Raw genomic sequence first — 273,221 nt, 5'->3', positions numbered from 1 at the left:
TCGAGCAATTCTCTGCCTCAGCCTCTTGAGTACCTGGGATTACAGGCGCGCACCACCATTCCCGGCTAATTTTTGTATTTTTAGTTGAGATGGGGTTTCGCCATGTTGTCCAGGCTAGTCTTGAACTCCTGACCTCAGATGATCCACCCGCCTTCGCCTCCCAAAGTGCTGGGATTACAGACGTGAGCCATTGCACCTGGCCGAAGTAACGTAACTGAGTCTGTTTCCTCCACACGCCACACCACCGTGAAGAACTGCCCCACCCCAAGCTCCTGGTTATATCCCAGGCCTGGAAATAACTAGTGTCAGGAGAAAAAAACTCTTCATCCAAAGCCTTCCTGTGGCTGTTGCTGCTCTCACCACCCCTCACTAGGACCTCTCCAAGTCAGCTTCTGCCCTGTGGCTTCCTTCCTGGCTTTCATCAAGGCCAGCCAGGATCTTGCAAACAAATGTGGGCAACCTCAATTCAGATGCCCAGAGAGCTCCTCTTCCTTCAGTCCCCTGAGCCACAGGCCCCTGGCCGGCCTCTCCCTGAGCAGTTGTTTTCTTTGCAGCTTCTTCCTTCACTGCTCAACTCGCCATTATTTTTCTCACCCTACCTTAGAACTCATGAAATCCCCTTGCTTTGCCCACCTACATGCAGATCATTCTCAGCTCTGTATCTCCAATCCAAATACCCAGTGCTTATTTGGAGTCTCAAAATCAGGTAGTCCACAAATGAGCCCAGGTGCCCTCTTGGTATCTCCCCTCCCTCCCCTGTATCCAGTCACTACTTCCCAACACAAGCCCTCTAAGCATCTTTCCATTCTGGCCATCCACTTCTCCCATCTTAGTTCAGGCCTTCCTTTCTCACCTGGACCATGGTCACAGCCCCCTTCACGGCCACTAGTGGAGGGCAGACTGAAAGGGACAGCTGCTGAGAGAAGACAGGGAAGTGGCAATGGTAACAGCAGAGTTTATGGGCACCTCACAACCTGGAGGTGGTGAGACAGCAGTAAGCTGGGATGAGGATGTGGACAATGCTGCATAGAGATCTACAAATGTAGAGAGAAGGCAGTGCCTTGGGGCTGGAGCTCAGAGGCAAGGGGCGGCTGAAGTGTTCCCTGGAAATCAGTCAAGGTGCTGCTGATGACTGCTTGGGGAGACCCTGGACTGTGGCTGAGGACAGCCACAGCTAACTGTCAGCAGAGAATGAGCCAGAACATTAGTAGCCTGGGTGGCAGGACAGGCAAGAGGGCTGTGCTGAGTGAGAACTGAGACAAAGCTGTGAAATGAATGCCAGATTCAGTGCCATGGGATTCACTGGTGGCCTACCAAGAATCCTGCTGTGGGCCGGGCACAGGGGCTCACACCTGTATTCCCAGCACTTTGGGAGGTCAAGGCAGGCGGATCACCTGAGGTCTGGAGTTCGAGGCCAGCCTGGCCAACATGGTGAAACCCCATCTCTACTAAAAATATAAAAATCAGCCGGGCACGGTGGTGCACGCCTGTAGTCTCAGCTACTTGGGAGGCTGAGGCAGGAGTAAGGCAGAGGTTGCAGTGAGCCGAGATCACGCCACTGCACTCCAGCCTGGGTGACAGAGCGAGACTCCATCTCAAAAAACAACAAAAAAAAACCTGCTGTGGAGTGACAGGGTGTGCTAAGCACAAGGTGGAACATGAGGAAATGGACTGGTTTCTCTAGAGGAGGGGGAGGGCCCATGGAGGAGGAAGCTCAAAGCGAGGCAGAAGGGGACATCAACAGCATCTTCCCAACTCAGGCACCAGAGACAGACAGTCCTGGGTTTGAGTCCAGCTCTGCTCTTTTCCAGTTGAGTGGCCTTGGGCAGGCTTACTCATCTGGGTTTCAGTTTCCTTCTCTGTTAAAACTGTGGGAACAGCAAGGGCTGCATGATGCCCCACGTCGAGCAATGGACAACCTCCTGAACAGTCAGCACAGCAGAGGCAGCAGGACCACAGCACAGGGGCCCCAGAGGGGCAGGCCCTGGCCTGGGTCTCCATGGGAAGTGAGCAAGTTCACAGAAGTTGGCCCAGGGAGTAGCACCCTGTGGTACAAACAGGAGGATGGTGGTGCCATCTTTGGTGGCTGGGTACTGGAGAAGGGTGAGACCACCAAGAGCGCTGCTGGGAGCAGAGGAGGGCAGAGGAACTCAGGATTAGGACATCAGAGGTAGTTATAGGCCAGGAGCCTGCCAAGAGCAGCAGCAGGGAGGAGGATCACCAATCACTGTCCAGGGGACAAAATTACCCTCCATGCAGCAGCCATCCTGCTCTGCACCCAAGGTCCCAATGCAGCAGCACCATATTTCCTAAGTGCCAAGGCCCAAGTGCAGAAGTGGCCATGCCTAGTGGAACAACCCACAGATCAGTTCCCCTAGCCCCAGCTGGAGCGCAGATGCCTCTGCTGCCCCCATGCGGCTGGCCGGCACCCTGCCCATCCCTCCCTGACCGCAGCCTTAAACTGCGGGGAGGCTGCAGAGCCTTGGGGTTTTCCTTCCTGGTCCAAGGCTGCTTTGTACAGGCCCGTCCTTGCCTTCAACAGCAATATGGGCACCACTTAAGACCTCAGATATGAAAGGTGCATTCTCTCCTTGGGAAAGGCTTTTGAAATTATTCTGCACAGCAGAAAGAAAAGCTTCAGCCCCTACCAAGAGCACCTGCAGCCTGGCACTCAGGCAGTCTTCTGAGCCTCACCTCCCAGTGCCACAGAGCCCTGAAGGACCCCCAACTCCCCATGAGTTCTTTGACAGACACCTCAGTTCTTCCTTTTCTACTTAGCCTGAAAGAAAAACCAGATTCTCCCTGATCCCCTGAGGAGGTGTTGATTCTAGTGGCCCTTCTGACTCATATTAGTCTTCCAGATTGTGCTGGTTCTGCCAGTGTACCCACTTTCATCAGAACAGTCCTCCCAATACCCAAGGAAATTCTGCCAAGAAAAGAAGTCCTGTCTTTCCAGACATTCATTCCCAGGATTTAGTGTAAAGTACATGGAACTGCCCTTCCAAAAACTGCTTGTTAAGTTTCAGGTACACAATTAACCTGCCCAATTAAGTCTGCAGAACCTTGAAATAAAACATGTTTTACAGTTAAGTTCACACACAGGCTTAATGCAAACCAGAATAATGCACAGATGATTGCCAAGACCATACTGACAAATTGTGATTAGATTTTAACATATCGTAGCCTGCCTTACATTCAGCAAGTTCAAACAGGACACAAAACCACAGTCAACTGAACACAGAGCAGCTCTCTTCTAAAGCATCTCCAGTGAGTGATACAGAGATTTCAAAAATACAAAGCAGGCAACGTATATACAGCAAATCCTCACACTGCTTGGACATGGGCCACTTTTTTGTTGTTTTTAATGTATCTTTCCTTCCTGGTTGCTAGTTTAGACTGAATTCTTAAGGATTTATCTTGATGACTTAGAAAAATACACGCATCCTTTCTCACTTTGTTTCAGGTAGTGCACAGTCATGAAATTGAGTAAGTCTCTTAAAGAAATGAAAGTCCACAGATCCCACGGTGGAAGGTTTCAGGAACCCCTCCCCAGGTAACGATCAGGGGATCTTCAACAGCTCAAGGAGTGCTCCAACAGCTCCAAAATAACCCTGAAAGAAAATACACCAAAAATAAGTGCAATTTTCCTTAGACTTATTCAGCTCACCTTATATGTGATGACTAGTGTTAAAGCCAACACTGCCCTTCACACAGCATACCCATTTCCTGAGCACCCCAGAAGGGCCAAGGCCAGCCTGGGAGCACAGATGCCCTAAGGAGTCCCTGTCTGGGGAGGGGGCTGGATGTCCTAGACTATCCAAGCACTTCAGACCACTGTGATAAGAGCAAAACCAAACCCGCAGAGGGGCCGATAGGAGCTATGAGGCTAGCAGCAGCTCAGTTACCTCTGGTAAGAGACAGAAACTGACTTGTATTTCTGGGGAATGAGGTGAGAAGCAGCAGAGGCCTGGAGCATTTCCAGACAACTAAGGAATGAAGGCGAGGTGGGATGTGAAGTGCAATGAAGCAGGTGCAGTTGGGGGGTGGGTCACAGACGGTGAGAGCCCGACTGGGCTGGGGGACGGAGGGAGAGTAAGAGATAAGATGGATTCAAGATTCACCCCTAACAGAGGACAGGACAGCAGGAGGGGGGCAGCATCCCCAAGAATGGGGACACAGGAGTAAGAGACATGGAGAGCAAGGCCGGTGGGTGAGTTCCCTACAGGACATGAGACGCTAAGGTGCCCACAGCAGCCAAGCAGCTGTGCCCGGGTGGTCACCAGACATCTGGATCACTGGCCCAGAAGCCAGAGGGGACAAGGATGGGAGGGGGGACAACATCCCTGAGAATGGGGACACAGGAGTAAGAGATGTGGAAAGCAAGGCCAGTGGGTGAGTTCTCTACAGGACATGAGAAGCTGAGGTGCCCACAGCAGCCAAGCAGCTGTGCCCAGGTGGTCACCAGACACCTGGATCACTGGCCCAGAAGCAGGGAGCATAGGAAGGAACACCACCACCCAGAGGCAACGTGGAGAGGCACAGAACAAAGAGCAAACCCTGAGGAAGCACGGAGGTTCCTGAGGGAGGGCAGCCCTCAGCCCTCCTGAGACACAGAAGCAGCAGCTGAGAGAGGACAAGCACTGTGCTGTCTCCAGAAGCAAGCAGTCTGGTCACGTGCAACCAAGAACTCACAACCAAAACACAGGAATAGCACATTAGAGAAAACGAGGCAAACCCCATAATGACAGAAAAGAGAATGGTAGCAAGAATCAGAGGTAAATCCTAAAACGATGCAGAATCCATCAGGGTCTCTAACCCGTAAGGTAAGGTATCAGACTACTTTTTAAAACAAATAACCAAATAAGGAATGAGAAGATCCTGAAAGACTTGTGTATGGATTTTTAAAAAAATAAACAAGTCTCTGAAACATCATAAATAACTACCACTCTATCTTTCACGAAAAGCTTCTTCAAGAAACGTGATCAAACAAAAGAGGCCAAAGCCTTTCTTGTCACACCCTAGTTGGCAATTTAAAAGAAAGGCATATTGTCCGGGCACAGTGGTTCACAGCTGTAACCCAGCACTTTGGGAGACTAAGGCAGGTGGATCACTTGAGGTCTGGAGTTCAACACCAGCCTGGCCAATATGGCAAACCCCGTGTCTCTACTAAAAATACAAAAATTAGCCAGGTGCTGTGGTATGTGCCTGTAGTCCCAGCTACTCAGGAGGCTTAGACAAGAGAATCACCTGAACCCAGGAGGCAGAAGTTAAAGTGAGCCAAGACTGCGCCACTGTACTCCGGCCTGGCTGACAGAGTGAGACCCCATCTCAAAAAACAAAAACAAACAAATAAAAGAAAGGCATATTGACCATCTTTGGTTTTGGTGTGTATAAATAAAATAAAGGCAGCCACACCAATCTGTGATGTGAGGCAGCCAGCAGCTACAGGACAAAGCACAACGGAAATACAGAGGCAAGGGTATTTGTCTTAATAGTTCACTATACAGTCTGTTTTAGGTAGCTTTCTGTACCTTTTATAATAAAATACAGAAGATAAAGTCAACCATTGTATATACATATATATACACACAGAGAGAGAGGGGGGTCCACTGAAGACTGGGATGCTACTATTGAGACAGAAACAGGCAGTTATAAACTATAACATGCTAAGATGAGAGTAAAGGAAGAAAAGAGGAAAGACTTGAGAGAATCTATAGGAAGCTTTCACAAGAAAAGTTAAAGTGACTTCAATGTGACGGCAAGAAAATATTTCAAGGCTCAGAGAGGCTAAAGTAATCAAAGTTCCACAAGTACAGAGATCAACAAAAGAGTCAAAGGCCTGAATGCAAATGGAAAACACAGGGACAAATGGACTAGCAAAGCTAACTAGTGGGAAAAACAAAGTCAGCGAGCAATAAGGACAAAATGCAACCAAGAATTTCACAAAGGGCTTATAACTATTATGATATGACGGTATCGGTCTGGTGTTTTGTTTTTTATTTTGAGATGGAGTTTCGCTCTTGTTGCCCAGGCTGGAGTGCAGTAGTGCGTCTCGGCTCACTGCAACCTCTGCCTTCCGGGTTCAAGCGATTCGGCTCACTGCAACCTCTGCCTTCCGGGTTCAAGCGATTCTCCCACCTCAGCCTCCCAAGTAGCTGAGATTACAGGCATGTGCCACCACGCCCAGCTAATCTGTGTGTGTGTGTGTGTGTGTGTGTGTTTTTTTTTTTGAGACGGAGTCTCACTCTGTCGCCCAGGCTGGAGTGCAGTGGCCGGATCTCAGCTCACTGCAAGCTCCGCCTCCCGGGTTTACACCATTCTCCTGCCTCAGCCTCCCGAGTAGCGGGGACTACAGGCGCCCACCATCTTGCCCGGCTAGTTTTTTGTATTTTTTAGTAGAGACGGGGTTTCACCGTGTTAGCCAGGATGGTCTCGATCTCCTGACCTCGTGATCTGCCCGCCTCGGCCTCCCAAAGTGCTGGGATTACAGGCTTGAGCCACCATGCCCGGCCTAATTTTTGTATTTTTTGTAGTGACAGGGCTTCTCCATGTTGGTCAGGCTGGTCTCGAACTCCTGACCTGGTGATCTGCCCACCTCAGCCTCCCAAAGTGCTGGGATTACAGGCGTAAGCCACTGAGCCTGGCCTGTTTGGTGTTTTTGTCTGTTTTGTTGTTTTGTTTTTGAGACAGAGTCTCGTTCTGTTGCCCAGGCTGTAGTACAGTGGTGTGATCTCAACTCACTGCAACCTCCGCCTCCCAAGTTCAAGAGATTCTCCTGTCTCAGCCTCCCGAGTAGCTGGGATTACAGGCACCCGCCATTGCACCCGGCTACTTTTTGTATTTTTAGTAGAGATGGGGTTTTGCCATGTTGGCCAGGCTGGTCTCAAACTCCTGACCTCAGGTGATCTGCCCATCTCAGCCTCCCAAAATGCTGGGATTACAGATATGAGCCACCGCACCGAGCCTGTTTTTTGTGGTTTTTTTTAAGGTTAACTTAAAAAACTAATCTCCATGTTCTACCTAGGAAAAGGTTAAACAAGAGGCAGAAATAAAACAGAAAAAGATCTAACATTCGAGTTTTTAAAATTCTAATATAAAGCAAAATAAAATAAATCTGAGATCACAAAAAAAAGATGTATACAGAAACACCATGAACTGTAAGAAACTTAATGGCAATTCAGTGCTGGTTTACGAATACAGTAATGCTAGAATTTTAAAACTAAGTTAGATGACTTCAATTTTAAGCTTTTTGACAAGGGGATTTGTGTACTTTGGACTTCAACTATGAACTAAAGCAATTTAAAGAGAAAAAGTAATCTAGCACTTCAAATCTGTGCTACTATCTGGACTTTGATTTCCTTTAATTAATATAGACTGTTTAACTAAATATGCAATACAATTCTGAAAAATGTTCATCATAACAATACCTAAAATCCAAGAACAGTTCAAATAATAGTTCAATTGCCCCACAACCAAGAAGGGAAGAACGAACCCTATCTTCTTTCCACACCTCTGCTTCTTTTCCCCAACAGGAAAAGTAAGAGTGCTTTCCAAGACAGGCTATGAGGTTGAGCAATCTGATTCTTTTCCATTTCATCATTTCCAGCCTGTCTACAATTGTACTTAAGTTCTTATGATAGTGTGGTTCTAGTCTGACAGGTTTACTGATCTATTCATTTTTACAACATGCATCTTAAATAACTGGCACAAGAATTACAATATATAAAAATTGGCATTGAAAAAAATGAAAAAAACCAGAACCCAGAGTAATGGCACAGTCAGTGCAATAGAAAAAATATAAAGGACAGTTCAGACAAAAATGTGGCATCAGAAATATAGGGGAATGTTCATCAAGGGTTTTTCTCTAAAATTCCTAATCTTACGATTAAATTAACCCAAAATCTACCTTGCATTAGTATCAGGGAAGAAACAGCTTTCAAATGTTACAAAGTTAAACTACCAAAAAAGGTGGGCACAGTGGCTCACACCTGTAATCCTGGAACTTTGGGAGGCCAAGGAGGGCAGATCACTTAAGGTCAGGAGTTTGAGATCAGTCCAGCTTGGCCAACTAAAAGTACAAAAATTAGCAGGGTGTGGTGGCGCACGCTTGTAATCCTAGCTACTTAAGAGACTGAGGTGGCAGGATTGCTTGAACCCAGGAGGCGGAGGCTGCAGTGAGCCCCGAGACTGCACCACTGCACTCCAGTCTGGGTGACAGAGTGAGACTCCATCTCGAAAAAACAAAAAACAAAAGAAACACTGCAGCCCATCTCACCTCCACCCTCTACCTCAAGTTCCACGACAGTGTGACCCGCAGCCCTCTGTGTACATAATATATCACAAAGAACAAGTCAGCTTACCTCGTGTTCCGAAAAAAGTGCTTTCAACTGCCCCTTGGACCAATAATCCAAAGCATATGCCAAAAGCCGCATGGCGATCGTATTAATTCTCAAGAAATTTCCAACAAATACCACCTGGTTAATGTTCTGAGCACACCAAAAAAAGGCAATTAGTTGTCATCTTAATTCCTATTTTCTCATAAAAGCTACCCCAAATAGAGCACCATGTGCATAGCTCTTAGCAACAATTTGACTGCTGATCAAATTTAGTCCGGTTGGTCTAGGGCTACTTAAACCTGATCCCCAGACAACTCTGGACCCACTGCAAAGCATGCTAGATAATGTCACAGGAGAGGAAAACAGATTAGGAAAAACATTTGTATTAAATATGACCAGTAATAACTAGTTTTGAATACAATGTTTTATACAGAGAAGTTAAAAAAACAAACAAACAAAAACCAGTATGACCCCAATCCAAAAGAAGGACAGTGACACAAACAGGCAAAGTATACAAGCAATATAACACACAGGGAAAAAAATCAAACCACTAGTTATCAAAGTAAAATTTTAGACCTATTAAGCTAGCAAAACAAAGCAACTGAAATTCCATCACCAATGTCAGTAAAGTTGTAGTAAAATTAATCCACTCATTCACTGCTAAAGATGATCTAAATTGGTGCAGCCCTTGTGCAAAGCATCATGACGATAAATGTCAAAATTCATGAGCATGATCATTTCTGTAGACCAGAAATCTCACTCCTAAGTAAGCCCCATATCAAGAATAAAATTCAACCAAAGAATAACTTCATGCTTAAAAATGCTTACTGCCAAGTTATCAGCAAGCAACCGAATGCCAAGCTCTATGTTGTTTGATATAAAATAACTCGATCAAATAAATATACAGCCATGAAATGTGTAATATTTAAGTACAAAATACAAATTGTGGTATGCACACCAACTAAAATTTCTGAAAATACATAAGCACAGGAAAGGGAACATACAATAAAGAAAAAAAGTAGTTATGATATTCAAACAAAGAAATGTTTAATTACTTGATGTTGATACAGTATTTTTTCACTTAAAATGAGACAAATCCTTTGTGCCTTTTGAGGTTTCCTTTTAAGCTCCATGCCTGTATCATCTATTTAAAGGATAACTTTTTAAAAATAAAAATAAAAGAATAATTTAACAACTGTACACACAAGCCATAAGCTGCAGCAACTGGATCCTAGATCCTCTTTCCCCAAGGGCAGCCCATTCTTGGTTCTTTCATAGCCCTGTACAATGCTGCTTGACCTGAATGCTACAAGGCAGCACTGTAAAGAAGCTGAAAGCACAAAGACACAGCTCTGCTGAGGTGGGGGAGCCAAGGAGGGCACTCCTCGGCCTGCTCAGTCTTCTCCCAGCTTCAGTGACTTCCTCTGGATTCCTCCCTAGGGCCTCTAGAGCTCAGCGGTGACTGTGGAGTCTACATTCAGCATCGTTATCCATCATCACCCCCAACAGTCCCCAATATCTGGAACACTGGCTACCTTCTACTCTTCCTCTACTTTGTCCTCAAAATATGTCATTTTACTTCTAGACAAGTAGCAATGTTTATCTTCAGTTAAAAAAAAAAAAAAAGATGATGATGATTAATCTGTATTTGAAGAGTTTTAACTTCGTGCTAAAACAAACCCCACCCCAAATGACTACATTTAGGCACTGTTCTGAGAAGACAGACATATGGTGGGGCCCACTTAAGTTCAGTTTTTTCCTTAGAGCAATTAAAGAAACCCATGTCCCCTTACTTCATTAAGGGCACACATTCTTGCTATTGAGCCAATGTTGTTGGTGATGGTGATCAAAGTCGCTCTGGCAAGGTCCTCTTTACTAACCGCCTCTCGCTTCTCCTTGCTCATCATGTTTCCAAAGCTGTGATGGGGGGGAAAAAAAAATTCCCATTGCTAAACCAAAAGCAACAAAGCCCAACAGAACTTGAATGTTACTTTATTGAAATAAAATTAGCTTTTAGGGCAACATTGTTGAAATCTTCAAACTTTTTATTTTGCAATAATGGAGCATCTGCTCAAAGATAAATGCAGCTTCAAATAGAGCCCTCAAACAATCTAAATGAGCAGACAGCTTTCCCTGCGGTTTCTAATGAAGTCGAGCTTTGATACCAGATATTCACACATTCAGTTAGAATCTCATCAGATGCACTGGAAGGCACCATTGCTCCTGCAACCAGACAGTTCCAGGACAACACCTCTAACAGCGATTCATCTCAACTGCACAGCTGTTCCACTCAGATGGTCACATGCACATCCAGTAAACTGTTCCATCAGAGCAGAGCAAAGCACAGACAGCTGAGTCCCAGAGTGAGCTACCTAAGAGTTTCAGGTTTCCCTAGAAGATAAAGTACTTCAATGTACATGCCGAGCAGAACTGCTACAATAATTTGCCAATCAGAAAAGGAGGTAATCACCAATGAGCAAATGTTACAAACACAGAAAATGAAATCAACAGCATTTACCAAGTGTCTAAACTTAGTAAACAAGCATGTATATAAGTGATTTTTCTATTAGTAAAAGCCATGTGCCCCAACATACGAAAAACAATTATACTTCTAAACGATCTCAAAATGGAGATGATTTCATTCATAATAGCATCAGAGAATAAAACGCTTACAGATATATCTAACAAAAGTGTAACACCTGTACAATAAAATCTACAAAACACCGTTGAAAGAAAGCAAAGATCTAAATAAATGGAAAGGCATTCCATCTTTTTGGATCAGAAAACTCTGTATTAGGATGGCAATACTCTCCAAATTGGCCAAAAGAGTCAACGCAATCTCTATTAAAATCCCAACTGTCTTATTTATAGACCTTGCCAAGTTAACCCTAAAATTCATACCCTCAAGGTACCCAGAATAGCCAAAATAATCTTGAAAAAAGAACAAGTTGGATGACTCACACTTTCTTACTTCAGAACTTAATACAAAGCTACAGTATCAAGGCAATGTGGTAATGGCATAAAAACAGATATATATATATCAATGGCACAGAACTTATCGAGTCCAGGAATAAACCCAAACATCTATGGTCAACTGATTTTTGACAAAGGGGGGAAGAGAATTTAACAGGGAAAGAATCATCTTTTCAACAAATGGTACTAGGATAACTGGACATCCACACACAAAAGAAATGAACTTGGACCTCCACCTCACACCATACACAAAAGTTATTCAAAATGGATCAAATATAAGAGCTAGATATCAGAGCTAAAACCACCGGGCGCAGTGGCTCACGCCTGTAATCCCAGCACTTTGGGAGGTCAAGGCGGACGGATCACGAGGTCAAGAGATGAGACCATCCTGGACAATATGGTGAAACCCTGCCTCTACTAAAAATACAAAAATTAGCTGGGCGTGGTGGTATGCACTGTAGTCCCAGTTACTCGGGAGGCTGAGGCAGGAGAATCGCTTGAACCTGGGAGGCGGAGGTCGCAATGAGCTGAGATCGCGCCACCGCACTCCAGCCTGGTGACAGAGCAAGATTCTATCTCAAAATAAAATAAAATAAAATAATAATAATAATAATAATAATAAAATAAAAGAGCTAAAACTATAAAACTCTCAGAAGAAAAAAAAAACAATTCTTCATGATCTTAAATTAGGCAATTCTTCATCATCTTAGATTTCTTACATATAACACCAAAAGCACAAGTGATAGATGATAGATAAGATTAACTTCATCAAAATTTAGAATTTCCATGCTGCAAAGGATACTGTCAAGGAACTGAAAAGACAACTAACAAAATGGGACAAAATATTTGCAAATTATGTATCTAATAAGGGACTTGTATCCAGAACTCAATAATAAAAAGACAATCCAACTAAAAACTTAGCAATAGACTTAAGCAGATATTTCTCCAGAGACTACAGAGAGATGGCCAGTAAACACATGAAAAGATGTTCGGGCTGGGCACGGTGGCTCACACCTGTAATCCCAGCACTTTGGGAGGCCGAGATGGGTGGATCACTTGAGGTCAGGAGTTCAAGACCAGCCTGGCCAACATGGCGAACCCGCACCTCTACTAAAAATACAGAAATTAGCCAGGCATGTTGGCATAATTTGCAGGTGTGCCTGTAATCCCAGCTACCTGGGAGGTGAAGCAGGAGAATCACTTGAACCCAGGAGGTAGAGGTTTCAGTGAGGCAAGATGGTGTCACTGCACTCCAGCCTGCACAACAGAGCGAGACCTTGCCACACACACAAAAAAGGTGTTCAGTCAGGCGTGATGGCTCACACCTGTAATCCCAACATGTTGGGAAGCCAAGGTGGGAGTGGGAGGATCACTTGAGACCAGGACAGCCTAGGCAACATAGCAAGACCCTATCTCTACAAAAAATAAATCAGGCAAGGCAGTGCACAGCTATAGTCCTAGTGACTCAGGAGGCTGAGGCAGGAGAAACACTTGAGCCCAGGAGATCAAAGCTGTAATGAGCTATGATCGCAACACTGCACTCTCACTCACGTGGGCAACAGGGCGAGACCCTGCCTCTTAAAAAATAAAAACACTACAAGATATTACTTCACTCCTATTAAGACAACTAAAACCAAGAAGACAGACAGTAAGTGTTGACAAGAAATTTAAACGTTCATAACCTGTCAAGACTGTAAAATGGGACTGCCACTTTGGAAAACAGTGTAGCAGTTCCTCAAAAAATTAAACATTAAGTTATCATATGACTCAGCAATTCTCCTCTCAGGTATATACCCAAAAGAATTAAAAATATATGTGCATACATACAAAGACTTACACATAAATGTTCAACATTATAACCAAAAAAAGGAAACAACCCAAATGTTCATCAACCAATAAATGGATAAAATGTAGTATTATCCACATAATGAAATATCATGTGGCAGCCGGGCACGGTGGCTCACGCTTGTAATCCCAGCACTTCGGGAGGCTGGGGCAGGCAGATCACCTGAGGTCAGGAGTTAGAGACCAGCCTGGCCAACATGGAGAAATCCTTTCTCTACTAAAAAAAAAAAAACAAAATTAGCCAGGCTTGGTGGTGCATGCCTGTAATCCCAGCTACTCAGGAGGCTGAGGCAGGAGAATTGCTTGAACCCGGGAGGCGGGGGTTGCAGTGAGCCGAGATCACACCATTGCATTCCAGCCTGGGCAAAAAGAGCAAAACTCCGTCTCAGAAAAAAAAAAAAAGAAAGAAAAAAGAAATATTATTTGGCAATAAAAAGGAATAAAGTACTGATTCACACTGTAATGTGAATGTTTGAAAACATTATGCTAAACGAAGAAGTAATCACAAAAGATCACATACTGTATGATACCACTTAAATGTTCAGAAGAGGCAAACCTACAGAGACACAAAATAAATTACTGTTTGAGAGGGGCTATGGGGGGAATGGAGAGTGGTAGCTAATGAATATAAGGTTTCTTTCTAGGATAATAAAACTGTCCTAAAATTGGGATTACAGTGATGGTTGCGCAATCCTGTAAATATACTAGAAATCACGAAATTGTACACTTTAAACAGATGACTTTATAGTACGTAAATTATATCTCAACAGAGCTTTTTTAAAAAATATGCCCATTATTTTATCTCTGTATTTCTTTTGTTTGTTTTTGGGACGGAGTCTCACTGTGTCACCCAGGCTGGAGTGCAGTGGCGTGATCTCAGCTCACCGCAACCTCTGCCTCCAGGGTTCAAGTGATTCTCCTGCCTCAGCCTCCCAAGTAGCTGGGTCTACAGGTGCAAACCACCATGCCCGACTAATTTTTGTGTTTTTAGTAGGGACGAGGTTACGCTATGTTGACCAGGCTGGTCTCGAACTCCTGACCTCATGATCTGCCCGCCTCGGCCTCCCAAAGTGCTGGGATTACAGGCATGAGCCCCTGCGCCCGGCCCTCCTGTATTTCTTAGAACACACATGCCCCCTTACCTTGAAGCCACAGCCCAGCCTGGCAGTCCAAACCTCTCATAGTCCCCTCCATAAATATCTCGTACTAGTTTATCCACTTTGGTGCTATCTCCACGAGATGCCATTTCAAGAGCTTCTTCAAAAGTGGTACAGCCAGTAAGAAGACAACAGAGACCAAAAAAAGTTCCTCCTCCAAGACTATGATTTAAAAAAAAGTAACACAGTATTGTAACATTTTAAAAAATAAGAACAGGAAGTTAACGTTTATGAACCCCAAAACCATATTCACATATCCAACCCAATCATGCAAATGTCACTGGTAGGAAACAAGTCTGTGAAAAGATAAGGTGCCTGATATACACCTTTAAGACACATATGCATGTGAGCCAACATGCAAAGTCCAAAATATAGGGCCCATGTCCCCAGAGCAGTCTGGCTGGCTACCAAGTATGAAGAGCCTCAAGTGTAAATTAGCCCTACACGCCTGGGGTCATGCTAACACCTCCTCCCCTTCCCTCTCCAAGTACATTCCCTGAGTCATTCTCATCTGAGCACCTTGTCACCCTGGCTTATCAGTGCACCCCCCATCATACTCCTCCTGCAATGTGTTTTGTCACAAAAAAATTACTCCTCTATTTAAATCACAACTGCTTTTTAAAAAATTTGTTTATCCCAACCCCAGATTCCTGTTTTTCTGTTTTTCCTGAAGTGACTTCTGACCCTTAAGCCGAAACATTTTCTTTCATCTAATCCTCTTTTTTTTTTTTTTGAGATGGAGTTTAGCTCTTGTTGCCCAGGCTGGAAGTACAATGGCACGATCTTGGCTCACCACAATCTCTGCCTCCTGGTTCAAGTGATTCTCCTGCTTTGGCCTCCCAAGTAGCTGGGATTACAGGCATGTGCCACCATGCCCGGCTAATTTTGTATTTTTAGTAGAGACGCGGTTTCTCCATGTTGGCCAGGTTGGTCTTTAACACCCTACCTCAATGCGCCCGCCTCGGCCTCCCAAAGTGCTGGGATTACAGGTGTGAGCCACTGTGCCCGGCCCTAATTCTCTCTTCTCTTTTTTTTTTTTTTTTTTTTCTGAGACAGAGTCTCACTCTGTCACCCAGGCTCGAGTGCAGTGGCACAATCTCGGCTCACTGCAACCTCCACCCTCTGAGTTCAAGCAATTCTCCCGCCTCAGCCTCCTGAGTAGCTGGGATTATAGGTGCCTGCCACTGCGTCCGGCTAATTTTTATATTTTTACTAGAGATGGGGTTTCACCATGTTGGCCAGGCTGATCTTGAACTTCTGACCTAGTCATCCACTTGCCTCGGCCTCCCAAAGCACTGGGATTACAGACATAAGCCACCACGCCTGGCTAATCCTCTCTTTTCATACTACCTTCCCTCAATAATTTTTCTACTGATTAGGACATATCAACTTCTAAATCACATACCTAGAATAAATCATTATTCTACACACACACGTTTTTACACAGGTTTCAAAGCTAGGTCCTTTCCCATGCCTTCTCCTTACAGATGCTGCCTAATAACTTTAGCTACTTTGTGTATGCACACCATAAACTATCTGAGGGCAAGGGCTACAACGAGTCTGCTGGTGCGACCGTTTAGGAAACACCTAGGATAGTAAGTCTTGAACAGTAGAGATTAAAGAAAACTGGGTCATAAAATCAGAATTTTCAAAGAGAAACATTTGTTTGCATAATCTAGAAACACTTAAATCTTTCACCTAGCAGGTTCTCGAAGGTATAGTTAGTTACATGTAATACCTGAAAACTCAGCCCGTTATCATACTAAGAATAAACAATGAGTTTTATATACAACTTACCTAGTACCTGTGACCCGTTTGTAATTATCTTTGGAATATACTGCTAAGATGCTAACCCCTGAGCCAATGTTCACCAGAAGCAGAGGATATGGATTTTTCAAATCAAATGGTAACTTCTGACACTTTTCAGAATCAGCAGGGTTTTCAAAGTAATAGCACTGTGACCGTCCATTGAATCCAACTGAGTCAATGTATAAAATTCCTTTTATCAAGCAATCTAGTTCATCCAGTTTGCAAAGCTGAAGATCACCTATCTGTAATGAAATAAGAATGTACTCAGACTTTTTAATAACCCAAGAGAAACAAAAATTCCATTCAGTAAGACATCCCCACTACGTGAAACAAACCATAAAAGTGCACTCACAGATGTGTATTATTTGTGCATGCTTTAAGAACAGATTTAGGAGCAAACATAGGGACAGAATGCTGAGGCAGACTCCTGCTACCACAGACCCAAATATACTCTACATAGAAACTACTGCAGCAGCTGAATAAGTGTGACCAAAAAAAACCCACAGCATTTATCAACCTTCAAGCAGAAATCCAGATCTCTGCTTACAGGGACAATGGGGCTGAAGCGCAGCTCAGGCCACAGCACTATCAGAAACCACCTGGTGACACAGAGCAGGAGCCACAAGGACTGTGACAGAGGACCATCTCAAGACTTTGGAGCAGTATCAAAAGAGGCCATACATTATTCAACAATCTGAAGCCAAAATATCCAGTTAGAAGGTAAGATTTTTTTTTTCACTATCTAAACCAGCTACAGTTTCTTGGAAGGGAGGGGAATTTTAGCAGTCAAAATTTGAGCTGTTTTATAATCAATTAATTCCATTTAAATAATAAAGGAATGACTAAGTTATTATTTGTATTACGGAGCACTGTATAGCAACTAAAAATGAAGAGGATTGGCCGGGCGTGGTGGCTCACGCCTGTAATCCCAGCACTTTGGGAGGCTGAGGCGGGAAGATCACCTGAGATCAGGAGTTCGAGACCAGCCTGACCAACACAGAGAAACCCTGTCTCTACTAAAAATACAAAATTAGCCGGGCGTGGTGGCACATGCCTGTAATCCCAGCTACTTGGGAGGCTGAGGCAGGAGAATTGCTTGAACCCAGGAGGTGGAAGTTGTGTTGAGCCGATATCGTGCCATTACACTCCAGCCTGGGAACAAGAGTGAAACTCCATCTCAAGAAAAAAAAAAAAAGGCAGAATCTCTTTTGGACTAATGTTCTCTCATTACGCGACAGAAAAACACAGTCAGTCACTGAAGACATTTTCAATCTGTATTGCACCCTGAAGGTCAGGATCTTGGCCAATTCATTTGTCAGTTCTCTGGCCTACCCCCACCATCCACCCTGAAAGGACCTAGCCTCAAGGCCTTGCTCATAATGTTCTCCAGTGTTCACTCAAAAAAAGCAAGATAGAGCGCCTGGCAGCACGCCCCAGGGGCCAGACATGGTGGCGAGACTCCAGTTAAGTGTGCAGCACAGAACACATCAGAAAGCATTCTGGGAGAGAAGGGCTCTGCAGTTACCCATCTCAGACCAGCCCTGAGCCTGAAAACACCACTTTTGACCAGAGTTCCTTATTTTTTCAGTTGGTGAACATGCCAGGAAACAACTGAGGGAGACAAGAGAAATTATGTGGTAGACAAGATTGAAAACAATTTCATGACATGAAATGATTTTTTAAAATTATATTTCAATCTCATTGTTCATGATCTAATGATGTTCCTTGTAGGTAGTTTCTTCCTCAACATACAGCAGATGTCCTAATTTTTCATAGTAAAGGAACAACAAAATGCTACCCTTTTAGTGGCTCTGATTGTCATCCATATCCATATATCTGAACTATACAACCACCTCTAGACGGCTAACTTCTGACTATCACTAGTGTACCCTTTAATCTTCATTTGACTCAAGAAAATTCAAGTTCTACTAGAGATGGAAATTATTTCACCACTTGCTACTGGCATTATTTTTAACAATCAAATTACCATAAATTGTATATAAGCTAAAAAATGCATACTGTGAGAAAATCCTTCTCAAATTTGTACGCTCCACCTCCAGTGGCACAAAAGACAGTGTGGAGACTCGAGAAGTTTTTATCTCTGCCCATTTGAATAAAAGCAGGCATGTCATGAGTGGGAAAGCGTATAAAGTGCAGATTGCCTTTGCGTCCACACAGAGTCAGGTCCTTCAGCTCCAGGTGCACGTCCCGAATGCCTGTGGACCCATAAGCCACATTGGAGGTCAGGTACTTCCGAATGCTTTTAAGACTTTCCACTTCTTCCTCTTCTTCTTCAGCAGTGATGTCTTTGGGTTCAAAATAAACCAGCTTGACCAGAGTTCCACCGATATCCAAGCCAAACCATGGAAAAACTAAACGGGGAAGAAAAATAAGTCAGCACAGCTTTTTTCTGAAAACTAAATTTACACTTACCAGAGTAGCAACTTATTTCAAATCCTAGGGTTTCCAAAGAACATAATTCTACACAAAAAGGTTTTGGGGCAAAGAATTGTGATTCTGTCTTGATTTAGATGCACAACTTAAAAAAAAATACTACAGCAAAGATGAAAAATAAAAATATCAAAGTATTGAGCCAACCCAATCATCCTGACAAGCCCAAACTGCATTATGAAATACTTTAACAATAACAAGCTGACTACTCATAAGCCTCAACTGTGAAAAACAAAGATTCAGAATGAAAAGCTATCTTTCCTATTAGTTTAAAAAAAAAAAAAACCTTGAGACTTCAGAGTTTTGGTTTAGCAGCAAACTAGAAACAGGAAATTCCCAACCCTATGTAACATACAACCTCCAATGGTCAATTTATCTTTCAAAATCTGATATCCCAAAAATAAAAGGTTTCAATAGACGTTATGTTAACATCGGTTCCCAACATGTCCTTTAGGCCAAGCACAGTGGCTCATGCCTATAATCTTAGCACTTTGGGAGGCCAAGATGGGTGGATCACCTGAGGTCAAAAGTTTGAGACCAGCCTGATCAATATGGTAAAACCCCATCTCTACTAAAAATACAAAAATTAGCCAGGCACGGTGACATGCACCTGTAGTATCAGCTACTCGGGAATTCGAAACAGAACTGCTTCAACCTGGGAGATGGAGACTGCAGTGAGCTGAGATGGCACCACTGCACTCCAGCCTGGGCAACAGAGTGAGGCTCTGTCTCCAAAAAAAAAAAAAAAAAAAAAAAAGGAGAAGAGGGCCAGGCGCAGTGGCTCACGACTGCAATTCCAACACTTTGGGAGGCCAAGGCGGACGGATCACCTGAGGTCAGGAATTCGAGACCAGCCTGGCCAACATGGTGAAACCTTGTCTCTACTAAAAATACAAAAATTAGCCAGGCATGTTGGTGGGCACCTATAATCCTAGCACTCCGGAGGCTGAGGAAGGATGAGAAAGGAGAATCGCTTGAACCCGGGAGGCAGAGGCTGCAGTGAGCCGAGATCATACCACTGCACTCCAGCCTGGGTGACAGAGCGAGACTCCATCCCAAAAAAAATAAAAATTAAAATTAAAAAGGCCAGGCATGGAGGCTCACGCCTGTAATTCCAGCACTTGGGGAGGCCAAGGCAGGTGGATCACAAGGTCAAGAGACCGAGGTCATCCTGGCCAACATGGTGAAACCATCTCTACTAAAAATACAAAAATCAGTTGGCCATGGTGGTGTGCGCTTGTAGTCCCTGCTACTCTGGAGGCTGAGGCAGGAGAATCGCTTGAACCCACGAGGCAGAAGTTGCAGTGAGCCGAGATCGCACCACTGCACTCCAAGCCTGGCGACAGAACAAGACTCCATCTCAAAGGAAAAAAAAAAAAGAAAAAGAAGGCCTGAAGAGATTGGATCCAAATGGACTACACAGACATATGGAAGGTCCCAATTTAATGAGGGCTCAAATTTAATGTGAGCCACTGCGCCCCACCTGATTTACAGTATTTTCAACTTCTGATGGATTTATGGAATGTAGCATAAACGTCATACATCAAAGAGCATCTGTAAATGCTTCCCCTCCCAACCTAAATCCTAGAAATTACTAAAGATGTGGGTTTAGGCCAGGCGCGGTGGCTCACTCCTGTAATCCCAGCACTTTGGGAGGTCGAGGAGGGCATATCACCTGAGGTCAGGAGTTTGAGACCAGCCTGGCCAACATGGTGAAACCCTATCTCTACTAAAAATACAAAATTAGCCCGGCGTGGTGGCGGGCACCTGTAATCCTAGCTACTCAGGAGGCTGAGGCAGGAGAATTGCTTGAACCTGGGAGATGGAGGTTTCAGTGAGCTGAGATTGCACTACTGCACTCCAGCCTGGGTGACAGAGCAAAATTCCACCTCAGAAAAAAAAAAAAGATTTGGGTTTATTGATATATTATTTTCTAAAATAATTCTGGGAACCAAGAAGAGACAGGAGCAGAACTAGGTTTACAGAGGCAATAACCATGCATAAGCCTCAAAAGAGGAATGCTATTAAAACTGGGATCAGCTATGAAGGTGAGACAGAGAATGTAGGGGTGTTCTATCCAAGATGTAGGTTTAGGGTGGCTACCATGGGGAAACAAAAGCAGGTCTGGTGCAGTCACAAGTGATGGTGGGGAAATGTGCCTGGCACAAGTGGACAGGTCACTCCCTCTATCAATAACCATGTTCTATCCCCAACACCAACAGAAGCAGGTACTGGAAACAGGTACTGGAGCCCCAGAATCAGGATGGCACTCAGGTGGCTGCTATTTCCCAGAATAAGTAAGGAGACATTTTGCCCCATATTTTGCCACACATCTCATACCTCCCCTACAATCAATTCTGACCAACTGGTAAACAGACACTGAATCCACTGGCAGAAGAACAGCAATTCTCAAACCAGTGATTATCACTTTTACAAACTAGAAAAACTAAAACCACGAAAATGAGAAACTAAGTATCTGAAGAACGAGTTGCAGGAATAAATAAGAGAATCAAAAATATTCTCAAAAGTAAAATTATATCTCATCCATTAAAAAAAGCTACCATACAATCAAAAATTAAAAAACAATTGCCAGATGTGTGTGGCTGCAAAAATTAACACATGATAAAATTATATACAACTGAATACACAATGTACAAGAGTCTATGCAAAACTGTTTCTATTTATTTTTCACCTTTTATTTTTATTTTTAGAGACAGCATGTCACTCTGCTGCCCAGGCTGGAGTGCAATGGCTCAATCACAACTGACTGTTAACCTTGAACTCCTGGGCTCAAGCAATCCTCCTGCCTCAGCATCCCAAGTAACTACGACTACAGGAACACAACCATTCCAGCTAATTTTTAAATTTTTTGTAGAGACAAGGTCTCACTGTGCCGTCCAGGCTCGTCTCCAACTCCTGACCTCAAACAGTCCTCCCACTTTGGCCTCCCAAAGTGCTGGGATTACAGGCCTGAGTCATCACGCCCAGCCAAAATCAGCAAAATTTAAATACGGTTTGTCCATGTTAACTTCCTAACTGTGGGAAAAAATGCTCTCAAAGCCAAAAAAAAGGACAAACTACTACATACTTAATATTCATGAATCTCAAAAATAGGCTGAGTAAATAAAACAAACCTTGCACAAAAGGCTACACACTATATTATTCCATTTATATGAAACTTTTGAATACGCAAACTGGCCAGGCACGGTGGCTCAAGCCTGTGATCCCAGCCCTTTGGAGGCCGAGGCAGACATATCACCTGAGGTCAGGAGTTCAAGAGCAGCCTGGCCAATATGGTTAAATCATACTGTACTAAGCATATGTACTAAAAATACAAAACTTACGCCGGGCGCAGTGGCTCATGCCTGTAATCCCAGCACTATGGGAGGCTGACGGAGGTGGATCACAAAGTCAGGAGTTCAAGATCAGCCTGACCAACATGGTGAAACCCCGTCTCTACTAAAAATACAAAAAATTAGCCAGGCATGGTGGCACATGCCTCTAATCCCAGCTACTCAGGAAGCTGAGGCACAAGAATCACTTGAACCCGGGAGATGGAGGTTGTAGTGAGCCGAGATCACGCCACTACACTCCAGCCTGGGTGACAAGCGGGACTCCATCTCAAAAAAAAAAAAAAAAAAAAAAAAATTAGCTGGGCATGGTGGAGTGCGCCTGTAATCCCAGCTACTCCGGAGGCTGAGGCAGGAGAATCGCTTGAACCAGGAGGCAGAGGTTGCAGTGAGCTGAGATCATGCCATTGCACTCCAGCCTGGGCAATAAAAGCAAAACCTGGTCTCAAAAAAGAAAAAAAAAAAGAAAAAAGAAAAAAGGAAAAAAAAAAAGTAGGCATGGTGGCTCATGCCTGTAATCCCAGCACTTTGGAAGGCCAAGGCGGGCGGATCACCTGAGGTCAGGAGTTCAAGACCAGCCTGGGCAACATGGCGAGACCTCGTCTCTACTAAAAATACAAAAATTAGCCGGGTGTGGTGGTGCATGCCTGTAATTCCAGCTACTCAGGAGGCTGAGGCAGGAGAATCACTTGAACCCAGGAGGAGGAGGTTTCAATGAGCCGAGATTGCACCACTGTACTCCAGCCTGGGCAACAGAGAGGAGACTCCATCTCAAAAAAATAAAAGTAAATGTAAAAAGGCAAGCTAATCATTTTTACATCTGAAAGCAAGCAAATCACAGGCTTGAGAGCTGGGGTTGGACTGCACAGGGGCAGGGAAAAACTCTGTGGTAACCCAACTCTTGTTTAGGGGTAAAAGGGTTGTGTGTGTGTGTGGCTATATATGTATCTGTCAAAACTCATGGAATTATACGTTTTAAATGCATGCAGTTTATTCTATGTAAATTATAACATTAAAAGACACTGTTATAAAAGAGAGAAAACAATTGCTAAAATAAAGCTTGACAGATATATTTAACAGCAAAATGGACACAGAAAAAACAAATGGAAAACAAAACTAAAGATTATCCCCAAATGCTTCTCAAGTATGAAGGAAAGGTCAATATAGAGAAAATGGAACCTGGCTGGGTGCAGTGGCTCACACCTGTAATCCTAACATTTTGGGAGGCCGAGATGGGAGGATCACTTGAAGCCAGGAGTCCAAGACAACCCAGGACAACACAGCCAGACCCCATCTCTACTATTAAAAAAAAAAAAAAAACTAGGCCAGATGTAGTGGCTAATGCCTGTAATCCTAGCACTTTAGGAGGCCGAGATGGGCGGATCACTGGAGCTCAGCAGTTCAAGACCAGCCTGGCCAACATGATGAAATCCCATCTCTACTAAAAATACAAAAATTGGCCGGAAATCGCTTGAACCCACGAGGCGGAAGTTGCAGTGAGCTGAGATTGCCCCACTGTACTCCAGTCTGGGCCACAGAGTGAGATTCCATCTCAAAAATAAAAAATAAAAAATTTTAAAAAATTAGCCAGGTGCACACCTGTAGTCATAGTTACTTGAAAGGGTGAAGTGAGAGGATAGCTTGAGCCCAGGAGGTTAAGGTTGTAGCGAGCTATGACCATGCCACTGCACTCCAGCCTGGGTGACAGAGTGAGATCCTGTCTCTAATAAAAATATATATATATCTCTCTACATATATATATATAGATATATAGAACTAGAAAGACCAACATCTTATGTGACTTCTAGAAATTTCCTTGGGGAGAGGGAAGACACCAATCATCAGGTTACTCTAAGTGTTAAACAGTGTTTATCAGTCAGGAGAGAAGGGAAAGACAACTTAGATACATCCTATTGAAATTTCAAGATATCATAAGAAAAAAACTGAATTCCTATAAAGATACATAAATCACATAAAAGTCAGTATTAGACTTTTCATCAGCAGCACAGATGTCAGAAGACAATGGAGCACTGGCTTCAAAGTTATAAGGAAAATGATTTTGAAACTTGTATCCAGCCAACCAAATAAGCTTTGAAGTGGGAGTGCAAAAACAATTTTTACACATGTAAGGCATCAACTTTACTATTCAAAGACCTTCTCTAACATAATTGGTAGATGAATGCCATCATAATTTGAAAACATACAAGAGCTTTAAGAAACTCTTTTGTTATCCAAGAGCTTTAAGAAATAAACAAAAGTACTGACTTTTACAAAAATAAGCAATCTGAAACTAAAATACTTACATGATTTCGACATAGGAAGTCGAAGAGGGAAGAGAAGGGAGAAGGAAATGAAAGCAAGCAGCAGTTCTGTCTTGTTGGAAAAGGGAAGAAAAGATAGATTCTGATTAATTCTACACAAGAATGGAGAAGTGATAGTTTAAATTTGTCAAAATTCAGAGGTAACTCCAGAGGAGGAAAAAAAAAAAAAAACCGTGATTTTTACATTAGGAAAAAAAAAGCTATCAGTTAAAAAAAACTGATTGACAAGAAAAGGGAAAAAGTATAGTAAATAGAAAACAGCCAGGTGTGGTGGCTCATGCCTGTAATTCCAACACTTTGAGAGGCCAAGGTGGGTGGATCACTTGAGGCCAGGATTTGGGAGACCAGCCTGGACAACATAGCAAGACCACATCTCTAAAAAAAAAAATTTAGGCATGATGACATGCACCTGTAGTCCCAGCTACTCCAGGGGCTGAGGCAGGAGGATCGCTTGAGCCCAGGAGTTTGAGGCTACAGTGAGCTGTGATAGAGCCACTGTACTCCAGCCTGGCAGCAGAGCAAGATCCTGTCTCTTAAATAAATAAATAAAGTAAGTAAGTAAGTAAATAATAAAGCCTGTAATCCCAGCACTTTGGGAGGCCAAGGCAGGTGGATCACTTGAGGTCAGGAGTTCGAGACCAGCATGGCCAACATCGTGAAACCCCATCTCTACTAAAAATACAAAAATTAGCTGAGTGTGGTGGTGCACACCTGTAACCCCAGCTACTCAGTAGGCTGAGGCAGGACAATCACTTGAACCCAGGAGGCAGAGGTTGCAGTGAGCCAAGATCGTGCCATTGCATTCCAGTCTAAGCGACAGAGTAAGACTTCATCTCAAAAAAAGTAAAAAATAATTTAAAAAATAAATAATGATGGGAATGAATGCACTTATCAGTGCATTCATCACAAATACGTAAAATTTCTCTTCTAGACTGAAGAGGAAATTCTGTGAGCTTAACCAGGAATTAGGAGAAAAAGGGAGAAATTCAAGTATATGTTGATGTAAAAAGACATTTCAAACAAGATTATACAAGTAAACTGAAAGAAAAACCGTAAATCATCCACAATGGAGTCACACCATGAGGAGGAGTTGAATGCTTTGAAAGATGAAAATGGCATTTAGTCAAAAGTATTACACATTATAAAAATCTTAAGCACTCTTAAGCACCTCACTAGAGATGAATACTAGATAGAGCAGTTGATTTACATTTAAGAGCCATAGTACAGTAAAGGTCATACCTTGTTTCAAGACCAACATTTCATTTGGCAAAGACCTATGCTCACATTATAAGTGATGCCCCTCCAGACAGTCACTGCCCCTTCCTTTCCCTACAGGGGAAAGGAGATTCACCATTCTCATCCCCATACTCACTCATAATCATATAGTTACTGACGCAAACACTGAGTAGAATCACTGGCACCATTCACTTAACTCACTTGCTGAATTTATACAATTGAATTTAAATGACTAAAATAAATGCCTGGAGAATGCTACTCCACTATATCAAGCAAATGTTAACAGCAAGCAGATACAATACTAGCAGATCAAACAACACAAACAAAAAAGCATTGAGAGGACAAAAAAGAACTGTCTCATGTGCATAAAAAGTACAACTGATGAATGTAATAGCCATGTTCCTTATGCACATAACACATACTTAAAACACTAACAAAGAGAAAGTGACACATCTACAAGTCAGTATGAGAATGACACAGATCTCAGAAATTTGTAGATTGCACACACACCCACAAAACTATGGTAGAAAGAGAATTTTAGTATCATGGCTAATAAGGTGGATCTAGTAAACACAAACAGAACTCTGGAGAAAAAAAAACCGGCCGGATGCAATGGCTCACATCTGTAATCTCAGCACTCTGGGAGACCGAGGCAGGTGGATCACCTGAGGTTAGGAGTTCAAGACCAGCCTGACTAACATGGCGAAGCCCAGTCTTTAATAAATACACAAAATTAGCTGGGCGTGGTGGCGCGTGCCTGTAGTCCCAGCTCCTTGGGAGTCTGAGGCAGGAGAATCAATTGAACCCAGGAGGTGGAGGTTGCAGTGAGCCAACACTGCATCACTGCACTCCAGTCTGGATGACAGAGTGAGACCCTGTCTCAAAAAAAAAAAAAAAAAAAAAAAACCTGGTGGGCACGGTGACGCACGTCTGTAATCCCAGCACTTTGGGAGGCCGAGGCGGGTGGATCATGAGGTCAGGAGTTCAAGACCAGCCTGGCCAAGATGGTGAAACCCCATCTCTACTGAAAATATAAAAAATCAGCCAAGTGCGGTGGTGGGCACCTATAATCCCAGCTACTAGGGAGGCTGAGGCAAAAGAATCACTTGAACCTAGGAAGGAGAGGTTGCAGTGAGCCAAGATCACACCACTGCACTCCAGCCTGGGCGACAGAGCAAGACTCCATCTCAAAAAAAAAAAAAAAAAAAAAAAAAAGTCAGGCGGGATGGCTCATGCCTGTAATCCCAGAACTTTGGGAGGCCAACGTAGGTGGATCCTTTGAAGTCAGGAGTTCGAGACGAGCCTAGCCAACATGATGAAACCCCATCTCTACTAAGAAAAAAAATTCAGAAACTATTAGCCAGATGTGGTGGCACATGCCTACAGTCCCAAGCCACTCGGGAGGCTGAGCTAGGAGAATCGCTTGAACAGGGGAGGCAGAGGTTGAACTGAGTGAAGATCATGCCACTGCACTCTAGCCTGGGCAACACCAACACTTTCCCAAAACAAACAAACAAAAAAAACAGGCAAACATTCCTTTAAAAACCCATGAAGCATTCACAAAAATTAACTGCACTAGTTTAAAGAACTTCAAATTCCAAAAACAAGTCACATTCACTTACTGCAAAACTTCAAAATTAGAAATTAATCCAACAGACAAAGAGATAAATATATCTACTTGGAAATCTTTAAACTATTAACTCTGGAATTAAAAAGGAAATCAAAACAAAATTTATTTTTAAATGAATGACAGTGAGAATACAATATATAGAAACCAATAGAATATACCCAAAGTAGTACTTAAACGGAAACATCTAGCCTTACATATTTATTAAATATACTCAACAGAGCCTAAGGGTGAGGTAGCTCACGTCTGTAATCCCAGCATTTTGGGAGGCTGTGGCGGGTGGATGACCTGAGGTCAGGAGTTCGAGACCAGTCTGGCCAACATGGTAAAAACCCATCTCTACTAAAAATACAAAAATTAGTCAGGTGTGGTGGTGGGCCGCTGTAATCCCAGATACTTGGGAGGCTAAGGCAGGAGAATTGCTTGAACCCGGGAGGCGGAGGTTGCAGTTAGCCAAGATCATGCCACTGCACTCCAGCCTGGGCAACAGAAAGAGACTCCTCTCAAAATAAATAAACAAATAATAAATAAAAAATGGAATCTAGTTGTACAGCAAGATTAATAGGCCATGGCCAAAAGGGATTCTTCTCAGTAGTGCAACGATGGCTTTTACATTAGAAATTCCAATTAGTAAGATGAAGGAAAAAAAAACCATGGTTATCTCAACAGATTCCAAAAAATAAAATCCAATATAACCAATTAAAACCAAGAGGAATTTTTTTTTTTTTTTTTTTTTTTTTGAGATGGAGTCTTGCTCTGTCACCCAGGCTGGAGTGCAGTGGCACGGTCTCAGTTCACTGCAAGCTCCGCCTCTCGGGTTCACGCCATTCTCCTGTCTCAGCCTCCCAAGTAGCTGGGACTACAATCTCGCTCTGCTGCCCAGGTGGAGTGCAGTGTCAGACCTCAGCTCACTGCAACATCCGCCTCCCAGTTGTTGAAGCGATTCTCCTGCCTCAGCCTCCCGGGAAGATGGGATTACAGGCTCGTACCACCACACTCAGCTAGTTTTTATGGTTTTAGTAGAGACAGAGGTTTCGCCATGTTGGCCAATCTGGTCTTGAATTCATAATCTCAACTAATCCGCCCACCTCGGCCTCCCAAAATGCTGGGATTATAGGAGTGAGCCACCGTACCCAAGTTTTGTTTTTGTTTTTTTGTTGTTTTATTTTTTTGAGAGACACAGTTTCACTCTGTCATCCAGGCTAGAGTACAGTGGTACAATCACCGGGCTCAGGCTCACTGCAGCCTCAACCTCCCTGGCTGAAGAGATCCTTCCACCTCAGCCTCCCAAGTAGCTGGACTACAGGTGCATGCCACCACAACCAGTTAATTTTTGTAGAGACAAGGTTTCACCATGTTGCCCAGGCTGGTCTCAAACTCCTGAGCTCAAGCGATCCACCTGCCTCAGTCTCCCAAAGTGCTGAGATTACAGACATTAGCTAATGTACTCAGCCTAGAGCTTTTATTATATCATCCCATTCCTCATATCTCACTGATAAGAGAAGGCCCCCGCCTTCTAGTTAGTGAGTTCTGGCCATTAATTTTCAGATATTTCAGTCTATTCACAGCCCTTAACATATTTCCTGATATTAAGACCTCCAAGGTACTCAGTCCAGACAATCTATACTTGACTTAGGCTATATTTCCCAACTTATGCAAAGCACAAGGTCCCATTATAGGTCTCAACGACTGAAATGCTTTAAGAGTGTGGAAAAACAAACTTTTTCCTCTGCTGTCACACCACAACAACGATCAACACAGAAGACTTCTGTGAGCCCACACACAAAGCAAGCAACTAATTTTGCAACAGACACCAGCTGGGTGCCCTCCAATGCAATTCCAACACTATCTACCTTGAGATAGCATCATATCCTACAGGTTGAGGGCTAAGTCCCTCTAAACTGCTCCTCCACCACACCTCTGCCAGACACCAGTCACCAGTCTGGGCCTCCAGAACTTCTGATCAACTGGCTTCAAGTTGGAGTTCCCGTGACCCCTCTATGGTTTGGATTAATTTGCTAGACCAGCTCACAGAACCCAAGAAACACATTTACTGGTTTATTATAAAGATATTTCAAAAGATTCAGAGGAAGAGACGCATAGTACACGGCATGGGGGAGGCATACCGAACTTCCGTGCTCTCGGGCACTGCACCCTCCAGAAACCTCTTGTATGGCTATCCAGAAGCTCTCCAAACCCTGTTCTCTTGGGTTTTTAACGGAGGCTTCATTAGTAGGTATAACTGATTAAATCACTGGCCACTGGTGATCAACTTAGAGGCTGGGGAGGAGTCAAAGTCCCAACCCTCTAATTCTGTCTTGTTCTTTCCACAACCAAGTCCTAGAGGCTTCCAGCCATCAGTTAACTCCTTAGCACACAAAAGGACATCACTGTGGAGTTTCTAAGGATTTTAGGAGTTGTATGCCAGGAAATGGGCAGAAGACCAATACATATATATACTTCACAACATCACACTTTCCAATGGGAAATACACAGTTCAGCAGGCTGGGCACTGTGGCTCATGCCTGTAATCCCAGCACTTTGGGAGGTCAAGGTGGGCAGATCACAAGGTCAGCAGATCGAGACCATCCTGGCTAACACGGTGAAACCCTGACTCTACTAAAAATACAAAAAAAATTAGCCTAACGTGGGTAGTGGCGGGCGAATGTAGTCCAAGCTACTCCGGAGGCTGAGGCAGGAGAATGGGGTGAACCCGGGAGGCGGAGCTTGCAGTTGGCCGAGATTGCGCCACTGCACTCCAGCCTGAGTGACAGAGCGAGACTCCATCTCAAAAAAAAAAAGTGGGGGGGGCCAGGAGCAGTGGCTCATGCCTGTAATCCCACCACTTTGGGGAGGCTGAGGCAGGCGGATCACGAGGTCAGGAGATCGAGACCATCCTGGCTAACATGGTGAAACCCCGTCTCTACTAAAAATACAAAAATACAAAAAAAAAAAAAAATTGGCCAGGCGTGGTGGCAGGCACCTGTAGTCCCAGCTACTCGGGAGGCTGAGGAAGGAGAATGAGCGTGAACCCAGGAAGTGGAGCTTGCAGTGAGCCCAGATCACACCACTGCACTCCAGCCTGGGCGACAGAGCAAGACTCCATCTCAGAAAAAAAGAAAAAAAAGGAAATACATAGTTCACAAAAGAGTGCTCAATTTTCCAATATTATGAACTACACTTTTACCAGACCACGCATGGTTAATAACACCACAAATCCATGTCTAGGCTGTTACAGGAAGCAATATCTTGGCCTAACATTAAAAGATGTACTTTAACAATTATTCTTATTCCCAAAATAGTTTTAAACTCAGGAACTAGATATTTACAAAAGACCACATATTGTAAAATCAGCAGATTCAACAACAAATTCTACATTCAGGAAATATAAACACACAAAATGTAACAGACTACTAAAAAACTGAGATGGGTTTCACTTTTAGAAAGCAAACTTTAAGCCACAATTCAGAAGTTTTCATATCCCAGTCAGTCTGACTTGAACAGTGCCTGAAGATAAAGATACCCCAAATTATGACCTGAGAAAAGCTCAGAAGGCTACAAACAAGTTCAGAAAACATCACTGCTCTTTTAAATAATCAAAATAGCCATTCTTTCCATTGCCTGACGCTCTACAATAGGCTAGTCTATCTTCCTCCTCCCCTTTTTTGAAATGTTTTAAGAAAAAAAAAAAAAAAAAAGGAGACAGGGTCTCCCTCTGTCACAGTGGCATGATCATAGCTCAGTGCAACCTCAATCTTCTGGGCTCAAGCAATCCTCCTGTCTCAGCCTCCCAAGTAGCTGGGACTACAACCATGTGCCACCACACTTGGCTAATTTGTTTTTTATTATTTATTTATTTATTTGAGATGGAATCTCACCCTGTCTCCCAGGCTGGAGTGCGGTGGCATGATCTCGGCTCACTGCAACTTCCACCTCCTGGGTTCAAGTGTTTCTCCTGCCTCAGCCTCCCAAATAGCTGGGATTACAGGTATGCACTACCACACCCGGCTAATTTTTGTATTTTTAGTAGAGATAGGGTTTCACCATGTTGGCCAGACTGGTCTCAAACTCCTGACTTCAAGTGATTCGCCACCTCTATCTACCTCCCAAAGTGCTGGGATTACAGGTGTGAGCCACCATGCATGGCCTTTTTATTTCTGGACAGACAAGGTCTGGCTATGTTGCCCAAGCTGGTCTTGAATTCGTGGTCTCAAGTGATCTTCTCACCTCAGCCTCCTACAGTGCTAGGATTACAGGAATGAGCCAACACACACAGCCAGCAAAATATTTTTAACAACCTACATCTCTTCTTGCTATGGTCTCCCCAGACAGCAGGCAGGGACACTAACACTGAACAACCATATTTATCCAACTGCAAGATTCTTACACATGGCCCCTAAAGCAATATACTGTACCATTTTACACAGCTGCATAATTGGACTATTTTTAGTCCCTGCTTATTGCTTAGTATTTATTATATATCTAAGAAGACAAGCCATATTTACTTCAGTTCCATTTAAAGTTGACAAACTGGCCAGGCATGGTGACACACACCTGTAGTCCCAGCTACTCAGGAGGCTGAGGCAGGAGAATCACTTGAACCCGGGAGACAGAGGTTGCAGTGAGCTGAAATCCTGCCACTGCCCTCCAGCCTGGGCAACAGAGTGAGACTCCGTCTCAGTAAATAAATAAATAAATAGTCGATAAATCAATAGGTTAAAAAACATCTTCAGGCTGGGCGCAGTGGCTCACGCCTGTATCCCAGCACTTGAGAAGGCTGAGGTGGGCAGATCACAGGAGGTCCGGAGCTCGAAACCAGCCTGACCAACATGGAGAAACCTTGTCTCTACTAAAAATACAAAATTAGCCAGGCGTGGTAGCGCATGCCTGTAATACCAGCTACTCAGGAGGCTGAGGTAGGAGAATCACTTGAACCTGGGAGGTGGAGGTTGTGGTGAGCTGAGATCACGCCACTGCACTCCAGCCCTCCAGCCTGGACAACAAGAGTGAAACTCCATCTCCCAAAAAAAAAAAAAAAAAACCTTTTCAGCTGGGCACAGTGGCTCACGCCTGTAACCCCAGCTCTTTGGGAGGCCGAGGCAGATGAATCACCTGAGGTCAGGAGTTCAAGACCAGCCTGACCAACATGGTGAAATCCCATCTCTACTAAATACAAAAAATTAGGCATGGTGGCACATGCCTGTAATTCCAGCTACTTGGGAAGCTGAGGCAGGAGAATTGCTTAAACCTGGGAGGCGGAGGTTGCAGTGAGCCAAGATTGCGCTATTACACTCCAGCCTGGGCAACAAGAGTGAAACTCTGTCTTTAAAAAAAAAAAAAAAAAAAGGCCGGGCACGGTGACTCAAGCCTGTAATCCCAGCACTTTGGGAGGCCGAGACGGGCGGATCACGAGGTCAGGAGATCGAGACCATCCTGGCTAACACAGTGAAACTCCGTCTCTACTAAAAAATACAAAAAAAAACTAGCCAGGCGAGGTGGCGGGCGCCTGTAGTCCCAGCTACTCGGGAGGCTGAGGCAGGAGAATGGTGTAAACCCAGGAGGCGGAGCTTGCAGTGAGCTGAGATCCGGCCACTGTACTCCAGCCTAGGCAACAGAGCGAGACTCTGTCTCAAAAAAAAAAAAAAATTGCCTCTCCAAATGGGCCACAAAGCTATAGCAATCTAACATTTTTCCTGAGCTCCCAGGGGTCAATTCGTCCTAATTCCCTGAAGCTGAAATGCTGAGCCTAATAAAGGCAGTCTAACAGGGCCCGGCACCATTTCCATACTGTCAACAGTGATGCTCCTCCAAAAGCCAAGAAGAAGTAATCCATTTTCTAGGCTAGTATTGTCAAGCTACAAACAAAAGCTGTATTATGAAGGTTAAGTATAATCCATGATTTGGAGGAGTCCAAAATCAGCAAGCCCCAAAGGTCTCCCTGGCGTGCTACAACATGCCTTGCAAGTCATCTTCAAGGAACCAGTTCGTCCTCCACACTACTGTGGAGCACTCTGATCACAGGGCTTTCACACCTTCTGCACATACGCTGAACACCTGGAGCCTTTGATAAAAATGTATGTTCTCTTGTTACGTGTCTACATTTGCCAAAATTGTACATTTTACTCTATTTAATTATGCCTCAATAAAATTTAAAATGTAATTTTAGACCCCTTTGCAGACCTATAGCATGCAATGGTAGGTTGGGGGAAGTTTTAAAAGCTTGAGAACCACAGCTCTGGATTACATCACATGTACCTTCCCCCACCTCAAAATGTGGACCAAGAACACTGGATCTGAAGTCAAGAGACCAGGAATCAAAACCCAACTCCATCACTAACTCACTATATGGCCTTGGACAAAAGGACAATTTCACTGAGCCTGTTTTCTCATCTGGAAATTGGGGATAAAAAACACCTACCTCACAGGATAACTATGAGACTTAACTAAGATGTTTATAAAATACTCGGCATAGTGTCTAAGACAAGTAAGTGCTCAGAAAGCGGTAGCTACATTACCATCAACAGCGTCTTGGTTTCCACCATTTTAAAATCAATCTTTATTTGGTATTTCTCTCAGCCCTGCGAGACATACCCCCCTCCCCACCTGATGCAAAACTTTTGAAGAACTGAAATATACACATGCCTAGCCTCATCGCTAGGGATTCTGATGCAGTAAGTCTGGGACGAGGGCAAGTTTGGGAACTACACTGCTCTAGGAAATGCGTGACAGAACAGACTATAACCAGGACCACAAGAATGCCTAAGATAACCTGAATAGCTCCTTCCAGTTTCAAATGGCAACTAGTATCTATCTGCACCTTTAGACAAGTAGTGCAGTATCAGAGTAAGGCTTTCTTTTTTTTTTTGAGACAGAGTCTTGCTCTGTCGCCCAGGCTGGAGTGCAGTGGCGCAATCTCGGCTCACTGCAACCTCTGCCTCCCGGGCTCAAGCAATTCTCTGCCTCAGCCTCCCAGCTAATTTTTGTATTTTTAGTAGAGACGGGGTTTCACCATGCTGGCCAGTCTGGTCTCTGGTCTCCAACTCCTGACCTCAGGTGATCCACCTGCCTTGGCCTCCCAAAGTGCTGGGATTACAGGCGTAAGCCACTGCGCCGAGCCTGCTTCTCCATCTAACAGGGGCACCCCTAGATAGTACAGAAGAAACAAATGGAAGGAAGAACAATCAGTATCCTGTTTATTCCTTTAGCAGGTCTCATACCGGAAAGATGGGTTTTCATGATTTATCTGTCAGAGAAGGCAATGAAGGGAATGACAAACATCAAACACCAGAACAAAATAGAAATCCTATAGCATGAATATGTGTCTACTTAGTTCCCTAAAAGAAGTTTCAAAACTACCTTAATTCTCCCCACCCAGTGTAAACCAGTTTTTCTGAGTGTGGTCTTTAAGTCACCTGTATCTGAATATGAGGAGCTTAACCGGGCCCACTGAATCTGCACTTTTACCAGGTCATTCTCATGCTCAATATTTGGAAGTACTTCCACAGTAGCTAAAAATTTTCATCTCAAGTCAGTCAGTCTTGAACAGAAAAGATCAAACTTATGCTTGGTCTTAGAGCAATGAAGAAACAACTAATAGAACGCAGATAATTCAGAAAAACACAGTGGTCCACAGCAAAAGCTATGAAGCCAGCAATTCTGTTTACACTTCTATTTCACAATGCACTAGCCATTTGACACTGGGCAATCGTGCCCCAGTTTTCTCATCTGTAAAATGGAATACTACCACCTACCTCAGAGCCACGAGGCTAATGAGTTACCAAAGCTCTTAGAAGACTGCCAGGCCGGGCACAACGGCTGACGTCTGTAATCCCAGCATTTTGGGAGGCCGAAGTGGGAAGGTCGCTTGGGACCAGGAGGAATTCAAGACCAGCCTGGGCAACACACGAGATCCCATCTCCATTTAAAAAAAAAAAAAAATTAAAAATTAGCCTGGCATAGTGGCACGTGCCTTTAGTCACAGCAATGCAGGAGGCTGAAGCAGGAGGATGGCTTCAGCCCAGGAGGTTAAGGCCACAATGAGCCATGATCATGTCACTGCACTCCGGCCTGGGCAACAGAACAAGACGCTGTCTCAAACTAAAAAACAAAAAACAAACCAAAAAAACCCTTGTGGCTAATGACTGTATTCTTATTTGCTGAATATTTGGAATTTACATCTATTTCCAACAATGTAATACAAAACCATGAAGGATTTTATATTTTGCATTGCTTCAAACTCAGGTGCTTCTCAAATAAAACTAGGTGACTGACTCTGAAAATGGCACAGGTTAAGAATCTGTTTTCCAAATCTGTTGCAAGAAGATGGAAAAAGACAAAAGAACTGAAAACTCCCAAACTTTTCACAGCATCATAGAACTACATTTAATCATCCAAATCAGAGAAGATTCAAAAAAGCAGCTGGGTGACTGGGCTAAGGTACAAGACTATCCAATAAAGATCTCACACACATCTTGCCATTCTCCCTCCCTCTCACAATCCGCATTTAAACAAGTCAATTTCCTGAAATAGGAATCTGGCAACACCCACCAAAAAGTCCAACCATATGTAAAACGGCATCATACTGTAAAGCTCATATTACAGTATCAGGACAATTGATACTTTTAACAGCAGCAATGGCTGCCAGGCAGCGGTCCTGAATTGAAGACTTGTAAAGGGGAGAAAATACACAACACAGAAAAAGAAACCTAAAATGGGGAAACCGATTCTTTGGGAAGAGCGTATGCAACTTCCAAGGCAAAATTCAGAGAGATGTAGTTTCTCCTCAAAACAAAGAACCTTACTGCCCAGAATGCCATAGTTCTGAATCGTGAGTACCTGCAAACAGACGGAAGGAAAACGGAGGGGATATGTGGGTGAGAGATGACCTGGATTCTCATGGGAAGAAGGGCAGCCACCTTAGAGGTGCACGGAATACAGTTTTAGGCCTGTAGCAACTCAAAAGGCAGCGACCCATTTTCCAGTAAGCCCGAAATTGACGAATAAAAGGGACTTAAATATTAGACAGCAGCTCTTTGGAAGCCCACGGAAAACAAGCATTGGGGATTCAAAGGATCTGGGGGGAGAGGAGGTGGAAATGAGTCAAAAGAAGCCTTCACGAGGATAAAATCATGTGACCCTCCGGAAAAGAATGCCCAAGGAGCTAAGAAAAGGGAAGACGGGTGCTGGGGAAAAGCCCTCCACTTCAACAAGCGGGAAGTGCATACCAATGGGTGCGGGGGGGCCCCCGCAGGTATCGCTTTCGGAGCACACGAGGCCTCCAGCCGGATGTCAGCCAAGCACCAACGACGGACCACCGTGCGGGAACAGTGTTCGCGAGCGGGAAAAACAGCGGCGGGGCCGGAAGGGGACAGGGTGGGCCGGAAGGGGGGCAGGGCGGGCCGGGAGGGCGCCCCACGGGACACTTACGCGGCCGCTTTTTCCTTAGGCTTTCGACGCGCTGGCGGGAGACCGAGGTGGGGCCGCTGTAGGAGCCCAGTCGGTCCCGCCTCGCGCCCTCCGCTGAGGCCCCGACCGCGGGTACCGACGCGCTGCTCGCCCGGCGCCGCAGTGGCTCCTGCCGCCGCCCTTCGGGGCCTCCGGCCGCCTGCCCCCCACCCGACGAGACGGAGGTGGCGGAGGCCCTGCCGTGGCGCTCCATGGGCGCGCCGAGCCGGCCCGCTCCCATCCGCAGCAGCCACCGCTGCCGCCCGAGCAAGCCCCCCAGCGTCGAACTCCTCCCCTTCTCCGCGGCAGTCCAGCTGGAGCAGAGGCGCGCCTTCGGCCGGCCGCCTCTTCCGTTGCGCCAACGCGCAGGAAGCCAATCCGACGAGGCTGGGGGCGGCCCGAAGGCCTCGCGTCCAATCGACTCCCTAACTCGAGGAGGATTGACCATGCCCCCGTCCAATGAGAGGCTCCCGTGACAGGGGCGGGGAGAGGGTGGTGGAGGAGGGGATCCTGGTTCCGCGGAGGAGGAGAAGGCGGTGTAGTCCAGAAGAGAGTGATGGCGGCGCCGCCCAATGGACGCGTGGGTGGAAGGGCCCGTGCCTCCTCATCCACCCCAGCCGTCTGCCCCCACGGTGCATGCCTCTGCCCGCCCCGGGCCGCGGAACTCTCCTGAGGCGACCCCAAGTCCCACCCCGCTTCTCCGTGCCGTCCTAGTAGCTCGAGCCCTCCTCCAGCCCAGCAATGCTCCCGCAGTGTCTGGCCGCTGGTCGTCGGCAGATGAAAGGGCTTGACGCGGCTGACCTTAGCCTTTGTCCCTCGGCCTGGTTCCGCAGCTGCCGTCGAGGTCGCCAGCCCCTCCCCCAGCATGTTTGGGCTAAGCCGCCTCCTTTCCGCCAGCGTTGGAGAGAGAGGTACCAGAAGGAGTGAAAGGACTGGGGCTTGTCTCCATGGCAACTGAAAGAAAGAGGTGGGTTATAAATCCTTCGCCACCCTCCTGTGGGGAAGGAGGGGAAGTGGGAGCCGGGAAGTAGAGTTGGCCTTTTGCAGGAGAGTCTGGAGCCCCTTTCTGGGTGATGCATTGGGGGACATAGAAGGATTTGGCTGCCGCTTTGGAGCGTGGAATTTTTTTTTTTTTTAATCATCTTCCTTTCTCTTTCGGAGAGAAAAATTGGTCACCTCCAGGCCTGAGACCCTGACCCTTCCAAGCATGCCCACTACCAAAGGCTGCCCAAGTCCGGAAGGATCCCATTCTGTTCTGTACTCCCAGGTCACTTCCTCATTCCGTCAAGTTTAACTGGACTGTGGGCTAATGAAAAGTGCCTCCCTATTAGCGGGGCGTGGTGGCCCATGCCTATAATCCCAGCTACTTGGAAAGCTGAGGCAGGAAAATCGCTTGAACTCGGGAGGCGGAGGTTTGAGTGACCTGAGATTTCGCAGCAAGAACGAAACTCCGTCTCAAAAAAAAAAAAAAAAAAAAAGAGTGCCTCCCTGGGGAGACTGTAATGCCCCTTGGGCAGTGATCCTTATTTCCCTTCCCCCATAATAATTGGTTGTAGCAGGATGAACAAAAAGGTTGAGCTTCACTTGTGCTTGTTGAATAGAATTCTCATGCCCACTCCACGTCAGCTCCCCTCGCTGTAGGACTAGCTCGGGAAATTTTAGCTCCTGCAGGAAGCCAACACAGGTAGATCCACAAGAACCAAAAACAGCTGTAGCTACTCTTCTAAATCTCAGTGGCTAACATTGCCTCTCTTTCTGCCTCCTCTCCCCACCCCTCAAAAAATGTGGTCCTCCTTGACCTGAGGGAGCTTCCATCCAAGTCTGTGAGCTCTGATCATCCTGAAGAATCAAAGTATCATCATCCCTTGGCTGGCAAGATGAACTCTAACATCAAAACACTTGAAACAGTAGTATTTTTACACAATTTGCCCACTGCCTCAGCATCTCACGTAGTCCTTGCAGTAACATTTGGATGATGAGTCAACTTATCCAGAAACACAAAGCCTAAAGAATGACAGAGCCTGGATTCCTAAGAAATTCAGCTACTGCCTGCCTTATGATAACTAAAAGAAGGCGGCCAGGTGTGGTGGCTCATGCCTGTAATCCCAGCACTTTGGGAGGCCAAGGCGTGTGGATCACAAGGTCAGGAGTTTGAGACCAGCCTGGCCGACACAGTGAAACCCCGTCTCTACCAAAAAAAAAAAAAAAAACACACACACACACAAAAATTAGTTGGGCGTGGTGGTGGGCACCTGTAATCCCAGCTACTCAGGAGGCTGAGGCAGGAGAATCACTTGAATCCGGGAGGTGGAGGTTGCAGTGAGCCGATATTGTGCCATTGCACTCCATCCTGGGAGACAGAGTGGGACTCCATGTCTAAAATAAATAAATAAGAAGGCACATGAGTTTGAGACCACTTCTACAAAAAAATTAAAAAATTAGGCCAGATGCAGTGACTTACACCTGTAATCCAAGCACTTTGGGAGGCTGAGGCGGGCGGATCACTGGAGGTCAGGAGTTTGAGACCAGCCTGGCCCAACATGGTGAAACCTTATCTCTACTAAAAATACAAAACTTAGCTGGGCCTGGTGGTGCATGCCTGTAATCCCACTTACTCCAGAGGCTGAGGCAGGAGAATTGCTTGAACCTGGGAGGCAGAGGTTGCAGTGAGCCAAGACTGCACTACTGCACTCCAGCCTGGGCAACAGAGTGAGACTCTGCCTCAGAAAAAAAAAGGAAAAGAAAATGAAGATGACCAGATAGGCTTCTAGAAGGCTAATGATACTCTGTTTCTTTGATCTGGGTAGGGATTACATGGGTGTGTTCACTTTGTAATATGTTATCAAGACATTTTGTGTACTTTTCTGAGTATTATACTTAAAGAAAACATTTATTTTTTAAAAAATTGAAAAATTGCCTTGGAGCAGAGTAAGGTAAACCTATGATTAAACTTAGATTTTTTTTTCCCCCCAAAAAAGTAAAATGAGGCCAGGCACAGTGGCTCACTCCTGTAATCCCAGCACTTTGGGAGGCCAAGGCGGGCAGATCACGAGGTCAGCAGATCGAGACCATCCTGGCTAACACGGTGAAACCCCATCTCTACTAAAAATACAAAAAATTAGCCGTGCGTGGTGGCGGGCGCCTGTAGTCCCAGGTACTTGGGAGGCTGAGGCAGGAGAATGGCGTGAACCCGGAGGTGGAGCTTGCAGTGAGCCGAGATCGCACCACTGCACTCCACCCTGGGAGACAGAGCAAGACTCCGTCTCAAAAAAAAAAAGTAAAATGAACATAACAAGCAGCATCCTTTCTCTGTGGTTATTATAGTGAGAATTTACTAAGTTCTTTATCACTCTCTGGTTGTTTACCCCTAGAGAGAAGCCAACTTTCTGGTTGTGTATGCCAGAATAAGTACAAGAGATATGGTAAGCATAGAGCTTCAGAGAAACTAGCCAGATTCTAAAGGAATGACTTGAAAATCAAGAGCCATTTCAATGACAAAACATCATACAAAATACTCATCTACCACATTAGAGGCCTATTGCTAGGTACTTCAGCTTAAACAGTAATAAGTATGTATGTATTATCCCAGTTTCTGTGAGTCAGGAATTCAGGATTGATTAGCTGGGTGGTTCTGGCTCAGAATCTTTCAAGAGGTTGCAGTCCTCTGAAACTGTAGTGGGCTGGGGTATCCAGTTCCAAGGTAGCTTGCTCATATGGCTGGAAAGTTGGTGCTGGCTGTGGGCAGGAGGCCTCAGCTCACAATGCAGGCCTTCATAGGACTATGTTAGTATCCTTTCAACATGACAGCAGGCTTTCCCTAGAGCTAGTGACAGATGAGAAAACAAGACAGAAATCGCAATGTCTTTTATGGCCTAGGCTAGGAAGTTATACTCCATCATTTATGCAATATCCTGTTATCACACAGGTCAGCCCTATTCAGTGTGGGTTGGTACTACACAAGGACATGAATATCAGGAGGAAGAGAATCTCTGGAGGCCATCTTGGAGCCCATAGTCCGCCCTCTGCCCCCTAATGATTCACATCTTCATCTCTTCCTACTCTCTAGAAGCTAGGTGACCGACTTCTGTTGAGCTTTCTTGCAGCTAAAATAGAGCATCATCAGGAGTAAAAATTAAGATACTATCACAAAGGCCAGGCATGGTGGCTAACGCCTGTAATCCCAACACTTTGGGAGGCCAAGGTGGGCAGATCACCTGAGGTCAGGAGTTCGAGACATGCCTGGACAACATGGTGAAACCCCGTCTCCACTAAAAATACAAAAATTAGCCGGGTGTGTTGGCGGCCACCTGTAATCCCAGCTACTCAGGAGGCTGAGGCAGGAGAATCACTTGAAACCGGAGGTGGAGGATGCAGTGAGCCAAGACGGCACCACTGAACTTCAGCCTGGGTGACAGAGCAAGACCCCGTCTCAAAAAAAAAAAAAGATATCACAAGATTGCCAGGCACAGAGGCTTAAAGACCAAGTTTTTTCTCCTGTCATTGTGCTTCATTGGTGCCGAGGACATGAGGGGTGTAGATCAGGCCTCTTTCAAACACAAGGCCTTTTGTCCAGAGTGTAATGTATGAGGACTTGGGAAGACCTTACCTACTTAACTGTCTCTCTCAAAGGACAAAGGTATGAGGGGGTAAAAAAAAAAAAAAAAAGGACAAAGCTATGAAGAACATGAAGTTCTTAAGCCCCTAGACACTCTTCCAAGGTCTGGCCTGTATCCCAGAGTCCACTGCTGAAAAGGGGCAGAGATGTGTGTTATATGGGCACATACATACGCATAGTATGGCTAGCATATGGCATTCTGGTGGCCTCAATGGAGCTCACAGGCAATATGAAAGCGTTGACTGCTTTCACAAAGTCTCCACTTGTCTCAGAAAATAGAGAAAATTCAAGATGAAATACAATGAGTTTAGGACAACTCAGTTTCCTAAATATGGAAGATCCTATCCCTTCCCAAGTATTGAAAAAGATGAAAATTTTCCCTTAGTTTTCAAGCTCAAGGTCTATCTTATCTTTGACTAAATAGCCCTGGTTTGGACTGTTAACTTGCTGGTAACTACTAATAGTCTAGTGCTTTTATTTATTTATTTATTTATTTATTTATTTATTTATTTTTTTGAGATGGAGTCTCTTGCCCAGGCTGGAGTGCAATGGCACGATCTTGGCTCACTGCAACCTCCGCCTCCCGGGTTCAAGCGATTCTCCTGACTGAGCCTCCCGAGTAGCTGGGATTACAGGCGCTCACCACCATGCCTGGCTAATTTTTGTACTTTTAGTAAAGGTGGGGTTTTGCTATGTTGGTCAGGGTGGTCTCGAACTGCAACTCAGGTGATCCACTCACCTTGGCCTCCCAAAGTGCTGGGATTACAGGGATGAGCCACTGCACCCAGCCTATTTTTTTCTTTTTAAGAGACATGATCTTGGGACCAGGCATGATGGCCCTTACTTATAATCCCAGCACTTTGGGAGGCCAAGGCAGGCGGATCACATGAGTTCAGGAGTTAGAGACCAGCCTGGGCAACATGGCAAAACCCCATCTCTACAAAAATACAAAAATTAGGCATGATGGCACATGCCTGTGGTCCCAGCTCCTCAGAAGGCTGAGGTGGGAGGATCGCCTGAACCGGGGAGGAGGAGGTTGCAGTGAACCAAGATGGCACCACTGCACTCCAGCCTAGACCACAGAGCGAGACCCTGTCTTAAAAAAAAAAAAAAAAAAGGATCTCACTCTCACCCAGGCTGGAGTGCAGTGGCATGATCGTAGCTCCTGGCAGCCTCCAACTCCTGTGCTCAAACGAACTCATGGCTTCAGTCTCCCAAGTAGCCGAGACTATATGCATAAGTCAGCACGTCTGACTCAAGTCTAGTGCTTTAATAGTTGTTACTCAGAAAAGCAAATACATTTGAGAAATACAGGTAAAGTTAAGTGCTACTTAAAGCTTTTAATATGCTAACGGGCATAATGAATCTCCAAGGGGAGCCTGGGTATGTAGCCATCTTCTAAATGTAGTTGACCATGGAACCCTTTTTTCACAGAGCGGCTTATTCCTCAGAACATAGAAATTCATCTCAGCAGAAATTATTTGCAACTCTGTTATATTGAAGGCAATGAAGATCTGGTTCTTTCTACTTTGAAAGCTTGATAGCTAGTATTATTTTCACTCCCAAACAAACCTATTTGTAAAAGCATGTCTCTCCCAAAAACAAGTGTCTTCATTTCTCTTAAACAGTTCCACTTCCCCATTTTCCTTAATTCTCCTAACTGTACTGCCATTTCTATTGCTGAGTAACTTGATTCTTCCCCCTCATTTGCCCCTTTCCTTGAATCCAGCACTGTTCAAGAGAAACATAATGCAAACCACATGTGTAACTTAAAATTTTCCAGCAGCCACATTTTAAAAAGTAAAAAAGAAACAATTTTAATATATTTTATTTAACCCAATATATCCAAAATATTATCATTTCTACATGTGGCACTAGTCACATTTCAAGTAGTCAATAAATAGCCACAAGTGTCTAGTGGCTATCACAAACAGAAAGCTCTAATTAGTAATTTATTTCAATGGCCTCCTAAATGTTCTGCCTCTAGTCTCTACTCTCCAGGCCCACAGCTCCCAGGGTAATCTTATTAAAGTATTCTTCTGTTTATAATCTTGCCTATGTTGAAAAGGTTTTGGTGGCTTCTTTGCCTACAGAATGAAGTTCAAACAACTTGACATCCAAGGAGCTCCACCATTTGGTATCTTCCCACTTTTTCTCATTATTTTGCTTGCATAACTGTTCTAAAAAAACAAATCTCACAATTGTTTAGATAAGCCTTATTCTTACCCAGCTTTGGCTCATCCTTCATCTCTACATCTTTTTTTTTTTTTTTTTTTTAAATCCAGAATTTTGCGCTTGTTGCCCAGGCTGGAGTGCAATGGCACGATCTCAGCTCATCGCAACCTCTGCCTCCTGGATTCAAGCAATTCTCCTGCCTTAGCCTCCCAAGTAGCTGAGATTACAGGCATGCACCACCACACCCAGCTAATTTTTGTATTTTTAGTAGAGACGGGGTTTCTCCATGTTGGTCAGACTGGTCTCGAACTCCCGACCTCAGGTGATCCACCTGCCTCAGCCTCCCAAAGTGTATCTCTACATCTCTACATAAAATTCCTTCCTGCCACGTTTCTGCTTATCAAAATCCAATCCAACTTCTATGACATGGCCCAAATGATACCTCCTCCTTAAAGTCTTCATTGATTACCAAAGTTCAATGTAAGCCTGATCTTTTTTTTTTTTTGAGACAGAGTCTCTCTCCATCACCCAGGCTGGAGTGCAGTGGCGCGATCTCAGCTCACTGCAACCTCCACTTTCTGGGTTCATGCCCATTCTCCTTCCTCAGCCTCCCGAGTAGCAGAGACTACAGGTGCGTGCCACCACACCCAGCTAATTTTTGTATTTTTTAGTAGAAACAGGGTTTCACCAGTCTGGTCTTTAACTCCTAACTCAGGTGATCCACCCGCCTCAGCCTTCCACAGTGTTGGGATTACAGGCGTGAGCCTCTGCACCCAGCCAAACCTGATCTTTTATGGTTTTTTGTTTTGTTTTGTTGTTTTGTTTTTTGAGACAGGGTCTGGCTCAGTTACCCAAGCTGGAGTAATCATGACGCAATCATGGCTCACTGCAACCTCCACCTCCCTGGCTCAAGTAGTCCTCCCACCTCAGCCACTCGAGTAGCTGGGACTACAGGTCTATACCACTATACCTGGCTAATTTTGTATTTTTTGAAGAGGCAGGGTTTTACAACATTGCTCAAGGTGGTCTGAAACTCCTGAACTCAAGTGATCTGCCCCCATCAGCCTCCTAAAGTGCTGGGATTATGGTGTGAGCCACCTTGCCCAGCCTTATGTCACTCTCAATGACATTTATCTCACACTTCCTGGTCTTAAGATTCTTGGTGTACACATCGTATAATACCAACTAGATATGAGAGCTATCAGATTAAGACTTTGCGTCTTTACGTCCCCCAGTGCCTTTCAGAGTGTGAGTGCATATGTGCACACATACCATGTGCTAAGGAATGATTACACTGACAGTACCAAGTTTAGGATCCCTTAAAATACCTACATCAAAATACCTACATCTTAGACAGAGATTGCATTGAGCTGAGATCATGCCACTGCACTCCAGCCTGGGTGAAAGAGCAAAACTCCATCTTTAAAAAAAAAAAAAAAAAAAAAGGCCAAGTGTGGTGGCTCACACCTGTAATCCCAGCACATTGGAAGGCTGAGACAGGTGGATCACAAGGTCAGGAGTTCAAGACCAGCCTAGCCAACTTGGTGAAACCCTGTCTCTACTAAAAATACAAAAAAATTAGCTGGGCATGGTGGCAGGCGTGTGTAATCCCAGCTACTCGGGAGGCTGAGGCAGAGAATTGCTTGAACCCGGGAGGCAGAGGTTGCAGTGAGCCGAGATCACGCCACTGCACTCCAGCCTGGGTGATAGAGCAAGACTCTGTCTCAAAAAACAAACAAACAAACAAAAAAACTATGTCTGTGTAGTGGACATATTTGACATCTACCCAATATACAACTATTCCTCCTATAGATCATAGATTAGGCTACCACCTTGGAATAGAGTCACTTCTCAAAGTGTGATGCCACATTCCTCATGGGGGCAAAGAAGCAGGGAAAGTTGGTTTGCGGCCAGGCTTGGTGGCTCACGCCTGTAATCCTAGCGCTTTGGGAAGCCGAGGCAGACAGATCACCTGAGGTCAGGAGTTCGAAACCAGCCTGGCCAACATGGCAAAACCCCATCTCTACTAAAAATACAAAAATTAGCCAGGTGTGGTGGCTCAAAAAAAAAAAAAAAAAAAAAAAAAAAAAAAAAAAAAGTTGGTTTGCACAGAGATCCAAGAGTGAACAGATGAACAGAACAGAAAAAGCGCTTTGCTGGCTCTCCCAGTCCTGCCTGTTTCTATCCTTTCCTAGGCTGAATACTTTCCTGTCTGGGTTCCATATGTTTCCCCCTGCAACATTAAAATAAGTTTATTAAGTTTCCCACCCCATATTTTAATCTAGCTTACATTGTCTTCTGTTACTTGGAAACAAGAGGGTTTTTTTTTGGTTTTTTTTTGAGATTGAGTCTCGCTCTTTCACCATTGAAAGGCTGGAGTGCAGTGGCGCAATCTCGGCTCACTGCGAGCTCCGTCTCCTGGATTCATTCCATTCTCCTGCCTCAGCCTCCCAAGTAGCTGGACTACAGGTACCCGCCACTATGCCCGGCTAATTTTTTTTTTTTTTTTTGTATTTTTTTAGTAGAGACGGAGTGTCACCATGTTAGCCAGGGTAGTCTCGATCTCCTGACCTTGTGATCCGCCCACCTCGGCCTCCCAAAGTGCTGGGATTACTGGCGTGAGCCACCATGCCCAGCCGGAACCAAGAGTCTTAATTAAATAATCATGATGGAGACCAAGCCTACATTTTTAAAGCCACCTAATTCTGGCCTCTCTATGATCCAATACCCTGAGTTACAGCTTTCCTACCGTAAGGACTCAGAGCTAATTTCTTAAAGCCTGTAGTGGAGGCTGAGGCTAGAGGATTGATTGAGACAAGGGGTTTGAGTCCAGCCTAGGCAACATAGCAAGACCCAGTCTGTTAAGTACATTTTTTAGAAAATCAATTTAGTTTCCAAATGCAATCAATATATTAACATATTATATTTGATTGCTTTGCCTTTTTTTTTTTTTTTTAGGTGGAGTTTCACTCTTGTGTCCCAGGCTGAAGTACAATGGTGCAATCTCGGCTCACCGCAGCTTCTGCCTCCCAGGTTCAAGCGATTCTCCTGCCTCAGCCTCCTGAGTAGCTGGGATTACAGGCATGCACTACTACACCCGAATAATTCTGTATTTTTTATTTTTGTTTTTATTTTTTTTTGACATGGAGTCTCGCTGTCTCCCAGGCTGGAGTGCAGTGGCGCAATCTCGGCTCACTGCAAGCTCCGCCTCCCAGGTTCACGCCATTCTCCTGCCTCAGCCTCCCGAGTAGCTGGGACTACAGGCGCCCGCCACCACGCCTGGCTAATTTTTTGTATTTTTTAGTAGAGACGGGGTTTCACCGTGTTAGCCAGGATGGTCTCGATCTCCTGACCTCGTGATCCGCCCGTCTCGGCCTCCCAAAGTGCTGGGATTACAGGCTTGAGCCACCGCGCCCGGCCCTGTATTTTTATTAGAGATGGGGTTTCTCCATGTTGGTCAGGCTGATCTCGAACTCCCAACCTCAGGTGATCTGCCTGCCTCAGCCTTCCAAAGTGCTGAGATTACAGGCGTGAGCCACTGTGCCTGGCCCAGGTTTGATTTCTTTAAAAGAATTCTTCACAGATGCTCTTTACCTTTTTAAACATTATTTTTCTATTTTTGTTTTGTTTTTGAGATGGGGTCTCAACCTGTCACCCAAGCAAGAGCACAATGGCACAGTCACAGCTTACTGCAGCCTCAAACCCCTGGGCTCAAGCGATTCTCCCATTTCAGCCTCCCAAGTACTTGGGGGTACAGGGTACAGGTGTGCACCACCACACCCGACTAATTTTTTTTTTTTTTTTTAAGAGACAGGTGTCTCACTATGTTGCCCGGGCTGATCTCAAACTCCTGGCCTCAAGCGATCCTGCCACCTTGGCCTCCCAAAGTGGCTCCCACTTATAAGTGAAAATATTGCAGGTGTGAGTCACTGTGTCTGGCTATTTACTTTTTATTCATCTCATCAAGAGAAGAGAAATTCATAACATTAACTACTTACATTAGGGGCTACAGTCCACTTCTTATCAGGTAGTTTCCTCTATGCTTGGTTAACTGGAATTTTTTTTTTGAGGTGGAGTTTTGCTGTTGTTGCCCAGGCTGGAGTGCAGTGTCGGGCCCTCGGCTCACCGCAGCTTCCACCTCCTGGGTTCAAGCAATTCTCCTGCCCCACCCTCCCGAGTAGCTGGGATTGCGGCTGTGCACCATGACACCCGGCTACTTTTCTTTTGTATTTTTAGTAGAGACGGGGTTTCAACATGTTGGCCAGTGTAGTCTGTAACTCCTGACCTCAAGTGATCCGCCTGCCTTGGCCTCCAAAAGTGCTGAGATTATAGGCGTGAGCCACCGCACGTGGCCTAACTGGAATATTTCTATAAAGAATCTTCCCTCATCAACTCTTTGTTATCCTGAAGTACCTCAACCTCAGCCTCCAGAGGAGCTGTAACTACTCAAATAGAAAAGGCAGGATCAATTCTTTCCCTTTACTGACCAGTTTTCAGAATGAGTTGGTTTCCTGGGGCATCCTCTAGAGGTCAGCAACGAATTCTATTCTTTTTAGTATTACCATGAACTCATGGAATTTTTTTTTTTTTTTTTTTTTTTTTTGAGACAGGGTCTTGCTCTGTCGCCCAGGCTGGAATGCAATGGTACAATCTTGACTCACTGCAACCTCCATCTTCTGGGTTCAAGCGATTTTCCTGCCTCAGCCTCCTGAGTAGCTGGGACTACAAGTGTGTGCCACCACGCCCAACTAATTTTTTCTGTTTTGGTAGAGGGGAGGTTTCATCATGTTGCCCAGGGTGGTCTTGAACACCTGAGCTCATACAGTCTGCCCGCCTTGGCCTCCCAAAGTGCTGGGATTACAGGCATGCACCACCATGCCTGGCTTTTTTTTTTTTGAGACAGAGTCTCGCAGGGGCTGGTGTGCATTGGCGGATCTCGGCTTGCTGCAACTTCTGCCTCTCAGGTTCAAGCGATTCTCCTTCCTCGGCCTCCTGAATAGCTGGGACTACGGGCGCATGCCACCACATCCAGCTAATTTTTGTTTTTTTTTTTTTTTTTTTTTTGAGACGGAGTCTCTGTCGCCCAGGCTAGAGTGCGGTGACGCAATCTCGGCTCACTGCAAGCTCCGCCTCCCAGGTACGCACCATTCTCCTGCCTCAGCCTCCCGAGTACCTGGGACTACAGGCACCCACCACCACACCTGGCTAATTTTTTTGTATTTTTTTTTTTTTTTAGTAGAGACGGGGTTTTACCATGTTAGCCAGGATGGTCTCGATCTCCTGACCTCGTGATCCACCCGCCTCAGCCTCCTGAAGTGCTGGGATTACAGGCGTGACCAACCGCACCTGGCCTGTATTTTTTTTTTTTTTAGTAGAGATGGGGGTTTCATTTTGTTGGTCAGGCTGGTCTCGAACTCCTGACCTCGTGATCTGCCCACCTCGGCCTCCCAAAGCACGGATTACAGGCGTGAGCCACCATGCCCAGCCAACTCATGGATTTTTAATACCTATTTGGTGAGTTTCAGTCCACTGGAGTCAAGGTCTTTTTTTTTTTTTGAAGTGGTGCAATCTCAGCTCACTGAATCTCTGCCTCCCAGGTTCAAGCGATTCTCCTGCCTCAACCTCCCGAGTAGCTGGGATTACAGGCATGCTCCACCAAGCCCAGCTAATTTTTGTATTTTTAGTAGAGAAGGGATTTCACCATGTTGGCCAGGATGGTCTCGATCTCCTGACCTTGTGATCCACCTGTCTTGGCCTCACAAAGTGCTGGGATTACAGGCGTGAGCCACCACACCCAGCTCTCCCTTTCTTTTTTTTTTTGAGATGGAGTCTTGCTCTGTTGCCAGGCTGGAATGCAGTGGCGCGATCTCGGCTCACTGCAACTTCTGCCTCCCAGGTTCAACATGGCAAAACCCTATCTCTACAAAAAGTACAAAAAATTAGCCAGGCATGGTGGTACGCTCCTCTAGTCTCAGCTACCTGGAAGGCTAAGGCAGGAGGATCAATTGAGCCCAGGAGGTCGAGGTGGAGGGTGCAGTGAGCCATGATCGTGTCACTGCCTCTCAAGCTTCACTTGTTCAGAACTCAGTTCTGGAGTTCCTTCTGAGCTACTGATCCTCTCACCTCAGCCTCCCAAGTAGCTAGGACGACAAGCATATACCACGGGGTCTTTTTTATTTTTATTTTATTTTTTTTTTTTTTGAGGCGGAGCCTAGCTCTGTATCCCAGGCTGGAGTGCAGTGGCTCAATCTTGGCTCACGGCACACTCCGCCTCCTGGGTTCTCGCCATTCTCCTGTCTCAGCCCCCCGAGTAGCTGGGACTACAGACACCCGCCACCACGCCCGGCTAGTTTTTTGTATTTTTTTAGTAGAGACGGGGTTTCACCGTGTTAGCCAGGATGGTCTCAATCTCCTGACCTCGTGATCCGCCTGTCTCGGCCTCCCAAAGTGCTGGGATTACAAGCTTGAGCCACTGCGCCCGGCCTGTTTTTTTTTTAAATGGTCAGGAGTTCAAGACTAGCCTGGGCAACATGGTGAAACCGTGTCTCTACAAAAAATACAAAAAATTACCTGGGTGTGGTGGCAGGTGCCTGTAGTCCCAGCTACTTGGGAGGCTGAGGCAGGAGAATGGCATGAACTCGGGAGGCGGAGCTTGCAGTGAGCCGAGATCACACCACTGCACTCCATCCTGGGCGACAGAGCAAGACTCAGTCTCAGAAAAGAAAAAAAAAAAAGCCGGGCATGGTAGCTCATGCCTGTAATCCCAGCACTTTGGGAGGCCAAGGCGGGTGGATCACAAGGTCAGGAGTTTGAGACCAGCCTGACCAACATGGTGAAACCCCGTCTCTACTAAAAATACAAAAATTAACTAGGCGTGGTGGTGTGAACCTGTAATCCCAGCTACTTGGGAGGCTGAGGCAGGAGCATTGCTTGAACCAGGCAGGCGGAGGTTGTGGTGAGCCGAGATTGCGCCACTGCACTCCAGCCTAGGCAACAAGAGCGAAACTCTGTCTCAAAAACAAACAAACAGAAAAATTAGCCAGGCATGATGGTGTGTGCCTGTAGTCCCAGCTACTTGGCAGGGCTGAGAGGCAGGAGGATCACCTGAGCCCAGGAGGTAGAGGCTGCAGTGAGCTGTGTTCAAGCCACTGCACTCCAGCCTGGGTGACAGAGTGAGACCCTATCTCAAAAAAAATAAAAGAAAATGCAAGTTCTGACAACATTAACTACTTATTTGCTTTATCATTAAATAAACAGATAACAGTTTCAGGATAAATATATCAATATTATTACTTACAATGTGATTGCTGAATACTGTTTAAGATTTTCTTTGCAGTTCTTTTTATCCTTGGAATATATTGCACTGGGATGAAAGACCAAAACTGTTGTGTTTTATTATTTTTTAAACTTTTATTTTAGGTTCAGGGGTACGTGTGCAGGTTTGTTATACAGATAAATTGCATGTTACGGGGGTTTGGTTTACAGATTTGATCACCCAGCTATTAAGCATATTACCAGATAGGTCATTTTTTAATCCTTCCCTCCTCACACCCTCCACCCTGAAGCAGGCCCTGGTGTCTGTTGTTCCTTTCTTTGTGTCCATGTGTACTCAATGTTTAGCTCTCCTTATAAGTGAGAACATTTGGTATTTGGTTTTTGGTTCCTGCATTAGTTCCCTTAGAATAATGGCCTCCAGCTGCATCCATGTTGCTGCAAAGGACAAGATCTCATTGCTGTTTATAGTTGTGTAGTATTCCATGGTGTATGTACCATATTTTCTTTATCCAGTCTACTGTTGATGGGGCATTTAGGTTGATTCCATTTCTTTGCTATTGTGAATAGTGCTGTGATGAACATACAACTGTATCTTTATGGCAGAATGATTTATATTCCTTTGGGTCTATACCCAGCAGTGAGGTTGCTGGGTCGAACTGTAATTCTGTTTTAAGTTCTCTGAGAAATCACAGCACTGCTTTCCACAATGGCTGAACTAATTTATATTCACACCAGCAGTGTATAAGTGTTCCATTTTCTCTGCAACCTCACCAGGATGTTATTTTTTGACTTTTTAATCTTAATAGCCACAAAATTGTTGTGTTTTAAAGTCATTTGGGCCAGGCGCAGTGGCTCCTACCTATAATCCTAGCACTTTGGGAGGCCAAGGTGGGCAGATCACTTGGAGTCAGGAGTTCGAGACCAGCTTGGCCAACATGGGGAAATCCCATCTCTACTAAAAATACAAAAATTAGCCAGGCGTGGTGGCGGGCGCCTGTAATCCCAGATACTCGGGAGGCTGAGGCAGGAGAATTGCTTGAACCAGGAAGGCGGAGGTTGCAGTGAGCCAAGATCGCACCACTGCACTCCAGCCTGGGCGACAGAGCAAGACTCCGTGTCAGAAAAAAAATATATAATAAATCATTTGAAATAATTCCTCTTAGGCCGGGCATAGTGGCTCATACCTGTAATCCCAGCACTTTGGGAGGCCAAGGTGGGCGGATCACCTAAGGTCAGGAGTTCGAGACCAGCCTGGCCAACATGGTGAAACCCCGTCTCTACTAAAAATACAAAAAAAAAAAAAAAAAATAGCCGGTGTGGTGGCACGCGCCTGTAATCCTAGCTACTCAGGAGGCTGAGGCAGGAAAATTGCTTCAACCTGGAAGACGGAGCTTGCAGTGAGCCGAGATCGCGCCACTGAACTACAGCCTGGGTGTAGAATTCTTTATGAGCAAGAATTCCTCTTTATGAAGGTCAGCCATCAACTCAATATACAGCTGAGTCCTATTTTGTTTTTCATTTTGATTCAATTTTTAATGATTTTTTTATTCAATTGTCATATAATTAGGTAAAATACCATGGTCCAATGTCAAATCTACAGAACAAGTTAGGTTCAGAGAAGTGTAGCTTTCATCCTTGAACCCTCCACTCTGCACCCTCCCTCTTCCTTTCTACAGGTGATTATTTTTTAAACCAGTTTTTGGTTTACCCTCCCATAAAACAGACTTCAGTCTCAACTCTTTTAAGTGGTACTCCTGGCTAAGATTTATTACAAGAAAAAGATACAAAATAAAATCAGCAAAGGGAAAAGCTACGCTGGGGAGTCCAGAGGAAACCAGTCCCAAACTTCCAAGAATCCTCTCCCATAGAGTCACATAGGACACCAAGCACCAACTCAAATAAAGGATTTATTCGTTCTGAAGTAAAAGACTATATATACATACACACACACACACACAGTTTTTTTGGTTTGTTTGTTTGTTTGTTTGTTTTTTGAGACAGAGTCTTGCTTTGTTGCCCAGGCTGGAGTGCAGTGGCACGATCTCGGCCCACTGCAACCTCCACCTTCCAGGTTCAAGTGATTTTCAAGCGATTCTCCTGCCCAAGCCTCCCGAGTAACTGGGACTACAGGTGTGTACCACCATGCCCAGCTACTTTTTTGTATTTTTAGTAGAGACAGGGTTTCCCCATGTTGGCCAGGATGGTCTCGATCTCCTGACCTTGTAATCTGCCCACCCTGGCCTCCCAAAGTGCTGGAATTACAGGCATGAACCACTGCCCAGCCCACAGATTCTATATTATATATACAGTTTTCCACTTTTTTTTCCTCTTATCTAAACATCATGGAGTTCATGCCATAGCAGTATAGAGATACTCATTTCTATTCACAGCCGCGTAGCACGCCAATGTAGATATGTCTTGGTTTATTGCCAATGTCCTGTAGATGGACACCTGAGTTATTTCCAGGCTTTTGCTATTTACAAAGTATGCTATAATGACTAGTCTTGTACATACATCTTTATTTTTGCCAGTGTTATCTTTGGCTTAGACTACTAGAAATGGAATTGCTGGGTCAAAAAACACATGCATATGTCATTTTGTAGGACAGAATCATCATCTCCTCCTGAAGAAGACAGCTGCTGTAATGGTGCCTCCAGTGGTTCCTACTTCTGGGTAAATTGCCCCTTGACTGCAATTTACAGAAGTGATGGGGCTGGATGCGGAGGCTCATGCCTGTAATCCTAGCACTTTGGGAGGCCGAGGCAGGAGGATCACTTGAGCCCAGCAGTCTGAGACTAACCTAGGCAACACAGCGAGACCTCATCTCTACTAAAAATCATTAAAGTTAGCCAGGCATGGTAGCGTGTGCCTCTGGTCCCAGCGACTCAGGAGGCTGAGGTAGGAGGATTGCTTGAGCCCAGCAGTTTGAGGCTGCAGTGAGCCATTCTACTCCACTCTACTCCAACCTGGGCGATAGAGCACGCCCTTGTCTTAAAAAAAGTGTTAGGATGTCACTTTCAAGATTAAGCACCAACGGACTGTGACTTCTGTTTTGCTGTCACACATTATCTGTCTGAGAGCTGGGAGCTTGTCTTTAAGTAGAAACCCACCCATCCCCAGGGAGAAGGCAGGAGGGAAAATGGGGAGAGGTCACAGGTAAGCCCCCAATTCTGTTGATCTTCACTGCAGTAGCTTCTCATTACAAGCAGGCATCTGGCCACTGTAGACCATTATAACTAGTTCTAGAAGTAATAATAGCAGATTTACTGTACAGAAGTGTCCATGGGCTCACAATTCTAAGGACATCATCGTGACAGCAAGTAGGAAAAAAAATTAAAGTAATTATTTCACCAAGTACCAGTTTCTCTCTTCTCCAATTCCTTCGGATACACCTCCTGCAAGAGGCCAATTTCCAGCTATATGTGGTAATGAAAGGGTTTTTCTTTCTTATGTTAAATACAAGCGAAGTGATTAACTAGAAGATAGCGAATGATTGCGAGGAAATCAGTGATTCAGATGGTGTGGGAATGGCACCTGGGGATGGAGGAGGAGGGACAGAGGTGGAGGAAGCTGGTGCAGCCTAGCCTGCCTTGTTCCAAGGACACCCAAGGGCAGAAGGACTGAGCTCTGGGGGAGGACGGATTTGACATAACCGGTCCAGCTTCACAGTTTGCAGGTGCTGGAGGATGAGGAAAGTGGGAGCTAGCAGCAGACGCAGGACAAGAACCCAGGGCTTCCCTTCATTTTGCCTGCCCTGCTGCTTCCACCCTTCCTACCCCTCCACCTCCCTTGTGTCTGTCACTGCCTTTTACAGCATTTACATTTCACTTCAGCAAAAAGTTGTGGTTTTGTTTTTTAAAAATAAAAACAGCACTGAAGAAGTAGAAGGAAGATATTCAGGGTTTTTATTTTTATTTTTCGAGTCTGGGTCTCGCTCTGTCACCCAGGCTGGAGTACAGTGGTGAGATCATAGCTTACTGTAGCCTCGACTTCCTGGGCTCACCTCAGCCTTCCAAGTATTTGGGACTACAGACACATATCATCATGCCTGGCTGAATTAATTATTTTAAGAGATGTGGTCTAGCTATGTTACCCAAGCTGGTCTCAAACTCCTGGCTTCTAGCAATCCTCCCACTTCAGTCTCCTGAATCACTGGGATTACAGGCTGGGCATGATGGCCATCATGCCCAGCTCTAGGTTTTTAAAATGTAGGCAAGGAGGTCAGCATTTACATAAAAGCAGGGTTTGAAGTAAGCCATAGAAATTTAGGAAGCTTAATAAAGAGAGGGGTCTAATCAAAGTTTCCTGTAGGATAGGGGCTTTAAATTAGGCCCTAAAGAACAAAGAATGTTTGTGGGTGTGGTAAGCAATGACTTGGAGCAGAGCTCTCTAGCCATTGGGCTCACCCTCACAGGCAGGCACCACTGACCCCAGGGGGGTGTAGGCAGCTGGAGGAAGTGCTATGTGTCCCCCATTCCAGCGATGGCGGCCCCTCTCAGAGTCAATACCCTTCCTTTCAAGAGACTGAACATACAACCGGACAATGGCCAGGCCACATATGACAATAGACCCTGACCAGAAACCCATAACCTGCCTGGGAAGCCAAGGAAGCCAAACCACAGCCTCAGCAGCAGTCGGATCCAGAACAGTCTGAATTTAGTGGCTGCCAGCTTCTTCTCAGTCCCCAGCCACCACACCCCCTCTTCCAACTCCAGACCAACCAGAGAAAGCCAAATATACCCCCCCAACCAACTAAAGCTGCCCCTCCACAGTTAGTCCGCTCTGTCCCCATGCCTAGTCCACTCTGTCCTCATGCCAACAATCTCCAATCACAGCACACCCAAAGTCTTCCCTTTTTTTCCACTATTAACATTTCCCAGTCCCTGCCTGCCTTTGACGCCTGCCAAATGCAAGCAATCATGGCTGACTCCTTTGCAGACTTGGGCTAAATAGCCTCTCTGCTCTTGTTTAGGTGATCTTTATTTCCACATCTCCAACAGGGAGTCTGGACACAAACTGACAATACTCATGAAATCAACACCCAGATGAGGAGGTAGACCAGCACTCCAGGATGCCCCTCCGCAGTATCCCTCCCGTTAACTGTTTTCCCGGCTTCTAACACCATGGATCAGTTTTGCTTATTTCTGTACATTTTGTAGGAACAGAATCATACAATGAATACTTTCTTGATGGTGAGGAATCTGACCTCTTTTGCTTGACCTCATGTCTGTTAAATTTATCCATGTTGCTGTGCATAGCAGTATTTTCATTCATATTCATTGCTGTACAGTAGTATTTGACCCTGTGACTTCACTGCAACTTCAACTGTGGATGGACATTTGGGTTGGTAGATGGACATTTGGGTTGTTTGGAGTTTGGGGCTACTGTCAGTGTGGTGGTTGGAAACATTCTTGCCAATGTCTCAGTGGACGTAGCTCTTGTTTGTGTGGTGTACACACCCAGGAGTGGAACTGCTGGATCACAGTTTATATGTATGTTTGGCTTTTGGTAGATACTGCCAGTTTTCCAACAGGGTCACACCAACTTGGTCCATTCAGGCTACAGTGAAATAGCCTGGGTAATTTGTAAACAACAAAAAATTATTTCTCACAGTTCTAGAGTCTGGGAAGTCCAAGATCAAGGTGCCAGCAGATCCAGTGTCCAGGGCGGGCTCCCTGCTTCAGAGATACAGTGCCTTCTGACTGCATCCTCACATGGTAGAAGTGACAGAGGACTCCCTCACGCCTGTTTTATAAGGTGCTAACCCCATTCATGATCTCCACCCTCATGACCTAACCACCTCCCAAAGTCCCCACATCTTTATTTTATTTTATTATTTTTTTGAGATGGAGTCTTGCTATGTCACCCACGCTGGAGTGCAGTGGTGCGATCTCGGCTCGCTGCAATCTCCACCTCCTGGGTTCAAGCGATTCTCCTGCCTCAGCCTCCGAGTGGCTGGGATTACAGATGTACGCCGCCACACCTGGCTAATTTTTGTATTTTTAGTAGAGACGGGGTTTTACCATGTTGGCCAGGCTGATCTCAGACTCCTGGCTTCAAGTGATCTGCCCCCCGCCAGCTTCCCAAAGTGCTAGGATTATAGTCACAAGCCACCATGCCCAGCCCACCTCTTAATGCCATCACTTTGGGGGTTAGGTTTCGACATATGAATTCAAAGGGGACACATACATTCAGACCACAGCACTGACTCAGATTCCCTGCAAAACCCTTGAGAGTTTCATTTTTGTCAGATTTATTCTCTATAGGCTCTAAGTATTATTCCTCCTCCCCGATTTAGTTATTATAAACAGTACATAACTGATCAGATTAACACCTGTCCCCTTGCCACCCCTAATGCCTGCCCCCGTTCATGTTCCAGGAACACTCCATTAGACCACCCCCTACTGTATTGGTGGGTGGTGGGAGGGGGCCCATCGGGTGGGGTCTTTGCTGTATTATTCTGTGTCACTGAGGCCTATCCCAATGCTCTGCACACGCAGATGCAAATATCTATTGTATGATTATATAAAACAATGATGTGAAAGCCTATTTGTCTGCACCACACCTCATGAACGTCCCCAACCACTTGAAGGCACTCATAGTGTCTTAATCATCTCAGGCCTTCAATCTGGCATAGGGAACTCCTTTAATAAACAATGTCTGCTAAGCCAAATGGCTTCCTGAGGCCTGGCATTTTAGGCTGTGTCCCCTGCCCCACCTCACCCAGCCTTGGGGCATTGAGCCTGGCTGGGCACACACGTGATAGTTGTAATCATATTGTCACAACATCCCTGAGACTATATTAATTACATATTGAGTGTTATAGTACTATTATAGCAGGTGGCAGATCTTGGCATACTGGGCAGGGATGTGTTGGTGTGAAAATCTCTCTGTATTTTAGAGACAGGGTCTCCCTCTGTTGCCCAGGCTGAAGTGCAGTGGTGCCATCATAGCTCACTGTAACTTCAAACTCTTGTGCTCAAGTGATCCTCCCGCCTCAGCCTCCTGAGTAGCTGCAACTATAGGCACGTACCACCACACCCAGCTAATTTTTAAATTTTATGTAGAGATAGGGTCTAGCTGTTACCGACACTGGTTTTGAACTCCTGAACTCAAGCAGTCCTTCTGCCTTGGTCTCCTAAAGTGCTGGGATTACAGGTGTGATCCACCACGTCCAGCCAAAATCTCACTTTAAGTGGGGTCCCTGACTCCATACAGGTGATAGGCTGTGGTTCACAGGCATAAAGAGCATCCAGCCTGGGGCCCCGGAGCCAGAGTTTTCCCTCCCATTGTCCCCCGGGTCCTTCATCCCTCCTAATCTTGCAAACCATCTGTCAATTGGGTTGAGATGGTATATCTTTCATAGGGTCATTGTGGGGATTAAATGAGTTAATATATGTAAAGCACTTAGCATAATGCCTGGCAGACAGTAAGGTATGGAGTACCTTGTAACCCTTATTATTGCTGTTGCTGTTAGCAACAGAGTGAGGAATGCTGGGAGTGACCATGCCCAGCACCAAATGAGGCCTTCATAGCCTTGGGCTAAAGGAAAAAGAGTAGAAAGGTGAACACAGGGAGAGGACTCAATTTCAACACAGATGCATTAGACCAAGAACTCTGGATTCACTTTCCCTGGAGGTGGGGGTGCTATCTGCTGCTTAATGGAGCATCATGGAAAATGTGGGTCTCAAGGCCTGAAGGACTCCATTCCTAAGAGATGGAAGCAGGAGACATGCTACAGAGTTTGAATCTTGCCCAACACGGGGATTTCTGCCTGCTGGAAGGGCTCTGTCAGGGCCTAGTGGAAGCCCTTGCCTCAGTGGGGCAGACTGCTGCTGGACACACCTATCATTCATCGTCACCTCTCTGGGACAGTAGTAGCAGCCAGGCACCTCCAAAGAGCTTGACAACAGAGGAACCCACTTCAGCCCCTCCTCCTAAGACAGGATCCAGCGCTACTCCAGCTCTGAGTTGGTTCAAGGACAGAGACATCATCCACAGAGGCCACAAAACCAAGAGGTGGATGCCTCATTGTTACTTCATGCTGCCTGGAAGCAAAGAGAGGGCCTTAGGCACAAAATCCTCCAGACCGACGCCTGCCCCTTGGCTTTCTCAACCCTTCACTCTCCAACTTCTATAAAGAACCTGTACAGTGGCGAGGCACCATGGCTCACACCTGTAATCCCAGCATTTTGGGAGGCTGAGGCGGGCGGATCACTTGAGGTCAGGAGTTTGAGACCAGCCTGGCCAACATGGTGAAACCCCATCTCTAACATAAATACGAAAATTAGCCAGGTGTGGTGGCGGGCACCTCTAATTCCAGCTACTTAGGAGGCTGAAGCAGGAGAATCACTTGAACCCGGGAGGCGGAGGTTGCAGTGAGCCAAAGTTGTGCCACTGCACTCCATCCAGCCTGGGCAACAGAGCAACACTCCGTCTCAAAAAAAAAAAAAAAAGGTAAAAAAAAAAAAGAACCTGTGCAGAATGAGGGGAAGCAGGCAGGGGTGAACAAGATGGCCATGAATTGATAATTACTGAAGTTGGGTGATGGGCTCGTGGAGATTTGTTATTCTACTCTCTCTACTTTTTTGGGTTTGAAAGTTCACAATAAATAATGTTGCTCAAAGGAACTATTAATAATTTGAGGCCAGTCAGGGTAAAGAGCATCTCCTAGATTTTTTTTTTTTTTGGTAGAGATAGGGTCTTGCTTTATTGCCCAGGCTTGTCTCAAACTCCTGGCTTCAAAGGATCCTCCCACCTTGACTTCCCAAAGTGCTGGGATTACAGGCATGAGCCACCACATCCAGCCTCCCTCATCTTTGACTAAAGTCTCATAAATCTGAGAATATCTAGCAAGGAATTAAGGTGAGGGTGTGGCACTGTTCTGGCTTCAGTCTGTCACCAGGCAGAGTCCACGCATTCTTCCCAGGGGGAAAGAAGCAGTGACAGGTCTTGGGCTTTGAGGGAAATGATTCAGCAGGAGAAAGAAGGTGGAGAGGGGCTAATATGAAGATACCATTGCTGCAGGTGGCTCTGTCCCTAAGCACTGAGGAGGGCACCGGTCCCTCTGGCCCCACCCAGCCTTCACCCCAAGGTAAAGTATGCTTTCTCAGGTCCCCAAGGATGGGTGGCCAGGTCCCCCACTGGGGGTGGAGGTCTCACTCCCTTCCTTGGGTTCTGACCTCCACATTATCCGGCTGTGAGGGTGACCTGCCTGGCTTTCCCCACTAAGTGCAGCTCCCCACAGCTGAAAGCTACACTCCCAACACAGGACTCCTGAGATTTGACACTGGCCAGTTCACACCCTGCTTGAAGCTGGCATTTGAGAGGCCTTCGGGTTGACAACAGCAGCAACAAGGTCGCTGTTCAAAGTAGGCCAAGTCACGGCTTTTGGGCGGCATCATTTGAAAGGTGCTGGGGTCGGCCAGGTGCAGTGGCTCATGCCTGTAATCCCAGCACTTTGGGCGGCCAAAGCGGGTGGAGCACTTGAGGTCAGGAGTTCAAGAACAGCCTGGCCAACATGGAGAAACCCCATCTCTACTAAAAATACAAAAATTAGTCAGGTGTGGTGGCAGGCCTCTGTAATCCCAGCTACTCAGGAGGCTGAGGCAGGAGAATTGCTTGAACCCGGGAGGCAGAGGTTTCAGTGAGCCGAGATCATCCCACTGCACTCCAGCAGCCTGGGCAATGGAGTAAGACTGTCTCAAAAAAAGAAAAAAGAAAAAAAGAAGTGGTGGGGGTCGGGTGCAGTGTCTCACATCTGTAATCCCAGCACTTTGGGAAGCTAAGGCAAGATCTCATGTGAGGCCAACCTGGGCAACATAACAGCATGACCTGATCTCTACAAAAAAATTAATGCTGCCTGGAAGCAAAGAGAGGGCCTTAGGCACAAAATCCTCCAGACCGACGCCTGCCCCTTGGCTTTCTCAACCCTTCACTCTCCAACTTCTATAAAGAACCTGTACAGTGGCGAGGCACCATGGCTCACACCTGTAATCCCAGCATTTTGGGAGGCTGAGGCAGGTGAGTCGCAAGGTCAGGAGATCAAGACCATCCTGGCTAACATGGTGAAACCCCGTCTCTACTACAAATACAAAAAAATTAGCCGGGTGTGATGGCTGGCACCTGTAGTCCCAGCTACTCAGGAGGCTGAGGCAGGAAAATGGCATGAACCCAGGAGGCAGAGGTTGCAGTGAGCCAAGATCGCACCACTGCACTCCAGCCTGGGCGATGGCGTGAGACTCCATCTCAAAAAAAAGAAAAAAAAATTTAATTAGCCAGGCATGGTGGCATGCACCTGAGGTCCTAGTTACTCAGAAGGCTGAGGCAGGAGGATCGCTCAAGCCCAGGAGTTTGAGGATGCAGTGAGTTATGATTGCACCACTTCGCCCTAGGCTGGGTGATTCTCTAAAAAAACAAAACAAAACAAAACAAAACAACATGGGAGGCAGGGCTGGGAAGGTCCCTCAACCCTTTCTACATGCCTTACCCAGGGTATCTCCCATAATGGCTGGTTACTGTGCTAAAACTCATTTTTTTTTTTTTTTTTTTTTTTTGAGACAGAGTCTCACTCTATCACCCAGGCTGGAGTGCAGTGCTGCAATCTCAGCTCACTGCAACCTCCGCCTCCTGACAGGCTCAAGTGATCTTCCCACCTCAGCCTCCCACGTAGCTAGGACTATAAATGAGTGCCACCATGCCCTGTTACTTTTTGTATTTTTTAGCTAGGCTCCTACTGTGCTAAAATTCTACCACTTGGGCAACAGGCTTCGCGGCTACATATTGCCTTTTTTTTTTTTTTTTTGAAACAGAGTACCACTCTGTTACCCAGGCTGGAGTGCAGTGGCACAATTTCGGCTCACTACAACCTCTGCCTCCTGAGATCATGCAATTCTCGTGGCTCAGCCTCCCTAGTAGCTGGGATTACAGACGCGTGCCACCACACCTGGCTAATTTTCGTATTTTTAGTAGAGACAGGGTTTCACCATGTTGGCCAGGCTAGTCTTGAATTCCCAACCTCAGGCAATCCACCCACCTCGGCCTCCCAAAGTGCTGGGATTACAGGCGTGAGCCACCGTGCTCGGCCCATGTTGCCTTTTTGAAATGCTTTTTTCAAAGCTACGCTGTGACAGTAATACACTAAAACTAGTACTTGTACATAAATTGTTAACTGACCTGCCCAGCATGGGTACATAACTGGGGTTTAAGGTGGGGGGAGAGAGGGCTTTTTAAGATTGGTGGTGAGGGATGGGGAGTAGTACAGACAGCTTGGGTAGGGTCCACTCCTGGTTTCATGGTGTAGGTTGCTGGACTTGGAGCATGGGACGAAGAGATGTTCAGAGATAGAGGTCATTAGGTTGCTGAACTCTCCTAGGGCAGTGGAGTGAAAAGGATGTAGCAGCCAAGGCAGAGTGTAGATGCCTGGAGGCTGACAGCTTGGGGAGGGGCCAGAGTGAGCCCCACCCCTGATAGCTCTAGTTCTTGTCCCTTGCAGAGCTCAGAAATGGAGGTGGCTCCTGTGCCTTGTCCAGCAATGGGTGCCTGAAAAGAACCCACAAAGATACCCTCAATCCACCCCAATGTGTTTCTGGTGTTATTGTAGCTAATCTCCCCACCAGTGGGTGAACTTGGGATGGGGGAACCTGGCTGCTGGGAGTGGAAACACCCTAGAGCCTCCACCCTGTACAGCTGCCCAGTGGACACACCTCTCTTCCCAGCAATTTCTCAAGGCACAAGATAAAGCAAGGGGCAAACACAAAGATAAAGCTGTGAGGCAGGAGGGTCTGAGTCTGCCTCTAAAGGAGTAGCCAAGGCTCCTGTTTCTCTGCATTTTTTTTTTTTTTCCTTGAGACAGGGTCTCACTCTGTCACCCAGGTTGGAGTGCGGTGGCACGATCCTAGCTCACTGCAGCTTCAAGCTTCTGGGCTCAAGTGATCCTCCCACCTCAGTCTCCCAAGTAGCTACGACGACAGATGCACCAGCACACCTGGCTAATTTTTTAAACTTTTTTGTAGAGATGGGGCCCTGTTGCCCACCACGCCTAGCCCCTCAACACTTAATAGTGATAATAACACAATTCCAACCCTTGGTAAATGCCAGGACTCATCCTAAAATCTACATCGATAAACTCCTTTAATCCTCACAACACTGGGAAATACATATATATACTCATCCTCCTTTTACAGATGAGAAAACTAAGGCACAAACAGACAAATCCCTTGCCCAAGGTCACAGAGCTGGTGAGAGGCAGGGCAGGATGCAGGCCTAGGCTGCCTGTGCTGCAGAGCTGCACCCTGGACCACTGTGCACTCTGCCTCTCATGCCCTCAGCTCTACCAGGTTGGGCAGGAGAGAAGTGGGAGAAGCAGTTAGTGGCTACTTGCTCTGGGCCAGGCACTTGGCAAACACCTGTAAGTTCAATCTCAGAAGAACCCAGTGAAGAATGAGCCAGATACTCACTGTCCACGTGGAGAAGCAAAACCAGAAGTCTGACATCCGCCAAAGCCACACAGCCCAGGAAGTGAGGGAGCTGAAATCCAAACCTCTGCCTGAGCTCTGCCCGCCAGGTGTCTCCTCCCCAGCCCATGTAGGGAGCTGAAGAGAATGAAGACCAGAGAGGAGGGAACGAGGAGGCTAGAGAGGAGCTCCAGAGGTCTTCCTCAGGCCTGGCACCTGCCCCTGGCTTCTCTGAGGTCCACAGGAACCTCCAGACCTTCCCAGGATTGCCCAGCAGGGGAGGGGACCCAGTGGGGCAGGAACCCAAGGCAGTTGGGCTCCTGGAGAGCAGCCACCCTGCCGCTCCTGCCTGCCTCAGTGCAACGGTCTCAGGCTGGGCTGCCAGGGTGGGAGCCAGGTCTTGTGGAGTCGCCCACACACCACACACCTGCCCTGAGGCCTTCGGGGACCAATGCAACAGGAGAAGCATTCCCGAGCACCGTGTGCTCCAGTGATCCCTCCCCATCCACCTGGGCCAGCGGGGCTGAGGCCTGGAGGAGGAAGCTCCTCTGGAGGACATGGATGATAACCTGGATTGCCAGTGGGGAAGGTCTGGAGCACTGGGGGCAGCCCAGGACCCAGAAAGCCAAGGACAGGGACCCACACAGGGCACAGTGGGAATAGAGATGCTGCTCTAAGGACTTGGTTCAGCCAAAGCACATCCTGCAGGCAGGCCTGCAGTCCCTTAGCTCCCTCTGACCCAGCCTCCACTATCCCCAAGAAAGGGACAAGGGGCTTCGGAGAGGGGCAAGTTGTATTGCAGGAATGGAGCAGATGAGTGGTGGGAAGGGCCCAGGGCTTCACTAGTGCAGGCGCCGCCGGTACATCGCCACCAGGAGTGTGACTACCAGCACTCCTGCCACAGCCGCCTGGAGCCACAGAGCCCCAGGTGAGGGCCTGTGGCATGGCACCTCCCTCTTCTGGAACTTCTGGTCGACGTGTGGCCTGGGGCCACCCTGCGGGCCCGCAGGTGGCCCAGGGTTGCCCTCCATGAGCTGGATGCTGGGGTTCTCAGCCACATGGATCCCAAAGGTGCCCTCGGACTTGTACTCATTCTCCTCTGGGCCATGGCAGGACCCCATGCCCAAGGAGGTGCTGGCACTGATGGCAAGATCCTCGGAGCAGCCTGAGAACTGGCTGTCTGCCTGGGATACCAGCATGCCAGGCTTACTCAGCTCCGACTCAAAGCCCCCATTCTCAGAGCTGCTGTCTAGCCAGGCTGAGCGGCCTCCAGTGGCGCCTGCAGGTGTTGGAGCTGCTGGGGTCTCCTGGGAAAGAAAGGAGAGCACTGGAAGGGACTGGGGTTGGCAGGGAGACGAGCCTAGTGGGGCGGTGCCATTCCCAGGCCAGGGCATGAAATAGCACTCCAACCCCTCAATTCCAAGTCCATAATGCCCCTAGGCCACCTTTTCTTGGAGCAGTGGGGGAAGAGGGGACCAAGGACCTGCATCAATGGTGGCCTCCTCGAGGGCAGCCTTTCCCTATTCCCTGGCCTGCCTGTGAGCTCATGCCCACCTGGAAGCCCTTGGTAGGGCGGGGCGCCATCCTGCACTGACATCCTGCCTGGGCCTGAGAACTAGAGAGCAGTCACAGGGTCAGAGGCCTGGCCATGTGCCCATAGGGCCATATGGACTTAGCTCCTCCCAGCAGACAGCCACAGCTAGAGTCAGATGTGAGGCTTGGAGCAGGCAACAATGGGGGGCTGCTGGGTCATAGTGGCTGCTCAGGTGGGACTGCGTTCTGTAAAGCCTGGCCATGGAGGGGCAGGCTGGGCATCCTGGTGGCGAAGAGCAAGGCAAGAGGCAGATGGGCCACTGTGCTGTCCCCCTCACTGCTTCCTTATATTCTAAATGGCACTGTTCAGCTTCACTAGGAGCTACGAGCCTTAAATGAACTTATGCACCTGACCAGTGGGTGCCCCCCGTGGCTGACCCTCCTGAGATGTCCAGACTTAGGAGCTCTAATGACTGTTCCTCCTGGAGAACATGGTGTGGGGCCTACATGAGGCTGGTTCTGTATGCCTGCAAGGAGAGGCCATAGAGCAGCCCAGGCTGGAGACGATGCAGACTGGGAAGGGGCCAAGGCTGGGGTCAGGTGGGCAAGCTCTTCTGGGGGAAGGGGCCTGGATCCCTGCCAGGAGGGGCAAGGACTTACCTCAGTTCTGCTGCTCCTGTCGGTGGGGACTGTGCTGGCAGACACCTTGGTGCGCACCATGCTAGTAGGCACTTTGGATGGCACCATGCCAGCACGGGTTGAGTTGATGGGCAATTTGGATGGTGCTGGATTGGTGAACACAGAAGGCACTGCACCAGGGGGCTTTGAGCTAGTTGGCAACTTGGAGGGCACTGTGCTGGCAGATTCTGGGTTGGCAGGCACTTTCGGGGCCACTGTGTTCACAGGCATCAAGGTGGTAGGCACTTTGGAGGGCAGAGAGTTGGCAGGTGCCTCTGCCCCACTGGAGCAGATGATAGGCTCGGCCTGGTCACTCTCTGCACCCTGTTCACCCTCTGCAGCCCCTGCAGAGGCCAAGCCAGGGGATGAGGAGGAGGAGGAGGAGGTGCCAGTAGATACAACTGACCCTGCAGGTCCAGGCAAGCGGCTTGCCCTGGGGGTGGAACGGGCCAGGGGCTGGAAGGAGACAGATGGAGACACAGGCCCACGGGATGGTGTGAGGCTGGAGGTTGCACCTGCAGGTGGCAAAACACAAGTGGAAACACAGACCCAAAGACCGTTACCTTGAGGCCTGGAGAAGGGTCCCTCTGCCCCAGGTTTCAGGGTCCCTACTGTGTCTAGGCCTCCAAATCTGCCCTTGAAGGAGATGCCACAGTCCCTTTAGTCACTGCTTCCTGGCCTGAAAGCCCAACAGCTGCCCTCAGTCCTTGACCTGTAGCCCTAGGTCTGTCCTGGCACACAGTGAAAAGGTATCTAGGAGCTTGAAGATCATTGTTAATTATTCTCTCCGCTTTTTCCTCTCCCACCTGGGAAACCTCCCCTCTCCTGTGTCCACCTTTTCTACCTTGACCTTAGCCTCATGGAATCCTGGACACTTCCCCCATTGCTGTCCCTCTCCAACCACCACAAGTGGAAGCAGTCGTGGATCAGGGTGGGGGTGGCAGGACAGCGCATGCAGAACAACTCATACCAGCCAAGAAGGCTGGCCATCCCAGAGGCTTGGGAAGAGAGGCAACAGGGACAAAGCCACCCCTGGGAGGCTGCCTGACCTGGGTCGGGGAAGCAGGGGATAGCAGGTAGTGATGGTCTGTAAAGGCAGTTGCAGCAGGACTCTCCACGGAACTCGGAATGCACATGCCAGGCCCCACAGCTGGCAAAGGTCAGGGTGATTCTGATGTACACCTCCCCCACGACAATCTAATACCACAGAATCTCATGGGACCTGTGTCTACAAACATACTGAAACCTAAATGCCCTCTGCCTCCATGGTGTACAGCAACTCATGAAAGGCATCCCATGGCCAGGTGACACTGCAAAGCACAGACAGGTGCTTGGAGCAGTTTGGGGATGACAAAAGTACTAAGATGACGTCTCCCAGCCTTTAACTGCTCATGTGTCTTGTGGCTGTCCCAGGGCACTGAGGGCTGACTGGGCACCGGGATCATGTGGAACAGTTTGGGAAGTAGGAAAGAGACATGCTAGCCTGAGAGGTCCAGATGGACAACTATATATTTCTGAGGGGGAGCACTGAGGTCTGGAGTTGGGTCCAGGCCACTGGATGATGAAGAAGTCTGGGAACTGAGAAGTTTTCACTGGGAACTGGAGATCTCTGCGGTAAGGCAATGCCTAAAGGCTCCCCTGCCAACGGCTGATGCAGCCCTGCACTGTCCCTTGCCCACCGCCCTCCAGGCCCTGGCTGATCCCCACAGTCCCTTTGGCAGAGGGCAGAAATGGCCCGACTTATCTCGCTTACCTCGACCTAGCCTCTTTGCACTGTGCCTGTCAGTCCTCCCCTTAGGGAGGGAGTCTATTTCCCTACTCCTTGAATCTAGGCTGGCCTTATCACTTGCTTTTGCCCACAGAATGGGGCATGGGGGACACTGTGCCAGTTTTGAGCCCTCTCCCTGAGAACTCTGCCCAGCTGCCATGATGGGTTTGTGTGCTGGAGGATGAGAGACTACATAGAAGAGAACCAAGGTGCAAGGCCAACAGTCAGAGGCAGAACTTATGTATATATCAGTGAATACTTTTTTTTTTTTTTTTTTTTTTTTTTGAGACGGAGTCTCGCTCTGTCACCCAGGCTGGAGTGCAGTGGCTGGATCTCAGCTCACTGCAAGCTCCACCTCCCGGGTTCACGCCATTCTCCTGCCTCAGCCTCCCGAGTAGCTGGGACTACAGGCGCCCGCCACCTCGCCCAGCTAGTTTTTTGTATTTTTTAGTAGAGACGGGGTTTCACCATGTTAGCCAGGATGGTCTCGATCTCCTGACCTCGTGATCCGCCCGTCTTGGCCTCCCAAAGTGCTGGGATTACAGGCCTGAGCCACCGTGCCCAGCCTATCAGTGAATACTTGAGAGGAAATTCAGTCAAGACCAGAAGAAGTGCCCAGGTAGGTAGCCCAAATGCCTGACCCACAGGATCATATGCTAAATAAATGGCTATATTTTAAGCTACTGAAAAAAAACAAAATTGGAAAACTGTATATGTTACACAGCAAATGCTAACTGATACACCCACTAAGGAACTGGTTTGCTTCCTGGGTTGAACTCCCTTTATTCCCACCTTGTCTCCTGTTCAAGGAAGCCAGAGGGGCAACTTTTAATTCTCACCTTCACTTGAGAGATCAGAAGGACCCTATAATTCCAGATTCCATGCATACCTGCTGTGTGGGTACTGCCCAGTTCTGTGTCCTGCTCCTGATGCCCGCTGGAGGTCAGAGGGCTGAGGGCTGCCAGGTCAGAGGAGGGGTCCAGGGGGCCACCATCTGGACTCCTTGGGATGACTCTGGGGTTGAGTGTCTGTGGGGCTTGCTCTGAACTCTGCAAGAGGGAAAATATGATTAAGGCAGTTGCCTCTCCCAAGAGCTTTCAAAGGGCAGCTTGTGCTCTTGGGGCATCTCCTATAGGTCTCAGCCCACACCATGGAGCACAGGAGCCAAGGGAGCCCTTGTCTGGGTTCTGGTAATTCCCAGACCCTCTGTCCACAGGTGTCCTTGCACCTACCTCACAGAAAACACACAGCATCGCCGCGCACAGTGGCTTACGCCTCTAATCCCAGCACTTTGGGAGGCAAAGGTGGGCAGATCACCTGAGGTCAGGAGTTCGAGACCAGTCTGGCTGACATGGCAAAACTCCATCTCTGCAAAAACTACAAAAATTAGCTGGGCATGGTGGTGGATGCCTGTAATCCCAGCTACTCCGGAGGCCGAGGCAGGAGAATGACCTGAACCCAGGAGGCAAAGGTAGCAGTGAGCCAAGATCGATCCACTGCACTCCAGCCTGGACGACAGAATGAGACGCTGTCTCAAAAAAGATAAAATAAAATAAAAACTGGGCTCTCCCAGCTGGTTGGTGACAGAGGATTAGGGCTGCCACAGGGTAAAGATGTGGTCAGCAGTCTGGAAGCTGGTCTGGGGCAGATTGCCACTAAGGAAGCCCTGGGGTTCTGAGCAGAGATTAGGCGTGAATTATAGGGGACAGGAGAGGGTTTCTGGAAGGCTCAGTAGGCAGAAGTAGGCAGATAGAAACACAAAAGCAGGTGGCTCAAGGTGTCCTGTGAGGACAGACCTCTCCTGGGGAGTCTGGCGCCCGGGTCTCCTGGACAGGCATGGGGTAACTTGGCTCCTTCTCTCTGTAGCTGTTGTAGGGGATACTGTGGGCCGCAGCAGGTGTGGGGGGCCCTGGCCCCTCAGCAGGAAGTGACGGTGGCTCCAGTGGGTCTGGGGGACGGTCCGAGGTCCCTGGAGGACAAAGATGTAGTGATATCAAGAAGGAATCTGGGCTGGGCATAGTGGCTCACGCCTGTAATCCCAGCACTTTGGGAGGCCAAGGCGGGCAGATCACGAGGTCAGGAGATCGAGACCATCCTGGCTAACGTGGTGAAACCCCGTCTCTATTAAAAATACAAAATTATTAGCCAGGTGTGGTGGTGGGCACCTGTAGTCCCAGCTACTCAGGCTGAGGCAGGAGAATGGCATGAACCCGGGAGGCAGAGCTTGCAGTGAGCCCAGATCGCACCACTACACTCCAGCCTGGGTGACAGAGTGAGACTCCGACTCAAAAAAAAAAAAAGGAATCAAGGGCTGGGCATGGTGGCTCATGCCTGTAATCCCAAGATTTGGGGAGGCCAAGGCAGGTGGATTAGGAGGTCAAGAGTGCAAGACCAGCCTGGCCAATATAGTGAAACCCCATCTCTACTAAAAATACAAAAATTAGCAAGGCATGGTGGCATGCACCTGTAATCCTAGCTACTTGGGAGGCTGAGGCAGGAGAATTGCTTGAACCTGGGAGGCGGAGGTTGCAGTGAGCTGAGATCATGCCACTGCACTCCAGCCTGGGCAACAGAGCAAGACTCCGTCTTGGGAGAAAAAAAAAAAAAAAGCCAGATGCAGTGGCTCATGCCTGTAATCCCAGCACTTTGGGAGGCCAAGGTTGGCGGATCACCTGAGGTCGGGAGTTCGAGACCAGCCTGACCAACATGGAGAAACCCCATCTCTACTAAAAATAACAAAATCAGCCAGGTGTGGAGGCGCATGCCTGTAATCCCAGCTACTTGGGAGGCTGAGGCAGGAAAATTGCTTGAACCCAGGAGGTGAAGGTGACATGAGCTGAGATTGCACCATTGCACTCCAGCCTGGGCAACAAGGGCGAGACTCTATCTCAAAAAAAAAAAAAGGTATCAGGGACTACAGCGAGGCTGAGGAAGGAGAACCACTTGAACCCAGGAGGCAGAGGTTGCAGTGAGCCAAAGTCACGCCACTGCACTCCAGCCTGGGCAACTGAGCAAGACTCCGTCCCAAAAAAAAAAAAAAAAAGAAGGAATTAGGGGTTCTCCTCATGATGAAAGAGGCTTGGGTGATCTTGGGTATACCCCCCGCCCCAGCCATAGGTCCAAAAGCTGTTCTGATATGGGTCCACTCCTCAAGAGTGACAAGCATCACTTGGCAAGGGGGCAGGAGTGGGAGGGAGACAGCAGTTGGAGGACAAGGTAGCAAGGAAGGAGGGGGAGTGAGGGGGGGCTCGTAGGCCTCTAGCCACCCACACCGTGTCAGCAGTCACTCTTCTCTGTCCCCAGGCATCCTGGGACCCAGTGGCTTTCTCCTCCCCATGACTGTCATTGCTCACTGACCCCTGCCCTGATGCTGCTGCCTCAGCCCCTCCCCTTTGCCACCACCCCTCATCAGGCCCTACCACAGCCATTGTATTGTATTCAGGGGGTCACTATTTTTTTCTTTTTTTTTTTTTTTTTTGAGGCGGAGTCTCACTGTCGTCCAGGCTGGAGTGCAATGGCACAATCTCGGTTCACTGCAACCTCCACCTCCCCAGTTCAAGCAATTCTCCTGCCTCAGCCTCCCAAGTAGCTGGGATTACAGGCTTGCACCACCACACCCAGCTAATTTTTTTGTATTTTTAGTAGAGATGGGGTTTCACCATATTGGCCAAGCTGTTCTCGAACTCCTGACCTTGTGATCTGCCCGCCTTGGCCTCCCAAAGTGCTGGGATTACAGGTGCGAGCCACTGCACCCAGCGGGGGGAATCACTATTAATCTCCACATATGAAGAGTCACATTTAAGAAGGAGGAAGGAAAAACAGGAAGAGAGGTGGGGAGGAAGGGAGGGAGGGAGGGAGGAAAAGCAAGGAAGAGAAAAAGGAAAGAAAAGCAAGCATGAGAGCCAGACGCGGTGGCTCACACCTATGATCCCAGCACTCTGGGAGGCCAATCGCTTCAGCCCAGGAGTTTGAGACCAGCCTGGGCAACATAGTGAGACCTCATCTCTAAAAAAAATTTTAAAATTAGCCAGGAATAGTTGCCCATGCCTGTAGTCCCAGCTACTCTGGAGGCTGAGGTAGAAGGATCACTTGAGCCCAGGAGGTCAAGGCTGCAGTGAGCTATGATTGCACCACTGCACTCCAGCCTGGGTGACAGAGACTCTGTCTCTAAAAGGGGGGGAAAAAAAAGAGAAAGAGAAAGAAAAGAGAAGCATGGATGTCCCACAGCTATAAATGTGACCAGGGTCTCGGGGGTTACCTCTAGTTTGAAATATAAATAGGGCTGGCTTGATTTTTCTTCCCAAGTCTTTTCTTTTTTTTTTTTTTGAGATGGAGTCTCGCTGTCGCCCAGGCTGGAGTGCAGTGGTGCGATCTCGGCTTACTGCAACCTCTGCCTCCCTGGTTCAAGCAATTCTCCTGCCTCAGCCTCCCGAGTAGCTGGGACAACACGCCTGGCTAATTTTTTGTATTTTTAGTAGAGACAGGGTTTCATCGTTTTAGCCAGGATGGTCTCCATCTCCTGACCTCATGATCTGCCTGCTTCAGCCTCCCAAAGTTCTGGATTACAGGTGTGACACACCGCGCCCAGCCTCTTCCCATGTCTTGATCTCACTCAGGATCAAACTCAATCTCACCAAATCCCCTCCAAGCACTCAGAGTGGCAGGGACACTGAGAGGGACTTAAGGAATAACTGGGCAGTTGGTAGAGGGCGTTGAAGGCTCTCAAGGTAAACCAGGGGACGGGAAGAGAAGGTGGAGAGAGGGAGGATGAATGAGTAGGTGGGGGAGAAGAAATGAGGAAGAGTAGGAGGCGAACGCTACAGCCATGAAAGTTAGAGGAGACCCCACATGTGCTGGGCATATAGGAAGTGCCCAGCCCAGCTCAGTACTCAACACGCATCGTCCCGCAGTATCACCCACTGCAGCCGCCCACGGCAGATGCTGCCATGAACTTCATTTTACAGAAGAGAGGCCTGAGACTCAGGGAAATTAAGGGACTTGGCCAAAGGGACACAGCTGGTAAGTGGCTCAGCCTGGATCTACACCCAGGTTTATCCATCGCTTCACAGTGATGAAAAAGAGGATGACAGAGAAAGGCAGGAGGTACAGGGAGAGGGGAAGGGAGAGCAGAGGCCAGGGAGCAGGCCAGGGGTCCAGGAGGAGGGCCAGGGCAGGAGGCTTACGAGGCTGGTAGCTCTGGTAGACACAGGCCACTTCGTCCGCGAGATCAGCTAGCTCACAGTCCCTCAGCGCCGCAATGAAGGACTCAACCCAGCCGGGCCGCCGCTGAAGGGTACTGAAGAGATGCCAGAGGGTGTCCCGGTTCCCTGAGAGTGTGCAGGTGGCCCGCAGTCGATCCTGGAAGACAAAGTGCCACTGTCCTGCTCAAGCCAGGCGGCCCCAGCCACTTACCCACCCAGAATGAAGCCATAGCAGGGGGATGGGGCACCAAGAAAGCCAGAAGAGCAAGGTGGCCACATGAAACTGAATCAGAGCCCAGGACAGGGCCAGGTATGGAGTGAGGAAGAGCAATTAGCAGCCACATCAATAAAGGCAGCTGCTGGAAACTGACAATTAAGTATGTCCTGGACTCTCCATTAAGGGCTTTGCATGTATCATCTTATTTAATGCCATTACTATCCCCACTATACTAATGAGGAAACTGAGGCTTAGCAGAAGCAAAGTACTATAGCAAAGATCCTACAACAGTGGGGCAGGAATCCAAACCCAGTTAATCTGATACAAAAGCCTTGGATTTATATGGCCACCAGGGCAAAAAGAAAGGTTTGGATTAGGAGAGAAGGAAAAGGTAGATAGCAAAAGTATGATGAAAGGGGCAAAAGAAGGAAAGAGAGGGGGCTGACAATAAGAAACAAGGAAGCTGAGAGTGCTGGGGAGATTCTGGGCAGATGACAGTGGCTGCAGTTTTTTTTCTTTTTTCGAGACTGAGTCCCGCTCCGTCGCCCAGGCTGGAGTGCAGTGGCACGATCTCACCTTACTGCAACCTCTACCTCCTGGGTTCAAGCTATTCTCCTGCCTCAGTCTCCCAAGTAGATGGGATTATAGATGCCCACCACCACGCCCGGCTAATTTTTTTGTATTTTTAGTAGAGACGTGGTTTCCCCATGTTATACAGGCTGGTCTCAAACTCCTGACCTCAGGTGATCCGCCCACCTTGGCCTCCCAAAGTGCTGGGATTACAGGCATGAGCCACCGTGCCCAGCCCTAGAGTTTTTATGTCTATCTGAATTCCCACATTAAAAACAAGCAACCAGATAGCAGAAACAAAAACCCACAGAATCCTGCAGGAGCTAGATTTTTAGAAAAAGGAAAATAGCCAGGTGCGGTAGCTCACACCTGTAATCCCAGCACTTTGGAAGGCCAAGGATCACGAGGTCAGAAGTTCGAGACCAGCCTGACCAACATGGTGAAACCCCGTCTCTACTAAAAATACAAAAATTAGCTGGGCATGGTGGCACGTGCCTGTAATCCCAGCTACTCAGGAGGCTGAAGCAGGAGAATCGCTTGAACCCAGGAGGCAGAGGTTGCGGTAACCGGAGATGGCACCACTGCACTCCAGCCCAGAAGACAGAGCGAGACTCCATCTCAAAAAAAAAAAAAAAAAAAAAAAATTGTACCACTGCACTCCAGCCTGAGTGACAAGAGCAAGACTCTGTCTCAAAAATAAAAATAAAGACCAGCCTGGCCAACATGGTGAAACTCTGTCTCTACTAAAAATACAAAACTAGCTGGGCGTGGTAGCTTATGCCTGTAATCCCAGCACTTTGGGAGGCCGAGGCGGGTGGATCATGAGGTCAGGAGATCGAGACCATCCTGGCTAACACGGTGAAACCCAGTCTCTACTAAAAGTACAAAATATTAGTTGGGCATGGTGGCAGGCACCTGTAGTCCCAGCTACTCGGGAGGCTGAGGCAGGAGAATGTTGTGAACCCGGGAGGCAGAGCTCACAGTGAGCCAAGACTGCGCCACTGCACTCCAGCCTGGGCAACAGAGCGAGACTCCGTCTCAAAAAAAAAAAAAAACTAGCCAGGTGTGGTGGCATGTGCTTGTAACCCCAGCTACTCAGGAAGCTGAGGCTCGAGAATCACTTGAACCCGGGAGGCGGAGGTTGCAGTGAACTGAGATCACACCATTGCACTCCAACCTGGGCAACCGAGTGAGACTCTGTCTCAAAAAAAATTTTTTAAAGAAAATAAAGAAAATCCACAGAAAATATTTACTACAAAACGAGATATCCCTATAAACCCCAAAATACAAGAGGGAGGGGCAAACCCCAAACAGACCTGCATACTAACACGATCTGTGTGGGAGGACACCAGAGACAGCAATGGGGCTCCTGAGAAATCTGAGGACGGGAGGCCCCAAAAGAGCCAACAGGTACCCTCTGGAGCACAGGGGTCCAATCTGAGAATAGCAGCTACAACGGGGAGGGGTTGTGCCCGTTTCACCAGCGAGTGAGTGCCAGGGGCCTGCAGCACGTTCTCTTGGGGCTAGAGCGACCTGGCTCCTGCCAGCTCTCAAACCTGAGTCCCAGCGCTGTGCCAGGACAGGGCCCCATGACAAGGAGAATGGAATCAAAACTGAGCAGGACAAGGAAGGGCAAGAGAGATGAAGGAAATAGGAGGTTCCAAAAAAAGTGGGCAAGTGGACCAGAGCCAGGAAATCTCAGAGAGCCAGTGCCATATTTTTGAGCAGTGTACAAAAACAACACAACGGGGAGTTCGGCGAAGTCAGCAGTGCCACCCCGAGCCACACTTCATCCAAAAGTTAGAAAAGCAGCAACGGCGCTCACGCCTGTAATCCCAGCACTTTCAGAGGCCGAGGCAGGTGGATCATGAGGTCAAGAGATCGAGACCATCCTGGCCAACATGGTGAAACCCCGTCTCTATTAAAAACACAAAAATTAGCTGGGCGTGGTGGCAGACACCTGTAATCCCAGCTACTCAGGAGGCTGAGGCAGGAGAATCACTTGAACCTGGGAGGCGGAGGTTGCAGTGAGCCAAGATCATGCCACTGCACTCCAGGCTGGCGACAGAGTAAGACTCTGTCTCAAAAAAAAAATGAAAAGCAGCAAGGACAAGGAGCAAGACACAGCAAGAGGCAGAAGGAAGGAGCCAGCCCTGGCTTTGGTGAGGAACTAGGATAGGGCTGAACTTTGAATTCCACAGTCCTGCCCCCAGGCCAGTGTCCGGTTGTCACTTCCCTTGCTCACCTGGTCTCTTGCTGTGAGGCAGGGCAGGTAAGGCAGGATCTCTACAACGTCCACATTGCAAAAATTGCTGAAATTGCGGCAGATATACTTATAGGTCTTGTCTTCAGCAAACGGCATTGCTGCTCAGATTCTAGAGAGAGGGCTCTGGCCCCATAAAGGGTGGATGGACTGAGAGGAAACGAGACTGGAAGAAAACAGAATCACACATGACAACGGGGTTGGGAGTGGGGCTGGACAAAAGGCAATTCTTTCTCAACTTTTTGGAATTTTTGTTTTCTTTCATCTTGAATTTCTTCTTCTTCTTTTTTTTCTTTTTGAGACCGAGTCTCACTCTGTTGCCCAGGCTGGAGTGCAGTGGCGCGATCTCGGCTCACTGCAACCTCTGCCTCCTGGGTTCAATTGACTCTTACCTCAGCCTCCTTCCCAAGTAGCTGGGATTACAGGCGCCCACCACCATGCCCAGCTAATATTTGTATTTTTAGTAGAGACGGGGTTTCACCATGTTGCCAGGCTGGTCACGGACTCCTGACCTCAAGTGATCCACCCGCCTCAGCCTCCCACGTTTGGAGATTACAGGTGTGAGCCACCACACCTGGCTTTTTTTTCTTTTTCTTTTTCTTTTTTAAGAGACGGGGTCTCGGGCTGGGCGCAATGGTTCATGCCTATAATCCCAGCACTTTAGGAGGCCAAGTTGGGGGATTACCTGAGGTTGGGAGTTGGAGACCAGCCTGACCAACATGGAGAAACCCCGTCTCTACTAAAAATACAACAACAACAACAAAAAATTAGCTGGGCATGGTGGTGCATGCCTGTAGTCCCAGCTACTCGGGAGGTTGAGGCAGGAGAATTGCTTGAACCTGGGAGGCAGAGGTTGCAGTGAGCCGAGATCACGCCATTGCACTCCAGCCTGGGCAAGAAGAGTGAAACTCCATCTCAAAAACAAACAAACAAACCAAAAAAGAGATGGGGTCTCACTCTGTCACCCAGGTTGGGTGCAGTGGTGCAATCATAGTTCACTGCAGCCTCAAACTTCTGGGCTCAAGCAATCCTTCCGCCTCAGCGTCCCAGGTAGCTGGAACTACAAACTTGAGCCATTATGCCCAGCTAATTTTTATATTATTTCTAGAGACAGGGTCTCATGATGTTGCCCAGGCCTCAAGCGATCCTCCTGCCTCAGCCGGTCAAGTAGGTCGGATTATAAGTGCCAGCTAATGTGCCCAGCCATCTTTAATTTCTTTTATTGAGACGGAGTCTTGCACTATTGCCCAGGCTGGAGTGCAGTGGCACAATCTCGGCTCACTGCAAGCTCAGCCTCCCGGGTTCACGCCATTCTCCTGCCTCAGCCTCCCCAGGAGCTGGGACTACAGGCGCTCGCCAACACGCCCAGCTAATTTTTTTGTATTTTTATTGGAGACGGGGTTTCACCGTTTTAGCCAGGATGCTCTCGATCTCCTGACCTCATGATCCGCCTGCCTCGGCCTCCCAAAGTGCTGGGATTACAGGCGTGAGCCACCACGCCCGGCCGCCATCTTTAATTTCTTTAAACATCCTATTTTATTACTGCCTGGGTCTCTCCAAAATTCCCGCAGAAGCCGGGCGCGGTGGCTCACGGCTGTAACCCCAAGACTTTGGGAGGCCGAGGTGGGTGGATCACGAGGTCAGGAGTTTAATACCAACCTGGCCAAGATGGTGAAACCCCGTCTCTACTAAAAATACAAAAAAATTAGCCGGGCATGGTGGCGAGTGCCTGCAATCCCAGCTATTGAGGAGGCTGAGGCAGAGAATTGCTTGAACCCAAGAGGCGGAGGTTGCAGTGAGCCGAGATCGTGCCATTACACTCCAGCCTGGGCCACAGAATGAGACTCCATCTCAAAAAAAAAATTCCTGCAGAATTTGCTAAAAATGAATTGATGACCACCAGCTACTCAAGAAGCTAGGGCAGGAGGATCGCTTGAGTCCGGGTGTTCAAGGCCAGCCTGGGCAACACAGTGAGACCCTGTCTCTAAAAAAATAAAAATAAAAATAATTGATGACCAAAAAGAAACAGATCCAGAATACCTAGGGCCCATTTCTTCCCTGCAGGGTGGTCAGCACTGGGGAGGTCTGCAGGACCCCTAGCACATGTGGTGGAGGATCTATATGTGACCCTAGTTTCTGTGCCTATAAATGTCCTGGCTCTAAGGCCCTGAAGCTGATAGCAAGAGGGCTATACCTAAACGTGCTGCTGCTTTGGGACACACTGAAAAAATAAAAAGCGAACCCCAACATGATAATACTAGGATCATCCTACTTTGAAGAAGAAACTGAGGTACGCTTGCTAGTTAGTAGAAGAGGAAAGAACTGAGATCTTCAGGTCAGCTTCTTTCCATGACGTGGCTGCAGGCCCACCATTAAAGCCTGCTACACATACATTCTGTTTTTTCTTTTTTGAGACAGAGTTCCACTCTTGTTGCCAAGGCTGGTGTACAATGGCTCAATCTCGGCTCACAGCAACCTCCACCTTCCGGGTTCAAGCGATTCTCCTGCCTCGGCCTCCTGAATAGCTGGAATTACAGGCATGCACCACCACACCTGGTTAATTTTGTGTTTTTAGTAGAGACAGGGTTTCTCCATGTTGGTCAGGCTGATCTTAAACTCCTGACCTCAAATGATCTGCCTGCCTTGGCCTCCCGAAGTGCTGGGATTACAGGCATGAGCCACCATGCCCGGCCCACATACATTCTTAAGATAGGAGACTGAGTTCCATGCCTTGAACTCACTGTGTGTCCTGGGCAAGTTAACAGTTTCCAGAGTTCCTCACCCTTAAAATGGCTCAGATACCTTATTTTGACAGTACAGTAATTCAGCCTTATAAGCTTTCTTTTTTTTTTTTTGAGACAGTCTCCCTGTCACCCAGGCTGGAGTGCAGTGGTATGATCTCGGCTCACTGCAGCCTCCATTGCCCATTTTCAAGCAATTCTCCTGCCTCAGCCTCCCGAGTAGCTGGGATTACACGCACCCACCATCATGCCTGGCTAATTTGTTTGTTTGTTTGTTTGTTGTTGTTGTTTTTGAGACAGAGTCTCGCTCTGTTGCCCAGGCTGGAGTGCAGTGGCATAATCTCGGCTCACTGCAACCTCCACCTCTCGGGTTCAAGCAATTCTCCTACCTCAGCCTCCCGAGTAGCTGGGATTATGGGTACACGCCACCATGCCTGGATCATTTTTATATTTTTAGTAGATACGGGGTTTTGTATGTTTTAATGTTGGCCAGGCCAGTCCTGAACTCCTGAACTCAGGTGATCCACCCGCCTTGGTCTCCCAAGGTGCTAGGATTACAGGCGCAAGCCAACGCACCTGGCCAATTTTTGTATTTTTTAATAGAGACAGGGTTTCACCAGCTTTGGCCAGGCTGGTCTCGAACTCCTGACCTCAAGTGATCCTCTTGCCTTGGCCTCCCACATTGCTGAGCCACTGTGGAAGCTTAATTTTTTTTTTTTTTTTTTTTTTTGAGATGGAGTTTCACTCTTGTTTCCCAGGCTGGAGTGCAATGGTGCGATCTCAGCTCACTGCAACCTCCACCTCCCGGGTTCAAGTGGTTCTCCTGCCTCAGCCTCCCGAGTAGCTAGGATTACAGGCATGCGCCACCATACCCAGCTAATTTTGTATTTTTAGACAGGGTTTCACCATGTTGGTCAGGCTGGTGTCAAACACCCAACCTCAGGTGATCCGCTCACCTCGGCCTCCCAAAGTGCTGAGATTACAGGCGTGAGCCACCGCGCCTAGCAGCTTAAAAATTTTTAAGTGCCTCAAATATAAGCAATTGCTGCCAGTTGTTTTTGTAGGAGTTACCACAATTTGCAATTATAGATGTATTTGCTTGTTATTTTTTTGCCTCCCCCATCAGGGAGTGTTGCAGGGTATAAGAGAGACAAGGTCTATGCCACATCCAATTTATATTCTAATGGGTTGGGACAAATAACAGATCAGTAAATTAACACCCAAATAAGAATTCCAGATAGCAATAAAGGTTCTAAAGAAAATAAAGCAGGTGATGAGACAGAGCCCCTGGAGACAGGCATGCTACTTGAACTAGGGGGTCAAAGAAGCCTTTCTGAACTAGCGTTCAGAACACAGTTGAGCCGTTCTCAGGCTCTGAGAAGATTGGTGCTTTAGGCAAAGGGCATGGCAAATGCAAAAATCCTAAAATGGGAATGAGCTTGGCATGTTTGAAGAACAGAAAGCAGGTCAGTGTGGTCTAGGTTAAGAAAGCTAGGGATGGCTGGGTGCAGTGGTTCACGCCTGTAATCTCAGCACTTTGGGAGGCCTAGGTGGGGATCACCTGAGCTCAGGAGTTCAAGACCAGCCTCACCAACATGGCAAAACCCTTTCTTTACTAAAAATACAAAAATTAGCATGGTGGTGGGCGCCTGTAATCCCAGCTACTCGGGAGGCTGAGGCAGGAGAACCACTTGAACCCAGGAGGCAGAGGTTGCAGTGAGCCGAGATCATGCCCATTGCACTCCAGCCTAGGCGACAAGAGCAAAACTCCATCCAAAAAAAAAAACAAGCAAGCAAGCTAGGGAAAGGGGCAGAGATTGTCAAGGTCAAGGAGGTGGCAGGGGCCACTCATGTAGAGTGCTATAGGAAAGGACTCTGGGTTTTAGTTGGCGTGAAACAGGGAACCACTGGAAGGTTCTGGCAGGGAAAGAAGAGGATCTGATTTACGTTAAAGACTTCTCTGGTGGTTGTGAGGACTTTGGAGGGGCCAGGATGAAAACTGGGAGACCAGTCAGGAGGCCACAGCCCAGAAGACAGGATGATTATGGTCAGGATGGGAACCACAGAGATGGAAGGAGGCAGCCAGATTCCTGGTGTTTTGAGGGTGTAGGAGATAAGGGAGAGAAAAGAAGGATGACTCCTTGGGCACTGGATGGATGGAAGGTGCCCTTTTACCAGGCCAGAGAAGCCAGGGGAGGAGCAGTGGCTCAGAAGGAACTCCAGAACTCAGTTCTGAACAAGTGAAGCTTGAGATGCTATTGGATTCCAAGTGGGTTGTCAGGGAGGGAAGGAGACAGGAGAGGACCAAATGGGCATCAGGCAGACATGAAACCTCTCTCAGGAGGCAGTGCTGCAGAGCAGACAGCATCTAAAAGCTGCTGGGCCACCAGACCCTCCTCAGAGGGGAAACAGTCTTGTCACTGGCCTCAGAACCTCACATGTACGACTTGCTTTGCCAACCACCAGGCGCTGCTGCATTCCTCCTGGGGCAAGTACTAATGACAGGTCAGGAGAGTCAGGAAGGTGAGGTGGGGGTCCTCTGAGCCTTCAAGAAATAAGCAAAGAACAACTCTGTGGGAGTTAATAGACTCCTTTCTCGGCCAGGCATGGTGGCTCATGCCTGTAATTCCAGCACTTTGGGAGGCCAAGGCAGGCAGATCACTTGAGGTCAGGAGTTTGAGACCAGCCTGGCCAACATGGTGAAACCCAGTCTCTACTAAAAATGCAAAAATTAGCCAGGCATGGTATCAGACACCTGTAATCCCTGCTACTTGGGAAGCTGAGGCATGAGAATCTCTAAACCCAGGAGGCAGAGGTTGCAGTGAGCCCAGATTGGGCCGCTGCGCTCCAGCCTGGGCAAGAGAGTGAGACTCCATTTCAAAAAAAAAAAAAAAGAGAGACCCCTTTCTCCTTCCTTTCTCATGGCATCAGCCAGGTACCAGGAGGCAGTCAGATGAGGCACTCTTCTGCATTCCAGCCTCAGCCACAGATGGAGGGGAAGGGACGATGTGGCCCAACCAAAAGGAAAGGAAGCCCACATTTGTTCACATTTATGGAGGGCACACTGCAGACAGGCACATCCTAAGGTTCTTTCAGTTAAACCTTCCCCAATCCCGTGACAGGGAAAGTGACGCCAAGGTGCACAGCTGGCCAGAGGCTAACACAGGATTTGAACCCAGAAACTGCTGCCTCACTGCAGCCAGTCATAAACCTTGCAGGGCACAGAGACCCCTGCAGCAAGAGAGACCCACACAGTCACCTGCCTTCAAGCCCAAAGAGGACCCAAAGTCACTTGGCGGAGGGGAGGCTGAGGGTGCACTTGGGAGGAAGCAACATTTAGTACAAACATTAACCCTCCCCTCACATGGCTGCCACAGCCCCCAGCCCGCTGGCTGTCCTCCTAGATATTTTTGAGGCCTCACGGCTTCCATACAGAGAATGCCTTTTTCGTGTTTTTGGTTTGTTTCATTGTTTTCCTGGCACCTCCTTCCCATCTGAGAAGGAAGGAGGTGACAGAGTGTTCCCGATGCAGCAAAGTTTCCGACCTGACTGTCCAGAGGCTCTGAGTGCATCCCGGAAATAAATACCCGCCCCCACCCCCACCAAAGGCACAGGCCTCACAGCCTCGGATCGGATTCCTGGGCGAGACCCAGGTCCGCTGAGGGCGGGGAGGCTGTTCTGAGCTGGTGTTGCCGCCGAGAACTGTCCAGACCCAGGGGAGGGCGGCAGCACTCGACCTCAAGGCGCAGCCGGTCGAGGCTCAGCCCCACCTTAGCGTCACCCTGGGCCCGCGGGCGGCAGGAAGAGGTCAGCGGCCGCTGCCCGTCCCCTTCTAGCCCTACTTTTCCCCCAGCCGGAGCAGACGCCCAGCGCCACCCACCCCCTTTTCCCTGGATGCTGGATGCGGCGCCTGGAGCCTTCAATGTTCCCGAACCCCGTGCGCCACAGGGTCGACTCTTCCGGAGCCCCGAGGGCCCTGTCCCCTCCTGGGCCCCCACGGCCCCAGACCCAGGGCGTCTCGGCGGACTCGGTACTGCCGCTGCAGCCACCTTCCCTAAAGGCGTCCGTGCGTGCTGAGCCGAGAGGACCCATCGCCCGGGCAGCGATCTTACCTCAAGTAGTCCCGACCCTGAGACCTGGCGACCGCCGCCCGGGGCCCAGGACCCCTCCCTTAGCGAGGGGGCGGGGCGGGCAGGGCGCGCGGCTATTGGTCACGTGGAGGGGCAGGGCTACTCGGCCGCGCGTGGTTGGCTGGCGGCGCAGGCCGCGGCGCGGCGGGGGCGGGCACTGGGCCTTGGTTTGCTGGTCGAGAAGCCCTAGGCTGGGCACCAAGAACCGACCTGATTTTCTGCTGGGGGCGCGTAGTTTCGAGCAACGTCCAGGGGAAGTCCAGTGTCCGGCCAGAAACCAGGCAGGCGGCCGGCCTCGAAGTCCTCAGGGGGCTGAGAATTCCATCCCCACGCTTCCCAAGTGAAACAGCCCCTTCTCCCGCCGGGAGCTTTGATGGGTGAGGGTCTTCGTGTCTTTTTCTCCTGCATCCCCATGGCCAGGCATACCGTTAGTGCCCAATAAACGTTGGGTGACGCTGAAGTCACAGGAGCAAGGATGCCTAGCCTAGAGACGCGCACGCCGGGCCTGTGGGAGTGGGAGCGGGCGGGGGACTGCGGGGCAGGTAGGCGCAAGGCAGGGACGCCCAGGTTGGCTGGTTGGCAGGCTGGGTATGGGTTGGGTGCTGCGTGGGAGAGGCCTCTTACGCCCAAGGGCCTGGGACAGGTACCTCCCGCAGTTCCTGCCATCTGCCTCGCCCTTCCCCTTCTGGGGCAGAGGCCAGCACTTCTTGAGCACTTACTGCCTTCCAGGCACAGGGCCTTCTTTTTATTTATTTATTTATTTATTTATTTATTTATTTATTTATTTTTTGAGACAGAGTCTCCCTCTGTCGCCACCACGCCCGGCCTCAAGTGAGATTTTATTACTGTACTTTATATCCCTGTGAATATTTCACGACCTTCAGCATTTACAAAGTATGCTTAATCACACCTGAACTGTAATAAAACCAGCTCTGCCTAGTTTAGCCAAGAGGGCATAAATGTGGATTAGTTCAAGAATCAAGCCTGCCTGCTCCCCACCGGGCTCTAGCAGCTTCATATCTAATAATTTTTTTTCCCCCCCGAGACGGAGTCTCTTTCTGTCTCCCAGGCTGGAGTGCAGTGGCGGGATCTCAGCTCACTGCAAGCTCCGCCTGCCGGGTTCACGTCATTCTCCTGCCGCAGCCCCCCCGAATAGCTGGGACTACAGGCGCCCACCACCACGCCCGGCTACTTTTTTTTGTATTTTTAGTAGAGACAGGGTTTCACCGTGTTAGCTAGGATGGTCTCGATCTCCTGACCTCGTGATCCGCCCGTCTTGGCCTCCCAAAAGTGGTGGGATTACTACAGGCTTGAGCCACCGCGCCAGGCCAATATCTAATTCTTTCGGAAGAACATTGAAAGTGTGGGTGCGGGCTTCCAAATGCGGCTATCACTCCTGTCTTTGCTGGACCTCAAAGAGCATTAAAACAATCCCACTGCCTGACTAGGTGGTTCCCTGCCACCTGTCAACAGTTTTTATAAAAATTTAGACAAAGAAGAACACAACATGCTTCTGGTATTCTGATCAGAAGCTCATGATCTAAAACTAATCATAGGGAAACAGTAAGCAAACCCAAAACGAGGGACATTTAACAGCTGTCCTGTCCAATACAGCAGCTACTAGCCACATGTAGCTATTTTAAATAAAATTAAATAATACTTAGAAGCCAGTTCCTGAGACCCAGGAGCCACATTTCTTTTTTTTTTCTTTTGAGACAGAATCTCACTTTTTCACCCAGGCTAGAGTGCAGTGGCCCAATCTCAGCTCACTGCAACCTCTGCCTCCTGGGTTCAAGTGATTCTCCAACCTCAGCCTCCCGAGTAGCTGGGACTACAGGCACCTGTTACCACACCTGGCCAATTTGTGTATTTTTAGTAGAGACGGGGTTTCACCATATCAGCCAGGCTGGTCTCGAACTCCTGACCTCATGATCAGGCCGCCTTGGCCTCCAAAAGTGCTGGGATTACAGGCATGAGCCACTGACCCTGGCCCCACGAGCCACATTTCAAATGCTACTTTGATGTGGCTAATGGCTTCATACTGGGTGGCACAGAGCATTTCTATGTTTTTGTTTGTTTGTTTTGTTTTGGGACAGAGTTTCACTCTTGTTGCTGAGGCTGGAGTACAACGGCGTGATCTCGGCTCACTGCAACCTCCACCTCCCAGGTTCAAGCAATTCTCCTGCTTCAGCCTCCCGAGTAGCTGGGATTATAGGCATGCGCCACCATGCCCAGCTAATTTTGTGTTTTTAGTAGAGACGGGGTTTCTCCATGTTGGCCAGGTTGGTCTTGAACTCCCGACCTCAGGTGATCTGCCCACCTTGGCCTCCCAAAGTTCTGGGATTACAAGCATGAGCTATAGCACCAGGCCCAAACAGAGTATTTCTATCATTGCTGAAAGTTCTATTGGATAGCACTGCTCTGCAGAATAACTCTTCAAAAATTTCAAGGTCAAGAAAGACGAGACTGAGGGACTGCTCCAGAGAAAACGACTTTGGTAGTGACATGACAACTGAATGCAATATGGGAACCTGGGTTAGATCCTGAAACAGAAAAAGGACATCAGGCGAAATCCAAATAAGGCTTTCGGATCAGTTAACAATTCTCTGGCGGGGTGTGGTGGCTCATGCCTGTAATCCCAGCACTTTGGGACGCCGAGATGGGTGGATCACCTGAGGTCAGGAGTTCGAAACCAGCCTGGCCAACATGGTGAAACCCTGTCTCTATTAAAAATACAAAAATCAGCCGGGCATGGTGGCGGGTGCCTGCAATCCCAGCTACTCAGGAGTCTGAGGCAGGAGAATTGCTTGAACCGGGAGGCAGAGGTGGCAGTGAGCCGAGATCACGCCATTGCACTCCAACTTGGGCAACTGGAGTAAAACACCGTTTAAAAAAAAAAAAAAAAACAGGCTGGGCGCGGTGGCTCAAGCCTGTAATCCCAGCACTTTGGGAGGCCGAGACGGGCGGATCACGAGGTCAGGAGATCGAGACCATCCTGGCTAACACGGTGAAACCCCGTCTCTACTAAAAAATACAAAAAACTAGCCGGGAGTGGTGACGGGTGTCTGTAGTCCCAGCTACTCGGGAGGCTGAGGCAGGAGAATGGCGTAAAACCCGGGAGGCGGAGCTTGCAGTGAGCTGAGATCTGGCCACTGCACTCCAGCCTGGGCGACAGAGAGAGACTCCGTCTCAAAAAAAATAATAATAATAATCTGTCAGTTTTAGGATCATTGGGGGACTATGTAAGATGTAAATGTTTGCATTATTTTTGCAACTATGTTGTAAATCTGAAATTACTTAAAAAATATAAAATAAAATAAATCATCTTTTGACTCTATCTGGCTATTTACATTATCTTTTATTGCATTCCACCCTATTTCATGGGTGTAATTCATTGATCACTGTCCATTTATTAGGAGAAGAGCAAGTCCAGAGAGCGATCTATGCCCTAGGCTGCCCCCCAGTGAGGGCCTTGGAGCTGCCCCCCTGCCCAGTAAAGCTCAGCACAGATAGGCCCGTCTCCAGGCCTCCAAGGGAGGCTGTGACCCACACATGATGACTCAGCAACCACCAGCTCATGTTTCCCCCTAGAGAGCATAGGTCAAGCCCAAAGATAGTGCCAGAGGGCCCCAAACACGGTCACCTTCTCTGGTCTGAGTCCTTAAGGGAGCTAAGACTAAAAAACATAATCCCCTCCTTTATGACTTCATTTTGAATAATATTTTAAAGTTATTCTTTATTTATTTATTTTTGAAATAAAAAAGACAGGGTCTTACTACATTGCTCAGGTTGGTCTTGAACTCCTGGGCTCAAGCAATCCTTCCGTCTAAGTCTCCCAAGTAGCTAAGACCACAGGCACACTCCACTGCACTTAAACAGCTGTTATTTACACTATTTTAATTTTTTCATTCTGTCAATTTACCAAAAAATATATACTTTTTACAGCTAATATGGGGAAAACAGAAATATTTGATGAAGAAAACCAAAATCCATATTCATAATGCCACCATCTACAAAAATTAGCCAGTCATGGTGGCACACATCTGTAATCTCAGCTACTCAGGAGGCTGAGGCAGGAAAATTGCCTGAACCCAGGAGACGGAGGTTACAGTGAGCCAAGAATCACGCCACTGCACTCTAGCCTGGGGGACAGAGTGAGACTCCATCTCAAAAAAAAAAACAAAACATAATGCCACCATCCAGGGGTGACTGCTGATGACGCTCCAGTGTCTTTTCTAGTATTTTTTTTTTCCTACAATATACAGTCTCCAAGACCTCTGACCTCCTAGGATTATCCTTGCCTTGACCAGCCATGTAAGATGGTTCCAGCCATGATGTGGGACAAAATAGGGTCTGGCATGAGACTGCCTTACCTCTCAGGGGTCTCAGGAGGAGGGGGCTTGGCTCACTTCGGCTCCTGGGTCAGTCCCCGCTACAGCCAGCTCCTCCTCTGGGCCTATGGATGACATAGCCCTCTCATCAGGCCTCAGGACACTGTGTGGCTGATCGCCTGCCACTGACACAATACAGTGTGCATAATCACACCTCAACTGTAATAAAACCAACTCTGCCTAGTTGAGCCAAGAGGGCATAAATGTTGATTAGTTCAAGAATCAATCCTGCCTACTCCCCTCTGGGCTCTAGCGGCTTCATATCGAATTCTTTCAGGCAGAACAATTAAAAGTGCGGGAGCCATAAGATTAGGCACGCTTAATTGTATTGCTGCTTGGCAAGGACATGCCTTGAGAGTTAGATATCAGAGTTCCTAAAATTCACAGGCCTCTCCCAACACTGGAGATTTCTCCCTGGTCATGTCCCTCCACGCTCCCAGCTTCTTGCCACATTGCTGGTGCCCTGCTTGCTCTCAGCCCCTCTTCCTGTCTCTCGTCCTAGGGCTCCTCTCCCAAAATCAGGTATTCAGTGCAGGAAACAGATGTCACCCTAGGTATTTCATGCATGGAAGGGTTTTGTTTCTTGAAGCATAATTTACATTTGGTGAAATATATCAATCTTAAGTGTATGACTTGATTCTTTTTTTATTTTTATTTTTTTTTTGAGATGGAGTCTCACTCTATCGCCAGGCTAGAGTACACTGGTGCGATCTCAGCTCACCGCAACCTCCAACTCCCTGGTTCAAGCGATTCTACTGCCTCAACCTCCCGAGTAGCTGGGATTACAGGCATGCTCCACCAAGCCCAGCTAATTTTTGTATTTTTAGTAGAGAAGGGATTTCACCATGTTGGCCAGGATGGTCTCGATCTCCTGACCTTGTGATCCACCTGTCTTGGCCTCACAAAGTGCTGGGACTACAGGCGTGAGCCACCACACCCAGCTCTCCCTTTCTTTTTTTTTTTGAGATGGAGTCTTGCTCTGTTGCCAGGCTGGAATGCAGTGGTGTGATCTCGGCTCACTGCAACTTCTGCCTCCCAGGTTCAACATGGCAAAACCCTATCTCTACAAAAAGTACAAAAAATTAGCCAGGCATGGTGGTACGCTCCCCTAGTCTCAGCTACCTGGAAGGCTAAGGCAGGAGGATCAATTGAGCCCAGGAGGTCGAGGTGGAGGGTGCAGTGAGCCATGATCGTGTCACTGCATCTCCAGCTTCATTTGTTCAGAACTCAGTTCTGGAGTTCCTTCTGAGCTACTGATCCTCTCGCCTCAGCCTCCCAAGTAGCTAGGACGACAAGCATATACCACTGGCTCTTTTTTTTTTTTTTTGAGGCAGAGCCTAGCTCTGTAGCCCAGGCTGGAGTGCAGTGGCTCAATCTTGGCTCACGGCACACTCTGCCTCCCGGGTTCTCGCCATTCTCCTGCCTCAGCCTCCTGAGGAGCTGAGACTACAGGTGCCCGCCACCACGCCTGGCTAATTTTTTGTATTTTTAGTAGAGACTGGGTTTCACCGTGTTAGCCAGGATGGTCTCAATCTCCTGACCTCGTGATCTGCCCACCTCGGCCTTCCAAAGTACTGGGATTACAAGCATGAGCCACCGTGCCCAGCCACCACTGGCTCTTTTTTTAATTTAATTTTTGTAGAGACAGGGTCTTGCTATGTTGCACAGGCTGATCCCAAACTCCTGGGCTCCAGCAGTCCTCCCACTTTGGATTCCCAAAGTGCTGGAACTACAGTTGTGAAGCACATTAGACCTCTGACTGCTTTGACTGCTTTTACTGCTTTTTTTTTTTTGAGACTCTTTTAGCCCAGGCTGGAGTGCAATGGCATGATCTCGTCTAACTGCAACTTCCACCTCCAACCTCCACTTCCCGGATTCAAGCGATTTTCCTGCCTCAGGTGCCCCAGTAGCTGGGATTACAACTGTGCACCACTAAGCCCGGCTAATTTTGTATTTTTAGGAGAGATAGGGTTTCACCATGTTGGCCAGGCTGGTCTGGAACTCCTGACCTCAAGTGATCCTCCCGCCTTAGCCTCCCAAAGTGCTGGGATTACAGGCGTGAGCCACCACGCCAGCCTCTGACTGCTTTTTAACTCATCTTCCCTCAGAGCAGGAACCAGAGTCTGTGGTAATAATCATATTTATTTCCGTTTTTGTTTTTTGGCTGGAGTGCAGAAGCTGGAGTGCAGTGGTGCGATTGTGGCTCACTGCAACCTCTGCCTCCTGGGTTCAAGCAATTCTTGTGTTTCAGCCTCCCAGTTAGCTGGAATTACAGGTGTGCACCACTACACCCAGCTAATTTTTGATTTTTAGTAGAAATGGGGTTTCACCATGTTGGCCAGGCTGGTCTTGAACTCCTGACCTCAGGTGATCTGCCTGCCTTAGCCTCCAAAAGTGCTGAGATTACAGGTGTGAGCCCCCATGCCCGACCCCTAATCATATATATATATATATGTGTGTGTGTATATATATATATATATATTTTTTTTTTTGAGATGGAGTCTTCCTCTGTTGCCCAAACTGGAGTGTAGTGGATCGACCTCTGCTCACTGCAACCTCTGCCTCGCGGGTCCAACTGATTCTCCCGCCTCAGCCTTCTGAGTAGCTGGGATTACAGGTGCATGCCATCACACCCGGCTAATCTTTTTTATATTTTTAGTAGAGACAGGGTTTCAGCATGTTGGTCAGGCTGATCTCGAACTCCTGACCTCGTGATCTGCCCACCTCGGCCTCCCAAAGCGGCCAATCATATATATATATTTTTTGAGACAGAGTCTCACTGTGTCGCCCAGGCTGGAGTGCAGTGGTGTGATCTTGGCTCACTGCAAGCTCTGCCTCCCGGGTTCACGCCATTCTCCTGCCTCAGCCTCCCGAGTAGCTGGGACTATAGGCGCCCACCACTATGCCTGGCGCCCACCACTATGCCTGGCGCCCACCACTATGCCTGGCTAATTTTTTGTATTTTTTTAGTACAGACAGGGTTTCACCATGTTAGCCAGGATGGTCTCGATCTCCTGACCTTGTGATCCATCCGACTCGGCCTCCCAAAGTTCTGGGATTACAGGCATGAGCCACCGTGCCTGGCCGAAAGCATAGTCTTTTTTTTTTTTTTTTGAGACAGCGTTTCACTCTTGTTGCCCAGGCTGAAGTGCAATGGCACGATCTCAGCTCATTGCAACCTCCACCTCCCCGGTTCAAGCGATTCTCCTGTCTCAGCCTCCTGAGTAGCTAGAATTACAGGCACCCGCCACCACGCTGGGCTAGTTTTTGTATTTTTAGTAGAGATGGGGTTTCACCATGTTGGTCAGGTTGGTCTTGAACTCCTGACCTTAGGCGATCCACCTGCCTCGGCCTCCCAAAGTACTGGGATCACAGGTGTGAGCCATGGTTCCTAGCCCCTCATTCATATTTGTAAACTCTTCCAGAACACTGAGGGAGAATACTGAGGGGGAAAGATAATTTTCTATTCATTAACAGCAGTGTAAAAGTCAGGGTAACTTCTTTTTCTTTCTGTCTCTCTTTTTCTTCTTCTTTTTTTTTTTTTTTTTTTTTGAGACAGGGTCTCACTCTGGTTGCCCAGGCTGGAGTGCAATGGCGTGATCTTGGCTCACTACAGCCTCGACCTCCTGGGCTCAGGTGATTCTTCCACCTCAGCCTCCCAAGTAGCTGGGACTACAGGCACATGCCACCATGTACAGCTAATTTTTTGTATAGATGGGGTTTCTCCATGTTGCCCAGGCTGGTCTCAAACTCCTGGACTCAAGCAATCCGCCTGCCTCAGCATCCCCAGAGTGCTGGGATTACAGGTGTGAGCCACAATGCCTGGCCCAGCCAGGGTAACTTCTGAACACAGGGTGACTTGCAGCAGGAAACTTGCAGGCCCTACACAGCTGCTTCCTTTCTGTAACTTGTGGCTTATCTTCTGGGAAATTGCAAGCAGTCCTGGGAGTAGCATCCTTGAGAGATTAAGAGATACCGTCTGTTGTTTCTCTCTGCTTCCCAGGAGAAAGAAACATCACATGGTGATGTTGCAGAGTCCCTGGCCCCAGGGGTTTCCTATAAGCCACCTATTCATTCATTCTTTCATTCATTCATTAGTTTGTTCAGTGTACATTGGGTACTCGTTATGTGCTAGTTGTTGGTTATAATGTAGAAAACAAAAGAGACACAACTTGTGGAGGTTACGACCAGATGGAAAAAAGAAATGGTAAACTAAGTAACACAAAAGGGAGACTATCTAATGGGGGAAAGTTGTTGAAAAAATTGGTAAAGCTCTATCTGCCTCTTAAGGAAAATGCATAATTCATCTCCAGTAGAGTATGTCTTTCTGTGGCACCCTTCAGCAGACAGACATCAGTGGGGAAGGAGGTCTTGTCCATGAGTTTCATCGTGTTCCTCTCACTTTGTTGCCCAGGCTGCTCTCAAACTCCTGGCTTCAAACGATCCTCTCGCTTTGACCTCTTAACGTGCCGGGATTATAGGCAGGTGCCACTGTACCCAGCCTGAAAACAGTTTAAAAATAAGGAGTAGCATGAAAGCTGATGAGAAGCTGAGGCCCCAGGAAGGGACTAGGAGTGGGGAAATCCCACTGGGTGCAATGGGCAAGAGACTCAGGGGAAAGGGAGCATGCAACAATCAATTTTAAGTTTTTTGCTCTGTCATTCTGTAAGATGACTCTCCTCTGTCCCCCTAAACTTTTCTAACAGTTGGCTACACCCAAATGTCTGTTTCTTTAGGGATATCAAGGAAAAGAGCTTCCTTTAGACAGACAGCAGGGCAGGGAGAAGAGTTGTATGTCCTGACCCTGAGTAAGACTGACAATGCCATAGAAGCAGAAAGCTAAAGTACATAATGCCCAGGAGACATATGCCCCCATGAGAAGCCCAGAAATGCTGGAATACTAGGCACCCCACTGCAGGTAGGATGAGGGCTCAGGAACTTACATCTGCATACAAAGGGAAGGAGCAATTCCGTAATGGTGGAGGACCTGGAACTAAGCAGAAGGCAGAGAGGTGAGTCACACAAGTGAACCTCCTGAATTTCACAGCCTGAAGGCTCTCTCCTTGGTTAAAACTAAACTGGGTCTTCCCTACAGAGCTACATTGTAGTCCCTACTTTACTGTAAGTAAGAGATACATCTTCAGGAAGCAATTTTTCTTTTCTAGTGCTTTCCAAGATCTGCCAAATTAAAAGGATTAAGGGGGTGGGAAGAATATAGCTACAATTGATAGGCAAAGAAAAGCCAACTAGTGCATAACTGGAATTCCTAGATGAAACAGAAACAATAAAATACAATACCTACTTAAAGATATATATAGGGAGGCTGAGGCAGGCGAATCGCGAGGTCAAGAGATCGAGACCATCCTGGCCAACATGGTGAAACCTCATCTCTACCAAAAATACAAAAATTAGCTGAGATTGGTGGTATGTGCCTGTAGTCCCAGCTACTAAGGAGGCTGAGGCAGGAGAATCGCTCGAACTCAGAAGGCGGAGGCTGCAGTGAGCTGAGATTGCACCACTGCACTCCAGTCTGGCGACAGAGCAAGACTCCATCTCAAAAAATAATAATAATAATAAAAAGATATAATTCTGGAAAATATTTCTGAAGTAAAAAAGGACTTCAAACTACTTCTGAAAAAACACACCATGATCCCAGCACTTTGGGAGGCCGAGGCAGGTGGATCACCTGAGGTCAGGAGTTCGAGACCAGCCTCAACATGGAGAAACTCCGTCTCTACTAAAAATACAAAATTAAATGGGCGTGGTGGCGCGTGCCTGTAATTCCAGCTACTCGGGAGGCGGAGGCAGGAGAATTGCTTGAACCTGGGAGGCGGAGGTTGAGGTGAGCCAAGATTGAGCCATTGCACACTTCAACCTGGGCAACAAGAGTGAAACTCTGTCCCAAAACAAAAACGAAAACAAAAAACAAAAAAAAAAACCACACTGTTTGCACTATGAGATACATTCTAGAAATGTGACTGAAATGTAAAGATAATGAATCTTTGGGGCACCCAGGCAAAAAAATCAAGTACAGAGGCTCTAAAAAGATGATGATGATGATGATGATGATTATAATCCCAAAGTGCTGGGATTACAGGAGTGAGCCACTGTGCCCGGCCAAGAACAATTTTTTAACATACAAGAACTCAAAAATATTGTTCCCACGAAGTCATGTAAAAATAAGGAATTAAGAACGATAAAAGTGAAACTACAGATTTCTAGAAAATGTCAACAGTGAAAACACCACATCAGAACCTATGGGATACAACTAAAGCTGTGTCATAGGAATATTCATAACTTAAAGACTAATGTTATTTTCTAAGACTGCAAACAAACGACTTAAACACCCCTAAAGAGGTATGGATATACTAAGGTATGGATATGAAAACAGAAGGAAACAGTTCATGAAAATAAAAGCAGAAAATAATGAGGTAATGCTGGTTTTTATTTCTTTTTTGTTTTTGTTTTTTGAGACGTAGTTTCACTCTTGTTGCCCAGGCTGGAGTGCAATGGCGCGATCTCAGCTCACTGCAACCTCTGCCTCCTGCGTTGAAGCGATTCTCCCGCCTCAGCTTCCCAAGTAGCTGGGATTACAGGCATGCGCCACCACACCCAGCTAATTTTGTATTTTTAGTAGAGACAGGGTTTCTCCATGTTGGTCAGGCTGGTCTCAAACTCCCGACTTCAGGTGATCCGCCTGCCTCAGCCTCCCAAAGTCTTGGGATTACAGGCGTAAGCCACGGCACCCAGCCGGTTTTTATTTCTTAAATGAAATGACAGGTGCTTGGATGCTCATTATATAATTCTAAGCACCTTTTTGTAAATGTGAAATACTGTAGTTCACAATAATTTTTAGGTTTGCTAAATGAACTATAATCTAGCCACACGATGGATAAGAGTTTAAAAGAATACAGATGCTGTCTCTGTAGTGCTATGAGAAAAATATCCAGAATACACTGGTGAGTGAAAAAAGCAAGTGCTGGTCAGGCGCGGTGGCTCACGTTTGTAACCTCAGCACTTTGGGAGGCGGAGGTGGATGGATCACTTGAGGTCAGGAGTTCAAGACCAACCTGGCTAAAATGGTGAAACCCCATCTCTACTAAAAATACAAAAATTAGCTGGGCATGGTGGTGTGCGCCTGTCAGCCCAGCTACTCAGGAGACTGAGGCAGGAGAATCGCTTGAACCTGGGAGGTGGAGATTGCAGTGAGCCAAGATCGCGCCTCTGCACTCCAGCCTGGGTGCAGGTACACGCCTGTAATCCCAGCCTCCCAAGTAGCTGGGATTACAGGCATGTACCACCACTCCTGGCTAATTTTTGTATTTTAATAGAGACAGGGTTTCTGCCATGTTGGCCAGGCTGGTCTCTGACTACTGACAGATCAAGACTCTGTCTCAAAAAAAAAAAAAAAAAAAAAGAAGAAAGAAAGAAAGAAAACTACAGACCAATATCTCTTGTGAACATAGATGCAAAAATCCTCAACAAAATAGCTGCAAATCAAATCCAGTAATGTATAAACAGAATTACTCAAAATGACCAAGCGGGATTTATTCCAGGTATATGAGGCTAGTTCAACATTTGCAAATCAACTAAGGTAATCCATTACATCGACAGGCTAACAATGTAAAATTGCATTATCATACTAATAAATGCAGAAAAAGCATGTGGCAAAGTCCAACCACCATTTGCAATAAAAACTCTCAACAAACTAGGAAAGAAGATAACTTCACAAATTGATAAAGAACATTTACAAAAATCATACTTAGTGGTAAGAAACTGGAAGCTTTCCCACTAAGATCAGGAACAAGGCAAGAATGTCCTAACAACTCATTTTCAATGTTGTACCAAAAGTCCTGGTTAATGTAGAAAATCTGAAGGAATCAACAAAAACAAACGAACAAAAACTCCTGGAACAAATAAGCATTACAGCAAGGTTGCAAGATACAACGTTAATATACAAAAGTCAATTGCTAGGCTGGACAAAGTGGCTCATGCCTGTAATTCCTGCACTTTGAGAGGTCAAGGCAGGCAGATCTACTGAATCCAGGAGTTTGAGATCAGCCTTGGCAACATCCCTATAGGGAGACCTTATCTCTATTAAAAAAAGAAAAATTCAGCCAGGTGAGGTGGCTCAGGCCTGTAATCCCAGCACTTTGGGAGGCCGAGGTGGGTGGATCATGAGGTCAAGAGATTGGCCAACATGGTGAAACCCCATCTCTACTAAAAATACAAAACTTAGGCCGGGCGCGGTGGCTCACGCCTGTAATCCCAGCACTTTGGGAGGCCGAGGCAGGCGGATCACGAGGTCAGGAGATCGAGACCATCCTGGTGAAAACAGTGAAACCCCGTCTCACTTGATTTTAGCCAAAAGGCCGAGAAGCGATGTGAAACCCCGTCTCTACTAAAAATACAAAAAAATTAGCCGGGCATGGTGGGGGACACCTGTAGTCCCAGCTACTCGGGTGGCTGAGGCAGGAGAATCGCTTGAACCCGGGAGGCAGAGGTTGCAGTGAGCTGAGACCGCACCACTGTACTCCAGCCTGGGCAACAGCGTGAGACTCCGTCTCCAAAAAAAAAAAAAAAGGTGCCCAGGCACGGCGGCTCACACCTGTAATTCCAGCACTTTGGGAGGCCAAAGTGGGTGGATTACCTGAGGTCAGGAGTTTGAGACCAGCCTGGCCAACATAGTGAAACCTTGTCTCCACTAAAAATACAAAAATTTAACCGGGCATGGTGGCGCACGTGTGTAATCTCAGCTACTTGGGAGGCTGAGGTGGGGGGATCACTTGAGCCCAAAAGGCAGAGGTTGCAGTGAGCCAAGACTGCGTCACTGCACCCCAGCCTGGGCAATAGAGTGAGACTGTCTCAAAAAAGAAAAGAAAAAAAAAGTCAATTGCTTTCTCTTATACAAACAATAAGCAAGTGCAATTTTTTTTTTTTTTTTTTTTTTTTTTTGAGACAGAGTTTCACTCTGTCACCCAGGCTGAAGTGCAGTGGCATGATCTCAGCTCACAGGCTCTCCACCTCCCAGGTTCAAATGATTTTCCTGCCTCAGCCTCCCAAGTAGCTGGGATTACAGGCATGTACCACCACTCCTGGCTAATTTTTGTATTTTTAGTTGAGACAGGGTTTCTGCCATATTGGCCAGGCTGATCTCCGATTCCTGACCTCATATGATCCGCCTGCCTCGGCCTCCCAAAGTGCTGGGATTACAGGCATGAGCCACTGTGCCCAGTCCAGTGCAATTTGATATTAAAACCACACTACTCACTTTGGAAGGCCAAGGTGGGAGGATTGCTGGAGCTCAGGAGTTCAAGGCCAGCCTGGACAATATAGCAAGACCCTGTCTCTACTAAATATTTAAAATGTAGCTGGCTGTGGTGGTGCATGCCTGTGGCAGGAGGATCGCTTAGCCAGGGAGGTCCAGGCTGCAGTAAGCCATGAACATACTACTGTGCTGTAGCTTGGGTGGCAGAGTAAAGGCCTTGTCTCCAAAAAAAAAAATATATACACACACACACACACACACACACACATATATTTTTATATATATATGAAGAAAAAAGTTGGAGACTGACACTGCCTGACTTCAAGACTTACTATAAAGTTACAGTAATCAAGATAGTGGGCCAGGTGCAGTGGCTCACACCTGTAATCCCAGCACTTTGGGAGGCCAAGACGGGCGGATCACGAGGTCAGGAGATTGAGACCATCCTGGCTAACATGGTGAAACCCCATCTCTACTAAAAATACAAAAAATTAGCCAGGCGTGGTGGCAGGCCCCTGTAGTTCCAGCTACTCAGGAGGCTGAGGCAGGAGAATGGCGTAAACCTGGGAGGCGGAGCTTGCAGTGAGCCGAGATTGCACCACTGCACTCCAGCCTGGGCGACAGCGAGACTCTGTCTCAAAAAAAAAAAAAGAAAAAAAATCCTTGAAGAAAGATAGTGTGGTGGCCAGACACAGTGGCTTATGCCTGTAATCCCAGCATTTTGTGAGGCTGAGGCGGGCAGATCACCTGAGGTCAAGAGTTTGAGACCAGCCTGGCCAACATGGTGAAATCCCATCTCTACTAAAAATAGAAAAACTAGCAGGGCATGGTGGTGCATGCCTGTAGTCCGAGTTACTAGGGAGGCTAAGGCGGGAGGGTGGCTTGAACTTGGAAGGTGGAGGTTGCAGTGAGCCAAGATTGCACCACTGCACTCCAGGCTGGGTAAGAGTGAGACTCCATCTCAAAAAACAAGCAAACAAAACAAAACAAAAAACACAGATAGTGTAGTATTGGCAAAAAAAATAGACAAACAGATTAATGAAACAGAATAAAGAACCCAGGAGAGACCCATATTAATACAGTAAACTGGTCTCTGACAAAGGAGTAAAAGCAATACAATGGAACAAAGATAGAAAGATTGTCTTTTCAAGAGATTATATTGGAACAACTGAACATCCATATGCAAAAACATCAATCTAGACATAGACCTTACACTCTTCACAAAAATTAACTCAAAATGGATCACAGACCTAAATGTAAAACACAAAACAGGATGGGTACAGTGGCTCACGCCTGTAATCCCAGCACTTTGGGAAGACAAGACGGGTGGATCACCTGAGGTCAGGAGTTCGAGACCAGCCTGGCCAACATGGTAAAACCACATTTCTACTAAAAATACAAAAATTAGCCAGGCATGGTGGCGGGCACCTGTAACCTCAGCTACTTGGGAGGCTGAGGCAGGAGAATCGCTTGAACCTGGGAGGCGGAGGTTGCAGTGAGCCAAGATCGCACCACTGTACTCTAGCCTGGGCGACAGAGCAAGACTCCGTCTCAAAAAAAAAAAGACCAAAAAACCCCACAAAACTGTAAAAATTCTAGTAGATAACATAGGAGAAAATCTAGATGATCTTGGATAGGTGATGACTTTTTAGATGCAACAGTAAAGGCAGGATCCATTAAAAAAATTGATGAACGGCTGGGCACAGTGGCTCATGCCTGTAATCTCAGCACTTTGGGAGGCCGAGGCGGGCGGATCACCTGAGGTTGGGAGTTGAAGACCAGCCTGACCAACATGGTGAAACCCTGTCTCTACTAAAAATACAAAATTAGCCGGGCATGGTGGCGCATGCCTGTAATCCCAGCTACTTGGGAAGCTGAGGCAGGAGAATTGCTTGAACCCAGGAGGCAATGTTGCAGTGAGCTGAGATTGCACCATTGCACTCCAGCCTGGGCAACAAGAGAGAAACTCCAGCTAAAAAAAAAAAACAAAAAGAAAGAAATTGATAAGCTTCATTAATTTTTTTTTTTTTTTTTTTTTGGAAACAAGGTCTTGTTCTGTCACCCAGGATGGAGTGCGGCGGCATAGTCACAGCTCAGTGCAGCCTTGACCTCCTGGGCTTAAGCAATCCTTCGACCTCAGCCTCCCAAGTAGCTGGGACCACAGGTGTGCACCACAGTCAGCCAATTTTTGTATTTTTTTGTAGAGATGAAGTCTCTATGTTGCACAGGCTGGTTTTGAACTCCTGGGCTCAAGCAATCCTCCTGCCTTGGCCTCTCAAAGCGCTGGGATTATAGGACTCATGAGCTACCTCACCCGGCCCACTTCATTAAATTATATGAAACTGGACTTCATTAAAATTAAAAAGCTCTGCTTTGTGAAAGACACTGTCAAGAGAATGAGAACACAAGCCACAAACTGGGAGAAAATATTTGCAAAAGGTACATAGGATAAAGAGCTGTTATCCAAAATACACAAAGAACTCTTAAAACTCAACAAAAAGAAATCACCCAAACAAGTTGCCTGTTTTAAAATGGGCAAAAGACTTGAATGGACAGCTCACTAAAGATTTACAGATGGTAAATAAGCATAGGAAAGATACTCTACATCATACGTTATTAGGGAACTGCATATTAAAACAAGATTTCTCTACATACCTACTAGAATGGCCAAAAGCCAGCCGGGCGCAGACGCTCACTCCTGTAATCCCAGTACTTTGGGAGGCCGAAGCAGGTAGATCACTTCAGGTCAGGAGTTTGAGACCAGCCTGGCCATACGGTGAAACGCTGTCTCTTCTAAAAACACAAAAAATCAGCTAGGCGCAGTGGTGTGTGCCTGTAGTCCCAGCTATTCGGGAGGCTAAGGGAGAAGAATCGTTTGAACCCAGGAGGCGGAGGTTTCAGTGAGTGGAGATTGTGCCACTGCACTCTAGCCTGGGTGACAGAGCAAGACTCCATCTCAAAAAAAAAAAAAAAAAAAAAAAAAAAATTAGCCAGGTGTGGTGGCACGTGCCTGTAGTCCTAGCTACTCAGGAAGCTGAGGCAGGAGAATCGTTTGAACCCGGGCAGTCAAGGTTGCAGTGAGGTGAGATAGTGCCCCTGCACTACAGCCTGGATGACAAAGGACACTCCATCTCAGGAAAAAAAAAATAAAAGAGAATGGGCCAAAGCCCAAACAGTGACAAAACCAAATGCCTCAGAGGATGTGGAGCAACAGAAACCCTCATTAACTGCCAATAGGAATGCAAAATGGTACAGCCACTTTTGAAGACAGTTTGGCAGTTTCTTACAAAACGAAACACTCTTATCACAGGATCCAGGAGTCATACTCCTTGGTATTTATGAGTATTTCTACTCCCAAAGGACTTGAAGACTTATGTTCACACAAAAACCTGTACACAAATGTTTGTAGCAGCTGTGTTCATAACTGCCAAAACTTGGAAGCAACCAAGATGTCCTTCAGTAGGTGAACAGATAATGCACATCTACATAATGGAATACTATTCAGCAGTACTTCTAAAATGAGCTGTCAAGCTCATGATTCTGCCATGAAAAGACTTGGAGGAATCTTAAAGGCACATTACTAAGTGAAAGAAGCCAATCTGAAAAGGCTACATATACGGTATGAATCCAGCTATACAACATTCTGAAAAAGGCAAAACTGTGGAAGCAGTAAAAGATCAATGGTTGCTAAGGGTTGAGGGGAGGGAAGGATGAATAGGTGGAGCAGAGGACTGTTAGGGCAGTGAAACTCTTCTGTATGATACTATAATGGTAGATGCATATCACTGAAAATACATCCAAACCTATAGAACGTACAACCCCAAGAGTGAACCCTAATGTAAACCATGGACTCTGGTGATAGTGACCTGTCATTCACTGTCATTCAATTTAAACAAATGACCACTCTGGTGCCCAGTGTTGGTGACAGGGGAGGCTGTGCATGTGTGGGGATAGGGAGTAAACGAGAACTCTCTGTACACTCTACTCAGTTTTACTGTGAACCTAAAATTGCACTAAACAAATAAAGTCTATTTAAGAAACGGTCACAGCCACTTCAATCATGGTAATAAATATACAGAGACTTGGTCAATGGGTCACAGAGTATTGCATCTGACAAACACAGTTAACTGCATTACAATAAAATATAGGAATAAAAAACTAAAATAATAAAATAAAAGATAGGAATAATTGTTTAAAAGATTGAGGCCAGGCGTGGTGGCTCACACCTGTAATCTCAGCACTTTAGGAGGCCAACATGGGTGGATCACCTGAGGTCAGGAGTTCAAGACCAGCCTGACCAACACAGTGAAGCCCTGTCTCTACTAAAGATACAAAAATTAGCCAGGCATGGTGGCACATGCTTGTAATCCCAGCTACTTGGGAGGCTGAGGTGGGAGAATTGCTCGAACCCAGGAGGCGGACGTTGCAGTGAGCCAAGATTGCACTACTGCACTCCAGCCTGAGTGACAGAGTGAGACTCCATCTCAAAAAAAAAAAAAAAAAAGAAAAAGAAAAAGAAAATATTGAACTCTGGGGGATGCTGGACAGTGAGCAGTGCCACAGGGCTAGAAAAAACCACTCTGCCCTAGAGGACACATGATGATCCAATCCTATCCCAGGGCTCACCACCCTCCCAATCAGTGACCCACATACATGCAGGCCAGTTCCTGCTTAAAGCCTGTGACTTCTTCCTCCCTCCAGGTAAGTTCTCTTCCCTGGGCTCTACCGCCCTCCTGTCATCACCTGTTGTCCCAGGAGTGTTTGTGGAGGTACACTGGTAACACTACCAGCTGCTCAAAGTCTCTAGTTCTCTCAGGAAGCTGAGGGATGTGTGGTTTGGCCAGGGTTCCGGGGGCAGAGAGAAGAAAGGGAGGAGGCTTGGAGATGGAGGCAAGTTTGCTTCCATAGCCATCTCACTGTTGGTTCCAAATCCTGGCTCCTTCACTTGGCCTTCCTCACTAAAGTGCCCCTTCTTTCTTTGGGTGTTTAAAGCACTTGTGAGCAGCAATTCAGGGATGCTTAAACCATTGCTGCCTTGCAGTCATCTGCAGTCACCTGGCCTTAGCTCTGCCTCTCCTGGAACCTTGGGGACATTCTGTATCCTGCATTGCACCCAGCAGAACATTAGGCCCAAGGGAGGCTCGATGAATATATGGTGAGCATAAGTTGTGGTGGAAACCCAGCCCAAGGTGCTAGGGCAGCAGTGTGAAGTGTGGGAAGGGTGCTGGGCAAGCTCATCCAGTTAAGAAAACCCTGGTCCAACTGGGCATCTGGAACAGGAACTGGAGCTCAGCAGCCCTAGGGTGTGGTCTCAGTCTCTACTATTCTCTTGTGCATCAGTTTGCCCCACATCATGGGAACCAAGACACCAGCCATGCCTAACCTCAACTTCCCACGGCTCCCAGGGGAGCAGGGTCTCAACCTCTTCCTTAAGTTCAGTTTGAAAAAAAGGCAGAAAGAATTCAGATCAGTAAGCTTCAGCTCTTCCATAGAGGACACAGACAATCCACCAGGACCACCAGCCTGGGGTGAGGGGTGGCCAGGAGAACAGAATGTATAGGGAAGGGGTATCCCTATTAGAGGCCTGTGGGACATTTCCACGGGTGGGACTTGGTCACACACACAGAGTAACATCCCTTTAAGTCTTCAAGGTCAAGGTGGTTTGTGGTACCATAAAATGGAAGAGGTGGCCTCATCCCAATTATGTTGACAGTGGTGGTAGAAGGTCTGGCATGGCTGGTGGCCTTGGCCATGGACTTGGAAGGGCTAATCATCAGTGCTGCCTCCAAAGTGGGTGTAGGTGGGTCCATCCTGGGTGCTAAAGGGCAACTGATGGATGGTAAGCATGAGACGGAGCTGAGCACCTAGGATGCTCGTTCTGCCAAGAAAGCCTCACCTTCCTTGATAACAGGAAGATCATGAAAATCAATGTAAACTGAGGTGGTTTTTTTCCCCCAACTGAGTAAGTTTAAACCTTCACTAGAAGCTGCTGATTAAAGACCTCCTAACTACCAGCTTTTGGTACCCCACCCATATCCCTTTGGGACTCAACATGGTACAGGCAGGCCCAGCTCCACATTGTCTGAGGGCTTTTTCCCAGGGGCAGAAAGAGCCAGGGAATGTATGCACCCTGGGATCAACCTGTAACCACTGACTAAAGGCAGTAGGCAAACACCCACAGCTGCCACCCCTCGGGCGAGGTAATTCAGAGGCAACTGCCGTGTGCAGGCCCCTAGAGGCACTCAGCTCCCTACCACAGTCCCAATAGGCTTGACAAGCGTTCACAAGGACTGTCTCCCCTTCCCGCTTCCCGGGATCACCGCCCGCCCCACATAAACCACTCGCACCAATTCTTGGCTCAGGCGCTGCTTCTCAGGTGGCTCTGCCACAGCCACCTGCCACTTGTGATATATACTTTGGTGGAGAAAGTGTGTGCCACCATCTAAAGGAAGCCCCTAAGGAGACAGAGGTGAGGTGGGGATGAGAGATGGAGGCCTCCCAAGAAGCCTCCTTGGGGGATCCTTGACCATGAAGGCTCAGACGCCCAGCTTGGGGGCCATCCAGAGAGGCACACTCATAGGAGCAGGATGCACGCATCAAACTCACAAAGAGAGGGTGAAATCACACAGCCAGTGCTTTTAATTCAAAATGAGAAATACATCATCCAGGCTAGACTGCTCACATTCACCTGACAGCACCTTCTCTCCCTGCAGACGAGGGAAGGCTGTGATGATTTTATCTAGAGCCTGCCTGGTGGGCATGGGCTTGGCATAAAAGGAGCTGCAGAATCCTGCTGCTGATTGACAGATGCATTTCTGAACTCTTTGGGGGCCAGACACTGAGCAGGACCTTGTTGATAATAGTGCCTAAGTGGGCACAAAGCCAGGGGCTGGGGCCTGCCAGCATGCAGGCACAGCTCCTCCACTCTCAGGGGAGTCTGAGGCCCCTTGTGTTTCGATGACTGTGGGTTGAGTGGTTTTTTTTTTTTGAGTCGGAGTCTCACTCTGTTGCCCAGGCTGGAGTGAAGTGGCACACTCTCAGCTCACTGCAACCTCTGCCTCCCAGGTTCAAGTGAATCTCATGTCTCAGCCTCCTGAGTAGCTGGGATTACAGGTGGGTGCCATACACCCAGCTAATTTTTTTGTATTTTTAGTGGAGACAGGGTTTCACTATGTTGGCCAGGCTGGTCTCGAACTCCCGACCTGAGGTGATCCACCCACCTCAGCCTCCCAAAGTGCTGGGATTACAGGCATGAGCCACCATGCCCGGCCTTGACTGTGGGTTTGGAAGGAGAAGAGTGGGCTGAGTTCCAGTCAGCTCCCTACCCTAGCACTAGGACTGGCAGGGATGGAGGAAGGCGGGGTCAAGGACAAGCGTGGCTGCCCCACTGCAGTGGTCTAAGTTACACAGCAGCTCTAGGCTCAGGATGTTCTGTGGTTCCACTAACCTGAGGATAGGCAGGACCTCCTCCACCCTCTGCCCAGCCCCCTTTCTGCAGGCTTGTGTCGCCTACTTGTCCTGGTATAGCAGTACATCAGAACTGGGAGCAGGCAGTAGATGCCAAGCTTCATCTGGCTGTGTGTCCACCCTCTGCCTGCCCTCAGAAGCACCATCCCAAAGAGGAATCAGCGGGGCCAAGCAGCACTGAGTTCCTTCTCCAGGCCTTGGACAAACTGGTCATTGAGGAAAAGCAGCTGACCATGAGGCAGAAAGCGGGTGAGGATGCCCTCAATGCGGTCAGCCCGAAGCAGGAGGTTGGTACTGGGCGCCAGCAGCCGAAGGTGGTCAAGGAGGAGGCGTGCCAGCAGCCGGAGCGTGCCCTCAGCCAGCAGCAGGTTCTCGTGGGCGTCCAGCACCAGGGCAAAGCCTAATGAGAGCACGCCCAGCCACACCACTGTCCGTGGCTCCTGGAAAGGGTTCTCTGCTGCCAGGCGGAAGGCCCCACGTGGGGCCTCATGCAGCGGCACTTGCTCATCTGAGGACTGCGGCTGCAGGTCCATGGGGGGCCGGCCGGATGCCTGCTGCTGCAGCCGGCACATTGACTCCACCTGCCTGGAGAGAGTGGGCAGGTCAGGATGGCGGGCTCACACACCAACTTTGTCATCCTCATGACCAACCCTGGTGCTGGGAGCTACCATCATCCCCATATCTCAAGTGAGAAAACTGAGGACTAGAGAGACTAAATGATCTGCCCAGGGCCACAGAATCAGGAAGTGTGAGCCTCCAGGTCCTGAACCACTTTATTCCATGTGGCCAAGAGGGCAGGTTTTCAACCCAGCTCCTTGGGCTGAAAAAGGGCACCAGAGGAAGAAGATCCTGCCCTCACCTGCTTCACAGAGGCCTTATCCACATAAAGGAAAGGGATGAGGCAGAAAATAAACGCCATTGCCCAACATGGGCTGTCCAATCTCCACCCTATTCTGCAACCCTCTCCAAGTACGAAAGAAAGACCTTCCTTTGGACCAACAAGGCTTCTTAGACACTCCCTTTGATCTTTCCTGAATTACCTTCCAGTCTGAGCCATGCACAGGCTGGTTTCAAAGGTATGTATTTGGTTTTCTGAGCTACAGGGAGGGGAAGGAGAATGAGAAGAACAAGGGGAAAGCAAGAGTTGGCAGACGGTTGCCCCAGAGTGGTGCCACCCCACCCAGAATGCAGAGGTCCAGGAGGCTCCAGCACCTGCCAGCTCTGGCTGGGTCTGAGAGGGAAGAGCCAAGGCTAGCCACCCTAGTCTGGAACAGTATATTCCAAACTGTGATCTGGATCCCTGGCTTTCTGGAGTCCTCATGTACCATACCCTCTCTCTTCCTTAGAGATTCATAAAGTAGGGGCTGGACACAGTGGCTCACACCTGTAATCCCAGCACTTTGGGAGGCCAAGGTGGGTGGATCACGAGGTCAGGAGTTCAGGACCAGCCTGGCCAAAATGGTGTAACCCCATCTCTACAAAAAATACAAAAATTAGCTGGGCGTGGTGGCAGATGTCTGTAATCCCAGCTATTTGGGAGGCTGAGGCAAGAGAGTTGCTTGAACCTGGGAGGCGGAGGTTGCAGTGAGCCCAAACTGCCACCACACTCCAGCCTGGGCGACAGAGCAAGACTCCGTCGCAAAAAAAAAAAAAAAAAGAGATTCATAAAGTCTACAGGCACACTAAAGGCCCTGTTAAGTACTGCACTGAAAAGCATGTTTAAACTGTTGGCCGGGCGCGGTAGCTCATGCCTGTAATCCCAGCACTTTTGGAGGCCAAGGTGGGCGGATCACGAGGTCAGGAGATCAAGACCATCCTGGCTAACATGGTGAAATCCCATCCCTACTAAAAATACAGAAAATTAGCTGGGCATGGTGGTGGGCACCTGTAGTCCCAGCTACTCGGGACGCTGAAGCAGGAGAATGGCGTAAACCCGGGAGGTGGAGCTTGCAGTGAGCCAAGATCGCGCCACTACACTCCAGCCTGGGCAACAGAGCGAGACTCAGTCAGCCTGGGTGACAGAGCGAGACTCCATCTCAAAAAAAAACAAAAAATAAGGCTGGGCGCGGTGGCTCAAGCCTGTAATCCCAGCACTTTGGGAGGCCGAGACGGGCGGATCACGAGGTCAGGAGATCGAGACCATCCTGGCTAACCCGGTAAAACCCCGTCTCTACTAAAAAAAATACCAAAAAAAAAAAAAAAAACTAGCCGGGCGAGGTGGCAGGCGCCTGTAGTCCCAGCTACTTGGGAGGCTGAGGCAGGAGAATGGCGTAAACCCAGGAGGCGGAGCTTGCAGTGAGCTGAGATCTGGCCACTGCACTCCAGCCTGGGCGACAGAGCAAGACTCCGTCTCAAAAAAAAAAAAACAAAAAAAAAAAAACAAAATCTGTACCGTCTGCTTGCCTACTCTCAAACCTTTTTTTTTTTTTTTTGACACCGAGTTTCACTCTTGTTACCCAGGCTGGAGTGCAATGGCACAATCTTGGCTCACTGCAACCTCTTCCTCCCGGGTTCAAGTGATTCTCCTACCTCAGCCTTCCCAAGTAGCTGCAATTATAGGCATGCGCCACCACGCCCAGCTAATTTTGTATTTTTAGTAGAGATAGGGTTTCTCCATGTTAGGCTGGTCTTGAACTCCTGACCTCAGGTGATCCGCCCACCTCAGCCTCCCAAAGTGCTGGGATTATAGGCATAAGCCACCGCACCCGGCCTACTCTCAAATGTTAGTTCTGCTACTTTCTAGCTGCGTAACCTTGGACAGGTTAAATTCCTTAAACACTCTGTACCTCAGTTTACTCATCTGTAAGGTGGAGATAATAACTATACTTATCTCGAAAGACTATTATGAGGGTTAAATGAGTTAATATACATAAGATATTCAGAATATAAATGCTTAGCACTTACAGGCTGAACAAATGCTAATTATACTAATAATGATGATAACAGAATTATTTATTTAACTGTTTTCACATAACACTTATGAAAAGCTGTGGAAGACTCCCTGGGAAATGCCACTCTAAAACTTCCTCTCTGCTTCTTAGTCCTCCTATTTATCTGCGTCCCCACTCCCTGAGAATACCTATTACAATCAGGCACGTGTTCAATGAAGGCCTGGGGCTGGGCTGTGTGGTTACCTGGCCACAGCTAAAATCTGTTCCTTCCGGAGAAGCCTGTCCCTTTCGGCACCATGCAGCTGTGGGTCATCAGGCGACTTCTCAGCACCGAAGACGCAGGAGTAGAGCACTCGGCAAAGTCCCGTGTCCTCAGTATTCGGGGCCCTCAAGGTGTGAATGAGGAAGGCGTGGACCATGGCTCCAGGGTAGGTGCTACAGTGAAGCCAGAGACCTTGGTAAGGTGAGAGTGAACCCCAGCAGGAGAGGCAACCATAGGAAGGGGCTGACCTGGCAGTGTCTGGGAGTGTATCCAGAGGCTGGTGAGGCTGGACACTTTGAACAACAGCATCTGAACAGTATCACATAACAGAATCCAGTGGTTTAAAAAAAAAAAAAGGCCGGGCACAGTGGCTCAAGCCTGTAATCCCAGCACTTTGGGAGGCCGAGACGGGAGGATCACAAGGTCAGGAGATCGAGACCATCCTGGCTAACACAGTGAAACCCCGTCTCTACTAAAAAATACAAAAAACTAGCCGGGCGAGGTGGCACGCGCCTGTAGTCCCAGCTACTCGGGAGGCTGAGGCAGGAGAATGGCGTGAACCCGGGAGGTGGAGCTTGCAGTGAGCTGAGATCCGGCCACTGCACTCCAGCCTGGGCGACAGAGCGAGACTCCGTTTCAAAAACAAAAACGAAAAAACACCTCAGACATACACAAGCAGAATAGGCATAAACTGAAAAAACAAACAAACAAAAACCTCAGACAACCCTAAACCTAGTTCTACAAAACAACAGGAATCTCCAAAAGCGTCAAGGTCATGAGGTCATGGAAAACCTGAGAAGCTGCTCCAGACTGAAGGAAACTGAAGAGACCATATAGCTGAATGCAACGTGTGCTCCTGGATCGGGTCCTGAACCGAGAAAAGGGTAATTTGGGCCAGGTGTGGTGACTCACGCCTGTAATTCCAGCATCTTGGGAGGCCTAGGGGGGCGGATCACTTGAGGTCAGGTGTTTGAGACCAGCCTGCCCATCTCTACTAAAAATAAACTAGCCAGGCATGGTGGCGCATGGTTGTAACCCCAGCTACTTAAGAGGCTGAAGCCAGAGAACCGCTTGAACCCGGGAGGGGAGGCTGCAGTGAGCCGAGATCGCACCACTGCACTTCAGCCTGGGCGACAGAGCGAGACTCTGTCTCAAAAAAAGAAAAGAAAAAGAAAAGGATAATTTCCATAAAGGGCATTATTAGGACACTAATAAAAACATTTAAAAACATTTAAATATGGACTATAGGTCAGAAAAAGTCTTGATCAATGTTACCCGATTTTGAATGCAGGCGCTTGTCCTTGTTTTTAGAAAACAAACACGGATGTGCCTCTAAATATGGAGGCAACGGGATTTCATATCTGCAACTAACTCACATGGTCCAGGGAAGAAAAAAGGCACAGAGAAAAACAGAGGAAATCATAAGGTAAATACGGTAAAAGAGGTTACAACTCGTGAATCTCATCAAAGTGCATACAGGAGTTACTTGAAACTGTCTCAAAATAAAAACTAAAAAATAGTAATGGTTATCTGGCTGGCTCAGTGGCCGGCCCGGGAGTTGAAAGATGGCAGGTATACAGTCAGTGGGTATCTGTAACTAAGGCTAAATAGACCGTCAGTTTAAACTGATCAAAGAGCAGATTCGCAAAGGCACTTCGACAACCGGAGCCCAGCACCCAGGCGCTGACCTCCGCGACCCTCCAGCCACAGGAAGAGCGCGTCATCACTCCGCGCCGCCTCGTCCCCCCTTCTACCGGAGAAATGGTAGCAGTCAAGATAGCTTACGACACTGCCTCCGTAACCCTGCGGCGCAATGCACTTCGGGGGTTGTAGTTTCTTATTCCGGTCAGCCAGGCCTAAATGGGGCACCCCGCCCTGAGTGTGTTGCCCTTGCAGCTCCGGTCCGCTGTCGTCGAGGCGTCGCCTCACCCTTCCTTCCGGGCCCGCGGACTGCCAACAAGCACTCCCTTCGGTGACAGGAGAGCAATGGCGGCTGCGCGGCCTGTGGGCGCCTGCGCACGTCGGTCGCGGGCGCGAGCGCCACCTGACGCCGTCGGGTTGGGCGGAGTGCTCATGTCCAGGGCGGTGATGTGGAAGCCAGGTGCCGGCTGCATCTCCCGATGCTTGGACCCTCGGCATGGGCTGGCCTCGCAGAGGGACAGAAACCCTCTTTCCCCAAGCTGCCGGCAGAAACTATGCTCGTCACTCCCGTTGCGGGCTCGAAGCGTTCCCGCTCGAAGCCCTAGACCAGCCGAGCCCCAGGCTGCCGACCCCGGCGACCGCGAGGGGGCGCTGCGACCCGGAGCGCGGAGTCCGTGGAAAAGGCCGGGGCCTGATTGTCCCCCGAGGGAGGGGTGCGTGGCCTGCGGCCTTAGGCTCGGGGGCGGGCGGCGGGTGGACCTAGGCCGAGCCGCACAGCTACGGGCTGCGACTGAGTTCTTACCTGGCCAACATGCGTGAGAATTACTGAGGCATCAGTTCAAATGTACATTCCTGGGCTGTACCCCCAGAAATTATGACTTTGGAGGTAAATATGTATATTTAGGTACATGTGTATTTTGCGCGGATTTTTAATACAAATATGTGTTTTGCGCAGATTCTGAATGTATGGGTTCCTGCAGCGAGTTAATGCTGGCACTCGGTTCGGCGCAGAACGATTCGAACGCTGCTTCCGAACTCTCACTGTCTCTCTGGCAGATCTGTCAATTTCATTGGGCCCCAGTGAAACTTTGTACAGTGTCACCCAGGGTGAACGCTTAGTAGGGCTGATCAGCAAGCCCCCTTCTTGACTGGAGGCCATCAAAACAACAGGGAAGAGGTTTATACCTTAAACCTGAAAGGGGCACTCTGGCAGTAACCTGTAGAGCCTTACAATGGGGTAAAAGCCCCAACTTGGAGGCTTGGCCTATTGGTGTTAGGGGGGCCCCACAAGGCCTGCCTGGGCCTCGCTGCCTGACTTGCATGTTCCTCCAGCCACCACCACCACCACCACCCACTCCCACGGCGACCTTTATCTCTTGGCATGTGAATGGCTTCAGCCTTGTCCCCCAGATGTGCCTCGGAGCCTCCCCCACTGACTGTTCCCCCAGCCTAGAATTCCCTTTCCTGGTTTTTTTTCTTTTTCTTTCTTTCTTTTCTTTTTTCTTTTTTTTTTTTTTTTTGCAGCCTCCCTGCCCCTTCCCACCAGCAGTGCTCCTGCCTCAGCCCACCAAGTAGCTGGGACTACAGGCAGGCAACACACCCAGCTAATTTAAATTTTTTTGTAGAGATAGGGTCTCACTGTATTGCCCAGGCTGGTCTCAAACTCCTAATCCTCCTGCTTCTACCCCACAAAGTGTTAGGATTACAGGCATGAGTCTCAGCGCCTGGCCTTTCCTGTCCTTTTAATTGCCCTTGCAGATATATACTCAGACCAAATGGGAGGAAGGCTTCCTACTCAGGCTGCCCATTGGCATTCAACTGCGGCCTGTGCACCCCTGTGAAGGTCTCACCAATACTGCTGATGGCTTCCATCTTCACTCCCCAGGGCCATGCACAACGCAGGAGTGGAGCCGACTTGAACGTGCTCTTTGCTGACAAGAAAGGAGAACAGGACAGGGTGGCCCAGGCAGGGATCCTAGAGCAGCACCCCCTGAGAAAGTGCACTCTGGGCCCCTTCAGCCATAGGAGCCAGGGTAGGTTAGGAGGTGGCCGAAGGGAAGCTGCAGGTGGCCAGGGCCTGGCCAAAGCCTGTGACAACACATAAATATGTGTGCAGATGTTGCGGCAAGCCCAGAGACTGTGGGGCCTCAGCTACAAAGCTGGGGAGTGATGTTGGCACAGCTCCTGGTCCCCAGTCCTTATCGCTGTCAGCCAGGGCTTGTGTCTGCCAGCTGATTACAGCAGAGAGCTAGCAAGGAGAGGGCTCTGGTTGCTGGGGGCCACCTGGCATCTGGAACACAGTTTCCCAGCCTCTGTCCACTCCTTAGGCAGTGAGTCAACACCAAGTTTCTCACCACTAGAGGGCTGGCCTCGTGAGGTGTGTGGAGGAGACAGCTGTGAGAGGCTGGCTTGAGCTAGTACTCCAGAGGACAATGGGAGACCCAGATGAAGGTGGTAGCATGGAGGGCTTCCTCAGCCTGGTGGGAGTGGGGGTTTCACTTGATGGTTTTGCTGGAGGGTGCTTGTGGGTATGCCCTGGGAGATCCCTTTTCCTTAGCCACTGGGCTCTCCTGGGTCCAACCCATCCTTCTGAGAGTCTGTTCTGGGTACAGTGGGAATGTCTATGCCTGCTAGCTCAGACATCATCTAAAACAGCAAGCCCATCAGTGGCTACTGATGGTGACCACACTGCTCCATGACCCAGCTGCACCACTCTTTTTTTTTTTTTTTTTTTTTTTGAGGTAGAGTCTTGCTCATCGCCCAGGCTGGAGTGCAGTGGCGCGCTCTCGGCTCACTGCAAGCTCCGCCTCCCAGGTTCACACCATTCTCCTGTCTCAGCCTCCTGAGTAGCTGGGACTACAGGCACCCACCACCATGCCCAGCTAATTTTTTGTATTTATAGTAGAGATGGGGTTTCATTGTGTTAGCCAGGATGGTCTCGATCTCCTGACCTCATCATCCACCCACCTCGGGCTCCCAAAGTGCTGGGATTACAGGCATGATCCACCGCACCCGGCCTGAATATTCATAGTATCTTTACTCTTTTTTTTTTTTTTTTTTGAGATGGAGTCTTGCTCTTGTCACCCAGGTTGTAGTACAGTGGCACAATCTTGGCTCACTGCAACTGCCGCCGCCCGGATTCAAGCGATTCTTCTGCCTTAGCCTCCTGAGTAGCTGGGGTTACAGGTGCCCGCCACCACACCCGGCTAATTTTTGTATTTTCAGTGGAGACGGGGTTTCGCCATGTTGGCCAGGCCGGTCTCGAACTCCTGGCCTCGTGATCTGCCCGCCTTGGCCTCCCAAAGTGCTGGGATTACAGGCATGAGGCACTATGCCCGGCCAGTATCTTTACTCTTAATTGTCCCAAACTGGAAAATACTCAAATAGCCATAAGTTATGGAATGATGGATAAATTGTGGTATACTCGTACAGTGGAATAGTATAGGGCAATGGAAAAGAACAACTAATAATACACAACGTGAGTGACTCTCACAGACACAATGTTCGGTGAAAGAAGCCAGTCACAGAAGTGTACATGCCATGTGATTCCATTAACATAAAGGCCCAAATCTAGGCAAGCCATGCTGCACTGTTACAAGTCAGAATGGTGGTTATCCTGGGGTGGCAGTGACTGGAGAGGCATGGAGCTTTAGGAGATGGTCACATTCTGAGTCTTAATCTGGATGGTGATTACATGGGTATATTTTCTTTGTAAGTATTAACCAAGCTGGACACTTAAGATATATGCGCTTTTCTGGGCCGGGCGCGGTGGCTCAAGCCTGTAATCCCAGCACTTTGGGAGGCTGAGACGGGCGGATCACGAGGTCAGGAGATCGAGACCACCCTGGCTAACATGGTGAAACCCCGTCTCTACTAAAAAATACAAAAAATAACCGGGCGAGGTGGCGGGCGCCTGAAGTCCCAGCTACTCGGGAGGCTGAGGCAGGAGAATGGCGTGAACCCGGGAGGCGGAGCCTGCAGTGAGCTGAGATCCGGCCACTGCACTCCAGCCTGGGCGACAGAGCGAGACTCCGTCTCAAAAAAAAAAAAAAAAAAAAAAAAAAGATATATGCGCTTTTCTATATATTAGATTCAATAAAAACTTTAATAATGGCTGTGACAATCCCACTAAAACGGTATTACTTTGAAGTCTGCCTTTAAACTGGAAGATAAGAGTGTGATAGAATCCTTCCCCTGCCCCAAGGCTTGAATTCCGGCAGCGTTGAGGTTTTTAGCATGAGAAGAAATTTAGAACATAGCCTTTCATTTGACAGATAACTAAGTGAGCTCAGAGATGCTCCCTGATGTGGCCAGTGTCACACAGCACAGTGCCAAGTGGAAGGCATCAGGGACATGAGCTTTGGTCCGTGGAGCAGCCACCATGGAAGTAAGAGAGGTTGGGGGAGGACTGTAGGTGCGGGGAGGACTTGAACAAGATTGCAAAGGATGGAGATTGCCTAAAGCGAGAATGCACCATTCATTCGTGTGCTCATCCACTCATTCTGCTGGGAAAATCCTCTGGGTTCTTAGAGTTCCCATCAGGCTCTGTGCAGACAGATGCAATGGCCGAGGCAGGTAGGAGTCAAGATGACCAACAGATTCAGAAGTGGGGAGGACTCTGGAGCAGCAATCTGGGAAGACTGTGTGGAGGAGGGAGCATCTGAACTGGGCTTTCTAGAGAGGTAGGAATTCAGTAGCTGCAGCTGGCAGGAAAGGCATTCTGGATATAAGGACTAGATCAAAGCAAATACAAAGGGTGAAAAGAAGCCAGCCTTCCTGGACTCAGGGTACCCTGGCCCTCCTTTATTTAGAGGACATGGGTCCAATCAGAAATGCCTCTGCATCCTCCCCAGCCAGTGGGGCAACTGTAGGAGCCACCTAGGTGAGGCCTCAGGAAAGCCATTGTTTTCCAATAAGGGAGGCAGACTCAGTGCCATTCTCTGACTTCTTGTGGCCCTAGGACCAAAAGCTGTATGCTGAGAACAGTGAGGCAGGAAGGAGCCTCGGCCCCGGAGATGCTGCAGAGTCTACTTGTTGAGTGAGGTGTACAGACATTTGTGTGGTTAAACTGCTCAGTGGGGTTTCTGTCACATGCAACTTAATGCACTCCTAATTGATGCAGCATATGAAGTGGGCAGGGTAGAGCCTGGCACCTAGTTGGCACTCAATACGTCAATAAATGTTGACAACCATTAATCCAGCAGCAGACATGGGAAGGTATCAGAGAGGACTTGATCAGCACCAGAAAAACAGGTGGGGCAGCTCAGAGGGCAGGGGGAACCAGCAGGACATCCTGTGGTTGCCAGACCTCCCCTGAAGACGAAACAGAAGAGTCTGAGTGTGTTGCGGCCATGTGTGCATGTTCATGTGTGTGACACTTTTTTATATTATTTTTTTAGATAGTCTTGCTCTGTCACCCAAGCTGGAGTGCACTGGTGGGATCTTGGCTCACTGCAACCTCTATCTCCCAGGTTCAAGCGATTCTCCTGCCTCAGCCTCCTGAGTAGCTGGGATTACAGGCACCTACCACCACGCCCAGCTAATTTTTATAATTTTAGTACAGACGGGGTTTCACCATGTTGGCCAGGCTGGTCTCGAACTCCTCATCTCAAGTGATCCACCTGCCTTGGCCTCCCAAAGTCCTGGGATTACAGGCATGAGCCACCGTGCCCAGCCGTGTGTGAGGCTTTTACAGGGGTTAGCCCAGGGCTTGTGGCAGAGCTGGGCACCCAGTGGGTGGTGATGTGGGATTGTGTGTTTGTGTGTGACAGAGAAAGTGAAAAGAAATAAAAATAAAATAAAGCACTACAAAAAAAAAAAAAAAGGAGCTTGAAGGCAACAGGTGGCTGGTTGCCCACCTACCTAGAGGGGCCACGCCTCCCTCGTTCTTTCCCTTCCCCTCCCTCTGACTGTGGGGAGAGGTGCCCATTGCCACACCCCCCCAACCCTGCTTTTCTCAGTGGTCCTCCAAGTTAGGGGGTTGCCCACAGCCACTCCCTGCCCCCTCACATTGGCCCCTTTCCCACCTTCCCACCCGCCTGCCTTCCACTTTCTATCCACATAGGGTGGGGCCTGCCCCCACAATAGAGGCAGCCTGGCTTGCCTTTTTATTTGTTTGTTTTTTGAGGCAGGGTCTCTTTCTGACCCCTAGGCTGGAGTGCAATGGTGCAGTCTCGGCTCACTGCAGCCTCAACTTCTTGGACTCAAGCAGTCCTCTTGCCTCAGCCTCCTGAGTAGCTGGGACTACAGTTGCACCCCACCACACCTGGCTGTTATTTAAAAATTTTTTATAGAGACAAGGTCTCACTATGTTACCCAGGCTGGTCTCAAACTCATGACCCCAAGTAATCCTTCAGCCTTGGCCTCCGAAAGTGCTGGGATTACAGGTGTGTGAGCCACCACGCCCAGCCAGGGCTTGCCTTTTGGAGCTCCGCTGGTGCCCAGCTGGAAACTCATTGATGTGAATTTTTTATTTTTTTATTTTTTCAGGATGGAGTCTCGTTATGTTGCCCAAGGTGGAGTGTAGTGGCTATTCACAAACACGATGATAGCGTCCTACGGCTTTGAACACCTAGGCTCAAGCTATCCTCCCACCTCAGTTTCTCCAGTAGCTGGGACTATAGGCACTTACCACCATGCCCAGCCACATTGATTATCTTTACAGAAACTGAGACCTCAAGCTAGACCAGCAACCACCTATTTCTGGATGTGGGGAGAGCAATTAGGTAGAATCTGCTAGTTCCAAGCAGTGGATTTTTTTTTTTTTCTTTTTTTGAGACAGGGTCTTGCTCTGTCACCCAGGCTGCAGTGCAATGGCATGATCTTGGCTCACTGCAACCTCTGCCTCCTGGGCTTCAGCCAACTTTGCACCTCAGCCTTCAGAATAGTTGGGATCACAGGCACATGCCACTACATCTGGCTAATTTTTGTATTTTTTGCAGAGATGGGGTTTCACCATGTTGCTCAGACTGGTCTCAAACTCCTGAGCTAAAGGGATCTGTCCACCTTGGCCTCCCAAAGTGCTGGGATTATAGGCATAAGTCACTATGCCCAGCCAAAGGTGGATTTCTTAATGCCTCCCTTGTAAGAGTGTTTAGTCATTTCTCAAAGATCAAAGCAGGAAACTAAGAAGAAAAGGGAATATGCTTTTCTGCAGATCAAGGTGGACTGAAATTGGGTGGTTTATAGCTGCCCCAGAATAAAGGAGGCCAAAGTCGGGCAATCTCTGTCCCTTCCTTTACTCTACCTCCCTGGACCCTCTCAGACACGGCAGCACTCTGTGTGGGGAGCCTCCCATTGGGCACTCCTACAGCTCTCCCATCTTCTGTCTCCACCAAACCCCTTCTGCAGCTTCCTAACTGCTACCTGTACTGCTGCATAGGCTGCTGCTTCCTACACACCACAGCTGAGCTTTGCTTATTTTGTTACAGACAGGGTCTTTTTCTTTTTTTTTTTTTTTCTTTTTTGAGATGGAGTCTCGCTCTGTCGCCCAGGCTGGAGTGCAGTGGCGCAATCTTGGCTCACTGCAAGCTCTGCCTGCCGGGTTCACGCCATTCGCCATTCTCCTGCCTCAGCCTCCCGAGTAGCTGGGACTACAGGTGCCTGCCACCACGCCTGGCTAATTTTTTGTATTTTTAGTAGAGATGGGGTTTCACTGTGTTAGCCAGGATGGTCTCGATCTCCTGACCTCGTGATCCTCCCGCCTCGGCCTCCCAAAGTGTTGGGATTACAGGCGTGAGCCACCACGCCCAGCCTACAGACAGGGTCTTGCTCTATTGCCCAGGCTGGAGCAAGCAAAGTGGTGCAATCCTAGCTCAGCAGCCTGAATTCCTGGGCTCCAGTGATCCTCCCACCTCAGCCTCCCAAGTAGCTGGGACTACAGGCACGTGCTACGCCCAGCTAATTTTTAAATTACATTTTTGTACAGACAGGGTGTTGCTTTGTTGCCCAGGCTGGTCTTACTCTCCTGGGCTCAAGCAGTCCATCCGCCTCAGCCTCCCTGTTACAGGTGGGAGCCACTGCGACCTGCCAGACTGGGCTTTTCTCCTGTGACCCATCGCCCAGAATCCTGTCCATGTGCATAAAGAAAAGGAAACCTTCAGACTGGCTCCTTTAATTAAATGTTTTCAGGCATGTCCTTTTTTTTTTTTGAGACAGAGTCTCGCTCTGTCGCCCAAACTGGAGTGCAGTGGCCGGATCTCAGCTCACTGCAAGCTCCGCCTTTTGGGTTTACGCCATTCTCCTGCCTCAGCCTCCCGAGTAGCTGGGACTACAGACGCCCGCCACCTTGCCCGACTAGTTTTTTGTATTTTTTAGTAGAGACGGGGTTTCACCATGTTAGTCAGGATGGTCTCGATCTCATGACCTTGTGATCCGCCCATCTCGGCCTCCCAAAGTGCTGGGATTACAGGCTTGAGCCACCGTGCCCGGCCTAGGCATGTCCTTTTAACCTTTCTGATCCCCTGTCAATCTCTACATTGGCCCTAAGCAATAATGGCCAGAGCAGCCTCTTGTATGGCACTTGCTGTAGATGCCCTTGTTCTTTTTTGAAACAGAATCTTCCTATGTTGCCCAGGCTGGTCTCCAACTCCTGGCTTTAAGTGGTCCTCTCAGCTTGGCCTCCCAAAGTGCTGGGATTACAGGCATGAGCCACTGCACCCGATCAGCAGGCCCTGTTCTGAGTGCTTTGCACACATCAGCTCATTTGATCCAATCCACAGCCCTGTGAAGTAGGAACTTTATTATTCCCATTTTACACATGAGGAAATAGAGGCCCAGTGGGATTCGCAACTATTCTGATGTGACACATGTGTCCTTGGAGGTGTACATATCAGTAGATTTCAGCCTCTACTGAAATCCTCTACTGAAGCCTTCTACTCCCCTTGTGTTTCCCTGCTGTCCTCTCATGGTCATCCCAAGGGCTGGCTCAGCCCTTTTCCCCTGGAGCTCTGGAAGGCCATAGCATCCCTGCAACCCCATCCCTGATCATCCTCTATGACCCAACCCTGAGAGCTCACTCCCCGCCCTATGCTTGGATGACCTCCTTCCCCAGTGCTCCCAATCCCAACCCAGGAGGCACCCTCCCTTCAGCCATCCTTCAAGAACATAGCCTTGGCTGGGCCCCAGGAGAACTAGGCCATGTGTGATTTGTCCTTTCAAACAGCCGCACTGCCTGCAGGGCTGAGAGCCAGGAGGCCCCACGAGGCAGAGGAGGCCCAGCCACGTGAGGCCCCTTCCCCTCCTGCTGCCCCAGGCCCAGCTGACTCAGAGCCTGGCACTCCTCCCAGGGTTGTGCGTGCCAGTGTGGGCTGGGTGGGGCCGAGGCAACCCTCGCTGCACCCCTTGGCACCCACACAGACTCCTCCTGTGTGGAGAGGGTGGGAATGCTCCTTACCTTCTGTCCCATAATCAACTGTCTTCTTTGAATAATAGATTGTGAATAATTTCACGTCCCCGAACATTCTGTCTCCAGGCATGATTTTTGTGACTGCAAAACAGCGGCTTCTCCATCATTACGCAACTGGCCTCTGATCGTTTCCAGATTGCTTGTGGCCATGCACCTCCTTGTCTAAACTTCGTTCTGCACCACCAGCAGTATCATGGCCTGGGGAGACCAGGGACTGTGTGCTCCATTCCAGGATCAAGACTTTGTAGAAATCATAAGTTTTCTAGATGGTTGTAGACTGTTGTCAGCAGAAGGACTCAAGGCAATTAACATACCGTTAATGAACTCCAAAGAGGCTCTTTGATTTTTGAAGAATCTGACTTGAGAACAAATCAAGACTAAGACTAATATAGCCTCATCTTTCAACATAGGAGAGTCAGAAAACTGGCTGAGTCTGTGACGCCCAAATGCCTGCCACCACCACATCCTGATATGTGGGTTCAGCACTTGACAGCTAACAGATCTCTTTGCTAGATACAGAAATCACATTTTCTGGTTAAGGGAGTGAAATTAACATTTACCAATTTTTTTTTTTTTTTTTTTTTTTTTTTTTTGAGACCGAGTCTCGCTCTGTGTCTCGGGCTAGAGTGCAGTGGCGCAATCTCGGCTCACTGCAAGCTCCGCCTCCTGGGTCCAAGTAGCTGGGACTACAGGCGCCCACCACCACGCCTGGCTAATTTTTGTGTGTGTGTATTTTCAGTAGAGGTGGGTTTTCACTGTGTTAGCCAGGATGGTCTCGATCTCCTGACCTCGTGATCTGCCCACCTTGGCCTCCCAAAGTGCTGGGATTATAGTCGTGAGCCACCATGCCCAGCAACATTTACCAATTTTGTCTAGACTGTGGAACACTAGAACTCTGGTAGGTAGGAAGGTAAGTTGGTGCAAGGACCTTGGACAACTGTGTGGAAAATACTAAAGTTAAATGTCCACACAGTAACCCAGCACTCCACTCCTGGGTATATTTCCAGCACAGTTCATAACAGGCCCAAATAATACATCAAGGGTAGGATGAATATATTCTGTATCACAATTGTGGTGAGGGTTACGCAACTGTATATATTTGTCAAAACTCACAAACTGTACACGCAAAAGGGGAAATTTTAGCACTAACTTTGGCAGCACATATACTAAAAAAAAGGAAGACTTGGCCGGGCGCAGTGGCTCAAGCCTGTAATCCCAGCACTTTGGGAGGTCGAGACGGGCGGATCACGAGCTCAGGAGATCGAGACCATCCTGGCTAACACAGTGAAACCCTATCTCTACTAAAAAATACAAAAAACTAGCTGGGCGAGGTGGTGGGTGCCTGTAGTCCCAGCTACTTGGGAGGCTGAGGCAGGAGAATGGCGTAAACCCAGAAGGTGGAGCTTGCAGTGAGCTGAGATCCGGCCATTGCACTCCAGCCTGGGCAACAGAGCGAGACTGTGTCTCAAAAAAAAAAAAAAAAAAAAAAAAAAGGAAGACTTAATTTTACGGATGTAAGTTTTTCATTTTAATTTTGAAACAAGCCAGGAGCGGTGGCTCATGCCTGTAATCCCAACACTTTGGGAGGCCATGGCAGGAGGATTGCTTGAGCTCAGGAATTCAAGTACAGCCTGGACAACATGGCAAGATCCTGTCTCTACAAAAAAAGGAAAATTAGTTGAGTGTGGTGGCACGCACCTGTGGTCCCAGCTACTTGTGAGGCCAAGATGGGAGGATCACTTGAGCCCAGAATGTCAAGGCTGCAGTGAGCCACGTTTGTGCCACCGCACCCTAGCCTCAGCAACAAAATGAGACCCTGTCTCAAAAAAAAAGAAAAAAGAAAGCGAAAAGAAAAGAAAAGAAAATCAGCCTGGGCAACATGGTGAAACCTCATCTTTATTAAAAAATACAAAAAATATTAGCTGTGGTGGCATGCACTGATAGTCCTAGGTCCTGGGGAGGCTGAGGTGGGAGGATCGCTTGAGCCTAGAAGGTAGAGGTTGCAGTGAGCTGACATCACATCACCACACTCCAGCCTAGGCAATAGAGCAAGACCTTATCTCGAAAGAAAAATAAGTAAATAAATTATATGTGTGTGTGTGTGCATGTATGTGTGTGTGTATACATATATAATAGAGACAGGCATTCACCATGTTGGTCAGGCTGGTCTCGAACTCCTGACTTTAGGTGATCTGCCTGCCTTGGCCTCCCAAAGTGCTGGGATTACAGGCGTGAGCCACCATGCCCGGCCATAAATAAGTATTTTTTAAAAGATAAGAGAAAGAGAGCAGGCACAGTGACTCACACCTGTAATCCCAACACTTTGGGTGGCCAAGGTGAGTGGATCATGAGGTCAGGAGTTCAAGACCAGCCTGGCCAACATTGTGAAACCCCATCTGTAGTAAAAATACAAAAAATTAGCTGGGTGTGGTGGCAGGCACCTGTAATCTCAGCTACTTGGGAGGCTGAGGCAGGAGAATCGCTTGACCGGGAGTCAGAGGTTGCAGTGAGCCAAGATCATGCCATTGCACTCCAGCCCGGGTGACAGTGTGAGACTCTGTCTCAAAAAAATAAATAAAAAATAAAAAATAAAAATAAAAATAAAAAATTAGCTGGGTGTGGTGGCAGGGGCCTGTAATCCCAGCTGATCAGGAGGCTGAGGCAGGAGAATCGCTTGAACCTGGAAGGCGGAGGTTGCAGTGAGTTGAGATCATGCCGTTGCACTCCAGCCTGGGCAACAAGAGTGAAACTCCGTCTCAAAAAAAAAAAAAGAGAGAGAGAGAGAGAGTAGGGGTATATTCAGCAATGAAGCAATGAAGAAGAAACAGACTCCTGCTATACAGGACAAAATAATGAATCTCAAAATCATTGTGCTGGGTGAAAGAAGCCAGACAAACGAGTACTCACTGTATAATTTCATTTATAGGAAGCTCGTGAACAGATAAAACTAAATTACTGACAGAGGTCAAAATAGTAGTTACCTCTGGAGTGAGGGTAACTGGGAGGGAGCCTCCCGAATTGATGGAAATGTCCTACATAATGAGCTTCGTGGTGGTCCTTTGGGTCTATGCTCCACGCTGAAGATCTGTGCCCTTGATGAAATGTCGATTATTCCCCAATTTTAAAAGAAAACCTTAATTTGTAAAATTGTCATGGCAAAACTTACCAGGTGAACAATTCAGACATTGAAGTGGATGAAGATTCTTCCCCATTCCCTCCAGACACCACTGTTCCCCGCACTGGCTCTCTGTGCTTATGCCAGCCCCATGCAGCTCTCTAACCATGTGAGCTGGCAGCACGTGGCTGCTCGGAACTCCTGCAGGCTGGAATTCCTGCCCCACCCTGGGCAAAGCTAAACAACTTTTAAAGCTGGCTGGCAGCCTGGGATTTTAAACTGCCTTCCTGCCTGATCCGCTTCCCTTTAGCACATCCAGGAAGAAAGTTATAGCTTCTCTTGCTGAGGGGGAAGGGAGACAAGACACCCCTGCCCCTATCTCCCTGAACTTTCCAGGGCAGAGGGGGTCCCGAGTCAGAAACTGAGAGGCAAGCCCACAGCACCCCCTTTCCCAGGCCCAGGCTCCTGCCTCCTCAGCAGAGATGTCAGCACCAGGGCCTTCTCTTAGGGAAGAGCTGTCTCCTGGCTTGACCAATCCCCCCATCTCTCCTGCAAAATGAGCTGAATACCTGCTGGGTGGGCTTAGGAGACATTATATCTAAAAGTGTCTAGAGCGTACTAAGTATCCCATGGCTACAGCTAAGACTCAGATGGTGAGTTACAATGGGGACAGACGTGGCCAAGGACGTCAGCACTTGGCACAAGGCCTGGGCATTGTAGACACTCAGCCCATATTTCCTTCTCACCACGTGGCCTGATCCCAGAGTGGGAAGAGGATGCTCACAGCAGAAGTGAGGCTGCCCAGCCCCACCTGCCTGGCTGTTCTGGGATTAAGGTGGGAGGTAAGGAGGGATGGGATACTCCTGGGAAGGCTGAAATGGCTGCTTCTGTGTGATGTGGGGCAAATGAGTGCCTTCTCTGAGCTTCTGAAGCCGCTTTCCTCTGTGAAACCAGGAGGAAGGGTGGCTTCACAAGACCCCCTAAGCACTTAGGGTGGAGCAGGCATGCTAGCATGATGGTGCCCGGGGCCCATCCTCTCCCCTCCTCCATCTCCCTTTCTCAGGGGTCTGCACAAGTATTCCCCCTTTTCTGGGGCAAATCCTCTCACCAAATAAACGTTCGCCTTTCTATCGCTGCCTGCTAGGTGGGGGGGATTTCTGAAGCCTTGAGGTCCCTTCCCTCCCTGAGCACAGCCCAGCCCCAAGACTAAAACCACAACCCAATAACTCCCACCTATTGTGTCCTTGCAGAGGGCTGTGAACCAGGAGTGAAGACCAAGCTCTTGGGCATAAGAAATTTGGGAGAAAAAGCTAGAGATAGGGCAGGTGTCCTTTAGACTCAGCATGGGGATCTGGAGTCCCCTTTTTCTTCTCTGATAGGAAATAGCCTCCATTTTCCCATCTGCAAAATGGGGTGAATAATCATTGCATCACCTACTTCACAACATAGATGAACTGTCCCAGAAAGTGGTGAGCACGCCTGACATGTGTGCACTCTGTATCAGACAAAGACAGCATCTTATATATACAGATGCAAAGGAGTCCCTCCCATCGCACAGGTCCCATTTGTGTGGGTGGTGCTGGGGGGAGGGTGACCTGCAGTGGTATTCAGGGAGAATTTCCTCAGAAATCTGGGTTTGGTCTGTGCTCCCAGATTGGCTCTTTCCCACTTTCTTGAGGGAATGAGGCTGGCAAGGGCCCAAATCTTAAAAGGCCATGCCAGGAGTTCTTTATTTTTGAGATGGAATCTCATTCCGTTGCCCAGGCTGGAATGCAGTGGCACGATCTCAGCTCACTGCAACCTCTGCCTCCCGGGTTCAAGAGATTCTTCTGCCTCAGCCTCCCAAGTAGCTGGGACTACAGGCACGTGCCACCACACCTTGCTAATCTTTGTATTTTTAGTAGAGATAGGGTTTCACCATATTGGCCAGGCTGGTCTCAAACTCCTGACTTTGTGATCCGCCCACCTCAGCCTCCCAAAGTGCTGGGATTACAGGCGTGAGTCACTACGCCTGGCTGCCAGGAGTTCTTTAAGTTTATCCTGAGGACAATGGGGAGCCATTAATGATCCTTGAGTGATGAGGTCATTCTTGCCTTTCGGTACCAAGTTTAAGAAGGGCAAGCCTAGAAGTGCTTGGGAGGCCAGGTGAGGGGAAGGAGGGATTGAATCCAAAGTCCTGGCAGGAGTATCACCCGAGAGATGGAAGACATTGGGAGAAGAGGGGACAAGAGTATGAGGGCACCTCTCCAGCAACTCTTCCAGCCTCTGCTGACCTGTCCCCTACCCCAATCCTACCATCGGTGGGGTGCTAGGGTCTTGCCCAGGGCCCCACAGGACACAATGCTGGTTTCTCAACTTGCTCAGTGCTTTATTGAACCAAGGCCCTAACAGATGACTCAGCAGGGCCTTCAAGCACAGCCCTGCCCCCATCTTGAGATTCAGAATCCAGAGGGTGCTGAGTCCTTGGTTTAGCTGCTTCTGTGACTTGAATATTTCCTCTTGAATAGATCCAAACCCTAAGTGTAAAGATTTCTGTCCACACAAATAGACACACATATATTCCTGCTGCAGGCTGTCATGCTCACCAAAACACTTTCACCTGGTTTGGGTGTGCAAGGCACTGTGCATCCATGGCCATCTACGGCCATCCACCCATCCATCCAACCTTCCATCCATCCGCAACAAGACAGCAGCAAGTTCTGACCAGTCAGGCCCCAGGGTTCACAGCAGTAGGGGCTGGGCTTCCAGCAGGCTCACGATTCAGGCCTTAGCCCTTGCCCTGGGAGCCCCCAAGGATAATAACATCCCTTTCTGGGGCAACAAAACTGGGACTGAGTGGGTAACTGATATTTGACAGGGGAACCTAAACAGTCTACGGAAATGTCCTGAGATGGGTATAAAGTCAAACAGACCAAGCACACAGGTAACACTGAAATAGGAAAGAGTAAGAGCTTCTGTTCAGGCTGGAGGTGCTTGTATGGTGGGACAGGAAAGAGGAAAAGAGAAAGGGGCAACATGGCAGACATACCACGGTTCCTACAGAGGTTAGGGGCAGTCCTGGCCTGGGAAGTACACAGGGCAGAGAGCTGACTCCCAGGCCAGGAAGGAGTTTAGCTCTGACCCATCCTCGGGGACCATGGCTCTCCCCCAGCCTCTGCTGACACACACACAAAGGAGCTTTTCAGGACACAGGAAGATGAGGGGTTAACCCTAACAAGGAAACAAGAAGCTCCTTGAGGACACAAAATACTGCCTTTAAGCTGGTATTAACCCAACTTAACTCAACAGACTGGGCTCTTCCAGGGGTGGGGGGCACCAGGATATGGAAAATGATGGGATGACACAGGGGAATCGGGGCTGGGGCAGACAGGCAGGACACCCACACCATCCTTCCCATGGACAGCACCTGAGGCCTCCAGCAGGCCCTCAGCCTGGCAGGCCCATAGGGCAGCTGGCTTCAGGCCTGGAAAGGCAAGGGAGGTAGCAGGACTGATGCAGGCCCTCACTGGTCCTGCAGCCGGCTACAGAGCTCCCGCCGGCTCCGCTCCCCAGCCCAGCTGCGAGTCTTGAGGCGGAAGGTCTTCAGCTCATCCTTGAAGGCCTCGTGGTTCATGGGCCGGTAGTCCTGGGGTTCACAGAAGTTCTAGGGCAGGATAGGAGGGTTCAATGCAGTGGAATGGGTAAATTTGACAGGGACCCAACCCTCCCAACCCCTTCCCATGGCTCCAGCCTGGCCAAGCCAACCCTCACACGAAGACAGTGGCCTTCCCCACCCACGCTACCGGGTGCTGAGGGAAGAACTCCTTGTAGCCGCCTTTCAGGATATACATCTCGGGGTAGTAGAGGCTAGGGTAGTCGTTAACAGCACGGTCTCGTTCCCTGATGAAACGGCACCTGAGGCATCATGGGCAGGGTGTGGTCAGAACGGGACATGCAGTGGCTTGTACATCATAGGACCTATTCCCCACGTCCCCTCCTTTGAGGGCCTTGGGGAGCCACAGAAGGCTTTGAGCACAGGAATGTAACCAAAAGAATACTTTTTAGATTAGTCTGGCTACAGAAGAGGGTGGGGAGGTGGAAGGAAGGAGGTAAAATCAAGGGGATGTGCTCTCTGTTTCTAGAAAGCAGTTACACCATCTTTGTTAGAGATATCTGTGCCTGGACCAGGAAAGGAGAAGCAGGAGAGGAGACAAGTGGGCCAAATTCAAGGGACCCATTCGGGCCACTCCTGGACAAGACCCAGTGAGGATCAGCGGTGGGAAGAAGGGAGGAGGAGGACCCAAGACTGAAGCCAGTGCCCAGGCCTGGTGCCCCGGTGGAAGTGGGTGCCACATGCTGGGATGCCTGGAGAAGATGGGAGGGCCACAGGGATGTGACTCTGTAAGGGGCCTCTGGGTACAGATTCCCACCACATGGGTGAGGCCAGACTGGGTAGTCACTAGCAGTCTGATGGACCAGTGGCAACCCAGAAGGAGGCAGGGGTGGGAGGACAGATGGCCAGGCAGAACAGGAACAGGGACAGAAGGAGCTCAGCCAGGGAGGGCCCAGGTGCTGTGGATGCCAGTGGAGGAGGTTCCAATGGAGACCTAACAGCACTGAACATGGGGAGGGTCAGTGTCACTGGGGACTGACATGGGGCCCTTAGATTTCGAGAAAGACACTGCTAGAGACTTGGAACTAGATTTTCTGAGGGTGGCAGCAATGGATGGGGGTGGACATGAGGTTTGATAGGCAGGACAGTGAGGGAGATGGGAGGTGGGTACCATGCGCAGTGAAGCGGGGCTGAGGTCAGCTCTAGGCCATCAGATGGGACAGAGCAGAACCCTGACTTGCACCCCTGGCCATCGCAATGGTGCCAGCACCTGTGAGCCTGGGCAGGGAAGGCCGGGGCAGACACTAGCTGGCTGGGCGGAGCTGGGACTCACATGCGGGGCCCACGCTCAGATGAGAATTCACAGTGGAAAATGAGGATGACTCTCTTGTCCAGGCTACAGGGTGTGATGGGGCTCTGTAGCAGGAAGCTCTCGGCGTCGCGTTCCAGGGGCAAGTTCACCGCAGTCTGTCAGAGGAGCCAGAGGTCAGGCACAGCCCTGGGCCCAGGAGGCAGGCCCTTCCCCCTGCAGTCCCTGTCCTTCTCTTGGTAGGAACCCTCCCCACGAGAGGAGGCACCCGTCCTCCACCCATTCTTGCTCTTGGCAGAGCAAGGACCTAAACCAGGTGGGATCTTCAGGGCCTCTCCCCATTGCCCCACCTTACCTTGATGTGCCCGCCTTCATACTCATAGGGGTATCTGCAGTCCACAATCACAAATTTATCCACGATGTTGCTGAACTTGCCCATCAACAGAGCCACCATCTGTAGGAGGTCATGGGGGTTGGTTCCAGAAGGTCAGGCTGGCAGCCAGCAGGTGGCCCTAGCCCGTCCTCTGGCACAGTTCATACAGCCTGTCCCCAGGGAAGGTCAACAACGGAGCTACAGTCCTAAATATGCCTAGAAAATGGCGCAACGCTGTTTACCGTTTCTGGTGAGATGTACTTGAGGTCTTGGTGCTTTCCATCTACCGTCTGTAGGAGGAAGGCCTGAAGGGAAGGGAAGGGATGCGGGAGAGAGGAAAAAGTTAAATTGGTAAGACCAGGAGCCTGGAAAGAATGAAGTTTCATTCCCAAACTCAGAGGCCACACCTGCTTTGGCCTTCAAATTCAGCTCTGGGTCCCATAGCAACTGAGAGGGCCTCTTGGGTCTGACACCCAGGGAACAACCTTCCAAGGGGAAAGGGAAATGAAAAAGGGAAGTGGAAGAGATGAACTCCACACTCTGCTCCCTACCCTCTGCCAAGCCCGAAGGTGAGGCATGATGGGGTTCCAAGCTAGGTATGAGCTTGGAAATAAGATGGAGACGCAACAGATGCCTGGACTGACTTGAGGTAGACTCAGGAGACAAGGAGGGCCAGAGGGAGGAGTCTATATGAGAACGAAGGATGAAAAGATACAAAGGGGCCGGGCGCGGTGGCTCAAGCCTGTAATCCCAGCACTTTGGGAGGCCGAGACAGGCGGATCACGAGGTCAGGAGATCGAGACCATCCTGGCGAACACGGTGGAACCCCGTCTCTACTAAAAATACAAAAAAAAAAACTAGCCGGGCGAGGTGGCGGGCGCCTGTAGTCCCAGCTACTCCGGAGGCTGAGGCAGGAGAATGGCGTAAACCCGGGAGGCGGAGCTTGCAGTGAGCTGAGATCCGGCCACTGCACTCCAGCCTGGGCGACAGAGCCAGACTCCGTCTCAAAAAAAAAAAAAAGAAAAGATACAAAGGACAAAGAAAAGGGGAGCTCTGGGGAGAGGGAGAAACTCAAGCATCCCCTAGGCTACAGGACCCCTAGTCAGTAAGAGGTCAAGCCCCCAAGGGGTCCTTCGCTGCTGCAGGTACCTTAGAGTAATCTCCAATCAGCTCTCGGTGGTCACTGTCCAGGAGGTTCTCAATCTCATCGTGACACAGTGATTTTGAGCGGAGGACGCGGACTTTCTGGAAAGTGAGCCAGATGGAGGCCAGAGTCAGGGTGGGGCTGTCCCTCAATGCCCTGTCTGGCTGGTACCCCCTTTCTCTGCCATGCCCAGGCTGCCACCTGCCCTCTGCCACAAACTTAGCCAAGGGGGTGGCTGCCCAGGTGCATGCAAAAGTGGGCTCCAGGAGGAAGGCACTCACAGGTTCCTCAGGCTCCTGCTGCTCCTCAGGAGGGGTCACACTCCGCCTCCGCTTATTCTGTACAGGTGTGTCCCTGTCCTGGGGCCGCTCCAGCCTCTTAAGGATGGGCCGGATCACGCTGCAGGGCATGGACGGAGAGCGGAAGAGCCGCTGGCACTTGCTGTACATGACCAGGTCCTGGTGGAGATAGCAGGTTAGGGATCAGAGTGCCCAGGCCCCACCCCATCCCTCAAATCCACTGGAGGGTAGGATGGACCTCATGCCTCCAAATTCGGAGGGGCCACCCCAGAGGCACACCTGTTCCTCTTCCTTTTCCAAGGTCTTGACCAGTGGGGCGCTAATGAGACTCTCCATGCCTGGGGGAACTGCATCATCATCCTGAGGCCGGATTAGCAAGGATAGGGTCACACCCACAGGCATAGGCCAAACCCCTCCAGTCCCGGAATCCTCCAGCACAGCCTTCCCTGTTTCCCTGGCAAACCCCAGGTTGGGGTGAGACGCTCCCCTACCTCCGCAACCTCCCCTCCACTGTGGCACCAGCCACCTGCTCTTCTCTGATTGGCCAGAGGTTAGGCTGTTACTCGGTTACCTCAAATTCTTCTTCTGACACTGGAACGAGGTCACGGTCCTGCCACAGGGGCTCAGAGCTCTCTTCTTTTGGGTGAACCCAGAGATGGGGAGGTAGGGGCCTGGCGGGACAAGTCTGTTTACCTTTAAGTCACTCTCTAGGATGTCCACAAATCCATCATCTTCCTCGGTATCCCCCTCTGCAGGGGTGAGAGAGAAGCGACCTCGGGCCAGGGGGCTGAGTTCCTCCACTTCCATCTTCCGCTCAGGACTGAGACACTGTCCACATGACAGGCAGACACAGACTTAGAGGTGGGGACAGTTCTTGCCCCCATCATCCTGAGGAAAAGTTCCCAGTGCCCGGGGGCTCAGGGCCACCCTCCTCTTCCCTCAGGCTGCCTCCCCAGGCCCCTGCCAGGGGTCAGCTCTCTGGATGTACCATCAGGTCAGGGGCCGAGCTGGGCCTCTGGGCAAAGGCTTCCCTGCGGCTGGCCCACTCTGCCAGAGCATGGGTGGAGCTGGGATGTGTGGGCTTCCATGGCATCTTGAAGACAAACCCATCCTGCAGCCAAGATGGGAGAGGAGGGTCCTCACGTGCCAGGAAACCACCCCAGCATGCCCCCTCCTCTCCCCGGAGAGCTCCCATCCCGGTCTTCCAGAAGCGCACGTTCTCCTTGTCTTCCCCAGAGCTGCTGGCAGCTCCACCGCCCGCCTCGCTCTTCCTCTGGCCGTCGGGCGCCTGGGAGTTGGTGATGTTCCGAAGCACGGGGCTTTGACCCAGCAGCCTCACCTAGAGAGCCAAGCAGGGCAGCAGGCAGAGGAATGAAGGCTGCATTACTCCGGCACCAGCCCAGGCCCTACCTTCTCCACCTCTCCTCCAGCTCCTCCCACTTACCTATCTACCTCTGAAACCCCATCTCCCACAGCCTGCCCGGGACGCCCAGCTGGGAGGTGATCCCTGGATGCCTCCTGCTCATCTACCCCATACCTGGCCAGCATGTCTAAGCCTCAGTCAGGCCTCAAAGATACTCACCGGCATAGACTGGAAGCGTCTGATGGCAAACTGCTCTCTACAGGAGGAAATGGGGACAGGTGAGAGCTGGGAGAGGCAGGGCAGGGACCGAGAGCATGTAGCATGCCCTTCCGGATCCCTATACATCCTAGGGGAAAGCCCGTGGTAGATGGAAGAGGTCCGGGAACACTTACTTTCGAATGACCCGGCTGGCTGCCTGGATGGCCTGTTCAAACCTAGGACAGAGAAGGGTCCCATGCAACCTATCCTCCCTTTGCACCCATCACCCACCCCAGCACCAGGCCCCCAGTCCCCCAGTCCCCCAGTTCCCAGTACCAGGTCTCCAGTCCAGGGGGGAATAAGGGCAAAGACAAGGGCCAGGGCTCAAGCCAGTGGAAGGGGTTGGGTAGGAAGAACGCCCAACCATCAGGGGGCCCAGGTATTGGGGAGGGGGGAGATAAGAGGCAGCCTAGAATTTTAAAGGCTGCCCTGAATGAAAGAAAGCCCAGAGAATGACAGTGATAGAGACAGCTGGGGCAGGTCACAGGGTCAGGGAGGCGTCACCAAGGCAACAGTCTCGCCAGCCTGCACCAGGCCTTCCACCTGTATGCAAATCACCTCAGCGGGGCCATATGGCTGCCAGGAAAGGCATCCATCCATCCTATGGTGATAGGCCAGGGGCACCCAGCAATGTGGGTGTCTCCAGGGCCTGGACAACAAGGCGAGGCTTCCTCTCCCCTGTGAGGAGCTGGCCTGGCTCCCGGTCCTCCCAGGACTGGGGCCTGCTTTAGGGGTCCCCCAAGCAGCTCCAGTCTGATACAGCAGACCCCCTAGTGACAAACGTGCAGGGCCACATCCTCTCCTCCCTCTTATGGAATTTTCCAGGACCAGCCTCTGTCCCACCCCCTCCTTCTGCCTTAGAAGAGGCCAGCAGGCAAGGGATTCCAACACATGTTCCCTCTGAGGCCCCACCCCCGAGCCGTGTTACAGGAGACCACCTGCCACGAAGAGCTTTTGTGCATCTACACACACATAGACACACACACACACACAGAGCTTCTTTCTGAGAAACTCTGTATAACTGTCAAAGCAGGTGTGGGGCAGGGAACCACTCAGGGATAAAGTATGAGGGGGATGCCTCCTGGGGGGGCTGCTGTGCCCAGCCGACCCGGCATCAGGGATGACCAATTTCATTGGCTTGCACATGAGCCTTGGGGGTAGGGCAAGACTGCTCTGTGCTGCCACCAAAACCAACCTGCAGTCCCCCAACCCCACCCGATCCTCTCCCCATTTCCTGTTTGTGAACCAATCTGCAGCCCAGCGTAGTCTGATCAAAGGCAATGGGAGGTAAGACAAGTCACTACCCTAAACCCAAAGCCACAGTCCCCAGCACAGGCTAGGGATGCCCAGCTGTCCCTACTAATGGCTGGCAGCTGCCCAGCTGCTTGGGCTTTAACAACTGGACGGGAACAGCTGTGCTCTGGAAGACACCACCCACGCCCACAGCCAAGGGGAAGGTGTCTGTCCAGGCCAGAGCCCACCAACTCTCTCTCCATTCCCTTGCACAAAGAGCCTGGACCAGGGCTGGCCAGAGGGTCAAGTGTCATCGAAGTCAAAGGTTGCTGATTGGCCAAGAGCCAAATCAATCTGCAGGCAACTGTGTTTTGTTTGGCCTAGAGTGAGTTAAAGTTTTGAATTAACTGGATCATATTTTTAAATTGTAATATTTCACAGAAAAAAAAGGGTATAGGCAAGAAAGAAAAACAGGACATACGCTGGGCTTGTATTCCTGCAAGACATGGGCTGTAGCCTAGTATCTGCTCTCCCATTGGCCACTGTCCCCACCACCCCTGGCCCTGAGCCCACTCTTGGTTGGCTCCCATGAGAGCAGATCCTTCTCTGAGACAGGGAGCAGAATCCCAGGGCCTGAGAAGGTTAGTGAGCCCCCCGACCATGGGGATCCTGAAGCCACCCCATGGTCTGCCTGTTTTCCCAGGCCTCCCCAGTGAGTTTATGCTAGAACCAGGATTCTTAAAGGCAGGTGCTGACTGCTTGGTAGTAGATATTCCCTTCTCTACTCACGTCTGCTCCGCCATCTGGGGGTCCACGGGGCTGGGGGAATCCATGCAGAGACCTGAGGGGACAGAGCACCTTGGTTTGAAAGTAGTGGCAATTTCTGTATACTTTCCCCAACCATGTCCCAATAAGAAAAAAAAAAGAAAAAGAAAAGTTTCTAGTTTGGACTTTGGCACATTAGAAAATGAAACAAAACCCAATTATGGACCCTGAGAGCTGACACATCGTCTCCCAAATGGTACAGGACGCCACTCCCTGTTTACTATGGAAATTCCTTTATATGTGTCTTTAAACTACAATGCTCGCTAAGTATTTTTCCTGAACTGATTTCAAACAATTTGTTCTAGAAGAGACAACAGATTTTTAAAGAAGAGGTTATAGACTAAGAATGTTTTCAAGACCAACTCAGCCCTGGGTGCTTCCCAGGTAGGGCTGTGGTTTAGGAACTTTGGTGTGTGGTTTTACATAGGTAAGATCTCATCTAGCGTAGAGGGCCCCACCCTCTCATCCACTCAGCCAGTCCACATTGGGTGTGGTGAGCCCCACATGAGGTGTGTCTTCCTCCCATCTCTGTGGAGGCTGGGGGAAAGGCTCCTGGGCCCACCAGGTTGTGGGGAGGATGTTAGTTTGATCGGCAGGGAAATCGGGAGGCCCAGGCAGCCCCCACAAACTCTCCTGGCACTGGCAGATCTCCCCAGGCTCCCCTGGGCCTCACCTGCATCAGAAGATTCGGAGGATTCAGACGACAGGGAGGATTCAGATGCCCGTCGAGACAGGGATAGGCTCGTCAGGCGGCTGTGGCTGCGGAAGAGCAGGGTCCCTACCTGACTCTTTGGGGTTTCGCTGGGAAAGGAGCAGGGACCCGGGAAAGGAGAAAGGTGGGGTTCAAGGCCTCGCTAGCCCACGTTCCCACTCCCTCACTGAGAAAAGAACTGAGCGAAACGCTGCAGTGGGAAAGCAATGGCCCTGAGGGCCGGCCCTCTTCTCAGCTCAAGGCAGGTTCATTCTACAGAGGTCCTAAAGGGGCTTTTCTTTGTTGACTGGTTTAGGAAAGGTCCTCCCAGGTGCAGGGGAAGGTGAGCCCAGGGTGTAAGCAAGGCGGCCTGGATGGAGACCAGCCTAGGGGCTGGTGGTCTAGCCGAGACGCCCAGGAGAGCCTTCCCCTAAACTGTCAGACCCTGTCAGACCCCCATCTTTCCAGGATCCTTCCTGAAGGATGGACCGAGACCAGGTTCTCCTACTGGAACAACCCAGCTCTCCCCTTGCACTTAGGGAGCAGGATCAGTGTTTAATTAATTGCCTTAATTCTGGGGGCAGAATTGGGGTGGAGGGAGCGGGGGTATGGATGTGTGAGTGCTCCACGGCTCTGCCACCCTCAAGTTCCCTCTCCAGGCTTGGGAATCCCATCCTGGAGCAAAATGGTGGCTATCTGGGCAGAGATTAGGGAAGTAGCGTGGTGGAGGCACAATGAGGGAGGAGGGAGTGAGGGGAAAGACTTGGAGAGGCTTGTGTAGACTGAGAGCAGGTCACCTGGAGGGTGTGGGGGGCACAGCCCAGGTCTCACCTCCCATGTCCTGGGCCCCTGTGAAGGGACAAGGGCGTACCTCTCCACTGCCCAGGATGCCTCCCCCGGACTCCACCTCCTGGATTCGAATACCATCCCCGGTTCTCCAGGAGGCCCAGGACTCCAGACCGGGCCTCTCACCCCCATATCCAGCCTCCTTGGGGTGTCCTACCTGCCGAGCCCGGCGAGGTCATGCATGGTCTGGGTGAGGGTGGTGACCGGCGAGGAAGCGGTCGCGCGCACCGGAGACACCAGGAGGCCATGAGATCCCAGCAGGAGGCCCGGGAGGTGGCCGGGACGCTGGGCGCCACCGCGCACGCATGCCGGACTGCGAGCCGAGCCTGGCGCGGGCTCCGGCTGGGGCACCTCCATCGCTGCGGGGTCGGCAGAAAGCTGGCTGGAGGGCCGGGCGCAAGGCAGCCAACAAACGCCGGCACAGCTGGCTGGGCCGAGGGAGGCAGCGGGCGCGGGGGGGGTGGGGGGGGAAGGGAGGGAGGGAGGAAGAGCCACAGGGCCAGGCGCGAGGGAGGAGAGGGATGCGGGGAGGGCGGGGGGCGAGGGACGCGGGGCTCAGGCACCAGCCTGGGAAGCCTCTAGTTGCAGCTGCCACTTCCACCTCCTTATATATTCGAAAAATAACAGCGGCCGCGCCGCCGGACGCCACCAATGGGGTAGCGGGTTAGAGGAGGGCGGGATTGAGGGCGGGGCCCTCAGGGCGAGAGGCGCGGAGGCTGGATATCTAGGCTTTGGGTGGGCCGGAGGAATTAGGAATCATCCCGTACCCTCGCACATCCCCCTGGCGCGAGGATCCAGGCCTCCCGAAATCATCCTGTCGCGACATGGTTTGGAGCTCCACACTCCCAAAGGCAGCAGCAACGCCCTAGGGTGGCCTCCGCAGGACGCCCCGCGGCATATCGTCACCTGGTATCACCGCTAGGGACGGGGAGAGGCTCCAACCGGCTCCCGGAAGTTTGCTAAACACAGCTGGGCTGTGCGGTCTGCGTTAGATACCCCATTTTACAGACCTGGCCGTTGAGGCGTGAAGTTCATTAACTCGTTCAAGGTCACGCGGTTGGGCAGGCAGTGGGCCAGGATTCGCTTGCTCCAGGCGCCTCCGACCCCGCAGCCTCCCCGCCCCCGCAAGTGGCTGCGCTGAGCAGCAGCAAAACGTCATTTGCAGGCGGAGCGCCCAGCTTAGGAGGTGGGAGGGCAGTGGGGCCCCCAAGCGGAACTGACGGGCGCTTTCGGGGGACCCCAGGTTAGATGTTACCCCAACCGGTCCAATTTTCGCGGCAGACCCAGTAGAGGCTCTGAACGGTGGAACTAGGCATGGATTTCCGCGGCTGGGGGTCGAGGAGGGTGTCAGCAACCGGAGAAGTGAATTAAGTATCACGCCCATTGATGACTTAGCTAACTTGGTGGCAATGGCACCATATTATTTAATTGGTGTTTCTTTGATGACCAGACCAGAGAGGCTGAATTTGCCATTCATTTAAGCCAAGCGTCTTCCAATTATCTTTTTCTTTTTCCTTTTTTTTTTTTTTTTTTTTTTTTGAGATGAAGTCTCGCTCTGTCAACCCGGCTGGAGTGAAGTGGTGATCTCTGCTCACTGCAAGCTCCGCCTCCCGGGTTCAAGCGATTCTTCTGCCTCAGCCTCCCGAATAGCTGGGACTACAGGCGCACGCCACCACACCTGACTAATGTTTTGTATTTTCAGTAAAGACGGGGTTTCACCATATTAGTCAGGCTGGTCTCGAACTCCTGACGTCGTGATCCACCTGCCTAGGCCTCCCAAAGTGCTGGGATTGCAGGCATGAGCCACAGCGCCAGGCCCATCTTCCAATTATCTAAATGCCTTCCAGCCCCGCCCGTTTTCCAGGCCTCCTGGAACAAGAGGCCTGAAGGCTGCACTGAAAAGCCAGTGGGTAGTAAGCAGCTTTCATATAGGATACCGTCTCTCCAGGTTAGAAGTGGCCTCTGGCTGGGCGGGCAGTGGGGGGGGGCGGGCTGCAGTTCAGCAAGGCAGGAGCGCCCCTTCTCTTGAAGTCCCAGCCACCTGGACCCAAATTTTTGGGGGTGGCAAAAGGGAGGGCCTGGTGATGGGGGGCTGGGTGGGCCAATGCATGTGAAGGGGAGGGGAAGACCCCAGCCCCACTTTAGAGGGGTGGCCAATGTGGGAACCATGACCTTTCCTTTTCTCCACATTTTGCCCAGTTCCTGTGCTGTGCAGAGGGCTCTACAAGACTGAATTTCCGGTTCATCCTCCCTGGGTCAGGGTCATGCCCTGGACCTCCAGCCACTACTTCCAGTGAGGATGTGACTGCCCTTAGTGCCAGGAGGGAAGGGGGAAGTGCCCTTATGAGGCTACCCAGCCCCAAAACCAGAAATAAAACCCCCAAGATTTGCGTTTTCAAAATAAACACAGCAGGTATCCCCCTACCCCTCACCCAGCCAACATACAGGGCAACAATGCAGGGTGGGCATTATACTGTTGAATCCCTTGAAATCCCAGTCAGGTCACCTCTGGGCCGGTGAGTGGGGAGGTGGGCAAGACCATAGAGGGGTTCTGGGTTTTTGTGTTTGTTTGTTTGTTTGAGATGGAGTCTCACCGTGTCACCTAGGCTTGAGGGCAGTGGCATGATCTCGGCTCACTGCAACCTCCGCCTCCTGGGTTCAAGCGATTTTCCTGCCTCAGCCTCCCAAGTAGCTGGAATTACAGGTGCCCGCCACCATTCCCAGCCAATTTTTTATTTTCAGTAGAGACAGGGTTTTGCCATGTTGGCCAGGCTGGTCTTGAACTCCTGACCTCAGGTGATCCACCCATCTCGGCCTCCCAAAGTGCTGGGATTACAGGCGTGAGCCACTGTGCCTGGCCCACATACATAATTTAAAATATGCTAGTAGCCACATTTAAAACAATAAAAAAGAAACATGAAATTACTGTAATATTTTATTCAATGTAATGTATTCAAAATATTATTTGACATGTTATCAATATAAAATTATTGAGATATTTTACATACTTTTTCGGATACCAAGTCTTCAAACTCTAATATGCATTTTACACCCCCAGCACATCTCAATTTGTACTTGCAACATTTAAAGGGCTCAATAGGGCTGGAACTGTGGCTCACACCAGTAATCCCAGCAACTCCAGAGCCTGATGCAGGGGAATTGCCTGAGGCTAGTAATTCAAGACCAGCCTGAGCAATATGGTGAAACCCTGTCTTTACAAAACATTTTTAAAATACTTAGCTGGGTGTAGTGGCCCCTGCCTATAATCCAAGCAACTCAGTGGCTCCCCACCTGTAATCCCAGCACTTGGGGAGGCCGAGGCAGGTGGATCACAAGGTCAGGAGCTCGAGACCAGCCTGGCCGACATGGTGAAAACCCATCTCTACTAAAAATACAAACATTGCCGGGCGCGGTGGCTCAAGCCTGTAATCCCAGCACTTTGGGAGGCGGAGACGGGTGGATCACGAGGTCAGGAGATCGAGACCATCCTGGCTAACACAGTGAAACCCCATCTCTACTAAATATTACAAAAAAACCTAGCCGGGCGAGGTGGCGGGTGCCTGTAGTCCCAGCTACTCGGGAGGCTGAGGCAGGAGAATGACGTGAACCTGGGAGGCGGAGCTTGCAGTGAGCCGAGATCTGGCCACTGCACTCCAGCCTGGGCGACAGAGCAAGACTCCATCTCAAAAAAAAAAAAAAAATACAAACATTAGCTGGGCCTGGTGGCACGCACCCGTAATCCCAGCTCCTCAGGAGGCTGAGGTAAGATAATTGCTTGAACCTGGGGGGTAGGGGTTGCAGTGAGCCAAGATCGCGCCATTGCACTCCAGCCTGGGTGAAAAGAGCAAGACTCCGTCTCAAAAACAAACAAACAAACAATCCAAGTGACTCTGGAGGTTAGCTTGAACCCAGGAGTTTCAGTCTGCAGTGAGCTATAATTCCACCACTGCACTCCATCCTGGGCAACTGAGTGAGACTTTGACTCTAAACATAAAAATAAATTAATTTAATAGTTCAGTGGCCACTTAGGGCTAGTGGCTGCAGGTCTATATCTTTACAAGCGTAAATCCATCTGTATTTTAAAGAATATACAAACAGCATATGAACATTGTTCTAGGCTGGCATGCTGGCTCACACCTGTAATCCCAGTACTTTGGGAGGCCAAGGTAGGTGGATCATCTGAGGTCAGTAGTTCGAGATCAGCCTGGCCAACATGGTGAAACCCCGTCTCTACTAAAAATGAAAATTAGCCAGGCATGGTGGCGTGCACCTGTAATCCCAGCTACTTGGGAGTCTAAGGAAGGAGAATCGCTTGAACCCGGGAGGCGGAGGTTGCAGTGAGCCAAGATCGTGCCACTGCACTCCAGCCTGGGTGACAAAGTGAGATTCTGTCTCAAAAATAAATAAATAAATAAAAATAAAAACCATGGCTCTGTACCTTTCTTCATCTTACTTGGAGATGGATCCATATTAGTACCATAACAATATATATTTACTCAAGCCCCTAATGCTGAATATTTAGGATATTAGCTTTTACAATGATGCAATAAGTATGCCCTTATGTGTCTCTGTGCCATCTACAAGATGAATTCCTAGGGAGGAACTGATGGGAGGCACAGCATTAAGTTTGTTTTCTGTTTTTGTTTTGAGTCTAAGTCTCTCTCTGTCACCTAGGCTGGAGTGCAGTGTTACAATCTCGGCTCACTGCAACCACTGTCTCCTGAGTTCAAGCATCCCTCCCACCTCAGCCTCCCGAGTAGTTGTGACTATAGGCTCATGCCACCATACTTGGCAAATTTTTGTATTTTTTGGAGAGACTGGGTTTCATCATGTTGCCCAAGCTGGTCCTGAACTCCTGGGCTTAAGCGATCCACCCGCATCAGTCTCCAAAAGTGCTGGAATTTCAGGCATGAGCCACCATGCCCAGTAGCATTAAGTATTGAAATCTCCTTTTCCCTTTCTTGAATCCCATCTCCTCAAGCTGACTGGGCTATTGAAGGACAAGGACCAAATCATTTACCTCTCTCCTAGGCTCCCAGAACCTTGCATAGGTTCAAGACCAGAGTTGGCCTCTGACCCTAATATCCTACTTCTCAGCATTTCTCTTAAGGAGATGATAAACGTACACAGAGATGTATGTTCATTGAGTTATTGTCTTCAATAGGGGAGTTGATTCCTCTGTATTGTGCAATACCTGCAACCTTTAAGGAGAATTTGCAGTCGGGTGGGGATGCCTGCTTGGTAGGGGCTCAATAATTGTTCATTATTGAAAGACTACACATTGAGATCATAGCAAATGGACAAAAGGTTTTGAACAAAAGGTTCCTATAGTAAAAGAAGTGTGGGCGATGGCTCATTGCCTATAATCTCAGCACTCTGGGAGGCCAAGGAGGAAGAATCACTTGAGCTCAGAAGTTCGAGACCAGCCTGGGCAACATGGTGAAACTCTGTCTCTACAAAAGAATACAAAACTTAGACCGGGTGCAGTAGCTCACACCTGTAATCCCAGCACTTTGGGAGGCCCAGGCAGGTGGATCACCTGAGGTCAGGAATTCGAGACCGGCCTGGCCAACATGGTGAACCCTGTCTCTACTAAAAATACAAAAATTAGCCAGGTGTAGTGGTTGGCGCCTATAATCCTAGCTACTTGGGAGGTTGAGGCAGGAGAATTGACTGAACCCATGAGGCAGGGGTTGCAGTTAGCCGACATTGCGCCATCGCACTCTAGCCTGGGTGACAAGAGTGAAACTCTGTCTCAAAAAAAGCAAAGAAAACACACACACAAAAATTAGCCTGCAATGGTGGTGGGTGCCCGTAGTCCCAGCTACTCTGGAGGCTGAGGTGGGAAAATTGCTTGAGCCTGGGAGGCTGAGGCAGCAGTGAAGCAGTGAGCAGTAACTGAGCCACTGCACTCCAGGTTGGGTGACAGAGCAAGACCCTGTCTCAAAAAGAAAAAAAAAAAGTGTGAAATTCACTGATGTAGCTATTTATCGACATGAAACGATGTTCACAATATGGGCTACGAAATATTATGCCAAGTGTAGTCCCATTAAACACAATATGCATGGCTGGGTGCGGTGGCTCACGCCTGTAATCCCAGCACTTTGGGAGGCCGAGGCGGGCGGATCACAAGGTCAGGAGATCGAGACCATCCTGGCTGACATGGTGAAACCCCGTCTCTACTAAAAATACAAAAAATTAGCTGGGCATGGTGGCGGGCACCTGTAGTCCCAGCTACTCGGGAGGCTGAGGCAGGAGAATGGCATGAACCAGGGAGGTGGAGCTTGCAGTGAGCCAAGATTGCGCCACTGCACTACAGCCTGGGCAACAGCGTGAGACTCCGTCTCAAAAATAAATAAATAAAAATAAAAAATAAAATAAAATAAAAAAAAACACAATATGCATGTGAAAATATCCTACAAGGATATTCTTTGAGTGGTGGAAATAAAGTTGATTAAATGTTTTTATCTTCAAAATGTTCTGTATTTTAAAATATTTTTCAAAGAACAGGTATAATTTTTTGATTATCATTATTATTATTTTTTGAGACAAAGTCTTGCTCTGTCAGCCAGGCTGGAATGCAGTGACACGATCTCAGCTCACTGCAACCTCCACCTCTCGGGTTCAAGCTATTCTCCTGCCTCAGCCTCCTGAGTAGCTGGGACTACAGGCGCCTGCCACCACACCTGGCTAATTTTTATATATCTAGTAGAGACCGGGGTTTCGCCATGTTGGCCAGGCTGGTCTGAAACTCCTGACCTCAGGTGATCCACCTGCCTCGGCCTCCCAAAGTGCTGGGATTACAGGTGTGAGTCACTGCACCTGGCTGTCTGGTCTTTTTTGATTAATTAAAACTGCATGTTTCAATACCTGTGAAAAGAAGGGAAAAACATTTTTTAAAAAATGTAAGTGCATGTTCTTTCTGACAGTTCCTCAAGTGATTAAACATAGAGATCCCATATGATCCATCAATTCCACTCCTAGGTATATACCCCAGAGAAATGAAAACATACAGCCACACAAAAACATGCAAATAAATGTATGTATATAGCAGCATTATTCATAATAGCCAAAAGGTGGAAACAACCCCAATGTCCACCAACTGAGGAATGGATAAACAAAATGTCATAAAGCCATACGATGGAGCACTACTGGGCCATAAAAATGAATGAAGTACTGATACACGCTGCTTCGCAGGTAAACCTGGAAAACATGACGCTAAGTGAAACAGGTCAGCCATAAAAGACACATGATTCCATCCATATAAAATGTTCAGAACAGGGAAACAAACTTATAGGCAGAATGTAGGTTAGTGGGTGCTGAGGGCGGGGCGGAGGGGATAGGGAGATGATAGCTAAAGTGTATGGGGTTTCTTTCCAAGGTGATAAAAATGTTGTCCAGGCACAGTAACTCATGCCTGTAATCCCAATACTTTGGGAGGCCCAGGTGGGTGGGTCACTTGAGACCAGGAGTTCGAGACCAACCAGGACAACATGGCGAAACCCCGTCTCTATTAAAAACACAAAAATTTAGCCAGGCGTGGTGGCATGTGCCTGTAATCCCAGCTACTGGGGAGGTTGAGACAGGAGAATCACTTGAACCTGGGAGGTGGAGGTTGAAGTGAGCTGAGATCGAGCCACTGCACTCTAGCCTGGGCAACAGAGTGAGACTTGGTCTCAAAAAAAAAAAAAAAAGATATTCCAAAATGGACTGTGGTGACAGTTGTGCATATGGTGAATTGTACACTTTAAATGGTGAATTGTATGCTTTGTGAAATATACCTTAATAAAGTTTTTTTTTTTTGAGACGGAGTCTCACTCTGTCACCCAGGTTAGAGTACAGTGCCGTAATCTTGGCTCACTGCAATCTCTGCCTTGCCTTTCCTTCCTTCTTTCCTTCTTTCTTTCTTTTCTTCCTTTATTTCAAAACAAAGTTTGTTACCCAAGCTGTAATGCAGTGGTGCAGTCACAGCTCATTGCAGCCTCATGCTCCTGGGCTCAAGTGATCCTCCCGCCCACCCCAGCCTCCCTAGGAGCTAGGACTACAGGCACAAGCCACTATGCCTAGCTAATTTTTTTTTTTTTTTTTTTGAGACGGAGTCTCTCTCTGTTGCCCAGTCTGGAGTGCAATGGCGTGATCTCAGTTCACTGCAAGCTCCGCCTCCTGGATTCACACCATTCATTCTCCTGCCTCAGCCTCCCGAGTAGCTGGGACTACAGGTGCCTGCCACCATGCCCGGCTAATTTTTTATATTTTTAGTAGAGACGGGGTTTCACCGTGTTAGTCAGGATGGTCTTGATCTCCTGACCTCGTGATCCGCCCGCCTCGGCCTCCCAAAGTGCTGGGATTACAGGCATGAGCCACTGCGCCCGGCCAATTTTTTTTTCTTTATTTTTATTATTTATTATTCATTTAGTTTTTGGCTGGGTGAGGTGGCTCACAGCTGTAATCCCAGCACTTTGGGAGGCCAAGGCAGATGGATCACTTGAGGTCAGGAGTTTGAGACTAGCCTGGCCAACATGGTGAAACTCTGTCTCTACTAAAAATACAAAACTAAGCTGGGTGTGGTGGTACATGCCTGTGATCCCAGCTACTCAGGAGGCTGAAGCAGGAGAATCACTTGAACCAGGGAGGTGGAGGTTGCAGTGAGCTGAGATCGCGCCACTGCACTCCAGCCTGGGCAACAGTGAGACTCCATCTCAAAAAAAAAAAAAAAAAATTAAAACTTAGCCAGCCACGGTGCCTCATGCCTGTAGTCCTAGCTACTGAGGAGTCTGAGGCTGCAATGAACTATGACTGTGGAACTGTACTCCATCCTGGGTGACAGAATCAGACCCTGTCTCAAATAAACAAACAAAAGGAGAATGGAAAGCTTGCTGAGGGACCTGAAGGGCAGCCTGGACCAAAAGAAAAGAAGGTGAGTTATGGATTTCCCAAACAGTCCTAACAGCAGAAAGCTGGGACTTACAGAAAGAGGTGGGGGATCCCAGGGCCTCAGATGGATTGCTGGGGGAAATAGTCACTTGAGAGGGGATGGAAATGGGCCCCATGCACTGCTACAGGCAAAGGGTAGACGAGGTATCTGGAAGTGGCTATGCTATCAGCATATGATGTGCGTGGCTTCTTTTCTGTCCTGGAAGTGGTTGTGCCAACGCCCTTTGTATGGCACCAAAGAGGGGCCATAAGAAAGGAAAGGAAAGGAAGAGAAAGGAAGGAAGGAAGGAAAGAAGGAAGGAAAGGAAGGAAAAGAGAGAAAGAAGGGAAGAAAGGAAGGAAGGAAGGAAGGAAAGAAGGAAGGAAAGGAAGGAAAAGAGAAAGAGAGAAAGAAGGGAAGGAAGGAAGGAAGGAGAGGAAAGAGAGGAAAGAGAGAAGAAAGAAAGAAAGAAAGAAAGAAAGAAAGAAAGAAAGAAAGAAAGAAAGAAAGAAAGAAAGAAAGAAAGAAAGAAAGAAAGAAAGCATGCAAGGAGTTCTCATCCAGGTAATCTTAGATTCATTTTTGTCCAGTGACCACACACTCCTCTTGGGCCAAGCAGTGCTCTGGAAAAGTCTCCCCGTGTTCTTCTGGACCTTGAGATTAAAAGAATATCTTTTATATCTCAGGGATAGGGAAGGCCTCTCTAAGTAAGACACAAAACCCCGAAGCAATAAGGAAAAAATTGACAGATTGAAGATTAAAATTTTCTCATATCCAAAAGATTCCCTAAGCTAAGTGAGACAAGTGGCAGACTGGGAGAAAACATTTGCACATACTTAACGAAGATTTTTTCTTCAGAGCATGTAAAGAGCTCCTAAAAGTCAAGAAAAAGACAAACACATGGTCAAAGGATATGACTAGAAAATTCACAGGATTCAAACGGCCAAGAAACATGAAAACAGAAATTTGCACTAAAACAGCAGTAAGTTACACTTTCTTCCTTTGGCTTCCAGAATGCCACAGTAGCCTGGTTTTTCTCCTGCTTCACGGGCTCCTCCACTTCAAGAGTCTCTATTTGGTTCTTTCTTTTCTTCTCTTTTTCTTTCTTTTTTTTTTTTGAGATGGAGTCTCACTCTGTTGCCCAGGGTGGAGTGCAGTGGCATGATCTTGGCTCACTGCAACCTCTGCTCCCAGGCTCAAGCGATTCTCCTGCCTCAGCCTCCCAAATAGCTGGGACTACAGGTGAGTGCCACCACACCTGGCTAATTTTTTGTATTTTTAGTAGAGACGGAGCTTCACTATATTGGCCAGGCTGGTCTTGAACTGCTGACCTCAGGTGGTCTGCCTGCTTCAGCCTCCTAAAGTGTTGGGATTACAGACTTGAGCCACTGCACCTGGCCTCTTTCTTGAGCCTTTAACCTTGGAGGACCCAGGGCACTGTCCTTGGTCCTCTTTTCTTCTTTGTCTACACTCACCCACAACTTTATCCAGCCCCAGGTCCTCAGCCTGTCCCCCTGGGTCACAGCCTTCCTTTCTGCCAACTGCTAGAGTTCCCCTTGGTGCTGCCCTAAGAGATTTTTAAAAACACAGTTGGCCGGGCGCAGTGGCTCACGCCCGTAATCCCAGCACTTTGGGAGGCCGAGGCCGGCGGATCACGAGGTCAAGAGATCAAGACCATCCTGGCTAACACGGTGAAACCCCGTCTCTACTAAAAATACAAAAAATTAACCACGTGTGGTGGCGGGCACCCGTGTCCCAGCTACTCAGGAGGCTGAGGCAGAAGAATGGCGTGAACTCGGGAGGCGGAGCTTGCAGTGAGCCAAGATCGCGACACTGACCTCTAATCTGGACCTGGACGACAGAGCGAGACTCCATCTCAAAACACACACACACACACACACACACACACACACACACAACCAAAAAAACCCAAACAAACAAACAAAACAAAACAAAACAGAAACACACAGCTATACGTTCTTTTTTTTTTTTTTTTTTTTTTCTGAAACGGAGTCTCGCTCTGTCGCCCAGGCTGGAGTGCAGTGATGCGTTCTCGGCTCACTGCAAGCTCCGCCTCCTGGGTTCACGCCATTTTCCTGCCTCAGCCTCCCGAGTAGCTGGGACTACAGGCGCCCGCCCCCACGCCCGGCTAATTTTTTTGTATTTTTTAACAGAGACGGGGTTTCGCCGTGTTAGCCAGGATTGTCTCGATCTCCTGACCTCGTGATCCACCCGACTCGGCCTCCCAAAGTTCTGGGATTACAGGCGTGAGCCACCGAGCCCGGCCCGTTCATTATTTTAAGAGCTTGGCATTTTAATGTTTTGCTGCAGGAGAGGGAGGCTTCAGGGATTCACACTTATATACATCCATGATGTTATTTCTGTAAGTGCAAACACATATATTTATGGCTATATGCATGGAAAAGCCCAGAAAGTGACACACCAAGATGTTATGAGTGTTTATCTGTGGGTTTTGGGATTACTAGAACTTTAAAAATGTCATTAGCACCATCAAATAGATTTACAACTGTAATGTTGATTACAAAAATAACTTAAGGGTGTAACAATAGGTTACATACGCTAGTGTTCATTCATAGTTGGAAAGCTACACAATCATTAAAAAGCGTGTTGGCAATGATACCGATATGGCAAAATTCTCACTACTTGATGCCAGGTAAAACAGCAGGAGATGCCAGATATACAGTCTATACAGCCTGATGCCAGTTTTATATAATACATTTTAAAAAAGAAAACTACATGCGTCTAGAGAAAAGACTGGAAGGAAATGTATCAAAATGTTACCTGTGCATCTCTCTAGGTGATGTGAAAGGCGTTTTTCAACTTCTTGAATTTTTCAGTTTCCGCAAAAAAAAAAAAAAAAAAAAAAAAAAAAAGTGGGTTTTTTTACCTTAATTAAAAAAAAAAAAAAAAAAAACCTGTTTCTTATCCTTTTTGAGCCGCAAGTCGCTGACCGCCGGGCACAGTAGCGATGCACCGCGTCCCCGCCCGCGTCGCTGCCGGGTCGCCCGAGGCCGCAGCACGGGAAGGTCCCGCAGGCCGCAGCGCCCCCGCGCGGTCTGTCCTGGCGGCGGGAAGGGGGTGGGCGCCGAGGGCGGGGAGGCGGTGCCGGGCGTCCCCACGCTTCCCGCGAGATCCCGCTCCGCCCGCTCCGCCCCGCTCGCCGCGCTCCCAGCTCCCCGCGCCGCGGCACTTCCTGCCTTCAGCGCCCGCGCCGCCCGCCCTCGCCTGCGCCCGTCGCCTGCCGCCCGCCGCCCGGCGACGCGCCCGCCGGCACTCCCGGAGGTGCCCCCGGCCCGGCCGGGTCGTCGCCCAGCCGCCGCGCCCGCGAGCCGCTTTGTCTCGGGCGGGGCGCGCGGGAGAGGCCGCCAGGTGCCCCCCGCCACGGGCCCGGGCCCCCCGCCCCGGGGCGGCGGCGGCGGCGCCGGGCCCCGGGGCGGGGGGCGCGCCGGGATGGGCCCCAAGCGGCGACAGCTGACGTTCCGGGAGAAGTCACGGATCATCCAGGAGGTGGAGGAGAATCCGGACCTGCGCAAGGGCGAGATCGCGCGGCGCTTCAACATCCCGCCGTCCACGCTGAGCACGATCCTGAAGAACAAGCGCGCCATCCTGGCGTCGGAGCGCAAGTACGGGGTGGCCTCCACCTGCCGCAAGACCAACAAGCTGTCTCCCTACGACAAGCTCGAGGGCTTGCTCATCGCCTGGTTTCAGCAGATCCGCGCCGCCGGCCTGCCGGTCAAGGGCATCATCCTCAAGGAGAAGGCGCTGCGCATAGCCGAGGAGCTGGGCATGGACGACTTCACCGCCTCCAACGGCTGGCTGGACCGCTTCCGCCGACGCCACGGCGTGGTGTCCTGCAGCGGCGTGGCCCGCGCCCGCGCGCGAAACGCTGCCCCCCGCACCCCGGCGGCGCCTGCCAGCCCGGCCGCGGTGCCCTCGGAGGGCAGTGGCGGGAGCACTACTGGTTGGCGCGCTCGGGAGGAGCAGCCGCCGTCGGTGGCCGAGGGCTACGCCTCGCAGGACGTGTTCAGCGCCACCGAGACCAGTCTATGGTACGACTTTCTGCCCGACCAGGCCGCGGGGCTGTGCGGAGGCGACGGACGGCCGCGTCAAGCCACCCAGCGCCTGAGCGTTCTGCTGTGCGCCAATGCCGATGGCAGCGAGAAGCTGCCCCCGCTGGTGGCCGGCAAGTCGGCCAAGCCCCGCGCAGGCCAAGGCGGCCTGCCCTGCGACTACACCGCCAACTCCAAGGGTGGTGTCACTACCCAGGCCCTGGCCAAGTACTTGAAGGCCCTGGACACCCGAATGGCTGCAGAGTCTCGCCGGGTCCTACTGCTGGCCGGCCGCTTGGCTGCTCAGTCCTTGGACACCTCAGGCCTGCGGCATGTGCAGCTGGCCTTCTTCCCGCCGGGCACCGTGCATCCGCTGGAGAGGGGAGTGGTCCAGCAGGTGAAGGGCCACTACCGCCAGGCCATGCTGCTCAAGGCCATGGCCGCGCTAGAGGGCCAGGATCGCTCAGGCCTGCAGCTGGGTCTCACGGAGGCCCTGCACTTTGTGGCTGCCGCCTGGCAGGCAGTGGAACCTTCGGATATAGCCGCCTGCTTTCGTGAGGCTGGCTTTGGGGGTGGCCCTAATGCCACCATCACCACTTCCCTCAAGAGCGAGGGGGAGGAAGAGGAAGAGGAGGAGGAGGAAGAAGAGGAGGAGGAGGAGGAGGAGGGTGAAGGAGAGGAAGAGGAGGAGGAAGGAGAGGAGGAGGAGGAGGAGGAAGCAGGGGAAGGAGAGGAATTGGGGGAGGAAGAGGAGGTAGAGGAGGAGGGTGATGTTGATGACAGTGATGAAGAAGAGGAGGAAGATGAGGAGAGCTCCTCTGAGGGCTTGGAGACTGAGGACTGGGCCCAGGGAGTAGTGGAGGCCGGTGGCAGCTTCGGGGGTTATGGTACCCAGGAGGAGGCCCAGTGCCCTACTCTGCATTTCCTGGAAGGTGGGGAGGACTCTGATTCGGACAGTGAGGAAGAGGAGGACGATGAGGAAGAGGATGATGAAGATGATGATGATGATGAGGAGGATGGTGATGAGGTGCCTGTACCCAGCTTTGGGGAGGCCATGGCTTACTTCGCCATGGTCAAGAGGTACCTGACCTCCTTCCCCATTGACGACCGTGTGCAGAGCCACATCCTCCACTTGGAACACGATCTGGTTCACGTGACCAGGAAGAACCATGCCAGGCAGGCGGGAGTTCGGGGTCTTGGACATCAAAGCTGAGTCACTGGACCTAGCTGTGCCCCCAACCTAGATTGGCAGCACCACCCCAGGGCAGAGGACTCTCTGGGCACCTGCTGTGCATGGAGCCAGAGTGTGGAGCCCCAGATCCTTTAGTAATGCTTCCCCTGGCCCTGCGACAGGCCTGGTCACCTCGGCCGGGCTGGGGGCTGAGTTCAGCCTCACTGCCTGCTTATTGCCTCTTTCTCAGAATCCTCTTTCCTCCCCATTTGGCCCTGGGCTCAGGGGACCAGGTGGGGCGGGTGGGGAGCTGTCCGGTGCTACCACACCGTGCCCTCAGTGGACTAACCACAGCAGCAGCCAGGGGTGGGCCCTGGAGGTTCCCGGCCGGAGAGTGCCTCTCCCCTCTGCCACCAGGTCTTTGGTGCGGGGGGGACCCCAAAGACATTCTGGGAAGGGCTCCAGAGGAAGGTCCAGCCTAGGCCCCCTGCAAGGCTGGCAGCCCCTACCCCCACCCCCTGGGCCGCCTCGAGAAGCACAGTTTAACTCACCACGGGCTCCTGAGCCTGCTTCTGCCTGCTTTCCACCTCCCCAGTCCCTTTCTCTGGCCCTGTCCATGTGACTTTGGCCCTTGGTTTTCTCTCCAGATTGGAGGTTTCCAAGAGGCCCCCCACCATGGGAGTGACAATGGGCGCATCCCTTTTGTGGGCAGCTGCAGGCCCCATGCCTCTCCTCCCTCTCTGGCAGGGTCCCATCCTGGGCAGAGGGGTCTGGGGCTGGGCCCAGAGTCCAGCCATCCAGCTGCTCCTTTCCCAGTTTGATTTCAATAAATCTGTCCACTCCCCTTTTGTGGGGGTGAACATTTTAACAGCCAAGGGTGCATCCTTCATGGTCTGGGCTTGCGTCTGTCTTGGGGGACATATTTGTCCTGGCTCCCTTTGGTCCTTGCTTTGGTGGGACATGGAGGCAAGTGTTGAGAGGGTGGCCCTGACCCGAAGAGGAGCAGGAGGAGACCTCAAGCTTGGGATCACTTGGCTGGGGCAGGAGGGAGGGAGCCATCAGTCTCTGGGGGCAAATCAATATGCACATGGGGACTAGGCCTACCGAGGCTGGTTTGAAGGCCTTTGCAGGAGTGAAGTCAGGACAGAAAGGAGTGTTGGGGCAGCTTCTGGGGTCCAGATTGGAGTTTGGAGGGGCATATAGGGCACCTTTGGTTTACCTTTGGTGTCTTAAGAGAGAGCCCTGGCCGGGCGCGGTGGCTCAAGCCTGTAATCCCAGCACTTTGGGAGGCGGAGACGGGCGGATCACGAGGTCAGGAGATCGAGACCATCCTGGCTAACACGGTGAAACCCTGTCTCTACTAAAAATTACAAAAAACTAGCCGGGCGAGGTGGCAGGCGCCTGTAGTCCCAGCTACTCGGGAGGCTGAGGCAGGAGAATGGCGTGAACCCGGGAGGCGGAGCTTGCAGTGAGCCGAGATCTGGCCACTGCACTCCAGCCTGGGTGACAGAGCAAGACTCCGTCTCAAAAAAAAAAAAAAAAAAAAAAAGAGAGAGCCCTTTAGGCCTTTCAGTGATTGGCATCTCCAAGCCTGGTGGCCACCTCTGGGCACAGTGGCAGGAGGAAGGTGAAATTGCTAGGAACAGATTGCACCCCCAAGATGCAGAGAATGAGTTGGTAACTCCCTGTGCAGTGCCTTCCAGGGGGGCCCCAGTACAAAGGTGAGGTCAGGTCCCTTTTCTGATCCTACCCTTTTTCCTTTCAGAGCCAGCCCCTCCCTACCCCAACTTCACTGAGGCCCCAGCGGTTCCAACCAGGGAAGGGCCTGGGCTTAAGCAAGGCTGGCAGCTCTGGGCCCCAAACCGGTTTTCCCACCTCACCTGAGGCTGGCACATCACTTCTGTGTTTCCTTCCCAGCCCCAGCCCGCCCTCACCACCAAGTTTCTCCTCCAACACTGGGAATGTTAATGGGGGAGTATCCAGTTCATCTCTTGTCCCTGGCATGCCCTGGTTATTGCCCCTTGTGGAAAATCAACACCACTATATATGACTTTAAAACTAGAAATGGGTGTGACTTCCACTCTTGGCCTGCACTTCTGGCATTCAGGAGTCCCCTCCAGGCCTTGAGGACTTTGAAGTGACAACAAAAAGTTGGGATCCCCCTTGCCACCACCTTCCCACCCCAAATCCGAACCCTGGAGTTGGAGACCAGAAAGCTACAAGTGAGCCCCACCTGTTCTGGAGTGAGCGGGAGGGAGCACGGCCTGCTTGCCCAGGTGCTCCTGTTTAACCCAGCTCCCTCACCACAGGTTCCAACAAGGCGAATTACTTCCATTTGTCTCCTGTGAAAAATAACACTTCTTGCTGGAACTGAGACTGTCTCATTAATGATAGTACCAGCTGATACTAATAGGGGCCCTGTTCTGTCCTAAATGCTTTAGATGCTCACAAAGCCCCTATAAGGTAGCTAAAGCCAAGAGAAACCAGGCAGAGGTCTGATCAGGTGCCCAAGGCCACGCGGTTAGTCAAGCTGTTTTCCCATCCTGACTCTAGAAGTACCTCTTCACTAAGGAGGGACCCATATTCCTAACCCTCCTAAGGGTAGTGCTGTTTTGGAATGGAACTGGGTACTGCAATGAATTTCTTTCTTTCTTTCTTTCTTTCTTTTTTGAGATGGAGTCCCGCTCTGTCACCTAGGCTGGAGTGCAATAGCACGATCTCAGCTCACTGCAACCTTTGACTCCCAGGTTCAGGCGATTCTCTTGCCTCAGCCTCCTCAGTGGCTGGGATTACAGGCACCCGCCACCACACCTGGCTAACTTTTTTGCATTTTTAGTAGAGACGGGGTTTTGCCATGTTGGCAAGGCTGGTCTCGAACTACTGAGCTCAGGTGATCTGCTCACCTCGGCCTCCCAAAGTGCTGGGATTACAGGCATGAGCCACTGTGCCCTGCCTGAAATGAATTTCTAATCCATGGAAGAATAGCTAGCTCATTGACGGGAGATGAGGGGTTTGGGACAAATAAGTGAGAACCATCGTCATTTCACAAAGGAGGAAATGGAGTTAAGAAGTTAAATGACCTGCCCAAGGTACTGGCCTTGAACTCTGGTGTTCTCCCTGGGAGTCTGGGTTACCTATTTAATACTCCACTAGAACACTGCTGGGAAGGGCGAGTGGCAATGACCCCATGAGCAGAGTTTTGGAGAGGGACAAAGCAAGAAGCAGTTGTACCACGCAATCCAGTTGGGTGGCAGATTATCAACAGTGCACCCCCAAATAAAGCTGACAAACACTGGAGTGCTCCCTTCATTTGGGACTAAAGGGCTAAAGGGCCAAGAAGGGGAATCCCCACCCTAGGTGTGCAGATGCAGGAATTCTGAGGGCCTGGTTGGCTTTGGCTGGTCCCAAAGTGGGTGAGTCTGGTCAGCAGGTGGCGTGGGCACAGAAGTGATGCTTTCTTGGGAAGAAGAAAAGGACAGCTAACCGCCTTTCCAAAGCTCAGGCCTGAGAGGAGGTAGCGGGGAGGGGATAAAACTACAACTCCCAGAAGTCTTTGCTCCCAGGCGAGGCGGGGATGGTTTCCATGGTTTCAGAAAACAATAAGGCCGCTCCCAGCTGGGACGTGAGTCGTTGGATTAGGCAGGCAGAGGCAGTTATGGGCTTCTGCAGCGGCAAGAAAAGAAGCGCCTGAAGGGTCGTGAGGCTGGGGCTGGACCCGGCACCGCTGGGGCGGCCAGGCCTTGAGGACGCCAATGGCGAGCAGCGTGGACGAGGAGGCGCTGCACCAGCTGTACCTGTGGGTAGACAACATCCCTCTGTCCCGGCCCAAGCGAAATCTCTCCCGGGACTTTGGTGATGGAGGTGTGTGCCCCTGTGTGTCTGCATGTTCTATCCTGTATGTTCGTGTGTAATGGGTCTCTGTGCAAACTCTTTGTGTTTGTGTGCATGTAGGGGTGGGGAGGAATCTGTCTCCTGGGACTTCAAATTGTAGACGTGTGTGCTTGTTTTCTATTTGCATCTGTGTGTGAACAATGTGTGCCCATATATGTATGTCTACATGTTCTATTCTGCGTGCATGTGGGGGGATGTGCCTGTTACTCCCTCCAGGGACATTAGTGATTAAGATATGTGTCTGCATATTTATTTGTGCATTTCTGTATGTGCTCACTCATTGCTATGTGTTCTATATTTGTCTTGTGGGAGTCTGAGTATGTGTGTGTTCATATGTGTGTTGACATGTTTAGTTCTGTATTTGTGGGGGTTTGTGTGCATGTGTTTCTTTGTGCTTGTGAAGGTGTTTGTGTTTCTAGGAATGTCTCCTGGGGTCTCAGTGACACAAATACTTACCTGTCATCTCATGTCAAGTATTTCTGTGCATCTCTGTATATTTGGGGAGGCTGTGTGCATATGTGGCTTTTTGTGCTTCTGTTTATGTGTGTTTTACATGTGTGCCTAGCATGTGTTTGTTCTATGTGTCTACACATTCTGCCCTATGTATCTGTGTGTAGAGAGATCTTATCACATGTGTCTCTGCTTATGTGACTCTTTTACTCTCCTGGAACTTTGGTGTTGGAGTGTGTGTGTGTGTATCATGCATCCATGTGAATTCCCTGGGCTCCTGAAAGCCTGTCTTGGAGACTCATTCTCTCTCTCTCTCTCTCTTTTTTTTTTTTCTTGTTGCCCAGGCTGGAGTGCAGTGGCATGATCTCAGCTCACTGCAACCTCCAACTTCTAAGTTCAAGCGATTCTTCTGCCTCAGCCACCCAAGTAGCTGGGATTACATGCACCACCACACCCAGCTAATTATTGTATTTTTAGTAGAGATGGGGTTTCACCATGTTGGCCAGGCTATTCTCGAACTCCTGGTTTTGGGTGATACGCCTGCCTCAGCCTCCCAAAATGTTGGGATTATAGGTGTGAGCCACTGCGCTGGCTGACTCATTCTCTACTAGAGGACCAGGGACTCAGTATTCCCATTCCTAAATTCATGGGGAAGGGATGCAGCTCCTCTGAGGTATACTGGAGACTTAGTCTCCTCTACCTATGACTATTCTTAATGTTTTTGTCTCCCTCCTTATCCTTCCCCTTTCTGCATCTCCACCCCTCCATTGGGTTCCACCGCTCTGCCATGCCTGATTCTCCCACCCACCTTCTCTCCCCTCCTCCTTCCTTACCCATGCCCCCACCTTCCATATCTGCTCCCTCTCCCTCAGTCCTAGTTGCAGAGGTCATCAAGTTTTACTTCCCCAAGATGGTGGAGATGCACAATTATGTCCCCGCCAACTCTCTCCAGCAGAAACTCAGCAACTGGGGTCATCTGAACAGGTAGAATACCTGGGTGCAGGAGTGGGAATCTCTAGCCCCCACCCTGGGTTCCCAGGAAGGACTACCCCAGCCCCATCATCTCCTATGGTCTTGGTTGCCCAGGCTGAGACTGTTTTGGTGGCAGGGTGGGGAGGGTCAACGCAGACAGAATTCGTCCGATTACAAAATGAAAAGACTATTCTATTCGGAAGGAGGCAAGGAACCTCGGGACACCCACACAAGGAAGCTCAGATGCGATGCCCTTCCACTCCCCCAGGGCTGTGCACTCAGAACTGCAACCACCATGCCCCCTTCCCTCTCCCCCGTCCCCTCGCTTCATTTCCCCAGGACCCAATCCGCTATCCCTGTATCTACCCATCAGGAAGGTGCTGAAAAGGCTGAACTTTTCAGTACCGGATGACGTGATGCGCAAGATCGCAGAGTGCGCCCCAGGTGTGGTGGAGCTGGTGCTTATACAGCTGAGGCAGCGCCTGGAGGAGAGGCAGAGGCGCAGGAAGCAGGACACTGGCTCCTTACAGGTGCCACCCCGCTCGAGCTTCTCCCACTGCTCTGGGGGCTGGGTGGGGGGCACTCCCTGGACCACAGAAAGGCCAGCCTGGGTGATAAGTGTGGGGGAGGGGTGCTTGGCTAATAGAGTCTGGCCTGGGGGCCTGTGGAAGGGACATAGGGTTCCTTGGGGATGACTGAGCCTGGGCTCACAGCGGACCCCGGGGTTCTTTCAGGAGCTGGCTCCCCAGGATGGCAGTGGCTACATGGATGTGGGTAAGGTGGCCTTTTCCATTTCTTCCTCCCCAGTGGAGCTTTCCTTCTGTCCTTCTTCCTGTCGCTTGTGAGAGTGGAACTGGGGCGGGGGAAGGAGGAGAGTGAGATTCCAGCACAGTCATTCCTCCACTTGCCTTGTCACAGGTTTATCCCAGAAGGCCCGAGGTGAAGGTGCCCTGGACCCCCAGGGAGGGGGTCAGCTCAGGTAAAGAAGCTGGGAGTTCCCGACTTCATCAGGCTGGTGATCTCTGCACACAGCTGGGGTTGGGGGGCAGGGTAGGCTGAGCCTGAGGCACGAAAGGGGCTAGAGGGGGAGAAGGGAAGGCCTGGTCGAGGGCACTGGAAGGGTGAGTGTAGGGCCTGAGGTCCAAGCCTCCGCTAAGCTGCTTCCCACCCCAGCGGGGTACGGCTGCCGGCGCCTCGGCCTCCAGCGTATAACCAGGCGTTGCAGGGCGACCCGAGCTTCGTCCTCCAGATCGCTGAAAAGGAGCAGGAGCTGTTGGCCTCGCAGGAGACCGTGCAGGTGAGGGGTCTAGGAAGGCTGCAGGTGGGGGGTCGTGGCTAGCAGAGGCCAAGTAGGAGGGAGCAGGCCGCCGGACTTGACCCTTGTGCGGCGCGGCTTAGGTCCTGCAGATGAAGGTAAGGCGCCTGGAGCACCTGCTCCAGCTCAAGAACATGCGGATCGAAGACCTCTCCCGGCGGCTCCAGCAGGCGGAGCGGAAGCAGCGGTGAGCGGCTGCCCGGGCCGCGCGGGGACGCCCAGGTACCCGCCAGTGCCCCGACTCCGCGCCCGACCCACCCGCCGATGGACAGACCATTGGGAGGGCGGAGCCCGCTGCTCTCGGGAGCCTCTTGGGGCCCGAGTGCCCTCCTTCCTTGGGATGGGTGAGCGTGGGAGGAGGTGGGACAGGAACTCTGGGAGCGGAGGCCCGGGACTGAGCCGCCTCCTCCCACTCCATCCGGGTCAGGAGAATGGACCGCTTTCCAGAGCCCAGAAGCCACGTGCAGAGACCTAGCCTGCCCCCCAAAGCAGTGTCCAACACCTCCGGCCCGGCCTTACAGTCCCCCGCGCTGGGCCTTGGGGGGCGGTCCCCTGGCTCTGTCCACACCCCCAGAATCAGGTACCCGCGCAGCTCCAAGGACGGCTGCGTCTCCACCCGGGCTAGTTCCCCATGCCCTCAGCCATGGGGGAATCTGCCCTGGGCCGCTGAGGGGCTCCCCTGCCCCTCCTGGGAACTTACCTGGGACCCACCTCGGCGATGGAGACCGCAGCAGCTGGAGAGGAAAGAGTGAGGGGTGGGATCGCCAGGAGGAGGGAGGACATCAACGATGTGCCTGTAGCAGTCGCTCCTCCCTCCTCGCACACGGGGTACTGAGGGGGAAGGTTTGAAGGATAAGGCTCAGGGCTGCCCCATTAAAGTTAGTGTTCTGTTCTATTTCCTGTGCCTGCCTTCTCTTTCTGCATTGATCTCTGAGGGGAGCGAGTTTCTGCTTCCCTTGTCCTCGATCTCCCCACCTCCGCCTTGAGTGAAAGAGCTTTCTGGACCCAGAGTGGGTCTCATCTTGTGGGTGGCTGGGTCCTGTGTGGCCACAGCTTGGTAGGTTGATGATATCACCAGGGGTCAGGTTATGCGCAGGATGACAGCCTTTTTTTTTTTTTTTTTTGCGACGGAATCTCGCTCTGTCGCCCAGGCTGGAGTGCAGTGGCGAGATCTCAGCTCACTGCAAGCTCCGCCTCCCGGGTTCACGCCATTCTCCTGCCTTAGCCTCCTGAGTAGCTGGGACTACAGGTGCCCGCCACCACGCCTGGCTAATTTTTTTTTTTTTTTTTGTATTTTTAGTAGAGACAGGGTTTCACCATGTTAGTCAGGATGGCCTCCATCTCCTGACCTCGTGATCCACCCGCCTTGGCCTCCCAAAGTGTTGGGATTACAGGCGTGAGCCACCGCACCCTGCCACAGCCTAACTTCTAACCCTGGCCTTAGATTGACCCCCAAACCCACCCTCACAGTGTTCTCCAACCTTGTCCAAACCCAACCTCAAACCCAGGTTTCAGATTCTTCCCAAATGTTGCCACACACTCACGGTCAACCCTATGTATGACCCCTAACCCGGCCCTCTGTAGGACTGTCCTCCCTACTCCTGTACAACTCCAACCCTGCCCACAGATGATCCCAACTTCAATGGATTGAGGCCAAGCTTTACTCCCAACCCTGGCACACACACTACAGCCATGGCGTGACCCTAACTTTAATGGTTTTCTGACTACCAGTAATGTGAAACATTTGTAAATACTAAAATCCATCCGGGCATGGTGGCTCAGGCCTGTAATCCCAGCACTTTGGGAGGCCAAGGCGGGTGGGTCACTTGAGGTCAGGAGTTCAAGACCAGCCTGGCCAACATGGTGAAAACCCATCTCTATTAAAAATACAAAAAATTAGCCAGGCGTGGTGACAGGCGCCTGTAATCCCAGCTACTTGGGAAGTTGAGGCAGGAGAATTGCTTGAAGCTGGGAGGCAGAGGTTTCAGTGAGCCAAGATCGCACCACTGCACTCCAGCCTGGGCAACATAATGAGACTCTGTCTCAAAACAAAACAAACATCCTGAGATCCCACAATTCTGTTCCTAGGCATATATTCAGCACATACCCAAGGGAAACCTAGCCTCTTGTGTTCTGTGTTGTGGGAGACATGTAACAGCAACGTTCATAGCAACACTCTTTTTGTTTGTTTTTTCTTTTTCTTTTTTTTTTTTGAGATGGAGTCTCGCTCTGTCATCCAGGCTGGAGTGCAGTTGCACGATCTCGGCTGCAACCTCCACCTCCTGAGTTCAAGCGATTCTCTTGCCTCAGCCTCCGAAGTAGCTGGGATTATAGGCACATGCCATCACATCTAGCTAATTTTTAATATTTTTGGTAGAGACAGGTTTCACCATGTTGGCCAGGCTGTTCTCAAATTCATGACCTCAAGTCATCCACCTGCCTTGGCCTCCCAAAGTGCTGGGATTACAGGCATGAGCCACCATATCTAGCCTATAGGAGTACTCTTTGTAATAGCAAAAGAATTGAAAAGAACCTGTATAAGTTATCCCTTACTGTGTAGCAAATTACCACCAATTTAACAGCTTAGAACAACACATACTTATTATTATATCTCACATTTTCTGTGGGTCAAGAGTCCAGGCAAGGCTTGGCTGGGTCCTCTGCTTCAGTGTTTCTTTCCTACAAGGCTGGAAGCAAAGGGCCAACCAGAACTGCAGTTTCATCTGAAGGCACAACTAGGGAAGAATCTAGGCTTTCAGGCTTACTTGGTTGTTGACTCAATTCACTTCCTAGTGGGCTGTCAGACTAGAGGCTTTAGTGTTTTACTGGTTGTTGGCTGATGGCCACTGTCATTTCTTTGACACATGGCCATCTCCAGTATGGTAGCTTACTTCATCAAAGCCAGGAATGGAGAGAGTTGATAATCTGCTACCAACAAGGGAGTTACAGGCCTGGTGCTGTGGCAGAGGTGCACTTCTCAGAGACAGACTTAGCTATATCTGGATACCAGGAGCAGAGTCCTCAAAGAGGAAGAACCTTCAGGACCTGGCCCAGCCTCTGCCATGCAAGAGGCCAACAGGTGAGGTCGTGACATCAGTCATCAAACCTGTATTCTGGGCCCACAGTGCTACTGCTAAGGCAGAACTATTAACCTGCCCTGTCTCCTGGTCCTTGGGCCACTCCATCAGCCATTCCTACTAGCTTCACATATAGCAGCCTACAGGTGAGGATACATGGATAAAAGTTTCAGAAAATAGAACTCTGGGGGCATATTGCAGACTATGGAGAGATCATGGTGCTAGAGCAAGGGTCAGTGTGTGTGAAGGGCTAATGGTTAGTTCAGGGCAAGTGGAGGGTCAGGTGGAGCCAGTGTTAACCTAAGACCAGGTGGAGCGCATGGATGGGGCTCAGAACAAGGTCAGGAGTAGTCAGCAATTTTTATTTCATTTATTATTGAATATTTTAAATATTACTGAATGGGACTAAATATAATCCTTTGTTCATGACACTCTCTCCCCATTTGTCCATAATCAACTCACTTATGAACACCTATAAACCCACCTCCTGCCCCAAGAATGGAATTATTACAAATAACTTACACCTGGCATGTGCTTCTTGCATCTCTCCCCCTTGCTTCCACTCAGATATAACCAGCATCCTAGATTTCATCCTTCCATTGCTTTTTCCTCCTTGTGGTAGACAGCTCCTAACGTGGCTCCCAGTAATCCCTGACTCCTGGTCGTCACCCCCATGTGTATCCCTTTCCTTGAATATAGGCTGGACTTAGTGACTTGCTTCTGATAAGTAGAATACAGCAAATGTGATAGGATGTCAACTTTTGTGATTACATTAGATAAGATTACAACTCCCTTATTTTTAAATTTTTAAAAATTTTTTCTTTCTTTTTTTTCTTTTCTTTTCTTTTCTTTCTTTCTTTCTTTTTTTTTTTTTTTTTTTTTTGAGACAGAGTATTGCTTTGTCACTCAGGCTGGAGTGCAGTGGTGTGATCTCGGCTCACTGCACCCTCCAGCTCCCTGGTTCAAGTGATTCTCCTGTCTCAGCCTCTCCAGTAGCTGGGATTACAGGCACATGCCACCACGCCTGGCTAATTTTTGTATTTTTAGTAGAGATGGGGATCCACCATATTGGTCAAGCTGGTCTCAAATTCCTGACCTCAGGTGATCCACCAGCCTCGGCCTCCCATAGTGCTGGGATTACAGCTGTGAACCGCTGGTGGCGCCCAGCCATAACACCCTTCGTTTTTAGAGACAGGGTTTTACTCTGTTGCCCAGGCTGGAGTGCAGTGGCACAATTTTGGCTAACTGCAACCCCAGCCTCCCAGGTTCAACCAATCTTCCCACCTCAGCCTCCTGAACAGGTGGGAGGACAGGTGCATACCACCATGTCCAGCTATTTTTTTTTTTTTTTTAAAATGAGACAGAGTCTCGCTCTGTTGTCCAGGCTGGAGTGCAGTGGCATGATCTCGGCTCACTGCAACATCCGCCTCCCAGGTTCAAGCGATTCTCCTGCCTCAGCCTTCTGAGTAGCTGGAATTACAGGCACCTGCCATTACGCCCAACTAATTTTTGTATTTTCAGTAGAGATGGTGTTTTACCATGTTGATCTAGCTGGTCTCGAACTTCTGACCTCAGGTGATCCACCCACCTCGGCCTCCCAAAGTGCTGGGATTACAGGTGTAAGCCACTGCACCTGGTCTTTTTTTTTTTTTTTTTTTTTTTTTTTTTTTTTTTTTTTGGAGAGACAGGATCTCACTTTGTTACCCAGGCTGGTCTCCAACTCCTATGTTCAAGTAAGCCTCCTGCCTCGGCCTCCCAAAGTGCTGGGATTACAGTGCTTGGCCCCTCTCCTCTCTCTAACTGACACTAAATCCGCTATCTTCTGGTTCATTCATTTGTTCTTTCCTCTAATATTTATTGAGTACCTACTACGTACTAAATACCAGGAATACAAAAGTGAGTATAAAATATGATTTGTTCCCTCCAGTGTTCACAACCCTACAGGAGAGGAAGGCATGCAAGGTTATTTAAACTTTGTTACTTAATGTTTTCAATAGATAAAACATATATATGATTTTAAAAAAACACATAAAAAGTGAAAAGTTTTCTTGTTCCCAGCACATCTCTAATAGGGAACGTCTATCTTTAGTTTTTATGTATCCTTCCAGAATGACTTTATGTGACTATAAACAAACATGCACATTTGTCGTACTCTTATTTTTGAGACAGAGTCTTGCTCTGTCACCCAGGCTGGAGTGTAGTGGCACAATTTCAGTTCACTGCACCCTCCACCTCCTGGGTTCAAGTGATTCTTGTGCCTCGGCCTCCTGAGTAGCTGGGACTACAGGCACAAGCCACCATGCCTGGCTAATTTTTATATATTTAGTAGAGATGGGGTTTTGCCATGTTGACCCGAGCACCTGAGCTCAAATGAACCGCCCGCCTTGGCCTCCCAAAGTGCTGGGAAAACAGGCGTAAACCACTGCACCTAGCTAAGGTTATTATTGATTGATTGATTGATTGATTGATTGAGACAGAGTCTCGCTCTGTTGACCAGGCTGTAGTACAGTGGCACAATCTCAGCTCACTGCAAGCTCTGCCTCCTGGGTTCACGCCATTCTCCTGCCTCAGCCTCCCAAGTAGCTGGGACTGCAGGTGCCCGCCACCACACCCGGCTAATTTTTGTATTTTTAGTAGAGACGGGGTTTCACCTTATTAGCCAGGATGGTCTCGATCTCCTGACTTTGTGATCCACCCACCTCAGCCTCCCAAAGTGCTGGGATTACAGACGTGAGCCATCGCACCCGACCTAAGGTTAACATTTAAATCAGCAGATGAGGCTGGGCATGGTGGCTCATGCCTGTAATCCCAGCACTTTGGGAGGCCTAGGCGGGTGGATTGCCTAGGTGGTCAGGAGTTCAAGACCAGCCTGGCCAACATGGCAAAACCCCATCTCTACTAAAAATACAAAAATTAGCTGGGCGTGGTGGCACAAGCCTGTAATCCCAGCTACTCAGGAGGCTGAGGCATGAGAATCACTTGAATCCAGGAGGGAGAGGTTGCAGTGAACCAAGATTGTGCAACTGCACTGCAGTCTGGGCAACAGAGTGAGACCCTGTTTCAAAAGTAAATAAATAATGCTGGACGCAGTGGCTCATGCCTAAATAATCCCAACACTTTGGGAGGCCAAGGCGGGCAGATCACCTGAGGTCAGGAATTCAAGACCAGCCTGGCCAACATGATGAAAACCCCATCTCTACTAAAAATACAAAAATTAGCCAGGCGGGGTGATGAGTGCCTGTAATCCCAGCTACTCGGGAGGCTGAGGCAGGAGAATCGCTTGAACCGGGGAGGTGGAGGTTGCAGGGAACCAAGATCATGCCACTGCACTCTGGCCTGGGCAACAGAGTGAGAATCCATTTCAAAAAACAAAAGGAAAAAAGAAACAAATCAGCAGATGAGTGAAACAGATTTCCCTCCCTAAGGTGAGTGGGCCACATCCAGTCAGTTGAGACCTAAATAGAAGAAAAAGGCTGGCCCTCACCAAATAAGAGAGAATTTTTATTGCCTGGTGGCCTTTGAATGGGAGCATCAGCTTTTTTCTTACCTTTGGGCTCAAACTAAAACATTGATTCTTCCTTGGTCTCAAACCTCCTGGCCTTTGGACTGGAGCTACATCATTGACTTTCCTGGTTCTCAGGTATTTGGACTCAGACTGGAACTAAACCATTGGCTCTCCTGGGTCTCCAACTTGCCAACTCACCCTGCAGCTCTTGGGACTGGTCAGACTCCATAATTTTGTGAGCCAATTCCTTATAATATGTCAGTCTTTCCTATCCGCCCTCTTTCCTGGTTCTGTTTCTCTGGAGAATCCTAGCTAATACAAAATTTTCCTTAGCAGGTTGGGCACGGTAGCTCACGCCTGTAATCCTAGCATTTTGGGAGGCTGAGGTGGGTGGATCGCTTGAGGCCAGGAGTTCGAGATAAGCCTGGATAACATTGCAAAACCCCATCTCTACTAAAAATACAAAAATTATCCCGACATAGTGGCTCATGCCTGTAATCCTGGCTACTTGGGAAGACATTGAAAACTTCCTCTTTTTTTTTTTTTAAGTCATATAAGATTATATTGTCTGTACCAAATTTATTTAAGAAGTCCTCTATTTATGGACATTTGAGTTATTTCCAATCTTTTGTTATTACAAGAATGCAACAATAAATAACCTCATACATTCATGATTTAGTATCATGTGGAAGTATATCTGAATGATAAATTCCAGAACTGGGGTTGCTAGATCAAAGAATATATGCACCTGTAATCTTTGTTGTGTTTTTCTTTTTCTTTTCTTTTTTCTTTTTTTTGAGTCGGAGTCTCACACTATGGCCCAGGCTGCAGTGCAATGGCGCTATCTCGGCTCACTGCAACCTCTGCCTCCTGGGTTCAAGCGATTCTCCTGCCTCAACCTCCTGGGTAGCTGACATTACAGGCACCTGCCACCATGCCCGGCGGACCATGCCCGGCTAATTTTTTGTATTTTTAGTAGAGATGGGGTTTCACCAGGCTGTTTTTTTTTTCTCTTTTTTTTTTGTGTGTGTGCATTTGTAATCTTGATAGTTGTTGTGAAATTGTCCTCTACAAGGGCATGGCTCAGAGGAGAGACTGAAGACTGGTAGTCCATTGCCCTGCTTTGTTTGGTTTGCACGGTGTAGTGTTTTTTACAAAGTTGCAAATTTTTGTGTTGATGAGGATGTGAAGCAACAGGAACTCTTTTTTTTTTTTTTTTCTTTTTTTTGAGACGGAGTCTCGCTCTGTCACCCAGGCTGGAGTGCAGTGGCCAGATCTCAGCTTACTGCAAGCTCCGCCTCCCGGGTTCACGCCATTCTCCTGCCTCAGCCTCCCGAGTAGCCGGGACTACAGGTGCCCGCCACCGCGCCCGGCTAGTTTTTTGTATTTTTTAGTAGAGACGGGGTTTCACCGTGTTAGCCAGGCTGGTCTCGATCTCCTGACCTCGTGATCCGCCCGTCTCGGCCTCCCAAAGTGCTGGGATTACAGGCTTGAGCCACCGTGCCCGGCCAACAGGAACTCTTATACTCTGCTAATGGGAGTGTAAGTACAATCATTTTGGAAAACAATTTGCCAGTTTCTTTTAAACACATGCCATGGCTGGGTGCAGTGGGTCATGCCTGTAATCCCAGCACTTTGGGAGTCCGAGGTGGGTTGATCACCTGAGGTCAGGAGTTAGAGACCAGCCTGGCCAACATGATGAAACCCTGTCTCTATTAAAAATACAAAAAAATTGGCCAGGCATGGTGGCTCATGCCTGTAATCTCAGCACTTTAGGAGGCCGAGGTGGGCTGTTTACCTGAGGTTGGGAAGTCGAGACTAGCCTGACCAACATGGAGAAACCCCGTTTCTACTAAAAACACAAAATTAGCTGGGCGTAGTGGCGCATGCCTGTAATCTCTAAAAAAAATACAAAAATTAGCTGGGTGTGGTGGCATGCGCCTGTAGTCCTGGCTACTGGGGAGGCTGAGGTGGGAGGAGTGCTTGAGCCCAGGAGGCAGAGGTTGCAGAGCTGAGATCGCACCACTGCACTACAGCCTGGGTGGCAGAGTGAGACTGTCTCAAAAAAAAAAAAAAAAAAAAAGGTGGAATTACTCATTTCATTGATCATTTTTATTAGGTACTGCCAAGCAGTTTTCCAATGAGGTTATAGTTGTTTAATTTTTAATTAAAAAGAATTGAGGGCTGGGCACAGTGGCTTGTGCTTCTGGTCTGGTCTCACACATTAGGAGCCCAAGGTTGGGTGATCGCTTGAGGCTAAGAGTTTGAGACCAGCCTGGGCAACATAGTGAGACTCTGTCTCTGAAAAATAAAAATAAAAAAACTAAAAGGGTACAGAATACCATGTGTTTGGAGTTACAGCGAGTGTTGTGTATTTTTTTTTTTTTTTTTTTTTTTTTTTTGAGACGGAGTTTTGCTCTGTCGCCCAGGCTGGAGTGCAGTGGTGTCATCTGGGCTCACTGATCACAGGCGCCCACCACCATGCTAATTTTTTTGTATTTTTAGTAGAGATGGGTTTTCACCATGTTAGCCAGGATGATCTCAATCTCCTGACCTCATGATCCGCCCACCTCGGCCTCCCAAAGTGCTGTCATTACAGGCTTCAGCCACCGCGTCCGGCCGAGTGGTGGTGTTGTTTTTTTTAAAACTCACCAGGTTCTCATGGTGTGTGGATGTTTTATATGTGCTCCATCTGTTCTCCCAACCTGGAGTTGCTCCTAATTCTTGTCTTGCCTCTATCTCCAGGGAGCTTGGCAGGGGCCTGTGGTTTCCCTTGCAGAACCATCTAACTTTGGTAAGGCCCTCTGCACAGGAAGTCCCAGAGCCTGGGCACCACTTGTGTGGTAAAACAGACACATTGGGCAGTGATGGGGCAGCCATGTAACTCCTGCCCTGACTTCCTCCTGACACGAAGAGTCTCATTTTCTCCTGGAGGCTTTCCAGAACCATCTTTGGCTTTCCCTGAGAGCATGTAGTATCCCCAGGCACGGGCAGGTCTGTATTTCAACTCCTCCCAGTTGGCCAGACTGCCCAGTGTCTGGGAGTGTGAGGAACATTTGGCAAGGACAGGAGACCACAGTTCTTTGTGTGTGGTGTCCCTCCTACACTAAACTGTGAGTGCCTTCCACTCCACAGAGCCTAGCACAATGACTTACTCATCAGACACATTCAGTAAATGTTTGCTGAAAGGAGTTGACAATTCGGAAATAACCCTGGGCTGTGCAGTTAGCAGCTAGTTTGTGTTTGAGAGAGCCCACACCAGAGATGGTTTTGAGAAGTTGGCTAGAAAGACTTTTGAAAAAAGCAGGGTTGGGCCAGGTGCGGTGGCTCACGCCTTTAATCCCAGCACTTTGGGAGGCTGAGGCGGGCAGATCACTTGAGGCTAGGAGTTCAAGACCAGCCTAACCAACATGGTGAAACCCTATCTCTACTAAAAATACAAAAATGAGCCCTGGGTGTGGTAATCCCAGCTGCTTGGGAGGCTGAGGCAGAAGAATGGCTTGAACCCAGGGGGGCGGAGGCGGTAGTGAGCCGAGATGGTGCCACTGAACTCCAGCCTGGGCGACAGAGTGACACTCTGTCTCAAAAATAAATAAATAAATAGGCAAACCTTATCCTGGTTGAAGAGGGCTTGAATTTTGGCTATAGAGAGTGGGGAGGACCTTCCAGGTTGGAAGGTTGGGTAAGGAGGGAGAGGGGATCACAAATGTCTGCACTGACCCAGAAGGTAATTAACCATGAGAAACAGGGATTGGTGGAGACTATGGTAAAGTGATGTGCTCTTACGGGGCTTGTAATGCCAGGCTGGAATGTGAGCCCATGTCGTTAGATGTTTTGATATTTCAAAAGAAGCCACGAAACCAGATTCCTGATTCCAGAAAGAGGAGGGGGAGGCAGGAGGGGGAAGAACTTTTTAAAAAAGCCCCATGTGGGCTAAACAAACTACATCTACAGGCCACTTGGGGCCCACCGTCTGCCAACTTTAGACCTTCAAGACAAGGTCTAAAGGTGGGGTGGGAGTGGCTAGAGTGGGCAGGACTGAGTGGGCTGAGATCAGAATGTGAAAAGCTCTCAATGTAAGTGCTGTCTCTCAAACGCGAGGGCACATGAATCACCCAAAATGCTGCTAAAGTTTGTGAAGCGCTACTGGAGACAGTCCCAGAGGGCTTTGGAGCAGGAGAGGGACGCGATGAAAACAAGAGCTCAGAAGGATTAATTTGCCAACAGTGTGCAGACAGGAGATCAGCAGACAGGTTATCGACCACAGGGTGGCAGACTTGAGGGCTCCTTTAAGGCAGCGACCCGGGCCCTGCTGAAGGGAAGCTGGCCTTCAGCCGCCCAGGCCGCCACTCCTCTAGTTCCGTTGCAAGGCAGGCGCTGCGTGCTCCGGACGGCTTACTGCGGGCACTTGGGGAATCCGTCCCCACGGGCGAAGTATAGGTGGGGTGTTCGCGAACCGGCGGGCGGAGAGCACCGGCAAGAACCCCCGCAGAACGGAGGGCCACGCCTCTCGCTCCCCGGCTCATTGCAGGCGCCCACATCCCACCCTGCAGTGCCGAAAGAGGCGCATCTCGCTGCCATGGCGACCGCCTCCATGGAGACCGGGAGCAGAGGCTGCGGTCCCCGGGGGCGCGTCACAGGCTCTCCCAGCCCCCAGCCCGCGTGCCTTCTTTGTTCTGATGCTTCTCCAGGCCGGGCCGGGCTCCCGGGACGTGTCTCGGGCCTGCACGGGGGCGCTTCTTCCGACACAGGGGATGGGGTGGAAGGGGAAGAGGTCCAAACCCTGGGGTCGAAATAGGAGTGATGGAGGGTTCCTCAGCTCCTGAACGAGACTAGCACGGCCCGTATCGATGGCCGAAGCCAGCGTGGAAGCCCTGGGAGAAAGGCCACCTTCAGGAGCTCCACCCAGCCCCGAGACGCGCCCGACAGCCCTCCCGACAACGCAGGGCCCAAGGGAGGCGCGTCCTTAGCAAACGTCAAGGCTGGAGGCGCTATCCCCTAGGCGGAAGCGGCGGGGGCGGGGCCAATCCGCGGCCCTCCTTCCCCCTCTTCCCGTGCCGGGTTCTGGCCCCTGGCCCAGTTGGGCCGGCTGCCCACCTTCCTCGCGAGAGCTCGCCCGGCAGGCGCGGACTCGCAGGGCGCAGCCTCATCGACCCTTGCACGTGACGTAGGCGGCCCTCGCCAGTTGGCCGTTCTTTGGAGCCCGCTTATTGGTCCGAAGCATCCCTTGCCCCACCCCCAGATCAACCAATGGGCGGAGGCGGGGGCGTGCCGACGGGCGGGCGGCAGCCGCGCGGGGCTCCCTTCCTCGTGTTCGGCGTTGAGCCCCTGCAGCCGCCCGCAGCGGTCGTCCCTGCCCTCCCCGGCCCTGGGGTGCACCCCGCAAGGTGAGGCCACCTCTCTGCTCCCTGCCTCCCGGTTCCTTCCCGTTCGCCGAGGTCCCCTCCCGGTCCTGGCCCTGTCCTGAGCAGTCAGTGCCTGGGACCCCAGCGGCTGTGATGGCAGGGCTAGGGTGGGGGGCTCCGCTGTCGGGGCTGGGCCTGGAGGACTCCCCAGCACCTAAACTAGAGTGATGTCAGGTTCCCGGGGCTTAGTGACCGTTAGCTGGTGCAGCTGGGGTGTTTTCTGCGAAGCGATTGTCCGGGGGCACGAGTGCGGTAGTGAGGGCGGGGGCGTAATGGGGTCAGCGCCCCCCCCCTCCCCACGACCCTGTTCATTGCCGCTGCCTCGCTGCATGACCTTGGAGGAGTAGCATCTCTGAGCCTCCGAGCCTCAGCACCCTCAGGAAGGAGGGCAGTGATGTCTGGGAGTGCGGGCTCCGGAGACTCCTGCGTCAGCCGAGGTGAGCGAAGGTGGGGAGCGCACAGGATTATCTCCGAGGGACAAAGCCGCTGCCTCGCAGCTAGGGATGGATTGGATGGGGGGGATGTCCGATTGCATTTCCCCCCTCCCCCTGAGATGACAAGAATGGGGTGTGGCGGGGGTGCCACACCCACAGGGATGGCTGCCGGAGAGGATAAAGGGTCCTACACCTGGGCCCCTGGGGCCTCGGGGGCTTGGGCTGCACCTCCCCCCCGGTGGCACGAAGGAGGAGGGACTGGATTTAGGTTCTGGACCGATGTTTCCATTAGTAAGCAGGGACTGAGAAAGGGAAGTCTCCGCTTGCCTTTCTTCTTGAATCTTGGCACTGGAAAGTAGGGGTAGGGCATTTTTCTGCCCCGGGGAGTTGAAGAAAGTCGGGGTGGCATCCCTATCTCCCTCCCATTCTGGTCTTCTGTGGAGGGAAAATATAGCTGGATAACCCCCCACATTCTATCCATCCTGAGCTACGAGGCAGCAGCCCTGTCCCTGGGAGATAATCCTGTGTGCTCCCACCCTCACCTCGGCTGACTCCCTGGACCCAGCCTGGCCTCTGCTTCTTGGGACCTCTGGATCACAGGCCCAGGGCAGGGCCTAGGTGGGGCATGCCATCTGGAGGCTAAGCACCCACTAGCTGAGGGCAAAGAGGGGAGAATGCTGGGCAGAGGAGGGCAGCACTTGTTGGGGAGGCAGGAAAGTGTGGGTGGTGAGGGTCCCTTCTCCATATTCCCCCACCCCCACCCCCAGCACTTCACTGTTAGAGAGAGAACACCCATACTTATCTTTGCACCTTTGGCCCGCTGGAGGGAGAAGGAAATGAAATCACATTAAGGCTGAGTTGATGTGAAGCTGCCACAACTTCTGACCTCCAGCCTCGCTTTTCCAGGCCTTGTTCTGAGTATGTGTGGCCCCTGCTGTGTCCAGTGCTGAGAGTCAGCAGGTCAATGTGGCCCCATCTCGAGGCCTTAATGGGTGTTCTTTTCACAGGCGTGAGCTTTAATGGGAGGCTACGCAGTGCTTCTGCTGGACTGAGTGCTTGAGCCAGGACTGAGCCCCAGACTGGGGTAGGAGAGGAAGAGGTAGGGAGGGTGGAAGGTTGCGGAGTTCCTGGCTCAAGAGAGAAAGACTTCGAACCACAATGAGAATGGGGATTGAAGAAGGAATGAGAAATGAGGTCTCATACGTTGGGAGCATACTGGCCAGAGGTGAATGGGTGTAACTCCTCTTCCTGCACCCTGGGCTGGGGACTGGAAGCTTGCTGACACCCCATCTCAGCAGGGAGGGTAAAATTTTTTTTTGCTGGGGGGAGGGGCACCATGTTCCTCCCTGGTTATTTCCCAGTTTTCCAGGATGTTCATTCTGCACATCTTCCTTGTGAGCCCCTCTGGTTAGGGGGACTGGGAACTCACAGCATCTGTTCTCTGACCCTCCCTAGGGACCTGGCTGCTGTGGGAGTGGGAGAAGGGGCAGGCAGGAGGAGGGAGGCCCCCTCAACCCTTGAGCTGTTTTCCAAGAAGGCTGACGTCCCTGGGGCCCACTCTAAGGGTCATTCCTGACTCCTCCAGGATTGGCCTGAAGTGCCTCTCTGACGGTGCTGCTGAAATTGCTGTTGCTTTAGAAACCAGGCCTTTGGGGGTTTGCTTTTGCAGAGGTGGGGGTGCATTGTCACAGAGCTTCAGACACAGTTGCAGCAAACCCTGGGAGGAAGAGGCCACTGCTTATTCCTGTGTTACACATTAGGAAACAGGGACAGAGAAGTGAAAGAACTCACCCATGCAGCCAGCAAGGGCAGATCCTGAATTTGAACCAGGACTGCTGCCTCTGGGGGCCTTGTGGATTGAGCCACGGTGAAGCCTTGGTTAGCACAGGAGGAGGCTGGAGGCAGGGCCAGCCTTGGGTTTGTGTGGTGGCCTAGCTGTTCTCTGTGGACACAGCTGCAGCAGGGGAGGCCCAGTGCCCTCTTTGCCTGTTTCTGATGAGGAATTGTATGTGGACAAGAGTCCAGCTCCCAGGGGACAGCGACCAGCAGGTTCTCCATTGAGAAAGGAGGTTTGGTTTTCCCAGTTTCCTATGGCTTCCTGAAGTCACTTGCTTCCTGCCTCTATGTCTTCACTGTCCGGAGGGTTACAGGCTCTGAGTGTTTGCCCTTTACTGAATACTGGGCACTGCAATGAGATGTGGGTCCCACCCTCAGTGGGGATGGGGCATGTCCCTCTCAAAGCAGGCATGGACAGGTAACCAGCTGATGGCAGCAAGGCCTGAGGAATGCCAGTGGGAGGCCACTTGGTGGGGGCCAGCGAGGGAAGTGCCTGCAGGGCAGGGGTAGGGTAAGAGAGTGGGGTGGGGAGTTCTGCTTCCTGAGAGCCCCCAGTGCAGTCACTGGCTCTGACCGTATCATTTAGTGCTGAAGTACGGGCCTTGGCCAGGCCCTCTAAGCAAATGTGATGTGATCATTCATTCAACAAACATAAACCAAACACAGCTCCTCCCTGTCTGGTGCTGTGCTGAGTGCCCGGGACACAGGGTTTGACAGAAACACAGTCACTACCCTCGTAAAGTGAGGAAGAGGGATATCAAATGATCCCAGACGTGAGAAAGGGGATTCCGCAAAGAGCTGTAGTCCTGTCCTGGGATTTGCAGGGTATGCATCCTTAAAAAAGAAATGTTGGGGTTGAGACCCTGTCGAAGGTGTGGCTGGGAGGGATGGGATTGTTTCTGGCTGAAGGGATGACCTGGGCAAAGGCAGGGGGCCGGGTCAGGCAGTAGTTGGGGGGAAGACAGAGAAAGCGCCCTGCATGGACCGGGTCAGTGTTTTGTGAAAAGGGCCTGTGGCCTTTGCTCACCAGCCACTAGTGCAGTTTGACCTGAGCCTTCAGGGAGCATCCTGGGAGATGGGGGGACCTTGTGGACCCTGGGCTGTCACTGCCTCCTGGCTGCAGAGGTGTGGCTGGGGCAGCCTCTGCAGGATAGGAGGAGGGCCTCACACTCTTGCACTTGGCCATTTGTCATATGCTCTGAGTTCACAGCTTTGGGGGCAGCTGTAGTCGGTGGTGGGTTATGGCAGGCTGCTCTCCAAGACCTAGTTCCCTGGGGACAAGCTGAGCTTTCTAGGGCTGAGGCAACCGACCCCACAGTGGCCCTGGCCAGAGGTGAGTGGGTGTAGCTCTACTTCCTGCACCCTAGGCTGGGGCCTGGAAGCTCACCTCTAAGAGGGGGTTGCTGGCCTGGTCCATTGGCCAGAGGGGGCTCCTGGTGGTACTCAAACTGTGAACACCCTGCCCATGAGGCAAGGCTTGGGCATGGGTTGACTTTGCCCACATTGAGGAGTGGGGAGTGAGGTGAGGCCACACCTGCTCCCAGGGCAGCTTGGCACCAGAGGGACCTTGAGGTCATGCCCTCCACAGGCCCAGCCCTAGACTATGAGGCCACCCTGTAGTTCCTCTTCTTTTCCTGGACTGACGAGCCAGTGTCACTCATCTCTAAATTCTTCAGTGTGTTTCCCTGAAAAAATAAGGACATACTTCTTTACCTAATACAATTCAATGATCGTACCTAACAAAATCAACTCATTTCTTAGTGTCACCTCATGTCCAGGCCCTTAGTGTCACCTCATGTCCAGGCCATTTACATTTTCCAGATCCCCCAAATGTCTTTTTTTTTTTTTTTTTTTTTTTTTGAGACAGAGTTTTGCTCCTTTTGCCCAGGCTAAAGTGCAATGGCATGATCTTGGCTCATCACAACCTCCGCCTCCCGGGTTCAAGTGATTCTCCTGCCTCAGCCTCCTGAGTAGCTGGATTACAGGCATGCACCACCACGCCTTGCTAATTTTGTATTTTTTAGTAGAGACAGCGTTTCTCCATGTTGGCCAGGCTGGTTTCGAACTCCCGACCTCAGGTGATCTGCCCGCCTTGGCCTCCCAAAGTGCTGGGATTACAGCCACCGCGCCCAGCCTGTTTTTTTTTTTTTGAGACAGAGTCTCACTGTGTCACCCAGGCTGGAGTGCAGTGGCGGGATCTTGGCTCACTGCAACCTCTGTGTCCCAGGTTCAAGCAGTTCTCCTGCCTCAGCCTCCTGACTAGCTGGGATTACAGGCGCACACCACCACGCCTGGCTAATTTTTGTATTTTTAGTAGAGATGGGGTTTTGCCATGTTGGCCAGGCTGGTCCCAAACTCCTGACCTCAGGCTTCCCGCCTTGGCTTCCCAAAGTGCTGGGATTACAGGTATGAGCCGCAGCACCTGGCCCCCACAGATGTCTTCTTTGATAGGTAGTTCGAAACACCCTCTACTTTATTTTTCTTCTCGCAGCTGATGTGATGAAAAAAACAGGTCAGTTGTCCTGAAGATTATCCTTTTTTGGTCTGTAAGTGTGTGTTGATCTAGAACAGGGGTTGGCAAACCTTTGCTCTGAAGGGCCAGATCATAAATGGTTTAGACTTTGCAGGCCATATGGTCTCTATCATAACTACTTGGAAGTAGCTTTGTTTTAGTGCAAAAACAGACAACATGTAAGTGAATGAAGTGTAGTGTTCTATTAGTAAAACTTTATTTACAAAAAACTTTATTTTCCAGGCCCGGCGGCTCATGCCTGTAATCCCAGCACTTTGGGAGGCTGAGGTGGGCGGATTGCTTAAGCTCTGGAATTTGAGACCAGCCTGGGCAACCCTGTCTATACAAAAATTAGCCAGGCATGGTGATGTGTGGCTGTGGTCTCAGCTACTTGGGAGGCTGGGGTGGGAGGATTGCTTGAGCCTGGGAGATCAAGGCAGCAGTGAGCTGGACTCCAGCCTGGGCTGGACAGAGTGAGACCCTGTCTCAAAAACAAAAAAACAGGCAGCAACTCTACCATCAGCTGCGTAATCAGCTGTAGTTTGCCGCTTTCCTATCTAGAACAATCTCCCTTGTTTTCTTTTTCTTTTTCTTTTTTTTCTTGAGACAGAGTCTCACTGTGTTGCCCAGGCTGGAGTGTCGTGGTGCGATCTCGGCTCACTGCAACCTCTGCCTCCTGGATTCAAGTGATTCTCCTGCCTCAGCCTCCCAAGTAGCTGGGACTATAGGCGCCTGCCACGACACCCGACTAATGTTTGTACTTTTAGTAGAGACGGGGTTTCACTATGTTGGCTAGGCTGGTCTTGAACTCCTTACCTTGTGATCTGCGAAATTGCTGGGATTATAGGTGTGAGCCACCATGCCTAGCCTGTTTTATTTTTCTTCTTGACATTTGAAAACAAAAACAAAAACAAAAATCAGGTAGTCATCCTGTAGAATGTCCTGCCTTCTGGGCTTGTCTCATTGCTTTCTCATGGAGTCATTAAATTTGTTCCACTCTCCTTTGTGTTTTCAGCAAATAAGAAGTTGAAGCTAGAGGCTGGTTTAGATCCAGGTTAAATCTTTTTGGCAGGAATCCCTTGTCAGTGATGCTGTGACTTTGGGCTGCCTCACTTCAGGAGGCATCAGTGTGACAGGCTGTCCTGCACAAAGTAGAGAGATAGACCAGTGGGTGACTGGGAGTAGTCACATCCCTCCATTGCAAACTCGTGCTATTCCTCTTAAACACCAGGTCCTCGGCCAGGCACGGCGGCTCACGCCTGTAATCCCAGCACTTGGGAGGCCATAGTGGGCAGATCACTTGAGGTCAGGAGTTTGAGACCAGCCTGGCCAACATGGTGAAACCCCATCTCTACTAAAAATACAAAAATTAGCCAGGCATGAGTCTCAGCTACTTGGGAAACTGAGGCAGGAGAGTCGCTTGAACCCAGGAGGCAGATGTTGCAGTGAGCTGAGATTGTGCCATTGCACCCCAGCCTGGGTGACAAGAGCGAAACTCTGTCTCAAAAAAAACAAAACAAAACAAAACAAAACCAAAGGAAAAAAAAACCACACACACACACCAGGTCCTCTGTCAGTGACACTTGGGCACCTGTGAGTATCTGCTTCCTGTCAACCTTCCCCTCTGGTTTAGCATCCACTGGCTCTGGTTGCCTCCAGCATTTGTTTCTTTTCTTTTTTTTTTTGAGACGGAGTCTCGCTCTGTCGCCCAAGGTGGAGTGCAGTGGCCAGATCTCAGCTCACTGCAAGCTCCACCTCCCGGGTTCACACCATTCTCCTGCCTCAGCCTCCCCAGGCGCCCGCCACCTCGCCCGGCTAGTTTTTTTGTATTTTTTAGTAGAGATGGGGTTTCACCGTGTTAGCCAGGATGGTCTCGATCTCCTGACCTCGTGATCCGCCTGTCTTGGCCTCCCAAAGTGCTGGGATTACAGGCTTGAGCCACCGCGCCTGGCCCAGCATTTGTTTCTTTAGGGGTTGCAGAATGACTTAGCATTTGGTCATTTCTTTGTTATTTATTAGCAGGAATTCTTCCCGAAAGAAGAGCTTTCCGTCAACCACCAGGGCAATTTGGTCACAAGAAAGGCCAAGAGACAGGCTGAATTATTTCTCTTTAATCCCTAGCTTTCAGAGTAAAGAGGGCACTGCTACCGTCAGTGGTGACAAATGAGGGCTTTTGAGGGCTTGGGTTTGTTTGTTTTGCTTTCCCTCGTCTTTTTTAATAATCTCTGTGAATGCCCTGCTTTTATGTGTTCCATCTGTTTCCATCAGTTGCACTCATTATTCTTTTTGATGCTCAGATAGTCCCAGCTCGGCCCATTGGAGGCTTCCTGGGGTGCCTCTCACTGCCCCTGTGCTGAGGCTGCCGTTGGGGAGATGAGCCGGAGACAGGCCTGAGACTCGGGGCAGGGTCTGAATGGCGGGTTCAGATGGGGGCACACCCCCTCCACAGGCATCTGTTTTGCACATGGCCCTGACCGATCACCAGGAGGGAAAGCTCTAAGAACATGTTTTTTATGTGGTCCCCTGTTCTTGCCCACCATCAAGCACACTGTTGCCTCTGACCTCACCCAGCTGCATTGCTTGTGCAATCTGAATAATGTAGCTCTAGGCCCAGCCTTCAGGGTCAGCAAGACCAGAACTGGTCCCTGGAAAATACCCATAAAATCCTCCTTTCCAGGCTGCCCCTCCTGCCAGCCTCTGGGAGTGCTGGGGATAGGAGTCCTATGCTGTTGCTTTGGCACCTAGAAGCTGTAGCTCAGCACATGCTGGCAGAACCCTGAGTCACTGGGGTATCACGAAGGGGTAAGGGCTCTTGGTGAATGTGGGCAGAAGCCCCCATGCTAGAGAGTACAGACACCACTTGGGCTGCTGAGAGCAGTAGCGGTTTGAGTCCTTCCTAAAGGGAGCTCCTCTATTCTTCCCAAACCATGGGTCCATAGGTGGCCCTGACCCCTGCCCTCCCCACTCCCTATCTTCAGGCTCCTGCTGGTGTCCCTGGAGCATGGGAGGCCGCTGAGTGTGAGTGGCGGTGTCCGGCAGGAGCTGCGTGGCAGGGAGGGCGTCCATGGCTGCGGCTAACAAGGGTAAGTGCCTTCCTGGCCTGGTGGGGCTTGCACAAGTTCTTCCAGTGGGCCCTGGTAGGAGGGCCATTGCTGCAGGTAGGGCCCGCACCACCTGTGTATGTGTGTGCATGTGTGAGTGCGTGTGTGCTGGTGTGCGAATGTGACTGGGAATATGTCGGTGTTTGTACCAGGTCCTGGGGCTCATACAAGCCCTAGCAGGGACCCCTGTGGAGCCCTGCTGACTCCTTAGGCTCGTCTGTGGAGATGTGTGCTCTTGTGTCTCTGCCCTTCCACTGTGGGGGTTGGGGGAGCTGAGGGGCTTGTGGTGAGCACCGAGACTGGTGATATGGGAGGGCCACGGCAGGCTGTGGAAGGGAATTTGAGTTTTGTTCAGAATCCAGAAGGGATAAGGGAGGGTTTTAGGCCAGGGTGATCTGGTGAGATTAGAGGGTTAGTTCTGTGGGGCTCACCAGGGATTGTGGATGTGCCAGGCTGGCCCCCTGGGCCTCCGAGTATCCAAGAGGCCGGCTCAAAGCTGGATCAGGTCCTCCCACTAAGAGGACCCTGGGCAGAGCTCTTGGTGGGAGGGCCTAGGGGCCAGGGGTCAGAGAGGACTAGGGCCATGCTCTCCGCCTCCCCAGCCTGAGTGTTCATCCAGTCCAGGCCTTCAGCCCGGCTCCTGGCTACCCTACCTTTCCCATCCCTCTGCCCTTTCTGGTCTTGGAGAACCCGACCCAGCCCAGAGACAGCTGAGGACCCTGATGGTGGGTTAGGCAGAGGAAGGAAGGGGGTCTTGGGGTGGGTCTGGAAGCTTCCTTGGGTTCTCTCTTCTTGCTTGCCAGTGGCCAGTGAGGTTTAGTGGCAGCTGCAGCCTCGCCTAGGTGGGCTGAGTGTGTTTTTTGATCCCTTTTGTTTCTGCCACCCCTAGGCAGATCCCCTGGAGCCTGTTCCTGTTCCTGCCCCTTCAGGTTTGGGTCATGAGGATGGGCAGGCAGGGGCCTCATGCACTGACACAGCTTGGGGGTAGGCTCCAGGGATGGGGGGCTTTGCACTATGAAGGAGAGCACTGGGCAGGGTATCCAGAGGACTGGCCTGAGCCCCACACTGCCCTGGCTTGGTGGGAGTTTGGAAGACTGTCCCTTCCTGTCTCTGGCACCAGCCCCATCCCCTTCAAGCAAGGGTCATATTAGCCAGTCCCTGAGTCCCCCCACACCCACTCTCAGGGGATGCATTTTTGTGGGAGGACTCAGGGGACCTCAAGCCTCATGATCCCAGTGTCCACCTAGCCTTGAAAAGAGCCCAGCCAGTGGGAGCTGGATGATGTCAACGGCAGTCTTGGGGGCGACGAGGGGACAAGCGGGAGGAGTTTCCTGGGGACACGGAAAGCCCTCAGACACCTCTCTCACTTTTCCTAGGCAACAAGCCCAGAGTCCGGAGTATCCGCTTTGCGGCAGGCCACGATGCGGAAGGATCCCACAGCCACGTCCACTTTGATGAGAAGCTGCATGACTCAGTGGTCATGGTCACCCAGGAGAGTGACAGCAGCTTTCTGGTCAAGGTACATGCACACCTCCCCCATCAGCAGCTTCTCCCACTCCCCGGCTCTGCCTGGCTTCTGGGTGCCTGTCCCCTTTCCTCTCAGCTGGGCTTATAGGCATGTCTGTGCCTTTCCCTGTGCCTTGGTTTCCCCATCTGTCAGATGGGAGGCAGTGAGATTTCAATGAGATGAGAGCATTTAGAATGTCATCCAGATCAAGAATGTCATCCAGATCAAGATGAGCAGAGCCATTGCTGTCATCTGCTTTACCCAGACAATAGCAATGGAAGGCAGTGTCGCGGCTATGGTGCCACTGGCCTGGGTTCAGGTCTGGGCCAGCCGTTCTGGCTCTGTGACCTTGGGACCTGAATTTCTCTTCTCTCAAGTGGAGACAATCACATTACCTAGAGTTGGTATGAGAATGGAAGAATGTATGTATGTGATACAGGTGTGAAGCTAATTATGGCAATAACAAGGTGCAACTTTCTTTTTTAACCTTTCTTTGCCAAATCTCTGGCTGAGTTAGGCTCTTTGAAGTAGTATTATCACCCCCTGTTTTCTGCTTGGTGGAGCTGGGTTGGGGAAAATGGAGACTGAGGCCTTATTTATTCAGTCAATAAATGAGGGGTCCAGAGTTGAACAGGAGTGCCCTTGGGTCGGGGGAGGTCTGGCCTATTGAGCTGGACCTGCAGGGGGGTCTGCTGTGCTGCTCAAAAGGGGCCCAGGTTTAGTCTGGCCAACGTGTCAAAACCCATCTCTACTAAAAATACAATAGTTAGCGGGGTGTGGTGGCGCACGCCTGTAGTCCTAGCTACTTGGGAGGCTGAGGCAGGAGAATTGCTTGAACCCAGGAGGCTGAGGTTGCAGTGAACTGAGATTGCACCAGTGTACTCCAGTCTGGGCAACAGAGAGACTCCGTCTCAAACAAACAAACAAAAAAGGTGGGTTTTGTCTCCATTTCTGTCCAACTCTGAAGTTCCCACTCTTTGTCTTACAGCTGACAGCTTCCCCAAGAGAATAAACGGAACAAACCAACACTTAAAAATAGCTCTCTCCCCTCATTGCAAAATCCACTCATGTCTTAATAGACATGAGAAAATTTGGAAGACAGAGAAAATGTGAAGAAATTTAAAAGTACCCACAGTCATACTATCCCAAAATAACCATGGTTAATATTCTGATGTGTGTTATTTCAGCTTTTTTTTTTTTCCTTTTTGAGACGGAGTCTTGCTCTGTCGCCAGGCTGGAGTATAGTGGCATGATCTCGGCTCACTACAACCTCCAACTCCTGGGTTCAAGTGATTCTCCTGCCTCAGCCTCCGGAGTAGCTGGGATTATAGGCACATGCTACCACGCTCAGCTATTTTTTTGTATTTTTAGTAGAGATGGGGTTTCACTCTGTTGGCCAGGATGGTCTTGATCTCCTGACCTTGTGATCTGCCCCGTCGGCCTCCCAAAGTGCTGCGATTACAGGCGTGAGCCACCGTGCCCGGCTTATTCCAGCTTTTTAAATTTTTATTTATTTATTTTTCTGAAAACACTATGGTGACGGATCCAGCTTATTTTAAAAAGCGTTGTTTCCAAAAACAAAAGCTGGCATCACCATGTCCACACTGGTTTTTGCTTGCTTCTGTTGTGAACTGTCTCCTGTGTCAGTAAATAATTTTCCACAAGATTTTACAACTGCCTACTGCTCCATGATATGTGTCATCATTGACTTAGCTGGCTCCCTATTCCTGGGTGTTACGGCTGTTTTTGTTTTCATTGTTATAAATAAGGCAGCGAAGAGTATTTTTTTGCACATCTCTATTTCCCCTGGAAAATTCTACAAATAGTACCCCTGGGTCACAGGGTCACAGTTAGCAGGTACAGCCAGAAAGCCTTCTTGAGGGGTGTGCCCTCTACCAGCAGAGCATGAGGGGGGCACATGGACTGAGGTTTGTCACATAGCAATATCGACCTGGTCCCATTGAACAGCTAAAACTCTCTGCAGCCAGTCCCAGTTGGCCCCCAGGGATGGGGCTGCCCAGCCCCAGTAACTGTGAGCAGGAGTTTGTGTGCTCATGTGAGCTGGGAGTACAGCATGCACCCTTTGCCTGCTGGCCTGACACCCCTGCCAGTCATCCTGCTTAGCAACCACCCTGGCTTGTGACCCTTCATACTACTGGAGTTTCCAAGAATGGCATTTGTTCCAGAGGGTGGCTGTCACCAAGCACTGTGAATGAACAACAGAAATTGCTTGAGTTGTGAGTATGGGCCATTGGGCATAGGCAGCCTTTGAGTGGGCAGGCGGGCATCCACAGTCCGGTGCCAGCAGGGCAGCCAGGAGCCCCAGTTCAGTGGCTGGTGCCAGGCCTGTGGTCCAGCTCTGGGCTGACACAACTGGTCTACTGTCGTGTCTCTAATTTGATCCCATCCCTCATCCCGCACTGTCTGTGGCCTGGTGTCATCCTATGAGCGAATGGAAGACCAGCATCCTTGACCCTGGGATACTGGCAGTGATGGGGACAGGTGGATGACCTGTGGGACTTTGAACCTTTCCTTGTAGGCAGTGGGTGGTACCTTGCTGGGTGCCATGCATGGCAGGAGTGGTCAAGAAGTCTAGGGAGGACTTGACCCTGGCCACACTATGTGGCCTTTGGCCAGTCATTTTGTGGCTTCCATTTTCTCGTCTATGAAATGAGCCACTGAGGACTTTGGGGCCTGTGAGACAGATGCTGAGGATCTTGCTGGCCAAGCTGTAGGGCTGGGACCCTCAAGGGAAGGGGTCTGTGAAAGGGCTGGGGCCACTGGGCTGGGTGGTCGATCAGCTAGAGTGATGGAGGGAATTGGGCTTTCTGGGCTCTCTGGGGAAGCAGGTGCTGGGGTCCATGGGATCATAGGTGACACAACTGGGTGGGCCTTGGGGAAGCAGGAAGTGAAGGTGCCTCCCTCCCCCACCTCTCTTGCTGTAGGTTGGCTTCCTGAAGATCCTGCACAGGTATGAGATTACCTTCACTCTGCCCCCAGTGCACAAGCTGAGCAAGGACGTCCGTGAGGCACCTGTCCCCAGCCTGCACCTCAAGCTCCTCAGCGTGGTGCCCGTCCCTGAAGGTGCGTCCCCTCCTCCAGCAGGCCCATAGGGAGTGTGAGTGAGAACATGGGGTGCTCCCTTACCCCAACTAGGGTGGATGGGCAGCTCAGCAAGTCGGGGACATGGCACCTCTTTGTGAGCTTGCAGTGTGGCAGCACAGCAGGTCCCACACTCCAGGCCTTGCTCCCTGTCCCTGAACAGAAGTCCATGAGCTCGTACTTGCCTGTACCTGCCCATGGTGTGATGGTTACCTCTGTGGGGCAGTAACCAAGACGGGAGCCACTGAGGAACTTGTTTGAGGCCTCCAGCTCTCCCTCCTGCTTCCGCTTCCCTAACCCTCGAGAAAAACCTGCTGGAGCTACACACACCTTGTGGATAACTCCTAGCACCCACCAGTCCCAGACCTTGGATTTCAGGCTGCTGTTCCTATCAGGCTCCCTTCAGGTCCTGCCCCACCCCCAGCTCCCAGGCTGGCAGAGGCTAGGGTGTCAGTTTCATGGAGCTCCAGCTTCAGTTTCCTGTCCCCATCACCAGCCTCCCCATGACCTTGTCCTTCAATGGACTGAGACCCCTCAGGCCTTTACCTCTTGCCATCTGATCTGCTCAAAGCCTACCCCGCCCCACCCCCCTCATTCATCATCACCGCCTCTCCCTGCCTTCCTTTTGAGAGAAAACAGCCAGACCTTCTTTTGGAAGCCTGAATTGGACCCTACTTCATTCACTCTTGGAGCCACATTGGGGTGGCCCACAGGCTGGAGGCATGTCCAGCTCACTGAAGAATGGGTAAATTTTTGAGACCTCTGCACCCCTGCTAGGGGGAGTGGGTCTCTGGGCTCCAGAAGGGCCATCCCTGCCCCTTTCTTGGGGCAACTCAGCATGTAGCCCCCCACCATGGTGGTGGGTAGGGGCCAGTGAGTGCCAGGGGTAGGATCGGGAGGCTGAGGGAGGTACTGACCACTTGCCCCTGTCCCCGGGCAGGTTATAGTGTCAAGTGTGAATACTCGGCACACAAAGAGGGCGTCCTCAAAGAGGAGATACTGCTAGCCTGTGAAGGTGGCACCGGCACCTGTGTGCGTGTGACGGTGCAGGCCCGCGTCATGGGTGAGAGCGTGAGGCTCCTGGTTGGAGGAGGGATGCACAAGCTCGACTGCAAGGGTTTCTGTCCTCAGGGAACCAGGGCTGAACAAGGGCTCCTTGCCCAGTTTGGGGGTTCTCAACCTCCTTGGTGGGTCCCCACCTCCAGCTGATCCCTGAGGGAAGGGGAGGGGTCCCCTTAGTGGGCCGCATGGGTGGGGCCAGGGGCCAGCATGGCACTGACTTGCACCCCACCTTGCAGACCGACACCACGGCACGCCCATGCTGCTGGACGGTGTCAAGTGTGTGGGCGCCGAGCTGGAATATGACTCAGAGCACAGCGACTGGCATGGCTTTGACTGAGGCCTGAGGCCCCGCCTGCCCCAGGCCCCTCAGCCTTAAACCCCGCCTTGTCCCCCCGACATGCTGCGTGATGGTGTGGCTTCCTCGCCCCTCTCTGGGGTGGGCGTGGGGGTGGAGTGGCCTTGCCCACACCTCTCACCTCTGCCTTCATTTGTGCCCCCACCCTGCCCCTCCCACGTCCTCCTCTCCCACTTCCTCCTCTCCGTGTGCCTCAGTCTCCTGCCGGAAGAAATGGGTTGAGCCCGAAAGGAGGCTGTCTGAGGAAGGGAGAGGGAGGGCCTGGGGTGGGTTTCCCATTCCCCACCCCAAGCCATAGGGGCTCCAACCAGGGTCTGGGAGAGGATGGAGCTGGCTCTGTGGTGTCGTGGCCCCATTACTGCTGCTGCTGCCTTGCTTCAGCCACCTCTCCTGCCCCTCCCTCGTCCCCACTGCTGTCCACCATGAGTAGGAGGGAGGTGCAGTCCCCAGCCCCCCCCCGCCCTCAGGTCTGTGTTACTTGGTTTTTAAGCGACTGGTTGGGATAGAACCCTAAAGAAATAAAACTTCCAGTGAATACCGGAAGCCAGGTGGATTTTTGTTCTCTGGGGTTGGGGTAATGCCTACTCCTTTGCAGATGTGCCAAGGAAGGACTTGGGTAGACTCACTCTTTCAGGAGGCAGGGGCACCGCGTGGTATTATACCACCTAGCCCCACAAGAGGTATGCACAGATGGTGGCACTTTAGGCCAGAAGCTGGCTGCCAAGACAATTAGTTTGAATGAGGAGGGAGGGACCTCGTGTAGGCAAGAGAGGTCTTAAGCAGTGGAGTTGTTTGGGATGCTTGATGGGGAGACAGCAGCACCCCCTTCTGGTCAGTTCCCTATGCACAGCTGAAAGCTTTCTCCCTTCTCTCCATAGCACCGGGAACCCGTATACTCCTCCCACTATTAGGGTCTCCACGCCATATCAGCAGGCTATGGCTTCCCCTTGAGCATAAATGTTTTATTGTCTCCTCAGGGCTCTCAGGCAGGTGGGGCTGCTGCATGTCACAGTTGGAGGGAAGTGCCTGACACTTCACACTTTGGGAAACTGAGGCCCATGGGCGGTCAGAGAATATCCTAAAGGCACACCGAGTCAACAGCAGAGCTGGGACCACCCCTCAGTGCTCCTTCTGGCCGCCTCATACACCCTCCAGCTGCCCTTCCATGGCTGGGGTGGGGTGCAAGTGGGGTCCTTCATAAGCTGCCCTTGGGGCCTTCCCAGATGGGTGTTTTGTCTAGAAGGAAATGCTACCCTCATAGCCCCTCATAATTGCCTCCACCATAATAATGTTCCCACCTCCCCATTAGAGATCTACTGCCCTTTCTACAATTCACAGTCATATTTTGGGTGGTCAGCACCACAACAGGACTGTGCTACCACACCTGTCCCTCTGGAGTCCACTTCCAGTCACTTTCTTACAGCACAAGGTTCCTCTGCCTGCCTCCCGGTTCAGGCTGGGTCCATCAATGAGTGAACTCCAGCCCTGCAGGTCCAGACCCTGCACAACCTTCCTCCTGCGGCTCCTCCTGCCATCCCACCCCCACCCCTACTCGGCTAAGTTCAGACCAGGACTCCATCTTCTGTTGCGTTCTTCCTTCGGGGTCACTTGCCACTTGCAGGGCTGCGCGCTCTGTCTTGCAAACCTCTTCTCAGTCACCCTTACCCGTTCAGTCCTTGGCGGGTTCCTTCAGCCTGGCTAGTCAGCGAACCAGGGCCCAATCCCAAAGCCAGTCTCTGGGTGTGTCCCCACCCATCCTCCCATGACCTCATCTCCCCGGGGCCGGAGGGCGGGGAAAGAGGCACACACAGCAGAACCATCTTTTCCCCCGTCCCACCCCGCTCCGCAGGCCCGGGGACCGAAAGAGGGCGGGGCCGGGCAGAGGGCGCTCGCACCGCGCCGGCGCGCCCTCAGTTGGAAAGAAAGTCGATGGACGCGCGCACGGAGCGATTGGTGCTGACGTCGACGGCGGTGACCTTAATTTCGGTGTCGCCAAACTGCATGGCGGCGCGGATCTCGCGGCGGCCGGGAGGCGCGCCGGCGGCGTCCCGGCCGCAGTCGGCGGGCTCAAGCTCCAGGCTGAGCGCGCCGCATTTGCGCACGCCGGGGTCGGTGATGAAGCGCGCATCCTCGGTCGCGCAGCAGTACAGGTTGATGAGCACGCGCCGCTGGCCCGGACGCGCCGGGCAGTAGCTGCGCCGCACTTCCTCGCCCAGGGCCACCGACTGCTCGGCGGCCACGAAGCGCTCGAAGACGTCGGTGCACCAGCGGCGGCCGTCGCGAACCAGCAGCTTCTCGGGCGGGTGGCGCCCAGGCACAAAGCGGTTGAGCACGCCCACGCCATAGGTGAGCGGCGAGCGGCGGACCCGCACCACGCCCGGCGCCTGGCCGAACAGCACCGCGCCTTTGAGGATGGTGAGGCCCACGTCGTGCGGGACCACGACACGCAGACCGCGGGCGCCCAGCGCCGCCTGCACTGCGTGCTGCAGCACCGCTGACTCGGCGAAGCCGCCCACCAGGAACAGCAGCTTCACACCCTGCACCTCCGGCCGTGCCAGCAGCGCCTCTGTGGTACAGGACGGGGGACGCGGGTGAAGGGGGCGGAGAAGGCGGGGAAAGAGAGAGAGCCACTGAGGCCACCACTAGGCGGCCACCGGCGCCTCCCCTCCCTAGCTCGTATCCGCCTAGCAACTAGAGAGTAGCCATTTGAGCACTTTCTTTGAGAGCTCCCGCGAGTCCTCGAGGGCTTTGCCTCCCCAACACTCACGCTCCCCACTTCTCTCCCACCACGACGTGGAGAACAAGAGATAAGTATATGCATTTACACGTATTAAACACCTAGACGTTGTGTGCAAGACATTATGCTCACTGTAGATACTTCAGCTCATTTTATCCCTGTGATAACGTTTTGAGAACCCAATACTATCACCCCATTTTATAAATGGGGAAACTGAGGCACCAGAGGTTTTTTGCCTTGGCAAGACTACATATCAACCCCCTAGCTCTTAATTACCACTGCACTTCATCCTCCAGGTGTTCTAGATTCTAGGTCTCATCCCAGTGTATGGATGTGTGGAGAGTTCTAGGCACTGATTGGGGGGGGGGAATTATTCCGCATCTGTTTTATGTGGGGGCGGGTGGAGGACCGAGTTCAGGTGCTCACCTATGTGCTGGATGATCCCGCTGACTGTGGGCTGAAAGAGCTCGTTCATGGCTTCACAAGACATTCGGAGCATCCCCTGTGAGGACCACTTCACGAAGTTCACGCTGTTAGTGGTGAAAGGGGCACAGACCTATCGGTCAGGGCCCAGCTGCTTGCCCCGGTTTGGGGTCCGTGGTTCTTATTCTCTACCTCTGCCACGAGGCAGAAGTGCCTGGGCACCGACTGCACGTGGTGTCTGGAGGACTGGACCTGCTGGATGTTAGCCCTTATCCCCACCCTACTCAGTCAGGATTTAGTTGCCAGCCTGCTCCAGGTTCCAGGTACGAGGTCCTGGGGGAGGCCTCCCCTTGCTTTGGTGCAGGGAAGCCAAGGAGCATGGGCCGGCAGGGCCCCGGGGTGCGGGTGTAGAGAAGGCTGGGAGGAGACCAGTCATTGCCGCCTCCCGGCCATGATTCTCTCTCTTGCCCCAGTTCGGGCTGCGGATTCCGTGGGTGGAGCCTGCTGGGCTGGGGCACTCACTCGCTGCTCCCCGCCGCCCCACCCCGACACCCTGCTGGCTTGGTGTATATGTGGGATGAATCAGGCAGATCCCCCACCGTTCCTTGGGGCCCGGGACCCTCCCGTGCACGGTCATTTCCGGGTCGGCAAACCCTGCCTGAGCCCGCGGGCCCGGGACCCACCTGCTCCTGCGCAGAGCCGTCTCCACGTTGTGGCCCCGCTGCTTGCGGTAGAAGTCAATGAAGGAGAAGGGCAGCGAGATGTTGAGCGCCCCGGCACGGTGCGGGCCAGCAGTGCGCTTGCGAGCCTCGAAGGCGATGGTCAGATCTACCCAGGCTGCTGGCCGTTGCCTTTTGAAGGTGGTGATGAAGTCCTCGCCGAAGATGCGGCATAGCAGCTGCTCGAAGGCCAGGTCCACGCCCACCGCGCCATAAGGGCCCCCTGGGGTGGAGCAGGGGGTGGAGGGGGCGTCAGCGCTCACCCGGCTGCCAGGGTGCGGTGGCGGGGCCGGGGCCTGGGCCACACTGGGTACCGGGATGCCGCCTGGCTACTCACCAGATGCCTTGTAGAGCTCCTTGAGTGTGCCATGGGGCTGCTCCAGCTGGTGCACCGTCAGGTCCACGGTGCCTCCGCCGCAGTCGGCCACCACGTAGCGGTCTCCTGCGGCGGCGAGCGTGGGCACACACTCGTGGGCGGCCTCGCACCCTCAGCCCTGCGCCCCCTCCAGCCTCGCCCAGCCTCCAGCCCTGACCCGGGTCCCAAGGCCTGTCTGCGGGGTTGGGGGAGGGACGTGAGGGGCTTCAGGTGCTTGAACCTCAGACCACCACATATGGGCGCAGGGTGTGGGGGAGAAATGGTTCCAGAGGCTCTGCAACTCCACCCGAGCGTCCGCGGAGAATCCCCTGGAGGAGTGGGAGTTAGGGGCGCCGCTGTGAGTGGGGTGGGGGTGCGGGTGACTGTGAGGGGACGGCCAGGTTTGGTACAGCGGATGGAGGATGGAGGAGGAAGAGACGGGCTTTGCAAACATGCCCTTCCCCCCATCAGTATATGGTGCCCGGTAGGGGCCAAGGATAACTCTCCATCCCCCTTTCCCCCTACCTGCTTGCATCTCTGCCCACAGTTCTCCTACACCCGACTCCACCAGGAACGTGCGGCTGTGGCGGTACCTTCGCAGCTGCTCCCGAGCTGGGGGTCAGGAGACAGCAGGGAGTGAGATTAGAAGGAGGTGCTCCAGCTATAGCGTTCAACTCCCATCCTCCTGCCCAGGCCCTCCATGGGCACTGGGAGCAACCAGTGCTCCTGAAACTCCAACCTGCTGCTGACTGGGAGAGGGCAATCCTGAACCCCAAACTCCCACCCTGTATCCAACGGCTGGGGGGAAGTATTTATGGACACAGGGCTTTCCTTTAACCCAGCAGGTCTCAGGTCATGGCAAAATCAGGGTTAGAGGGTTTGGAGGAGTGGAGGCAGGTAGGTGTCCTTGGAGTCTCAGAGGGGACTCAGGACTTAGGGCTTCTCCCTGCCCTGGGAGATGGCATTTGGGAGGATGACCATAGCTGTCCTTGGCCTCGGTGCCTGGTCCTGGCAGCAGGAGCTTGGGGCTGATGTGTGTCAGGGAAGATGATGGGAGTGAAGGGGACAGCTGATGCAGTGGGTTGACTTCTTCCTTTGTCAGTACCCCAGCAATTTCCTCCTGGGGTAGGCTGTGTTTCCCCTGACCCTCAGACTCAGGGCTGGGCAGAGTCCTGCCCTCCTCAGACCTTGCTCCCCTAGGGCAAGGTGAAATCTCCACCCTGAGATTGGGTTCCCCCAGGTAGGACATGTCCCACCCTGAGACGAGGTTGCCCTTGGGCAGGGCTGTGCCTCCCTCCCTCAGATGGGCTCCACCAGGCATGTTTCTGCTTGCTCAAATTGGGCTTCTCCGGGGTGGGGACCCGCTTCCCTTCATACTGGACATGGCTGAGCTTCTGGCTTCAGTAACCCTCTGACCCTCCAAGGGTGGGTGGTGTCCCTGGGGGCAGCTCACCCTGACGGAAGCTGGAGTCGATTGAGCGGCGCTCACCCAGGCGCCCACCACGTGGGGCCCGGCCACTCAGATCCAGGAGCTGGTGCAGGCGCAGCTTGCGGCAGTATACCGAGGCAGCCTCAGGCTCCAGGGCGATGAGTAGCTGCTCTGCATTCTCTCGGGACACTAGTCCAGCCTGGGGATGGGTGGTGGGCAGGGTCAGGCGGCACCGTGGGCTGTCACACCTAAGATGGCACCGGGAGGTGGGGAATCGCGGGCCTGTGGGGGCTCCCACCTCCTCCTCCATCACACCCCACCCATGTTAGGCCTCTCAGGCCCCTCTGTGCTGCACAAATTTGGAGCTGCCTCATAGCCACAATGTGACCAGGCTGGGGAGGGAATGGCCCTGGCCAAAGATGGGGAAGAAGTTGCCCAGCAGGAAAAGACTCTAGACAGAATGCAGACCTAGAACCCCTGGGATGTGTCCCTTCAAACTTCCCAAGATAGCGGGGCTGCAGCAAGGTTCCCCTTCACAGGTGCAAGTGGCCAGCTGAGCGCTGGCTGGGGGTGTTGGCAGAGACTCTAGCACCATGTAGGGGGTGTGGTGGCTCAGAGGAGATGGTGGGGAGCCCTTTTAGCTCACTGAACCCTGTTTCTCCACCAGGCTGGTGTCAGACGGTAGCCATAGGCCACCCCATTCCCAGGAGAACTTGGTTCCCAGGGAATCTGATACAGCAGGAAGGAAGCTGAAATTCCAGGCAACAAGACAGGCCAGTTGGGTGGAGAAAAACACTTGAGATCTGGAGTTATTTCCTTCATCAGGGCAGGGGATCCCTGTGGGAAGTACGTCATGGTTTTGTAGGGTTCCCCAGATTCTGACCAGATAGGGAAGAGGGATAAGGGTGTGAATGGAGACTTTCTACCCAGGGCCAGACTTTCCTGAGCAGCCAGGGAACAGTGTGAGAGGAAAGGGGGTGGGGAAATAGGCAAGGGGACGCTGGGGGAGCAGGTGTTTGTTCTGGCTGGGGACAGCCTTGCTTCTGTTCTGATCCTTGCACAGGTATGTTCACTGTGCTCAGAGTTAGCTCCTTCCAGTGAAAAGGGTAGCCATCTACAGACCTGGCCCTGGGTCATGCCTGGCCCATAGGTATGGGAGGATTGGGGGCCCCTCCAGGGTGTCTACAGGCAGGCTTGAGATCCCTTTTGGACAGCCTAGGGTCTGTATCCAAGGCTCCAGGGTTAGGACAAAGCAATGAGTCTTCAGGCTACACCCTCTCTGTCTTCAATGGAGCCCCCCAACTCCTTGCTCTAGACCTTGGAGCATCTCAGTGGTAGGAAGACCTGTATGCACTGGCCAGAATCGCCTCCCTTTATACTTTCATAGTCCTATTTCCCCTGCTCAAGAACCAACAAAGGTGGGCAGTGGTGGGGGTGTCCCTGAAAATACTGATGCCAAGTGAAGTGAATGTTCTAGGTGCCCTGCGTGCGACTGTGAGTGTTGGCTGCTGTTGGCTCACAGCTGCTACCTCCTCTGGATAACGGCCCTCAGCTGAATGGAAATGGCCTCACTTGGAGAGGTATCCCTCCCATTCCCCCAGAACCAGTGACAGACCGATACAGATGTGCAAGAAGCTGGCCCCAACTCTGTGCTACAGTTCTCCCTCTGCAGCTCCCCATGGGATCTAGCTGAGGCTAAACCTGAGGCTAGACTCTAGCCAAGACCACATCCTTCATAGCTCCCTCTCCTGTCCTGCCTCCCTCCCTTGCCTTTCTCCTGGGAACCCTTCTTCAATAGACCTCAAGTATAAGACTCTCCATCTTGGGCTCTGCTTCTAGGACACCTGACTTCCTGCCTCCCTCCCTTGCCTTTCTCCTGAGAACCCTTCTTCAATAGAGCTCACGTATAAGACTTTCCATCTTGGGCTCTGCTTCTAGGACACCTGACTTAAGGCACTGTCTACACTGGCCTGGGCTGTGCCTCCTGTCTCTCTGTCCCCTGTTCTGCAGGCCCACTCCCTCTCCTGGTGGGAGCAACCCTACAAACTCCCAGCAGGAGCAGGCTGAAGTTCTTTCCACAATGACTCTGTGGTCTCAAGGGTGGTGGGGTGCATGCAGGCATGGGGGCAGGCCCGGGCCTTCCTGAGCAGTGTTCTCTGACCCGCCTGCACATCCTCACCAGGTAGGCAGCTTCCCGCATGAACTGCTTGGCTGGCTGTTTCCAGATGGCAGGCACGGTCAACACCCAGCGCACAGTGTCCTTCTCTGGCAGCGATGGGCTCTGCTCCCTCAGCTCCTGGTGCAGGAGGGAGCAGTCAGAGAAAAGGTGGCTTGGAGGGAGGGTGGTCTTCAGCCCTGCGCGGAGCTGGAGGTACTAATCAAACCACAGGAAGGACTTCCCAGCAGAGTTGGAAGAATCGGCCCCCCTCCCATCAGTATGGCTTGGTGCAGGCTCTACCAGACAAAAAGGGAGGAGGGTACTGGAGAAGATGACCTCTGACTTCCGGCAATGGCTACCCATCCAATGTCGGGGACGGGATGGGGGAGCGGTTTCGGATGAGGGGACAAGAGGGGGTCCCTGCTACAGTCGGCAGAGGTGGGGCCGCAGCGCACCTGAAGGGCGTGCTCCCTGAAGAAGCGCAGGGCATGGGCGAACACCTCCAGGGCGGGCATCGTCTTTCCATTTACTGCCTCTAGCTGGGTCTTCAAGGTGAGATCCTGGCAGGGACACAGGGCGGCTCTGCAGGAGGCCTCAGCTAGGCACTCATTTCCTGACGACCTCGCTCTTAAAATCGCCCCGTTTCCTGGAGCTTCCCCACCTCTTTAACACCATCCCACTCTTGCCCCAATCTGACATTAGCTCTGTCCCAGTCCCTCTCCTTAGCCCCACCCCTCCTGCAACCCCAGCTTCACTATTAGCCCCACCCACATTAGCCCCACCTTCACCAGTCTCATTTCTGAGCTCCGCCCACACTGGAGTCCCACGTCTCCCTTTAGCTTTGCCCCCTCTCAGCCACGACTCCATCGGGTCGGTCCTCAAGCGTTTAGGTTTTGCCCCACCCCCACCCCCCCATTAGCCCTGCCCTTTTCAATGCTGGCCCCGCCTCCCTGTCTGGATCCCTGTAACTCACCGTGGCGCTGTGGATCTTCATTTTGAACTTCTCGAAGTAGAGCCAGTCCCGCGCGTCTTCCGGGTCCAGGTCATGGTAGTAATCGCGAGCGGTGTAGCCAAAGCTGTGGAAGGCGCCCTCCGGGGTCAGCAGCAGGCAGGTCGGGGTCTTCTGGTGGGCCACGCCCGGGTCTCCGCCCTCCCATTTCCTGCGGAGGCACAGGGCCGTCAGTGCAACCCTCCTTGGGTGTGAATCCAGGCAGAGGGAACAGCATGTGCAAAAACTTACAGATGTGAAAGAGCAGGGAGAACTAGCTATGGGTCGGTTGGATAGGCAGCAGGAGAAAATACAAGGATGCTAAGGTGAGATCATGAAGAGCACAGAAGGCCATTCAGAATTCTGTCTTCGTGGATTTTAAGTAGCAAAGAGGTATGACTAAATTTGCCTTTAGAAATAAAGGTCACTGGCTCACATGGAGCAACAGAATGGAGGGAAGAGAGCATGGAGAAAGGAAACCAAGGAGGAGTATATTGCAGCCATCCAGGTGAGAGAAGGTGGGGTCTAGAGATGTTAGGGACACATCTAGAGATGTTAGGGGCTTGGTGTCTGGTGGGAAGAGAGGGCTTAGGAGGACGCCGGGATGTCCCCCAGTTATTTCCTGTGACTTTCACCTCCACAGGACAGAGACAGTGTTCCTGGATGTGTCCTTAGCCCCAGCATGGCCTCAGCCGTGTGTGTTGATGAGCAAGACATCTGGGATGTCCTACAGCTCCTAGAGGGCCGTAAGTGCCTGGAGCCTTTGCGGTTTCCTGTGATGCAGAAGGAAGGACAGTCCAATCTCACAAAGCTCAAGTCCCATGTACTTTGGGAGCAGTTACCTGCCTGTCTGTCTCTCCATTCAATCTTCCGTCCAGTCTCCAGGCCTGGAGAAGCCCCTCTTACCTCCCATCCCAGTGTGGGTTGAGAGCTTTGAGGTCTCCTATAGCTTTACCTACTGCCTGCCAACCCTCTAGGACACATTCAGAGGACTGGGGTCTTGATGTCCCAAGGGGAGTGTTCACAGAAAACCCACCAAGATCTGAATGACTTTTTGAAACATGTCTTTCATAACAACTGTGTGACTTGTCAACTCAACCCTTAGAACCTTCATTTTCTTGTTTTTTTTTTTTGAGATGTTGGACCTAGGAATCACCTCTAGGAATCTACCCCATAGAGACTGCAGCACAAGTTTTCATAGAAGGATATTACTGCTGCATTTTTGTAATAGTGAAAAATGAGAGGAGGGAAAAAACCCCTAAAACTGTCAATAGGGGAACGGATAAATTATGACACATCTGTACTATGGAATACTAAGCAACCGTTCAAAGAAAGTGGTAGCTTTGTATGTACTGACATGAAATATCTACAAAATAATGTTGAAGTTTTAAAACAAAGCAAGCTGTATATCTCACTTTTACTTAAAAAACACATATATGTTTGTATATGTGTGTGTTTGTCTACAAGCTTAGAAAAATATTTGTGGGCTGGGCATGGTGGCTCACGCCTGTAATTCCAGCATTTTGGGATGCTAAAGTGGGAGGATCACTTGAGGCCAGGAATTAAAGACCAGCCCTGGCAACAGAGTGAGGCCCTGTCTCTCCAAAAAAAAATTTTTTAAATTAGTCAGGTGTGGTGGTGCTGCCTGTAGTCCTAGCTACTCAGGAGGCTGAGGTGGGAGGCTTGCTTGAGCCCAGGAGTTTGAGGCTGCAGTGAGCCATGATCATATCACTGCACTTGTGGTATGATCACTGCACATAGCTTGTGTGACAGAGCAAGACCCTGTCTCTCAAAAAAAAAAAAAGAAAAGAAAAAAGGCCAGGTGTGGTGGCTCATGTCTGTGAGGCACTCTGGGAGGCCAAGGCAGGCGGATCACCTGAGGTCAGGAATTTGAGACCAGCCTGGCCAACATAGTGAAACCCTGTCTCTACTAAAAATGAAAAAAATAGCCAGGCATGGTGGCGCACGCCTGTAGTCCCAGCTACTTGGGAGGCTGAGGCAGGAGAATCGCTTGAACCCAGGAGGTGGAGGTTGCAGTGAGCTGAGATCGCACCATTGCACTCCAGCTTGGGCAACAGAGTGAGACTCCATCTCAAAAAGAAAGGAAAAGAAAAAAGATTTGCATATTTTATTGTATGTTATATCTCAAAAAAATTCAAAATTAAAAACAAAGTCTTACTTTTCTTTCAGAGGGCTGGGAGCTGCTCCAGTTGAGACCAGGAACCCAGGCCTGGGGCCCATTCTCCAACCTTTTGCCCCAGTGGGGAGCCCCAGACTAGGGGTGGCAGGGCCTCTGAGGAGACTCCCATGTCTCGGTGACAGTACTTTTGGGACCAAGCTCATCCCTGGGTATGAGGAACTCCCCACCCACCCCACCTCACTCTCCCAGCCCAGCCACCCTCACCTCATCATGTGGATGGCCTCAGGGTCACTGGCAAAGCTGAAAGCATAGCCACTAGACGTGGTGCCAAAGTCAATGGCCACCACCACGGAGAAGGAGGCCTGCTGGGGGGCTCGGGCCTCGGGCTTCTGCAAGTGCAAGACCTAGAATTAGCAAGTAGCCAGCAGGGACACCCCCACCCCCCCAACCCCCAACGCTTCCTCTGCATGGGGAAGACACTGCCCTCCACTGACTGTGGTCCAGACCAGCCCTGGACCTGGCTCACCCCATCTGCCCACCTGCTCAGGCTCCTCTGCCCTCCCAGGCTCCAGGCTGAGCCTTGGACACGTCTCTCAGGTAGCCCCAGGCAGGGTTCGTCTCAAGCTCCTGCTTTCCTGCTTCCAGCCTCTGCCCACCCTCCCCCGGACTGCCTTAGCCCCACCCCCACCTCACACCATCTTCAGAGGCAGCCACTAGTCTGGGCCCAGCTGGGAGCAATTTTGCTCCTCCAGGCAGTTTTACAGCACATGGACCAGTGCATGTATTTTACCCTCCTGCTCCTTGTGGCCACAGTGACACAAACCAGACTGATTCTATGGCAGACAGAAGAGAGCACGTGCATGTCTCCAGAGAAGTGTGTGCCTTCTCCTGTGCCAGGGCTGGACTCCCTGAGAATAAGGGGGTCCCTAAGCGGGATCACCAGGGCAAGGTCATCCAGATGGGATGACCCAGGGAGCTTGGGGGTGGGGAGGTGATGTCCTGGATACTTCAAGCTAGTAGTTTCCTTTTTATTTGAGACCGGGTCTCACTCTGTCACCCAGGCTGGAATGCAGTGGCTCGATCTTGGCTAACTGCAATCTCCGCTTCCCGGGTTCAAGCAATTCTCCACCCTCAGCCTCCTGAGTAGCTGGGATTACAGGTGTGCACCACCACGCCCAGCTAATTTTTGTATTTTTTTGTAGAGATGGGGTTTCGTTACGTTGCCCAGGCTGTTCTTGAACTCCTGAGCTCAAAGCAATTTGCCCACCTCGGACTCCCAAAGTGTTGGGATTACAGGTGTGAGCCACCATGGCCAGCCGGAGCTAATAGTTTCCAGACTATTTTTTTTAGCAACATGTCTCCTCTCCTTCAGATATGACTTGGATTAAGGTGGACTGTGGTCAACAGGAGGCCCAGTGCTCTGGGGACCTAGAAAAGCCACATGCTTAGAGGAACACTTGCCTCAGCCAGGCCAGCTTCAATGGCTGTGGGTGCCTCCTGTGTTGGGGGGGTTGGGATTAGTTACATGGGGCTCACCTTCTCAGTAGAATTGTTACCTTTATAGTCCAGGGCCGCCCAAGGCCAATCCTTCTGAGGGGCACATGACTGGAGTATATGGGGACAAGAGGCATGGTGGCATCCCCATCCCCTCCTCCTTCCTAGCCCAGGCCCTGTCATGACATTGCCAGGCACGATCCCGTCCACATCACCCAGGCTACCCACCACCTGATCCCTGCGCCGCGCTTACTGGAGACTGCGAGGGTGTGAGGGGGGCAATGCCGCAGCTTTCCTGGGTCCTTGGGGAGCCGGGTGGGCTAGGCACTGGGGACCGCTCCGGACTGGAGCCTGCAGAGAAGAGAGAGCAGTTCATCCTGGCACAAGCAGGGTAGGGATGGCAGTAGACCCCAAGCTAGGCACCCAGAGGTTCTCTATCAGTCCTTGCTGGGCTAAGGCAAGGGGCTCTCTGCTAGGGAGGAGGACTGGGGGGTGTCGGAAAGACACGCATGACGTAGGGGCAGGAGCTGAGGGTCTGCTATCAGAAGCAACATTTCCCTAGCGGGTGACCCGTGCTTTCTCTGGGGACTCACTGTCTCCCCACTAGGGCCCCTCATACACACAGTGCGGGAGGGGAGAGAGACAGAAAAGCATTGTGTGGCAGGTAGACTCAGTCCAGAGATGGAAGGGCAGGGGAGATAGGGCAGGTGAGCTCCTGGGAGGGAGTGGAGGAGAGAGAAGCCCTTCTCCTTCAAAAGGTGGGGCTACAGACCTAACTGGCTAGGAGGTGGGATTGCTCCCCTCCACCCTAAAGTTGGGCCAGGTGGTTCTGATCAGGATTTGAGGGAGCTCCCCAGCCCCCATGCCCACAAGGGCCACAGACAGGTCCAGCTGGCTGCTTGGGGAGGATCCAGGAGGAGGGGCAGCATCTCCTCCCACACTCATAAAGACAGCCCAGTCCTGAAGGAGGGGTGTCCACAACATTAGGAAGTCTGATTCCCACCCCCCACCCACACATATACACACACCCTGAGCCAGCATTTCAGGGCAGGAGGCCCCATCAAGACCCTCTTGCAGGCCTGGGACTGAGCTGGACCTTTGGTGGGAGGGAGTGGAGTAGCCCTGGAGGACAGCCCCAGGCCTGGCTCCAAGGATCAGGCGGCTCATGGGGTAGGAGGGCCTGCCTGACTGGACCCCCACAGGTGTGGGCCAGTAGCTGCCACCACCACACTGGGCATTGCTAAGGGGCATGTGAGGAGTACTGGGGCAGCCTTGAGATCCTTGGACAGGCCAGGGAGGCTGGCTAGGGAGGGAGAGTGAGATCTGGTAGGAAGCTCCATGGACAAATCAGGCAGGCCCTGTTCTCCCTCAGCCACAGTACCGCCATGTGCTGCCAGGCAGGTCTCCACTCTCCCTGACCTTAGGGGTAACCTGGGAACATAGGTGAAGGGCCAGGCATGAGGGGGACTCTGGGAAGCGCCTGGACGGGGCCAGAGTCTGAGGTGCTGGAGGGGCAGGGACAAAGTGGCCACATTCCAAGGGCTGTCTCTCCTCAGGCAGCCAGGGCAGGCTCCGGCCCTGCCACCAGCTGCAGCCTGAGAGGCCAAGTTGCTATGGCTCGAGCTTGGAAAGGGAGGCAGGAAGGAAGGGCCCAGCCCACCAGGTCTTTGTGAATGGACTTCCTGAGGAGTGTCCCTCTTGCCTCCGGCCTCCCACCCCTGCAGAGAACCCAAGCCTGCTCCCAGACCAGGCTATGGGCAGATGCATATGCACACGAAGAAGTCTCTGCATGCATGCCCACCTGCAGACTATACTCCTGTACACAGATCCTGTGCACAGAGACCTGCCCACAGAGACACACACTCACTGATGCACTCACACGGGGTCCTGTGCACACAGCCTGAACAAAGCACATGGACCTGCAAACACTCCTGTGCACACAGACCCTCCATGCACACACAGAATTCTCTGCATGTGTGCCCACTGGCAGACTATAGTCCCATACACAGGTTCTGTGCACAGAGACCTACCCACAGAGACACACACTCACTGACGCACTCACACAGGGTCCTGTGCACACAGCCTGAACAAAACACACGCACATGTATACACTCCTGTGTGCACAGACCCTCCTGGCACACACACATGCACTCAGCCCACACTCATATATACATGGAGGTCCTGTGAATAGACAAGTCCTGTGTGCACACATACTCACACATACTAACATACACAAACCTCTGCACACAGACCCTCCCTGCACACACGGGAGGGTCCAGTAAGCACAGACCTGCCCTGCACACATGCGCGCACACACACACACACTCACTCACTCACAGAAGGGCTGTTGGGAAGCTCTGCGGGAGAGGTACATTGGACAACCTGTAGGTGGGTCTCAGTGCCTGCTGGGGTGAATGGGTGGTGGGGCAGGGCAGAGTGGTGGGGGTCCTTACCGATGTACAGCCCCTGCAGGCCCATCTCCGGGACAGCCAACATCCTTGCAGGCCCTGTAGCTGTCAACAGGAACAGACAAGCAGAGTGGGATTTATTTGTCCCTTTGTTCCCTCAGTGAATGCTTATTTATTTTATTTGTTTACTTTTGGCTGGAGTCCTTTGAAGCAAATCCTAGCCATCATGTTGTTTCACCTATGAACTCTTTAATACATCTCTCCAACAGATAAAGACGTTTTCAACAACATCACCGAAACACCATTCTCATGTCCAATGAAATTAACAGTAATTCCTTAAATCTCATCTAAAGTCCCACAGTTCCCAGCTTGTCTCAAAAAATGGCTTTACTTTCTTGGAATCAGGATCCTCCTAAATGTTTTCTGGTGCCTGCTCTGTGCCAGGTGCTAGGAGATATCAGTGACCCAGAGAGACACTGTCCCTGCCCTAGAAACCAACAGTCTGATGGAGAAGATAATTAGGCAAGTGATTTTGAAATGACAAGGGTTGCTGAGTGCTGGGAAGATCAAAGCTGGATAATGTGGGATGGGAAGGGGACATGGTAAGTCTGGACGGAGGGCTGGGCTGGGCTCTCACCCTGCAGGCAGGGCCTGTGCACCCTATTTCAGATTTGGTTTTATATGAAGGGCAACAGCAAATCTTGAAAGGTTTGAGGTGGCAGGCTGGGGTGGGGGCATGACTCAATTTGTCTTTTCTTTTCTCTGAGACAGAGTCTCACTCTATTGCCCAGGCTGGAATGCAGTGGTGCGATCTTGACTCACTGCAACCTCTGCCTCCTAGGTTCAAGCCATTCTCCTACCTCAGTCTCCTCCATAGTTGGGATTACAGCTGCATGCCATGCCCAGCTAATTTTTGTATTTTTAATAGAGACGGGGTTTCACCATGTTGGCCAGGCTGGTCTCGAACTCCTGACCTCAGGTGATCCGCCCACCTCGGCCTCCCAAAGTGCTGGGATTACAGTCGTGAGCCACCATATCTGGCCTTCTTTTTTTGTTTGTTTGTTTTGAGATAGGATGTCACTCTGTCACGAGGAGAACCTACACTTAAAGCCCGAACAGAGGAACGTGGACTGGCCAAGGAGATTGAGATGCCCCATGGTCTCATGAAGATTATACCAAGAGATGGGTAAAGCTAGATCCCTGTAAGAGGTCCTCAGATGAGACTGGAAACACCTGTTTTAGTGGCCCAAGGCAGGTAAGCTTAGGTGAGGAGTGAGCAAGAAGTCACATGAGCTAGAACTTCTTTTCTTAAGATGGTTTCTTGTTCTGTTGCCCAGGCTGAAGTGTAGTGATGTAATCATATTGAGCTAGAATTTCTGAGAAGCTTGGCTGAGATCAGGAATGCATGTGAGGGCAGTAGTTGGAGGGTGCTAAAGCTGAAGGGAGGGGAGGAAGCATATTTATTTTCTAAGATGGGAGGGGCTCAATCCTGTCTATGAAGTTTTGGGGCCAGGCTATAGGCAGGATATTCCAAACCATCAACAGCTTTGTTACTCAAAGTGTGGGCTGAGGACCAACAGCATTGGTATCACCTGGGAGCTTGTTAGAAATGCAGAACCTCAGGCCTCATCCTAGACCTGCCGAATCAGAACCTGTATTTTATTTTTATTTATTTATTTATTTTTGAGGCAGAGTCTCACTCTGTCCCCCAGGCTGGAATGCAGTGGCGTAATCTCAGTTCTCAGCTCACTGCAATCTCCACCTCCCAGGTTCAAGCGATTATTCTGCCTCAGCCTCCCAAGTAGCTGGGGCTACAGGCATGCACCACCATGCCCCGCTAATTTTTGTATTTTTAGTAGAGTCGGGGTTTCACCATATTGGCCAGGCTGGTCTCGAACTGGCCTCAGGTGATCCGCCTGTTTCGGCCTCCCAGAGTGCTGGGATTACAGGCATAAGCCACCGTGCCTGGCCTATTTTAACAAGATTCCCAGGTGATTCAGGTGCACATTGAAGTTTGAGAAGTGTTGCTCAACAGTGTCTCTCAGCCAATCTGCAGACCACTGACACTATGTTCTCATTGGTGGGCCTGGCTGCTCCCCTAAACAAAGGGGGAGGCTACACAGGGCCAATCCATTCCCTCTCTGTCACCAGCGGCCCGATCAGAAAGTTTTGCTATAGAACACAGGCAAACACAGAGCTGGCTCTGGCATGCCCATACACACATGCACACACCCTTGCTCACACAGTTCACACAAACCAGCCCCACCGTGGACAGACACCTGGACTCCCACACACTCTTGTATGTCCAGGATTCTCCTGCATGGCCAGCACCATGGAGATTTCCAGACACTCTTGCTGTCCTCTGTACCATTGGAGGTACACAGTTGGATGCTCAGGAATCAGAATCAGAAAAAGGATGGGGGCTGGTTGTGGGCACGCATATAGCAGCTGGCTGTTGTGGAGAAAAGGGAAAGCACAGAGAGGGGAGGGGAGGGGTCTTAGGAGCCAGGGGCAGGAGCCCAGCTTAGGGTGATGGAGTGGGATGCTGAGCTGGGTCCCGCCAGCTCATGTGAGCTGATTATTTCTATCTCTTCCCAGTTCTGCATTCAATGATATCACATTGGTAGCTTGAAATCAGTCATGGCTGGGAGTATTTACACCACAGAAATTGGCAAGCACTACAAATCAGGATTTTATCCCTCTACCAGAGCTGATTGGAAATCATCAACCAGCATGCTACTGGATCAAGGCCTCGAGGGAGGAGCTGGCAGCCCTATTTGTATGTTGTTCTGATTCTTCAGCAAACACTTATCAAGATTCTTCATGCCAGGCTCTGTGCTTAGCATGGGGGAACCACTTTGCTGAATGAATGAATGGATTTTCTGGACTAAGGCTATTGTACCTGGAGGAGAAACAACCTAGAACCACCAGAAAAAAAAGACTCTGGGCCAGGCGCCATGGCTCACTCCTGTAATCCCAGCACTTTGAGAGGCTGAGGCAGGTGGATCACCTGAGGTCAGGAGTTCGAGACCAGCTTGACCAACATGGTGAAACCTCGTCTCTATTAAAAATACAAAAATTAGCCAGGCATAGTGGCAGATGTCTGTAATTCCAGCTACTCAGGAGGCTGAGGCAGGAGAATCGCTTGAACTCGGGAGGCAGAGGTTGCAGCAAGCCAAGATCGCGCCATTGCACTCCAGCCTGGGCGACAAGAGCAAGACTCCATCTCAAGAAAAAAAAAACAACTCTGAGTCCTCCTTCTATGCTAGATTCCACATCCAAACCATGGGCCTATACTTTTCCCAGCTATCGGAAGCTTGTCCAGTTATCTACTGTCTCTCATGCGATATGCTGAGTGCCCCTATGCTGGGGTTTCAGGGATGGCAAGAGCCTATTTGGGCACGTGGCATGAGTGCATCATGCCACATCTCTGTGCCTCAGCGCCCTTTCCAGTAGAATGGGTGACACAGAGGGCTTATGTTAACAAGTCCAGATATGCAAGGTGTTGATAAAAGCAGGGAGTTGGGCAGGTTTGAGCAGTGTTCTTTCCCTTCGTGATGCGGATTCTGAATTTTCTTGTTCGAGATTTTGGTCTCACTGAGAATCGCATTCTAGTCATCACGAGTTCTTTAAGGAAAGAGGTAGGAACTAAATCAATTTGTGTTAAAGGCTGGGTGTGGTGGCTCATGCCTGTAATTCTAGCACTTTGGGAGGTCAAAATGGGTGGATTGCTTGAGCTCAGGAGTTCGAGACCAGCCTGGGCAACACAGCAAAACCCCATCTCTGCAAAAGATACAAATATTAGCCAGGTGTAGTGGTGCATGCCTAGAGTCCCAGCCACTTTGGACACTGAGGTGGGAGAATTGCTTGAGCCTGGAAGGTTGAGGCTGCAGTGAGCCATGATCACACCACTGCATTCCAGCCTGGTGACAGAGTGAGACCCTGTCTCAAAAACATAAAATAAAAATGCGTTAAAGAAGGAGGATCCCACGGATTCCCCGAGAGGTGGAGGTAAGCCAAGAGGTGGCTGACTGCCAAGCAAGCACACACACCCAGGAACACTTAAGGAGAATGCTGACCACAGAACATGGGACAAGCCCAGCTCCCAAAAGCTAGGTCTGGGCAGAGTCCATAGCTGAAAATGAGGGAAGGCTGACCCCCGCTTTAGGGGCCTACTAATTTCAGACTGGTGGTGCCTATGGGTTTGAGAGTAATTGAGTGGGACAGTTTGATTTACACAGAAAGGAACTCCATTTCCTGGCTACAAGCACATGCCAAACTCTGGCCCCAGCCTGATCCCTAACCCTGCCCATGGACTGACCCCTAACTGCTGGCTTCATATTGACCTCTAGTCATCAGCTTCTCCCTGACCCCTGGCCCTGACTTCTACCCAATAGGCACAGCCTATTAGTCACTGGGGACCAGGATAGGGTGTGGCCCAGCAGGAACTCACAACCAGAGACTGGCATCCCAGAGTGCCCCCTGGTCTTACAATAGCCTAAGATGAACCCTGCCCCCCTCCCCCGGCCCACTCCTGCTCTTTTTTTTGAGACAGGGTCTTGCTCTATTGCCTAGACTGGAGTGCAGTGGCACAATCACAGCTCACTGCAGCCTCGACTACCTGACCTCAAGCGATCCTCCCACTTCATCCTCCCAAAGTGCTGGGATTACAGGTGTGAGGCACCTTGCAGGGGCCAGACCCTTTGCCTGATAGAGAATCCTCGGAGGATCTCTTCCTGGGTGGGGTGTTTCAGCTGGGCACTCATGTCCCCAGGAGCACTATGGGAATGCAGTGTTCTGGGTTTCAGGGCTCCACATGATGCCTGTGTAGACAAAGAGCCCACCCAAGTCCTTATAGCTCCCCTCCTGGCTAGGACCCTGCCTCTTCCGCCTGCTGTTCTCTGCTCAGCACCCAGCCAGCCCTGTAATGGAACAGGACTCCGTCAGCGGGCTAAGTGAGGCCACAGGCGTTTCTTCCAAGCCACAGACTGGGCCAACCAGGGCCCAAAGCACAGATCAGAAAGGGCACCCAAAGGGCTGCCCCACTCTGTTCTGGAGGGGAGCCCTTAAGAAGAAGGGACCATGGGTGGCTGAGTGAGGTGGCTGCCCCATCCTGCGCTGGGGCAGGGAGTGACAGAAATGGCCTCCCATGGCCCCTCCCTGTCCTCATCTTTGCTTTCCATACATCCTGCCGCACCCCCTTGGGTCCTCATCATGGGAGCAGCCAGTTCACAAACAACAGAGCCCCTCCCATGCTCTGCCCACAGCCCCCCATTACCCCTCTCTCCTGGGATTCCTGCGCTGCGTCTGCTCTCCGGAGAGTCCCTAGTTTCGTGCTCACTCCCTTCCAGTCTCTCTCATCAACACACGCTAGCCTCACAGACAGGCTCCACTGCCCCAGCGGGAACCTGGACCCACCCCACCTGGACCTCAAGCTGGCCTGGAAGACCAGGTCCCGGCCTCAGACCCTGGCACCTGGGTCACTCGGTACTCTGCTGCACTTCGGGACCACAGGGCCTGGGACCCCTGAGGCACCCCCAACACACACACATACCCTCAACCCCCAAGTTTCCACCTCAGGCCTAGGCACCGGGTTCCCCAAATTGGCTCCCTGGAGCGGGCCCCAGCCCACACCAGTCCTGCCAGCCTGTAAGACACAGGAGTTTCTTCAGCCTCAGCCTCTGAGCAGCTGTGCAAGGGACAGGGGAGGTGGTCCCCCGAAGCCCAGGTGGGAGCCCAAGGTCGCAGTCCCAAGTGCCTTCCCGAACCCGCAGCCTCGCTGAAGAGAGGGGTTTGCAGATCTGCCCCCACCAGACGCGTGGAGTCTGGAGGTTTTTGGTGGGGTCTCAGCCGACAGCCCAGGACGGCAAACCTCCGCGCCTTTCTCCACTCGGGGCGCCCAGCAGCCCCCGCCCCAGAACTCACCTCCGCCCTCCCTACAGTTCGAGCCCCGTCCAGCCGCTGCGATCCCGGGCCCGCAGCCCGTTAGCCCTGCCTGCTGTGGCGGCCGCAACCCTCGACGTGCGCCCGGCCCTGAGGCCTCCCGCCTCCTCTCGCCGCCCGCCCGCCGCCCCCTCCCCCAGGCCGGATGGCCGCGCCGCCTGCGCCGCCGGGTAGGCCCGCGCTCCCGGCCCAGATGTGCGAGGCCGGGGCGGGGCCTGCCTGCGCGGGCCTCCGCCGAGGGGCCCAGCCTGGTCCCGCGTCCAGGGCCCCTCCCTGAGCCCCTCCTGCGCCTCCCCCGCTCCGCGAGCAACCCAGGGAGTGGGAGAAGGGAGAGGGGGCGGCGGAGGGAGGGGAAGAGGAATTCCAGACCCTCGTCGGCCTCCTGCGGTCCAGCTGCGAAGGGGCTCCCCTGCCCCGCCCCCACAGGCCCACATTGGGGCTCAGCCTCGGCCCCTTCAGCGAGGGTCCAACAGCTGAGGGGGAAGGGACCGCCCTAGACCCTTCCACTTCCCTGCCCCAGACTCCTCCAGTCCCTTGACCCAGATCTGTCCAGTCCCTTGACCCAGAACCCTCTCTCCTCCCACCCCCGCTGCCCCTTCAGTTTCCCTAGCCCGGTCCCCAGTGGCCAGAAAAGAGGCAGAATCACGGATGAGGGCAGGCCCTCAGGTCCCCAGGCTGGGCCTAGCTCTGTCCTTGCTCAAGTTCAGACGACCAAGGCGAGGAGTCTCACAGACTGAGGCCCCATGCCTGGTAAGGGGACCACTCCACAACAAGGGGCGCCCAGCCTCTCTTATGAGTCTCACAGCATTTTTTCTTGTCATAACCGGGACCCTATTGGGGATGCTGGGACTTGGCCTCCAAATAGGGGGTTTGTGGGGTGAAGATCTCTTTCTGGGCAGGGAACTGTGGCTCATGCCTGTAATCCAGCGCTTTCAGAGTCTGAGGCAGGAGGATGGCTTGAAGCCAGGAGTTGGAGACCAGCCTGGGCAACAAAGGGAGACCCTGTCTCTAAAAAAATTTAAAAATGTAAAAATTTAAAAATTAGCCAGATGTGTAGTAGCTCACGTCTGTAGTAGCTCACATCAGTACTCAGGAAGCTGGGGTGGATGATTGCTTGAGCCAAGGAGGTTTTTTATTTTTATTTTTATTTTTTTTGAGATGGAGTCTCGCTCTGTCACCCACGCTGGAGTGCAGTGGCATGATCTCAGCTCACTGCAACCTCCACCTCCCACGTTCAAGCAATTCTCCTGCCTCAGCCTCCCAAGCAGCTGGGATTACAGGCGCCCACCACCATGTCCAGGTAATTTTGTGTATTTTTAGTAGAGACAGGGTTTCACCACGTTGGCCAAGCTGGTCTTGAACTCCTGACCTCAGGTGATCCACCCGCCTTGGCCTCCCAAAGTGCTGGGATTACAGGCGTGAGCCACCACATCCGGCCTAGCCCAGGAGTTTGAGGCTGCAGTGAGTGTGATCACACCACTGCACTCCAGCTAGGGTGACAGAGACCCTGTCACAAATAAATGAATGAACGGATGAATGAATGAATGACTTTCTGCTAGGTCCCTCATGGAGCTTTCAAAGGCAGCTGACTGGTTCTGCTTGCTCTCCTTCTCCTCTGCCCCACATGCCCCCACAGAAGTTCCAGATGCTTTTGAGTCCACCTCCGTTTGTGCCCGGGAAGGCTGCCTGTCAGACAAGGGCCCCGCAGCCCCATCAAACGAGGCACAGTTCTTGGGACATCCCGTTCTTCCACTCCATACCTTTGCAGGGGCTATTTTCCCTCCCTGGAATGCTCTCCTTCCTCCTCTCTGCCCAGCCAAAATGCTCCCCAGCTACAGTGTCACCTCCCTAGGCTTGCTGCCTTTCTTCTCAGGGCCACTGCCCTAGAGGGTCTCCTTAATGAGGTCAGGCACGTGGGGTGCGCTGCACCAACAATTCTGGATACCAAGCCAGCATGGCATCCAATCAGCAGTCTCCACAGGCTGCCTCCCAGTGTGCTTCTATATGTGTCCATCTGTGCATCTTTTGATGTGTTTGTGTCTGTGCTTAAGTGTGTCTTTGTATGTGTAAGACTGTGCTTGTACATCTGTGTTCATGTGTGAGTATGTTTCTTGGAATGTCTGACTGTGTGTGTCTATTTATGTCTGTGTGTGCACTAGTGTGACTGTGTTTGTGTATTTTGTGTGTGTGTTGCTGCATCTTGTGTCTTTGTATCTGTGTGTGAGTGTGTGTCTGCATCTGTCTGTGTATAACAGGAGTCCTTGGTCAGGGCCTGCAGGCCTGCACCTCGTTTGAGGCTGGGCAGAGCCAAGAGGGATTGAAGTGTGTGTCTGCTGTGCATGTCCTGGGAGCTGCAGGGTCTGACCCCTCACACTCATGCCTGCCCCTTTTTTCTTTTTCCCTTCCATCTGGTTTTACTCCATCCCCACCTCCAGTTCCAAAGATGGGCTCATCTCTGAGGGCCACAGCAACAGGTTCTGAGCAGGGGTGATGACTCATGGGGGGCGTACCCCCTGTCCTCAGTGCCAGCGCCCTCCAAACCCTCCTGCCTGGAAGCTCCCTCCTTCCCCCACATTTCAGGCCCCCTCAGTCTGATGAGGGAGTCACAGACCCTACCCTTGGGCCGCATCTGGTCTGACATGAGAGAAGGATAGCAAATGGCCCCAGTGAGCCCACATTCCACACTAGAGAAGCTCGATTCGATTGCCCAGGTGGGCAGGGACTCTGCAGACCCTTGTCTCTGAGGACAAGGGTCCTCAGAGTCCCTGCCCTCCACCTCTCTGTGCCCTCCCATCTCCCTCCTGCTCCTCTCCAGCGCAGGTTGGGTTGCAGGCCCACCCACTGACCTCACCAGCTTCCTGTGTCTCCTTGGGTCGGGGAGCACGAGGAAGAATCAGCCTCTGAGTAGGTCCTCCCCAGGAGCAGCCTCTCCCCAGGCCCGCTGTTTTCCTCTGGACCGTGGCCAGGGTCTTCCTCTCCCATGAGATGCCCTTCCTCGAAGCCCTGCCCCCAATCCATCTCTATCTGCAACCAGAGGTGACTTTCAAAGGTGCAAATATGGTGCCATCCCATCACCACTCCTACATTCTCTATGACTCCCCATAACCTAGAGAAGAGCCTAGGCATGGACTGCCCTTGGCTGATCTCCCAAACTCTCTTTCCCAGCCCTAGCCTCCAACCCCATCTCCGGCCCCTCGGGCACATCCTGCCTTCTGTGCTTCTGAACCTTCCACCTAGGCCAGCCCCAGCCCTGAGCTGCTTGTCCACGTCCATCCTTACCTCAGGCAGTTGGGGAGAAAGTGGTCCCTGAGACCCTTGTGGGTGCTGTGCCTGCCTGGGGAGTCCCCTGGCCCCAGGTCCCCTCCATGAGGCTTTCAAGAAGACTTCCTGGATTTGGAAGGCAGGAGCAGGGCATTGTTTCCAAGTGCCCACTGCCTGGCCCGATGTGACAGACCAACAGGCAGTTTTGGGGCAGAGGGTGGTTTGTTTCTAAGACATGTCATCCCCCACCTAAGCCTGTTAGCACTGAGGGGCTGTGGAGAGAACTTTGCATGTCCCTTGCCCCTGGGCTCCTGCCTAAGCCTGGCTGCTTGTTCTCCAGAGCTTGGCACACGTGCATGTGCATGTGCACACACACACATTCACACACACACGTGCATGCACACACATGCATGCACACACACACTCATGCACACACAATGGGGAGGGCAGGTGCCTCCACCACCTGCCTCAGGACGGAAGAGAGGGCAGGCAAGGCTTTCTTCACCAGTGGGCCTTGTTGACTGAACCTCAGGTGTGCTGGTGCCCTGCTGGGTCGCCTACCCTGATGCTTCAGTTACCCTCGCCACAACCACGGTGGGGAAGGACTCTTCACTCTCTTTTTACAGATGAGAAAGCTGAAGCTTAGAGAGAACAGGTCACTGCCCCATGCAGCCCCCATGGGCCCATGCTCTTGCCTGTGCCGCAGCTCAGGAGGCTGGGCCAGAAGCATGGTACCTGAGCAACCAGGGGTGGCTCCCAGCCAGTCACCCGGGTCCACCTGCTTATTCATAGGGATAGGAGGTGGGCAGTTCCTGGGCCACCCCTGTCTCTAGTGTCCCTCTACCCTAGTGCTGAGGGGTGAGCTTCCTTCCAGGAATTCCTCTGCCTGCCCCACCCAGCTGAACTTCCTCCCTGTGGCCAGTTGCCTCAGGCTGCATCATCTTCCTCCCTGGAAATGGGAGTGTGAGAGGCTGAGCTGCTCCCAGTTGCCTGCAGGAGCCTGGTGCCCCAGGGTTCAAGGCTCAGCCTTGGTGGCTCCCTGCTGTCACTGCTCTGTCAACAGCTGGTGCCTCCTCCTTAATAAAAAGAAAGCCTTGGGGTCCCACCTTCCTGCTGAACCTCCCCAATAGCCTGTCCCAAATGACACCCAAGGACAGGTCCAGCCAGGATTGGACCCACCTCCCATAACTCTGTACTGACTCCCCAACTTTTGGCCTCTTCTCCCAGTGTGATGTGAAGGTTCCCAGCAGACAGGTGGAGACTTCTTGGAAGAGGTGGCTCCGGATCTGAACCTGAGGGGTGGCTGAGAGTATACCACATGGAGGAGCGGGAAGGGCATACCTGGTAGAGGAGATGGTACAGACAGAAGTGCAAAGGGTGGCACAGGCAGGAGGCAGAGTAGAGTTGATGTGCTTGGTGGCCAGCGGGATGAAGGGCTGGGTGACTTTGCCCCTGGTGCTTTCAGTAGAGACCTGCCCTTGTGTCCTACTCTGCTGGCATTCTGCCCCCTTGGACAAGAACTCTCAGCCCCATTTGCTCCGCCTGGACATCTTCTGTTTGAGGTTTTCAGTGTTTCCTCCAGACCCCTGGAAATCCAGCTTCCTTGCACAATTCTCCCTGCTCACCCTTCACTAAGCTTGGGTGAGACCTCCCCTTGCCACTGAGCCCACCCCACAGAATTGCTCCTCTGCTAGGGTGTGGGGTACGGAAAAGGAACAAGACTAAGGGAAATGAAAGGCTGGGGGGAGATGCTCTTTTTATTTCAGCCACATCAAGCATGAGGAGGTTGTGGGGCTGCAGTGTAGCCAATGCTGGTTGTCCTCCCGCAACCCCGTCTATTCTCATTTTCCTAAGAACAGAGCGTTCTCTTTTTTGTCATGCTTGCGGTAACCCAGCAGAAACAGTATATTTCCCAGCCTTTCTTGCTTCTAGGTGTTGCCACGTGACTAAGTCTGGCTAATGAGATATAAACAGAATTGTTATGTAGCATCTTCCAGGAACCGTCCTTGAAACATCTGGAGGGCGCCTGTGGTTCCTCCTTCCTCAGCCTGTTCTTCTCCATTCTGTTGCCTGGAATGTCTGTGGGAGGACTGGTCCTTCAGTCACCACTTTGGACAGTATGGTTGAGGGACACACCCTGGTGATAGCAGAGGGGCAGCCTGCAAAGAGACGGAGCCCCCCAGCAGTATCCCCATTCCAGCCCAGGGCTGTGTACTTCCAGACTTTTCAGCACAAGAAAAAGAAAGTCTTTTGTTTAGGACTCTTCATTTTCAGTCTCTGTTAGTCACAGCAGAATATAATCCTATCTGATTCGACCCCACGGGGAAAATGTTGACTAGGCAATTAGTAGATGGGTCTGGAGCTCAGAGTGGAGTTTGGGGTTGCGGGTAGAAATTTGGCAGTCGATCTCCTGGAGGTGGAAATTGAAGACACGAGGACGATGAGCTCACCCCGGCGGAGCATGTGGTGTGAAAGAGAAGGGAAGGGAAGAGAGGGGAAGAGATGAGCCTGCTCCCTTCTACTCACTGCCCCCATCTTTCCACAAAAGAGGATTCTGGCTTTGTCTGCTCAATTTCATCCACCTGCTTCGAATATCATACAAGGAGGCTTCTGCCTCCCCAGAACTCTGCTTGGCTTTTATGATGCAGAATCAAAATGGAGCAGGGTCGAGGGGAGGACAAGAAGTGGATAGATATGCTGGGGGAAGCTTTTTTGAGTTTTTAAGGAGAAAATGGTAAGAGCAGCTTTGGTGTGTGGTAAAGAGGATAGGAGAAGAAAAGGAAGGCGCTTGAGAATGTGTTGCCTTTTAGTATGAGTATCCTTTTGACAGTATGTAAGAAAACACACAAGCCAGATGTGGTGGCACATACCTGTAGTCCCAGCTAGGAAGGAGGCTGAGGTGGAAGGATCGCCTGAGCCCAGGAGGTCGAGGCTACAGTGAGCTGTGACTGTGCCACTGCACTCCAGCCTGGGTGACATAGGGAGGCTCTGACTCTAAAATAGATAAAGTAAATAGAAAAAAAGAAAAGAAAAGAAAACACACAAAACTTGAAATTTGTTGCAGCTGTTTATTTTTTTTGACACAGAGTTTTGCTCTTTCACTCAGGGTGGAGTGAAGTGGCGCAATCCTGGCTCACTGCCACCTCTGCCCCCTGGGTTCAAGCGATTCTCCTGCCTCAACCTCCCAAGTAGCTGGGATTATAGGCGTCGCCAACCGCAGCTGGCTAATTTTTATATTTTTAGTAGAGAGGGGGTTTTGCCACATTGGCCATGCTGGTCTCGAACTCCTGACCTCAGGTGATCCACCCACCTCGGCCTCCCAGAGTGCTAGGATTACAGGCGTGACCACTGTGCTCAGCCACAACTGTCTTTCGGTTGTTCTCTTCTCATAACACCGCTCTGAGACAGGTCCACTTGTTTAATGACATTAGTTAAATGTTCCACAAGTAACAAAAACTCATTAGAGCACATGAAGGAAAGGAGAAGTTGATGTCAAGGATCCAGGGTTTGTATGTAGGGGTGGGTGGGGACATCTGGGCTTCCTGAGGGCTGGGAACAGGGAATTGAACATATGCCAGGAGCCTGGGAGCTGCCACCACAACCACTTTCTTCTCCCTGTTGTTCATGGACTCTCCTCTGTCCTGCTCTCTGTATACCTGCTACCTTCATCTTCTCTTGCTGCAGATTGCCTTTTTAAATTTTATTTTTATTTACTTATTTATTTTAGAGACAGGGTCTCACTCTGTCACCCAGGCTGGAGTGCAGTAGCGCCATCACAGCACACTGCAGCCCCGAACTCCTGGGCTTGAGAGATCCTCCCTGCTCAGCCTTCTCCCATAGTGCTGGGATTGCAGGTGTGAGCCACTGCCCCAGCCAGACTGCCTTTTAAAAATGGACATTTTAGACCAGGCATGGTGGCTCACCCCTGTAATCCCAGCACTTGAGAGGCCGAGGCGAGTGGATTTTAAGGGTTTTTTTCTGTATTTTGGGTCTTCAGATATGTGTTTTGCAAATATATTCTCTCATTCTGTGGCTTGTCTTTTTATTCTCTTAACAATTGCTTTTTTGTTGTTGTTGTTGAGACAGAGTCTCACTCTTTCACCCAGGCTGGAGTGCAGTGGTGCAATCTTGGCTCACTGCAGCCTCTGACTCCCGGGTTCAAGCAATTCTCATCTCTCAGACTCCCAAGCAGCTGGGATTACAGGTGCACACCACTATGCTTGGCTAACTTTTGTATTTTTAGTAGAGACTGTGTTTCACCATGTTGGCCAGGCTGGTCTCGAACTCCTGACCTCAAGTCATCTGCCTGCTTTGGCCTCCCAAAGTACTGGGATTATGGGCATGAGCCATTGCGCTGGGTCAACAACTGCTTATTTATTTATTTATTTATTTATTTATTTATTTATTTATTCTCCATGCATACGACCATTCCACATCTCTTGAATTTAGTTGCCCAATTCCAGCTACCAGCAGATTTCAAATATAGCTAACCCTTGAACAACATGGGCTTTGGGGGCACTAATCCTCCTCCTCATCAAAAATCTGTGTATAACGTTTGACTCAAAAACTTAATTACTACTAATAGCCTTCTGTTGACTGGAAGCCTTACTAATAACATAAACAGCCAATTAACATATCTATTTATGCAATCATGACATACCTTTGTTTCAATTTTTTTTTGATATTTCTAGCTATGTGGTTTGCGAGTTTTTTCAAATTGTCACAACTCTCCAAAATTTTTTCAATAAGTTTATTTTTTAAAAAATCTGTGTATACGTGGACTAGCACAGTTCAAACCCATGTTGTTTAAGGGTCAGCTGTAGTGTCTTTTAGTCCCAATTCTAACATTTTTAGAAGAGATGATTATTGACCAGTTTGGAGAAGTGGAGAATCAGTAATGGCTGAATGAGGTGGTGGCATTAGGGTAGCTGGAAGGGAATCTGGGCGATATAAATTTAGTTTTCTAGCCTCTGCAGTACAGGAAAATGAACTGGAAGGAGGCAGGAATAATTGCTCAACCCTCCATGTAAACACAGCAGGTGGAGCCTGGTGGATGGGTGGGGGCTACGGATATGACGTAGTACATGTAAGTTAAAAAAAAGGTCAAAATATACAGAGAGATGAAACAAAATGCAAAATTTCCTACCCTGCAGTTCCACTCTTCCGCACTCTTTTCATTTTTATATATTCTGGAATTTTCTTCTTCTTCTTTTTTTTTTTTTTTTTTTTTTTTTTTTTTTGAGAGAGGGTCTCACTCTCATTCCTCAGGCTGGAGTGCAGTAGTGAGATCCTGAGTAGCTGGGACTACAGGTGTGCACCACTATACTTGGCTAATTTTTTGGGGCTTCATCATGTTGCCTAGGCTGGTCTCAAACTCCTGGGCTTAAGTGATCCACCCACCTCAGCCTCCCAAAGTGCTGGGATTACAGGCATGAGCCACCACACCCAGTCTTTTCTGGAGTTTGAACATCACACCTCTAAACAATATACTTTATCTTTGTTTCTCAATTTAGGAACTCAAGAGAGCATCTAGTGACACCTCATCATTAAAGCAGGGTACTGAAATCACACTTTCTCATGTGCCCCCCCATGTCTGTTTTCTCAGTTTTGTTTGCTGTGTTATTATTGTAGTCCTATGTTGGTGCTCCTTGAAGTTCTAAACAATCTATATTTAAAATTTCGTTCCTCATACATCAATTTTAGACAGAATTTCTTGAGCCCTATCACTATGTAAGAAAAATTGTGCCTCCCCCAGCCCTGTGCCACCTGCCGTCTCCCTCTAATTTATGCTGTTTTCTTTTTTGTTTTTGTTTTTGTTTTTTGAGATGGAGTCTTGCTCTGTTGCCCAGGCTGAAGTGCAGTGGTGCAATCTTGGCTCACTGCAAACTCTGCCTCCTGGGTTCAAGTGATTCTCCTGCCTCAGCCTCCTGAGTAGCTGGGACTACAGGTGCGTGCCACCATGCCTGGCTAATTTTTGTATTTTTAGTAGAGATGGGGTTTCACTATGTTGGCCAGGCTGGTCTCGAACTCCTGACCTTGTGATCCACCCGCCTCGGCCTCCGAAAGTGCTGGGATTACAGGCGTGAGCCACTGCGCCTGGCCTCTTTTTTTAATATTTTCATGGTCAAAGTTTGTAACATTTACATGCTGTCCTGTAATTATAATGAAATCTTCCATGCTTTATCTTCAGGTTGATTCTGAAAATTGAAAACCAACTAATGTTATGATTGTATAAATGTTATTTACTGCAGAACCAAGTAACGAGATAGCTCCTTTGAGAAGGAAATAGAGTATCATTTCCTCTACCCTAAAGTGGATTGATGGAGAATATTTGCTATTTCAGATGTCAAGGTCAAATGGATTCTCTTTTCTTACACTCCACTAATTGCTCAACATCATGCCTCAGATGTGTTTTCTTTCTCTTTGGTCCTGGAATAGATTTTGTTGTTTCTGGTTCTCCAATTGCCTTTCTTATTTCTTTCTGAGAGAAGAAACAGATGTTGTCTCCATTTTGTCAACCAGAAAGACTACTTGCTGTGCCCACCTTCCTGTGCCTGTATTCTTTGCAGGTGCACTGAGATGAAGTAGTTGTTGTGTTTATCCAGCATTCCTTCTCTCCTCTCTGTTGGGGAATGGCAGCTCTTTCAGTTCAATGATGTGACTTGGGTTTTTTCCCCATTTTCAGTGGGTGGGCTTGTCACCAAGGTCTGGCAGTTTCCCTTGATGGCAGCTCATCCGAGGGCTGGAAACATAACTGAGGCAAGGATAATTGGAGTCCTTCTATGGGATTCGATCAGCAGCTATTAAAGATGAGAAGCACTCATCCCTTTAGCTTCAGGTAAGGCTTGATCCAGGGACTCAATGATGTCCAGAAGGACCCAGGGTCAGTATATATCTTTTCTCTGCTCTCAGTGTTGTCTTTACCCGCTGGCTCCTCATAATGAACTGTGAGCAGCAACATGCTTCTCTTGTGCAGTAAATAGAAGAGGTGTCAATTCCACCAACCCACAGGGCTTGAGAATACAGGAGGAAAATCAGGGTATTTTTACCAAAAGAAGAGTGAACTAATTTTGGAAACCAAAACCACAGATGTTCACACCCTTTTCTATTGGATTTCTTTTTATTTCAGCAATTCTATTTTAAATTTCCAAGAATTATTTTTTGCTTTCTTTTCATAGCTGCTTTTTTTGTTTTATGAATATATTGGCACTAGAATCTTTCTTTTCATAAGTTCTTTGTATTCCTTGAATTATCTGTTCCCTCCAGGATTGATTTGTTCACTTTTTGTTTAGTTTATTAAAGAGGGAATATTGGCCAGGCACGGTGGCTCACACCTGTAATTCTAGTACCTTGGGAGGCCGAGGTGGGTGGATTGCTTAAGCCCAGGAGTTAGAGACCAGTCTAGGCAATACAGTGAGACCCCCATCTCTACAAGAAAAATTTTTTTTTAATTTGCTGGGCATGATAGTGGGTGCCTATGGTCCCAGCTACTTGGGAGGATGAGGTGGGAGGATCACTAGAGCCTGGGAGATCGAAGCTGCAGTGAACCATGATTGCACCATTGCACTCCAGCCTGGGTGACAGAGCGAGACACTGTCTCCTTGTTGTCCAGGCTGGTCTCGAACTCGTGGCCTCAAGTGATCTGCCTGTGTTAGCCTCCCAAAGTGGTGGGATTACAGGCGTGAGCCACCGCACCCGGCCAACCCCTTCTCAATAAATAAGTAAATAGGCAGTATGGCTCAGTAGTTCAGAGCTCAACTCAGGAAACAGGTTGCCTGGGTTCAAGTTTCATTTCTCTGCCCCTTACCAGCCATGTAAACCTCAGTCAAGGTTATTTTACTTTACCATTCTGTGACCCAGTTTCCTATAAGTGGAGATAACAGTAGCACTTAGCTCAGAGGGTTGCTAAGTGAGTTAATAAGTATAAAATTGTCAGAACACTGGATGGGTGTGGTGGCTTATGCCTGTAATCCCAGCACTTTGGGAGGTTGAGGCGGGTGGATCACCTGAGGTCAGGAGTTCGATACCAGCCTGGCCAACATGGTGAAACCATGTTGTAACCCCATCTCTACTAAAAATATAAAAATTAGCCGGTCATGGTGGGATGTGCCTGTAATCCCAGGTACTGGGAGTTTGAAGCAGGAGAATTACTTGAACCCAGGAGGCGGAGATTGCAGTGAGCTGAGATTGAGCCACTGCACTCCAGCCTGGGTGACAGAAAAAAGACTCCAGCTCAAAAAAAAAAAAAAAAAGTTGTCATAACACTGCCAGGCCCACAGTAAGGATGCAATAGCTCTTTGCTGTTGGTTTTTTTTTTTTTTTTTTATGTATTTTTAAATTTTTTGATACAGAGTCTCACTCTGTCACCCAGGCTGGAGTGTAGCAGCGCGATCTCAGCTCTCCACAACCTCCACCTCCAGGGTTCAAGTGAGTCTCCTGCCTCAGCCTCCCAAGTAGCTGGGATTACAGGTTGATTATACTGGAACTCACATGGGGCATTTCCTCTGCCCTGCAGTGTTACATGTGGGGGTGGAGAGGTACATGTGCCAGCTGTCGACCCTTTGGGGTGTGTTGAGTCCCCGTAGAGAGTCCACTCCTGCTTCGGCCTCTGGGGCAGCTTTCTCTCAGCGTGCTTTGGCTGTGGTTTCCTTTACCCTCATCTGTTCCTGAACGTGATCCTTCCTCTTCCTATCTTCTAGAAGTAAAGCAAAATCAAAATCCCTGTGCAGTGAATACTCCCCATCCCCCAGCCATCCTGTTCCCAGCCCTTCTATTTCCTTTTCCCTTTGCTTACTGTGCTCTCAGTGGTATTGGATGGGCCAGGGATGGCAGAGACAAGTTCTCAGTCCACCACCTTGAATCAGATGTTGATGTGGTGGTTTAAATGTGTGTGTGTGTGTGTGTGTGTGTGTGTGTGTGTGTTTAGATGGAGTCTTGCTCTGTCACCCAGGCTGGAGTGCACTGGCGCAATCTTGGCTCACTGTGACCTCCACCTCCTGGATTCAAGTGACTCTCCTGCCTCAGCCTCCTAAATAGCTGGGATTACAGGCACCTGCCACCAGGCCTAGCTAATTTTTGTATCTTTAGTAGAGATGGGGTTTCACCATGTTGGCCAGGCTGATCTCGAACTTCTGACCTCAGGTTATCTGCCCACCTCAGCCTCCCAAAGTGCTGGGATTACAGGTGTGAGCTATCGTGCCCAGACTAAATGTTCTTAACTCCATCTGACTCTGCACAGATGGTGTCCCTTGAGGCCTGCTTGTGTTCACACTGGATGCCCAGACCCTGTGCAGGGAATAAAAAGGGAGGACATGTACTTGAGTCTTTCAACTTTCTTGTAACAGGCATCCTTGGGCTTGTTGACTTTCCCTGGGAGTCTGGTTTCAGAGCCGGTCCCTTAGTGGGTCATTCCACCTAGACCTTGTGGCTGTGTTGGGGAGGGAGGTCTCTTCAGTGTCTCTGAAAACTCCAGAGCCTTGAAACACTCAGGGACAGAAGTGGGTGAGTACAAGATGCATGAACAGGAGAGGAGAGCCGGAGGAACAGATGACAGGCTGGGTGAGGTGACTGAATGAGCGAGGGTCCAAGGTGTGGCTATGAGAGCAGAGGTCACCTTGGGTGGAGGAGAGAGGAGAGCCAACATTCTCAGAGCTCTTTTGATGTTCCAGGCCCTGGGAACTCTTCATACAAGCTTTCCAGAGGACTCCAGCTTTTGAGTCATTGAGCGACTCCCGGGATCACACAGCAGGTAAAGGATATGTCTGGATTTGAACCCAGCTTTATGCAGGGCTTAGGCTTTTAGCCACGGAGCTACATGACTCCCATCTGCCCCAAGCTGACTACAGCATGGGTCTCAAAGATCTCCCTTGGGCCTCTATAGACTGAGCTGTCCCCACCTGAGACGCAACAAGTGGGTCTGAAGGCTGAGGAAGCAGAGGGCTCTGGCACCCTCTGGGGGAGGCAGGAGGATCTGCAGAGATACTGGCAAGGAGGTGGGCAGCGGCCTGAGGCTGGAATCTGGGTAGGTCCAAGGAATGAATGAATGAATGAATGAATGAATGAATGAAGGTCCTGGTTGCTGCACAGGAGGGCAGGGCTTCATCTCCCCCTACTTCTTAGCACTGGGCCCCCAGGATTTACTTGGGCACATCGCCTGTTGGAATAAAGACATGAGACCGTGTGACTAACTTCTAGCTAGTGGAATATAAGCAGCAATGAAGTGTGCAATTTAAAGAATTACCTTTTTTATTGTTGTTGAGAGACAAGATCTCACTCTGTCACTCAGGCTGGAATGCAGTGACAACACAATTATAGTTCACTGCAGCCTCGAGCTCCCAGGTTCAAGTGATCCTCCTGCTTCAGCCTTCTGAGTGGCTGGGATTGCAGGACTGACCCACCACATCAGCCATTTAAGGAGTTATCTTAAAGTAGAAGGCATGGCCTACTTTGTCCCTTCCTCCATCCTGCTTTCCTGAATGCAGAGAAAGTGGCTGGAGCACAAGCAGCCACTTTGGACCGTGACTGGAAGAAGCCCATTGACAGTGACCAAGCCAAAAAATAAAAAGGGATCTAGTTTCATGATTGTGGAGTTGCCATATCATCTCGGATGCCAACACTTACTTGATGGAGAGGGTGAAACACTTCTGTTTTATTTAAAACACCATTATTTGGTGTTTTCTGTACTTGTAGCAAAACTTATTTTTTTCAACCAAAAAATTTTGCCTCCGGCAAATTCTCTAACCTCCCTATTCCTTGGTTCTCCTATATGGAATGAGAATAATTGGCCAGGTATGGTGGCTCATACCTGTAATCCCAGCACTTTGGGAGGCCAAGCCAGGTGAATCACTTGACTGGAACTCTCAGGAGGGTGAGACCAGCCTGGGCAACATGGTGAAGCCCCATCTCTACAAAAAAAATACAAAAATTAGCTGTGTCTGGTGGTACTCACCTGTAGTCCCAGCTACTAGGGAGGCTGAGGCAGGAGGATCACTTGAGCCTAGGAGGTCAAAGTTGCAGTGAGCCAAGATTGTGCCATTGTACTCCAGCCTGGGTGACAATGAGGCTCTGTCTCCAAAGAAAAAAAAAAAAGAGTAATTATTATGAGATGAATGTATAACAGTGTGACCTATTGAGAAATTGCATTTTTAAAATTTTTTTTTTTTTTTTTTTTTTTTTTTTTTTTTTGAGACGGAGTCTCGCTTTGTCGCCCAGACTGGAGTGCGGTGGCCGGATCTCAGCTCACTGCAAGCTCCGCCTCCCAGGTTTACGCCATTCTCCTGCCTCAGCCTTCCAAGTAGCTGGGACTACAGGCGCCCGCCCCCACGACCGGCTAGTTTTTTGTATTTTTTTTAGTAGAGACGGGGTTTCACCGTGTTAGCCAGGATGGTGTCGATCTCCTGACCTCGTGATCCGCCCGTCTCGGCCTCCCAAAGTGCTGGGATTACAGGCTTGAGCCACCGCGCCCGGCCTTTTTTTTTTTTTTTTGAGACAGAGTCTCGCTCTGTCACCCAGGCTGGAGTGCAGTGGCTGGATCTCAGCTCACTGCAAGCTCCGCCTCCCAGGTTTACGCCATTCTCCTGGCTCAGCCTCCCGAGTAGCTGGGACTACAGGCGCCCGCCACCTCGCCCGGCTAGTTTTTTGTATTTTTTTAGTAGAGACGGGGTTTCACCGTGTTAGCCAGGATGGTCTCGATCTCCTGACCTCGTGATCCACCCGTCTCGGCCTCCCAAAGTGCTGGGATTACAGGCTTGAGCCACCGCGCCCGGCTTAAAAAATTTTTTTGAGGCAGAGTCTCGTTCTGTCATCCAGGCTGGAATGCAGTAGTGTGATCTTGGCTCACTGCAATATCCACCTCCCAGGTTCAATCGATTCGCGTGCCTCAGCATATTGAGTAGCTGAGATTACAGGTGCCTGCCACTAGGCCTGGCTGATTTTTGTATTTTTAGTAGAGGCGGGGTTTCGCCATGTTGGCCAGGCTGGTCTTGAACTCCTGGCCTCCAGCGATCTGCCCACCTTGGCCTCCCAAAGTGCTGATATCACAGACATGAGCCACCGTGCCCAGCTTACCTAGTTATTTTTATTTGTTTACTTAGGCTGCTGTATACTCAAGGAAATGACAGGAAGCAATGCTCCCTGACTAATCAAGGTAGATAAGTCTTTGTTCTCCTCACCCTAAGGAAAGGTAAGCAAGTTCTGGGTGTGTTGTTCTGGGACTTAGGCCTTGTATCATTTTGCTAATGTAGCCACAGAATTCTCAGCAGCATCCAGCAATAAACTGATGCATCCACAGGTTGGCTGGGGTCTGGCAGACGTAGGCTGGGCTCAGCTGAGTTTTGTTTCAAACCATGGGTCTGATTCAGGTCATCTGCATGTGTTCGTCATCCTCTTTGGACCAGCAGGTCAGTTGGAGCCTGCCTCTTGCCTGGCAATGACAGAAATTCAGGGGAGGCCAACTGCTTAAGTATGTTTCAAGACTTAGCTTGAGTCATGTCCATGCACATCCATTGGCCAGAGCAAGTCATATGGCTAAAGTCAAAGTCAAGGGATGCTTTCCCACCATGCAGCCAAGCCGTGTATACGGTCCCAGTGGACTGAAGGATCAGTACTCATGTGTCACAACCCCACAGGCCTAGAGCTGGGGGGTCTCTGTACCAGCTGTTGAAGGAGGAAGTAATGGGATGAACCCTTTGTGTCTTGGTCAAAAGAGGAAATGGCCCAAGCATAGCAGTGGACACAGGGGCTATAAAGAGGAACAGAATGAAAGAGACCTAATATCTCTGGAGCCTGAGCATTTCAGGGTAGAATGTCACCAGACATCTGCTTTGGGGCACCATGGCCTGAGATTCTGGATCCACCCTAATTCAGGGTTTCACATCCTTTTATACCTGCACATTTGGCCTTGCCCTCAGGGTACAGGGGCCTAATTTGCTGTGGCCAGCTCCTCACCAGTACAGGTAGGCAGGGACTGAGTTGAATTAAGTTTGAGTTGTGAAATTTTTTTTAAAAATGGCCAGGAGTGGTGGCTTACGCCTGTAGTTCCAACACTTTGGGAGGTCGAGGTGGGAGGATCACTTGAGCCCAGGTGTTTGAGACCAGCCTGGGAACATAGGGAGACTCTGTCTCTATAAAATAATTTTAAAAATTAGCCGGGCATAGTGGCAAGCGCCTGTAGTCCCAGCTTCTCAGGAGGCTGGGGTAGGAGGATTGCTCAAGCCTAGAATTTTGAAGCTGCAGTGAGCCAAAGTGAGCCAAGATTGCACCAGGACACCCCAGCCTGGGTAACAGAGCAAGACACGGTCTCAAAAAAAAAAAAAAAAAAAAGTCTTGTTGCTTATATCTGGGATTGCTTGGAGCAATTAACATCTGCTTCACATGTCAAGTACCTGCACAAAGTAGCCCCTCAATAAGATGGGCTGCAGTAATGTAACAGTAACTAGCTGGGGCGGGGGCTTTCCTTTCCTGTCCCAAAGTAGGGGTGAAGATATAGGATAGTGGCCGGGTGCAGTGGCTCACCTCTGTAAACCCAGCACTTTGGGAAGCTGAGGCAGGCAGATTACTTAAGGTCAGGAGTTCAAGACCAACCTAAAAAAATACAAAAATTAGCCGGATGTGGTGGTGCATGCCTGTAATCTCAGTTACTCAGGAGGCTGAGGCAGGAGGATCGCTTGAACTCGGGAGGTGGATGTTGCTGTGAGCCGAGATCGTGCCACTGCACTCCAGCCTGGGCGACAGAGCGAGACTCCATCTCAAAAGCAAAACCAAAACAAAACAAAGAAAGCCAACAACAAGAAACCAAAACCCAAAAAATGTACAGGATAGTAAGCGGGGGAAGAGAAAACCTGAGGAGTGTCCTGGACATTGGGGCCCTATGTCCCCCACAACAAAAGACTGCCTTTTGGGGGCTCTTAAGAGTACCCAGTGGTACAGTGAGGCTCCCGAATGGCTTGGAGAATAACTGCCTTGGTCAGGGCATCGTGCAGTGTGTCCCTACCCCAGGCTGCGCATGCCTCCCTCTCAGGTGTCAGGGAGGAGCTGTTTGCAGGAAGCCCCCTTCCACCTCCCCCAGCCTCCCTAGGGGGCTCAGAGAGAGTGGGGTGTGGACTTGGCTGGTGAATGGGAGCCCCCACCCCATTTCTCACTTTGCCTGGGGAGGCTCCAGCGTCGCAGCAGTCCCACTTCTGCTTGCTGGAGTCCCTAAGTCCCTGGCCTTGCCGAGGGCCTTCCCCTATGGAGGTCTTTCCCGTTTTGGCATTGCGAAAGGCCTGCAGATGCCTCCCTGACCAGCCTCCGGGCTGGACAGTAGAGCTAAGGCTTTGGGAAAGAGGAAGCAGCCCCCGAGACAGGATCCTTCTCTCTTGAGCCGGCAGAGCCCTGGGGAGCCAGCTGCACCAGGAGCTTCTGCCCGGCCTTCCTGTTCTCCTCTCCACAGGTCCAGCACCCCCGCAGCCACTTCCTCCTGTGGAGCAGGTACCGCTGTCTCTGGTCCCTGGGCCCGGAGGGTGAGTGGAGCATTAGAAGCGGGGCTGGGCTGAAACTGTCTGAGTAGGGTAGGGGCAGGGGTGGGGGGAGTCCATCTGGGTGTGAGTGGTGGACCCCAAACCAACCCAAGCCCAAGGCACTAATCAAAGCTAGACTCAACTGAAACCCTTCCACCACCCCAAATCCTTCCAACCTGCATCCCAATCCCAGACCATCATCCTCTGCTGACCCTGCCTTAGGCCCAGTCCCAGCCCCTATTCCAACCTTACCTCACCCTCCCCTCACTTGCAGCCAACCACAACCATTTACTCATCTCATCCAATCCCAACCATCCATCACCCCAACCCTAACCACAACTCCGACTCTATCATCCTCATCTCAACCCAGCCTCCACCGTATCTTAACCATCACCTGCAACCAACTCCAACCTTCACCCTTACCCCCACCCATCACTCAACCTCAATGTCCACCCCAATCCCAGCCTTAATTTGCTTCCAAAATTCCAACCTGACCATCACCCTGACCTCAGCCCCAGCCCAGTCCAGTGATAATTTCTCCTTACGCTAACCCCAGCCCCATTCCACTTCATCCATCACCACTTTGTCGGTCTACGGGAGGGCTTCTGGTGCTGTCCAGCACAGTTCGGAGAGTGGGCACTCCAGCCAGAAGTATTTAGAGCCAGATTAAGGAATGAAGTGTGAAATTTCTACTGCCCATTGTCAAAGCCAATAGACATTCATTATGGATTCTATGGCTCTGATAATTAAACATTTGGCCTGTGATTGGGGATTTCCACTATTTTGACCGTTATCTGCTCCAGGAATTGCCCATCTGTACCCTGACTCCCTATCTGTGGGCCAGCAACCTCCAGCTGGCCTTGTCACCCTGTGTCCTTCTTTCTCTAGCCCAATGGGGAAGTTGGGGAGAAACCTTGGTGTCAGGAAACAGAAACTGAATCCTACGCCAGGGCCTAGCTGTCCAAAGGGAAACTGCCTCTGCCCTTTCTTCCCCAGCTGAACTTGGCCTCTGGAATCAGAGGTCAGGAACCTGGGGCCCCAGCCCACCCTCCAAGACCTCCTGAGGCTCTTAGTCTCAAACAGGCAGCAAACGTGAGTGCCCACTGTGTACCAGGCCAGCCCAAGGCACGCCGATGCAACATATACCAATACTAGGAGTGGGGATTTAGAATCCTGTCTTCAGAGCACCCAAGACTTGGAGACTCAAGGAGGAACCTCAGGAGCTTCTGTCTGGGGGACAATGATTTCCAAAAGACTCACCCAAGATGGTTCAGGGCTGCAGAGCCACTTGCTCCCTGTTCCTAGCACGCCGCTCCCTTCCCTGGGACCTGCAATCCCGCCTCGACCACCAGGGGACGCTGGGTACTCACTAGGCCACAGTCGCAACCCAACTTGTTGGGCAGGGGGCAGGGGGCAGGGGGCCGGGGACAGGGGGAGGGGGGCAGGGGGAGGTGCGGGGTGGGCACTGTCCCCTCAACTCCAGGCTTTCAAACAGGGACAGAGGTCTCCTTTCTGGGCTGTCCCTGCTCTTTCTCTTTCCAGAACAGTTATCTGGGCTGAAGCTGGTCTTTGTGGTGGAACACGCTGAACCAATAGGCTGGACTCTGGTGGGGCTGGCCCCTTTGGGGTTGGAACCGGGCTAAGCATAGGTGGCCTCTACATGATGTGATTGTAGTAGTCCTGGAAAGGGTCCTCCCCTGTGCCCTGTTCCAGGGTGGCTGTGTCCAGAACCCCACCATTCTTCCATCAAGTTCACGTTGTACTTTTCGGGACCCCAAATGGGAGGAACAGGGGAGCTTGGACAAGATAGCTGCCCTGGCCATAGTAGAGCTGACCCTGACATCCCCTGTGGCCAGGGACACATCTGACCCCCACTATGCCCAGCAGGCTGCTTTTCTTCACGGGGAGGTGTCCAGGCCCCAGGGCCCCAGCTACACTATTCTCCAGTGGCCAAGAACCAGGTGTGGAGGCTGGGGGTGCATCTTCCCAGAAGGGGAGGAGGCCTAGGGCTTCCCAGAGAACTGGAGATGAGCCCCTGGGCCTCCACAAATGGCCAGACCGGTCCACTCCAGCAGCCCACAAGAGGGCTGGGTCCCCTGGGGAGAGGTGTCCTTCCTGTCCCAATCCCGCCCTGTACTGTGCTCCCTGCCGGGGCACCTTCTGCCTTCTGCAGTTCGCTAAGTCCCGCCGGGTCAGCCTGACCGGCCCTGGGCCTTGGCTCAGCCCCTTCCCAGGTGTGCCCGCTGGTAGTCATAGGAATCTGCTGAGCCCAGCCCCTGAGGCAGATAGGCTGGGGGCTGGGAGGTCATGAGTTTCCTGTCCCCACTTCCAGCCTCCCCGTTCACTTGGCCAAGTCAGCATTTAGGACCAGGGAGGATTGCAAAGTTGGCAACATGGGTGTGTATGTGGTGAAATATACATAATATAAAATTTACTGTTTTAACTGTCTTTAAGTGTACAACCCATGACATTAAGTACGTTTGCAATATTGTGTAACCATCACCACTGTCTATTTCCTGAACTTTTTCATTATCTGAGAGACTCAGCCATCATTAAACATTAACTCCCTCTTCCCGCAGCCCCTGGTTACCTCTATCCTACTTTCAGTATCTGAATGTACGTAGTCTAGATATTTCATGTAATTGGAACCCTACAATATTTGCCCTTTTGTATATGGCTGATTTCACTGAGCATAATGTTTTTAAGGTTCACATATGTTAGAATTCATTCCTTCTTATGGCCAATTGATATTCCATTGTATGTACATACCACAGTTTGTTTATCCACATCCATTCATTGATGGACATTTGACCTGTTTCCACCTTTTAGTGGAATAGTGCTGCCGTGAACATTGGTGTACTCTGTTAGAGTCCCTGTTTTCAGTACTTTTGGGTATATACCTAGGAATGGAATTACTGGATCATATGGTAATTCTACATTGACTTTTTGAGGAATGACCAAATTGTTTTCCCCAGTGATTGAACCATTTTATATTCCTACCAGCAATACACAATAATTTTAATTTCTCCACATCCTCACCAATATTTATTATTTTCTGTGTTGCTTTGTTTGTTTGTGAATAGCCTCCTAAAGTGTTGGGTTCACAGGCATGAGCCACTATGTCTGGCCAAGTTTTAAATTTTGATGAAGTCCAACTTACCTATTTTTTTTTCTGTGCTTTTAATTTCATACTTAAGAAAGCATTGCCTAATCCAAGGTCATGAAGATTTTCACCTGTGTTTTCTTCTGAGAGTTTTATAGTTTTACTTATATATGTTTCTGGCATCTCTTCCTTTTGGACTCAGGTCTGTGGTACCCCTTAGACGCTCCCTGACCAGGGGCACTCCATGGTTGAGGGCCTGCCTTTTTTGATATGGTACACTCAGCACACATTGAGCTCATGTTTGTGGGGTATGTGTTCCACAGGGCTCTCACGCTACCTGTCAAACCTAGACTTGCCCTGCACCTCCCCACTCCAACTCTGAACCTCAACTCTGAACCCCTAAAGACCTCACCCCTCTCTTAGTCACTAAGGGGTTTGCTGAATGCCTGGTGGCACATATCTTCAGTTCTAGGTCCTGAGAAATGGGCTCTCACAAGCTATAAAAAACAAGGCAAGGACAGAGATAGCTCTGGGGTAGCTACAGGAACCTCAAAGGAGAAGTTCCAGCTGGAAGTCAAATTCATGCTGCACTTTGAAGGTTGATTAAGGTTTCAGTAGGCAAAGATTATTTGTGGTGGAGATAGAGCTGGGCAGCTAGGAAGCCCGTGAGCAGACAGAACTGCCCCCAGAATGGGTCTGTGGAGAGCAGGGAATGGGGACAGAGCTGGGGGCAGGAAATGAGGACCTTTCACATCTCACAGGCAATGGGGAGCCACAGAAGGTTTTTGAGCAGGGGAGTGACTATTAAAGGCAGCACTTTGGCAAGTTCAGTAAAGCCCCATTATGGCCTATAGTTAGTAAGGCAGGTGGTAGGAGACAAGCATCAGGAAGAAACCATCTTTCTGGCTGGGTGTCTTGGAGTGAGTCACTGGGCATCTCTGAGCTCCAGTTCCTGTTGGTTTGGGTGGTAGGGAGGGGGCAGGGAAGTGGGGAAGAGGGAGAAACAGCTGTTCATCTGCCTTAGGGTGGTATCCTTGAGGGGCTGGGAAAGCAGAACTTGGGGTAGGGCCAAGGGACACACAGGCTTTTCTGAGGCAGGCCACCAAGTGAGGGCATTCCTGGGCACAGCCTGAGCTGGGAACGTGGCCTCCTGGCTCTCTGCTGGTGGCTGACCCAGAGGTCCTTAAGAGCCCTGCTCTCTTGTTGGGTTGGCCAGCAGAGGAGGTGGGGACACAGGCTTGGACTCCCAGCAGGTGCTGGGGCTGAAGTGCCCAGAGGTATCCCTGGAGGCCCCTGTGTGCCCAGCCAGTGCGGTGCGCACCACCCTCTTAGGCAACAGGAACAACACAAGAACCTGCTATGGGCTTCTTGCCCGAGCTTCTCCTGCTGGCCTCATTCTTCCCACCAGGTAAGCTTTGCGGGCCTAGTGCCTGTCTTCCAGGGCCCAGCCTTCGTAACTCCAGCCCTTGGCTGATTAGACTATGCCTGGGTTACAGGTTTGGTTGCTGAGGTCAAGGGAGGGTCCAGTAGGGCAGTGGCCGGGAGCTGGGCAGAAAGCTATGATCTGTCTTGGAGCCACCCTATCAAACCTCTGAGCAGCCTCGGGCAGTGGACTGACCCCGGGGGCACTGAGAAGGGCTGCTCTAAGTGTGCATTTCTTGGGGTAGGGCAGAGTTTGGGAGCCCATCTGGAGCATCTTCCCTGGGGCAGTTCTCTGGGCTCTGTGGCACCCTGAGGCCTGTAACACCCTCCTCTCTGTCCCCCTGCCATTCTTCCCCCAGGCCAGGCCTCATGGGGCGTCTCCAGTCCCCAGGATGTGCAGGGTGTGAAGGGGTCTTGCCTGCTTATCCCCTGCATCTTCAGCTTCCCTGCCGACGTGGAGGTGCCTGATGGCATCACGACCATCTGGTATTACGACTACTCGGGTCGGCGGCAGGTGGCAAGCCACTCAGCGGACCCCAAGCTGGTGGAGGCCCACTTCCGCGGCCGTGCCGAGTTCGTGGGGAACCCCGAGCACAAAGTGTGCAACCTGCTGCTGAAGGACCTACAGCCCGAGGACTCTGGCTCCTACAACTTCCGCTTCGAGATCAGTGAGGGCAACCGCTGGTCAGATGTGAAAGGCACCTTGGTCACAGTGACAGGTGATAAGTGGGGTGGCCTGGCTGCTCCCCGGGAGGAATTCCCAAGCTGCTTCTGGACCCCTTGGCTCTCAGCCCCAGCCCTTGTGCTGACTCTAACCCCAGCCAGTCTCAGCCTCCGTTCCAGCCCCGGCGTAGGCCCAGGCCTGGTTCTCCCTTGTTTTCACCCAAGTGGGGCTGGAGTAGAAAGCGCCTTTCCTTTCCTTCCCCTAAAAGCCCCCTCCCCAGGGCTCTCTCCTCAGCTGGGGTTTCAGGGCAAGGGATCTCAGGGGTGGTGAAAGGGGGTCCTGAGCACTGCTGTCTGTGTCCTCAGAGGAGCCCAGGGTTCCCACCATCGCCTCCCCGGTGGAGCTTCTCGAGGGCACAGAGGTGGACTTCAACTGCTCCACCCCCTACGCATGCCTGCAGGAGCAGGTCAGACTGCAATGGCAAGGCCAGGACCCTGCTCGCTCTGTCACCTTCAACAGCCAGAAGTTTGAGCCCACCGGCGTCAGCCAGCTGGAGACCCTCCACATGGCCATGTCCTGGCAGGACCACGGCCGGATCCTGCGCTGCCAGCTCTCTGTGGCCAATCATAGGGCCCACAGCGAGATTCACCTCCAAGTGAAGTGTGAGTTGTCTGGGGACACACCCTTGTGGCTGAGCACATCTGTGGCTCCCTGACAAAACCCAGCCCCTCTCCAGCCCACAGAAACGGAACCTTTGCTCCTGACACAAAAGCAGGCTGCACCTGGGCCTCCAGGGTAGGGCAAGTGGAGAGACACTGCTGAGCCCCAAGGGCTTCGTTAAATGGTTCCCTTCCACCTCCTACTGCTTCGAAGGGGCTTGTCCTTGAGGCCAGGTTGGGCAGAGAAAGGGAGACACAAAGAGTTGGGGAACAGGAGCTCCCACACAGCTTCAGCATTGGCAGCAAGCATCCTGGGATTTCCCCCGTGCTGGAAGATGCTGCGCAGGTGGGGTTTATCCCTTTCCTGCCTTAAGCCTGCTCATGACCATGGGAACCAGGGTGTCACGCAGGCACCACTATGAGTCAATGGGGAGAAAGCCCGGGTTTCCATTGGTTATGCATCTTCCATCTCAAATGGGGCAGCCTATTCTAGGACAATCGCTGCTCACAGGCATCTGGCTGCTGGCTCCACCCACCCCCTAGCTGTGAAAACTTCAGGCAAGTTCCTTGCCTCCCAGAGCCTCTGTTTTCTCATGTCTATGGTGAAGATAACAATAGATGGTTCCTGTCTCATAGATTTATGATAAAAATTAAAGGAGATGGGCTGGGCGCGGTGGCTCACGCCTGTAATCCCATCACTTTGGGAGGCCAAGGCAGGTGGATCACTTGAGGCCAGGGGTTCAAGACCAGCTTGGCCAACATGGTGAAACCCCGTCTCTACTAAAAATATAAAAATTAGCCAGGTGTAGTGGCGCGTGCCTGTCATCCCAGTTACTAGGGAGGCTGAGGCAGGAGGATTGCTTGAACCCAGGAGGCGGAGTTGCATTGAGTCGTGATTATGCCACTGCCCTCCAGCCTGGGTGACAGAGCGAGACTATGTCTCAAAACAACAACAACAACAAAAAGCAAATAAAGGAGATGACCCAGGTAAGGTATTTAGAAGAGTGTCTGGCACATATTAAACACTTGAGACCGGATACAGTGGCTCACACCTGTAACCCCAGTGCTTTGGGAGCCAAGGTGAGAGAATGGCTTGAGGCAAGGAGTTCGAGACCAGCCTAGGCAACATAGTGAGACCCTGTCTCTACAAAAAATTAAAAAACAAAAATTAGCCGGATGTGGTGGTTTGCACCTGTAGTCCCAGCTCCTTGGGAGCCTGAGGCAGGAGGATCACTTGAGCCCAGGAGTTTCAGGCTGCAGTGAGCTATGATTGTGCCTCTGCACTCCAACTTGGGTGACTGAGCCAGACCCTGTTTCTAAAAAAATAAGAATAAAACACTTGAATACACAGAGAGAGGCTTTGGAACAAGATTTCAGGAAATGCAGTTTCTTTGCATTGTTGGTCTCCTGACAAACTGGGTAACTATTTTCAGAGCTCGTTTGATGCTGCCTTTGGCCCCCTCCCACTAGGTGGTTGGTCCCTTACCAATAGCTTCCACAGGCCACTAAAGCTAGCAGTGGTGTACCCATGGACCTGTGTGTGGAGCTCGCCTCAAATAGAGGAGGGGCAATGGACAGCATTGGGAAGCAGAAAACTACAGCTGGTGGAGTAGGCTGGACGCTGGGCCAAGCATCACATGATCAGCTCTCAATGGCATAGGAATGCGTCAGGCGCAGGGGGCAGGAAAGGGATGGACATGGGCGGACAGAGCATGCCCTGGGTGGGGACTGAAGGGGACTGCTGTTTTATCTGGGCATACTTCCTTAGGACAGAGCTTTGAAAGGGGGACAAGAAGAAGTGTGCCATCCCCTGCCTCCCCAAGCACCTTACCTGATACCCCCACTGTGCCTTTCAGATGCCCCCAAGGGTGTGAAGATCCTCCTCAGCCCCTCGGGGAGAAACATCCTTCCAGGTGAGCCGGTCACACTCACCTGCCAGGTGAACAGCAGCTACCCTGCAGTCAGTTCCATTAAGTGGCTCAAGGATGGCGTGCACCTCCAAACCAAGACTGGTGTGCTGCACCTGCCCCAGGCAGCATGGAGTGATGCTGGCGTCTACACCTGCCAAGCTGAGAATGGTGTGGGCTCTTTGGTCTCACCCCCCATCAGCCTCCACATCTTCAGTGAGTTCTTGGGAAGATTGTGTATTGGCCAGAGAATAGGGAGGGGCTTAGGCCTCAGGGACAGAGAGGCGACAGGGCAGGGCAGAGCCAGCAACTGACATAACCCGGTGCTTCCTGGATGCATGTGTGGAGTCCCAGCCTTGCCTTACCATGAGACAGGTGACAATACCCCCACGAAGGGTGGGATGTCAGGGGGTCCTGGTGAGCCAGACGAACAGATGCAGAACACTCCGGGAGGCTCCACTGTAGTGGCAGGCGGGTGGTGTAGGATGTGCAGAGATTGAGGCTGATTGGCTGAGACCTGGGGACTATGTGGGGCTGGGGCTGGAAGTCGGCTAGGATCCCCCATCACTCCCTGTGCTGCCCTTGCAGTGGCTGAGGTCCAGGTGAGCCCAGCAGGTCCCATCCTGGAGAACCAGACAGTGACGCTAGTCTGCAACACACCCAAAGAGGCGCCCAGTGATCTCCACTACAGCTGGTACAAGAACCATGTCCCGCTGGAGGACGCCCACTCCCATATCCTCCGGCTGCATTCTGTCACTAGGGATGATACTGGCTTCTACTTCTGTGAGGTGCAGAATGCCCATGGCAGTGAGCGCTCAGGCCCTGTCAGCGTGGTAGTCAACCGTAAGTGGCCAGGGTGGGGTGGCACTGGACACAGAGCAGGGCCAGACAGTGGAGCCCCAAGGAAGGGTTGGGGTCCTGGGCATGGGAACTTCAAGGCCACTTACCTGGAGGTGGCCCTGAGCTCACGTCCCAGCTCTGCACACCTGGGCAAGGTTTTGACCTCCCTCCTATTTTATAAAAACTTTTTATTTGGAAGTTTAAACTTATGAAAAGTTGCAGAGAAAGACCAAGAATGATCATATACCTTTAACCTAGATTTCCCATTTATTAACATTTTGGCACATTTGCTTTATCTTTCTCGCTGTCTACACAGACACACACACGTACATACATATATATAAATGTATGGCTATAGACTTGCATATATACATGTGTACATATATGGGCACTTGTGTGTATGCACATCCACTCTACGTGGACATGGGCACATATACATATATGCACACTCGCTATATATACATATGAATATGTTATCTATCTATGTATCTACCTACATATTTATATTCTTGTAGCTGCAGACACGATACTCTTTACCGCTAAATTCCTAAGATCATTCTCTTACATAACCACAATGCAATGATCATGATCAGGATATTTAGCATTGATGGAAGACTTTTTTTTTTTTGAGATGGAGTCTCGCTCTGTTGCCCAGGCTGGAGTGCAATGGTGCGATCTTGCCTCACTGCAACCTCCACCTCTGGGGCTCAAGCGATTCTCCTCCTGCCTCAGCCTCCCAAGTAGCTGGGATTACAGTCACCCACCATCCTGCCTGGCTAATTTTTGTGTTTTTGTAGAGACAGAGTTTCACCGTGTTGGCCAGGATGGTCTTGAACTCCTGACCTCAGGTGATCCACCTGCCTCGGCCTCCCAAAGTACTGGGATTACAGGTGTGAGCCACTACACCCAGCTGATAGAAGACTATTATCTAAGCTATAATCATTTTACCAATGGACCTAATACTGTCTTTTGTAGCCATCCTTTTTCAGGTCCAGAATATAATCACAGTTCACTCACTGCATTGGGTCGTTGTGTCTCTTCACTCTCTATTAGTCTGGGACTGTTCCTCAGTCTTTCCTTGTCGTTCTTGACATTGAAACTTGCAGAGTTCAGGCCTGCTGTTCTGAGGGGGTCTGTCACTCCACATTTGCCTGACTTGAATGGCCTGAGACCATGCCCTCTGGCGGGAGGCTGCGGACGGACGTGCTGCTCTGCCCTGTCAGGAGGCACTCCCTGGCAGCTTGTCCCATTGCTGATGACGCTCACTTTGATCACCTGGCTAAGGTGCTGTCCCTCACCAGATCTCTCTATTAGTTTTCTCATCTTTGAAGTGGGGCTCCTATCCCCACTTGCAGGGTGGCCTTGAGCACTGCCTGGGACAGCAGAGTGATGTGCCCAGCCCAGCCAAGGACAAAAGTGTATTCAGCAGGTGCTCAGGCGCTTTGGGATCACCCCCTTCTCCCATGGCATTGTAGGACAAAGGGGTGCAGAGGTCACGGGTTGTATTGGGGTATCCAGGGAATGAGGGTGACAGACCCGCCTCTCGTCTCCACACAGACCTGCCTCTCACCCCAGTCCTGACAGCCTTCCTGGAGACCCAGGCAGGACTTGTGGGCATCCTTCACTGCTCTGTGGTCAGTGAGCCCCTGGCCACACTGGTGCTGTCACACAGGGGTCATATTCTGGCCTCCACCTCCGGGGACAGTGATCACAGCCCACGCTTCAGTGGTACCTCTGGTCCCAACTCCCTGCGCCTGGAAATCCGAGACCTGGAGGAAGCTGACAGTGGGGAGTACAAGTGCTCAGCCACCAACTCCCTTGGAAATGCAACCTCCACCCTGGACTTCCATGCCAATGGTAAGACGGGCACCAGCAGCCAGGGAGAGTGGAGGGAACCTGAGGAGGAGCCTGCTCCAGCCCGTTCCTTCTAGAAGCCTAGTGGACTCAACTGCAGGACTGAGCTAGCTGGCTAGGTTACATGAAAGGGGCTGTGCGGTGACCCAACCTCAGAGCTTCCTGAAAATCAAGGCAAAAAGGGAAACACAACAGGTCACATCATTCCTTTGCGTATACACTGACTCTAAACGTGAAGAGTCCCTCAGAAGCATTCATTATTTTTTAATTATGAAGCTTTGGGAGCAGGCTCTATGCTAGCAGTCAGATGTGGGAAGTCAGATAGAAAAATAGGGTTTTCTGGCTGGGTGCGGTGGCTCACACCTATCCCAGCACTTTGGGAGGCCAAGGTGGGTGGATCACGAGGTCAAGAGATCGAGACCATCCTGGCCAACATGGTGAAACCCCATCTCTACTAAAAATACAAAAATTAGCTGGGCATGGTGGCGAGTGCCTGTAGTCCCAGCTACCTGGGAGGCTGAGGCAGGAGAATCGCTTGAACCTGGGAGGCGGAGGTTGCAGTGAGCCAAGATTGCGCCACTGCACTCCAGCTTGGGCGACACGAGTGAGACTGTCTCAAAAAAAAAAAAAAAGAAAAGAAAAGTGGGGTCTTCCAACTTTCGGTATGTGCACTGTCCTTCCCTCCTCCTGAGGCCATGGTAGCTAATTGATCAAGCCAGATTTTTGTTTTTGTTTTTTGAGATAGGGTGTTTCTCTGTTGCCTAGGCAATGGTATGTTCATGGCTCACTGCAGCCTCAAACTCCCGGGCTCAAGCCATCCTCCCATCTCAGCCTCCCAAGTAGCTGAGACCACAGGCCCATGTCACCACACCCAGCTAATAAAAAAATTAAAAAAAAATTGTGACCAGGCACGGTGGCTCATGCCTGTAATCCCAGCACTTTGGGAGGCCGAGGCAGGCGGATCACCTGAGGTCAGGAGCTCGAGATCAGCCTGGCCAACGTGATGAAACCCCGTCTCTACTAAAAGCACAAAAATTAGCCAGGTGGGGTGGCATGCACCTGTGGTCCCAGCTACTAGGGGGGCTGAGGCAGGAGAATTGCTTGAACCTGGGAGGCAGTGGTTGTAGTGAGCTGAGATCACACCGCAGAACTCCAGCCTGGGTGACAGAGCAAGACTCCGTCTCAAAAAGAAAAAAAAAAAAAAAAAGCTGGCCACAGTGGCTCACACCTGTAATCCCAGCACTTTGGGAGGCTGAGGCGGGTGGATCACCAGAGGTCAGGAGTTCCAGATCAGCCTGGCTAACATGGTGAAACCCTGTCTCTACTAAATGTATAACATTAACTGAGTGTGGTGGCACTCCTGTAATCCTAGCTACTTGGGAGGCTGAGGCAGGAGAATCACTTACTTGAACCCAGGAGGCAGAGGTTGCAGTGAGCCAGGATCATACCACAAAATTCCAGCCTGGGAGACAGTGCGAGACTTCTCAAAAAAAAAAAAAATTGTTTGAAATGGAGTCTCACTATGTTGCCCAGGTTGGTCTGGAACTCCTGGCCTCAAATGATCCTTCTGCCTCAGTCTCCCAAAGTGCTAAGATTACAGGCATGAGCTACCATGTCCAGTCAAACCAGGTGTGGGACATAAGCCTGGGCTCTGGCTCTGAATCTTCAACCACGCTGCAGCCAGCTACTACCAATAGATCTGATTTGGCATTCCAGGGCAAACCCTCCTGATCCACCACAAAGCCCAGAGCTACCTACAGTAGTGTGGGGGAAAGGAGAACCCTGGAGGGCTTTTTATATAGGGCAGCATGGGGGGGTGGAGATGTGGGGCCCTTCCCAGCCTCTTCCTCTCCCTGCAGCCGCCCGTCTCCTCATCAGCCCGGCAGCTGAGGTGGTGGAAGGACAGGCAGTGACACTGAGCTGCAGAAGCGGCCTGAGCCCCACGCCTGATGCCCGCTTCTCCTGGTACCTGAATGGAGCCCTGCTTCACGAGGGCCCCAGCAGCAGCCTCCTGCTCTCTGCGGCCTCCAGCACGGACGCTGGCTCATACCATTGCTGGGCCCGGGACGGCCACAGTGCAAGTGGCCCCTCTTCGCCAGCCATCCTCACTGTGCTCTGTGAGCAGCCACCACCTGCTACAGCCTCCTGCTGGGACCCACCAACCACCCCACCTCCTCCTCCTCCAACAGGCCCCCCAACCCTGTCCTGCCCTGCCCCGCCCCAGGGTCTACATCAGGAGGCCTGGGTCACAGGCCTGGCCACGATGGGCCTCTCTACCTGGGGCTGAAGTTTAGGAAATGAGGCTGGGGCCTTCTCTACCTCTCCACGTCTTTACTCTCCAATCCCAGCCCTGTGGGCTCCTCTGTCCCAGCCTCAAGCTAAGCATGGACACCACATCCATGCTCTGTCCTCATGGGTGAGCCCTGGGACACCACACTCCTCTATTTGTGCACATGCCCCACAGGCTACGCTGGGCTCCCATAGGCACCAAGGCAAAGCCCCTCAGCACAGGGACAGATGGCCCCTCTGCATCCGCCAAGAGGGAAGGCTCCATATGAGACTAAGGGCCTGATTCCAGAGGCTTCCCCTGACACGCCCATGCGCCGGAGCCACGTCCCCGAACTGTTAGAGGGCAGTCGCCTCTGCAAGGTTTTCTGGTGTCTGAGTGAGATCACATGGGGGCCGCGGCTGATGGCTCTCTTTTGGCCACCTGTCTCCAGAAGCCTTCAGGAAGAGGCCATTCTATGCATTCGCTAGTGTCACAGGATCTGGCTTGGAGATCAGAGATAAGCTGCAGGGCAGACCTTGAGGGGAGGCTCGTGGTAAGACATTGGGTGCAGGGTGGGAGCAGAGAGCACGACCCCCAGGGTCTGCTAGGTGGACACCCTGCTCAGCAGCAGATGGCACTTATGCAAGGTGGCAATCAGCCCATATGGCACCTTTGTTTGAGCTAGAAAATGGTGCTCCTTCTTCTGGGAAGACTCAGTCAGCATCAGGGCACAGCCTAGCTTGAGGAGCATGAGCTGAGTTCCACCCACCCTGGTCTGGCTGCCCTTGTGCAGTGCACAGTCTGCACAGCTGTTTGGGGCAGCCCTAGGGATCTGCCTTTGTCCAATGTATTCTGGGAGCCTAGCCAGGCTTGTGGGGCCCTGGCAGCGACCGTGGGATGAGTGCCCATGTTCTTCCTCCCTGCAGACCCCCCTCGCCAACCAACGTTCACCACCAGGCTGTATCTCAATGCCGCTGGGGCCGGGGCTGGACGGCAAGGCCTCCTTTTGTGCCGTGTGGACAGCGACCCCCCCGCCAGGCTGCAGCTGCTCCACAAGGACCGTGTTGTGGCCACTTCCCTGCCGTCGGGGGGTGGCTGCAGCACCTGTGGGGGCTGTTCCCCACGCATGAAAGTCACCAAAGCCCCCAACTTGCTGCGCGTGGAGATTCACAACCCTTTGCTGGAGGAGGAGGGCTTGTACCTCTGTGAGGCCAGCAATGCCCTGGGCAACGCCTCCGCCTCAGCCACCTTCAATGGCCAGGGTGAGTTGGGCAGGGAATGGGTGGCCTGGGGACAGGGGCTGGAGTTCTGGACTGTTCTGCTCCCGGGAGGATCTAATCAGGCAAAACCACTCTGTGCAGCTGTGGGGGCCCCTCGCTGCCCTTCTCCACATTCAGGAAGAGCAGAGCTGCTCCTTCCCATGATCTCTGTTCAGGCCAGGGACAGGTGACACAGTACACAGCTGGTCTCTGAGGAAGGACTCCCCAGCTGGGATAGTTGGGCTGCCTTGTCCTCCTTCCCCATACTGCAACCCTCTCTGCCCAGAGCCCGCACAGTCCCCAGGGCCCAGTTCTCCCAGGCTGCCCTGTGAACTGGCTCGCTTTTCTCCCCAACCCTGTGGGCACCCCAGGGGGCCTCCTTCCTATTCCTTCCAGACGAGTGGCTGGAACCCTGACTCCTGGGGGCAGGGGGTGGTCAGTGAGCCTGTGCTGCCTGCTCTCCAGCCACTGTCCTGGTCATTGCACCATCACACACGCTTCAGGAGGGCACAGAAGCCAACCTGACTTGCAACGTGAGCCGGGAAGCTGCCGGCAGCCCTGCCAACTTCTCCTGGTTCCGAAATGGGGTGCTGTGGGCCCAGGGTCCCCTGGAGACTGTGACACTGCTGCCCGTGGCCAGAACTGATGCTGCCCTTTACGCCTGCCGCATCCTCACTGAGGCTGGTGCCCAACTCTCTACTCCTGTGCTCCTGAGTGTACTCTGTGGGTGACTAGCATGGGCAGCCTGGGGACTTGGAGGGTGGAGGGGTGGTCTGGGGAGAACCAGGGGTTGGGCTGGGGTTTGGGGAGGAAAGAGTGTGGCTTAGGCTGTGTGTGTGGCAGGAGGTGGGGGACATAGTGTGGCAGTTGTAATGTGGTGAGCTAGGCTGCATGGCCTCAGTTCACTCTGTTCCTGCAGATCCCCCGGACCCTCCAAAGCTGTCAGCCCTCCTAGACATTGGCCAGGGCCACATGGCTGTGTTTGTCTGCACTGTGGACAGCTCCCCCCTGGCCCGGCTGGCCCTGTTCCATGGGGAGCACCTCCTGGCCACTAGCCTGGGTCCCCAGGTCCCATCCCGTGGTCAGCTCCAGGCTAAGGCTGAGGCCAACTCCCTGAAGTTAGAGGTCCGAGAATTGGGCCTTGGGGACTCTGGCAGCTACCGCTGTGAGGCCACAAACGTTCTTGGATCAGCCAACACCTCACTCTTCTTCCAGGTCCGAGGTGAGTGTCAGTCTTCTGAAGATATGGTAGACTCTGATGACCTGGGGGCTACTCTGGTCAGACTTTGGGCTGGGTCTTGTGAATATTATGCAGAAATGTGTCTTTTTCAGTCCTGATAAGGGCAGTTTCCAGCCAGCCAGCAGAAGGCCTCCCTTCGCCTCCAGCTAGATATTTTCACCTGTAATAACTGTAGCAGCCACTAGGAGGCAGTGGCAATTCACAAGGTGGCTTGCTTGGTGGGAGCTCTTTCTGAAATAACTTACTTTGTGATCATAAAATTTTGTTACATAGTAAACATTATGTAATAGTAACATTATGTACATAGTAACATTATGTAATAGTAAACATTATGTACATAGTAAACATGAGAATAGTAAACATTCTCATAAATATATATATTTATATTATGCATATATGTTTATGTATGATATATACACATACAAATATACATTATGTGTTTTCTTATGCATAATATATTCATATTTATTTATATACACATATGTGTGTGTGTGTGTATATATATATGTATATATAGTCTCTATAAAAATCCTCCCTCAGGCTGGCTACCATGTTTCACGCCTGTAATCCCAGCACTTTGGGAGGCTGAGGCAGGTGGATCGCTTGAGGTCAGGAGTTCAAGACCAGCCTGGCCAACACAGTACTAAAATTACAAAAATTAGCCAGGTGCGGTGGTGGGCATTTGTCCTCCCAGTTACTCGGGAGGCTGAGGCAGGAGAATCATTTGAACCTGGGAGATGGAGGTTGCAGTGAGCTGAAATTGCACTTCACTCTGGCCTGGATGATAGAGTAAGACTCTGTCTTAAAACAAAAACAAAAACAAAACAAAATTCTCCCTAAACAAATAAACCAGGACAAAGGAAAGATAATACCCATAATGCAAAGGTTAAAGGAACACACATGCTTCTTCCACCACGGTGACCGACAGCACCAATTTTGGGACATTTACTTTGAGCCTTGGTTCTGTGTATCTTTTCTTACTTAGCATACCTATTTCGCAGGGAGAAATTGAAAGTTCGAGGTTTAGGAGCTTTTCCCCAGTTGCATGACCCTGCTGGCTGTGGTCTCAGGCGTGGTCTGTGCTCTTGCTTAGCATTCCAGCTGTCCCTCCATCTCACTCCCTGCATCCTGGGGTTCTCCTGCTTCAGACCCAGGGGCCACCGAGGAGCTGCCCTTTGCCTGGTCCCCAGTTCCTGTGCTCTTGTGGCCTGGAGTCTGGATGCAGGGCCGGCCTGTTGAGGGCGCTCAAGATCACATAGCTGCTAACATTCCCTTCCAAGCCCTGGGTCACCCATGCTGAGTCCAGCTCCTAGTTAGGACAATGGCCCTGGGATGATCTAAATCCCTCCCTTTTCAGTGCTTTATGGGTTGAACCAACATTTGTCAGGAGCTAACACATGCAGGCACGGTGCCTGGAACTGGGGTCACAGGTCACACAAGTCCAGTGCCCATGAGGCTTACGCTTTGGTAGGCGAGATATGACTGACACAGTAAAACCATCCCACCAGGTGGTGGGAGGTAAATGCCAGCATGGAACCCGTGCAGGAGAGTGGGGAGCAGGAGGGGCAAGGCGTGGGGCTGAGTGGGCCCTGGCGGTGGTCTGGAAGGGGGCTGCGGCTCCAACTCACGGAGTTGGGTTGTGTAGTCCTAGGTGGACATGCACATGGTCCCAGACTGTGGGAGGTGTGGTAGAGAGCCCTCACCTGCTCTTGGTTTTCCCCTGCAGGAGCCTGGGTCCAGGTGTCACCATCACCTGAGCTCCAAGAGGGCCAGGCTGTGGTCCTGAGCTGCCAGGTACCCACAGGAGTCCCGGAGGGGACCTCATATCGTTGGTATCGGGATGGCCAGCCCCTCCAGGAGTCGACCTCAGCCACGCTCCGCTTTGCAGCCATAACTTTGACACAAGCTGGGGCCTATCATTGCCAAGCCCAGGCCCCAGGCTCAGCCACCACGAGCCTAGCTGCACCCGTCAGCCTCCACGTGTCCTGTAAGGACTTTTATCCCGTCCATGTGTTGGGGAAGGAATGCAGTCTCCTGGTCCTGGGCTCTGTCACGTGACAGGGCCCTGGATGAGGGACCCCCTGACTGGGTCCTGACCACTCCCCACCCTGTGTAGATGCCCCACGCCAGGTCACACTCACTACCCTGATGGACACAGGCCCTGGGCGACTGGGCCTCCTCCTGTGCCGTGTCGACAGTGACCCTCCGGCCCAGCTGCAGCTGCTCCATGGGGACCGCCTCGTGGCCTCCACCCTACAAGGTGTGGGGGGACCTGAAAGCAGCTCTCCCAGGTTGCAGGCGGCTGTGGCCCCCAACACACTGCGTCTGGAGATCCATGGGGCGATGCTGGAGGATGAGGGTGTCTACACCTGTGAGGCCTCCAACACCCTGGGCCAGGCCTCGGCCTCAGCTGACTTCGACGCTCAAGGTCAGTGTGTGTGTGTGTGTGTGTGTGTGTGTGTGTGTGTGTGTGTGTCTTCTTTAAAAGAGGAGAGGTGGGACGGGGTTCTAGAAGCCTGGAGGCGTAGGAATAATCCCCATTCCCACCCTTCCTAACGGTGGTGACTCCAGACCTGAGTTTCATGGGAGAACCTTTTTTAAACACCAAATTTTACATGCATGCCCAGTGGATAGAACTAAAGAGGGAATTTCAGGAGAAAGTGCAGCAGGGGAGGGGAGGTCTGCGGTCTCCCCATTTGCCCCCAGCCATGGTCAGGGAGGGGCTCAGGGCCTTCCAGGACTCTGCGGAACTCCACTGGGGACCACTCAGGAGCCAGTGGGCTATTCCCAAGCTCGACCTCTGAGCCCCATTTATAGGTGGGCCACCTGGGGCTCCCAGAGGCCAAGGGGCTCCCCAGCAGTAAGGGCAGCTAACCCACATGGAGACAGGTGGCTTGCTATACACAGCCTCGAGACCCTCGCTAGTGTCCTGTGCTCTCCCTCTCCCCAGCTGTGAATGTGCAGGTGTGGCCCGGGACCACTGTGCGGGAGGGGCAGCTGGTGAACCTGACCTGCCTTGTGTGGACCACTCACCTGGCCCAGCTCACCTACACATGGTACCAGGATGGGCAGCAGCGCCTGGATGGCCGCTCCATCCCCCTGCCCAACGTCACAGTCAGGGATGCCACCTCCTACCGCTGTGGTGTGGGCCCCCCTGGTCAGGCACCCCGCCTCTCCAGACCTATCACCTTGGACGTCCTCTGTGAGTCTGGCTGGATGCAGGGTGGGGCTGGCAGGAGTGACAGCAGCCCACAGGGATCAGGGCATGGCCAGAGCCCCACAGGTGTCCAGTGGGGAACTTAGTACCCAGTAGCTAGTGGAGAACTGGGCAAGGAGCATTAGAGTAGGGGGCACTGGGGTGAGTCCTGTCTGGGCAGAGGAGCAGTGCCTCAGATTGGGTGGTTGGGAGCCATTGGGGTGGGGAGCCAGGGCCCTCCTGAGTTTGAATGCCACCTGCAAACTGGCCTCCTGCAGGCTGCCGCCTGTGACTCCTTGTAAGCCTCTCATGCCCTGCAGATGCGCCCCGCAACCTGCGCCTGACCTACCTCCTGGAGAGCCGTGGTGGGCAGATGGCCCTGGTACTGTGCACTGTGGACAGCCGCCCGCCTGCCCAACTGGCCCTCAGCCATGCCGGTCGCCTCTTGGCCTCCTCGACAGCAGCCTCTGTCCCCAACACTCTGCGCCTGGAGTTGCGGGAGCCACAGCCCAGTGACGAGGGTTTCTATAGCTGCTCTGCCCGCAGCCCTCTGGGCCAGGCCAACACGTCCCTGGAGCTGTGGCTGGAGGGTGAGGCAGGGCCCAGGCCAAGCCCACTGAGATGGAAACCCACTGTGGTGTCTGGCTGGGCCCAGCTGATCCTGGCCTCCTTCGCACAGGTGTGCGAGTGATCCTGGCTCCAGAGGCTACTGTGCCTGAAGGTGCCCCCATCACAGTGACCTGTGAGGACCCTGCTGCCCGCCCACCCACGCTCTATGCCTGGTACCACAATGGTCGTTGGCTGCAGGAGGGTCCAGCTGCCTCGCTCTCATTCCCGGTGGCCACAAGAGCTCATGCAGGCGCCTACTCTTGCCAGGCCCAGGATGCCCAGGGCACCCGCAGCTCCCGTCCTGCTGCCCTGCAAGTCCTCTGTGAGCAGGGGGTCCTTCGCCAGGGCTGCCCAGGAGGAGGGTGCTGGAGGGTGCTCTGGGCTCTGGTGGGGGTGGGCACAGGACTGCAGTGGGCCCAGGAATGGGCAGTTGGGGAATGAGGACATAGGTGCTGGAGAAAGAGACAGTCCTATAAGCCCTGCCTGGAGTACTCTGCCCATAGGACTCCTGGGAAGGTGTCACTTCTAGGAAGTGGCCGTTGGTCCAGATTGGCTTCAGCCTGTCCAATCCCAGGCAACTGGGCAATATGCAGTGCAGGGTGCCTAAGCAAGGCCCCCATCTGTGCCCTGCCTGCCCACAGATGCCCCTCAGGACGCTGTCCTGTCCTCCTTCCGGGACTCCAGGGCCAGATCCATGGCTGTGATACAGTGCACTGTGGACAGTGAGCCACCTGCTGAGCTGGCCCTATCTCATGATGGCAAGGTGCTGGCCACGAGCAGCGGGGTCCACAGCTTGGCATCAGGGACAGGCCATGTCCAGGTGGCCCGAAATGCCCTACGGCTGCAGGTGCAAGAGGTGCCCGCAGGTGATGACACCTATGTTTGCACAGCCCAAAACTTGCTGGGCTCAATCAGCACCACTGGGCGGTTGCAGGTAGAAGGTGAGTGGGAGAGGGGGAGGAGGAGGGGCTTGATGCTGTCAGGTCCAAGTCTATGAGAGGGGCTGGAGCTCCCACTAGAGCGGGCTGTCTGGTCTGAGAAAGCCCTGCCTTGAGAAGCCTAATCTGATGGAGGAGGCACAGCTCCCACTGGAGGGGGCACAGTTCCACCTTGGAAAGCCCAATCCCAAGTCAGACTGAGACCTTCCCACAATGTGCAGCGGCCCCTCAGAGGTCCACCCAGAGGCTTCAACCCCCGAAGCCTACAGATCTCCAACCACCTATCTATCCTCCACCCGCAGGTGCGCGCGTGGTGGCGGAGCCCGGCCTGGACGTGCCTGAGGGCGCTGCCCTGAACCTCAGCTGCCGCCTCCTGGGTGGCCCTGGGCCTATGGGCAACTCCACCTTTGCATGGTTCTGGAATGACCGGCGGCTGCACGTGGACCCTGTGCCCACTCTCGCCTTCACCCACGTGGCTCGTGCTCAAGCTGGGATGTACCACTGCCTGGCCGAGCTCCCCACCGGGGCTGCTGCCTCCACTCCGGTCATGCTCCGTGTGCTCTGTGAGTGTGAACCTCCTCCCCTGCCTTAGTCTCCCCACACCTCACACGCCCACCTCAGTTCTTCCTCCTCTTCTGTCTGCCAAGAGTAAAGACTTCGTGGATATTGAGTTCTGGGTTGGAATCCTGGCTCTCCTGCTGTCTGGTTGTGTGATCTTATAAAATGGGGAATACATCATTCACCTCATCTTGCAAGTAATATAAGAAATAAATGGATGGGCACGGGGGCTGTAATCCCAGCACTTTGAGAGGCTGAGGTGGGTGGATCACTTGAGGCCAGGAGTTCGAGACTAGCCTGGTCAATATGGCGAAACTCTGTCTCTACTAAAAATACAAAAATTAGCACGGCATGATGGCACACACCTGTAATCCCAGCTATTCAGGAGGCTGAGGCAAGAGACTCACTTGAACCTGGGAGGTGGAAGTTGCAGTGAGCCAAGATCACCACAGCACACTCCAGCCTGGGTGACAAACTGAGACTCTGTCTCAAAAAAAAAAAAAAAAAAAAAAAAGAAAGAAAGAAAAAAAAAAAAGGAAAAAACCAAAAGAAATAAAGCATGCTGAGTGTCTGGCACACAATAGACCCTCATCAGTCTTGGTCTCCCACTCCAGCCTTCACCAAAGCCTACACTGTGTCAGTCAGCTATTGCTACATAACAAGCCACCCCAAAACTTACTGTTTCAAACAAAAGCCATGTTATTTGCTCAATTCTGTGGGCTTGGCTCAGCTGGGGAGTTCTTCTGTTGTTCACACCTCATGTGGCTGCAGTTGTCCAGTGGTCTCAGATGACTACACACTCATGGCTGCCAGTTGGGCCACATGTGCCCAGCAGGCTGGCCTGGGCTTCCCATATTGTTGTGTTCCAACAAGCAGAAGAGAAGCTACAAGGTCTCTTGAGGTCTGGCTCTGAAGTTGCACAATGTCACTTCTTTCTTCAGTTGATCAAACTGAGTCACAGATGCAAGGACTGAGGAAATAGGTTCTGCCTCTTAGTGGGAGGAGCAGTAAAGTCATTGTGCATGGGTGCAGGGAGGGAGGAATTTGTGGTCATTTTCTGCAATCACCACACTCCCTTCCTCTCACAGACCCTCCCAAGACGCCCACCATGATGGTCTTCGTGGAGCCTGAGAGTGGCCTCCGGGGCATCCTGGATTGTCGAGTGGACAGCGAGCCCCTTGCCAGCCTGACTCTCCACCTTGGCAGTCGACTGGTGGCCTCCAGTCAGCCTCAGGGTGCCCTTGCAGAGCCACACATCCGTGTCCTGGCTTCCCCAAATGCCCTGAGGGTGGACTTCGAGGCACTGAGGCCCAGCGACCAAGGGGAATACGTGTGTTCTGCCTCAAATGCTCTGGGCTCTGCCTCTACCTCCACCTACTTTGGGGTCAGAGGTAAGAGGAGGGGGCTCCATCTCCCAGGCCACTCTGCACAAAAGCCCAGTTCTTAGGCCCAAAGGCTTCCTTCCCTGTATCCCTTCTACTGCAGCACAACTTGCCTGTCTACTCTAAACTGATTGCTAGGGGCTTCCTTGTGTGAAGAGATAAAGCAGAAGTTAGAAGGTTTCATCTTGGGTGGGTCCCCTTGGAAGGAAGCACTGGGGGCCTGCAGCTGTGGCTGCCCTGAGTCCCCCTCTGTGTTCCAGCCCTGCACCGCCTGCACCAGTTCCAGCAGCTGCTCTGGGTCCTGGGAGTGCTCGTGGGCCTCCTGCTCCTGCTGTTGGGCCTGGGGGCCTACTACACCTGGAGGTAGGTCTGGAGCCAGCGGTGGGCCAGAAGATTGGGGTAAGGCAGCCCAGCTCATCTTCCCCCCAAATTCCCCCAGGTCCTTTAGGACCTCCTATCAAGTTCACAGGCTGCCTACTTCTCAGACTGCCCCTCCAAATTGGGAATCCCTTCTAGAATTGCCCCCTGAATCCTCCTTGCTGTAGTTTTCTTCTTTCCTCCTCTCTGCCCTGGCTGTGCTAAAGCAAGGGCTAGGGAGGAAGACAGAGGAAGCACCCACTCTCCACCAGTCTGGCGGTCTGGAGCCAGCCTGTGGGGAGTGGGAGAGGAATGGGGGCAGCAGGTGGGGAGGGGAAAGGCTCTCTGAGTCTACTCTGGGCCTTGCAGAAGGAGGCGTGTTTATAAGCAGAGCATGGGCGAGAATTCGGTGGAGATGACTTTTCAGAAAGAGACCACGCAGGTATCCATTCAACACATGCGGGCAGATACAATACCCAGCTAACCCACAGTGCCAACTGGCATCTGGAGACTGCTGTCATTTATGGGATGGTGCCTGGGACCAAGGGGAGGTTGGGGAGAGCATGCAGGGAACCAGGAGCCCCTCAGGAGATAGGAGAGCCCTGTTCTGCTTGGGGCAGAGAGAATCTCTCTGTCTGCTGGTGGCTGGCTTAGAGGACTAGGGGAGACTTCCTGGACTTAGCAGCATCCCCTCCATTTCCAAGACACATGTTCTGACTCCCTCGCCTTTGATCTGAAGCCTCTTCCCCACTCCCGAGCCTGCCCATCACCTGGGCAGAAGTGAAAATCAGTTTCTCCTCCCCTGTGGTGTGTCCCTTCTGCAGCCAATTCACCTGGTGGGCCAGGGCTCCAAGTCACACTTCCAGCCATGCACACTCCCACCAATCCTCTTGGGACCCAACCTAAGGCTAGGGGCCTGGGAGCCTTCCCTGGCTCCCAGAGGCCTCCTGTAACCAGGGTTTTCTCTTTGGGAAGCTCATTGATCCTGATGCAGCCACATGTGAGACCTCATCCTGTGCCCCACCCCTGGGCTGACCAGTGGTGTTACCTGCCCTCCAGAGGAGAAGATGGCCAGCATCTGTTATGACTCCAGTCTGTGAATGTGAATGAGGCAGCATTGGGTCCTGCCTGCCTCTATGAAAACAGCTGTGTGACATCTGACTTTTAATGACCTGGCCCCAAGCCTCTTGCCCCCCCCACCCCACAAAAATGGGTGGTGAGAGGTCTACCCAGGAGGGTGTTGACCCTGGAGGACACTGAAGAGCACCGAGCCGATCATGATGACCACTTCTCTCACTCTCTCTTCTCTGGATCTCCTCCCTTCTCTCCATTTCTCCCGCAAAGGAAGCCCTGCCCTTTCACATCCTTCTCCTCGAAAGCCACCCGGGACTTTGATTGGATTACAGCATCCTCAGAGGCTCGCCAAGGCATTCTGTATTCAGCAGAGTATCAGCCAGTCTGCTCTAACAAGAGACCAAATACAGTGGCTTCAACATGATATAATTTTATTTTTCTCTCCCATGCTAGTCTGGCTGTTACGATGGTTTAAGATGATGGGGCTCAGGATCCTTCTATCTTCCTTTTATCTATCCCTAAAATGTTGCCTTTGATTGTGAGGCTCACCATTGTCCTGCTCTGTCCACATGCCCTCCAGCCAGAAGTGGGAAGAGTGGAGGTAGAAGCACACCCATGCCCATGGTGAACCCAACCCAGAAGCTACACAGGACTTTTCCACTCACTTCCCATTGGCTGGAGTATTGTCACATGGCTACTCCAAGCTACAAGGGAGACTGGGAAATGTAGTTTTTATTTTGAGTACAGAGGCCATTTGGAATTGGACTTCCAAAGGACTCCCAACTGTGGGCTCAGCCCTGGGACTTTTGACATTGTTGGGAATGCCATCAGCAGGCCATGTTTTGTCTCAGTGCCCATCTACTGAGGGCCTGGGTGTGCCCCTGGCCATTCTGGTCATGGGCTTCCTGGAAGAGATGATCACTCTCACACTAAGACTGAGGAAATAAAAAAGGTTTGGTGTTTTCCTAGGGAGAGAGTGAGCCAGGCAGTTGAGTTGCCTAAGAAGACATCCTTGTGCCAGATTTGGCCCCTGAAAGAAGAGATGCCTTCATTCCCCCCCACCCCCACCACCACCCGTACCCCCAGTGGCTGGGTACTGCCTTACTGGCACTTACAAGAGTGGAGGGCAGACAGAGATGTCGTCAGCATCCTTGTTCCTGCTCCAGATGCATCCCTGTCCATGGCTGAGTGAGCTCCTGTCCTTTTCCTGGAGGCCCTGTGTCGGGCTGTTAAAGAGAACGAGTTACCAAGAAGGACTGACGTGCCCCTGCGAATCAGGGACCAAGAGGAAAGAACTCTTGAGTGGGCTAGTGACTCCCCTGCAGCCTGGTGGAAATGGTGGGAGGAGTTAAGAGCCCTCTGCTCTAGGATTTGGGTTGAAAAACAGAGAGAGAAGTGGGAGTTGGCACAGGAGCTAACAGGCTGGGAGGCAGTTGGGGGCCAGGTGAACTTTGTGTAGCAGAGGCCGCACCCTCCCTCATTCCAGGCCCTTTCATTTTCATGCTCCATTGCCAGACTCTTGCTGGGAGCCTGTCCAGAATGTCCTCCCAATAAAACTCCATCCTATGACGCAACTGGAGTGAGTCTCTTTCTTGCAACCCAAACAGCTGGGCTAGAACACAGAGGAGTCTCAAGTTAGTGGGGTTTATTCTTAGACACCATCTGTAGGAGGGGGCCAGGAGCTGCAAGTTACATGACATTTATCACAAATTACCTTATGCTGAAGTGATTTATGTCCCTTTCTGTTCCTTGAGGCTCCATGTGTTGCTCACATTTGCCACCCATGATGACCAGCCCCGTGCATGGCACGCAGCAGTGGGCATGTGAACTAAGCATTTGTCTTGTCTACATTGCTGACAATGGGGAGGGTGGAGAACATGCACTAAATCCAGAGGTGGGACAGGGAGACAGCAAGCCAAATGCAGCCAGATGTTTGGGGGCTGTCTGGGGAAGAGAGGGTGAGGGGAGGATCATAAGCAGCCGCTGAAGCTGCGGCTACTTGGGGATTTGGGAATATCTGGCTTGGGAGTCTTCATCTGCTTCCGTGTACTTCCAAGGGGACATATGTCCATCTTGGATCGAAGGGTTCTCAGAGGGATTTATTGTGTTCGCTTCCAGTGGTCTGAGGCCTCCTGAGACTTTTTGTACATTTAATTGAAGTGTAACATACAGAAAAGTTTACACATTATAAATGCAACTCAAGGACTTTTCCAAAAGCAAACACACCCAGATCAAGAAACAGACCATCCCACAGTCCCCCCTTACACCCTGTACCAGTTGCAGCCCCCACAAGGGTAACTACTATCTTGACTTCGAACACCATAGATTTGATGTGCCTGTTTTTGAACTCTATATAAGTAGAATCACAGAGTGTGTATAATGACTTTGGAAAACTGTTTGACAATATCTATTAAAGCTAAAATACCCTTGCCCTACGAACCTGAAATTCTACTCACCTTGCCAAGAGACAAAAAGTTCCCCTCTAAATGCACCAGGCTGTCAGGGATGAAGCCTTGGCTTTGGGGCCCCCATTCATACACAAGATTTTTTCTGGGGCACCCAAGCATCAGTCATCTCGAGGTGCCACCCTGGCCATCTCTGAGGGCTGGAGTCAGAGTGCCTCCCTCAGACATCCTGTTCTGCATCACCCCTTGGGAGGAGTCATGTTTACAGATGGTGGGTGTCACCCATGCCAAGTACTTCGAAGGGTTAACGCTCACTGGTTTGCCTTTTTCCCAGGACACTTCCCGATGCTCCTCTGGAGGGTGAGGCCAACAAGCTAGTGGAGAAGTCATCTTTCCCAGGTGCTGCTGGGTGCGCCCGGAGCTGCTCAGTGCATCCTAGGATCCCTCTTCCTCAGCTTTGGTTTGATGGCCTCATCTCCTCCCCTGCAACCTCAAAACGTAAATAAACCCTTGCTCAGAGACTTCAGCAGAAAATTCCTCTGACCCGCACTTGGACACAGCTCACCCGGGTTTGGGAGGTGTCAACTGTGTAAGGAAGACTCTGATCCGCATGTGGCTCTTCGACTGCGTCCCCTCCACAGTCAGTTATTAGCACTGACTGTGCTAGGAAGTGAGTAACACACATATTCCCAGACCACATGGAGCTCAGGAGCTTGGGGAGACAGACAGGGAAGTAGACGACTACAGTGCCTTGTGAAACGTGTTGCAGGGAGAAGTGTCATTCAGGGGATGCTAACCCGGCTTTGGGTAAGGGACAGCCTCTGAATGACAGAACATTAAAGCCATGGCCTGCAGTTTAAGTAGGAGTTGGCCAGTTCGAGGTAAGAATACCAGTAAGCAAGAACACCAGAGTAGCTCCTAGAGCTGCCTTCTCTACCTGACATCCACACTGAAGCCAGCCCCTCTGTGTTCAACCTTGCTTTACTGAAGAGGTGTCGCTGAGGGGCTGCTCTGGGGGTCTGCTCTGCTTTCCTGCCCCAACTTGTTCTGAGCTCGAGTCACCTCCATATTGGTGCTCCTGGTTCTCAGGCCTTTGGACTCAAACTGAATCACACCACTGGCTTTCCTGGTTCTCCAGCTTGCAGATGGCAGATCCTGGAACTTTTTGGCCTCCATAATCACGTGAGCCAATTGCTATAATAAATATTTCTCTTTCCTTCTTTCTTCCTCTCTCTCTCCGTGTAAATATAGCTCCAATTATAAGAGCCCCAAACTGGAAAATAACCCTATGTTGCACTGGTGAGTAGAGAAACTGTGGTTCCCTCAAACCACGGAACACTATTCAGCAATACGAAGGAACAAACTATTGATATGCAAAATAGTGTAAATGAGTCTCAAAAACATCGGAAAGAGGGAAGGAAGCCAGACACAGAAGAGTACATGCCACATGATTCCATTTATATGAGATTCTAGAACAGGCAAAACTTATCTATAGACAGAGAACAACAGACCAGTGGTTGTCTGGGGTTGGGAGCGGGGAAGTTTGGTTGCAAGGGCACAGGGCTCTTTCTGCAGGTGAGGGAATGTGTCTGCATTACAGTGATGCTTATGCAGGTATATACACTTATCAAAATTCATCTTACTGGCCACAATAAGTGCATTTTATTGTGTGTAAATTATACCTTAATGAAGTTGATTTGAAAATCCAAAGTAGTAATAATAAGTAATAATCTCATAGCTGGGCAGGTGAGGTGACTCACGCCTGTAATTCCAATGATTTGAGAAGCTGAGGCAGGAGGATCACTTAAGCTCAGAAGTTCTTTTTTATTTTTATTTTTTGAGACGGAGTTTCACTCATGTTGCCCAGGCTGGGGTGCAATGGCACTATCTCTGCTCACTGCAACCTCCACCTTCTGAGTTCAAGCCTCCCAAGTAGCTGGAACTACTGGCGCTCACCACCGTGCCTAACTAATTTTTGTATTTTTAGTAGAGATGGAGTTTCACCATGTTGGCCAGGCTGGTCTTGAACTCCTGAGTTCAAGTGATCCGCCCGCCTCGGCCTCCCAAAGTGCTGGGATTACAGGCAAGAGTCACTGTGCCCGGCCAAGACCCGGAGTTTGAGACCAGCCTGGGAAACAAAGTGAGACCCTCTCTCTACAGAAAAACTAAAAATTTTAGCTGGGCCTGGTGCTGTGTGCCTGTAGTTCCAGCTACTCAGGAGGCTGAGGTGGGAGGATTCCTTGAGCCCAGGATTTAAGGCTGCAGTGAGGCATGATCAGGCCACTGCCCTCTAGCATGGGTGACAGAGTGAGACCCTGTCTCTAAATAATACTCATAAGAACAACAAGAGCCCTCTAAATGCACTGATATCTAAGATGTATTAAGTGACAAAAAAAAAAAAAAAAAAAAAATCAATGTGCAGAAAAATGTTAATAAGAGAAAAAATGTGTCTGTATTGTCTTGAGTATACATAAAAATAATCTAAAAGCCTATGAAAGAAACTAATCATATTGGTTTCCTGTTGGAGAGGAGGGCTGAGAGCAGGAAGACTTTCCCTATGCTTTCTGTACTTTTTGATTTTGAGACATATGAACGTAGGTTTCTCTCACTGCTCGAACTAATCAAATCACTACATTCCAAATTCTCAAAAACAAACAGATTTGCTTAAAAGTAGGCCGCATGCCGTGTCTCATGCCTGTAATCCCAGCACTTTGGGAGGCCAAAGCAGGCAGATCACCTGAGATCAGGAGTTTGAGACCAGCTTGACCAACGTGGAGAAACCCCGTCTCTACTAAAAATACAAAATTAGCGGCACGTGGTGGCACATGCCTGTAATCCCAGCTACTTGGGAGGCTGAGGCAGAAGAGCCACTTGAACCCGGGAGGTGGAGGTTGCAGTGAGCCGAGATTGTGCCATTGCACTCCAGCCTGGGTAACAAGAGAGAAACTGTCACAGAAAAAAAAAAAAAAAAAAAAAAATTGCTTAAAAGTTAACATCTTGGGCTGGCTCAGTGGCTCATGCCTGTAATCTCAGCACTTTGGGAGGCCAGGGCAGGCGGATCACAAGGTCAGGAGATCAAGACCATCCTGGCTAACAGGGTGAATCCCCGTCTCTACTAAAAATACAAAAAAATTAGCTGGAGGTGGTGGTGGCGGGCGTCTGTAGTCCCAGCTACTCCGGAGGCTGAGACAGGAGAATGGTGTGAATTCAGGAGGCGGAGCTTTCAGTGAGGCAGGAGAATCGCTTGGACCAGGGAGTCAGAGATTGCAGTGAGCCCAGATCGTGCCACTGCACTCCGGCCTGGCGGCAGAGGGAGACTCCGTCCCAAAAAAAAAAAAAAAAAAGTTAACATTTCATCCAAATTTACGCCTAGTAGGAAAACACAACTTTAAAACATGAAACAGGTGTTACTGAGGCCAAAAGGGTCTCCAAGGTCTGGGAGTCTGTAGCTTTATACAATTCTGCCATCTGGCCACCGCCAAGGACAAAGGGTTGTCTCTGTCCGCTGCACCGCCTTTGCCCAGCAATGAAGCCCCCACGACCTCCGTCTCTACTGGCTCCCTCCTCCCCGGGGTCAGCGACTGGTGGCCACTGTGGCTGGGAGACAGCAACACTGACAACCGCAGCCAGTGGCCTGGACCTTCGTATCCCTGGGGGCACCCAGCGCAGATGGATGACCCGACTCAACCTCCACCAGATTCTCCTCCGGGCAGGACGGGTAGCGAGGAGGGAACCGAGATTGGCCCCAGGAGACCACGGAAGATCGCGCTTCTAGGGCCGACTTCAGCAGCGACAGGCGGCCTTTGCCCATCGCCCCACCCTACCACGCCGTGGTCCTCAAAGAACCTTCCCGGCGGTTCTCTACTCCTCTCAGGAGTAGAGGCCCTTTGAGACCGACGGGGAGGGACGGCTCAGGCCCGCCATCCGAGGCCGCATGGATTCCCTTCTCCGCCCAGCTCCACCCCTCGAGGGGCGGCGGTCCCGGAGTGGCGTCCTGGCTCCCCCAGGGCGCACGCCGTCGGGGCCCCAGGCCAGGCTCCGAGGGGGGTTGGCGGGGAGGGGAGGCGGGAGCGACGGCGGGCGGTAGCGGGTGGGGGCGGGAAGGTCCGAAGGCGGCGGCCTGGGCCTGCATGGGACGTGGGTCGGCCGCGATCCAGCCCGGGCGGAGCCAGAGCTGCGAGCCACAGCCTAGGGGCCGAGGAGCTCACAGCTATGGGCTGGAGACCCGGGAGAGCTCGGGGGTCCCCGTTCCTGCTGCTGCTACTGCTCCTGCAGCTCTGGCCAGTGTCTGGCGCCGGGGTGCTTCAAGGTGAGGACCTGGGCGGGGTGCGCCCTGAGGGGCAGGCGAGGCGAGGTGGTGGTGGTGGAGGGGATGGGTTCTGCTCAGAGCCCGGGTGAGCGCGCGGAGGGTCTCTCAGCCCCGGGACCACACGGCCAGTAGGTCAGGGCGTGGGGACGGTTTGGGGGCGTCTCCGTGGGACCTGCCCAGGACTTGCCCAAGCACAAGTGTACTTGGGCTGGCCTCGGGCCAGGACTTGCCTACACTGCCCGGCTGCCACTCCGCTGGCAAAGCGGAGGGCATGGCCCCCTCCCCCTCGGGGGCAGCCCAGCCCCCAACCCGTAGCTCCCTCTGCCTGGATTCTTGCTCTCACAACCTCCCAACCCCCACTGGCCGGCCACCGTGTGACCAGCTCCTGCACCTCCACCCTTTAGGGTTCAGCGGGGCTCCATCCTCCAGGAAGTCCCCATGCCCAAGAGTCCCCCAGAGTCCCTGCTTTGCTCTCAGGGTGCAGAACCAGCTGTGGCCTCCGCCCTGCTCACCCCTTGTCCCTCCTCCCAGGGCGGCAGGGCAGTGTGTATGTTGTTTATATTGTTGCCTTGTTTGGTGAGATAGAGAAGGGCCTTTCCAGACAGAAGGCGCCTGTTTAGTTGTGCTCTGGGAAGACGGCAGCACTGTCTCCTGGGGGTACTCCCTCCAAACAAAGATGTTAAGATGGGGCTGGTAACAACCTCTGCAAGTGGGTGGGAGGATTAGCCAGTCCTGCACCGCAAGTGCCTGGCTGGGCACAGGGCGGGTACCAGGGAGGAGGCATGCAGGGCTGGGCTGGGCTGTGCAGCCTGGGCCATGGCTTCCACAGCACTGTGTGGGGACCAAACGGGTACAAGGGTCTGCTCTGTTCTGGCCCCAGGGGAGGGTTCTAGGTGGTCCACTGCTCCCTCCCCTCTGAGCCCTATCCTGGGGCCAGGGGAAGCGACAGGACCCCTGGGAGAGGGGGGCTCTATGTGCCCAATACCAACCTGGCTCCCTCGGGGTCCACTCCCATCCACCCGGTCACTGGAGCTCCAGCTCTGCCCCTCTCTCTCTCATTGGGGTCAGGGTGCCCGTGGCCAGGATGTGTGTGTAAGGCCATGTGGAGAGCACCCATACCCACACTGCACCCACACACCTGTGCCTGAGCCCACCCTACCTCCTCCCCAAACCCTTAGAGGCCTAGGAGCAGCAAAGCTTGGTTCTCTACTCTCAGTTAAGTGCTCTCTGGGCTGAGAGACCTCCTCTCCTTCCCCTCCCCCAGATCCACTCAGAACCCTCCCTGCACTGGCCCCTCTAGCCTCCTTTCCAAGGTGGCAGACTCCTCTTGGCCCCCATTTGCCTGATGGCAACTCACTCATCCAATCAAGGAGGGCTTCTTGGAGGAAGGGTCTTTGATGCTTGGAGTCTGGGAGAGAAGGTGGAGGAGAAAAAAGAAGTTAGGGTGGCCTAGCAGGAGCTGAGTCACTTCCACAGGCAGCCATCAGCCCAGCAGGACTGAGGCCAGGGCTGCGTGGGGGCGGGGGTTGTCCCTTCTGGGAGCTGGGACTGGGTACCTGGGGAAGAAGGGCCGCTGCAGGCTCTGCGTGCCTGGGGCCTGTCTCCTGCAGGGTGGGCCTGTGGGAGTGGTTGGGGCTGGTGGGGGGCTGGGAGCATTCCACGGGAGCATTCCAGGCACCCACTGAGTAATGTTTGGCTCTGGGATTCCTCCTAGAGCCCCCTTAGGCACATCCTGCCAGGGAGAACCAAGGCCCGGTCCGGAAGCCTCCCCTCACCTTGAAGAGATGAGGAGGGGCCTTCTGGGCCAGGGTACCAAAACCCTGCCTGAGGATGGAGTCCCCGAGGGAGCTCCGGGCAAGGTGGGCCTCACAAGGCCACATCTGGCTGTTGTTTTTCTCAGATGATGGGGCTGCACAGGCGTCCTCTCTTCATAGCTCTCTCACCCTGAAAGCATCTGCTGCCCATCTAAAAATACCCAAGGCTGCCTCCCTCTTCCCTTCCCCTTTGCACTGGTGGCCTTGGCCTCTTCCTTGTGATCACTGACCCCAAGCCTGCCCCTCCACCAAAGGTCAGGGGACTCCCGCGTCTCCAGCTGAGCTGTCCTTTCCCAGCCTTCTCTTTTCCTCCTCCTTGGTAGATCCTCAGATCCAAGGACGCCCATGGATGTCCCTCCTTCTCTAGGCTGAGCCCACGCATGTTGAAGATGGAGTCTGCCCCGAAAGGCCTCCAGTGCCTCCCTGGGGATGTCCTCTAACCCCCTCCCTCTGCTTTGTCCCATGCCCCTGTGTTCCTCAGGTCCCTCTGACCCTGTGCTCTGTCTTCACTCCAGGACATATCCCTGGGCAGCCAGTCACCCCCTACTGGGTCCTGGATGGACGACCCTGGCGCGCCGTCAGCCTGGAGGAGCCGGTCAGTGCCATGTCACCTCGTCCTCCACAGGGGCCCTGAAACTCCCATCCCTTTTGTCTCCCCCACATTACAGCTTCCAGTTTTGCTGAGGTCCCCAGAACCACCAAGTCACTGCTCCTGTAGGCCCCTCCCTGCCGAGTGGGCAGAAGAGGGCACTGGAGATTGGACATCTAGGTCTCGTGAGTCCATACACATGGAAGTCATTTCAGCTTTCTCCGCCCCACCTCCCCCTTTCCTTCCCTCCCTGGATGATCTGGGCCACCCCCACTCCCACCAAGCAGAAGTGGGTCCAGGGTTTGTGGGGCCTGAAGCTTTTCAGGAGCCTAAAAAACAAAAAAAAGCACCAAAAAGAAAACCTTTTGCAAAGTTGACCAGACTTTGTTGTGGACACATTGCTGTCCCTCTCAGGGCCCCACCATTGAGGGCCTGAACCTTCAGCCTCACTGGCTCCTGTGGAATCCACTTCTGGTGGGGGGGGGGCAGTGGTCACTCTCCTGGTGCCCCCCAGATGTGAGACCACCCCATGTGCTTCTGCAGGATGCTCTGCCCCAGCCTCCTCCCAATCCCACCCTTCACAAGCTTCCAGAATAACCATGCCCCATCTGTTTGTGCCGTAATATCTGTGCTGCAAGCTAAGAGGCCAGCACCCTTGATATGCCCATTTTACAGATGGGTAAATGGAATCCCAGAGAGGTTGGGGAAATTGTCCATGATCACACAGCTCTTTAGGCTGGGAGCCTGAGACCCACTAAGGTCTGAACGATTTTAAACCATTAGCTACACCCCTGCCCCCCCTAGAGAGCCGTCTTTGTTTGGAATTTTCAGCCCTACTGTCCAAACCCAGCAAGAGGGAAGGCAGGGGAGCATTGCCATGAAGGCTGGGAGGCCCCCAGAGACCCAGCAGCTCCCAACCCAGGGCCCTCACTGGGATCCCCTAGGTCCACAAGGCCCCCATTGCACTGGTCAAGCACAGCACTGGCCTGAGCTCTGAGATTGCCCCTTCTACCCCTGGGAGGGGAAGGCTGGGCACACGCTGGGGTCACTCTGCCTCTGGGCCTCCCTGTCTGTCTGGCCTGGGCTGTGACCAAGAGGGGCGCTCCAAAGGGGCCCTGGTCCCCATAACTGTGGGCCTTTGCCCCCAGGAAACCTGCCAAGATGGTACAGAAGACAGAGTAGAGGTTGGGTATCCCCTCCAACAGGCAGGAAACACTCACATTTCAAGAAGAGGGGTATATATCGAGGGGCAGGGTACCAGGAGGGCAAGAGTAAAGACAGCAGGGGCTGCAGAGGAACGGGGACCTCGAGTATGGCCTTCCATCTGGGCCACCGTCTTTCTCCCAGTGCAAACCTTTCCCCAATAAAGCAAGTGACATTCCAGCCACATGAGCTCATACCGGAGGCCTTGTGGGGCCTGTGGCCAGGGAGGCAAGGGCCATCTGCTCCCCACTTGGAAAGGAAGAACTCCCTCCAAACTCTGCGACCCTTGGACAGGGCCCCAGTCCAGTGCATTTTTGGAGAAAAGGAGTCGGGGGTTAAACATTCTGAAGGCACAGCAGCCTCCCAGGAAGCTCCTGGGCCAGCTCCAACTCTGGGCCCCCAGCCAGGCTGAGTGGACAAGGGGGAAGTGGGGTGTTCCCACAGGGTGGGAGATGCCAAGAGGGTGGGGGAAGGAGAGAGGGGCTGGCTGGCCAAGCCAGCCTCCTGACACCTAGCTGAGAGCCAGTGTGCTCTCTTGGCCAGAATGGCGTCCATGTTTACTTCGTGGGTCCAGTGAAGCAGGTGTCGGAGCAGGAGGGACAGGGACTGCTGCGGGCCCAGGAAGACTTTGGAAGAGGGAGCAGTTTGCCAAAATTGGAAGTGGAGGAGTAAAGTTTGAATTCTATAGGGAATGAGCAGCAGCTCATTTGGAAACAAGCCTCAGGTAGCAGAGGCTGTGAGGAGGCCCTGGCCATGGCTACCCGATGCCCCCACAATGTCCTCAGCACCCCTCTGTCTCCCCTGCTTTTGATGCCCCTTCTGGGCATGAAAGAAGAGGGTGGGCCAGGCGAGGGGCACCTTTCTGGGACCTCTGGTCTCTAGGGAGGATGTCGGCATGCCTGGCAGGCTGCGCCAATGCCCTTCCAAGTGGCTGTTGTCAGGACAGCAAACATTCTGAGCTTGGGAACATCGTTGTATGTTCTCACCTCCTCCACACCCTCCATAGTATGTGGGGGGTCCTGCTGACCCCCCAGCCCACGTTCTCCTCAAGAACTTCCTCCCCAGCCAGCTGCACAGGCCACCTGCTTTCTGACAGGCAGGAGGCCTGGAGGCCACTGTCTCAGCTCCACACTCTTTCTTACCCAGGTCTTGAAGCCAGACATGGGGCTGGTGGCCCTGGACGCTGAAGGCCAGGAGCTCCTGCTTGAGCTGGAGAAGAACCAGTGAGTGCCAGGCTGGGGTAGGGCTGGGAGGAGGGGGTCAGTGTTGTGGGGCAGGGACTGACACAGATCTGTGCGGGTGGCTGGATGGGCAGAGGACCCCAGAGAGGGTGCAGATGACAGGGAGAGTCACGCAGGCCTGTGGCTGGTCCCCTGGAAGCTGAAGAGGACCGCTGAGGCTGTCAGCCCAGCTGTGGGGCACATCCACCCTCCCAACCCCAGGAGCGGCTTGTCAGCTCCTTGCTGGAGATGAGTGAGCACCATCTAGTGGACAGTTGCAAGATATGCTGAGTCTAAAGAAATCTAGAGGGATCCCAAAGATGAGCCGGCACTCCAGGCTAAGTGAAGGGCAGGGACAAAGATGCGGTGGCTTTGGGAGGCCAAGGTGGGCGGCTCACCTGAGGTCAGGAGTTTGAGACCAGCCTGGCCAAAATGGTGAAACCCCGTCTCTACTAAAAATACAAAAAATTAACTAGGCGTGGTGGCGGCACCTGTAATCCCAGCTACTTAGGGGACTGAGACAGGAGAATTGCTTGAACCCAGGAGGCAGAGGTTGTGGTGAGCCAAGATCACACCACTGCACACTCTGGCTTAGGCAGAGTGAGCCTCTGTCTCAAAAAAAGAAAAAAAAAAAAGAAAAGAAAAGAAAAAAGAAGAAGATGCAGTGGCTACACTTGGGGGCAGCAGTTTGTCTGACCTGCCTGGAAGGTCTCCATCTACAGGGAGGGGAGCAGGGGGAATGAATTTGGAGAGTCCCAGGAGGGCCAGATCACAGAAAAGGCCATTTTAGTGCTCAGTGTCCTGGACCATCCAGAGCCAAAGATTTTGAGCTGGGGAAGGGACAGACAGACCTGTACTCAGGAAGGTGCCTTGGGCTGGGTGGGATGGGTGTCCCAGTTGGAACACAGGCTCTTAAAACCACCCAGACTATATTATCAATATATATTACCTACTGAGTGCTTGTTTGACTGCAGGCACTGTTCTGAGCACTTGACATGTACTTTATTCTCCCTCGTGGAGTTGGATGGACCGGGAACAAACTCTAGTTCCACTATGCCCAACCATATTTTCCCTGGGGCCAACGTCCCTACCATTTCAATGGAGTGGTCACATCACCTACCTCCTAGGGTGGTGGGTGTGTGTGGAGCGAGGGTGGGGGACACAGCTGGGGCAGGTGGTGGAATGCCTGGGAGGTGGGAAGCAGCCATCATTAGGGGGTGGTCTGGAGGTAATGAGGCCAAGGTGCGATTGGGGTAAAGGATTTTCTTTAAAGAAGAGATATTGACTTACGATTGATCCGTCCACGTGGGAAAGATCCTGTTGAGATGGAGCCTGAAAATGAAATCATTACCGGAGTGGGGTGTGGAGAAAGCGGGGAGGGCGGAAGCAGTGTGGGCAGGTGGGGGTTCTGTTTTCTCTAGAGGCAGTGGGTGAGCTTCAGTCACTGAAGGACAGATGGGAGGTATGTGGGGTCTGGAAGTCTGAGGAAAATATTTCAAGGATCTAGGGTAGGTGGGGGCAAGAGGGTTGACCAGATGCCCAAAAAAGGAGGGCAGCAGGCAGGGGAACCTGGGGAGGTTGCCGCATTTCCCTAACTCCAAGTCCCATTCCTTGGCAGTGTCTCCTGACTCCTCCCCTCCCGACCTGTGGATCCTGCTGCCTGCTGCAGGTCCCCTGAGAACCACAAACTCTTCCCCTATTCCCATTCCTCCTCCCTGGCATCCTCCCTGGTGCTTCCCATACTCACACCTCCCACAACAAAACCATCACCAAGGCTACTAACTCTAGCCCCAAGAGTTTCTGATCGGAACAAGTCACCATTGCTCCTGTCCCTTCCCTAAGACACACTGAGTGCCTCACTCATAAAGCTGCTCCATTAGCATTTAGGGAGGAAGGCTGGGAGACATCCTGGAGGCAGCAGGAAGAAGCCAAATTCAATGCTCCCTGTAACACCCCCTCTCAGCAGGCTGCTGGCCCCAGGATACATAGAAACCCACTACGGCCCAGATGGGCAGCCAGTGGTGCTGGCCCCCAACCACAAGGTGAGATGTTTCCATGGGCTCTGGGATGCACCCCCAGAGGTACCCCCCACCATTCCTACCCCTACTCCTCCTTGCATTCTTAAGGGGAGGTTGGAGCCAGCCCCTGCCACACCCTCCCTCTTGCCCCTCTTGCTCCAGCCCTGGCTGAGATGTGGGGCTGGCCCCTTCCTCCCTAGGATCATTGCCACTACCAAGGGCGAGTAAGGGGCTTCCCCAACTCCTGGGTAGTCCTCTGCACCTGCTCTGGGATGAGGTGAGCTCTGGGAGAGGAGGCTGGGCCTGGGATGGGGAAAGAGCTCCCTCACACCCACTTCTACCCCTCTGCACCCTAGTGGCCTGATCACCCTCAGCGGCAATGCCAGCTATTATCTGCGTCCCTGGCCGCCCCGGGGCTCCAAGGACTTCTCAACCCACAAGATCTTCCGGATGGAGCAGCTGCTCACCTGGAAAGGAGCCTGTGGCCACAGAGATCCTGGGGACAAAGCGGGCATGGCCAGCCTTCCTGGGGCTCCCCAGAGCAGGGTCAGGGGCATCCAGGGGATGGGAGTGGGAATGCTGTATCTATAGCTCTCCAAATCAGAAGAGACAGGAATTCACAGGCCTTAAGTCCCAGTATTTTTACTGGAGTCTGAAGAAACAAGTTCCAGCAAACATGTTCAATTTCTTTCTGGGAGCTGGGGTTGGTGGTCAGGATTCAAGCCCAGCAGCTTCCACTCAGGGACCCCATTTGCCCCTCCGCAGGACAGGCGAGAAGCGCGCAGGACCCGGAGGTACCTGGAACTGTACATTGTGGCAGACCACACCATGGTGAGGAGAGACCCCAGGGGTTGGTGGGGTCTGGGATGGGGCCAGCTCAGCACCTCAAGCCACCAGGATTTCTGCCTTCCCAGTTCTTGACCCAGCAGCGAAACTTGAACCACACCAAACAGCGTCTCCTGGAAGTCGCCAACTACGTGGACCAGGTTGGGGGCGGGGAGAGAGTGGTGATGCGGGTGGCGGCGGCAGGACAGACAGGTGCTAGTGAGGTGCGGGGAAGAGGAAGGGCGCCCCCATGAAGGAGCAGCGGCGCGGTGGGGCGCCCTGTCTTGGTTTCAGCCCCGCTTCGCCCTCAGCTTCTCAGGACTCTGGACATTCAGGTGGTGCTGACCGGTCTGGAAGTGTGGACCGAGCGGGACCGCAGCCGCGTCACGCAGGACGCCAACGCCACGCTCTGGGCCTTCCTGCAGTGGCGCCGGAGGCTGTGGGCGCAGCGGCCCCATGACTCCGCGCAGCTGCTCACGTGGGTGCCTCTGACCCGGACGCGGGTCCTGGGCGGGGCGGCCTCACCTCCCGGCCCCGCCCGGTCACTCTGCGCTCCGCCCCCAGGGGCCGCGCCTTCCAGGGCGCCACAGTGGGCCTGGCGCCCGTCGAGGGCATGTGCCACGCCGAGAGCTCGGGAGGCGTGAGCACGGTGAGCCCCGCGGGCGGGGGCGAGGGGAGACACGGTAGGCTCTACGGCCGCAGTGACAGCCCTCCCACGGTCCCCCAGGACCACTCGGAGCTCCCCATTGGCGCCGCAGCCACCATGGCCCATGAGATTGGCCACAGCCTCGGCCTCAGCCACGACCCCGACGGCTGCTGCGTGGAGGCTGCGGCCGAGTCCGGAGGCTGCGTCATGGCTGCGGCCACCGGGTACGCGCGTGGGGGGTCGGGGCTGCGGCGGGGCGGCTAGTCCTGGAGACTTCCTCCGCTGCGTTTCTTTGGTCGTCCCTCAGTTTCCTCTTCTGTAGAATGGGAATAATGATCATAGTGTCCGCTTCAGGGTGGTTTATGAGGCTTAAAGGGAAGAAGCTCAGGCAAAGTGGATTCTCAACGGTATGAAGATAATTTTCCGAGTAACCTGGCGAGGTTACTTCTACACCAGGCGGCGCACCGCCGGGTCGCGATTCCACCTTGGGTCCCGGGCTGCCCACTCTTGGGGCCACACCGTCCTCCGTCCCGCTCGCTGTGTGACTTTGAGCGGGTCACTTCCCCTCTCTGGGCTCTGCCCCTAGAGGATTCGAGCCTCCCATCACTCAGGCGTGTCTGCGCATCTGGTGGCTGTAGCCAAGCCGAGGGATGGGGATCGGAGAAGGGCGGGGGTTGGAGGACTGTCTCTCCACTTTCAATGCCCTCCCCGTGCCAGTAGGCACCCGTTCCCGCGCGTGTTCAGCGCCTGCAGCCGCCGCCAGCTGCGTGCCTTCTTCCGCAAGGGGGGCGGCGCGTGCCTCTCCAATGCCCCGGACTCCGGACTCCCCGTGCTGCCGGCGCGCTGCGGGAATGGCTTCGTGGAGGCGGGCGAGGAGTGTGACTGCGGCTCTGGCCAGGTTAAGTTGGCTCGCCCGGCCCCTACTCGCCCTCTCGGCCCAGGTCTGGGGCGCTGCGCCCTCACCTGGTCCCTTCTTGCCTTTCTGGTCCCAGGAGTGCCGCGACCTCTGCTGCTTTGCTCACAACTGCTCGCTGCGCCCGGGGGTCCAGTGCGCCCACGGGGACTGCTGCGCGCACTGCCTGGTGAGGGCATGGAAGGGTCAGGGTGAGGGTTTCGGGCCGCTTGGGAGCCGGTTGGTTGGCCTTAGTTAATTGGTGCCCTCAGGTTCCCCCGTTGGGTGCTGGCGTGGGTCGGCCTGGCTCCCCCAGCTCCGAGCCACGCTCTCGACGTGGACTTCTCACTGCCCACGGCATCTCTCTGCCCTCCCCACTACCCTTCACCTGCGCAGCTGAAGCCGGCTGGAGCGCTGTGCCGCCAGGCCATGGGCGACTGTGACCTCCCTGAGTTCTGCACGGGCATCTCCTCCCACTGTCCCCCAGACGTTTACCTACTGGACGGCTCACCCTGTGCCAGGGGCAATGGCTACTGCTGGGAAGGCGCATGTCCCACGCTGGAGCAGCAGTGCCAGCAGCTCTGGGGGCCTGGTGAGAAGACAGGAGCACCCTTGCACCCTGCTCCTCATCCTCTGGTGGGGCCAGTTTTCTACTGTGGGGAAGATGGGCAGGGGAAACTGAGGCCCGCTGAGCGCGGGCCCTCTCCGAGCTGCCCCCAGCCTGGCCCATTCTTCCTCAGGCTCCCATCCAGCCCCCGAGGCCTGTTTCCAGGTGGTGAACTCTGCGGGAGATGCCCACGGGAACTGCGGCCAGGACAGCAAGGGCCACTTCCTGCCCTGTGCAGGGAGGTAGGGAGTGGAACTGAGTGGAGGGAGCAGAAGCTATGGAGTGGGTTTGGGGAAGGGGGGTACTGCAGCTGTCGACTCCCCTCTGCTTCCTCCCCAGGGATGCCCTGTGTGGGAAGCTACAGTGCCAGGGCGGAAAGCCCAGCCTGCTCACACCGCACATGGTGCCAGTGGACTCCACCGTTCACCTAGATGGCCATGAAGTGACCTGTCGGGGAGTGTTGGCACTCCCTGGTGCCCAGCTGGACCTGCTTGACCTGGGCATGGTAGAACCAGGCACCCAGTGTGGACCTAGAATGGTGAGCTCTGCCCACCTGACCCTTCCTTGACACTTGAATTGTGCAGGCCAGTGTCCCGCTCACTGCCTGGTGCACCACCCGTAGGTGTGCCAGAGTAGGCGCTGTGAGAGCATCGCCTTCCAGGAGCTGCATCGCTGCCTGACTGCCTGCCACAGCCATGGGGTGAGAGCCCGAGGAGTCGGGGTGACCTTGGGGTTCTAATCCCACGTGACCCTCCTTCCCTTCTCTTCTCTGCAGGTTTGCAATAGCAACCATAACTGCCACTGTGCTCCAGGCTGGGCTCCACCCTTCTGTGACAACCCAGGCTTTGGTGGCAGCATGGATAGTGGCCCTGCGCAGCCTGAAAGTACACCAGTGGGGGGCATGTGGGCAGGAGCTGGGGTGGTGCACCTGCTCAGGACTCAGTCCCCCTTCCCCCGATCCCCGCAGACCGTGACACCTTCCTGCTGGCCATGCTCCTCAGCGTCCTGCTGCCTCTGCTCCCAGGGGCTGGCCTGGCCTGGTGTTGCTACCGACTCCCAGGAGCCCATCTGCAGCGATGCAGCTGGGGCTGCAGGAGGGACCCTGCGTGCAGTGGGTAGGCTCCAAGTGCCTGCTTCCTGAGCCTACTCCTGCGGTTCACCTGCTCAGAGCTCTGCGGGGGCTGCAGGAGTTGGAGCAGGCCCTCAGCCTTGCCCCCAGGTGCAGAGAGCAGCCCCCGAGGCTGTGGAAAGAAGTAGCTTTGAACAGGAGGTTCCAGTGGCCTCCCAGTCAAGCAAGGGGGTGGATCCCTGGCCCACCACCAGCACCGAAAGGCATGGCCCTCTACCTCCCAGTACAGCTCCTCTTGTTCACGCTCCTGCTTCTCCCACCAGCTGAATGCCTCACCCTTGACTTCACCCTGTTTTCCCTGGCTCAGATTGCAGTCCCTGTACCATGCTGCCCCTGGAGGCCTGTCTAGCCTCTGTCTCACAAGTTTTCAGCCCTTTGCCACTTCCTCTGCCCAAATCGCCTCTGTCACCCCCTTGAAGTTCCCAAATGCTGGGCCCAGCACATCTTTTCACTCCATACCACTGGTCAGCTGCAGCGCTGGCTGCCCCTGTGCCAGGGCCCTGCCCTAACCCAGTTCTCTGTGACCTGGGACCTGGGTGGTGGTGGAGAGGGGAGTCACATAATACTAAGCATGGCTGTCCTAGGACTCACCCTGCACCAGGGCCCTAGGCAGGGCAGGCACTCTGTGGCCATGTCTGACATAGCCTGATCTTGGGAGTGCTCCAGGCAAACCAAGGGAGATGGCAGGATTTGGGCCAGAGATGGGGGCAGAGGGCATAACAGGGGCAGGGCACCACCTGGGCCCCAGGTAGCAGCTAAGAGGACCCTGACACAGTGAGTCGTGATTGAGGGTCTGTGGGCAGAGGAGCAAGGTGGCCAGAGCCTGGTGTGTCAGCATGGAGGGGGCGCTGCAGAGGGCAGCGGCCGCTTCTCATCCCCAGGCGGGGGGAGTCTTAGGGCAGGGGAGAGTGTTTTGAAGGAACATCACTGGAAATGACAAGGCCCTGGGAGATGGGATGGGGACAGTCAAAGATGGCTTGGAATCATCAAGGGCAGCAGGGTACCCAGGGACAAGGAGAGCAGACATAGCTGCCGAAGGGGCAGACGTCCAGGGTTCTTTGGAAGCTGAATGATGCCAACATCCAGAGAGTGCCAGGCTGATGGGTGGTGCCAGAGCCTGGAGGAAATGTTAGGACTAGAGAGAGGAGGTGCCAGCCGAGGGCATGAGGCTCAAGTGGAGCCTGGATCCCAAGGCTTCCCTGAAGAGGGAGCAGGAAGGGAGCTGAGTGGGTGACTTGGAGCAGAGGGATGCCCCCAAGAAACTCAGTAAACGCAGAACTGGACACCATGCTGTGGGGAGGCAATAACCCACTCAGGGTCATTGTGCCAGCCTCCTGGACTCTTATCACATTGCTCAGGCCCAAGGATGGCCCATACAGGGACCACCCCCTGGGCGGCGTTCACCTCATGGAGTTGGGCCCCACAGCCACTGGACAGCCCTGCGCCCCGGGTGAGTGAGGCACCAGTGGGAGGTGGAGAGGGAAGGGAAGGGAAGGGAAGGGCTCATGCCTCCTGCCTCCTTCCAGATGGGCAGCACCCAGTCACCTTGAGTCCCCTGTGCCCCACCCCAGCCCTAGGGTCTCCTGCTGACCATATTCACAGCATTCACCCTCCACCATTGCTCCCAGGCCCCGAGAACTCTCATGAGCCCAGCAGCCACCCTGAGAAGCCTGTGGCCCGAAGTCCCGCCTGACCCCCAAGGTAGGCAGGGACCCGGATTCAAAGCCTCCCCCTCTCATCACCCACCCTCCCACCTCTCCCACCCCTCAGGTTTCTGGGCTCAGGTTATTATGGAAATGAGTTTATGACCTCTTGGAGAAGCTGTTGTCATGGAGACCAGGATGGTGGAAGCCCCTGAGCTGGGGAGGGAGAAGCTGTGGCTTTTCCTGGATCATTGGTCCTCACTGAGTGAGGATGGGCTCCCTATCACACAGCTTGCAGCCTGGGGCCCCGGTCCTTAGGGGACAACATATTCTCCTCGTTCTCAGCAGATCAAGTCCAGATGCCAAGATCCTGCCTCTGGTGAGAGGTAGCTCCTGAAATGAACAGATTTAAAGACAGGTGGCCACTGACAGCCACTCCAGGAACTTGAACTCCAGGGGCAGAACTAGTGAATCACTGGACCTCCAGCACCTTCAGGCAGCTTGGAAGTTTCTTCCCTGAGTGGAGCTTCAACCCACCCACTCCAAGAACCCAGAGCCACATTAGAAGCTCCTGAGGGCAAGGGGACACTGCTGGGCACACTCTCCAGCTCAATAATCCATCAGTCCCAGAAGCAAAGGTCACACAGCCCCTGACCTCCCTCACCAGTGGAGGCTGGGTAGTGCTGGCCACCTGAAAAGGGCTCTGTCCTGGGAGCCTGGTGCGTCTCCTACATGCAATTTCCACAGACCCAGCTCTGTGGAGGGCATGACTGCTGGCCAGAAGCTAGAGGTCCTGGGGCCCTATCGTTTGACTGAGTTCCCACTGCCCTGGAGCCTGGCCCCTGCAAACAAACACAATCTTGGGGACCTTCCTTCCTGTTTCTTCCCACCTTGTCTTGTCCCCTAGGTGGTTCCTCAGCCTCCACCCACAATCCCAGTGCGGCACCTGAAGTTCTGGAGCTCAGAGTCTGACAGCCTCTCCCCCATTCTGTGTATGGGAGGGGACAGAGGGAACCATTTAAGAAAAGATACCAAAGTAGAAGTCAGAAGAAAGACACGTTGGCTAAGTGTGGTGGCTCATGCCTATAATCCCAGAACTTTGGGAGGCTGGGGTAGGAGGATCACTAGAGACCAGGAGGTCCACACCAGCTGGGACAACATAGCAAGACCCTGTATCTACAAAAAAATTTAACATTAACTGGGCATGGTGGTGTGTACCTGTAGGCCTCGCTGCTCAGGAGGCTGAAGCAGGAGGATCGCTTGAGCCTGAGTTCAACATTGCAGTGAGCTATGATGAAACCACTGCACTCCAGCCTGGGTGACAGAGCAAGACCCTGTCTCTAAAATAAATTTTAAAAAGACATATTGCACTTGGACCTTGGTTAGTCTTTTCTATATGTAAATTCAACCCTACGGGGTGCCCTGAGGACCCCACAGGGTGGTGGCTAGCAGGCTGGTGGCTGGCAGGCCAAGCCTAGATGGCAGCCAGGGCCTCAGGCATGTGTCTGGGCACAGGACGGTGTTGCCTAGTTTGAACACCCTCTTTGCTCTGTCACTCCTGCCTCCCTTGGGTGTTCACATTCTCCCATTGCTTCATGCAAGAGCTGCTGAGTGGCCTATATCAGCCAGCTTTTGCCACATTAACAAAATCATCCCAAAACTGAGTGCGGGGAGGCAACCTCAGCTCGGGCTCCACTCCACGAGTCCAAGGGGCCAGGTGAGAGTGCTCTCTAAAGCCCCCTCCTGCCTCAGTTGTAGTTGCGAAATTTTAATTTATGAAGGTGACTGAATGATGACACAGAGGCCAATGCTGTTGAAAGAAGTTATTACTCAGTTTCCCACCCTGCAGGGCCACAGTGGGGACGCACTAGGTTTGGTCCAGGGACAGAATCAGGAGCGAGTGGAAGGCACAGGCCACAGCCCTCAGTGCTGTTTCCACTGGGGAGGCAAGGGGCTGGGGGAAGAGGGTAGGATTGGCATTTTGAATCATTCTGGTAGGCTTTGGGGCGTGGGGTTGGGCCTAGTTGTCTGGGTTGATACCTGGCCCTGAGCTGGTTTAAGACAGGGGAAATACTGGCCTAGTACATGAGAGTTCCTTGAAGGGGGTGGTTGGTGTATGGACTCAAGATTGGTCGGTTTGCATATGAAAGGCATGAGTTGTTTCTGATCCCCAAGAATCAAGCAGTTTCTGTCCAGCCAACAAGTCCCCACCCCGAGATGTTAAACCATCATGAAATAGAGAATCTAAGGCCAGGCATGGTGGCTCACGCCTGTAATCCCAGCACTTTGGGAGGCCAAGGCGGGCGGATCATTTGAGGTCAGGGGTTCGAGACCAGCCTGGCCAATGTGGTGAAACCCCATCTCTACTAAAAATACAAAACTTAGCCTGTTGTGGCGGCACGTGCCTATAATCCCAGCTACTCGGGAGGCTGAGGCAGGAGAATCGCTTGAACATGGGAGGTGGAGGTTGCAGTGAGCTGAGATCGCGCCACTGCACTCCAGCCTGGGCGACAAAAACAAGACTCCGTCTCAAAAAAAAAAAAAAAAAAAAAGACAGAATCTAAAGAAACACATTAATATACCTCCCCTGCTCTTACCCTTCAGGAGGGGATGTCTGGACCCCACGGCACTCCAGTTACAAGGGACCCTAGAGGAGGCCAACTCTACCCCCTTGGCTATTCCCTAAGCACCCCCTCCACCCCTTCCCCATTCAGAGGCGAGCCCTGGGGAGGCCAAGTAGGAAGGAAAGAGGGCTGTGGGAGGGGAGGTCCCGGTCTGGGGCAGAGGCCTGTCTGGAGCCCGAGATCACCTGGCTGTGCTGGAGAACTGGAAAACAGAAGCTCAGCGGAAAGGAGCTGGCATGGGGCCAACAGCAGAAACGCAGGAGGGACACAGAAGTGACTAGGAAGCAGGAGGGCAGGTATGGACCCTGAGGCTGAGCAGGGGGTGCTGAGGGGCAGAGTGGACATGGAGCTGGGGGCAGTGAGCGAGCCCAGCTCAGCTGTGACGCCCTCTCTTGGTCACCCAACTACCAGCTGCTTGGGCTGCCCCGGGAGGGACTGGGCTTCCTCTGACACTCCGTGCGGCCATCTGTCACGCCTTCTTCTCTCCCGCCCCCTCCCTTGACTTGTGGCACCCACAGACAGGTGGGAGATTGCACCTGCCCTGTGTGGTCAGAGCTTGGTCTTGAGTTTCCTTCCCTCATCCTTCTTTCCTGCCACACGCCAGAACACAAGAGGATGTGTCGGAGGCCTGTGAACTAGAGCAACTCCATCTTGAATAGAGGCTGAGTAAAATAAGGCTGAGACCTACTAGGCTGCGTTTCCAGACAGTTATAGCATTCTACATCGCAGGATGAGACAGAAGGTCGCACAAGATACAGGTCACAAAGACCTTGCTGATAAAACAGTTTGCAATAGGCCGGGCGCGGTGGCTCATGCCTGTAATCCCAACATTTAGGGAGGCTGAGGTGGGTGGACCACTTGAGGTCAGATGTTTGAGACCAGCCTGGCCAACAAGGTGAAACCTCATCTCTACTAAAAGTACAAAGACTAGCCGGGCATAGTGATGTGCGCTTGGAGTCCCAGCGACTCGGGAGGCTGAGGCAGGAGAATCGCTTGAACCCAGGAGGTGGAGGTTGCAGTGAGCTGAGATCATGTCACTGCATTCCAGCCTGGAACGAGACTCTGTCTCAAAAAACAAAACAAAGAAACAAAAAAACCAGGTTGCAGTAAAGAAGCTGGCTAAAACCCACCCAAACCAAGATGGCGAGGAGAGTGACCTCTGGTCGTCCCCACTGCTACAACTCCCACCAGCGCCATGACAGGTTACAGATGCCATGGCAGTATCAGGAAGTTACCCTATATGGTCTAAAAAGGGGAGACAAGAACAATCCACCCCTGTTTAGCATATAATCAAGAAATAATCATAAAAATGGGCAACCAGCAGCCCTCAGGGCTGCTCTGTCTATGGAGCCATTCTTCTATTCTTTTACTTTCCTAATAAACGTGCTTTCACTTTACGGACTGATTTCAAACTCTTTCTTGCAGGAGATCCAAGAACTCTCTCCGGGGGTCTGAATCTGGACCCCTTTCCGGTAACAGATGTTGTAGAGTGAAGCACAACCACTGCAGGGGCATCTTGGTTTACATTTTGCTTCAGTGGCTGTGGTTAGCACAGTAGAAAGCACATCAGAGTCCTCTGATTCATAAAAAAAATTAGGAAGTGAACCACCACAAACCACAGACAGATGTACTGAGACAGGATACGTAGTCAAGAAAGTGACCACATTCTAGGTGCGCAGCAGCAACTGTGGTGACCGTACAATCAAGCCTCAGCATTGGCACTGCAATTGAGCTCATTCAAGCAAAGCTATCTTCAGCAGGGACTCCCCGCTGCAGAGAGCAAGCACATTTTTATTTTACTTGTCCTCAAACTGATCCTTTGCTCATTATAATAGTAAGAAACACATCCCTGTGTGGAGATTTAAAATGCTAATGAGGCCGAGCACAGTTGCTCATGTCTGTAATTCCAGCACTTTGGGAGGCTGAGGTGGGCGGATCACTTGAGGTTAGAAATTCTAGACCAGCCTGGCCAACATGGTGAAACCTCATCTCTACAGGTGGCAGGCACCTGTAACCCCAGCTACTCGGGAGGCTGAGGCAGAAGAATTGCTTGAACCCAGGAGATGGAGGTTGCAGTGAGCCAAGATTGTGCCACTGCACTCCAGCCTGAGTGACAGAGCAAGACATTTCAAAAAACAAACAAACAAACAAAAAAGTCAAGACAAATAATGGGGGGCTTTTTTGGTCACTTTAAAAATCTCAGTATTGAGACTTTATTTGAGACAGGGCCTTACTCTGTTGCTCAGGTTGGATGAGATTTTTAACCTCAATATTTACTTATAGAATAACTTTTTGGTTAGTCAAAACAACGCTGTGTCTCATTCTGATCAGAATAAAACATCAGACAACTCAAGAGAAACATTCTACAAAATAACTGGCCAGGATTCTTCAAAAGCATCAAGGGTAAAGATAAGGAAAGATGAAGGAACTCCCAGACTGAGGAGACTAAGGAGACAACTGTGACATGGGATCCTAGAATGGATCTTGGAACAGAAAAAGGACATTAGTGGAAAAATGGGAAATGCAAAATGGTCTACAGTTTTGTTAATAGGATTGTACAAAGGTTAGTTTCCTAGCTGTAATGATCGGACTATGATTAATTAAGATGTACCATTAGGGGAAGCTGGGTGAAGGGTGTAAGGAAAATGCTTACATTTTTCAACTTCTCTGCAAGTCTAAAATTAGTCAACAATAAGAAGTTTAAAATAGGCCAGGCATGGTGGCTCACACCTGTCACCCTAGCACTTTGAGAGGCCGAGGTGGGAGGATCGTTTGAGCCCAGGAGTTCAAGACCAGCCTGGGCAATAGGGTGAGACCCCAACTCTATTCAAAAAAAAATTTAAGTTTAAAATAAAATTATGTAAAAAAGGAAAAGAAAAATGCAATTTCATAGTGTTCCTAATTTAGCATGGGAGGGACCAGGTCTCCCTGGATGGTTGTCTGTGTGTTGCTGGGTGTGCGTGGTGGGGCTAGTGTGTTGGGGTCCATCTAGGCACATTCAGGTGCGGAATCCCGTGGCTCCCAGGTTTACCTGAAGGTGCAGCCTGGGGTGGAGACTTAATGAGGGCGGGGAGTTGTCGCAGCAAAGGCTCCTCCCAGGGGTATCAGCGCAGACAGCTGGGTTTTCACTGTGCTCCTGCTCCAGAGGCGCTAGGAAGGTGGCGCCTATCAGACTAGGGCTCTGCCAGCCATCCTTCTCTGTTCAAGGTCCAGCATGGTCTGCTGCCTGGGGCTTGTGCTGCTGCTGCTGTTACCGGGTGAGTGCCCCTGTCTTCCTCTGGACCCGAACCCTGGCTTCTCTGTCCCTGCTCCTCAGTGACAAGGTGGGAGGGCAAGAGATTCCAGAAAAAGCTGAGCCACAAGAACGGTTGCCAGCGAGAGGCCTGTGCTCAGGGCTTGGGGACACCTGGCAATAGACCCCACTATGTGCTGAGCACCTCGCCTCCCAGCCCAGTCAAGCCACCACCGCCACCCTCGTCCCGAGTCCAGCCTTGGCACCCCTGCCCCAGGAACTTTTGCCTATTGTCTACCGTCTCCCAACTCTCTCACCCTCCCCTCAGCCTCAGCCCTCCTACTCATTGCACAGATTCCTTGCTGTGAATCTTCGGTGTTGTTCATCTGTTGTTCCACCTTCTTGGACTGCTCCTTCTCTATGTGGATGTCATGGAGGGAGGGGTCACTTTACTGAGTGTAGTGTGAAAAGTGGAATCTGGTAAAGGTTTAAGGCGGAGATTTTGCAGCTGAGATGAGCTGCTGTGAGGGTGGAGACGCGGTAAGGGTGTTCTGGGCAAGGGTGACAGGTAAACAACAGGCAAAGGTGGGTCCAAACCCTTAGGCCACACGAGGTGCTGGTGTGTGCAGCTGAGACCTGGGGATGAGCCTGGCAAGGCTGTGAGAGGAGAGCAAAGTGTGCCCTTTGAGGAGGGGAGGAAGGGAGACCCCGCTGCCCTCTATCCCCTCTACTCAGGGACCATTCTAAGCCCTCGACCTATGTTCATCCTTCCTGCAGAGGCCGGTGCTGAAGTCACAGCAGGAATCACTCTCACCACGCAGTCCAATCCACGGCCTGAAAGACACGGCCATTGTCAGAGAGGCACCCTGCTCCCAGCCTTGGGGTGGGAGACCACCCCCTAACCCCTGTGCACAAACACACAGGGAGATGGAGGAGGGGCCAGGCTGTGCACATCCACTCAGGCTGGGCACCAGAAAGGCTTCTAGTCTGAATGAGGTGCTCCAGACTGGAGAACTTGTGAAGGCTGGGGGGGATTCGATTAGCCTGGTTTTAGTGACTCAAGTTCTGGGAAGGGGCTGCCAAGTCCCAACTTACAGTTACCCTGGATGGGGCAGGATGACCTCGACTCAAGGGAGCATCAGGGAGGAGAAGCACGAGGTCAGGAAAGAGGGAGAAACAGAAACCAAGAGACCCACCCAAAGCGTCTCCATGGTGGGGTATAAGGGACGAGGTGGAGGGGTAGAAGAGGAAAGGTATGGCGTCCCAGCCTGTCATTAAGAGACTAGGAGCAGCCACTGTCTTCTATGCGATCTCTGGTTTTAAAGTCTCCATTGGCCAGATCCCCAGAAAGCCTCATTGTTCCCCCGCCAGGTAGTGCCCGTGAGTGTGGGAGGAGCCCCTGGACCCGTCTTTGGACCTGTGAGGCCGTTCTGGGAATGGTGGTGATGCCTGGGAAGGAGGGGCCTAAGCTTCTGGGGAAGGCCTCAGCCTTGATGCTCCCTCTCCATCCCTGACGTGTTGCAGGGCCCTCCAGAGCCCGCCGCTGCCCATCCCCACGATGGAGAGCCTATCAATGCCAGTCGGCCCTGCCTCTGGGCCACACTCTGTGCCTTCTCGGGTTTTCAGTGTCCCCTACCTTCCAGGGGCGTGGACGGGCTGGGTGAAGTGTGCACGCGGGGCGCACGGAGACCTGCAGCCTGCCCGCTCCTTTGCCAGGGTCGGTGAGCTCGGCCGGAGGGAACCGATGTGTAGACGCGGCCGAAGCCTGCACTGCGGACGCGCAGTGCCAGCGGCTGCGCTCGGAGTACGTGGCGCAGTGCCTGAGCCGGGCCGCGCAGGAGGGCTGTCCCCGCGCCCGCTGCCGCCGCGCCCTCCGCCGCTTCTTCGCCCGCGGGCCGCCGGCGCTCACCCACGCACTGCTCTTCTGCCCGTGCGCCGGCTCCGCATGCGCCGAGCGCCGGCGACAGACCTTCGTGCCCTCCTGCGCCTTTTCCGGGCCCGGCCCCGCCCCGCCCTCCTGCCTTGAGTCCTTGAACTTCTGCCAGCGCAGCCGGGTCTGCAGGTGCGCGCGGGCGGAGGCGGGGCAGTGACTAGGGTTGGGGCGGAACCTCTCTCCCGCTCACCGCCCTCCCGCCGCGCAGGCCGCGCCTCCTGGCCTTTCAGGCCTCATGCACTCCCGCGCCCAGCGCCCCCGACGGCTGCCTGCGGGACCAGCGCGCCCGCTGCCTGCGCGCCTACGCGGGCCTCGTGGGTACGCGCGACTGGGATCTGGGCGTGGGCGGGGGCTCTCCAGGGGATATCTCCGCCTGGGTGGGCCGATGACCTCGCCCTCCGGTCCCCGCAGGCACCGCCATCACCCCCAACTACGTGGACAACGTGAGCGCGCGCGTGGCGCCCTGGTGCGACTGCGGAGCCAGCGGGAACAGGCGTGAGGACTGCGAAGCCTTCCGGGGGCTCTTTACAAGGAACCGCTGCTTGGGTGAGGGGCCCGGGCGGGGGTGGAGGGGGCTGGGAGCCATTTTAGAGGGGAAAATGGAAGACTGTACAGTTAAGTCACTCTGTCACAACTGTCCTTATTTTGTTATTCCTCACCACGCACCTTCCGTCCCAAGGAGCCAGTCTTTGCAGCAGTAGTTCTCTCATTTTGTGCCCTGTGCTGGGCCCTGTGCTAGGGTTTCCCAGCCAAGCCCACCCTGGACCCCTCCCTTCATAGATGGTGCCATTCAGGCCTTTGCCAGAGGGTGGCCCCCGGTCCTGCTGGACCAGCTGAAACCCCAGGGGGACCCGGAGCACAGCCTCCTGCAGGTAGGTGCAGGGAGGGGAGGGTGAGCTGGTGCCTCCCCCACTGTCACCTTCCCCACTGTCACCTTCACACCTTTCCGTGTTGGGTGGACCTGGGTGGAGGCGTGAAGGGCTTGGGGTCGGGGTGCAGGCAGAGGGCAGAGCCAGGCTTTTGCCTCAAGTCTGCACTTGGCTCCCACCCTCAAGGTGTCCTCTGCAGTCAGAGCCCTGGAGGGACGCTCTCTGCTCTCCATACTTCCTGTCCTGGCTCTCCTGGCCCTGCTCTGACTAGGACAGCGACCTTGGACAGCACAGCTAGCTACCGCATCCTGCCTGCCTGGGCTGCCTCTCTGGCCTGCTGGCCCCTTGAAAAGGGACTGCCTTACCCCCCAAGCCGGCCCTGGTGCTCTCACCCAGCTGCCCTTTGTAGGTCTGGATACCCTGTGTGCCATCCCCTGGGGCGAGGGATGTAGGCTGGGGCCTGACTGCAAAGCCCCCGGTCTCCCTGTCAGGAGGCATCTTGGTTGTAGCTCCCTTTATCCACAGACCTTGAGACCACTGGCGTCTCTCACAAGGTTGGGTCAGGAGAGGGTCACTTTTGTAGCTGAGACCTCCCTGGAGCCCCAGATCTCCTAGAGAAGGTCAGAGACCATTCAAAAATCCCAGAATTCTAGGAAATTATATCAGCCTCCCAAGCAGATAACCCCTTAAGGAATCCATCGGACAAGACCCCTTCTAACACTGCATCCTCCCAGCTGGGCATTACCCACCATTGTAGCCACCTGTGCACTATGACCATGCTGGCAGAGTCTTCCCTGTTCCCCGTATGCTGCTGGATGGGCCCCACCGTGTGCCCTGCCTGGCATTGGCCCTGTGGCCATCTTCCCCCTGGTTTCCTGCAGCTGTAGGAATAACACGCAGTGCTTATTAAACCTATGTGTGCTGAGACTGACCTTGCTTTTATGTGATCTGTGTCCTGGAGCCTGGGGACCAGGGTCTGCCGCTGGATGTATTCCTGCTGGCCTGTGTGACCTCCAGTGGCCTCAGAACCTTTCTGGGCCCCATCACCTCACCTAAGGAAGCTGAAATGAATCAGCTCTCAGCTCCTTGTGGCAGGGATTTTCATTGCTTTTGTCTCTTCTTTCTTTCTCCCCTCAGATAATGAAACTGCATTTCCCAGCCTCCCTTGCAGCTGGGGGTGGCTGTGTCACACACACTGCCCAATGTGGACCCAGCAAATGCTAAGAGCATTGATTTTTTTTGGTCCGTTTTTGAGACAGGGTCTCACTTTGTCACCAGGTGGGAGTGCAGTGGCATGATCACAGTCCACTGCAGCCTTGAACCTCTGGGGTGAAGCGATCCTCCCGCCTCCTGCTTGCCTCCTCCTTCCTCCAAAGCGTGGAGACTCCTGATGAGGAAAGGGTTCCTGTGTCTCTAGCGGCTCCTTCTCAGCCTGCTTGAGGTTTGGCAGGAGGTTCAAGTGGAGATTGTGGGGGGCTTGCTCAGAGACCTCTCTGGGCCAGTGCAGCGCATCCCTCAGCCGCTGGGAATGGTGGCTGGTAACACAGCTCAGAGCTGCCCCCTTCTGTAGGGAATTGCACTCCCAGAAATGCCTGTCTGCTTTTACTCTGCTCCCAGAGGCAACTGCAGCCAGTGACTGCCTCAAGGGACAATGCTGTGTGCTGTTCCTGCTCCAGAGCCCCTGTGGGGTCAAGCTGAGGCTAGACTCCAGCTGGGACCCCCACCTGGCTCAGCTCCTGCCCCTGCCCTACTCCTACTACTCTCCTTACTGGCAGGTTCCCCCAAAAGGCATTCCCTCCATAAACCATGGCATTTGAGAACTCCTGTCTTGAGCTTGGCTTCTAGAGATCCTGACCTAAGACACAGGGATTAGGTACAGACCATACCAAAACTCAGGTCTGGAACTGTCCTGATTGGAAAAAGAGCCACCAGCTCTGAGATCGGGTGTGGATTTAGCAGCTCACATCAGACCCACAAACACTACTTCCTGGCGGCTGGCCACCAGCCTCTCAGCTTCAGTCAGGACTCTCTTTTTTTGAGACAGCTTCGCTTTGTCACCCAGACTGCAGTGCAGTGGCGCGATCTTGGCTCACTGCAACCTCCACCTCCCAGGTTCAAGTGATTCTCCCACCTCAGCCTCCCAAATAACTGGGATTACAGGCACAGGCCACCATGCCTGGCTAATTTTTGTATTTTTAGTAGAAACGGGGTTTCACCATGTTGGCCAGGCTGGTCTTGAACTCTCGACCTCAAGTGATCCATCCGCCTGCCTCGGCCTCCTAAAGTGCTGGGATTGCAGGCATGAGCTGCTGTGCCTGGCGAAGGACTCTCTTGACTGTAACAAACAAATCAGAGTGGCTTGAGCATGTGCCTGAGCCATGTGGGCTTCAGGCACAGCTGTTTCCGGGAGTTCAAATGATGTTGCCCGTGCTGGTCTGTGCATTGGTTTCCTCTGCAGCCAGGCAGGCTCTCACCGACAGGGTAAGACTGCCACCAGCAGCCCCAGTTTGCAGTGTCTCCTTTTAGCAGCCTCAGTAGGGAAAGTACCTCTCTCTTCCAGCATTCATGGACTGTCCCAGGCAGAACCCTGATGGGCCCAGCATGGGTAATGGGCCTTTTCCTGTAGCTCAGTGAGTGATCTCAGCCTGCCATGGTTACATGGAAGGGGAAAGACAGTTTCCCAAAGGAAAAAAAGGAGTTGTTGGGCATTGAAGCTGAGTACAGCCCATTCTCACTTTACGAAGAAGAGGGAATACTCTAAGGCACCCAGTGCCTGCGTGGGAATGTACACCTGTAAGTGGGTTGGGGAGAGGCAGGGTGTATGTGTTGAGGGAGAACTCATCACCTTGCCCCGCTAACCACAATGGCATGGTAGCCCAAATGCAGAATTAAATATCGGCTAAAGGTTTTGCCTTACATGAAAGTGTGTTCAACTATTCTCCATTTTTGACTCAGTTAATTGGAGTAAAATATAAGAATTTAAAAAAAAAAAACAAAACTGAAGAAGCTGGCACAGTGGCTCACGCCTGTAATCCCAGCACTTTGGGAGGCTGGGGTGGGCAGATCACAATTGCTTTCTTGTTTCCGGGACACCTGGTGGAAGGGAAATCTTGCTAGGCGTGTTATACAGCCCGTACCTGCAGGGCTGCAGGCTGTGTGTCTGTTCAGATGTGACCCATACAGATTCCAGGAATGACATTGCTGTTGTTGACAGAATTTGTCAAAATGATGACCAGCTGGTGATAAGTTTTAAGGAAAACAAAGTTCAGTTTTCCCTTGATGTACACAGTAGTTGCATTGCTGGAAAACTGACTGTATGTTAAACCAGCTTTCAAATACTTTGTGTTCACCAACATGGCGAAACCCCATCTCTACTAAAAATACAAAAATTTAACCAGGCGTGGTGGAGCATACCTGTAATCCCAGCTACTCAGGAGGCTGAGGCAGGAGAATTGCTTCAACCTGGAAGGCAGAGGTTGCAGTGAGCCGAGATTGTGCCACTGCACTCCAGCCTGGTGACAGAGCGCGACTCTGTCTCAAACAAAATGAAACAAAACAAAACTGGAGGCTGGGCAAGGCAGCTTACTCCTATAATCCCAGCACATTGGGAGGCCGAGGCTGGAGGTTTGCTTGGGACCAGGAGTTTGAGACCAGCCTGAGCAACATAGAGCCTGTCTCTAGAAAAAATTTAAAAATAGCCAAGCATGATGATGTGCGTCTGTAGTTCCAGCTACTCAGGAGGCTGAGGCTGGAGGATCACTTCAGCCCAGGAGTTGGCTGCAGTGAGCCGTGATTGTGCTAGTGTATTCAAGCCTGAGTGACAGAGTGAGACCCTGTCTCAATAAAAAATAAATGAAAACCAGAAATGAAATGACCTCAAATAAAAATAGAATTGCAGATTAAAAATATAGGCATATGCTTTCCAAAAGATTGGAAAGATAAAAAGGACAGAACCGGCCAGGCTCACGCCTGTAATCCCAGCACTTTGGGAGGCCGAGACGGGCGGATCACGAGGTCAGGAGATCGAGACCATCCTGGCTAACACGGTGAAACCCCGTCTCTACTAAAAATACAAAAATTAGCCGGGCATGGTGGCAGGCGCCTGTAGTCCCAGCTACATGGGAGGCTGAGGCAGGAGAATGGCGTAAACCCAGGAGAC

At 51.4% G+C, this 273,221-nt stretch overlaps 11 protein-coding genes and 3 long non-coding RNA genes across 45 annotated transcripts; 8 read left to right on the top strand and 6 right to left on the bottom strand.

Annotated features, from left to right (window-relative positions):
• Positions 1-3,059: 3,059 nt before the first annotated feature.
• Positions 3,060-37,224, bottom strand: PANK2 (pantothenate kinase 2). Its single transcript, XM_037990828.2, is given in 8 exon segments — positions 3,060-3,611; positions 8,361-8,486; positions 10,130-10,253; positions 14,297-14,473; positions 16,109-16,362; positions 18,140-18,492; positions 36,532-37,024; positions 37,026-37,224. Coding segments are annotated over 8 exon segments (1,740 nt in total). The 5' UTR covers positions 37,188-37,224; the 3' UTR covers positions 3,060-3,560.
• A 3-nt stretch (positions 37,225-37,227) lies between these two features.
• LOC119621486 (uncharacterized) lies at positions 37,228-50,561 on the top strand. Its single transcript, XR_012089730.1, has 2 exons — positions 37,228-37,516; positions 46,298-50,561. It is a non-coding gene; the product is annotated as an uncharacterized lncRNA (long non-coding RNA).
• Positions 50,562-52,502: 1,941 nt separating this feature from the next.
• On the bottom strand, positions 52,503-82,253 carry MAVS (mitochondrial antiviral signaling protein). Its single transcript, XM_008019736.3, has 7 exons — positions 82,153-82,253; positions 75,282-75,465; positions 72,232-72,406; positions 68,845-69,017; positions 67,938-68,097; positions 65,263-65,795; positions 52,503-64,376 (listed from the first exon to the last, which is right to left on the bottom strand). The coding sequence occupies exons 2-7, from the start codon at positions 75,396-75,398 to the stop codon at positions 63,912-63,914; spliced, it is 1,623 nt and encodes a 540-aa protein (XP_008017927.3). The 5' UTR covers positions 75,399-75,465; positions 82,153-82,253; the 3' UTR covers positions 52,503-63,911.
• Positions 82,254-102,445: 20,192 nt separating this feature from the next.
• AP5S1 (adaptor related protein complex 5 subunit sigma 1) lies at positions 102,446-120,825 on the bottom strand. Of its 6 annotated transcripts, none has more exons than XM_008019700.3 (3): positions 120,663-120,825; positions 106,431-106,622; positions 102,446-103,881 (listed from the first exon to the last, which is right to left on the bottom strand). In XM_008019700.3, the coding sequence occupies exons 1-3, from the start codon at positions 120,680-120,682 to the stop codon at positions 103,455-103,457; spliced, it is 639 nt and encodes a 212-aa protein (XP_008017891.3). In that variant the 5' UTR covers positions 120,683-120,825; the 3' UTR covers positions 102,446-103,454. The 6 variants fall into 6 exon arrangements, with proteins under 6 accessions (XP_008017891.3, XP_008017910.1, XP_008017889.1 ...); XM_008019719.3 differs by lacking the exon at positions 120,663-120,825 and adding an exon at positions 117,485-118,076; XM_008019698.3 differs by lacking the exon at positions 120,663-120,825 and adding an exon at positions 109,941-110,086.
• A 2,133-nt stretch (positions 120,826-122,958) lies between these two features.
• Positions 122,959-133,689, bottom strand: CDC25B (cell division cycle 25B). 6 transcript variants are annotated; one of them, XM_073007411.1, is made up of 17 exons: positions 133,555-133,686; positions 132,702-132,903; positions 131,681-131,808; positions 130,972-131,023; positions 129,084-129,125; positions 128,911-128,947; positions 128,545-128,667; positions 128,317-128,439; positions 128,022-128,156; positions 127,608-127,688; positions 127,311-127,487; positions 127,035-127,130; positions 126,128-126,190; positions 125,868-125,966; positions 125,537-125,670; positions 124,394-124,505; positions 122,959-124,254 (listed from the first exon to the last, which is right to left on the bottom strand). In XM_073007411.1, exons 1-17 carry the CDS (start codon positions 133,577-133,579, stop codon positions 124,114-124,116), a joined length of 1,770 nt encoding a protein of 589 aa, XP_072863512.1. In that variant the 5' UTR covers positions 133,580-133,686; the 3' UTR covers positions 122,959-124,113. The 6 variants fall into 6 exon arrangements, with proteins under 6 accessions (XP_072863512.1, XP_008017877.1, XP_008017881.1 ...); XM_008019686.3 differs by having other exon boundaries at positions 133,312-133,678; XM_008019690.3 differs by having other exon boundaries at positions 131,681-131,766; positions 133,312-133,677.
• A 10,982-nt stretch (positions 133,690-144,671) lies between these two features.
• On the top strand, positions 144,672-147,574 carry CENPB (centromere protein B). The gene has a single exon (XM_008019677.3). It carries the CDS (start codon positions 144,930-144,932, stop codon positions 146,739-146,741), a length of 1,812 nt encoding a protein of 603 aa, XP_008017868.2. The 5' UTR covers positions 144,672-144,929; the 3' UTR covers positions 146,742-147,574.
• Positions 147,575-147,677: 103 nt separating this feature from the next.
• On the top strand, positions 147,678-154,302 carry SPEF1 (sperm flagellar 1). 3 transcript variants are annotated; one of them, XM_008019671.3, is made up of 7 exons: positions 147,678-150,560; positions 151,913-152,024; positions 152,386-152,542; positions 152,747-152,786; positions 152,931-152,991; positions 153,186-153,309; positions 153,411-154,302. In XM_008019671.3, the coding sequence occupies exons 1-7, from the start codon at positions 150,452-150,454 to the stop codon at positions 153,516-153,518; spliced, it is 711 nt and encodes a 236-aa protein (XP_008017862.1). In that variant the 5' UTR covers positions 147,678-150,451; the 3' UTR covers positions 153,519-154,302. The 3 variants fall into 3 exon arrangements, with proteins under 3 accessions (XP_008017862.1, XP_037846760.2, XP_037846759.2); XM_037990832.2 differs by lacking the exon at positions 147,678-150,560 and having other exon boundaries at positions 150,577-152,024; positions 153,411-153,549; positions 153,755-154,302; XM_037990831.2 differs by lacking the exon at positions 147,678-150,560 and having other exon boundaries at positions 150,577-152,024.
• A 10,863-nt stretch (positions 154,303-165,165) lies between these two features.
• Positions 165,166-179,766, top strand: ADISSP (adipose secreted signaling protein). Of its 2 annotated transcripts, XR_012089683.1 has the most exons (7): positions 165,173-165,296; positions 173,075-173,179; positions 174,574-174,716; positions 177,650-177,788; positions 178,437-178,551; positions 178,747-178,869; positions 179,105-179,766. XR_012089683.1 is itself a non-coding variant. In XM_008019545.3 (6 exons), the coding sequence occupies exons 2-6, from the start codon at positions 173,161-173,163 to the stop codon at positions 179,203-179,205; spliced, it is 525 nt and encodes a 174-aa protein (XP_008017736.1). In that variant the 5' UTR covers positions 165,166-165,296; positions 173,075-173,160; the 3' UTR covers positions 179,206-179,766. The 2 variants fall into 2 exon arrangements, 1 of the variants encoding a protein (XP_008017736.1); XM_008019545.3 differs by lacking the exon at positions 178,437-178,551 and having other exon boundaries at positions 165,166-165,296.
• Positions 179,767-180,170: 404 nt separating this feature from the next.
• Positions 180,171-200,114, bottom strand: HSPA12B (heat shock protein family A (Hsp70) member 12B). The gene is made up of 13 exons (XM_008019564.3): positions 200,000-200,114; positions 194,120-194,179; positions 191,920-192,017; positions 190,437-190,561; positions 188,018-188,204; positions 187,500-187,604; positions 187,066-187,182; positions 184,911-185,085; positions 183,983-184,069; positions 183,440-183,544; positions 183,067-183,325; positions 182,387-182,490; positions 180,171-181,789 (listed from the first exon to the last, which is right to left on the bottom strand). The coding sequence occupies exons 2-13, from the start codon at positions 194,160-194,162 to the stop codon at positions 181,134-181,136; spliced, it is 2,061 nt and encodes a 686-aa protein (XP_008017755.1). The 5' UTR covers positions 194,163-194,179; positions 200,000-200,114; the 3' UTR covers positions 180,171-181,133.
• LOC140709253 (uncharacterized) lies at positions 181,690-199,703 on the top strand. The gene is made up of 3 exons (XR_012089684.1): positions 181,690-181,794; positions 195,148-195,339; positions 196,673-199,703. It is a non-coding gene; the product is annotated as an uncharacterized lncRNA (long non-coding RNA).
• A 16,506-nt stretch (positions 200,115-216,620) lies between the features above and the next one.
• Positions 216,621-242,673, top strand: SIGLEC1 (sialic acid binding Ig like lectin 1). 4 transcript variants are annotated; one of them, XM_008019578.3, is made up of 22 exons: positions 216,621-217,744; positions 222,127-222,284; positions 222,658-223,017; positions 223,328-223,624; positions 225,478-225,744; positions 226,117-226,371; positions 227,926-228,225; positions 230,082-230,339; positions 231,418-231,753; positions 232,216-232,473; positions 232,670-232,972; positions 234,717-234,977; positions 235,107-235,418; positions 235,941-236,192; positions 236,507-236,776; positions 236,866-237,117; positions 237,437-237,736; positions 238,036-238,296; positions 239,380-239,682; positions 239,934-240,036; positions 240,400-240,472; positions 241,006-242,673. In XM_008019578.3, the coding sequence occupies exons 2-22, from the start codon at positions 222,236-222,238 to the stop codon at positions 241,063-241,065; spliced, it is 5,130 nt and encodes a 1,709-aa protein (XP_008017769.3). In that variant the 5' UTR covers positions 216,621-217,744; positions 222,127-222,235; the 3' UTR covers positions 241,066-242,673. The 4 variants fall into 4 exon arrangements, with proteins under 4 accessions (XP_008017769.3, XP_072863428.1, XP_072863421.1 ...); XM_073007327.1 differs by having other exon boundaries at positions 216,621-217,776; positions 222,130-222,284; positions 241,006-241,113; XM_073007320.1 differs by having other exon boundaries at positions 216,621-217,776; positions 241,006-241,113.
• Positions 241,101-243,813, bottom strand: LOC140709250 (uncharacterized). The gene is made up of 2 exons (XR_012089680.1): positions 242,220-243,813; positions 241,101-241,493 (listed from the first exon to the last, which is right to left on the bottom strand). It is a non-coding gene; the product is annotated as an uncharacterized lncRNA (long non-coding RNA).
• A 3,798-nt stretch (positions 243,814-247,611) lies between these two features.
• Positions 247,612-261,767, top strand: ADAM33 (ADAM metallopeptidase domain 33). Of its 16 annotated transcripts, none has more exons than XM_008019648.3 (22): positions 247,614-247,818; positions 250,148-250,227; positions 252,571-252,647; positions 254,608-254,686; positions 254,863-254,939; positions 255,019-255,208; positions 255,428-255,493; positions 255,577-255,648; positions 255,799-255,965; positions 256,052-256,136; positions 256,215-256,357; positions 256,854-257,031; positions 257,126-257,215; positions 257,422-257,617; positions 257,766-257,874; positions 257,972-258,170; positions 258,255-258,332; positions 258,408-258,516; positions 258,600-258,747; positions 260,120-260,211; positions 260,390-260,462; positions 260,753-261,767. In XM_008019648.3, the coding sequence occupies exons 1-21, from the start codon at positions 247,722-247,724 to the stop codon at positions 260,452-260,454; spliced, it is 2,397 nt and encodes a 798-aa protein (XP_008017839.2). In that variant the 5' UTR covers positions 247,614-247,721; the 3' UTR covers positions 260,455-260,462; positions 260,753-261,767. The 16 variants fall into 16 exon arrangements, 14 of the variants coding, with proteins under 14 accessions (XP_037846766.1, XP_037846763.1, XP_037846768.1 ...); XM_037990843.2 differs by having other exon boundaries at positions 260,750-261,767; XM_037990840.2 differs by having other exon boundaries at positions 247,613-247,818; positions 254,611-254,686; positions 256,052-256,357; positions 256,851-257,031.
• GFRA4 (GDNF family receptor alpha 4) lies at positions 260,676-269,993 on the top strand. The gene is made up of 12 exons (XM_073004752.1): positions 260,676-260,783; positions 263,119-263,324; positions 264,454-264,500; positions 266,236-266,351; positions 267,038-267,112; positions 267,632-267,679; positions 267,785-267,878; positions 267,977-268,322; positions 268,402-268,511; positions 268,605-268,739; positions 268,974-269,065; positions 269,249-269,993. The coding sequence occupies exons 1-12, from the start codon at positions 260,676-260,678 to the stop codon at positions 269,327-269,329; spliced, it is 1,458 nt and encodes a 485-aa protein (XP_072860853.1). The 3' UTR covers positions 269,330-269,993.
• Positions 269,994-273,221: the final 3,228 nt, after the last annotated feature.

Source organism: Chlorocebus sabaeus, chromosome 2 (assembly GCF_047675955.1).
Source record: "Chlorocebus sabaeus isolate Y175 chromosome 2, mChlSab1.0.hap1, whole genome shotgun sequence".
Lineage (NCBI taxonomy): Eukaryota > Metazoa > Chordata > Mammalia > Primates > Cercopithecidae > Chlorocebus > Chlorocebus sabaeus.
This window is presented reverse-complemented; position numbering and strand designations above follow the sequence as displayed.

Bases quoted from the DNA above. Each gene is read 5' to 3' on its own strand.
- MAVS (XM_008019736.3), bottom strand. From the start codon at position 75,398: ATGCCGTTTGCTGAAGACAAGACCTATAAGTATATCTGCCGCAATTTC. The intron at 72,407-75,281 runs GTGAGCAAGGGA...TTTGTCTTCCAG, and splicing joins GCCTCACAGCAAGAGACCAG to GATCGACTGCGGGCCACCTG. The intron at 68,098-68,844 runs GTCTGTCCTCAC...TCCCTCTTGCAG, and splicing joins CGCCAGACTCCCCAGGAGAG to AGTTCAGAGCAAGCCCCACA.
- AP5S1 (XM_008019698.3), bottom strand. From the start codon at position 109,981: ATGGCCCTGGGGAGTGAAGATGGAAGCCATCAGCAGTATTG. The intron at 106,623-109,940 runs GTGAGACCTTCA...GCTTCACTGTAG, and splicing joins GGAAGCCATCAGCAGTATTG to CACCTACCCTGGAGCCATGG. The intron at 103,882-106,430 runs GTAACCACACAG...CACTCTCTCCAG, and splicing joins CAGATTTTAGCTGTGGCCAG to GCAGGTGGAGTCAATGTGCC.
- CDC25B (XM_008019680.3), bottom strand. From the start codon at position 133,357: ATGATTTCGGGAGGCCTGGATCCTCGCGCCAGGGGGATGTGCGAGG. The intron at 128,948-129,083 runs GTAAGTGTTCCC...TTCCTCCTGTAG, and splicing joins GCCAGCCGGGTCATTCGAAA to AGAGCAGTTTGCCATCAGAC. The intron at 125,967-126,127 runs GTAAACAGCGTT...GACCTCCTACAG, and splicing joins AGTACATCTCACCAGAAACG to ATGGTGGCTCTGTTGATGGG.
- CENPB (XM_008019677.3), top strand. From the start codon at position 144,930: ATGGGCCCCAAGCGGCGACAGCTGACGTTCCGGGAGAAGTCACGGATC.
- SPEF1 (XM_037990832.2), top strand. From the start codon at position 151,756: ATGTTTTTGTCTCCCTCCTTATCCTTCCCCTTTCTGCATCTCCACCCC. The intron at 152,025-152,385 runs GTAGAATACCTG...TCTACCCATCAG, and splicing joins AACTGGGGTCATCTGAACAG to GAAGGTGCTGAAAAGGCTGA. The intron at 153,310-153,410 runs GTGAGGGGTCTA...GGCGCGGCTTAG, and splicing joins CCTCGCAGGAGACCGTGCAG to GTCCTGCAGATGAAGGTAAG.
- ADISSP (XM_008019545.3), top strand. The intron at 174,717-177,649 runs GTACATGCACAC...CTCTTGCTGTAG, and splicing joins ACAGCAGCTTTCTGGTCAAG to GTTGGCTTCCTGAAGATCCT. The intron at 178,870-179,104 runs GTGAGAGCGTGA...CCCACCTTGCAG, and splicing joins GGTGCAGGCCCGCGTCATGG to ACCGACACCACGGCACGCCC.
- HSPA12B (XM_008019564.3), bottom strand. From the start codon at position 194,162: ATGTTGGCTGTCCCGGAGATGGGCCTGCAGGGGCTGTACATCG. The intron at 187,183-187,499 runs GTGCGCTGCGGC...CTCCTGCACCAG, and splicing joins TCAGGGAGCACGCCCTTCAG to GAGCTGAGGGAGCAGAGCCC. The intron at 183,326-183,439 runs GTGAGTAGCCAG...GCTCCACCCCAG, and splicing joins GGAGCTCTACAAGGCATCTG to GGGGCCCTTATGGCGCGGTG.
- SIGLEC1 (XM_008019578.3), top strand. From the start codon at position 222,236: ATGGGCTTCTTGCCCGAGCTTCTCCTGCTGGCCTCATTCTTCCCACCA. The intron at 225,745-226,116 runs GTGAGTTCTTGG...CTGCCCTTGCAG, and splicing joins CATCAGCCTCCACATCTTCA to TGGCTGAGGTCCAGGTGAGC. The intron at 236,777-236,865 runs GTGAGGCAGGGC...TCCTTCGCACAG, and splicing joins CCTGGAGCTGTGGCTGGAGG to GTGTGCGAGTGATCCTGGCT.
- ADAM33 (XM_037990835.2), top strand. From the start codon at position 247,722: ATGGGCTGGAGACCCGGGAGAGCTCGGGGGTCCCCGTTCCTGCTGCTG. The intron at 247,819-250,147 runs GTGAGGACCTGG...TCTTCACTCCAG, and splicing joins TGGCGCCGGGGTGCTTCAAG to GACATATCCCTGGGCAGCCA. The intron at 250,228-252,570 runs GTCAGTGCCATG...TTTCTTACCCAG, and splicing joins CCGTCAGCCTGGAGGAGCCG to GTCTTGAAGCCAGACATGGG.
- GFRA4 (XM_073004752.1), top strand. From the start codon at position 260,676: ATGGGCTCCCTATCACACAGCTTGCAGCCTGGGGCCCCGGTCCTTAGG. The intron at 263,325-264,453 runs GTATGGACCCTG...TCTTTCTTGCAG, and splicing joins ACTAGGAAGCAGGAGGGCAG to GAGATCCAAGAACTCTCTCC. The intron at 266,352-267,037 runs GTGGGAGGGCAA...TCCTTCCTGCAG, and splicing joins CCCTGCTCCTCAGTGACAAG to AGGCCGGTGCTGAAGTCACA.